We start from the raw sequence: 203369 nt of genomic DNA on the forward strand, positions 1-203369 counted from the left end.
AACTTTTTAACGAATGGTCCGATTTGAAAAATTTCTTCTAAATTTCGATAAAACTGCATTTTTACTTTTCCGAAATATTTAAATTTTTAAATTCGTATATAAGCGATTGTGGGCGTTAAAGGGGGCGTGGCACCATTTTGAAACAAACTTGCGCTGCGTAGGAACTTCTAAAATCTACATGCAAAATGCCAATCTTCTAGCTTTTATAGTTTCCGAGATCTCAGCGTTCATACGGACAGACAGACAGACAGACAGGCAGACGGACAGACAGACGGACAGACGGACATGGCTAAATCGACTCGGCTAGTGATCCTGATCAAGAATATATGTATATACTTTATAGGGTCGGAAACGCTTCCTTCTAGCTGTTACATACTTTTGCACGAATACAATATACCCTTTTACTCTACGAGTAACGGGTATAAAAACTATAAAATGAAAACGGATTAATTTCTTTATTTAAATGATTCAATGAATTCAAATATAAATTACATTTTTAAATACAATAATAACATTTTTATTCGAAATTGTTGAATTATACTTAATAAATATAATTATTTATAATCCGTTTTACAATATTAAATATTCGAACAATCTTGAATGATTTCAACAAGATATTTTAAATCAAAATTGTAGATACTTCTAAGAATTTAATATAAACTAGTTAAATTCGGTACTTAAATGACAAGTTAAAAACTAAATTCAGTTTTAAAATGTAATAAAATAAAATAGAAATGGATATATCATTTTAGGATCAATATACTTAATTGTAATTATTTTTCCAATAAAATCAGTGAAACTCAATCTTTAAATTTGTAGCTATCTCAACAAGATGTTTATATGTTAGTATGTGCAACACAAAGTTTCATATGTTTTTAGAGATAAGCACCTCAAAAATATAAAAAAAGTTTTCTGTGTTGTGTTGCTGTGGGGCATGGGCATCGGCATTGGCATTGGGATGGGGTTGGGGATTGGGTTGAGGTCGGGGATTCGGATTGGGACTGGGGATTGGGGATTGGGTTTGGTGCGGGTGCTGCTGCCGCGTGAACGCTTCAACTCCAATGCCAGCTGCTGGCGGATGCTTGCGACAGTTGGAAAGTGTTTGGCGCTTTGCCTTTTTCCATTTCGTGTTTTAATTTTTTGCGGCCAGGGCAAATATTTGCATACACTCCGCCACCGCCGCTGCTTTTGTTATTGTTTTTGCCTTAGCTTTTGCTGCTGATGCTGCTGGCATCCAGCAACCAGCAAACAGCAACCGCAAATTCGAGTAGCAATTGCTCTTAATTTCGTGTGGCACAATTTCCAAGGGGCAGCTGCTGCTTTCGGCTTTCTGGCCTGTCCACAATTATGAATATTCATTAATCGATGACAGGCATTTGGTTTGGCGTTTGGAATTCGCCGGCGCGATTTCTCTCCCCACAGTACAGTGTCGGGCAAAAATCAAAAAAAGCAGCAACTGAAGCATCGCAAAAAACGGCCAAACTGCAATGAGGAAGTCGCCGTGCTTTTCCACACACACACACGCACACACCTATGAGGAAAATGGCAAACGAAAATCGATAATTGAAAAAAAATATTTGCAGGCATAAATGGAAAATACAAAACTGCGGCATTAGCATATATTTGCCCCAACAGGGTGTTGCGGGGCGTATCCGCGGGAGTGCGAGCACACCCTGTGTGCCACATACAGGAAAATGTTCGTAAACGAGTATCGTATCGGCGCGGAGGCCTCGCGAATGCCATCATCACTTTCACCCAGAGGTGATATAATGGACGCAGCCCAGCAAACCCATGACTACGTCACCAGCACCACCATCGCCACCAGATGCCTCTTCCTGAGCCATAAAATGAGATACGGGCACTAATCTTCGCCTCTTCCTTCAATCGCCGATGCTCGTTAATGTCTAATCGGGAAATAAATGTACTTTATATTACAGTTGGCAGTGGGATGTATCGTAATGTGTTTTACCTCCATTCCATAAATTAAATTGCTAAAACGGTTCAGCCACTTAAAATATATAACGCGGAATATTTCTTGTAAAAAATATGAATAAAAATTTTATTTCTTAGCAGTCTTTGAATTGGGTGTCTTAACATCACCAAATTATTAAAGTTAATGTATAAGTTACTAAATATTGATATTGAAAAGGAGTGACATACAAGCATGCTTAGTATAAAACTTATATGTAGTACGAGGTGGTTCCATTACAAAAATTGTTAATTAATAGATAATAATAATATTAAATCCTTTATCTGAAAAAATAACAAAAAAGCTTAGCTGTTAAAAAAGGTAAAGGTAAATTAAACATCCATAAAGAGTTTTGCCTTTCTAATATTGTTAATAGAAGCCACACTCCTTCAATTAAATAAAATGAATATTTTACTTTTTATGAAATATATTCTCCTTTTCTCACTACTTCTCTATTGGATTTGCGGTTTATCCCAAACCCGTGATCGGTGTTAGCACCCCCAATTCCATTTGCAAGTCCAAGAACTATGGAGATCCGACTGATCTAATCTGCCTTTTGTTTATGCGAATTTAGCACCAGCACTCGATCGTTGCTAACGATTATCAATAACACCTTCTAATTCGATTAGCAAAGCTTGACAAATTGCCAATATTGAGTTAGTCAATTAGCAGATTCCAGTTCAGTTGGGACAAATACAAAATGTAAGAATCAAATCGAAATGAATGCAACCAAGGGGGAGATGGCCAGAGAAGCGTGGCTATTAGGATATTAAAAACTTTCCATTCCCGTCTCGAGATGTCGAAGTCAGTTTTGATCTGTCAATCATATATAATATATAAACAGACATATGTGTACCGCGGTGCCAGGCAGATATAAAGTTAATGGTTGTAGGGTCTGTGCCACGAGCCAAACTTGATCGCGAAATTCGCGGCAATTAGTGAGCTGCGGTGTAAAAGAGCAAAAAACAAATGAATACACCAAAAACATAAACGAAACTGAAATACTCTTACAAAATGGACTATTTGCTGCCACAAATGATAAAAGAAAACAATTATCGTAAGCTTGCAGCAAATTTGAATAACGATAAAAAGTTAACAACAAATAAAAATACATATAATTGAACATGAAACATTAAACGTTTGTTGATTATAATTTTACATTGTTTTTTAATGTTTTTGATTTAAATATAAAAAGTTCAAAGTTACTTGTTCATTTGATTCGGTGGCGATAATAATAATTCCCATCACAAATGCCAAAATCCCTTGAATTTATTACTTTAACCTCTTTCATCAAACAATAATGTTAAATGTGCATAAAAAGTGTTGAACTTAAATTAATCAAACGATTATTTTAATCTCTTAATAAGAGTTCAAATCAAAGACAGAATGGATAAACTACCATTGTTCCATTTACTAATTTCTCATGTTGTGTAATAAGCCTTTCTGAAGAGAAGCCAGATATTAAACACCAGAAATGCCATAAATCAATTTAAGATGCGGTAGTCCAAAAAAAAATGAAGAGGAAACAGAAGAAGTTCGAGGCGGCAGCTGCGGCTTTCCTCGATTGGGATTACCGACTGGCATCTGCAGACAATTGAACGAGATCGTAGGCCTCGAAATATGTGACGTTATGAATAGGCGTTTAGATCTTTTTGTGTGCAGCTCTCCCTATCCCAACGCTGCTTTTTTTTTCTGGTTTCTTTCTTTTCGCTAATTACACAATTGTCTCGGCCGAGCTTTTTCACATTTTTGTGTCATATGCGGGAAGAGCGAGGCTTATACAACACGCAGACTTCGATGGGGGGCATGCGTAACCGAGGGTGTTTCGCTGTGTTTTCCTTTTGAAATATGTATGACAAGAAATACCACATGACGAATGCGGGACCAGGCAAGATCCACATCCACATCAACTAACCGCTCGCTGAGCAGGCTAAAAGGCCCATAAAACTTAAGTGCAAGAAATTATGTTGAGTAAATGTAATTGCCTGGCAGATGATATATGCAAAGCCATTTGGAAATGCGTTTAATTTGCACATTAGTGCGTGGGAGAGATTTGACATTTCGTAAGGTGCGTGTTTAAATCCACATATGTACCGATGAGCGACCTAGAAAATTGCTCAAATCGCTCCATCCACAATGCAAGATATTTCATAAGGCGCAGCCAAAATTGGCAATAAAATTGGACCGTTTACAGCAATCGGCGAGCAAACAACCGTTTTTGGCAGCGGGCCAGGAAATTGACTTTTGGCCTATTAAAATACAATTCAAAACGGCAAGCGCTGGTGACTTTCATTCGAAGAGCTTTTCATAAACAGAGGTTTCCTTATTGCAGCAGCCGCTCACTTCGACGGTCAAACTATCGATCGATCGATTGATCGATCAGTTAGCCCGCTAATGCCTCCACTTAACGGACAACTCCAGTTGCAGGCTGCAAAGCAATTGGGAAATTAATCCAACCGGAGGCCAAACGGATCCCCATGCCATCTAAGTGCAATTGTCTTTTCAAGTGGCACAAGCCAAAAGTACGAAAATAGATGCGGAGATGTTGGCCAAAAAAAAAAAAAGAAAAAGTGGATATTCATTAAAAAGTAAAAGAAGCCAGCGCGTTTGCCGCAACGAAAATGAAAGTAAAATTAATTTTTTTTCGGCTTTTCAAGAGGCGCCCGCTGCCTGATCACCGCTCGCTTCTTGGCCATTTTTTGGCGATGATGTCAACATAATTTCTCCACCTACACAGCAGGCCATCCATTCAATCTCCTTCTCTTTTTTTTTTTTTTTTTGTTGACCCCTGTCGTCGCTGCGTGATTGTGGACTTTAATTTAAGGCGAGCACGCGCTTACGTAAGGCAAAACCAAACCCGAGCGAGGCGACCCCGGACTCGAGTTCGTGTCTTAAGTCTTTTGATTTTGCAGGAAGCCTAAGCTCCCTCATTTCCATGATAAATACTCGTACATTCTGAACAATATATATTTGGCGTGCGGTGCGGATAATGATGCCCCAGCACCGAAAAAGAGATGCAACAAATGATAATTATGGCCGCGCCATATCATTGTGGCATTGTAGTCGCACCGAAGAAAGGTTAGCGCAGTGAAAAGAGCAAAGACAACCGCCTGCAGGGCCCTCCAGCTTCCAGCGTCCAGCGGTGCGTATACATAATGCTCAACCGACATTCGCATTTGTTGCTGTAACATTTTATTGCTTTTTATTCGACTGCGCTGCCATCATCACAGCGCGCGTCATAATATACATAATTTCTTAATTGCTTGGGGTCAGCTCTCGAATGGATGGATGGATGGATGGATGGATGCTTGCTTGGTTTGTTATGGCTGATTGCTTCTTCTGTTTTTCCCTCTTTTCGTTTTCGTTTTCCTTCTCCTTTTTTTATGTTTTTCATCATTTTTGGGGCGCCACGCTGCGGCAGCTGGATAAGACTCAGCATGGGATTTCGTCAAATAATCATGATTTTTGCACGAGCGCGTGATCTGCAGTTTCTTCCTCAGCTTGGCTGATCTTTCTGCAACAGCCTGCTATTTCAACTCATCGTTCGCAATTGTTATGAAAGTTGGAGCCGAAATTTAATTACCATAAAGCAGGACTCAAGTAATCGATGAGCAAAGTCTTACGAGGGGAATTCACCTTGGCGAAACACAGCATTTATGGTGTTTTGGGGCTTCATTTGTTAGAGGATTGTTTGATAATGACTAGTTTTTCACTAATTTGAATCATCGATCTTTTAATGGCTATGCAACTTGAAAAGTAAAATATTTTTATGTGATGTTTTAATGATAAAAGTCTAATAGTTTAAAGGGGGAAATTTAGTTTGATCATTAATAGATTTTTGGAAGTCATTGCTAATTATTATAATTGTAATATTATTTGCAAATTAGGTAAAAATTAATAAAATACCTCACACTTCCTTGACCTCGACGATTTCTCCAAGTCTTTTTTAACAGATCCTCCTCATAAGCTCACCTTAAGCTCTCTATTGTCTTGTCTTTTGCCAATCTGAACTTGACAATGGCCTCACGTAACAAAGCCATTTGGGGGTCTTATTCCCATTCCCTGCTCTCCTATTCCCAATCCCCAATCCCCGCACACACAATATGCTAAAACTATTCACCTCTGATTCCGCCCTATTGTGCTGGTCTTAAGCCGAATTTCGTTTATATTTGCTCACTCGTTCGTTTGTTTAAATGCTTGCCACCAACGTGCCCGATGAATATGTAAACAAAATTCGCATATAACACTCGCATATCTCCTACACATGTTCCCAACTTGTTAACGAGTGCTCATATATGGGGATTTACTTTTTGAGTTAATGTTAATGTGAATGCATCTGCTGATGGGCAATTTAAAAAAGTTCACCAAATTGTCTGACATCGACATGCAAATTTCATTTAACTTGTTTTCCCTTTGCGGTTTCCGTTTCGGCTCTTTTCTCCGTCCACACAGCATTCCCATACCCGTATATCTATGCATAATTTGGACACTTAAGTCTTTATACTCTCCCCGAGGGGCTGTGCCAATTTTGGCAGCCGATTTGCAACGCCAAATGGCAAGGTGCTGTAATTAAATAAACTTACATTTTTCAAAGTTGGAAATCATATCATATATTTCTTTAGCTTGTGAAATTTGTTTAAGATACTGTTTCCTACCTAAAATATACATTCAAAATTGTCTTAACGTCCCAAAATTTAACTAACAAATAATAAATATAAATTGGAGTATATAGAAAAATGTATTAAGTATATAATACCCAATAATATATTGTTATGATTTTTTACATATTAGTTGTACATATAATACATATTTTTTTATGTAGCTGAATTTAGAAATGTTGTTCTGGGAACTTTTCAATATATGAATAACGAAATACGTTTGACCAATTTTTAAATTGGCCTTTGCCTTTAACTTAACTATTTTCAAAATAATAAAACAGAATTTGTATCATATCTCAGACAGCTTAACAATATTACTTTTGTGAAGGATTATGAGAAATAAAATAACGATTTTCTGCAAGCTTATTGAGAAACCGAAGCGCTTCAAAATGTATAATGAAATCAAAATTATACCATATATTAATTATTTTCATAAGAGCATTTTAAGATTAGTCTGTGCGTTCTTGTTGATTCAGGTAACTGCTGGCATAAAGGCAAGCGAAATACCTGGATGACGGCGTGGGTGCCTTTCACTCAACTCCGTTTCGGGACGGACGGGCGGCATGCCATGTCAAAGTTGGACTCGGATTCGCATTCGGATTCGGATTCGGATTCGAGTCGAGTGTGCAGTGCCTGCTTCTGCTGAAGCTGGAAATGATTCAATTTCACGGCCATTCATTCCGCAGCGAGTGCGCGGCCACCGCAATTTGGCGCAATTAGCAGCAGGTATACTGCATACTGCAAACTGCAAACTTAAAACTGGAGACTGCATACTGCACCTTCGTCGACTGACAGAAAAACAGGCGGCACGCAATGCATTCGCCCATTTGCCGCAGACGCCCCCACTGGAAAGGCGAAAAGGAAATCCAGTCGGGGGAAAAGCACTCGTCCAGCTAAATGAGGAACGCCCCCGGGGGCATGGCCGAAAGGGGAGGGGGGCGTGGCCGTGGGCGATCCGCCGACCTTGCCGCCCGCGATCGCTATTGCTCCACAATTCGCTGGGCTTGGACTCTGTCTTGGCTAATGACCACCGCAGAGGCAGAACCGCTGACCTTTCGCCAGTCGCGGGGCAAGTGAAGCGTGGCAGCTGCAAGTCGCCAAATCCGGCATGTCGGCTCAAAGCCGAATGGGTTGTACCCTAATGGCAACTTGCTTCCACAAACCAAATCATTTTGGAAAGTCCAACTTGATTGGCCAAAACCAAACGCAAAAATACATTAACTTTTAAGTGATTTACATATAGCATTTTTCAAACTTTAAAAACTTGTATGCCGCATTTGCTTAAAAAGGACAGAGTTTTAATACTATAAGATTGAAATATTTTTTACCTACATTTTAAGTAACTTTAATTATTATTATCGTATCTCTTTATAACAATCTAATTATAAGTAGGTATTGCAGTAGGTATTTTTACAACTCCCATGCAGCTTAACTGCAAAACGCTTAAAACTTAATTGGGTTTTTTGGATTTAAAAATGTATTAGTTAAATTAATAATTGACTTTTTAAAAATATTTTCTGTGGATTATTACCATCAATCAATGATAAATACAATTATTATACTATATATCAAAAATATAAATTTTATAGTTGAAAATTCGTAATTACAAATCTAATGCTTATTAGTATCCCCAGCAGATTTCTTCAAAGGAAAGTGTATCTGTAACGTGGGTAAAATACAGATCGTCATCTGGTCTGGTGACAACCACCGCAAGAGTGGCTCGGTCTGATGTGGATTTCGATGTGGATGTGGAGGTTGTTGGTGGATGTGGATGTGGATGTGGCCAGTGGCCGGTGGATGCAATCAAGCGGCGAACGCACAACGAGCTGCGGTGCGCTTGAATGGACTTCAAACCGGAGGACAGGCTCTTGACTTCGGATTGCGACACTTTAACGCAGCCAACAAGCAACATTTCGAGGGCTCTTGGACTCTTGGAGGTTGCAACGCAGCCGCCACCGATTATTTGTGGTCAAACACGATAGAAACTAAAAGAAAAAGTCAAAGCTGCCCACAGCCGGAACCGATTTTCCGCCTGACTGCTGGAGAGTTGGGAAATTCTTGAAATCTTAAAAATAGAATTGGAACAAGAAGCGGCTTTTGTCAACGAAATCACTAAACATAAATATATTTTTCTGTTTTAGCCATTTTTAAACTCGATTTATTTATTAACTAATATATCAAATAATTATATAAAATTGTATTAAATGATCATTTTTAAATTTAATTTGGTTAACTTAGAATTTGAATGCCGTATTTTACGCGCCGAAGTAGTTCCTACTTCCATCTCCCTCTAACCAAAACTTTCGTTCATATAAGCACCCGCATACAAGTTAAAGTAGGTGCGAGTGAGACAACCGTCTAGCAAACCGATTCATTTATAAAACCGATTCGCAGCAGTGTTGTAAAACGTTTTTATTTTAACAGTTACCAATTCAAATAGATATTTGAAAAATGAAGGTAAAATCAAAAAAGATATTTTATTAATATTTGTGAGCAAACTAATTTGGCCTCATAGAAAGCTGCTCTTTAAAGTCCTCAAACGATTTCTGCAATGATAAAATTAATATAAAATGTACAAATTTCAAAGTATTCAACCTTACTTTTCTTGGTTGAAGTCCAGCCAATTTTGGAACTAGCGTCCTTATTATATTTTTTGAGCCAATCCAGAACGGGCTGATAGTACTCCAGCAGAGCCAAGCTACTCAGTCCAGTGTTACTGGGCAGTATTTTGGCAATCACTTCTTTCCAGGGCTTGGTAGAACCCAAAGACATCATGGATCTGGGAAAGAGTAACTAGTTGAGTATTAAATTCTGAAGGGAAACTAAGAAAACTCACTTTAAGTCGTTGCCAACGGCCAGACTGCCATAGAAATCGCAGTTGTGCAGCGGTCCACTGCTGTAACTCTTCTTGCAGAACTCGCGATAGATCTGATAGCCCAGAATCTCGGAAATGAATTTTCTAAAATGTTTGTAAATTAAAGCGTTTCCTTATATAGACACCTAAGAACACTTACTGAGTCTGGAAGCTCTGGTCAATGTTGACGTAGAATTTGTAGGGAAAGTCAATGGCACCTTCTGCCCGATCCGAGGGCGGTTCAATTCCGGCATGCTGCTCCATCAGTCGCCAGTAGTGCTTGTTCACGGTGTCCATGTCCACGGTGTTGTTCAGAAGGTCGTGCATCACCTTGGTGTGCACGTAGTACAATGGAATGCTCAGAATCGTGTGAATGGACTGGAATTAAAGATAAATTTAAATATGATGTTATTAAATCTTTTTAATAAAAAAAAATTAAAAGATAAGAAATATTTGCCTTGTAGAGTGGATTTTATTTAACTTGATTTGGTAATAAATCATAAATAAAGACCTAATATGGAAGTTAATAGAAATAATGCAAATTAAAAAAGGTTTTTTTTAATAAACAACATTATTTATCAACATGTTAAATCTTGTACCTTAACCAACAGTAGATTGTAATACTGATATTATCAATAATATTGATTATGCTAGCGAATGGAAAAAAATAAGGAAAAAGGTATAAAAACTGGTTGTAATATAGAATTAGCTGAATAACATATAACTCGCATTATGTTAATTTGAAACCTTTTTAATTATAAGTTATTAAGCACTTTGTTAAATATCAAAAGACCACTTTATGCCTATTTAAATAATTAAACAAAATTATATTTCCTTTGTAAAAAAGACTTGTGCCTAATGACATAAGAAATTGGGTAATTAGATTTCTTGAGGGTACCCTAGTTTTCAGAAACAATGGGGTACTCACCATGCGGAAGAGCCGACTCATGAGGGCCGTCTCGTCGAGGGTGGTGGTGGCCAGGCGGCGGCCAGTGAGGTGGGCGGGAGCGGAGGCGGAGAGGACCACGGCCTCGCCCACGGCGAACTCCAGGTTGTAGGCCTTGAAGTAGTACGAGGGCAGGTGCCTCTTCTGCTGGGCGTAGTACACCCTGGCCATGTGGCTGTGGTACTGCATAAGTTTCCGGAAGCTGACCTTCTCGCAGTACATGAGGTATACATGTGGGGTCATGTCGAAGATGGAGGGTCGGCAGTCGTCGTTGGGACTGTCCTGGTTGGGCTCCTTCAGCTGGTTCTTGTGGAACTCCGCGGACAGTGGCTCAAAGCCCAAAGAGGTGTAGAAGGCTTCCGATTCGTTGACCATTGCCTTGGCACTCAGGTCCTTGACGAACTCATCGAACTCCGGCAACTGGGCACGCGGGTAGTACTGCTCCAGGATGCTGCCACCTGCCCAGGCCTGCTCCAGGACCTGCTGAAGCAGGTGATCGGGTATGGGTCCATTGGGATTCACCACCTCGCCGCCGTACTTCTTGTGCAGCTCCTGGCGGACGAAGGCGTGCAGTTGCTGGTAGGCCGGGCGCAGTTCCAGCATCACCTGCTCCATCTGCTGGAGCATCTCCTGGCTGTCGTAGCGGTACCACAGCTTGTGCACCGGCACGTCCAGGATCTTGGCCGCCCGCTGATAGGACTGCACGATGGTGTAGAAGTTGAGCGAGGCCCACAGTTGGTTCTTCTCGCGCCACGCCTCCCAGTAGTACTTCAGCTCGTCGGCATCCCGGCTGGTCTGCACGATCTTCTGGATGTCCGGGAAGTAGGCCAGCGGACTGTCGTCCTCGTTGGGCATATTGGCTCCGCCCAGATACGGCTCGATGTCCTTGTCCGTGGAGAGCGTTTGCAGGGCGGCCAGGTTCATCTGCACGGAGGAGAAGTAGTCGTCGCCCAGGACAAACAAATCACCCGCACTGCGCAGCTCCTGCAGGGCAACCTTTGTCTCCGGATTGCGAATCCTGTCCAGATCAAATCCGGCCGCCTGGCGGGAGATGCTCACCAGCTCCTCGGCAATGCGCTTCACATTGTTCAGCTTGTTGAACAGGGCATCGAAGTCTTCCTCGTTGTTTGCAGTGTACGTCTCGCCGGCAATCTCGTTGTACAACCTGTAGTAGCGATCACTCGACTGATTCACAAACGTCTTGGCCTCGAGGTCAAAGTTGGCAGCCGCATTTGCGCACTTAAGTTAAAGAAAAAACATTGTATTAGAATTATCATCGAATCGAATCGTTTTCAAAGCTTTTTCTTAAGCAAGTTATTATAGAGTTCAAACCAAAAAAAAAATATCAAAATTGGTGTTAAATAAATTGGTTATCTATATTTTTATGTAGCAAGTTTGCCTTTTTGTGAATTTCCTCCATAAACAATTTGAATTTAATTGGATAACATCTCTATTTGAAATTAGTATAAAATTTAAGACTCGTTATTTGCTAATTAAAAATAAACTGTTGGAAATATGCATACAATTGTATTACGCAATAGATTATTTATTTTAAGACTTTATACTTTCTCCTTGCAATGTTTTTTGCCAATATTGTTCAATATTTTTCCAATCTGTTCTCAGTATGTTCCCAATCTGTTCCCAATCTGTTTTTAATCTGTTCGCGTTTGAAATGGGTAGTTGATAGATCTATAGCTACTTTAAATTAAACATATTTTTATAACTGGATGAAACCATGAAAATCTACTATACTAGATGCACTTGTTTTAGTAGAAAGCATTTCAATAAAAGCACTTTTTTAGCTACGCAATAAAATGCGTTAGAACGAATATTAAAATCACTATTGTTTTTTAAAGATCCCAGCACGTATTCAAAGATTATTTAATCGCCAGCATGCTTACGGCAATGCCCACTATCAGCAGCAGCAGCGGCAGGCTCATCTCCTCTGGAATCGGTTTCACTTTCGCACTCAACACCGGATCTTCTCGAACTGAGTGGCTCCAAGCCCGTGGAGCTGGCATTTAAAGCCTCCACCGGAGGCTGATACCGCTGATAAGCGCAATCAGCGAGAGATTCCCGCGCGGAGGCCAACCCATAATAATTGAGAACAAAAGTTGCTTTGTGGAATGCCATGATGTCTTGTTTATTAAGCGGCTCAATAAAGATGCAATAGATTGCTAAGAGTTATATATCTAGAAATGGGCAAGGTCATCGAAACGGGGTCAGGTTGCTGGCAATGTGGATCAGGAGCGGATTAGTCCGAGCTTGGGTTCATCTAGTTCTGGCGCTGAACAGTGCGATTCTCGTGGCGAATGTTCACATCCACGATGCTCATGTTGGGCGTGAGGAAGTTCACCAGGCGATCGACTCCGGTGCGGGGCAACCTGTCGAAGGGATAGCCCATGGACTGGCGATCCGGATACAGGCGATCGCGGACTCCGCAGTAGGAGGCGGCATCGCTGCAGCGACCCACCAATTGCTGGTCAATCTGGGGGACAAAAATGGATGAAGAGTTAAGGTCAGCACTAAAACCTAACACTTAAGTAAACCTACCCTGTCGTTCTCATAGTTGGACACCATGATGAAGAGCACCATGGGCAGACCCTCGGGCAGACCCTTCGGCACCAGCATGTGATTGGGCCAGCCGCAGCCGCAGAAGTTGAACTCCAGTTCCTCGGGGGAACCGGCAGTCGGACGATTGGCATCCAAATTGCGGAAAGTCCTCTCAAATGGAATCGTGACACTTGACTCCGTGGAGCGGCGGCGAATGGTGTTGGGACCCGGGTTCAGGGCAGCCACAAACTTGTCCAGCTCGATCATCATGCCACGCTGATCCCGCATCAACATGGGCTGACCACGCTCGTCATTCTTGGGCGCCATGAAGATGCGCACGTAGCCGAACCGCTGCACTCCACTGTCGTTGTTCACATTGATGGTGTAGGTGAAGGGCAGGTGCTGCAGGTGGCTGAACCGGGCAAACACATTGCCGCGGGGCAGGAAGTCGAAGCCGCGGGACATGTCCACATCCGACTGCTGCCAGAAGGTGGTCAGCATGTTGGGCTGACCCCCATTGGTGGCCACCTGGATGCCCGTGATCGAGACGCCCGTGTAGTTCAGCTGCGTGTCGGTGTAGGCGGGCAGTCGCGACTTGTGCTCCTGGAAGATGCGGTCAATGTACGAGTGCCACTTGTAGAACACCGGATCTCTCATCGCGGTGGACACATCGCCCATCACGCCGAAGGACTCCAAGTGCTTGCTGGTCGGATCGTGGGCGTACGAGATGAAGGTGTGTCCGTTGTTGTGCAGGTCACCATACTGGAGGGGAAGAGCTGTTAGATCTATTTACCAAACAAATAACTAAAGGGTATTACCAGCACTCGGTTAGGCGACAGAATGGAGGACTCAATCATGTTGCCCAGGGTATCGATTCCCGTGGCCTCGTCCAAAGCAACGCGGTTGCCTTGCTCCTGGAAATAGCAATAACCATTAAAGATCACCTTAAAGACAGAGACTATCCAGAACTCACATCCAGAACAAAGCCCTGGTGGATGGCCTCGTAGATGCGATCGCGCCACCTCTCCAGATCGCCAATCTCCACATTCAGCTGATCTGCCTCCCGGTTGAGATCGCTCAGCTTGGTGCCCTCGAAGCGAGGAGGCCAGGCGCGACTGGCCACCAGGGAGTCCATCTTGGGGAAGTAGCCCTCGGCAATGGGGTCCCTCAGATTGTTGAAGGGCAGTACCCTGGCCAGGTTGTTGCTGAACCGCTCCGCATTGTAGCGGGCAATCACCTGCTGGTGCATGTAGTAGAACAGCTCGCCACGACGATCCTTGTTCACAATGCTGCGATCGGAGGCCTCGAAGGGGTACACCAGATGCCAGTGCCAGTGGTGGAGGTTGACGCCCAGATCCTCGCGGAAGTACCACAGTCGGTGCTCGGGATCGAGATCGGAGGCGGTGTAGTCCCTGGGAATGGTGATGGGCATCCGGGAGCCGGGCTGCACCACAAATGACTCCTCCCGCATCTTGCGTATCACCTGCGAGTCGATGAAGCGATCTGGGAAGGTCTGCGAGAAGGAGGGCAGGTCCAATCCCTGGGTGTCCGGACGATGGAGCAGGGCCACCGAGAGGGCGTAGTTAAAGAGCACCGGGTTCACCCGATCCCTGGCATACACCGCCACACTCTGCAGGTCGTCCACGGAGCGCATGTTCATGAAGATGTCGATCAGACGGCCGGCGATCCTCCTGTGCTTCGGCAGGAACAGGGAGAACTGCTCGTCGCGGCCCAGCGACATGGGGATGCGGAGGTCGGGAATGGAGATATCCCGCACCGGGATGCGCTGCTCCACGGTGTCGCCCACGCGGTTCTGCACCTCATTACTGATCGGACGGTAGCGATCGGTCAGGAAGGAGTCGGGCACATCGAACACGGTCACCCTCTTGCCCTTGTCCATGAACACGGGCTCGGTGGGATGGTCGAAGAGCAGGAGGAGATTCTTCTTGTCGGCCATTTTACTGAGGATTAGTAGGATCTCTCAAAAGGAAACTAACTGAGGGAATGTCACTTCACAACTGTGACTATCCACTGGGAATAGCTGCGCTTTTATACCCAATTCGGAGGGTACCTTTATCACTCGAAAAACCGCAGGGGAACGCCTGGGAACTATTGCTCGAAACTCCACTGATAAGATGGCCATATGTTGAGGGGCATGAAAAACCGCATTGTTTGTTTTTGGCATATAGTAGTTCTAAAACTAAAATGCATTTTTATTATTTCAAGAATATTTTATTATTATTTCGCTTTTGCTGTAGCTTATCTAGACATATGTACTATTGGAATGAAATCGGATTTGGTTATCTCTGGGGTATGCCTGCGTTGCAAATCAAAACGTCTCTACACAAACGATCCCATCTAAACAATTAGTTATATGTTTTATATATGTGGCTACACGCACAATACGGCAATAATAATAATTACAATTCGTCTACAATCGATCAACACTTCCCTAAATACCTTACTATTTCTTTGTTATACATTTTCGATATAGTATAGCGCTAAAGAGGGAGAGACAACGAGATATTTGGCGAATGGGAAAATGAGAAGCGGATCTACTGTATTTGGCGTGTATATACAAGAAGTCTGTGGAAATTATTTGTATCTTCGATGTGTGTATAGGCGATAGGTTCAGTTGGTTATCTGGGATCTTGTAAAAAGTATCTTAGAAAAGCCCTGGGCATGTCCCGTGTTCCTTGGCCATGATATGTAGTGTTTAAGCTCTTAGAGTATAGAGTTTAGAGTATAGAGTTTGGTATTGGGTCGGGGTCTTCAGCTTGGTTCCGGTATCTCAGCCCGAAGAGAAAGTAAGTTGTGATAGCTGGTGTAAGTGTAAAGACTTTAATCACATCCAAAAATGCATACACATGTATTTACATAATATCGTGCAGTATACAAAAATCAAGAGTTGTAGAAAAATATATCTATGTACGTGTATATATAAATATTCGATCGTGTGTGGTGTATATACGCAATTCAAAATAGAATTCAGTGCTGTTAAACAACTCAAAACTGTTGTCCAAATCGATGTGTTATATGGAAAGTATTTGATTTTAGTTCGGTTTTAGTTTTAGTTTTAGTTTTAAAGCGCAGTTATCTACTCCTTGTATACATATACATATAAAACGTTGGAATATGATTCGGTAACGTCAGGGCATAGATATACATATACATATACAATACATACATACATAGTTACAAATAGTTGTCGGTATAATAATAATACTTGTTCGATTTTGATTTGCTTCTCAACTTGGGGAGTCGGTTGTCGTTAAGGATTGCATGTGTATATTGGTGCCCAAATAGTTTCAGACTACGCTAAAGCTACGGATAACATCTAGTTCTAGTTTTGGTTTAGTTTGCTTTCGCTTTCGCTTTGTTTCCTTTTACTTTCCCAATCAGAGTACATACATATATATATATATATCGAGGAACTTTCACTACATTCAACAATATCGACATCAACAACGGGGATCCAACAAAATGTATAACTATCCGGTGCAAATATGCTTGAATTATGCTCGATCGCAGAGAATATGCCTGGCCTTTGTACTGAGGTTCGCCCGTATCACACTTCCACTAGCCAATACAGCACTGTGCCAACTACTTACTTACGCAGATACTTTCAACGTCTGGGACTCAGGTACAAGTTTCTTTCGATGCGACACGTTGCGTGCAGTGTGTGTGTGTGTGTGTTAGTTAGTTAACCGAAGGTGAAATCAAAAGTTTTAAACCAATATTAAAATTAAGAAAAACAAAACCAAATACGATCCCAAGTCAGGAGTTGACTTCCGTTCCGATCTGTGGCAACCGCATCCACTTAGTTCTCGGCGGTGGCGTTCTGGAACTCCTGCCGGCAGTAGCCCATCACAATGTCCGAGCGGCAGTCGCCGCCCATGAGTCCTGGCAGGAGCACCGCCGCCCCCAGGATGGTCACCACGGCCCCAAAGACCACCAGCCCCAAGGCGGGCAGCTTCTCCCGGCTGAGCAGGGCGTGCGGCTCCATCTGGATGTAGGCCAGGCCGGGCAGGATGTAGGCCAAGGGTATGGCCGCCAGGAGACCCTGAAATGGGAGCATAAATTTGCATGGCAAGTACTAAAAGGGGGTTGTGAAGGGGGGTTCGAATTTGTGGATGCCGTTTGGGTTCGGCAATGTGGCCAATACCCGTGACCGGAATACAAGGGGCAAACGACTTACTGATGATAATAAACTTGGCCATACGGTTTTCCCATTGGTCTGGGCAATGGGAATGGTGAGTCTGAATTAGTCTCAGATGTATTTAATGAAGCACTACATATTCTTTGTTGACTAGGCCTCACATTTCTTATTCTAGTATATAGGGAACTGAATTTAAAGCTTAAATACAAATACAAATACAAACCAAGATAGTCATAAATAACGTATAAATTTGCCAATTTCAAAAAAGGCATAAAAACCCTATCAATTTTCCAATTTCAAGTATAATGTGAACCAATATTAAGATAATAAATGGGCTAAGCAATATTATAAAAATACATATAAATTGTGTTTTATACTTTCGTTTTGGAAAGACGTCTTATTCTCCTGCCACAGACCAAATTAAAGCCACAGCTGATAAATCTCACATTTTAGTCGAGTAAACGAAAACCCTACTATTTGTGGTTAAGCATACTTTACAAGCTGATTGTAATTTGCGTAGATAATACCACAACAACATAACATAACTTAAAAGTAACAAATATAAATGGTATAGAAAATAAAATCTTTGAAGATTCAAAAGAAACAGGTAGTAAAAACTCATTTGGATTAAAAAAAAAACCTAAGAATCTCACAATCTTTGAAATAATAGTAGTGGATGGTCTGTAAATATTTTTCTAAATTGATTTCATAAGCCTAGTTTTTTGTGGATACCGTATTTATGGGTTAAGTTATATATTGTGATATATAAAAATTAAAAGCTTCGTATTCAGATATCAGTTCATTCCTGAACTACTTTTATATTTATACAATTTGAGCCTACTTGTTCTGGTCAAGGGTATCAAGCCCACTTTTTTGGACCGGACATCGAAAGAATCCGAGGATTAAGGACATGTAAGAATCCTACTCACATTCAGCTCCAGCACCGAACCGAGGCAGTCGGTCATGGGCGAGATGACGAAGGCGCTGAACACGATGGCCATGGTAATGGCTTTCGAGTACTCATCGATTATGGCCCCCTTCTCCAGGCTGGGGTCCTTGTCCTGGGTGAACTCGCTGATGGGCTCCTTCAGCACGAACCGATGGACGAGGGCGCGCACAATCTGTGGGGAATAGCCGAAAATAGCCCGAAATACATGTGAGTTGCTTAACTTTCTCAAGTGTGGCATAGCCAACCTCGCGGGAAACGAAGCACTCGATGGGGAAGGTCAGCAGTATCGAAATGGAGAAGAGCACACGCGAGAAGTTCATCAGGTCGTCATCCCAGCAATAGTTCTCCAGCAGGTCTCCTGCAAAACAAGGTATGTAAGTCCCCAAATCCAATTGGGTTTTTTTTTGTGGCGGTAAATAGTAAATGCCAAAAACAGTGGAAGACGGGAAACATCCGCAAATTGCCTGTCAGTGCAATTAAATGCAATTTGTGTCAATCCCTCACCTTGGGATAAAGCGCGGAAGGTGGAGTAGCCAGCGATGCCGAACAGGGCCGCCACTGTCCAGGCGAATCCAATGGAAATGTGGGTGACCTTCTCCCAGCGCTCCATGGTCGCGTCGCGCATCGATTGATAAACGAGGAAGGTGTTGTGATGGCACATGAAAGCTGCCCACACAGATGTTCAATAGAGGGATAGATAGATATATATTTGATTGAGGTAGGGGATGGGGGGGCCATTATAACTCACCAAAAACCATGATGCCCGTGGCCGGGATAAGATCCGAGTTGGCAAACCGCCATGATTCCGCCGTGTCCGTGCTGAGGTGCGAAAAAGGTTGTTTTTTTCCAGGAAACATTACACAAAAGTTAACACCAAATTAACATTTCGTTGGCTCGCCCTCGGTCAGCCCCGGGAAATGTGAATTATTCGCATAAAAAATGAGTAAAAACAAAAGGTGCGGACCGGAAGATAAGAAGAGTGAAAGCCAGGCAACCGCAAATTGGAAATTTATTTAAATTTTATACCAAGTCAGTCGCAGACGCAGCATTCAAGGTTGGCTGCCCAAAACCACCCCAGTTAAAAAGGGGAGAGCTCCTGCCCCTCGGTGACCTTGAAACTTGTGAAGGGGGGAAACTGTTTCCAGTGTACATATGTATGTATGCATATAACTTAGTTGCCACTGCAACAGACTCAACTCGACTCGCCTAATGAAAAGCCATAAAGGGCAAACAAGTGGCACACTAAATTTTATGAGCTCAGCGTTCCCCAACAGATTGTGCACCACCAGTGGGAGCGGGAGCAGTAGCACCACCGCCCCCGGCCAGTTGCCACAGATTTGAAAGCACTAAAGCGCCACTTAGCACTAAGGCCCAGAACCACCCCCAACACCATAAACCCACTGACCACCCACCACCCACCACCCAACACCATCCACAGCCCTATTCCCAAGCTCAGGTCCAACTGGTTGCAACTTTGTTCGCGGCTGGGGAAAATCGAGGAGAGCACACAATTTGTAATTAAAATGCAAATAAATCTTTACGCGTTTACCCGGCGATATTTTTTTTGTAATTTTTATAAATTGCTTTCGCGGCTAAGAACTTCTTAGCCAACTTGGCGTTAAAATGTTTAAGCCAACATTTAATGTTCAAGGTCTATTGCTCTATGAAATTAAATCTCCTTTAACAACATCAGCAGAATTTGTTTACGAAAGATATTTCTTTAAGTTTAGTATCTTGTCTACTTAATCGAATTTATCAAAATAAATGTTGTTCAAAGCCCTCATCTCATAATTAAATTGCAAATAAATCATTATTTTTTGGGACATTTTAATAAATTGCTTTTGAGTCAATTGGTAATTTTTATAAATTGCTTTCGTGGCTAAAAACTTCATAAAGAACTTGGTGCAATTACTCTAAGAAATGAAATCACCTTTAAAAGCATAAGTAAGCAGATTTAAAAAAAAAGTATTATTTCGTAGTTTAGCAAATGGTCTACATAATTCCATTTTAATTAAATGTTGTTCAAGTCTCACAAGTTATGATTAAACTTCAATTAAATCTTTATTTTGTGTGTTTTTTTTATAAATGGCTTTTGAGTCAATTAAGGATAGAAGTCATTAGAAATGGTCACGATGATTTTTTACAACAAAATTCAAAAAATCTTAATACTTTTGACGAGTTAAAACAAGTGAAATTCATACCTTTAATTCGAATTATAATTGCCTATAATTTCAAACGCAATGCTCTTATTTCCTCGCTAGTTGCATTCTGCTAATGAACTATTTATGTAGGTATGCCATTAGGTATTTCGACAATTGTTAATTATTTGCTGAGATCAAACGTTAATTGATTCAATTGATAGACGGCATTTCAGTCCTAGCATTATTCAATTAACTTCGAACGCCACGATTTGGGATTGGATACGTGACATTTGAGGGTAATTAGTTAGACTGCCCAACAAAAAAGCTAAGCTGCCCAAAATACTTTGAAGAACGGAGCATGTAAGCCAAATGGAATACAAAAATGTAAAGTGCGGTATTTTTCCCAAACAAACTGAGATTTTCAGACATTGTATGAGCAAATTTCAGGGCAAAATAAATTGAAGAAACATGTTTGCTGTTTACTTACACTTTATAATCGCCCGACATGAGCTTGATTATGACCGCAAACAGGATGAACACCACGCAGGCCAGGCTGATGAAGCTGGCACGGGCCAGTCGGGATACGTTCTTATAGAGACAGAGGGGCATTACCACGCCCACATTCACGAAGAAGACCACGCCCAGTCGGACTGCGCCCATGGAACCGCCCCAGGAGGGAAAGAAGCGAACCAGCACTTTCGACAGCGTATCGCCCACCACCACATTGTAAGATATCATGGCTGTAAGGGGAAAATATCAGAAAAGTTCAATCACAAAAATTGGTCATAAATATTATACTACTTCATAAAACAGGGCTTTTTAAGCATATCTAGGGGTCATTTCGTATACCAAATTACATTGTATTAATATAAGGAATAATATATATCTTATACACATAACAAACTTCTTTTAGGTTGTCAGCGTATTACAGTTAAACTTCCATAACTTGAGTTTACTTTTACCACAAATAAAGAGATTATGTCATATATACTTCCAGTTAAAGAACAGATTTTAAAAGATTTAGCCAATAAAACTTAAAGGGAATTCGAGCTCCGGAAGTTCGAGTCTTGGAACTTAAACTATATTTATAATTTAATTTTAAATTTTAGACAATTTTGTATTTATATTGTTTTGTGACTTCACTAATTATTTCAACAATTGTAAAGCTCAGAAAACTAAAATAAATATGTAATTTGTTTGCTGTAAGATTTAAACACTCCTTAATCTGAGTCTGGGAATATATACCATCCCACAATGTACCTTTAATATCTCAGCTTATATATTCAATTTATATTTCATATTACAATAACAATTTTTGCATGGAATTATTAAATTTCATAAAATATACAGTGTGAGAGTCTGAAAATGATAAATCGTTTTCAAAGTCGCACAGAGAATGACACTAAGAGCATTATCAGTCATTTTCCCTGTGCTGTTTCGTGTGGTTTCTGGGGGAGATGAGGAGGAGCAGGTCGACTTACCCAGGAAGGGATACATGAACTGCAGGAGGGAGAGCAGGTAGTAGCCGTACTTGCCGTAGGCCGCCTCCATGATGCCCGGATAGCTGAACCGGCCGCAAATGTGGCCGCATCTGACCTGCAAGTGAAATGGGACTTAAACGCTTGTTAATTATGCAGAAAATGCAAGGGGCAGGTATCGAACGGGAATGCGTTTAGCATGTGACTTTGGTCGGCATGTGATTGCCACCGTAAACCCAATTCGGGGAAGGCATCATTATCGAGTTAGGCCTTGCACCCGCGTCACTCACCATCAGGATGAGTGAGTAGTCGGTGATGTAGGCCACCAGGATGAGCAGGGCCAGGCCCAATCCAAATCCGGCCCTGTGGAGGGCGTAGGGTATGCCGATGACGCCGCTGCCCACGATGGAGTTGATGTAGTTGAACGAGGCCTGTGGCAGCGAGGACAACGTGTCGCCCAGTCCGGCATCCTGCTGTGGTTGCTGCTGTGAAGGTTGCCGATGTTGCTGCTGTTGCTGCTGCTGCTGATGTTGCTGTTGCGGCTGGCCCTGTTGCTGATGTGTCTGATGGTTGTTCTAGGACGGTGTAACGTATAACAAAGGTTAGCAATTGGTCTCCCTTGTGCTCTCCATTACTGTACGTTGATTGGGATAAGAGCGCAAAATTGCCTCGAGTGCCTCTTTACATCAAAAGCAAAACCAACAGGACCCACCATCCATCCATCCACCCCCCCGCTGGCCAATGTTGCGTATACGCAATATTCAGGTAGAGCTAAAGACAAAGGCAACTCGTATCCGTATCGTAAATTGCGGTTGTGCCAAAACCCTTCTCCCCCTCTTCTCTGTGTACACTGAGAAAAATGTATTTAAGGAAAAATATTCTTCATTTATACAAGATTTTCTCTGGGAATCATGTATGGGATATAGGAAAATCCATTTTAATACTTTCATAAAATATAGCTCCACCAAATTAGAGTTATCAATATTACTATATAAATGTTTTCGAGATATATCTTAATTTCTTGGAATATTAATTAATTCTGAATAAGAAACTTAAAAAAAATGTTCAAGTTACTGCGCAAACATATTAAACTAAATAAAGAAAATCAAAAAATAAAATATTGATAATAATTTCCAACTTAGATTTTAAACCATAAGCATCTAAATATTAAGAAAGTGCTTGTACACGCACTTTATTTTAATTTGTTGTTCTTTTACTTTATAAAGTAACAAAACTCATGTAAGAGAGAATAATTTGCAAATTTAAAAACCTTCCAACTAAAAATGTTACTTTAATTTTTGCCATGTGTTAATGTACGTGTGCTGGTATCACAAGTTTGCCAGATCCCCGGCTCCAGTTGCCTGCCATAAAAGACAATTTTATATCAAGAGCTCTCCCATAAACATAAATAAAATTCCTCAGCCACGTCATAAAGTCACGAAAAGCGGGCCAATGTTGTAGCCCACATTTACAGCATGGCAACTAAAAAATAAAACAGCAGAAATAATAAAAACCGAAGGGATAAGGCCAAATTGGAGCCAAACTTTGCCCAGTTGGCAATTAAAGAAGTTCTGGCAACTGAACTTCAAGGGAAACAGCAGCAAACAAACAACGGAAAAGTTTACACTTCTGCAGTTTTAACCCCAACACCCTTTTTATTAAGACTGCGAGTTTTAAGTAAACATTTGCCAGAACTACTTTAATATGGTTTCAGGAGGTGTTTGGGCAATGAACATTTCCAAAGGCAAATTACGCGCGAGTTGAGTTCAGTTGAGTTTTCAATTCAATTAAGTGGCGTCAAAGGTCGCAGTGAGGTGTTTTTCGGGCACGGAAAAGTGCCGTCGAATATCAAAGAAAATGGCTAATTACGAGGCACGGGAAACCCGGCCAAAGTCAAACTAACAATCTCACTGCCAAGGCTGAGGCAGCAGGGCAAGGTTACAGCAGCTGCGGCCCCAATGAAATTACAGAGTGTCCGCTGTCAGTCCTTCGTCCTTAAAAAAAGGAGAACAAAAAAAAAAAAAACGCACAAGGAAAAACAAATTGCGACGTCGACGGCAAATGGGCCAACGTTAATCTCGAGCTGGGGGGGCGGAAAAACCTCGAAGGCTGGCTCACTCTCAACTGGATAATTTATAGCCAGCTGCCTTGATTAGTTTATCATATAGAACATTACCCCGCCATTAAATTGTTATGGCCACTTGTCCTTGGGCGAGTTAAAGTTTCATCACCCAACCAAACGAAGCGCATCAGAAATCATAAATAATTGCCTGAATAAATGATATCAATGAATGAATAAATCTGTTTCCGGTGCTCAATCGTGCGTATTTTCGGGTCACATTCGAAATCGGGTTGTAGGTCACATTGCGTCTCCAAAAGCAAACATTAAAATTCGCCCGAATTCTCATAAATTATTTCCCATCATTCCCCTGTTAGCAATTAAACCTCACACATCCAATTAGTTTAACAACGGAAAAATAAAAACGAAACACAGAAATTTCCGTGGAAACTCAATTGACTCAAAAGCGTTTGAAATGGGAAAAGCGGAAAAAAAGTGAAAAAATCGGAAAAAGAAGGGAAAACATGAGATGAAAATTGCTCGGTGGTTTCTCAGGTCCAGGTGCTCCACCATACGAGCACGTGCCCACATTCTACTCAACAACTGGCTGAAATACCTGTCTGGCAGAACGTTTCTAATAAAAGACAAACATTGTCGAAGGCAAATACAAACTCAAACTCAAACACAAATAGCACAACGCCGCACACGAAAGCCAATCTGAAACTGGGGCCCGACCAGATCCTGAAAATATTCTGGAATCCGGTCGTAATGGCAAACAAACCATTTTATGCACTGCACGATTTTAATTAATAACACTCATGTCTTTGGACCCCCCCCACACACACACTCACACACACACTCTCACTTCCAACTCCTATTTCCTGTTTAGCAGCACAAAATAAAGTTGAACCCATGTACCCGAAAAATGGAATTAAAAATACCCTTTGCTTTTATGACCGAAGAAAGGCTTATAGGGGTTTTTAAAAAGCAAGAGGCGACTAAGATGGTAATGGAAATTTTAATTAATTGTGAGGGATAATTAATTCATAAAATATAATAAGAAGAGGGATAATTACGGGCAAAATTAGTAGGCCATACAAAAATAAGTAAAAGGATTTTGAAAGTCATTATCAAGTATTTTCCAATAAATTCGCATAAACATTTTAGTCAATGATTAAAGTTTATTTCTTTTTTAAAATATATGAATAAAAGTAACTAAAGAAAAAACTTTATTTCTATTAAAAGACTAAAATTGATAATTAAGATTTGCCAATAAATTTGAATGTATTTATAGTCAATATTTAAATTATTTTTGAAAAAATATGAGTTAATGTAATAATTCTTGATCTCTGTTCTGTGTGAATATACCTAATATTCTTTATGTTATAACTATAACCAATCAAATGTAGTTCCATGAATCCAGGTCACTTATCACAAATATAAAACAAAAATTGTAATCCCTGAATTCACAAATGTTTTGCAATGCAAATTATTTTGTCAATATCAGTATTTACCGATTAAATAAAAATTCCAATACCTGGCAAATATTGCCAGTGGCAGACATACCCCAGACTTAATCCTGTAAAAGGGAACAAACAAGTTGTTTGACCAAAACTGTGGGACACATATTTAGCTGGCCTAATGAAATTAGAGGACGAAAGCAGCACAATGGGGGCAACAATTTGCACTCTAATGAAAGCGATTTGGTCAACACCAAACACACATTCACATGGCAGATTGAGAGGACCGGTGGTGCATATGTATAGTACATGGGTGCTCCTCTGGGGCAGTCCAAACAATTAACTGGGGAGCTAAAATTATGCGCAAGGCAAAATGGCACAATGCTAGGAAAAAACCCACCAGTTTGCCGCAGAAATTGCAGCGTTTTTCGCATTGCATTTTCGTGTCCCGCTGAACTATTGACATGGCCGTGTCGGCATTGTTGTCATTTCAGTTTCAGCCGTTGCCCTGCCAATAGACAAACAGAGCCTACTGCCATATGCTCCCCAATCCCCCGATCCCCCGATCTCCGCACATATAGTACGGTGCAAAAGTAAACACAAACATGCAAGGCAGCCAAATGGTCCTCGGGTCAGGTTTTTCACTCAGGGATGGGCACCAAAGGGGGGTTGTTTTGGGGGGGTGTGGGAAAGCGGTTGACCTTTCGCCGACTGCACAGCAAGAATAATACGAAAATGGTCAGAAAGTTGGGTTTCCTTGGTATTCCAATGAACCGGAAAGTTGAGTCTTAATTCAATTATACGCAGCTCAATTCACATTTCCCAAGTTTCAAAGAAATTTTTAAAACTTTTTAATTATTCTTAAACATTTTTATAAAATGAAAAATTTCCAGAGAGTGGCGTTAAATTTGCGTATTTAATTATATTAAGCCAATTTTGCACTAAAATGAAATTTTCAACTTTTCTTGTGCTTCCATTTTCTGCTGAGTAAACTTTATGACTTCTGAACTACTATTAATTAAAAATGTTATTTCGCTTTCAAAAAGACAAATTTTAAGTTTCTTAAATTAAATTAGTTTTTAGTTTAAATAAAAAGAAAGGTTTTATACAAGCCATAAGTAATCACATCAAAATATTGTTCTTTGCTAATAAAATATTCTATGTTAACGAATGAAGTGAAATAAAGAAAGGGGTTTAGAAATGTATCACTTTTTCTAGACATTTTTGGCCATGTTTTGTTAAGTGCATTTGTGTGTCCACATTGTGCTCTGCAGTTTTTGTGTTTAATTTAATTTTGCAGTTCCCTTTCATTGCAATTAATGAGTAGTCTTTTCCGCTGGCCAAGAGTTGTGCCACTTTGGAACTCTGGTGGAACTGGCCTAATTGAGAAACAGCCAAAAGAGTGTCTCAACTATTGGCAATTTGCCTTTGAGCCGGCGCGACCATTAGTTGTGCAAACAATCAGGGCTTTTTGGCTTTTTCTTTTATTCGCACCCTCTCCCACTCGTTAATGCTGGAATTTTTTGGCCAGCCTTGGCTGCCTAATGGCTTTGCCAACAAGAAAAGTTTCGTTGCGAGGCCTAAGAAAACAACAAAGGCCGACAGCACACACACTCACTCACTGGCATTCCTTACTTATGCATGGTAATGCATCAAATATTACACAATGTTCCCTTCAAGTTCTGGGCCGCCTTCATTTCCTTCCCCTTCCCCTCCCCCTGAAGGAAAAAACCGACCATATTCGAGTATATGTATGGGAAATCCTTTCCTGCTTTTTCCCACAGACATTCTCTGGTATTAGTTGCCGGGATTAGATTCGGCTTAAAGCCAAGTCAGCTTGCAATGGTCTTAGTACACTTTTTTTGGAAGCCTTTAATAAGCGGTAAGCTAGATGGATGACTTTACTCCGCATCAGGCGAAATGGGCTCTCAAACATGACTTTAGGCTTAAAGCGATTATATTATCTGTTTGATTTTTAAGGTTTCACGGATGTATCATTAAAATTCTGCTTCTAAAAATGGCCAAGATTAAATAAATACGATTGCTAAGTCCCTTTTTTCTAAAGTCGCTACTTGTATTGGACTTATCCATCATATTTAATTTATTATATTAATAAATATAAATTTTTAGAAATAAATTGTTTTGAAAAGAACTAGAAAACTAATTAATCAAACTTAAATAAGTATTTTTTATAAGGACAAATATTTTGAAAGCATCTTTCCAACATTTTTGTGTCTTGTCAATTTAAAATTATTCATAAAACTTCTTATATCAATTTAATATCTTACCCTTTTTTTTTTGATATCTTTTAACGATGTAAGTTACCGAACTTTAAACTTTATCAAAAAAGAGCAGGGAGGTTTTAATATTCAAAATTATTGAAACATGAAAAGAAGATAAACTAAAATTGTCCTTTCTATTTTTTAATGCTCTATAATATCAGCAAACTATATCATTTTTTTCCACGCAACCAACGCAGTTGTAATTTCTCATTAAATTTTTTATTTTTTCGCTCAATTCTGTCTGAAAGTATGCAATAAAAGTACAACATTTCAATTGTAATTTGTCTTCATTATCAACTCGTACATGACTTTGCCCAATGCAATATTTAATAAGGCGCTCGCGAAGTAACATAGGCAAGGAAGTATTTCTTAATAAGAAAATTCTTTTGATGTCCAGAGACCAAAAGCAATTTGTACAGCCCCAAAGAACCCGGGGAGAAGGTCGCGGCCAGAATGCCAGATATGTCTCACTCTCCCCGTCTCTATCCCTCCCATCTCGCCGTCTCTATCGCTCCCATCCCACTGTCTCTTTCTCCCCGACCGAGTGTAGGCGTTACTCGGAATTTTATGAATGTGAAAGGGGACTAGAATGTGAATGTAAGGACTACGATTCGCAATGCAAGTGCAGTGTCGTGTTGGGGAATGTGGGTCAAAGTTTACCTTCATTACATTGTTGAAGTCATCGAATGCATAAGCCTCGGCAACCGACACATCGCTGCCCTGATGAAAGGCATGAAAATCAAATTGTTAACCATTAAATCGAGTTCACTTCACAACAATCGAGTGCGCGCTGAATGATTCGCTTAAAACAAAAACGTAAAATACACATTAAATCAAATACACATGCATATACGAATCATACCGCAAAAAAATTCCAATTTATTCGCATGCCGAATTCATGTATTATGGTAAATCTATATATATGGTATATATAGGAGTGCGCGCATATCTTTATGGAACACGTGTTTTTATATATCGCTGGGGGGAAATGCGAGTGCGATTTTAGTGGATGGCTGTGTTTCTTTTTCCTCTTTTTTTTTATCGTTTTTGGCCGTCAATTTCCGAGATACGAACAGGCGAACAGTGCCGGGTTTTATTGTTCAGCTGCCACAACGACGGGGAGGGGGGTGCGGGGAGTTCGGGTGGCGTGGGAATCCGTAAGGCGCCGAAATCGAAACCATTTAAGACACCCACACACTCGAGGCCCCGGAGATGGACTTAGTCGGGTCTCGAAAGGGATTTGGCGATTCACCTTGATTGCCTGCGAGCCACCGACTGCGGGTATGCAACAGTTATTGCATAACTCGAGCGGTGGCGTATGCGTGATGTGGGCACAGGCGCGTTACCCATACGCCATGTTGGCTTAGGCTGCTGGCCAAGCACTCAAACACTTCAGCTACAAGACACTGTTGAGCTCTATCAACAGCCAGTGGTTTTGAAATTTATTTAAATTGGGTTTTCCGCTCTACGATTTCCCATTCCTGCCCGAACAATGTTTGATTTAATTAGGTCAATCGGAAGTGGGATTGAGTTAAGCGTTTGAGAGGAGGCCTGCGGGCCAATTTGAAATACCAATGCGGACTTAATTGTCGGCACGAAGTGTCCGTAAACTATGTCTCCCCAGGGCCAAGTGCACTGGCAGCTGCAGCTGACATTGATTTCTGTTATCTCACAGGGGGGTGCTGCTGCCGACATTCTTATTTGATGCCTCAGCTGGCACAGCTGCAACTTGGGGGGTAAAAGGAGGAGGAGGAGGAGGAGGAGCCCAAGGATCCCAGGGAGGAGGGGGAACGGCAGCAGCATCAGGTCCAAGGCCAGAAAACAAATGCGCGGCGATGCCGCCACATGCCATGCATACTAAGCGACGATTAAGTGGATGTGGAGATGGCTGCGGTCGTGGATATACACTGGTTATAGAACTGGAGCAGAACTCATAAATCCTTCGCCGCCTTAAGTGGGGGTGTTGTGTAATTAAAGGTCAAGCCCGCCGCTTATTGATTTTGTTATCTCAAGTCTTATTTGGCGGCCGCCCCCCAGGGAGAGATTAATTAAGTCTTGAAGGATCTCCGACAAATTTTCACGCCCGCCAAAGGTCATCGTCGAGACAATGAATAGCAATAAAATCCTTGGGTCCCCCAAGCGATTCAATTGCTTGTCATCAATCATAGCATGTTGCGAATTGTGTTTTGGATAATCACTCAATCAGGACACGATTCGATGGTTCTAATGTGTCATTGTCTCAGTCTCCGTGGGTTTGGGATTGGGTTCCGTTTCTGTGCCATGTGGGGGGTGCTGAAAACAAATTGATTTAACAGTCTTTTTCACAGTACGAGTTGCGAGTTGTGGGCCACGATTTCAAGTGTGTGTGTTTGTGTGTGTCTGCGTATGTGCAGACAGGACACGCAAGCCAATTCCAGCAGTTGAGCGAAATGGAATTCATAACGAGCTTAAGGGATTATCGGGCATAACCCGTCGGCATCTCCCAAAATCCCCAGCCAAATCCCCTTGGCCAGATTCATATGCAAATGCCGGCGGGGCTGGGGCATTTATTAAGCCATGATTGATTGACGGGGCATTTTGTTTATTAACAATTCATTGGGCAAGCCAGAAATGTGTTCATGAAAATGTGTCGTTAAATCTATTGTGGCTTTCTGCTTAGAAAATTCCATTTGCTTCACCCGAAATGTTTACTAAGCCCGAAAAAGATTCCACTTTGCAGAAAATGTCGAAAAATGCAGTCGCAAAACATTAAAGCTTGTGAAAATATTTGCATAAAGTCAAAAGAAAAAAACCTTTCATGTTCTCTTTATATGAACGTAGAAAAAGTGAAAAATGGGGAACATTTTCTAGGATTATACAAATTTTAATTTTAAATTTCTCTTTTATGAAAATGCACAAACGCACCATATCAAATGTCACGCGCAGAGAAAAGAAAAAATATAGCACATGAAATGCGTAAAATTTGACAAACCCACTTGATTTTTTTAAAACATCTATAAGAAATTCTATAAATATTAAATATTTCAAAAATGTTACTTTGCTGTAAAAGTAACTCCTTCAAATTAATTGAGAAACAGGCAAATACAACAATAAAAGATGTTGTTACTATGAATTTATACAACTTTGTTTTTATTTAAATAAATTCAACTTGGAAACGGAATTCTTACAAGCAAAACAAAACTATTGTTTATATACAGTGACATATTAAAGTAATTATAAAGATAATATCAAGATCTTTAGTGATTCATGAACGAAAAACAATGTTTTGATATCAAATACGAAGTTAAGAAAATTATGATCTCAGGTTTCTTATGAAATTCAAGTATTACAGATATGCCCTATATCAATTTACATTTTGCTAGGAGATGGTGAATAGTTGGATACTTCAAAATGAGGCGACAAATCTGTGAGGCAGCAGTCAGTGCTGAGAACCCCGACTTTTGCCATATCCCCGGCCATTATGCACTCTGCGGGCAGTTGGCCAATCAGTCAGTTCGTGTGGGTGCAATTAGTCGGAGTTCCTGCGGCTGAGATGTGTGCAATTAGAGTGCTGCAAGGAAAGTGCTCGAGTTGTGGGTGCTTTCGGTGATTTTTCGGGGGGGGGTGGAGGGGTGAGGACTCGAAAAACAGGCGCGTCTCAAAGTAAGTGCATGTAATTACAGGACGACTCACCTGGCGCTGCAGTATGTAGCTGAATTCCGTGGCCGTGTTGCGTCGACTGTCGTTCATTTTGCTTGGTCTGGATTTCTTTTCTCTAGTTTTGGTCTAACTTTGCTAATAGTAAAAGTTGTAACAGCCTCTGGCTTCTATTTAATATTAGTTCGTTTACTTAGTTGAGTTTAGGTTTAGTTTTAGTTTCAGTTTCAGTTTTGGTTTTCGGTTTAGTTTAGGTGGGTAGTTGGCTGGCCTTTATGAAGTAGCTGGATATACACGAGCAGCCGCCTGCAAGCAAATAAACAAATTTACAACTGAAATAAGATAAAACAAATGGGGGAGAACACAATTTGGCCGCAGGCTCAGCACAGTTTTAGTTTTCTTGTTAATTGTGAAGAGTTATACAAGAACTGGAGCACATATCTTAGCACTGTCACCGAACAATAAACAAACCAAAAAGCTAGGCATTTTTCTGCTTATCTGATTTTGTGTTTGTTTTTTAAGTATTTGCTGTTATATTTTATTATGTATTTCTTTGGGGATGTGTGTGCTTTTTGATGGAGTTTTGCATTGTCTAACCGATTTATCGGGTGTTCGATGCGATTTGGTTGCTTCGACGCTTTCGATGAGACTGCTGCAATAAAAATATATTGCGAAACTCTCAACAAGGATTCCGTTAGCGTTGTCCTTTCGCCGTGGCGTCGCTGCCCGAAGTTCTGCTCCCGCTCTGCTCTCTCTCCGCGCGTCGCTGTCGTGTTCTCTTTCGCTCATTATGCTATGCTCCCCTTGTGTTGTTGTTGCTGTCTGACTTTGAAATCGCACCACACACACTCTCGCAAGCACACCCACACCTTCACACAAAGCGCTCTCACAATAACAAAACAGAAGCCGGAAATTATATTCATTCTATTCGGTTCTTACGTTACGTTACGTTCGTTTCGTTACGTTGAGTTAACATGACGTGATTCTGTTGAGTCTCTGTTGCACAACAAATATTATCAGAGACACGAACCGTGCTGCTGTTGCACCAAAGTTATGAAATTTCCAATCAACTGAACGATATGGCAGTTATAGGATATAGTCGGCCGATCCTTATGAAATTTGGTAGGTCGGATTGATTGCCATTTTCGATCAATCAGTTATATGGCGGATATAGGATATAGTCGCCCGATCCGGCTCGTTCCGACTTATATACTACCTGCAAAAGACAATTTTTGGGAAAGTTTCAAGCAGATAGCTTTAAAACTGAGGGACTAGTTTGCGTAAAAACGGACGGACGGACAGACGGACATGGTTAGATAGACTCTCCTGGTGAAGCTGATCAAGAATATTCTTTATAGTGTCGGAAATGTCTCCTTCACTGCGTTGCAAACTTTAGACTGAAATTCGTTTTGACCGAAAAGCAGATTTTCAGTTTATTAGGCATTCGCAAAACAGAAGCAACCAACTCTAAGCCATTTTCTACCTCCAGGGCACCACCCTGTAATCCTGCAGGGCCTCGTCGTAGGTGTAACTGATGTCCACCTCGGCGTGCCGCAGCACCTCGGCGTCCAGCAGGCGGCGCAAAATCATCGCGGACCGCGAATCGAAGTGGTTGCCGTACAATTCCAGGCGCTCCAGCCAGCAACATTTCTTCAGGGTCACCAGGATAAGGTTCATTGCCTCCGGCTGAATGTCGTTGTAGTTCAAGTGGAGGTGCTGCAGCTTCAGGCACGAGGAGAGGTACATGGCCACCCATTCGCCACCATGTGTGCCAATCGAGTTGTAGCTAATGTCCAGCAGCTCCAACCGCTTTCCAATGGAGATTCCGCGCAGCAGGAACAAAGCTCCATCCGGTCCGATTTTATTGCAGGCAAGTCGCAGGCGCCGGAAATTGGATGTGGTCAGGGAAAGGTATTCGGCAATGGGCAGCATGTCCTGGGCTGTCAGTTCGCAGTGTTCCAGCGACAGGCTCCAGAGTCTGTTCTGCATCAGCAGCGAGCCCAACACAGAGGCCAACTTCTCTGTGTCCAGGCTGAGACTCAATCCCAGCAGTCGGTCGGCATACAGACGCCTCACTCCCGCCGACTTGTGCACCCCGTCCGCGATCAGAGCAAAGTTGTACTGGGTCAGGTTGCAACTGGATACGTTGAGCAGCCGCAACGTGGTGTTGACCAGCAGGAACTCCCGCAGGATCCGCACATCGTCGTCGGTGAGGGGGGTGCCTGGGGATCAACAGGAATTTAGAGCAGATTTCTTATAAGGATAGTCCCCATCATGAGCTATTACAGGAATATTTTTTAGTTACATAATGCATTCGAACAGAAAACACCTTAACACCAAAATTAACTAAAATTCAAATGTAATAAACCAAAATATACATTTAAGGAATAATTTAAGGAAAGTGGGCACCCTTTGCTCCAACTTTGATAATCCACATGGACAATCCAAAATGCATAATCCAAAATGTCTTAAAATATGAAGATATAAAAAGCTTTTGGGATCCTTTGCCTTATAATTTTTAATAATATGCCAAAAAATTTGTCATTTAACGATGATTAATTTGTTGACCCATTCTCATTTTAGTTATTTCTAAGATTCCTATGACTTCTAAAAAGGTGACCCACAACTTTACCAAACTTATACATGGTTCCAAATGCATTTGATTAATTAGTAAAATTGAGATTACCTTCCAGGCTCAGCTGGCTGACATCCATCTTAAGCGCATTAAGGCGCATCATCACGAAGAACTCATGGGGAAAGCGCATCAGAGTCAGTTCGATGTACCACACGGGGATCAGGGAGCGGGCAAAGTCCTTCAGCAGACGCGCATCCCAGTTGCTAACAACCAAGCCCGTAATTTTCACGGCCAGCTGATGGCGCTGCAGGAGATAGTTGACGATGACCCGGAAGTCACGGATGCAGTGGTACTTCCGACCGATCCGATCCTCGAATTCCAGTTTCTTGAACTGGAACTGCTGGTAGGGTCGCTTGTCGTACTCATTCTGCCAGCAATAGAGGAGCAGGATTGTGAACAGACGGCTTTTCTCGGGCGAGGTACTCGGGCATTCCTTCGGATTATATTCGCAGGGAAGGATCACGTCGCACATCTTGATTGTTTCGTGTAGGAATAATGTAAACTAAATTATTAAATTTGGTATTGTAAATTTGTGACAACTTAGCCAACCCAGATTAGGTGGGAAATATAAACAAAATCAAATCACTGCATACTTTTCAGCTAACTGCGAATCTGTGTAAAATAGACACTGCTTTTTGTAAACATTGAGTTTGGATTTATTAAAATATAAATTAAAATAAAAACATTGTTAAAAAATAAATATACAAGTAAAAATAATGCGACAACAAATTATAATCTTAACTTTAATTGTGATCGATTTTAAATTTTATTTAAATTTTCCGTTTTTTGGTTTATATGTTTTTATTTTATTACAGTTAATTAGAAGATACTTTAAATTTATTTTGTATTTTTCTGTTTTCCAATAAACTATACTTTGTTCAAGGCCTATTTTATTTGGTCAAATCTATGTTATTCAAGTCTAATTCCAACTTTTTCGCCTGCCAACGACTTAATAAGAACTAAACTCTGATTGTGGCAAACCAAGACGATGGTAAAAAGTTTTATCGTCTTGGCACAATGGAGTACCAAAACCAAAATAGTTCCAAAAAAGTACGCGACTGTCGTAAATTGTAATACATTTTATAAATAGTTTCCAAAGACTTTTTAGCACTATTAAAAATATGTAAAAGTCAGCTCGCCGGAGTTCCTCGAAACGGCTAAAGTGTGGCCACCTTAAATAGAGCGGAATGCTTCCTCATTTTCGTCATAGTCCTGCCAACAGCCAGGCTGGAAATCCGCTTTTGGAGCACAAGACATCCACGGTGCCATTAGCATAGTTTGCCTTCAGTTCGAAGGCACAAACTTGGTCGGGGCGAATTACCATAAACGCCATTTCATTCATTTATGTCTCCTATTCCACAATGGGCTCCCATTGTGGACGGACCACGTGGTCCCGAGCCAAGGCATCCTGGCGTGCCGGCACGCGTCGTACCTGTCCTATAAATACGCTGCAGCCCAAAACCGATATAGCTATACACATTGTTCATATACATACACATATAGATATAGATATTGGCATCGGGAAGGAGCTGCACGTAGCCAGTGGGGAATGCAGGAGTATGAGTGGTATTTGCGCCATTTATGGTCGGGTAGCATCTTCATTTATTTGATTACCTTCGCAGTGCTTTAGCATTGAAGAACGCATCAGTCAAGAACAGTGCTGACGGCTTGGCTAGTTTTTGATTCATCAATAATGATTATCAAATAAGTCAGATACTTCTTCTATAGTGTTGAAGTGCTTTAAGATTCTTGAAACAATTTTCACCGAAACTGAACGTTTAGAATCTGTTTTTTTTTCACTAATGGTTAATATCTTCTTGTACTAATGAATAATATTTTTAATGTAGTTAAAAAAAAATAAAAGTTACTTTTAACTTTTCCTTGGATCGTATTTTTAATATATGATTTTTTTTTATAAGTTACCTTTGGTAGGTAATTGCTAACAGTTTCGGTGGTACAGTGTACTTTTCTACAATATTTTGTAGTATGGAGTATAAAAACTATGAATAAATTTAACTTATAAGGACCTATATTTATAAATATTTAATCGATTTTTAGGTATGCATAACAAAAAGGTTAAGTATTGTAACATTTTTTTAACAATTTATATTTCGCTATAATCTTTGTTCCAACTGTAGTATTTTTTATTGTTATAAGGATTGTTAGCCAACCCAACAAAGGTTTAGTGCGATTGACAATGATGTCTTTGGCATCACTGTTGAAGGAGAAGCCAATGGCTTTGTCTGTGTCTGAATGGGCTACTGCTCTAAGCCCGACGACAGGTGCCCAATCAATAGAGCAAATGACGACTGACAGCCATTGGCTGGGAGTTATTTTTCACTTTTACTACCTGGCCATGGCCACAAGATTGCTGGTTCTGATTCTGACTTTGGGCACGGTAGATGGGCCAGGACATGGCCATGGACCTGCTCGAATCTGCATTAATTTACGGCCAGCGATGGTCAGACGGGCAGAAAGCAGACAGCAGACAGCCGGGAGCCCAAGAGGCTCCATGCTCCATGCTCCAGGTTCCATGCTCCAGGCTCCAAGACGAGCTCCTCGCTTAGTCATCAAGATGGCTGATGCTGCTGACCAGCAGAGGCAATTAACAGCGGCGACAATTCGGCCTGCCTTCGGGGCCTCAAATTGAAATTCGAAAAGTGGCAGAAGAGCAGCAACGCCAACCGCGCAGATGCTTATCTCTGCTTAGAAAAAAAGCGCGATAATTAAAAATATTGTAAAATGCCAGACGGCCAGACGCTCATAATTGCTGGCAGAGGCAGTGGCAGAAGCAAAGGCAAGTCCAAAGGCCCAGGCAAAATCGCAGACGACAGGGAATCAGTCGAAGTCTCAGTTTACAGCAGCCAGACAACGCGACGCGGCGGAGGAGCAGCACTGCATGTGCATATCATTTAAATAACTTTCTGTCGCTCAGCACAAGTGTGAAACTGCAGCCACTATCCGCCGGTTCACCTGCTCCTCAGCTGCAGAACTGCAGAGCCCATGGTCCATATTTGGATGCAACAACGGCGGCGCATCTGCATCACTTGGGGACAATATTGACAGCGGCAACACCGAGTGTCTGCCACGGCCTCCAGACAAACTGCAGACGCGAGACATGCACTTGTCTCCGGCTGGCTGGGTCAGCCTCCAACTCCATCGCCGGCTGCCCCTCCATTCTCCATCCTCCATTCTCCATTCTTCATCCTCCATCCTCCACCGACCATCCTCCGTCCTCCGGCGAACGCATTCATTGTCAATTTTGACAATCAACAAGACGCGGCTACACATACGCCTGCTTAAATGCCCCTGCATCAAGAGCAGCACCCTACAGAGCAAAAACAGCGAAAGGAAAATGTATATATTGATTTTTAAATATTTTTAACTTTTATGTAAACAGCTCCAAAAAGGCTCATCAAATTTAAGCAACATTTTAACGAATGCTGCCCTCTCTTTTAAATTCTTGTTTATATAATTACTTGTGTTTAACAAGCAACGAAAATTAATTAATATAATGCTTTTAAATTGTTAGCTAAAATGGATAGTTTTAAACTCCCTAATAAATATAGTGTTTATTTTTAACAAATATTGATAGTAAATATAGAATATCTCTTTTGAAACTGATGACATATATATTCCGAATTAAGCAATTTGCCAAATAAGAATATTTACCTACTTGATAATTACATCTAGCGATTAGAATCTTAGAATTATCTCATTAAGCCTTAATTTATAAAGTATAGTAAAATATATAAATTATTTGAAGAAAAACAAGTGTCTAGAAAAATCATCAATGGAACTTAAATATTTTTTCCCATGTAGCACCTCACACCGCAGACTATGCGACGGGCTGTCTGGCTCTCGGTCTCGGTTTCGGTCTGCATCTTCGTCTGCTGAGATCTGGATCTGGCTGGAAGGGGCTGGCCCAAAACAAAACACCAACAGAAGCCAAACGACGGCACGCGAAAGTCCTAAAAACCGAAAATGAAAATGCGCAAAAATTAATAACAATCAGGCCTGGAGGTAAAAATCCCATAGCGAATACGGAATACCCTATTTATACTTTATGAAAGTATAAAGTATTACACTTCAATCTGATCTTTAGTTTAATTGTAAAAGTTGATTAGTCTATCTTAGGGTAAATTCTTTAAGAGATGTAGAGACCCATTCAAGAATTATTAAAACAATTTTTATTTTTTCCTGAATATCAGTATAAGGTTAATTATTGATTACAGAGAACCGAAACATTTTACATTTATTAATAACCAAATATTAAAAACCTATTTACTTAAGAGTAAATGAGATTATAAGTAAAGTTAATTTACAATTCTGCAGTATTAATGAAACGGTGGCTCGCAAATTTGTACCCCATAATTATATATACTTTTCTAAACTATTTTAAATTATATGTATATGAGTGACCATTGAGCGTATGAGTGATGTTGCCAAAAGGCAGGGTATACCCGAAACAGAAGCGCAAGAAGCGGCTGCAAATAAACGGTAGCACCGGCCTGCAGGGCATAAAACAACACAATAACAAATTGGCTTCTGGTCTTTGCATTCCACATGCAATCTGAGACAACAATCACGACAACTGCATTCGGTACTCGGTACTCGGCACTCTTCACTCCCCACTCTTCATGGCCGAAAGCCAGTGGCCAAGATCGGGAGTCAGAGTCGGAGTCAGTGAGCCAGAGATGGTAACACCCTCGGTGCCTGCTCGTCCAGCAACCGAATAACTAACCAGCACCCATGTTGTACACATGTCTGGGCCTTCGACGGGGTCTGGACTCACTTCTTGGCCTGGTCTGAGCCTGGTCTGGGCCTGGTCTGGGCCTGGTCTGAGCCGGTGCTGACTTGACACGTCTGGTTCGCTGGCTGACGAACGTCGTGTATTTTTAATAGACTTGCACCAACCCACCGGACCTTACCGCAGGCTGTCTACCCCCCAAGCCACTAAATGTTCTTTTCATTTGCCTCTTCTTAAACTGAAAAAAAATGATCGATAAAATATACTTTTTTTATATACTTTTATTTGTTAAAATTTACCATTTAGAGTATAATTAATTTTAGTAACCGAACCAACAGAAAGGATATATATATATGACCAATAAAATACATAACAATTCATACTGGAAAATTCATAAGAGAAAATTAACTGATTTTGATCTCATTACTTGAAAGAGTCTGATTTTTTGATTAAGATCAAATGAACATAGTATGGGTTTTTCTTTTATTTTTCATTAAAGATCAAATGCCTTTAGTTTTTTCTGTTTACTATGTTTTTTAAGAATCTTAACTTAACTCAAAAATAAGTTGAGAATAAAAAAATTAAGAATTACAATTATTTAAACAAATTGCTACTTTTGTTAAATGCTTACAACCTAAACCTTGTATTTTATTTTGCCAGTGCTATCTTCGTTTCTGTTGATTGTGTAAGAGAGGTGACTTGGGATTCCGATCCCTCTTGCAACGCTCATCAAGTTTGTAGTGAGGGATAATTATGTTAATAACGTGTTGATGGTTAAATAATTTCGCCTCGGTACTTGCATATTTAATGTAGCTGGACATGCATGTGAGCAGGCTGATCAAACATTGTATTATAATGCCCAAATTTTAGTTATTTTTGCTTCCAGGAAATCCCCTACCCTTTGTCTCAGAAACTTTGAAGGTCAAATCCCGCACTCTCCAAAAAGTATTTATAGTTTCATTAGTTGAGCTATGACTGCTCAATAAAGTTTATGTTAGCGCCTTACAACCAGCAAAACTGATGCAAGATAAGAATTTCCCACCGCAAACTATAAATCCACAAAAAGTCATAACAATCCGATAAGCCAATAGTTGGCACTTCATGAACAGTGTCAAATATATGTCTATTAGTTTGGGCAATCACAAGCACGTATGCATTTAAATGATTTATTAATAAATTTAATCTATGGAATTATAATTTTTAAGTATGTTGAGTCGTCATTCAAATCTAACCAGTTAAACCCAATGTCAGATTAAAAACTAGCCATAAAGAAATGTACTTTTAATGGGATTTCGATAAAAGAAATACTCTGCTTTAGAGTACTTACCAAAAGCTCACTATTATTTACATAAGCTAATGGAAAAAATAACTGATTTAAATTTTTATTACTGAGACTTAAAATACTTCGAATTTTTAAATCTATACATTAAATTTATTATTCAATCATTTCAAAACATTCGTGCTGGTAATTAAGCAAACAGCCAAATATTTCATATTTAACGACGTAAGAAAAACAATAACTAAAATCCAGTTTAAGAGCGTTTATTAAACCTTAATTCTACAGACTACAAAATATATGTGTTATATGTGGTCCTTATAAATATCCAAAGGTATCCTTACTCCATCTAACAAGTTTCCTTCATTCAGTAAAGTACATCTGTTTTGTTTATTAATTTACTTACCATATTTATTAAATAATAACAGGGTAGTTAATGGGCGGACTCCCTTAATCAATAAGTACGCTCGGTGTCACCAAATTCAAACACGTTACCCTGATAATAGGCATTAAAAACTTAACCATATCAGTTTATTGTCCGCAATTACTTTCGCCTGATGCGATCGACTAAATATAGAACAGAGTTTGGCACTTGTAACCGTCCAGAAATCACTTTAAAGTCAATAGCCATCGACTAGTAGTTGCCAGATGTTTTCCAACCAGGTGGTGCTATGTGGTGATAGTGGTGCCGGTGGTGCTACTGGTCTTTAGAGCCCCCCACGTGCCTCCACCGGAATTGTTGCTCATTGGCGGCAATTGCCGGCTACCGTTTAAAATTAAGCCGCACAAATTGGCACGAGCGTGAGGCATAGTACGGATTTGTCAGAGAATTGCTTTCAAAAATAACCACGGAGAAATGCCGAACAGAGAAATATGTCTCACAAGATCAAAAGAAAACCAGAAGTATTTAGATTTTGTATTTAAATTTTGGCCAATTATACGTCCACGCGATCGGGCAGCCTTGAAAAGTTAATGAAAAATCAAAAACTGAGACCTGACTTGACTTGACTCATTTGGCATTCCAATTGTTTGGGTATAGACATATCTACATGTCTGGCTCTTTTCTGTTTTTGTGTTTTTGTGTTGTTGCTGACATCCACATTGTCCACAAAGTGGGACAAATTCTATGCGAGCGCTCAAATAAACAAACATTATTATATAAAGTTCGCCACAAGAGGCGCTGATTGCGTTCTACATATATCTTGTTTTCATTTTTTTCCCTCCTCATCCAGCCGTCGAGATTATGAATCTGGGCATTTGATGCGATTGCAATTTTACATAACACCCGACGTCTGGACAACCGCCCCCCTCTGGCCGACACTCTATTCAGAAGTTAAACGGTGTGTAGACATATCACATGAATGGACAGCGGGACGCAGCCGAATCCAGACTTTATAAAGTGCTGCGAATTATACAATCATTTTGAAATTCAATTTTGGTCCAGACGAGATGCTGGGAAAGATGCTTAGATGCTGCAAATAAATAAATAAATCAAGAACGTCCTTGAAGTCTGGGCTTTTTGGATTTCCGTATGCGAATGGAATGAATAATACGGGATAGCTGAACCAGAACTGTTTCGTATTCCTCATGCGTAGAAAGAGCAATGGGCCAAAGGATGGGCTTTCTGGGGTTAATGCCGTACCAGGCACCGCACGCACCTCTAATAGGATATATCCGCCCAATTCACCGTTCAATTGATGGACTACGCACTTTCAGGCCTATCTTTTTGTCACTTGATTAATCCTCACGCACAAATTCAATCCCTACTGAAAGTCACGCGCAAAGACATCTGAATTTTGTGCCCCAAAAAGTCAAACTGATAATAGAAATAGCTGCGTAATCAAAACAATTTGATTAAGTCACACTAATTGTGTGGTTGCCCGTAGAAAATCACTTCACATAAATCTAATCGCCCACGCACCAAATAGGAGTAGGAATTACAAGTGCTACTACGAGTATTTACGGACATTTGCCTGGACTCGATGGGTGCAAAATCATTCAAAAGATTGACAGTGATTTGGGCTATTTGTTGGTTGGTTTGCCCGGTTCGAGTGGTGTTTGAAGTGCTCAGATAGAGACACGTTTCTATCGGATAGTTGTATCTGAAGGCATTCACTTAAGGAAGTCACCAAACAAACCTAGGTTAGGACCACAAGTATCACTTTTGGGCCCAAAAATAAGCCCCATCTCGAGCACGCAGGCACACACACAGATACAGATACAGACAGAGATACAGATACAGATACAAGCCCAGATACAGATACCCCCAAACATATGCAGGCGTATTCCGTATCCACGCATCGCCACTATGCCCATGTCGACGTCAGCTGCGCCGGCAGATCCTCAAGCGGCGTTGATTGGTCGGCCACGACGGAGCCGAGCGCCCATCCGAACCGCCAGCCGAAGTGCCCGAGCAGTACACTGCAAACTGGGGTCGACTGCCAAGCGGTTCTACCTGGAAATAACTGCCGAATTGTTTTCTATACCATTATATATTATGATATCATAATAAATGCATAGTCGATGAAATTATCTCTTCTTGGAGTGGACAGAAAAAAAAGCAGACCAAAAAACTAATTAATCAGCATATTTTCCATTTTGAGAGTATATGTATGTACAATTAAGTAGAGCCTTGTACAGTGCAATCCCTAAACAATTTATAATAATTTTGGTTTCTACTGTATTGGTTGCTAGAAACGTTTTATTTAAACTATTACATAATTAATGGTAGGATAACAAGATATCTTCTTTTTATAATACACGAACTAATAAGATTATCTTATAAATTTTAACTGTTTAATTTTACAGATTACTCTTTTTGCAAAACTAATTTATTTAAATAACACAAGCAGTAGTTAATTTTTTATCAAAATAAAAACCATTAAAAATCAGGAATAAATAATAAAAATTTTTACAAGAAAACAAAATGAAATAAAATTAATTAAATTAAATAATTAAAAACAAAAAAGAACAATCAAGTATCAAACAGAATTTTAGGCGTTCACAATTTCTTGCAGTGTCGGCAGCAACGCAGCGTTTACGACCATAACAAAGTAGATATGCCCCGGCACAACCAAATTTTTTCTTATTTAAGACTAAAAAACCGACTGGCGCAAATCACTTCATACTTGGTTCTTAGAGCGAACACATCGAACACAAGCTGAAGGCAAGAAACAAAAATTAAATCAGCTATAAAAATATACAAATTCGCCTGCTGAAGAGGCAAAGATAACATTTTAATTGGTGGCCAAGATGCAGTAAACAATGTGCACAAAATAAATAAAACAATACAAAAACGATCTAGTGGTTGCTAATTAGAAAAGACAACTAATTCCCAGTGTAAACATTTAGTTTGGTTAAAGCCAACAATAAACAAAGAACAGAAAGATGGCAAGTGTTGTGCGTTGTGAGAAGAGCGGAAGGAACCGCATCCGAGAGCTAGTTTTGGTCCTGTCGTTGGTCCTGATGGCCGGCGACTCGAGGGCCGCCCCCTTCGATCCCTCCTTCTTTATAGAGGGTGTCCAGTCGGAGGTGGTGAACCCGTTCAATCGCACCATCTTCAACCGCTTCAACCTGACTGAGGAGCAAATCCTGAGCATCCAGAACCGCAGCAATCCGAATATGAGGGACACTTCCCCCCAGTCCCCCAACGAGGTGCTTCTGCGACAAGTCGCCACTCATAGGTAAGTGCTGAAGCACCTCGAAATTTTTAAAACAATCTCTGTCAATCATTGTCACGCCGCGCCTCAGAATAGATACCTCTTTCCCAAAATAGAAATCTATATAAAAAAAAAACGCTTTACCCCAAAAAAATCACCAAAAAGTATAAAAAGTTGTTATATTGTATACAAAAAATTTCACACAGTGCAGTTGGCAATAAAACGCCCAATCAGTTTCGGGAATACTTTGTGTATAAACAGAATTTTTGTGTTGCCAATTTTCCAAAATATTTGACGTCTGTTAAGTGAGAGATTTGTCCAAACACGGGCCAATTTCACTCAAGGCTAAAAACATTTGTGCAACTCGCAGTTGTGGCCATGCGCCCAAAAAAATCTATAGCGCCGTACTTATCCGAGTATATTTATACCCGTTACTCGTAGAGTAAAAGGGTATATTGTATTCGTGCAAAAGTATGTAACAGCTAGAAGGAAGCGTTTCCGACCCTATAAAGTATATATATTCTTGATCAGGGTCACTAGCCGAGTCGATATAGCCATGTCCGTCTGTCCGTCTGTCCGTCTGTCCGTCTGTCTGTCCGTCTGTCTGTCCGTCTGTCTGTCCGTCTGTCTGTCCGTATGAACGCTGAGATCTCGGAAACTATAAAAGCTAGAAGATTGGCATTTTGCATGTAGAATTTAGGAGTTCCTACGCAGCGCAAGTTTGTTTCAAAAAGGTGCCACGCCCCCTTTAACGCCCACAATCGCTTATATACGATTTTAAAAATTTAAATATTTCGGAAAAGTAAAAATGCAGTTTTATTGTGTTTATCAATACCTATTGAAATGTAGAAGAAATTTTTCAAATCGGACCATTCGTTAAAAAGTTATGCGTGATTAAAGTTTCTATCTCCATCTCCCTCGCACTCCCTTTACCTGAGTAACGGGTATCTGATAGACGGGGCACCCGACTATAGCGTTCTCTCTTGTTTTAAAAGTACATTGTACATATTTTTGCTTCATTTGGTTTATGTTCAACACGATTGCCCCCCCATGCACTCCGATTCGGCGAATTAATAAAAATATGTTATGAAATATATACTTTCCCATGAGATTTTCCACATGTGCACTCGATTATTAATTATTTATTGATTGAACGCATCACTAAATGCATGACGTTCTTACAAAAAGTCATAAATGTAATGGCCTCGCTTAGCAGACCGAAAATAATGATCAATAAATTATTTTAGCTATACGCGAGAAGCGTGCCCACAAATTGCGTCGTTTGTTTGCAATTATCGGAAAACTAGAGTGATTAGAATCGCGTGAATTAAAAATCAAAAAAAAAATTGGCAAACACTTATATTGGTTCATGAATTCAAATGCTTTGCTTAGCCTTTAATTAATTTTTGGTAGCATAGTCTTTAGTTAAGTTATAATCATTTCCTTAAACCCCTCCAGGACTTAAATACTAAAAAATATAATTCAAAATTAATAGGTACTTACTTAATACCGTAAGACTACAATTTGTCAAGATCATTTTGACAAAACGATCCTTTTATAGTAATGAATCTGAAACATAGTTTATTATAAAAACTCTTCTAGCCAACTATGCAACAAGGAATTTTAAATACATTGTAAGATAACCAGACTTCAAATTAAGGCTTTAAAAGTCTTTACTGCAGCAAACCAAATAGATCAGAGTGCCTCAAAAATGAGATCTCAAATTGAGACTTTTAGCCAAATTTATGACCCCAAATCAAGGCTTTAAATGCCTTTTAACCAACAGTCTGACCGCACAAAATCAAATAGATCAGAGTGACGAGGGCACTGGCAGCCCAGATCCATCAATGGTATCTGTTGTATCCATCAGATACTGTAGTGCAACTGTCGCGACGCCGCTGCACAATGCGGACACACTAACACCCGCACTCGCACTCGCACAAACTGCAGGCTGCATCGAATTCCGTTGGCGGCGGCGGCGACCTCTGTATCTTTGTATCTCTGTGTGTCCGTCGGTGTGCCCGCGGATGTCTGGCACATGTCTGGGAGCAGTCTGGGCCATGTCTAGCTATCCGGCTCCGACTACGACTCCGACTCCGTCTGTGTCTCCGGCTCTCCGGTAATGAACTTTTTGTAGGTCGTTGCTATGCGAGTCGGGCGTTCGTGGGGGCCAACAGCTGATATCTAAATTGTTTCATCTTATTTGATTGCTTTGGCAGAGTTCCGCACAGACGACAAAACAAAAAAAAAGCCAAAGCACAAAAAAGGCAAAACTTATGACGTATGAGTAATATCGGGACAGCAGACTTGTCTGCCCCCAGCAACTGGCGCAATGGTGCAATGCAAACAGTTGTAGGCGTGTGCATTTCGACTGACTGCAGTTCGCTGTTGGTTGCATGATAATGAAGTGCAGCCGGCGAGACACTGTCTAGCCGTTGTTGCCACTGTTGCTGTTGCTACTGGTGTTGCTGTAAGCTTCAGGCAACGGACTGCAAGAGTGCAAAACCGCAGACGCAGACACTGAGGCGATGCATTCAGAGATGTCTGCCCCAGGCAAATGGAGGCCAATGCAAAATTTCCTCCTTCCTGCCCCAAGGCACCTGCCCCCCAGAATGTAACCCTGCCTCTGCGCATGCGTGACTCACGCATGAACAGAAATAGTATCCACAGCAGGCAAAGCATCTACGGTAGCATCAACCACACACCGAAAAAAACGACTATATTGATACCCATTAGGCTTATCTCAGCTTCTTTCAATGTCAGTTCGAAAGACCATAATCAAAAGACTATAAATTAGCTTGAGATGGGGAAGAAACCCATTTGCAATGGAATTTAAATGTACTTGAAGTATTTATACACAGCAAATATCAATAAGAAAATTACATTTATCATTAAACAGACTAACTTATTTATTGATTTATTTTCTATGGTAGAACTAAATATTTCTAAAACGAAAATTAAATCTTTTATATGATATTGTACAACCAGCTTCCGGAAACAAATTTTCTTATTGTAGTTATATTAATTTCTTTCAATTACTTCATTTTAAGTTTCTGTTCTTGAACAAAGAACGTTTAGAATTTGTGATAAAAACCTAAAACTGCACTAAAACATTATAAACACCTATTTTTATTTATTTCCTTGTTCAGCATATAATTTACTAACAAATTGAAATGAAAACAGGGAATCCCCTGAGCCAGAAAAAGAGTAATTTTTGTATTATAGTCAGCCCTGTAGTCCTCAAGCACTTTCGACATAAAACAGATCAGATTGACCCCGATTTCGTGTGATTTTTTTCGGTGCAGCATCTAGGCCGGCAGACAGGCAGCGAGCAAACAACAAGCGGACGGAAAGACCGTCTGTCTGACAGACTGACAATCTGTCTAGACGGTGGCCAGACAGACGGCACGACTCAACGAGTTTTCAAGTTCATGCCACAGCCGACTCCAGACGACTCCGCATTCAGGCATTCCTTGGCCAGCCCAGCTAGCCAGTAAGCAAGTCAGCCAGTTAGCCAGTTAGCCAGCTAGCCAGACAGATTCGATTCGATTCGATGCGATCACAACGTAAACATAAACAAGAACCGATAATCAGCCAGAGGCTATTCGACTCGATTCGTCTCGACTTGGTTCAGTTTCGGTGGAGAGCGAAGGACCGAAAAACTTAAAGACCGAAAAACTGGAAGACTAACACTCAGCCGGCGACCGTGTTTCATAATTATTTTTTGGCTAGACAAATTGCGCCGCGGGCCACACCAAAAACCAAAACAATTAGGCAGTTATTTTCTTGATCTTTTTGTGCATTTCGTGTGGGGAAAATAAAAACGAAACGTCAAGCGCGTCTCAATTACCGATCCAGACGCATACAATTGTCCAATTTTCTGTCGAGAGAGTCTGTCCAGATTAGATCATAGCTAACTAACTATTGTTGTCTGCCCGTCTCCCGATGATAGTGCACTTGGAGAAATGTCTCACAAGACTATCATTTCTGTAGTTATTTATATTGTGGTTTTTGAAGTTTAAATCTGTATTGTTGAAAGAAGTAGAATTCCAATTCAAAAACTAACTATATTCCAATTTAAAATATATTGTGATTGCAAGAAGCATTTGCTATTGCTAGGGTTTTTTCCTAGTGCACTGACAGACAAAGATCTGTCTCGATCTCAATGGGTTTTTAAGTGACACGGTCTGTCATTCGCTCCACTATGAGCACTTAGCTCATAATCAAGTTTAGGAAATATCCCGAACGAACGAATCCCGTGAAGGCATTTAATCAGCGCCGATTTCTCGGGCCAGTTTCATTTAGTTGTACTGGAAACAAGGAAAATAGTTTAGGAACCGCCAAGTCGGATGATTGCTCTTTGGATAAGCAACTATCGCCTGCTATTACTTAACTGATCACAAACAAACCTATTTTATAAGTGCCCACCTAATCGGTTAGGCCCAATACACACCAATTTGAGTAGCTTATTTATAAAACTATTTGGCCCCGAAAAAACAAGAACTAATTATATAAAGAACTCCCGCAATCTCAGATTTCGAGGGCGAAAAGTCCAAAGTAGATAGATTATCTTGAAAGTTAAATTGCTATCAGTTGATATAAGCTCAAAATAAATCATAATCGGTATCGGGAATTAGTTTTGTGGTCATGCAGTACGTTGAACTCGGGAGGTCATAAATAGTTTACTCATTATGGGTGGTTCCCAAATATTAGGCCTCCATTCGGTGGCAATTTTACAGTCTAACCAGTCCGTGTATAAGAACTAGTTTATTCGCTGCGTGGGTGGTGCGCCTAAATTGAATCAAAGATATAAATTTCGTTAAATGAAAACGAGCACGTTTTCCCCGCTGACCATCTTCTGGATTTTCTATTGTGAATGTCTGTAACTTAGACTGCGCTCTAATGTCAATTAAGTGAGCCTTACATAAACACTTGAACTAAATTTGCTGGGCACGACGATTCGGGCATACAAATAGTTTTGACATGAGCCACAAAATGATGCCATCTCCGAGTACCCAGCACCCATGAGCTACAAGGGTATATTAGAATTCTCTAGGAAGAATGAAAGGGAATAATAGATAGAATATTAATATTTAGTAAGAAACATTTGATGTTCCAAGATCAATTAAAATGTTTTTCGAGCGAACAAATGTTTAAGTAAAAATAATAAAAATATATTAAATATACATGTATATAGATGGTGCGGCCAAGTAACATTTTATATGTTATCTTATAGTCTAAACCTTTGTTTTTGCAGACTCAACGACATCGCCCAGATTGTTCAGAAGACCATCTTAAACGAGAACAGTGGCGTATCCAAGGAGAAGGCCGGCTTTCCCTTCTGCGATAAGGAAACTACCAACTCGGATGAATGGCAGCTGGGCAACAACGTGACACTCCATTTTGCCAGCACTGTTTTTTCGTCCAACAGCGAAGACCGTTTGAGCAGCGCTCTGCTCCGCCTCTATAAGACCAATCCCGGCCAGAATCGCGACCAGGATCCCGGCCAGATTCCCGCTCAGCCGGTCAGCACGGAGTCGCCGGGCACCATGGCACCGAATTGCGCGAAGCAGCCGACCGTGGGTCCCCAGATTCGGGTAACCGTCTCCATTATTCTCCAGCAGAGGAAGAAACGTAAGTAGGAATCGTATACATGGGATTAGCATTTATGTATATTTTTATTTTTTGCTCACACAATTTGTAAGCGAACATAATAAAATATTTTTTTCACATCTGTTTTATAATCAAACTTCATTAGTTGCGTCATTTTGAACGCCTAGCTTGGTCAGCAAAATTGATTTTTTATTAATTATTAATTTGTATCGATTATATAAAAGTACAATTCAGCTTTTCCGGAATTCTCCGGAATTGAAACCACTTGTAAACTAAATTTTTGATACTGATAAATTAAATATAAGACCAGTCTTATCCACTTATCCACTTCTTATCCAAATCCCCTTTTTGGTCCACAGAGCGCAAGAAGCGCACCTGCAACACCGCCATGCTGAGCAGCTCCTCCACCGGCTGGGTGGAGATCGACGTGAAGTGCGCCCTGGCCTACTGGGAGCAGCAGAACCGCCAGGAGCAACAGCACCGCCAGATGCTCCGCCAGCAGCAGCCGCAGAACCAGTTGATTACCAGCGTGGTGGGCTTGCTGATGATCGAGGTGCACGACGACGAGGAGAATCCCCTGAAGCCGGGCCTCTACTTCGAGCCACCCACTTGCGAGCAGGCAGGTAAGCGTGTTGTTTGCCATGTTTAACTAACGGCCCCAGGAACGGAGTGGAGGCACCTCCCAGCCGCCCCATCAGTCACTCTCTATCTATCACTCATAAATCCCATTCATCTCGATAGCGACAGGCCCCTTTCCCACTATCGCGGCGATTCGAATTTATTTACATTACCTAAAAGGTCATTACTCAGGCGATTTCGGGGGCCGGACAGCAGTCAGACGTAAATTGAGCCGACCGAAAAGGAAAAAAAAGTAATTGCAGACTAAATTCGAATATCGGTAGACGTAATACAAAGAAATACAAAAAAAAAAATACCTAGTCGTCTGATTGTGCAGGCAAGTCAGCAGAATCTAAGGCTCAATTTACAATTTCTACCCAGCACGTTTCACTTACGAAACGTTTCTGTCCGAATATTTAAAAATTCATGAGGTTGGGTGGCCAAAGTGGAGCGGAAGTAACGAAAATCCAGAGATCTGTTTAGGATTGATTCATGTCTTGAAAGTTATTGCCCTGGATCGGTAAGATACAAACTCGCAGACGCAGAATTCAGCCCAAGGTGCTACTAATCGAAATTGCTTATACGCACCGTTGTGCGCAATGCTCGGCTTTGTTTGTTGTTGTTCAGTTTTCTGCGCTTTTTGCTGCGCAAAATTCTTGTCGATGTTGTTGTTCTTGTTGTTGCTATTTTGCATGCCCTTTCATTTGCGCGATTTCCAATTTGCATTGCATGACCTACCATACATTTGAAGCCAATATTAATGGTTTATTTGGCTACGTGTATTTTGCAGAGATTGCAGTCCCATGGAGTGTTTACCGAACAGAACCGTTTAAGTCTCATCTGGCGAGTTGGACATTGCCAAGGTAAGTGTTATATACATTTTCCCCTTCTAGGTTTAATTTTACTTTGAAAATATCGATTGCGTTTTGAATTCTTCCCGCCGAGCACTGCTTTAAATAGCTGATCGACAGTACTGCTTGTCAACTGCTTAGCTTTGGTTAACATAACAGAGTTCTGTAAAGTAAATGTAAAATTTTTAAGTAGAATAACTTAAATTAAATAATTTGAATTATTTCTATTTAATTATTTAAGCAATTTAAACATTTTAAGTAAATTTATAATTTTGAATTCAACCTTTCTTAAAAAGGAAATACATTCGTTATATACGTGAATTATCTCTATACGTGAATTATCTCTCTATTATCAAGATTGTTAAACTTTCAAATAAATTTAAAGCAAAGAATACTTATAAGTACGATTTCAAGATAGTCTATTATCAATTACAAGAATAAGCCTAAGTTCAATTAATTTATTAACAATTGAATTATTATTTTCCACAGAAAACCAAGGTTAGACCTTCTCTTCAACGGCAGCAACTCCATGAAGAGCAGTTACAACACACCCAAGAGCAGAACGTACATCGAATCCACCACATCCAACTCACCCACGATCGACAACCAGCTGGACGAGAGCGGCGAATACGAGAGCCAGCAGCGGGATCGGGTCCACCTGCACCACCGACGCCACTACCACAGTCACCAATCGAATTCCGAATCCGCCCAGGTCGAGGCCGAAATCGGGGCCGAGGAGGCGATGTCCTCGGCCAGCGGCAGCGAACAGCAGATGGAGCCCGTTTCGAACCACCACCGACATCGGACTGGCCACCAGCACCACCACCATACGCACCACCAGCACCACCACCAGCGCCACCACCCCAAGCACCACAAGTTTTCGACCCACAAGCAGGAATAGATGTCGCGATCATCCATCCACCCATACCCATTCTCTCTCACCCACACTCATGCTGGTCTTATAATTATTTCTTGTTTTATATTTGTAACTTTAGGGCCAGTTGACTTAATTAGTTTTTAGTTGATCGGTATCCTATTTAAATTATATTTAAAATTTCGTTGTAAGCTAAGCGCAAATTTTCGGTCGAAATTCGATTTTAATTTTAAAATCTCTCTTATATTAGAAGCCTGTGATTTAGATGTGTTTGAATTCGCACATTTTTTGCTATGAAAATTGTTAGAACCTCATGATGAAAAGCAAACCCGGAAAACGTTTAACACGAATTTAAGTAAAATATTTAGATGGTAAACTAAATTAATCAATGCCTTATCGAAGCATTACAATCCCAGACTTCTGCACAATCCACTCGAAAACCAGCAAGCCAAGGACGAACCAAATCAAGCATTTTCGATTCCATTGATAAGCGATTATAGTCCCGGAATACAGTTTTGTTATATAATTAAGTCACTAGGTTAAAAGTGCCTTCCTGCTAGCAACGAAGCACCAAGAGCAGCCCTAAATCTCAAAATTTTCCCTTGGAAACTATTGTTCTGTTTTGTTTTTAAGATTTTATAAGAACCACATTTTCATTAAGTCAAACTGCTGTCGATGCATAATCCTTCACCTCCATCCTAACTAAGTGCATTTGTAAGTCGATTGCAAATATGAATAAAATATGAAACATAAATATATTAATAAATATAAGACGCAAGCGTTTAAAGTTGCGAATTAAATATGAATCCAGTTGACTACCGGTTTTCTTGTGATATGCCTATTTGGATTAGATTGTCACTCGAGGGGCTCGGCGATAAGATATGTTTCAATTTCTTATAAAATCGCAAAGAATTGCGATTGGAAATCTTTTTCAACTTTGCACTCGACTATTTATGACTCTCAGCGATTGGCCAATCAATTGTGACATTTCCGTAATCGCTGCTGCCTTCGACCACCAGTAACGATGCCCCAGACCTCTATCAATGGGCGGGAGTACGATTCCATATCGTCGAGGCCCAGTAAATTTACCTCCACCCTATCGCAATCACATATCTCAGACGTCATCGCTATCGGTGGCGATCTGCGGGGAGGTTTATAGCCCCTCCTGGTAGTTATCTCTACATAACACCCATGCCGAGCACCTCTCATTTGTAAAAACCAGCTGATAAAACAATATACTCGCACTTGTCATCCCAATTGCCTATTCAACGACACACTTCCATTGCAGGTGTATTCCACTTAATTGCCGAGATGTACAGAGAAAAAATATTGAGTACATTTAGACGAAATTTAAAGATTGATTAACCGAACTTAGTACTACTCTTTCAACAAGATGTTTAAGCAACTTTTTTAAATCGCTTTAACTTAAATTGATAAACCTAATCCTTAAAAGACACTCGGTTCTTTTTAAGTTCAACTTTAAATTACAACTTTATCTGGAGAAAATGAGTTGTCACCATCAAACTAATATTTATTTGATAATTATTTCTGTGTAGTTAAAGCGAATTAGCGCCTTCCAAAATAAATCCCAGTGTTCGCTTTCAAGCGCAAGCAAATTGAGTTGTGGCTGCCAAGTACCCATTGCCAAATATAAATTCAAATATATGAAGATTAGCCTAATTACGAATTTAAAAAATTTTAATGGCATTTAATGAGAACATAAGTGTCATTCACTCTTAAATGGAAGAATGCATTTTAATCGGCAAGGCCAATAGAAATCAAGATATTATAAATCATTAGATAGTTCCCAAAGTTAAAAACGAACCGTGTCGATCCGAATCTGATATGCCCTTATCAAATACCGTGTACTTGCGATCGTATTAAAAACTCCCTGCCGCAGTTTGGTGAATTTAGTCTTGCCGCGAGTTTCAACGAGCTACGATGGCAGTTAGCCACAGTTTTTAATCCCACTTAGCAGATGCATTAATCAGCAATTAGTATTCGGCCAGTACGCACCGAGAGTAACGACATTGAAAACCCGTTTCGGCCACAACAAACCGATAGTACTCATTAGATACGAAGCGAAAACAAATCATATAAAAAGGTGAATTAACTGGCGTTGCACGAAATCAAGGCGCTAAATTAATTAGACTTTATACACAAAGTTATTAATTGTGGTATTTACACAAGAGTAAAATCTGTTTATTTTACTACAGTTTACGAATGAATTACATTAATACTTAGGCAAACAAGTGTGCTTTGGTGACAAGTTATTTAAGTGCATATTGCACGGGATATACTAGCTTGTTCTCAGAATCGGCCGATTATAAATAAGTGCTTTATTAACTTTCACGAGTTTGGTTAAATACCACTTAGATAGTGCTATCAGTACATTTTTGATTACTCCCATTGTGAAATCCCAACCGAAAGGCCTCCTAACGGTGATATTGTATTGAATGGGATTTACAACCCGCATATATCAAGAATTTAAGTTGAAGTGGCTTATTTACACCCAGTGCGGCAGTTTACCACCAATTCCCGCAACTAACCTTTTCGTTTAATGACCGGAAACTATTTGAGTATTGATCCACGTGTTGCAGTAAAGCCATTGACTTTCGAAAACCATGTGCGAATTGAAGTGAAGTTTCCAGACTTATCGCTTTCTTTCGAGTGGGCACAAGTCGTCTAACTTGTTGAACCTTGATTTAGTTGGCCGAAAGAAACCTATCTTTTGGCGTTGGACACTTGGCATATCTGCCCACTCGATGGCTGAAATAATTTGATACAGCTTATGCCAGATTATGCCAGATTACGATTACCGCGAATGACCAATAACTTGTTGTTTTATAGATGTCAGCCGACTCTTCGAAGGGGGCCATTAACAATGGCTACGAAATGGATCATGTAAGTTAGCTTTTAGAAATGCCAATCACCATGAAATGCTTAAATATAATCCATTTTTTAGAAAGAACTGCACATACATGACTCTGATGAATTTAAAGAAGTGCAACTGGAAAACATTACAGACGTCGCAAAAAAAGAAGGATATTTAGATAAGAATCCGAAAGTTGCGCGTATTGTGAGGATCTCAATTTATGTACTGTTGCACCTTGTTGTTGTGGCCTACTTCTCCTATGCCACCTATCATTATAACGACATCAGTGAGTATTACATCGAATAATCGCAAATCCATATGATAACCTTAAACCCTATTCAGACAAATATGATTGTACCTGGGGAGTTAAAAACGAATTATGTGGTATTAACTTCTGCACGGGTTATGGAATGCTTCTGCTCCTGCTGGGATTCACATATTTGGGTCTCTTCTACTACTACATTTTCAAGCCAATGGTGGGGCTCAGCCTACACAGAAACTACCTAAGGCCCTGGTCCAAAAAGTGGCACAGTTTTAGCAGGACCAGGTAAGTTTTATCACTATTATTTACTTTTTACTATTATATGTTTTTCTGCCAGAAACTTGAAGTTATTACAATTCACTTTACCTAGAAAGTATCAATAATTTGAGTATAATTAAACATTTCTTAGAAAATTGATTTAATTATAAGTAATTATTTAAACTCTAACGAAGATTAGTCTTTTTATTTTATAGTTGATTTCTTGCTGATCCTCACTTATATCATTAAATATTTTATCTTATTATTATTATTTTCCTTATATAAACAATCTAGACACAATATTAGAAAAACATTTTTAAGAAAGAAATAATTTTTTTGGTTTTGAGGTCTTAAATGAATAAAGTGCTATTTCCAGTTTATTAACTTAATTTCCGAAACTATACTTACACTTTTTATTACGCCCAGGGTTGTTTCACTGGCCAGCATCGCAGTGCTCCTGGCTCTTTTGGCCATCTTCGTGTACTTTGAGACCCGTGATGAGCCGCAGAAGCTGGTGTCCCTGGTGGCGCCGTGCTTCTTCATCCTGTGCGGCTACGTGTTCTCCACTAATAGAAACGCCATCAAGTGGCGCATCGTGATCACCGGGATCACGTGCCAGTTCCTTCTCGCCATCTTCTGCATCCGCTGGGAAGTGGGCCGCAAGATCTTCGAGTGTTTGGGCAACAAGGTGGCTACATTCCTGGGCTATGCCACCGATGGAGCCCTCTTCGTTTTCGGAGACTTCCTCGTAGTAAACAATGTGTTTGCCTTCGCCATCCTCCCGGTGATCTTCTTCTTTAGCTTCTTCATATCACTGTTGTACTACTTGGGTACGATGCAGTGGATAGTGATCAAGCTGGGTTGGATCCTGCAGGCGCTTCTGGGCACTACTGTTTGCGAGAGTGTCACGGCGGCGGCGAACATCTTCCTGGGCATGTCCGAAAGCCCCCTACTCATCCGGCCGTATATCAATAAGCTGACCAAGAGCGAAATCCACAGCATTATGGTGTCCGGCTTTGCCACTGTGTCTGGCACGGTCCTGGCGGCTTATTTGTCTTTTGGAGCCTCGGCCGCCCACTTGATCACCTCGTCAGTGATGGCGGCTCCAGCCACACTGGCCATCTCCAAGCTCTACATGCCGGAGACGGAGGAGAGCCAGACTTCATCGGACTCGATTGAGCTGGAAAAATCGTAAGTATTTTAAAATAACATAACTTTATTACAAGGATATAGTAGTATAGACAAGAAACAATCATTAAAGAGTCAATATAAATATTCAATCTATATTTAATATTTATATTTGTATTACACAAAAATGGTTTAAAGAAGTAAAGTAATCCATTAATTAAGAACCGCTGGGGCAATTAGGCTCGAAATTTGTTAAGTTGTTCCTAATTGCCTAAAAAAATTATTATGAAAGAAAAAATTTAAAGTCGCGTCGGGATACAGCCTGTAGCTTATTGTTCTCTTAATACGATGCTATGTTTTGGAATTAATTAACAATTTATGGACAAAGTTTGGAAGTCTTACTATTATACTTATATTTTCTTAATGTAGGCAGGACTCTTCTCTGTTGGATGCTGCGTCCAGTGGAGCCAGCAACGCCGTGCCAATTGTCCTCGGCATCATCGCCAATATAGTGGCCTTTGTGGCCTTCGTCGCCTTCCTCAATGGCCTGGTTAGCTGGTTTGGCTTCTTGGTTGGCCTCGATGACATCGACTTCGAGTGGATTTTCTCGAAGCTGTTCATCCCGCTCGTTTGGGCGATGGGCGTTCCAAAACAGGACTGCGACATCATTGCTAAGGTAGTGGCCTCAAAGACTATAATCAACGAATTTGTAGCCTATGAGCGACTGGGTCAATACATTGAAAACAACGAAATCACCGTAAGTATTTACTGGATTTGATGGAATCACTTATGAGGAAATTAAAACCTAAATTATCGCAGGCCCGCAGCGCTGGAATCGCCACGTTCGCCATCTGCGGCTTCGCCAATCCCAGTTCCTTGGGCATCCTCATCGGATCCCTCAGTGCCATGGCGCCCCATCGTCGCTCCACCATCACTCAGGTGGCTTTCCGAGCCTTTGTGGTGGGCAGCATAGTCTGTTTCGTGTCAGCTAGTTTTGCAGGTCAGTAGAGTTAACCGATCTAAAATATTCGAGAATTATTAATGCTTATTTTATTTTAAATTTTTTGCAGGCATCCTTATACAAGAAGAAGATGAGAAGGTGAGCTACAACAGGATATTCCAGAAATTGGGGCGGAAAAATGCAACGGACTTTTAGTTCCTGGAAGTTTTAGATCGTGATAATTAGCTGATCAAATTAAGCAAAATACACAAATTCTTATTTATTAAAAAAAATATTGTTTGTTATTGTACTAGTACTTATAAGAGGGCTATGGGATGCAAGTCATACTTACAGATATATTTAAACACGTTCCACTCTAAATTTACTCACAATGGCTGATACGGATACTCCAGCAGCAGAAGGAGAGGAGAAGCCACCTCCATCGAAGGCGAAACGAATTACCTATTTAGTCCTTCATGTCTTGCTTCACATAATCCTAATATTCTACTTTATTGGAGCAACAGTCGTATATATTTTGTATGGTGGGTATTTTGAACGCTCTTACAAATATGAAACGACCTATTAAAAATGCATATATAGACAAGGATTCCGATGATTGCATTCCACCTGAGAATCCCGCGGAAACGACCGAAACGGTGGAAAACTCAACATTAAGTGAAACCACCACAGAAGTATCAGCCGAAAGATTTCTTGCTGAGAACGAGTTTAAGCCAAATATTCTATGTAACATTAACTGGTGCCATGGATACGGATTTCTCATCTTCATGTTTGTTACATTTTATATATTGTGGCTTTACTACTGGGTATTCAAGCCATATGTAGGCATCAAGCTTTACAATAATTACCTAGAGCCAGCCATAGACTCATGGATTGTGTTTAGTCGCAAGTGGTGAGTTGAAACATGAGTGAAATCTAAACGGCTTAGAAAAGAGTAAGCACACGTTTAGTGAGCTAATAAAGCAAACGAAAGTTTTATATTAGTTCCCTGTTTCGGGAAAAAATCTGTATTTTGAAAAAAACCGTTCAAATAGTTTGTCTTTGGATTTGCTTAAAAATGTTAAATGCCTTTATACGTTTAGGAACAGAGAGAAATATGTTTTTTCCGTTTCCTTTCCGTTTTCGGATATATATAACTCGTGCTTAAAGCCGATCTGGACCTACGGTTCCGAGCTCTGGGGAAACGCAAGCAGCAGCAATATAGAAATTATTCAAAGAGTACAATCAAAGACCCTACGAACAATAACTGGAGCCCCCTGGTACATCCGCAATGCAAACATCCAGAGAGACCTGGATATAAATCCCGTAAAAGAAGAAATTGTTTCCAGAAAAATTAAATATGAAGCCAGATTATCAAATCACCCAAACCTGCTTGCCAGACAACTCAACCGGCTAAGCTATCATTCCCGTCTACAGCGGAATGATTTCCCATCCCTTTTTCAATAACATAAGTTAACGTAACATAGATTAAGATTTGAAAACTTATTGTTAGTCTCTTAAGTAATAGAGAAGATCCAATAAATAAGAATAAAGTATATTAAAAAAAAAAAAAAAAAAAAAAAATTTTCGATCTAGCATGAATAACAGTTGAGGGTTTTAGATTGTATAAGCTACAATAGATTTAGACAGCCGCCAATAAATATGCAATGCTATTTAAGAACTATAAGAGTGCTAAATAAAAATATGTAAATTATTCTTTCAATTATAGGATCGTCTCTGGTGTAATGCTGGCAGTTGTGGTCTCAGTGGTAGTAGCCTACCTCGGTTACGAGTGCCGGAGCGACACGAACAAGGTGATCGGACTGATGGGACCCTTGTGTTTTATCCTGATCGGATTTGCAGTGTCCAAGCATCACAAAAGTGTCCAGTGGCGCATTGTGACACACGGCCTCCTGGGCCAGCTGCTGCTGGGGATTATCTGCCTGCGCGTCGGTTTCGGCAACGCTATATTCCACTGTTTCGGCGAGAAGGTGGTCACCTTTTTGAGCTACGCTCAGTACGGAGCACGCTTTGTGTACGGTGATCGAATCTGCGACGAGTTCGTCTTCGCCTTTGCCATACTGGCAGTGGTGTTCTTCTTCAGCGTGATTTCGAGCATCATGTACTACCTAGGCTGGATGCAGTTCGTCCTGAACTCTTTTGGGTTTTTATTGCAAGCCACGGTGGGCACCACTGTCTGTGAGAGCGTGAATGCAGCGGGAAACGTCTTCCTAAGCATGTCCGAGAGTCCCCTCTTAATCCGACCGTACATCATAATTCTGACCGTTAGCGAGCTACATACAATCTGCACCTCCGGCTATGCTTCAGTGTCGGGAACGGTTTTTGGGGCTTATGTGTACTTTGGCGCCTCGCCCGCCTACCTGATCTCGGCCAGCGTGATGGCTGCTCCCGGCGCCCTGGCCTTCTCAAAGCTGTTCTACCCGGAGACGGAGGAATCAATGACCAGATCTGATAACATTCAAATAGAGAAGTCGTAAGCGTAAATTCCCTTCTTTTAAGATTCCTTGTTATTTTCAATTTTGTAAATTTAATCACCTGGTAAAGGCCGGATTCCTCCATTATGGATGCAGCCGCCAGTGGAGCGGCAGCCGCTCTGTTGATTGTGCTCGGAATCGTGGCGAACATCATTGCCTTTCTGGCCATTGTGTCCTTCCTCAACGCCATAGTTGAATGGACTTTTGAGCTAATCGGGCTGCAGGGCATCACAATGCTTTTCCTGCTCTCCCAGATTTTTGTCCCATTTGTGTTCGTGATGGGTGTACCGTGGTACGACTGTCAAGACATTGCGCTAATCGTGGCCGAGAAATCGCTGATAAATGAGTTCATCGCCTATAAACACCTGGGCGAGTTAATGAACGAGGACAAGGTCGACGTAAATATCTATCTGCCTATATTAGAATTATATATAAGGACAAATTGATAATTTCCGTAATTTTACAGGCGCGGAGTTCTGCTATAGCCACTTTTGCAATTTGCGGCTTTGCCAACCCAGGATCACTGGGCATCCTCATCGCTGCACTAAGTGCAATGGCCCCAAGCCGACGACTAGACATTACCAATGTGGCCATCCGAGCCTATTTTGCTGGCAGTTTCGTCAGCTTTACTTCAGCGTCACTTGCAGGTAGGTTTTGATATATTTTTTAATCTGTTGTGTTTTAACGCAAACAACGGCTTCACCAGGTATTCTGATTCAGGATTATAGTACCCCCCGTTCCGACCTCAATAAATTCATTAGCTTACCCACCGATATGCGACATTTGGATCACATTATGTTGAATATGTAAACTAGTCGGACTCTATATTAGAAGTACATTAAACGGATAAAGTTAAGATCTTGGTAAAATACTACTCAAGTTAGCCAACACTTTTTTGTGAAGATCCCAATCGGCAGCATCAAAATCATCAGTGCTCTGGCTTAATTGAAGAGACCCCTCATAAATGTCAAGTAGGATTTGCTTGGGAGGTATTTCATTCCGCTTACGTTTCAGGCTAGAAACTAAGCACTTGTGTTCCGAATTGCGTGTGTAGCTCGATTTACTGACATCAAATAAACCATCTACTGATGTATCTGAAGTTTTGGGTTTTCCTCGCATAGTCTCAAGTAAAAGCTGAGCATCAGCATCGATTAAGTGGCGTGCACTAAATGCTTTTAGTTGGGCATCATCGCTGACTTTGCAAGCGTCAATAAATCTCTGTCGATGCCAGTTTGTACACCCATTTCCTGAAGCCAGTCCCCGTAATATCAGCAACTGGGTGGGTTTATTAGCAAAAGCCAGCAGCTTAAAGTATGCACTAGTGAAGGTCGTACTGTTGGCAATACTCATCACTTTCTTGGACATGTCTGAAGAACGCTGAAACCACTGGGAACAGTCTGTGTGTCTGTTTTTCACTAAAAGTTCTAGCATAGCAACCTGTTGATAAAGCAGAGGTTATAATTTTAAGTTTTGAAAAGTAACTGATACTAACCATTTCATAGTAGTCCTTAACTTGTGTGGGGGCCGCAGATGAGACATGATCTAAGCGGTTTAACAATTGTATTCCTATTTGTTTATCTTCAGTAATAACTGCCAAGAGGTGACGAAAGTTCCGAATGCTCAAAGCAGGAAGCCCCTGCTTTCCCAGGCAGTGAAAATACTTAAGGAAACGCTGCACATGCCATTGGCTTGGATTTTTTGAAAACATGCAATAAGAGTTGTTGCACTTATTCCAGAACACTATAGCCTGTTCTATATCAATAGGAGTCCAACACTTATTTTCCTCTTTTAGCCTAAAATATATATTTTTTAATTTAATTTAAAAGTTCTCAATATACAATTTCTTACCGAAAACACAACATGAGTATATCAGCACACACTTGGGACGTGATAATATCCTTTTGAAATAAGCCAGCACAAAAATAGCTATGTAGTTCTTTGATGGGGACCAAGTAGAGTAGACTACCAAAAGCATCCATAACTCGTTCATAGCGCTCGGCATTGACAAAGTTTGTGGCATCTATGGGCCCATCAAATCATATACAAAATCGATCATAATTAGGATGCCTTACCTTTAAACAAATATTCAAAGATTTTCTGCAGTGTTTGACATGTTTTTGGGAGAACATCAGCGTCGTCTGTAGATACAGCAGTTACAAAATCTAAGCAAACATCGAAGTAATCCTCTTCTGGTGGGCCAAAAATACTAAATAATAAATACTTAAATATAAACTCGGTTATTAAAAAATGCCTGATATATTGTTTTTATCTTACCTCTTGACATTCTTCGAATGAATAAATCAGCTCATAAAGTTCCATTATATATGGTCTAACATACGTAGATATAAGCTGTTGAATATATTCTTCAGAATAATGTGAAGGCGTACTAAAATTACAAATAGTTGATGCAAATGGTTATGAATGTTTACTAACTTACGTTTCGTCACACATAAATAAATCCATAATACAAACAGCCACATTTCGGTCAACCTGCATTAAACCATTTCTGAAAATCTGCTGCAACATTAAGAAATATGCGCGCATAACTTTCATAAACTCTTTTAACTTTTCCTCGGGAACAGTAAGTAGGCCCTAAAAATTGATATTTGTTTTATCTCTGATTAAAAATCGCTGCAAAACTCACGTTTTTGTAAAGATCCTCCAAGTAACCGAAAACCATTTTGCATAGATGCAAAATCGTTTCCTTAAGCCATTGGGGCATTGGTTCGTCCTTGAGATTAACGCACGACATGTAGTGAACGCACATGTAAGTAATAGTGTCGCTTGATTTGACCGGTAACTCCAGATCCCGAAAGTTATTTCTTGCGGACTCGGCGTGTTGCATTATTGTCTGCATCACTGAATATAGAGAAGTAGGGAAAATTTTTACTTTAATATCTTAAAAGTGGTAAAAAAAACATTTATCGCAAAGAAGACATCAAAAGTAAGAGCCCCATCATGGGTGAAAAATAATTTTAGAAAATACACCTTAACTTACAGGGCGTGATGCGAGGTTGGAATGTTTTTGATTCACTGGTATTCTTCTTTAGCAGGGAAAGCACTTCAAAATGAATACCTACACGAACCTGATGCTCACTTTCTTTGCTGAATGAAATACATAAGAAACAAATACATCTTGTATAAATAGATTCATCTAAACAGGCTTTTACTTTTACCCTTCTTCCTCGAGAAAGTCAATCATGAATAACAGAAGATTGGCAAACCAATGAACGAGACGTTCGCCTGCTTTCAGCAAATGATTCCTGTATGCGGTTAAGAATGCTAGAACCTCGTTGAAAAGTTTTGTTTGATCGCTGTTTACTCCGTAAGAATTGTTTGATACCTGATGATTGGATCTAGAGTCAATTAATATGAGCATAATGTATGTAACAAGACCTACATGAAAAAACCAATCGCACATTGACTTAACCGCTTGGAAGCAGCACACCGATTCATCAAGGTACGCCCTTAATAATTTACTAAACCACAACGTCAAGACTTCTACACGATCGGCGGAATCATTGGCGATACATGCTTTGGAGATATTTACAGCCGAGTCCACGTCGACTAGCAAGATGATATCCTCCTGGTCTATAGCTTGCAGCTCGCTGAAAGATAGGGATATAGCCTGGTTTTCAGATTCCTCGGACATTGTAGCTTTAACTAATGAAGCCAGATCCAAAGACCTCAGTGTGTTTACAAAATGCTCGCGCCAAGACACCTGATAGGGATGTGAAAACCAGTCTATCGTTTGATTGTAGTAGATTTTTGTTATTAAAGTTTTTTACTTATAGATTTATTTATTTTTATTGATGCATGCTTATATAAAACTAGATTACAATAATAGTTGCGTGTCAGCCAATCTTATGTTGGCTTTAAAATGGGTTAATAATGAAAATAAAAAAGCTGAAAAATAATTTTCAATAATAAGCAACCATCGATAGTTGTTAATGCAATCGATTGTAGGCATTTTTCCATCACTAGATCACAGAACTCTCGCACGTTGTTTTCATTTTTTACTTCGGTGTATTTTTATTCACCGAAATGCAACGGAAGGAGGTCAATCCCTTCCAAATCCTGGGCCTGCGTCCTTGGTTGGTGAAGCAGCTGACAAAGTTAGGTAATGTTAAGTCAGACTTTATTTGAACCAAGTAATTGAACCTCATCCTCGACGGTTTTAGGCCTGAAGGGAGCAACTCCTATCCAACAAAACTGCATTCCGGCTATATTGGCTGGTAAGGATTGCATTGGGGCAGCCAAGACTGGATCCGGCAAAACCTTTGCCTTCGCCTTGCCCATTCTAGAGCGGCTGAGCGAGGAGCCAGTGGGCCACTTCGCCCTTGTGCTGACGCCCACGCACGAGTTGGCCTACCAGATATCCGAGCAGTTCCTGGTGGCCGGACAGGCGATGGGAGTGCGAGTATGCGTCGTTTCCGGTGGTACCGACCAGATGATCGAAAGCCAGAAGCTGATGCAGCGGCCACACATCGTGGTGGCCATGCCCGGACGCTTAGCAGACCACCTCACCGGCTGCGATACGTTCTCCTTCGACAATCTCAAGTACCTGGTTGTGGACGAGGCGGATCGCATGCTAAACGGCGACTTTGACGAGAGCCTGGCTATAATCGAAAGGTGTCTGCCCAAGACTAGGCAGAATCTCTTCTTCTCCGCCACCATGAAGGACTTCATGAAGGAGTCTAGCATATTTCCCATTGCCAGTGATGTGAGTTTGTTTAATATGCTAATGCGAGCTTCTGTTAAATGGTTTTCTTCCGTGTTTAGTGCCTCGAGTGGTCGCAGGATTCCGATGTGGCCACTGTGGACACTCTGGACCAACGTTATCTGCTGTGCGCCGACTACGATAGGGACATGGTTTTGATCGAGTCACTTAGAAAGTACCGCGAGGAGAACGAAAACGCCAATGTAATGATTTTCACCAACACAAAAAAGTAAGTGAAACCTAATAGATAAGATCTAAATTACTATAGATTTGAATATTAATTTATTGAATTATTTAAATCTAATCTAAACTATTTTTAGATACTGCCAGCTGCTTTCGATGACGCTAAAGAACATGGATATTGACAATGTTTGCTTGCATGGCTTTATGCGGCAAAAGGAGCGCGTAGCTGCCCTAAGTCGTTTTAAGTCCAACCACATTCGCACACTGATTGCTACCGATGTGGCTGCCAGGGGTCTGGACATACCTAGTGTCCAGCTGGTTATGAATCACATGCTTCCTCGGACGCCCAAGGAGTACATCCATCGTGTGGGCAGGACAGCGAGGGCGGGACGAAAAGGCATGTCCATTTCCATATTCCGTTTTCCGCGGGATTTGGAGCTCTTGGGCGCCATCGAAGAGGAGATCAACACAAAGCTTACCGAGCATCCAATCGATCGTACGCTTCTAATAAACACAAAAATATAGCTTTATTTAAATTAACATTCAAATATTTTAGAGCGCATGGTGGAGCGAATTTTCATGCAAGTGAATGTAACACGCCGTGAGTCTGAGATGCTGTTGGACAATAACGATTTCGATGAACGGGCCCAGAACTACAGACGCAAAACGTGGATAATGGAGGGCAAGGATCCAGACCAAATGGAAGCGCTGTAAGTAGTCGAAATCATTTTACAATAAACGTTTTCCTAACTTTAATTTAAACTTCAGCTACCGCAAAAAGCAGAAAGATAAGCTGAAGGAGATTCGTCGGAAAAGGAAACTGCAGCAGGAAGAGTCCGCAGCTAGCGAGGAAGGCAAGGCTCTCCTTCAAGACGAACGCTTTAAATCTGTGGACAGTTCTCGATTTGAAAAAAAAGGAAAAGGACGAAGTCGAGGCCCCAAGGAAGGAGCCGACCAGAAGCCATTGAAAAGGCTCAAAAATGGAAAGCCCGCCCAAGTCCAAAAGGGCAAACAAAATATCCAAAAATCAAAAAGAAAAGTTAAAGCGTGATGTTTAAATATATGTTTATATAATAACAAAATAACTTTTGAGCTTACACTGCTAAGTAGTCGCAAAATGCATACTTAAATAATTTCAAAAATTCAGACATGCTAGGGCTAAATAACCAGGCACTTGGGAGGCATCACTGGATTCAGTCTAAAGCGATTGTCAGGAGGGCATCCTCGGGATGGACCTCCAGCAAAACCTTGGCGCCATCGTTGAAGGGGTACGAAATGCTGCCATCTATAACCAGGTCTGGGGAAAGTAATTATTTGCAGGATTACATTTTGTTTTATATCTGGACTTTTAGTTACTTACTGGCATCGATGCAATGCGATTTGACGAACACCGTCTGCACAAAATCGCGCTCTTTGAAGGTCTTTGGCGAGGGCCACACGCCCACACAGATCTGCTCCCGGATGGAGTAGCAGAGACGCGGGTCGTCCGGCGCAAAGAGCAGCCCCTGGTTGTAACGCTGAGCGATCTCCTCCGCATTCTGGCGTAGCATCATCACGTCTTTCGAACTACTATTGGGAAGCGATCGCAGCAGGTCGTCCACATCTCGGCTAGTGATGCGATTAATGCTGGTGTGCCAGGATGTTGAGCCCGTGCCCGTGCTGACACACAGTCCAGAGCACTTGGTCTTGTTCACAACGTCCTGGTGGTCCAGCACCAGCTGCAAGTGGGACACTCGGGCTGAGAGATGTTCCCCGATAAATACCTGTACAGTAGAATTATGTTATTTATGGACCTGGAGAAATGAATACTTCATTGTCATACCTCATTAAGAGCCAAGTACGGAAGAATTCGTTTCATTTTGGCTTTATACTTGGAAGCCATGTCCTGGTCCAGCATTTCGGGTGCAGTCGTGACCTGCTCCATCTTGACCTCTGTGTGGCGGAAGAGGTCTGTCGACTCCGGGATCTTACCATTGCTGCCCAACATCGTCGTTCGTACCCTCGAGCGATGCATCCACTTAAAGTCGCCCTGTCAAGGATTGATAGTTTAATATAAACAAAGGGGAGAATGCCAATTCCAGGACTTACGCTCTTGATGCGGGATACGGCATCGGCGGGATTGTCCGAGTAGTGCTTGGGCAGCATAAGTCGACCCTCCGAGCGGAGCGGATCCGAGTTGAAGCCCACGATCGGTGTTTTCTGCTGGCTGAGCGCGAAGAGCGGACTGGCGCGTCCGGCGGAGAGAAGGAAGGTACCGTCGCCACCTACCGGTACGATGACGTCCGCCCAGCTCATGACGTCCTTGCTCAACGAGCTTCTAAATTCAAGTCTGCTCGTTTAGTAAAGTCAACACACAAGGCGAGGGCCGCATGGGAGACACGAAGTGTGTGGATGGTGGAGATCAATTGTAGCGGGTAGTAGTCACGAATCGAAGATACATATAAAGTATAGTATGTGACGAGGTGACGAGACACACAGCACAACATTGGGAGCAGTGATTGGAGGGCATTAGGTAGTGAGATCTGGGAGCATATCTACATGGGCGCCTTATTAAGTACTGACATTCTTACTTAAGCACAAAAATTTATATGTGTTAAACTCAATTCTATTTTATGACTTTGGAGGTAGATGTTCCGATATATCCTATCACACATAAATTAGAAAAAGTATTGTGGCGATACTAATGTTATGTTATTTGTAAAATAAACGTGAATTAAACATTTTTGAAAATGTTTTTTATAACTTTTCATATAGATTTATAAAATAAATATTGTAATAGGTTTATAAGGTCGATCCAAATTTTTATGCAAATTTAAGGGTCCCACTTTCTCTCTAATACGATTCGCTTTATTGTAATTAAAATCTGCGCATTGGCTTTAATGATTATCACTCATACGTAGTGTTGCCTTTGGCCAAATAATTTATTCTGGTATTTCGTGTCGTACTTTTCGATATGTTGAGACCATTGTGAAACAAATAAAACTTAAATTAACACTTGTTGGTTTTAGAACAAATTTACAAGTTTAAATCTACAATCCTTAACGGTAAGCAAAAGATACTAGTTTATATACCACTCTAATCTACATATGTACCAATAATCTCAACCAGGTAAACCCATTCCGATCACTGATTATGAGGACGAAGTGGGTATGAATGTACGCACCTGCTGGATAGCTTCACCTCGCAGCCCACGTCCTGGAAGCTCTGCACGACCCGTCGCTCGAAATCCTTGTGAACCTTGTGCAGATAAAGGACCATCTCCACATCGGTTCCCCGGTCGCGTAGCTTCTGCTGCAACTGATCTTGCGACAGCTCCGGGTGACGCAGTTGCTCGAACTCATAGCGGGACAACTTGGTGACTACCAAGGCCCGCTTAAGCTTGAAATTGGCTGGCGTGAATTTGGCGTATTCTATAAAACGGGTAAATGGGAAAGGATGACCATGTTAGTCCAATCTTTGAGGTGCCCCCGGTGGCAGGAAATTTACTCAACCCCTCTGGCACAATCTTTCCGGCACTCACGAGCATCCTGCGCCCCAAAACCAAAACCCAACAAACTTATTTCGATTAGAATCTCCCAGAACAGCTGATGAGTCACACAGTCAGCTACGAAAGTATTTCCCCAAAATAATTTTAAGTTCATTATAAAGTATTAAGGCATCTAATCTACCATACACACATATTATCATCGTTAGCGGATCGGAATTTCCATCTACGAACAGAACCAATTGAATACAATACAATTTATAGGTTACCCTTTTTTTTTTGTTCAATTATTGAAGATTCAATCAATAAGATAAGGTAATGGCACTTCTCAAATTCCTTTTATTATGGTGCTCAAAACATTCACATACATGCATAGATTTCACTTTCGTTTCTGTCTGTTGATTAGTGGCATTTATTCGTAAAAAATTAATTTTAATTTATAAAGGCCTATTAGGGACAGCAATACATAATTTAGTATCAAACAACAAGCTTTCGGTACACAGGGCTATATTTTATTTGAATATATCTACTTCTACCCAAGTTTAGTTCCCAACAGGGAAAGTTCATCGTGACAAAGAATTTTGTGAAAAAAAGTGTTTACTGATAATCTTCGGCTTGGTCAGAGTCAGATGCGATTATAGCCTGCCAAGGCGAGCCTACGAGCTGGTGATATAGTATTATGTTTATTTCAGCACATGCCAAAAGCTGATAATAAAGGCGGCAACAAAAACACAGATAGCTGATGCGTGTAATACTGAAATTGCGCCATTTCAGCTCCAAAACCGCGATTATCCTTACCTTTGGAAAATTGTTGGAGCAACTGCTTCGATTTCAACATGCTGGGCACTGGCGAGGACGAACAACTAACATTTAGTGTACTGATTTAAGTTTATTTGGTATTCTTTGCGGTAAATCGTTAAACTGAGTTCGATACCGCTACAAAAACTACGCTCTACAAGTTACTAAATGAAATAAATCGATGGATCTTTGTTCTGTTGGCTGCACCTGTCAGCTTTTGACCAAAAACAAAATAACAAATTAAGATGCCGTTCTACATTCGACAAAGCACAATACATAGGTAGGTTGAGGTTAATGTTAAGCACTATGCGGAGTTACGATCACTGCTCACTATCCCGCTATCCGTTCCCGCTGATCATTTTCACGTCCGCGCTCCGGCTGTTTTGCTGATTAACTGATTGATTATTACTCTATTCCTCTTCGGCACATCGCTTATGTATGAAAATTCGCCTTCGCTGTAAATTTATCGCCGTTTGTTTCTATTTTCGTCCGCTTTCGCTTCTCACATCTCGCCCGTCTGTGTGTACTTCTTGTTGTGCATTGCTGATAAGCGGGCCAGCCTGTTCTTATCAGCCGAAATATGTATTGTATATAAAAAAAACCTCCGCCGACGTTGACGTCTGTTCACTCGCTGTCATTCACTGGACCTCATCGAAATCTTCTTCTTGCTCTGCACCGGCTAACAATTCGCACAGAAACTGCCCGCCAATCCTAACTAATTCAAATTTTAAACATAATGTGGCTGGTAAAAAGTAACTTATTATAGATGGGCTCTCTAAGTCTAACTTGCTGTCGGTTTTCTAGTTGAAGCGCATCTGCTGGTACTGCCCGTCCATTCCCGGCATGGCGTCACTTCGGGGCTGCTCTCCTGGCCCATTCATCCAGTCGATGTTCTGAAATAAGTAATAATTATCATTAGATAAATATTAAAATTAAAAACTTAAATGGCCTTGGATTTTCTTAATTCAACTTGTTTTTGATACATCATTTGTAAAACGGCATTATACAGATAATTAAAGGTCTTTAGACCAATATTTTTAGATCCGTAGTTTTCCATTTTTTTACATTTCCAAGTTACATAGGCAATGTCGCAAAATTCAAGACGAGCTAAATAAAATTTTGGCATTACCTGAAAAAAATCAGAGGATGCACCTTGCTCGGTCTTCTGGGCCACACTCTTGAGTAAGAGCAGCACGTTACGGGCCATTTTGCTGACTTTCATACTCTCGGAATCATTCGCGGTGTCCAGGTTTGACTTCAGAAAACTGTTATCTTGTGGGACTCCGGAAATTAAATCGTTCAATGAGGTGTGCGGCAATCCGGAAATGGTTTCACAGCCCAAACGATTCTTGACACGATTATCTGGAATATTGGACACTGAATCGATCAGCGAGGTGATTGAGCTGGGTCCGGCCCAGTCGTTGGATTCGAATCCCATGGTGTTGGTGGTGGTATGCAGGTCACTGGGGTCCTGGTGGGAATATTGGAAATGATTGTTTATGTTTGTTAGTACGTCGCCTGGCTGCTTGGCATAGGCTGTTGTTGTTGATTGGCTACTGAAGGCATTGTAGGCGGTGCGCATGCGCTGCTCCATGGCGCTCTGCGCCTGCTGCTGTCCGCGATGGAAGCTGTTGCGATTTTGGATGTGGTTAAGATTGCGCCTGTGGTTGTTATTATCCCGAAAACGGGAGCTATTTCTCAGATCCAAACGCGACTTAACATTGCCACGTGTCTGGTCATTTGGCACCAGAGGAGCTGCTCCTGCTGGCCGGTTCACATTGTTGCCGTATATGCGCCACTGAGCGGAGCTTTGATAGAGTTCTAGATTCGGTGAGACCTCTTCCTCCCAATTCATCTTGAAGTCGTTCATCTCAAAGTTCAGATCGGCATCAAACTCTTTGACACCTTCTTCCTGGTAGTTCCTCTCCAGCTCGGCGCCCAGGAAATCCTCATTATCATCTTCGTCATCGTCATCTTCACCCACTTCCTTGTATGATCGCAAGTGCCCAGCCTGGCGTTTGTTTTTCTTTGAAATGGGTTTAGTGGAGTACCGGGGCGGAACTTTTGGTTTTGGTATTACGCATTGTTGGTAGTATTCATCTGTCGGATCAAAAATTAAGGTTTTCAAGATGGAATGGGGAAGTCACCAATACAGACCCAAAGGCAACATGGCTGCGGACGCATTGAAATCCGTCATTTTGAGTTTTTCCACCTGCGGTTAAGACTGAAATATAGAAATATTTAACACAAAAAGCTTAGTGCGGCGTCGGTGTGCCAGAAAAACAGTTAGAACGGTCGCGCTCGCAGAGGTGCAATCCAATTTATCGAACAACTGAAATCGATATCAGGAGTGGTCTGTTTACCAACATTGGAAATAATTTACATAAATACATATCGTTAAAATTTATTAGCTGTTAATATTAAATAAAAAGTAATCAATGAGTCAAATAATATTTATTTTGCAATTAAAAATTCAGCTTACGTAAAAAGGTCAATTTTAATAAAGGGCTTTTTTAAAAGACGTTGCTGCTTTTGCAAACGAAGATATTGACCATTTTGAACACAGATGCACACATGGTTTTTGAAAGTTTGTCAGACATATCATGTCAAAACTAAAATGTTCAACATGAAGTTTAGTCATATTTAATATTTTTATTACCTATTGATATTACCTAGTGACATTAATTAAGGTTATATATTAAATGCGATATAAATTCGAATTAAATAACTTAATATATATAAGATCTAAATATATTCCAGGAGTCCCCCTTTGATTTTGCAGTATTTATGACGGTGATCTGGCATCACTGGTGTCCCCAGTCAGTGAACAAAAAACACAGTCGAACTCGACTGTTTCCCAAGAAAAACCTAATCTTGCCATTTGCCATCTAACGCAGGACAAATACTCCAAAACTTTGTAGATTCGAACAATCTCACAAATCGCGCAAAACCCCATTATCCACAAGGGAGTGCGACCAGTTATAAGCATACTAAAAATGTTTTCGTAGTGTGGCCACTTTTGCGAGTAATTTCAGTATTCCGGCTTGTAAAATCGGCGGGCACACTGCGTCTCTACATTAATCGCAGCCAACTTCATTTGCTTCACTTTTACATAAAACGTGGAGGAAGCATCACATCTTACCAAAAACACAAATTAATTAAAATGTAAGTTATTTAGATAAACAATAGCCAGAGATTGCAGCGAATATAACTGCGAATAGAGTTCGTTTGGCTTGTTTGCAGAACTCAATGTTGCAAGATTAATTTGTGCACTGCAGGGAAATGCACTTTACCGATTGCAACTCAAGTTGCAATCACGTGGTCCAGAATCCTTTGCAGTCTCGACAAGTTTTAAATTAAAATATAACAATATCTAAACAATGTATTATTTATATTGCAGGTGATCCAGTAAATATTTAGTGCTGCGTTAATACGTTGGCACATGTGAATTGGTAAGTTGAATTTTTAACAAAAAATTTTTTTTAAGTTATTTGTGCGAACACGAGTCGCTGGTGTAAAGAATCTCAACTTTAGCTAGTGCTTTTTACTTGTTCGCAGATAAAATGCACTTTGCCCAAGCATAACCCAAATTTATAATACCCGAATTTGCGGTGCATATTATTTTCGTAAAGTCGACATTCCCTTTTCCTCTAATAAGGTTATTTTTAGTATACTTACAGTTTCTAATTCAATAATCCTATCTTTACAGAAACAAAAAGGAGTAAATATCACCAACCACGTGGTTTTCGGACAAAAGATCAAACTGGTAAGTACATTTGTAATGCTTGAGAAAGACTATAATCATTCTATGATGATTTTTTATTCTATTTTCTGACATCTCTTATGAACCGTTGTGATTCAAATCAGTTATAACTAATTCTGAAGTTTTATAAAAATAAAAAACTGTAAATAAATATTTTGTAGTCATTACTTATGAAAACCTTTAATTATTTTTAGGTCTGTTGTCCAGACTTTGGGTATGACGCTCAGTCAGCATGGAGGTCTATTGATCCGCAAATTAAAATGGTAATTAACCTTTTTTTTTTAATATAAGATTTCTAGCATTAAAATAAAGTCACCACAAAACTTTCTGATGAATGAAACTTACACCATCTTTCGACTGAAAAATGTATTGATGCTATACAAGTTTTTACTGAACTTTTATCTTAATTTAAAGATATTACATTTTTGAATACCTTATATTTTTTAGTTTTTAATGAATCAATTATTTTTTATTTGCAGCGAGGAATAATCGGTTGATTTGATCATCCAATTCCAAAATTGGTCCAAAAACCCATTTCAAAAGGTAATTTAAGTTTACTTTATAAATCTAACTTAATGTCTTTCAATTATCCAATATCAATAAATAGTAACTTTCCAAATCTTCAGTTTGAAGGTGTCTACTTATAAATCCTAAAACTATAATGTTGTGATGAATGAAACTTACACCATCTTTCGACTGAAAAATGTATTGATGTTATACAAGTTTTTACTGATTTCGTTTTAACACTATTCTATTTATGTTAAATTAAGTTGATTTTGTCTTCCAATTAAAATTTTTTCAAATTTCTTATTACAGTTCAGTATAAATGGATTTAAATATTTGATGAGCCATTTTGTACCACTTCATTAAAAAGGTAATTATTATTTTGATTTAAAAACCACTAAAATTCAATGATGCTTTTAAATTTTCTGACATCTCTAATGAACCGTTGTGATTCAAACTTTTTAATATAATTAACTGATGATTTTCAATATAATGTTTACTATTATTTTGTGTTTCTTTTACTAAAATCACTTCTCTATTTGTTTTACAGGCTTTTAATGGTACGTGAAAACTCGATGAAGCAGAATAATTCTTAAAAGAATTGTGAAATAAGGTTAGTATAAAACCTTTTTGGTTAAACAAAAATGAAGACTTCAATGATGATCACTTAAACCATTCACAGACAACATATAAAGGTTAAGCGCAGACAAACTTCTCCAATATTTTTTTGGAGATAGGGAGTCTTGCTTGGCTGGTTATGGGCCCTGGTTAAAAAATTGGCACTGAGCTTCATTATATATTTTAGACTTTATCGCTGATTTGAGCCATTTAGCTAACTTGTCTTTTTTTATCTTTGCAGGGTCTGGAATCTTCGCAGAAAACTATTTGTTAACCCCATACATTGAATAAAAATCACAATTTTAAATGCTAAAAATCGTTTTTTACTAAATTTGCTCGCTCCCGAAGGGCGAGTTCCTGATCCTGCTTGGCAATCATGCGCTCACCTTTGGACTTTTTGCCTATGCCCAGTTTGGGCAATCCTCTATTCAGACCCTCAAGGAGTACACACGCCTTACACGGCTGCTGCGACGAAACGAAGCCACAGCGAGTGCATATGCCCCGCACTGGTTTCTTTACGGTGTCCTTGAATCGCAGCTGCTCGCCGGAGTAAATGATGTCCATAATAACGGAGGGTCGCACCTTCTCCAGGTCCTTGAGGAAGGCTCGGGCATGTCCGCGATACGCATTGGGGGCAAATACACATTCCGTGGAGAAGTAGACGAGCTTTTTGTAGTGGGCATACATCACGATCTCCTTTTCGTAGCTGTATTTAAGTGGCTTCACACGGGGAATGGAATCCTCGCCACCGCCGGTCCTGATGTCCGTGCAACGTCGTAGGCGAGCCGTGTCCCCACGGAGCACGTTCATCAGCACCGTCTCCGCAATATCATCGGCGTTGTGTCCCGTGGCTATGCTGTCCACGCCCAGCAGCTTGGCCCCTCGATCCAAGGCCTGTCGACGGAAGACCCCACAAAAGGTGCAGTTGTTGGAGCGTCCGATCTGCCCGACAATGCGGTCCATAGTCCAGCCGTAGAGCTCTTCGTAGGATAGGATCTTCAGGGGCATCTGGTAGTCGTCGCGGTTCTGCTTGACCGTCTCCAAACTGTCGTCCCGATAGCCAGTAATACCCTCGTCAATAGAAAGGAGCACCAGTTCCAGACCATAATCGTGGCGTTCATTCAGCAGTTTCATGCTGAAAGGGATAGACGGGATTAAAGAAGTTTGAAAACGGGAAACCAAGAACCTACACATGCGCTAGGACAGTAGAATCCTTGCCCCCGCTGGCCGCCACGGCTACCTTTTCGCCACGCCGGAACAAATTGCTGGATGAGATTGTGTGGTGGATTTCCGCCTCGAAAGCGGCAAAAAAGCACTCCTTGCACAGGGCATCGCCGGTTTTTGGGCGCTTTGAAAAATGCATTATTAATGGGATATCTTGAGCGTATATAGTCTAAGGACTCACCTTCAAAGCAGCCCGATTTCCGCACTGGGACTTGCAGTTTATGGGCATTTTGACTCACATTTAATACACAATTGCTTGGAAACCAGCTGTTGCTCCTTAATCGATGACCAACACTGGCTTTGCGCACAAGTTGCCCAACACTTGGCACAGTAAAAAAAAAAATAAACATTTATATTTACAATGAATGGCGGAAAAGAGCTAAAAGCCTTGATCAAGGACATTAGGGAGACGATAAAGCTAGGCAAACACGCGGAGGCCATACCCAAGTGCCAAGTGACGTCACCGTTGTAGAGTACCCCAATTGCACTCTCCTAATGACATTTATTGCAGCGCCTGCTCAAATTGGATCCCAAAAATGCCATGGGCTACTTGTTGCTCGGCGCCGCATACCAGAATCTGGACAAGGCGGAGGCGGCCAAGAACCTGAGGCATTGCATCGAGTTCACGGAGGGACCCGCCACCAACGCGCTCCTGGGTCTAGCCAACTGCGCGCCCAGCAACGAGCTGCCGGAGATCTACGATCAACTGGCGGATCTGCAACCGTAAGATATTAGTCATCATCCAATAATTTAGGACACATAAAATCCCTTAATTTTGTTTTTTTTTAGAGAACAATCTTTGGACTTTTGGGAGAAGCTTTTCAACTTGGCTTCGGACTCGACAGTGGCACCCGCTTGCTTTGCTGTATTGAAAAAGAGAGCTAAGAACCCAGAGGGCAGAAACTATGCCAAAATCCAAGAGTACCTGGGACGGATTTGGTTATCCAACGATTTTGATATTACCCCAGATGACTCCCAACTTGTACGTAGTCTTATCATAAGCCTATAAATACCTAAACAGCTTATCCTTAGTATAAAACAACAATGAATGCTCTCCTGGACACATCAGATTTAAATACGAAGAGTGTCGTTTACAAGCGCTACCTTAAATGGCTGTACAAGGAGAAGGATTTTGTAGCCTGCGTGCGGCACGCATGCAACATGACCGTATCCCACCCCAAGGATGTCTACGGCTTTGAGTGGATATGCAAGACCTACTGCGAAAACCATGATCAACCGAGTAGAGATCTCTGGCAGCAAGAGTTGAGGCATCCGATCCAGGCGTACGCTGAGCAACTTCTGGAAATTAATCCAAACTCCAACTTGGCCCTGTTGATCAAGGCACTAGATCTTTATGCTGAAGGGCAGTTCGTAGCATCCCGACAGTTGGTACTGCAAGCGCAGCAAAGTCATCCAGCGTACAAGGTAACTACCGAGCTTTTGGCCAGGATCCACATGGAGCTGGGCGCCTTTAAGCTTGCCCTTCAGTTGTGGCAGCAGCTTGGACAGGAAAACGAAGCGTGTGCTCTGTGTTTATCCCACGAAAAAGAGGATTCCAAATTGAGAGAAGGAGTCAGGATGCTGCAAACGCTAGAGAAGTCCGAGAGCAATGTTAAGGCCTTAGCTCGGTGAGTCTTAAAAATTATTTTTAAATTCGGTATTGTTACATTAATTATTACTTTTTAGTTGCTACTTTAAGCTGGGCGAGCTGCAGCTGCTGAAAGATTTGCCTTTAGATGAACTTTCCAAAGCAGAATTTCTATTGTGAGTCATATCACCTTGTTTTAAGGAATTCGTACTCAGTTTTGTGTTGCTTTATGGCAGGTCCCCAGCTGAAGCTATTCGAAAAATTGGCAACCAAGAGTCCTTCGAGGCTCAGCTGCTTTGTGGCAAGCTGCACTTGGAGCTAAAAAACTATTCAGATTCCCTGAATTGCATACTGAAGGCCACACGATTGCGTCCGCATTTTGCCGAGTGCTTCGACTATCTGGGCAGGTTGTATCCGCTGGCAACTGGGGATTTGTCGCGTGCGCGCAAGTGCTATGAAAAGTGCATCAGTCTTAATGCCTTGGCCGAGGAAGCAGTCGATGCTCTGAGTTTCATCTACCAGGAACTGGGCGAGGAGGACCTAAACGAGACGCTTCTCCTTAACACCTTGCGGCATCTGGGCAACGACGAATCAATCCGACTACAGTACAAGCTGGGACTGCACTTTCTGCATGTGAAGAAGTGGGATAACGTGGGTGATTAGCAGATAATTACTGAAAAAACCACTTAAACGTTTTTATTACAGGCAATCCAATGCTTCCGCATTGCCATCAAACACGACTCGCGCTGCATGGTATACTGGGAGTCGTTGGGTGATGCTTATGCCGCGCGAGGATCTTACAACTCAGCTATTCGGGTCTTCCAGAAGATTCTCGAGCTCTCCGCGGAGAATAGTTATGCTCTGCTCCAGATCGCCTCCATTAAAACGGTGCGAAGTTGTGAAAAAACGGGTTACTTAATATAACTATTTTGTACCATATTTAATAGACAATTCGCATGTATTCCGAGGCTATTGAAGATTACGATACGCTGTTAAGGCTGAATCCTAGTTACCTGCCGGGATTACGGGGAGCAGCTGAGGCGCATATTGGCATGGCTAATAGTCTTAAGTCCCAGAATCTGTATGGCAGGTCAAAACAGCATTTCCAACTAGCTGTAGGACATCTTCAAAGGTTCGGTTATCACCCAATATTATGACTTCATACTTATTTCAACTTTAAACATTATTATAATTATATTCCCTTTTCCTACAGCGCCTTTCTTCAGCCAGAGGCTCAGGGCATGGTTTGGCTGTGGCGCCTTTCGGCCAGTGTGTTCGTTCAAACGGCCCAACTACCGTCCTCAATGGCCAACTTGGATGTGGTCGGCAGTCTGGCCAAGCGTGATGAAGCCATTGCGTATCTGTCGAGAAAGGATCTCCTACAGCTGGCCCAGCGATTCTATCTTTGCGCTTTAAAGCTGAAGCAGAACACTTACCTGTGGTACGAGCTGGCACTGGCCAGCTACTACAGTGCAATCTTCATTCCCGAGGAGGCCAGGGGCCACTTGGAGACATCGGCTAGGGTATGTAAGATGGCTATCAAGGAGCGTGGCAATCGATGGCAGAATTGGAATCTACTCGGTGTGATCAACATGCATTCGGAATTTGAGAATTTGCCGCTGGCTCAGCACTGTTTAATCCAAGCAGTGGAACTGGAAAGAAAATGCTTCACGGCTTGGACCAATCTCGGGGTGCTGTACGTCAAGTTGAATGAAGTCCGACTGGCCAATGAGGCCTTCACGCGAGCCCAACAATCGAGTCCTGTGTACGCCAACGCTTGGATAGGTCAGGCTATGGTGGCGGAGACGATCGGTGACCGGGAGGAGGCCTTCGACCTGTTCCGTCATTGCCAGCAGTTCGATTACCATCCGGAGGCGGCATTGGGTTTCACGCACTGGGTGTGCGAGATGCTATCGGATCCGGGATCTCGGAATAAGCCGCACATACGGCATGCTATAGATCACATGTATGCGGATGTTTATGCACTGGATGCCATTAATTGGTAGGTACTAATGTAGTATTGTAAAACCATATTTACATCCAAAATTTTGTAGGTATGTGCAAAATGAGGAAGCCGATGCCAGTATCGCATCGCTGTCGTTCCAGGGATTTTTGTATGCCCGAAAAAAGCTGTATCAAAAAGCGATCGAAGCCTTCACCCGCGCTTGTAAGATATGCGAACCGGGAGCGGATCGGGACAAGCTCTATACGAACTTGGGATACCTATACCTGAAGCTTGACCAACCGGAGCAGGCGGTGAACGCCCTAAACACGGTAGCCCATGCCACATTTAAGCCAATCATTGGCCTGGCACAGGCTTATTACCGATCCGGTCAGCTGCAGGAATCCTATTCGATTTACAACTCTGTTCTAAGCAACGTGGTGGGCCAGGATGATGATAAGGCGGCTACCATTTTGGTGGCGATGGCATCCATGATCTACGCCTTCCAGGGTGAAGCGGACACAAAAACCCTACTCTATCAGTGGTTAGTAGCGGATACTTGGTTTGTTTATTCTACTTCTCTGACGATATAATTTTCGTTAGCGTTCTGTTAAGGGAAGTGCCCATTCAGGCCTTGTACTCGGCCTTTGCCTTGGGCATAATTCATAAGGATAACGAACTTAGCCAGACGATAATGACGGAGCTGAGTGCGTACGCTTTCAACGAGAAGCATTGCGCCGAGGTGTCCTACCTAACGGCCTACTATTTCCTTATAAATGTGCGTTGGAAGATCTGATTGTGTTGGTTTAAAGAAACTGATGATATCACTTTTTTAAGGAGGGTGCCCGCAAGGCCTTGTGCTATCTACAGTCCCGAGTCCGCATGTTTCCCCATTCCGCAGGACTCCGCAAGGTGATGCTAAAGTTTCTTCTTGACTATTTTCTGGAGGATCGATCCTACCAACAGGCCACCTCAAATATGGCTCTGATAGCTCTTACACTTGGCCATACCAATCAGCAGAATGGGTGAGATGAGAGTGTGTCTGCATAATATGCATTATTTTTTAATGATTTTTAAACATTTAGCATTTTGGCCAGCGAGGAGGCGCAGACAACGATCTATGCGAGCCAGGCCGTGAGTCCAGTTGACAAGGCCTGCTCCCTTAAGTTGGTTCAGCGCGCCATCCGACTGAATCCAACAGACCAGGAAGCCAGAAACTTACTTTCTGCCATTACGGCTCATTGATAATAATGCCTAATAAAATAATCGATTTAAACTGCCTTAGTTTACCGCTCACGACGACAGTGTTGGAAAACACCGAGAAGCAGTGTGATTGCACTGTCCGCTTTTGAACTAGGGTCACACTGCGTCGGGGGTGAAGCCAAGTCCACGAAAAAGAAAAGTGAATAAAAAGCGTAAAATGTGTGTGAAATAGTGAAATTGCGGAGGAAAAGGCAGTGCGAGAGACCCAAAGTGACAATGAGCCGCACAATTAGCTAGAAAAACACCTCTAAATCGCTGTGAGCGGTATGCACTGCGCCCTGCATACCTGCATATGAAAACCTGCTGCCGCGGCCGTAATTACAGTTAGACACTAAAATAGCTGCACGGTCAGGTTGCGAGGTGATTTGGGGCACCCAGCTTGTCGAGAAGGGGGATACGGGATCGGGTGTAGCCCACGCAAGCTAGCCCAATTGCAATGGAAAACGAATCCGTCAAGTCGGAACACAGTGGACGCTCCAGACGGTCGCGGAATCACAATAACAACGGCGGTGGGGGGAGGAGGAAGTGGAGGTGGTGGTGGTGGAGGAGGAGGCGGCGGCAGTGTAAACAACGGCTACCACAGGGAGCGGGATCGTTCCAGACACTCGCACCGCAGCACCCACTCTTCCAAGTCGGGCAAGGGATTCCAGCGAGGTGACATGGCACCCTACCAGACCAGCGTTAATATGACAGGTGAGCTAAATGGTTGTACTAGTCAAACATAACCAACTAAACTAATTTCGCCCACCAGGAGATGGCAGCCACGATGGTCAAGAGGTCATCGAGGTGCAGATTCTGCCGCAGGACGAGAACTGGGGCGAGAACACTACCGCCGTCACGGGCAACACATCCGAGCAAAGCATCTCAATGGAGGACATTAACAACATGTGGCACCGCGAAAGCGACAAGGGCTTCGGCTTCGCCTGCAGGCGCTACGTAGAGTCTAGCTTCTACTTTCTGCTGGGATGCGGCACCTTCTTTTCGCCGGTGGCCATGGTGGTAATGCCCTATGTGGGCTTCTTCCCCTCGGCCTTCGATCATCCTGAGTTGACGCAGACGGTGCGCACCCAGCTGCTGGCCTGCAGCGAGCAGTGCAAGGGCCAGCTGGTCTCACTGGCCGCCCGCCTCCTGCTCCTGGCCATTGGACTATGGGCGGTGTTCATGAGACGCACTTCGGCAAGCATGCCGCGGATTTTTCTGTACCGCGCTTTGGTACTCCTGCTGGTTACCATCTGCACGTTCGCCTACTGGCTTTTCTACATCGTGCAGGTCACGAACGGAGCCAAGATCGTGGTGGAGACCGGAGGCGATGCCGTGGACTACAAGTCGCTGGTAGGCTATGCCACCAACTTTGTGGACACGCTCCTGTTCATCCACTATGTGGCCGTGGTGCTGCTGGAGCTGAGGCACCAGCAGCCCTGCTACTATGTCAAGATCATCCGCTCCCCGGACGGAATTTCGCGGTCCTACATGCTGGGCCAACTGAGCATACAGCGGGCGGCTGTGTGGGTGCTGCAGCATTACTACGTGGACTTCCCGATCTTCAACCCGTATCTGGAGCGCATCCCCATTTCCGTATCCAAGTCCCAGCGTAACAAGATATCGAATAGCTTCAAGTACTACGAAGTGGATGGGGTAAGTAATTCGCAGCAGCAGAGTCAGAGCAGGGCGGTTCTGGCGGCAAATGCCCGGAGGCGTGACTCTTCGCACAACGAGCGCTTCTACGAGGAACACGAGTATGAGCGGCGCGTGAAGAAGCGGCGTGCCCGACTAATCACTGCCGCTGAAGAGGCCTTCACCCATATTAAGCGTATCCATAACGAACCCGCTCCAGCACTGCCACTCGATCCGCAGGAGGCTGCCTCTGCGGTCTTTCCCTCGATGGCCAGGGCTCTGCAGAAATACTTGCGGGTTACGCGCCAGCAGCCACGACACACCTTTGAGAGCATCCTAAAGCACCTGGCACACTGCCTGAAGCACGATCTGTCGCCGCGCGCCTTCCTGGAACCGTATTTGACCGAGTCGCCGGTGATGCAGAGCGAGAAGGAGCGCCGCTGGGTGCAGTCGTGGTCGCTCATTTGTGACGAGATCGTCTCCCGGCCCATTGGCAACGAGTGCACGTTCCAGCTGATCCAGAACGATGTCTCTCTCATGGTCACCGTGCACAAGCTGCCGCACTTCAACCTGGCGGAGGAGGTGGTGGATCCCAAGAGCAACAAATTTGTGCTGAAGCTGAACTCTGAAACATCCGTATGACACCACCACAACGCCCCACCGATAATAACGCCCACGCACAGCAACCAGACCCAATCGTCGTATTTGCATGTGTTTGTCTGATAATCCCAACGTTTCCTTCCTTTCCATTCCTAATTTATTTACTTTTATAAAATATTCACTCAAGTGATTCGATTTTAGAGGACTTTTGAGAAGTAAATAATCTTCAAACGCCAGAAACTTCATCATAATCAATCAAATGGAGCAATCAAAATTAATTATTAACGAATATGCTCCAAATCCAACTATCTGGCTAGAAAAATATTTTTAAAAACATAATCAAGTCGAAAAGTCGAAACCGAACAGATTCAATAAAAGCAGGCCCTTTACTTCTTTGTTCAAATAACTGAAGATTAGGTGAGGACCCGATGTACTTATCAGCTATAAACGTGAACTTATGACCCAAAATATCAACAACAAATGCTCAAAAGCCCAGTGTATCATCCTAAACCGACTCGAACATATCACACGACCCTTTGATAAGCAAATATGACTTACAAGTTCCCAAAGTATTAATTATAAGAATGATGGTTCGACTTGCAGAACCGCGATCATAAGAAATCAACTCTTCAATGCAGCTCTTTTATACACGTTTTTATTTTAGGAAATATGTTTAGTATAAAGTTGGGCTTTCTCGTCTCAGTATATTTTAACCGATATCTGTGACGTTTAAACCCCAGCGCTAGCCTTAAGAAGGAATGGAGTGAGCCAAGGCGAACCCATGGAATTTTAGCTAAGACTCGGACTTGCGCCAAAAGTGGAACTACCACTCTTGGCGCGACTCGATAGAATTTTACAGACGCACATTTTAAGCCGAAACCGAAAGGTCCTAACTCTTCTGCTAAAAGTTGAGGAACGACAAAACTATAACTCGAATGCAACTGATGACAAATACATAATTTAAGCAAAGACTGCCTGAATATGCATTTTATACACACAAATTGCCAACAGCCACTTACAGGTGTATGTACTAACCTGTGCATAGCAACCACTTATATACAGAAACTCGTGTATTTTTAGAAACAAAATTATAGTGATAAGAACCCGAAATCGTATTCGAACATATGTACGTTCCAGTGAACCCAATCTATACATATATAGTATATACCTATTTACAAAACTACTTAGAGAACTTTTGCTTGAGGTTTGATTTTATTTTCGTTTCCTAGCTAAATGCCTTCTGCCGAAGCACAATTTTTTATTGCAATTCTCTAGCAATTACTTAAAGCAATTGGAAAGCCAACTCTTAAGCATACATACCATTTATATATTAACTATCAAACTGTAACTGTTGTAACTGTAATTAGCTTATGAAAACACATGCCGTAAAATAAATCGAACCCACTTTTTTAACAGCTTTAATTGAATTGTTTTTTTTCGCTGTGTGATGACGTTAATTATGGAGGCTACACGTAAGTAATTCATTCATTTAGCTTCTATAAAAACAATTGCCTTATCAGCTTTTGATTAATAACCAGTTCCTATAATGATAAATGGGCGGCTGGTCAACCATATTGCACATAACTTCAATATGTGAGAATTAGATTTAATCTCACATCAATCCGTTTTTGATTCGTTCTATAGCTGACACTCAATTTTCATGATAACACTTATAAGAGCAATTAATTCAAGTGTGGTGAGCCATGGTGGTCTCATTTTTTTCACACCATTAAGATAAGGAAGTAAAATTGCGGAGTGGAACAGGCGTTTTGTTTTGCTGACCATAAGCCTGATATTATGGGGACTCGTTCGATTTTGGTTTGGCCTGGTGCGTGGTAGCGATCGCTTTTATTTACATAAAACCATAAATACTCGCCTATTGTAAATAAAGTACTAACATATCGAATATCCTTTATAAACTAATAGTAAACAGCTTTCGCTGGTGTTAGTTTTTGGCTTGTGCATCGGTGCTGTTGGTATGGAACTAATAATTTTAGCCAGGTCAACATGTTTGATGTATCGTCAAATTCGCGTAGAGTTTCCCCTAAAAGGGGTATCCAGATTAGTCCTTCTTGCGCTGGAGCCCATTCTTCGTTGGCTCGTAGAATTCCTCGACAATGGCCTCCACCATGATGTTCAAAGTGTTAGTCAGTTTGGCCCAGTTCTTTTCGTCCGGCTTGCCGCACATCTCGGCGTAGTACTTCATCTTGGGTTCCGTGCCGCTGGTGCGCAGAGTGACCACCAGGCCGTTCTTGAAGGTAAAAGTGATCATCTGGGAGCTGGAACTGGTCGGCAGGGTGGCCTTCTTGTCGCCGGTGCTACTGTCATAGCCAGTGGTCAGATCGCGAACGTGTTCGATCTCGTACTCGCCGTTTAGAATGCTGGGCGGATAGGTGTCCGCCTTGCCCTCGTCCCAGGTGCGCAGGCGCTCAAAGATCTGCTCAATCACAGGCGGACAGCGGCAGATGACATACGAGCAGATGGTCGTATGGAACCCATATGTCTCGTAGATGTCACGAAGCTTCTCCTGCAGCGTCATGCACCGCTTGCAGCGCAGATAACAGGCCATGGTTGCCACATGAGCAGCGGCACTGATTCCATCCTTGTCCAGAACGGAGGTGCCGACCATGAAGCCGATGGCCTCCTCAAAGGCAAACAGCACCGTCTTGCCCGCCTCCTGCTGTTCAATGGCCTTGTTACCCATCCATTTGAATCCGGTCAGCGTCTCAAAGAACTCGAATCCTTCCCGCTCGGCCATGGCCCTCAAAATCTTCGAGCTGACCGTGCTGGCTATCATCACGCATTTGCTCACGTCGCAGTCGGGTTCTCGCATCTTGTGCAGCTCCAGAGACCACCAGCCCAGAAGGGCCCCCACTTCGTTGCCGCTGAACAGCTTGTAGCTACCGTCCTCGCGCACTTCGGCCACTGCCAGGCGGTCGGCGTCCGGGTCGTTGGCTAGAATGATTTGGCTGCCGTTTGCCTTCGCCGTCCTGATGGACAAGTCCAGGGACGTCTTGCCCTCCTCCGGATTAGGCATGGGCGTTGTAGGGAACTCGGGGTCCGGCTCCTGCTGCTCGCATACCGAAATGAACGGCTTCAGATTCACGCGGGCGAAAGCCTGCTTTGCAAACTCATAGCCCACGCCGTGCATCGCTGTGTAGGTGAAGGAGATCGGACACCTTCCGTTGCCTTCCAACAGGGCGCAGGGCAGGCTCTTCTTCAGGATATCGAAATACGGCGGCACGACGATGTCGTACGGATCCTCCAAGCTGCTGTTCCCACACATCGCCGAGTCGTCCCATGAAGAGCTCTTGGGCTCCAAATTGTTCATGATCGACTCCTGAATGCCCGCGTCGTGCGGCGGAATGATCTGAGCCCCGTTGGACCAATACACCTTGTAGCCATTATCCTCCTTGGGATTGTGCGAGGCAGTGACCATAACGCCGGCCAGGCATTGCAGCCTCAAGATTGCATAAGGCACCATGGGCGTAACCACGTAGCGCTTGAACTGCCACACCTTAAAATCGTTGTTCAAGAACACAATGGCCGAGAGCTCGGCGAATCGGTGGCTGTTGTAGCGACCGTCATACCCGAAGACGATGCCCCGCCCGGACCAGTCCTCCGGATTTGGGTACTGCTCCTTTATGTACTCGCACAAGCCCTGAGCCGCCCTGGAAACCGATACGTTTATATAACCACTTGTTGGAAATAGGATAAAATCGAACTTACTGGATGACCACTAGCTCGTTCATGGAGTCGAAGCCCGCCCGCATGCAGGCCCGCAATCCTGCTGTGCCGAATTCGATCCGTTTGCACAGTCTCTTGCGGAGCCTGTAAAAGAAGTAAGGATTATGAAGACAAGCACTTGTTTGGGTATAACTACACTTACGTGTCCCAATCCTTCGCCCGCACGGCGTCCATGATCTGGCAGGCAGTGCTGGGGCATTTGTCCCACTTGATCCACAGGCGTATCTGGTCATCCAGCTCCCGATCGCCCGATAGCGCCATGTTCTTGATCTCGCACAGCATCTGGCCCGTGGGTTGACACATGGTGGCTGAGTGTTAGAGACCGAAAATCTTTTATTTTCAAGTTTAATTTGGAACTATGCCGAACGGGAGGGAAACAAAAGGCAGCACTCGCTTTTTGACAGCGAAGTCACAGCCCATCAACAAAGAAAAGCACACTGAGCGACAATTGGCGATCGACTGGGGTCTGCTTGCTTTGGGTTGATAAGATTTGCCAATTCAACCACATACACACAATAAATTAGCCACACCCCTCTTTTTGCGGCAAAATGTGCCCCGCTTAGCTCAGCTGGGGATGGCGCGATTTTTAGTGATGGAACGCAGGCCATCTTAATAGCGGTATTTTTGTGTATTTTGGTCATTTTGATACTTTATCTTCAGTTTTTTGTGGTTGTAAAACCACAGTTGTTTTTCTTTGATAAAATATGTATATTGTTAGGCACGTGTTTTAACTTGATTTTTTAATGGAATATATATATTTATTTTGTGGCTTAGGTTGACACTCTTAATTTAAGTATTGTGGTTTTATTTGGCTGCCTTTGTAATTCTATATTTAGTTTTTTTAGTCAGGACCTAAAAATAAAATGAAGATTATATATTATATTTGCGATTTAAATAAAGCAACTGTTTTTGGATATTCAATACGTGTACTAGTTTACTCCGCTATTAAATGTTGTGTATAAAAAAATCCTTCTCGGCATGGACCCCATGTAGAAAAAAATAACTTAATTCTAATGGGTAATGCCTGTATATTAGTTTTTGTCATTTTTGACTTTTCATTTTTATATACCTTCAAAGCTGTAAATATAGGATTATCCTTTAGTAAAACTTTACTCTTTCAAATTTGCAATTTGATGCCATTATTAAATATAAGACAATTAATTATAAAAGTATATGATTCTGCTTAAGAAGAATAATTTTTATCAATAGATTTACACTCTATCGCTTAATTTTCAGACACTTAATCAAATCACGACAGTGATTAATTTTTACAAATGAGAAAAAAATGGAATATTTATATTTTATTTGTAGAGGTTGTAATTATTTTTAAATAAATAAAAAAAATAAAAATGTTAATTTTTATTAAATTTTATCAATCAAGTTTTGTAAAAATAACAGCAACTCAATTCTACAAATCATCCCAACAAACATGGCATTTTGGTAATGTCTGGCCGACAGTGGCCCTATCGGCATTAGCCAACACTATCTTTTATGCCATCTCTATCTGAGTTTTTGCTACTGGCCGGACGCGGAACGAAAAGAAAATAAACTATTTGATTCTGTTTTTATAACCAATATAGAAAATGGCTGATGTTTTGGACATTGACAATGCAGAGGAGTTCGAGGTGGACGAGGATGGCGACCGTAAGTAAGCCTAGTGCATGTTCTTTTCCGCAGGTCTAATGCTTTATATTTGCTCCCACGCCGCACCGTGTGCACCCTACCATCAAAACAGAGGGCATAGTGCGCCTGAAGGAGAAGGCGAAGCACCGCAAGGGACGCGGTTTCGGAAGCGACAGCAACACCCGGGAGGCGATCCACAGCTACGAGCGGGTGCGTAACGAGGACGACGATGAGCTGGAGCCGGGACCACAGCGCTCTGTCGAGGGTTGGATTCTGTTCGTGACTTCCATTCACGAGGAGGCGCAGGAGGACGAGATCCAGGAAAAGTTCTGCGACTACGGCGAAATTAAGAACATCCATCTGAATCTCGACCGGCGCACTGGGTTCTCAAAGGGCTACGCCCTCGTCGAGTACGAGACCCACAAGCAGGCACTCGCCGCCAAGGAGGCGTTGAACGGTGCCGAAATAATGGGACAAACCATCCAGGTGGACTGGTGCTTCGTCAAGGGACCCAAGCGCGTCAAAAAATCCGAGAAGCGACGCAGATAGACGACTTCCGGCCACACGAATACTTTTTAATTAGTTTAATGCATAGGCAACCGTACAAAGTCTATATGAATTGAAATAAAGCAGATACTAAACTCTACCATCTACATTTATACAATTGGTTACAAATTGTTAAAAATAGCTCTTAAATTAGTATTTATATGAAACACTACAAGTTTATGTGCTCCTGGGGCAATTACTTCATCTTCTTCTGGTGAAGTAAATGTTTTCTGAGCGCCTGTTGCTTGTCCTTGAAGCTCTTCTTGACCTTGGAGCGCGCCTTGTGCCGGAGCATGCCAAAGTTCTTGGTCTTGCGCTTCTCCCGGTTCGTCTTGGAACAGTGCTCGTTCACCCGTCCGTCCTTCCATCCAAAGCGCTCGCGATCTTGTCGGCCAGCCTGCACAGTCTCCAGGCGCGACTCCTTGTCGTGCTTGCGCTTCTTGTAGATCATCTCTATGCTGTTTAACTTGACAAACTCGGCGCGATCCTGCTCAAGCGGCCGCTTGCGGGCACTTGTCACGGTCTTCTTGAGGTTGGCCGCGTTGATGCGCTTGAAATCCTCGTCAGTGAATATACGGGTAAGAGCCAGTTCCTGGGCAGCCTCCTTCTGGTTGAGAAGTTTTATATCTTTCTTCTCTTTTTTCGCCTTGGCCGACTCTTCACCACTTTCCACTCCTTCATCGGAGTTTTCGCCTTCCTCCTCCTCCCCATCGTCACCGTCACTGTCGTCGTCGTCTTCGTCGTCATCATCCTCTTCCTCCTCCTCATCATCCTCATCGGCTCCACCTGCCTCACCATCGCTGTGCGTCACATTAACCCACTCCCCATCGTTAGAGTCCGTATCTTCATCACTCTCTATGTCAATGGTTTTGGAGTTCTTGAGGAGAGCTTCCGCACCCAGAACCGTATCATGGACTTCGCGTTCTCCGTAGGCACGAACCTTCCGTTCGGCCTGGGCCTCCGTTTGCCTGCCTCGATCCTTCTTGTGCAATAGAGCTGGCAGCTGTTCCCGATAGAGTGTGATTAGAGAACGTGCTGCCATCATCACAGACTTTTCCTTATACGTTTTGTACATGGCGAGGTCCTGAAGCAGATCCTCGCCCATGGCCAGGGGACAGCGCATGCAAATCTCTCGCGTGGCATTCAGACCGATGGCCATCACATCGCTGGAGTTGCGTTCAGTGATAAAGTTATTGGCAATCGTCTTAAGGATGGGTTCGATAATGTCTCCGGGAACCAGTTCGTGGGACGCCTGAGCCGCAAACTGCAGAACACGGGTCACCTGGCGCTGATGGGGCTGCAGAAAGCGAGTTATATACGGATAGAAGCCGAAGAGGAACAACTCGTGGATGCCGATCAGGCGGGAAATCACGTCCAAGTGCATCAGCTTCACCTCGAACCGCTCGTTGGTGCCCTGCAGCTGCTTGAAGAGGCCCTCGGCCATTCCCTGTGGATTGTGTACGAGGTGAATGCCCGAGAAGTTAAAAGCCGGCGCGTTCTTTTTTTTCTTCTGCGCCTTCACCGCTTGCTTCTTGATCTGCGCTAGCTGTTTGGTCCTCTTCTTGGTTTTTTTGTTGACTCGATTGGCCATCAGAGCCCCCTTCAGGTCCACTTCGTTTTCGCTGTCGGAGTCCTCCTCCTCGTCCTCATCGTCGTGGCCGAGGAAGAACTTAAGAGAGGTGACCAAAACCTTGGTCACCTTGGAGAAGCAGCCAACTGTGGCTATGACATTCACCGTCTTGGCATCGTTCCAGATGTTCTTCTTGTACAGCTCGATCATGATATCAGCGGACATCTTGGCCGCCTTGGGATTGGCGTCCTTCAGCATAGAGTACATGAAGGCCTGCAGGTTCTGTAATGGCGTTTTTAATTACTACTTAACTTACACTGTAATTACTCTGCTAAATCTTACCGAATTTAGCTTCATATCCTTGTGCTTGGCATTCATGTTTTTTATGTCAGTCACGATGTGCGTCTGCAGGAAAGTGCGCAGATTCTTGTCCGGACACCTTAGCAGCTGAAAGAACAGCTCCAGTATGTCCAGAGCCGGCACTAGATTCTTGTTTCTTAGCAGGATCAGGGCTTTCACAAAGCAATTCCTCATGGCTGGATCCAAGACAGTGGCGTAGTTCTTCAGCAGATCGGACAGGCGCTTGGGAAACTCTTCGCACACGGCCGGATAGCATTGGGCCACCTGGGCCACGAACATGACGATGTCATCAAGGGACTTGTTCTCCTCGCTGGGATTCAGCGCAAAAACCTCCAGCAGGCTAAGAAAGTGCTGGTACTGGATGTGGAACTCATCGCTGTACGACTCCGGATCCCGTTTGATCAGGTTCTGGAGCTGCGGCAGGTTCTCCGGCAGCTGATTGTTGTTGGGCCGCACCATGGTGAGCCGTAAAAACTATTAAAAAAAAACTGCGTTCTTTTCCAACCACGTTCCGTTAGAGTAAAGTAAGTGCACGTGTGGTGTGTGACCAGTCGTGGGTAATGCGGAAATACTTGGCTTAGTAAAAAAACAATTTTCAGAAGGCTTGAAGTTTTTTTTTTGTAACTTCTTGCATAGAAACCTACATGTTGTAGATTTTAAACTCAGGCGAGAACTAGGCGTAAAGTTACAAATTCCTTTACCAAGTTCCGTTAATTTTTTGCCCTCAATATTCCTCAACTAACAAAAAAAGGTCACTCTGCTCGCTCAGTGTTGCACAAACAGCTGGTGGGCGCTGCACTTTGGGCGTTTTCCAGCACAGCACGGCAACTACCGTCGAGTCGAGTTAATTTTCTCTCGCCTGGAAAAATGATGGAGCTGCACTCGAACGACGTTGACCTGGAGGACGGCGAGGTAACCACTACCAAGTCCTTGAAGGCAACCCTCCTTGACCATCTCTGCTCCCCTTACAGCTATCAGAGAGCGACAACGACGACGTTTATACGCCGTTGCAGCGACCTGCAGGTGCGGAAAAGCTGGCCAGCCCCCTCACCACCTGCCATCAGATCCAGACGGAGCTGGAGGACGAGTCTCAGAGCAATAGCGATTCCTCTTCTGCTGAGTCGTCTGAGGACGGATGCATTAAGAAGCTGCGCACGGATTCAATTGGACGCGGCAGTCACAAAAAGCGAAAAAAGCGCATCCGGCGTACGGTGATGAGACGCGTTCCACCGACGGATGCGGATATGCAACCCAGTCGAGTACGCTTTAAGAAGTACAACGTTTGGGCGTCCGCTTTGCAGGAGGAAGCCCTCAGCGAGAACATGCGTGGCTGCGATGTTACCCGAAGTGGGCGGGATCGGAATGTCGAGAACTACGATTTCTCGCTGCGTTACCGGCTTAACGGAGAGAACAGCCTTAAGCGCCGGCTCTCTAACTCCTCGGAGGATGGCGGTGAGTCTTCACATCCGGCCCACAAACGGGGAAGGCCCTCCAGTCGACCCACAGATGAGTATCCAGAGCGCGGATCGGTAAAGAGCCGACTTGGTCACCGGTCACGACGAGGAACATCCTCGGCCAGCGGCTCCTCCGACTCCTGCGAGCCCAGGCACATCCTAGACCTCAACGAAGTAGTTGGCCGGGATCCTTCGGACGTGGCCACGGAGATGGCAAGCAAACTGTACGAGGAAAAAGACGAATTGCTAGGTGAGTTGGTGTAATAAACTAAGCCATGAGTACTGAGTTAAATACTTACCTTGATAGTTCGAGTGGTGGAAGTGCTCGGTATGGATTTGCCAATGGAGCTATACAAAGAAACTCAGCGCATCGAAGCCGATGGCGGCATGATGATCAAAGTAAGTAGACAAAGGAGCGGCCTCGGTTTAAATTCATTGACATATCTTCATAACAGAATGGCAAACGGAGACGTACACCAGGCGGTGTATTCCTGTTCCTGCTGAAACACCACGACAACATTACCCAGGAGCAGCAGAAGTCAATTTTCAACGAGGATCGACAGAGCCTGAACAAGTCGCGCAAACAGATCGAAACGCTGATGCGGGATCGCAAGGTGGAAGAGTTGAAGAAGTGCCTCAGCAAACAGGTCCCAGAGCTGCCCACTTTGAGCCAGCGCAAGGAGCATTACATGCAGGGCGACGAACTGAGGGCCGAGAGTCAGCCGGGCAATTGTAAGGAAATCCCTTTAATATCTCTGTCTTATCTGTAACTTATTGTTTTACTTCCGTCCAAAGTGTCCAATCCGCCACCCTCTCCCGTTGGCGCTGGCCAAGAGCAGGATAGTCCGGAGTACAGGACGCACGAGATCAACATAAACCTGGTGGACAACGCCGAACTGCCCTCCACATCCAAGGCGGCTGCAGCGGCGGCGGCTCAAGGAGCCCCACTCAAGGGATTAATTAGCTACGACGACGACTTTCTGGACGTCAATTGCGGGGACATGGACTTCTTCTAGGCCCACGCCAAGCGCCGGGCCCCTTTTATACCACACTTGCATAGATAGACCCATATTTGTACAATTAAATAAATGCCTAGAATTAGGACTCTGAAAAAGTAACGGCTGCCAACTGTAAACAAAAGCACGCGTTAGGGTGTTTCATAGCTGCGTTAGTCGTGGTGGTGACGCGTTATGGGATTTCAGGGTGTCGATCGATAGTGACAACTCTAGTCGGCTCATCGCGACGACGCCGCGTAAAATATTTTTGTTTCCCCAGCAATCGTTAAAAAACCGCCGAAAGTGTTTGTTTTTATGTGTGGTGCGCGTCCCAGGCGAATGCAATCGAGTCCGCAACTGCTTTTGCTGACCGCCTAACGCCACCGGAGACAAAAAATAACAGTAATGCGAAAGACCCGCTCGCAGACGGCGCGCACGCAGGCGGAAAATGCCGCAACATCTTCGAGCTCCGGCCACCAATCAACATCTTCAGCGCCAATAGCAGTGAATCCCTTTGATGCGGGCAAATACAAGGTGCGTTTCTGCCGACCCCTTTTCATTCAGCTCAAAGATTTTTCCACAAATATGGGATCCATTGATACCCAGAGTGACCACAGCGAAAAAGTGTGGCTGCCCCCCACCGAGTGGGAGGGCAACCCAGCCGACGCAAAAGAGAAGCCTGCCGGCGATTTGCAACACTGCCGTCCGCCATATTTCTTCAGACCGTGCGGACAAAACAAAAAATTCGTGTGACAAAAAAGGCATTTTTGCGGCCGTTTGTTTTATAGCAGCTGCGAAAAAAGAAACCGGGTTTTGTGGTGTCTGCACTAGCTTATTTTTCTATTCACCTGTGTTATAAGCCATTAAAAGCGGATCGGTTTAATGCAATAAGGCTCTATATTGAACGCCATGTTTGAGCAGCTAGGTAATGGTTTGGTGGCATGCGAGAAATTCGGACCTGTCAAAGTCTGACAAAAATAAAATTTGTAGAGCTAATACTTTTCCGGCTGGCACGATATTGGCTGAAAAGGCAAAAATTCGATTTATAATTTTACCAAGCCGCACGGGTACATACAAATGTATACAAATGTGCGAAAACGCGATATTCGCACATAGTGAGCGCCTATGCGTTTGTGTGTGTGCGTGCCTGGGCTTGGTGTGAAGTCCCGCTATTTGGTTACAACTATCTTGCCAATTTTCCTTACCTTTTTTTGTGTTCGGCTTGCTTGCAGGAATGTGAGCAAATGGTGCAGATGCTCCGAGTGGTCGAGCTGCAAAAAATTCTGTCGTTTCTGAACATCTCCTTCGCTGGACGAAAAACCGACCTGCAGAGCCGCATCCTCTCGTTCCTGCGCACCAATTTGGATCTGCTCGCCCCGAAGGTCCAGGAAGTCTACGCCCAGTCCGTGCAGGAGCAAAGCGCCACGCTGCAGTACATCGACCCAACCAGGATGTACTCCCACATCCAGCTGCCGCCCAGCGTGCAGCAGAATCAGGTGGGCCTCGTGGGGGGCGGTCCGGGCGTCCAGGTGCCCGGAGGCCAGATGAACGTGGTCGGCGGCGCACCTTTCCTTCACACGCACAGCATCAACAGCCAGCTGCCCATCCATCCCGATGTGCGGCTGAAGAAGCTAGCCTTCTACGATGTCCTTGGCACACTGATCAAGCCTTCGACGCTGGTCCCACGCAACACTCAGCGCGTCCAAGAGGTGCCTTTCTACTTCACACTCACGCCCCAGCAAGCCACTGAAATAGCGTCCAATCGCGACATCCGCAACAGCTCTAAGGTGGAACACGCCATCCAGGTACAACTGCGATTCTGCCTGGTTGAGACCTCGTGCGACCAGGAGGATTGCTTTCCGCCTAACGTCAATGTCAAGGTGAACAACAAGCTGTGTCAGCTGCCAGTGAGTATCTACCGATAGTCCAGCCAGGACCGAATGACACCTCCTAATCCACAATCACCGACAGAATGTCATTCCTACAAACCGACCAAATGTGGAGCCCAAACGGCCGCCGCGCCCCGTTAACGTCACCTCTAATGTAAAGCTGTCGCCGACCGTCACCAACACCATTATGGTTCAGTGGTGTCCGGACTACACGCGCAGCTACTGCCTGGCCGTTTACCTGGTGAAAAAACTCACCTCCGCACAACTCTTGCAGCGAATGAAGACCAAGGGCGTGAAGCCGGCTGACTACACCCGCGGCCTGAGTATGTTTCCGCTTACCAAGTAGTGTATCCTTGCTTATAAATACTTTCTTCGTAGTCAAAGAAAAGCTGACGGAGGATGCCGACTGCGAAATAGCCACCACTATGCTTAAAGTGTCACTCAACTGCCCGCTGGGCAAGATGAAGATGCTGCTGCCGTGCCGAGCTTCAACTTGTTCGCACCTGCAGTGCTTCGACGCCAGTCTCTACCTGCAAATGAACGAGCGCAAACCAACCTGGAACTGTCCCGTCTGCGACAAGCCGGCCATTTACGACAACCTAGTCATAGATGGGTATGAGGATGCCAAATCGTGAATCACCTGAAAGTAATTGATTTCCCATCTTTTTCCACAGATACTTCCAGGAGGTGTTGGGCTCGTCGCTTTTAAAGAGCGATGACACCGAGATCCAGCTGCACCAGGATGGATCGTGGAGCACACCAGGATTGCGAAGCGAGGCGCAGATCCTAGATACACCCTCAAAGCCAGTGCAGAAGGTTGAGGTCATATCGGACGATATAGGTGAGCGGCCACAACGATGCCAGTTCTGTTTATTGATATTAATTATGCCTTTGTTGTTGTTATAGAGCTTATCTCGGACGATGCCAAACCAGTAAAGAGCGATTTGTCCCCAGCACCGGACGATCAGCCAACATCCACGTCAAACAGTGAAACTGTAAGTTGTGAGCTTACATATTTTATTAAATTCTGCTACAATATGATTGTCTTCCGTCGATGCAACAGGTTGATCTGACGTTAAGCGACTCTGACGACGACATGCCTCTGGCCAAGCGTCGTCCTCCCGCCAAGCAAGCCGTCGCCAGTTCCACGTCGAACGGCAGCGGTGGCGGCCAACGTGCCTACACGCCGGCACAGCAGCCCCAGCAATCCGGTACGTTGGATCCATTTTTGCAATAAGCCAGTAAATCAATTATAACTCTGTATAGCCAAGAATCCCTTATAAGTTTACAAAGTGCTGATTGTAGACAATAGGTTAAAGTAGACATAAGAATCCATACACATCCCATTCACATCCACACAGACTCACTCACCCTAATGCAACAAGCATTTTATTCATAGAGATGGAATCCTCAAGTTTCACTCCATGAGAGTTTCGTTTTCCGTTTTCATGTATATAACAATTTATCTCGCAAAGCAGCGTAGAAGTACTGCTTTTGGTGCATGATTTGATAATATTCAGATAAAGAATTCGGAATTTATATGCTTAACGCATAGGCTTAAATGCTATACTCATTCCTTGCGAAGGGAATTTCGAAATTTTTAAAGAAAACATGCTGCGGCTTCAATTTTCTCATTACAGATTGTTTCTCGAATTTACTTATATAGATCCATCTCTACTTTATAATTTTAGGTCCTTCATTCGATTTTAGTTGGAGTACCCAGTTCAAATTTATCCCATTATACACAAATTTGTAGCATTATATTTAAAATTTTTTCAAAACTATTAGTATGGCATTTTGTAGACATTTTGCGTTTAAAGTGCCTGCGCCAAAATCTGCTTTGACACAAAAGAGTTCTTAAACTTAATTGAATCCCCTAGCCACGGCTTTAGGCTAAGTAGACAAAGAAATCCTACTCCACTGCATAGGAAGGCTGGAAAAGGACTTGTGTTTTTGATTATTTTCCGCTTTCGTTGATTGTATTGTAGATGGTAATGTTTTTAAGAAACGTAAAACGACAGAGGTGCTTTATCGGCGTGTTGACTTGCAAATTTGGCTGCGCTCACGGTAGGTTTTCCCGTGGAACATTGGTGGGCTCGGGTGCCCAAGAAACCCATACTTTAATCTGTATATTTTTACAGAAAACCTAAGCCAGACAGCTCCAGGCGCCCAAATGTGGTATAAGCAGTTTTAAGCCTAATTCTCGGTTTTACAACCACCTGTTGTTGTTCTTTCTTCATTTGATTTGTATTTATTTTGTCACCGATTCTTAATTATTCCACGAAATGTAATTCTATTTTAAGTAATGTGCTAATAAATTATAGTAGATCGTTAGTGAAGGTTTTTTGGTTAGAGATCCTTTTTTTCGATTGCTATTGTGTTAACTTCGCGTTGATATGATGATAATTATTGAACTAATTAAAGTAACTTGTGCATTTCTTTGTCTTTTCTCTTTCTCTCTCTCTCTCTCTTTCTCTTCTTCCCCTGATCTTTTTGTGTGACCCGTCCATGCTGCCGCCGATGAAACTCGTAGAATCCCCAGAACAGCAGGCCCGTCGCCAATCGCCAGAGATGCGGCCAGTCTTAGACCAGCATCTGCAGCAGCTGCAGCAGCAACAGCACGAGCAGCCGGCGGCTGCAGCTGTTCATGCCTCTCTCCTGGAATCCCTGGCTGCTGCGGTCGCGGATCAAAAGCACTTCCAACTATTGGATCTGGCTGCGGTTGCGGCTGCTGCAGCTGCAACGGCATCCTCCGGCCAGGGTCAGAATGCCGGCCCTTAGGCAGGACCCGAATCCCACGCATCCCACCGCACATCTCACGGCCCGCACCTCACCCCCATGATCCTTGCTTTGGGTAGCCCAGTTTCTGTTTTCCGTTCCTCTCCCGGTGGCACAAGGCCAGATCTTACCTCAGAGGCTATTCTTCGGAGTTCCAATCGCAGTCACCTCATCATTCATCCGCTCTCAATCGCGACCCACCAACTGATGCTTGTAATTCTTGTGTTGCAGGACGCAGGCAGAACAGACATGCTTTATAGGAGCGGGTCCCCATGTCCCCAGTGGCAGGTGCTGCTTCCCCATCGGCCAGATTGTCGCTGCCCCTTTCAATTGGCTCACCCATCTAGGTTATGTCCTGTGTCTTTCGTTTCTGTGTCGTCTCGAGTAGTTGTGTTACGCTTAACCCGGGGTCCTCAGCAAAACACACTGACCACACCCCGCACACCAACTAAAATAATCCTAGATATTACAATTACACAAACTAGCACCAGCATTCATTAGTAATTACCATAGGAAACACAATTAATTTATTATTCTTTTGCAATCGAAGCGAGCTGCTGATTGATCACAGCGGAGAGCCCGGAGAAATTAATCGCCCTACGCATTACTAACTTAACAACTAAGCGTACACCTAAATCAGATGTTAATCTTAAGTTCTGCCAATGCAAGTTGGCCGTATTCCTATTCCTATGCACGAGGCGAGAGAGGAGACAGGCGAGGCGGCAGCCAGCCGCGACACCGACAATTAAGTTAGTTAAGTTATTTTAGTTGAACTACGGATACTGAATGGATTTGAGGCAGGCAGAGTGGTGTGGAGTGGAGGGTGCTGCCCGCATGTGCGTATTTATATTGTGTTGCAAGTCAGGGCGAATTTGCATTAAATTATCATGTCTAATGGCTACAAATGTATGCGTTTTTATTGATGAAAGTCGATTGAAAATGGAGGATTAGTTATGCATCAAGCTAGGCACTCGATTGCTAAGGACCTCCTGACCATGGTCGTTTATTTAAGCTCAAACCGTACCACCACGGATTTATATGTTAAGAAAATGATTTTAAATTTAACAATGCTTTGACTTTGATTTGATGCCAAACCCTTTAAATATCAGAATGAACAAATATGAAATCAATGTACAAGAAGATGTGTACTTTAACTATATTATTAAACAACTTTCAACCAAGGCCTGTTGTTTTATTTACCAACGGGGGTCAAGTTCTGTTAAGTTTATACCGATTTTTAATTTAACATCCCGTTTTTAATTGAGCCCACCCGAATCCTTTTTTTTTACTTGCAGAGGATATAGACGGAAACGTTGCGGCTAAGGTCAAAGAGGATTCCGTAATTGAACTTTTAGATTCGCCATAGCCCGCCGCCGCTCGATCTTACAAGTAAGGGCCTTCGATATCCGTAGGCGTCCCCAAAGAATTAGACTTGGCCTATTAAACGTATTTTATATTGCGCCACAATTCGTTGAATATCTTGTAGCAACCTAAGTATGTTACATTTCCGCGTAGTTCGTAAAAAGTATTCGTTAAGGTAAGATAAAAAGCGAATAAATAAATAGACCTAAGTACTGCACCAATAAAGCTGGATTTTTTAGTAGAGGCCTTTTGAATTTCCCGCTCATCAGCTGCTTTGGCATCGCCACAGGTTGGCATTCCCAAATGTACTTTTACTTTTGGCCATGGGCGTAGTCAATTAGTATAGAAACTTAAAACAACCATTTTTTGGGGTAGTTCGATTTTGTTTGGTTTTTGAAATGCTAAATTAAAAAAGAATGATTGATGACAATGTTTTAATTAAACTGCAAAAGTTATACAACTTTAAAGTACAAACAACATTTGAGAGAACGGCGCCAAAGTTTTCTTTTGAATTTGTGAATTCGTTTTTATTGCTTATATGCGCTAACTTTAAAAACTATGAATTTTTTTAACATTCAAAATATTTTGTTGAACACCAAACTCCAAATCAAAAAATTATTCACTAAATAATAAACGGAATATCCTAACATTCATTGGATATTTTTAAGAAACCAAGGTCAGGTTATCTACTTAAATCCCCCTTCTACCTTACACCCATGCGTTTGGCATCTTGTTCACCTTGATCGCCATTTGTTGTGTGATTTCTTTGGGAGAATGTCGAAGCCAACGTTGTATTACGCCCTATTTAGCCCTCCGGCCAGAGCTTGCATCCTGGTGGCCAAACTAATCGGCCTGGACCTGGACCTCAAGTAAATATGTAGCATTCACTAATTCAACGTGGCTAATGCATGCTCATTTCAAATCTTCAGACCCGTTGATTTTGCCAAGAAAGAGCACCTGAGTGAGGAGTTTATAAAGGTTCGTGAAATCTTTAAAATCGCAAATTTCTTTTTGTAAACTTCCCTTTTCGCAGCTAAACCCTCAGCACCAGATTCCGGTGTTCGTGGACAGCGATGGCGAGGTCTACGTAGACAGCCACGCAATCGTGTGCTTCTTGGTGGCCAAGTACGCCAAAAACGACCAGCTGTATTCGCAGGATCTCAAGAGGCGAGCCCACATCGACCACCGCATGCACTACGAGAATGGAGTGCTCTTCCAGGTGGTCAAGGACATTGTAGCGCGGAATATATACGGCGGAGAAGGGGAGTTCAACCCCCGATCTTTGACCCTCTGCCATAATGCCTACGCTGATCTGGAGCACTTCCTGCAGAAAGGCAGCTTCGTGGTAGGCAACGAACTGAGTGTGGCCGATGTGTCCATCCACACCACGCTGGTGACACTGGATTTGCTCATACCAGTGGAGCGGGAGAAGTACCCGCAGACAAAGGCCTGGATGGAACGCATGGAGAAACTGTTGCCGGACAACGAGGAGATAAATCTCAAGGGTGCTCGGGCCCTGCAGACCCGCATCCTGAATTGCATGGCCGAAAACAAAGCCAAGGATCAGTAGATTGTCCCTTAATCCTGTTTTCTTATTCTCTTTTTTGGGTATTTTAATTTCAAGATTTACCTTTTACTTTCTAGAAAATCTTCGAATTTTACTGATATACCAATTTTTAAATAAAATATGTAAAACTGTTCAACAAAATGGTATTATCTGCAGGGTTAATGCTCGTAATAACAGACTTTTATAATTTTGTGAAAGCAAAACCTCTTGTGTCAAATATACGAACTCGAGTTTATTTGTATTTTATTGGTAATTTGTTAGGCTAATTGGCTTATAATCATTCTACTCTAGATTCTCGTGTCTTTTGATTTGGAAGTCCAGTGTACAATATGTATATGTAGTTTGCGAAAGTTCCGATTCATGCAAAATGCTAAAACCCTTCACTAAACAGTTATTTACACAAACAAGCGTTTTAATTTGATCCTTTGCTAAACGGGCCACTGAAGAAAACTAACTGACTACGGTAGACATACAATGTTGGTTATTTAAGGGTTACTTTACTGTCATCGGTATTCTTTCCTTGATTCTGCCTAACTGTCCTATCTATTTACAACACAATGTATTAATCACACTTATTTTGGTATCATATTTGAAGCGGGTTGTGTCCAGTCCCTATCCCCCTAGTCGAACGTTGTCCAGTTGTTCATGCCCTTTCCGGTGGTGAGCTGCTGCGGCTTCTCCGTCCCGTTGGCATTCAAGGTGAACTGGTCCAGTCCGTACTTGCGAAGCAGCTCGAAGTCGTCATCGGGCTTGGCGGCAATGGTATTGCGCTGGTTGTGGGGCGGTGGGTGCATCGGAGGCGTCCGTCCCGTCACCGCTGCCACCGTGGCCATGTGCTTGGGGGCAAAGTACGGGTACAGCGGATTGCTGACGCTGCTGGCCACCACACTGCTGTTGACGCCAGCGGGCAGTGTGCTGGATTTCTTGCCGAACGCCTTGCTCAGCGGCGGCAGCGGCCGGGCATTCTGATTCAGCGGATCGAAGTCCTCCAGGTCGAAGCTGGTGTTATTGCTATCGTCCAGCGATATCAGATCGTTCATGCTGTCTTCCAGGGGCTGGTGCTGCTGCGGGTTGGGGAGGCACAGAGGTACGGGTTGTTAGAAAGCTTTGGGCGTGAGGTTCTTGGATTCTACGGTGCCTATTGCAACATACATTCAACTCGAATTACTTCATAGCGTTTACAAGCATCTACATACGGTTGAAAACTACAATGGGTGCAGTAGATGTAGATTAATGACTAAACAATGAAATGATAGAATGTAAATGAACAAAAATATCAGGATAAAATTAAAGTTTAAACATTCTTTAAGTCACCGGAAAGATATTATATCGGACTTGCCCATATATTTTAAAAATCCTGTTAGTGAATAAAATATAAATTCCTGTAGTTTTTATAACACGTGATTAGTTCTTAAACTGGGTTTTTATAATGGATCCCCATTTGGTGAGGGCAAATAAGTATGCTATGAAAAATGTGTGACGCCTTTTTATGAAACAATGGGGATAAAATCTTTAGGTAATGAATTTCAGGGAAAACGAATGATTATGATGGATCACAAGCTACTATCTTTCACTACTGTATTCAATGTATAAAATAAACAATGCCATCTATTTGATAAGGGATCTTCAACTGTTGAATGACGTTAGTTTAAATATTTCGGGAGAGGCTACATGAGGGCCCTTGATGTGTGTTAGTGTGATTTTGACTGGGAGACCACAACCAGGATGGGCTTAGTTAACTAACGTCGCAGCTGGTGTACCTCTCTCTTGGCCCGCGGCGTCGGTACGGGCGGATCGGAGACATTTAAGTGCGAGAACGTCGACGCCGCCGTCACAAAGGAGGCGCCCGAAGAGCAGGATGACGTGGCCGACGACGACGATGCGTTCGAGCTGCGCACTGATTCGTTTCCGGTGGGCTCGTCCCGCCAGCAGTTACGTTCCAGCTTACTGATCTCCGCGCTGACAGCGGCGGCGGTGGCCGCCACTATGGCGTTCGAGCTACCCTGCCTCCGGGGCGGGATCGGCGGCGATTGTATGTCCGGCGGACTGTCAAAGCTGCTGGAGTCGGCGGTGGGCAGGGGCTGGCGCGGTCTGGTGGGCGTGGAGGTGTGGCGCGGTGGCTTCGTCTCCACGTGCGGATGCGCGGCGTACGGATGATTGTAGTAGGAGGCGGGCGTGGACTGCGGAGGCGGCGGGCGGGCCGGCGGTGCTCCTCCTCGCCTGTGCTCTGCGTTCGGCTTAAGCTGTGTGGGCCGATGGACGATGCCAGGAATGGGGTGGTGGGTGCGAATGTGAGACGAGTGTGATCGATTAAATCGGTGTGTGGGGGTGGTGTGGTGTGTGGGGTGTTTGTGGGCATGAGACATGGGCCAGACGATCGATCGATGACGACATACAGTTGGACACAGACACGACACAGACAAGGAAACAAAAACAAGAAGAGCATGAGAACAACATAAATTCACAGCACATCGAGATGAGTGGTCGATTTAGCTTAGCGGCAAGCATGTGAACGGCTGCACTGGAGCGCACCAATTACTGGAGCTGCTGCAGCCGAAGCTCGTACGCCCGCACCAGACTACTTACACTGCGGTCCACGGCCGGCGTCTTGAAGAGCGGATGGTCCTGCAGCTCCTGCGACAGATTCATCTCCGAAGATGAGCAGAGCGAACTCGCCGAGCTAACAACAGGAGACGCAGCGAGGTGATGACCATAATGAGCACCAGCACCCGCACCGTACGCATGACCGTTCGGCTGAATGTGGCTGCTCGAGCTAGACATGGCCAGCGGGATGGGGCCGCGGCGCTGGAATTCCCGTGGCTCCCTGGCGCCGGATCCGCCGCTGCCGCTGCTTCCCGTGACGGAGGCAATCCCATCAAGTCGCTTGCTGGTCACTGGCGAGCTGGGCGCCGAGTGGTGGGCCGCTCCAATGGCCTTGCCACCCCGCACGTATCCTCCACTGGCACCGTCCGGACGATCCGAGTGGTTCGGCGATCCCAGGCCAAAGTGGAAGTGTGTGCCGCCGAACTGGTTGCCGTTCTCGCGCAGCTTTGTCTTGAAGCCCTTGTAGGCGGTTTTCATCCCCCGCGAACCCTCCTTCACCTGAATCGATGGGATAGAAAATTATATTAGTTTTTGCATCCTTCCACAACCTGTACAGATACACAAAAGCGCTCGGGGAACAACACAGATTGGGGCATTCAACGGGGACTCGACCACTCACCGATTTGACGGCAGACTTTACAGCCGGATTAGTCTGCAATGGTTAGACATACGCATGTTTTGATCAGAAAACGATTGGGCACAACCGCAGCGAGAGCAGAAAGCACAGAGGAGTGTAGGATGAGCGATCCAAGCGGCATATGGAAGAGAAACACACAAGATACAGGCGAGATACGGTGTGAATGAGATGCGCAGAACGACCAGCGTGTTATTTAAGCTACGGCTAACTACACTTAATGGCTACGATGACAATGCTGATTCGGGTAATGGGTACTGGGTGCTGGGGATCACTGGGGCAATGGGGCTTGACATGTCGAGGCGGTGATTATAATCTGCGATCAAGGAGTGCGTTCCAAACGATATCACAGCTAAAGGCCATGAATTTAGAGTAGAGAATGTTAGTACGTAAATGGATTAGTCCAGAAGCTACTGATCTACTAGATGTTAAGTAACTTTGCATTTCGACTTTGGATTTATGTACACCTGCACTGCTAGTGTAGAAACAAAATGTTTGTGTATAAAAGCATTTCACCGATCTAGGCAATTGATTAAGCTAATATGTTAGTATAGAAGCTTGTTTTATATTTAAATACATGGCTCCATTACCAATTAATCAATGTTACTTATTATTTCAGCCTGATAAGTTCAATTTTAATTAAACTATTTTGAAAGTAATTTTTAGATTTTGTTTGTTGAACGACAAAAAAATAAAAAGAATAATAAACAATTAACTAACTAAAACATAAAACTCATAAATGAACAGATATTAATTTGGAATGGATCAAGAAACATTAAGACGTTCTTTTTTAGTTTATGGCAACATAAATTATTTGGTGCAGTTGCTTGTTAGGACGTTAAATAATTCGTTTGCGTAGAAATAAGAAATCATTTGAACTAACATTGCAAATAAGGTGTGTGGGAATTTACATTCTACTCGTTTATATTGGTATTTGGTTTTGGTGGTTTTGGCATGGTTGGCAGTCTACATATTGTTCTTGGCAACCAATTGGGACAAACTGCGCAAATACTGTGGAATAGATTAAATCAAATCAGATAAAAGAAGATCATAAGGGTGGCAGGTGGTAAAAGTAACTTAAGAGTACATTGGGTTAGCGGGTGTCAGCGCAGAAAGAGGCGGTAACGAAATGCAAGCCCAGTTCCCAGGTCCCCTCCAAGCCATTCAACTGAGAGGGATGATGGTGGTGGTGTGGGGCGGATGTGACACCATGAGGGTTAGGTAAACAGCATTGGGCCACAGCTGGTGACGCAGTCTAAGCTTCCTCGGCTCACCTTGTCCTTCAGGTTCTTCATGATGGTGTAGTTGCGGCCTCGTTTCTTCTTCTCCGCATAGCGCACCGTCTCCAGCTCGAACTCGTCGGAAAAACCGAGTCCGCTGTTGAGCATCTTTAGGCGATCGTCGATAAACTGCGCAAAGATCTGCAGATCCATCATTTTGGCAAGAAAGGGGCGCAGATGTGCCGGCCGAGATTCTATGAATTTTTGGGAATTGAAGGTCTTGCTGGTCTCGTGGTACTCTACTGCATCCCGATAGCCACCGATCAGCTGCACCAGTGCGTTAAGGAAGATCTTAGAGATCCGGTCGCCGATGTGGTCATGCGTATGATTTAGATACTTCTTAAGCTGCGAGACAATCTCCGTCGGCAGATTGTGCACATCGTCGAATGGGCTTTCGAATATTTTCGTATCACAGTTCAGGATCACAACTTCACCAAGCTCATCGCTGGTTACCTGGTCGAGAAAGGATATCGTTAGTATCTACAGCCTCGACCGAATGTTTAGTTAGTTCAGCTTACAGTTTCGAGCACTGGTTCTGGCACACCAATCAGATATGGCATCGGCGCACCCAGGTAGTCTTTGAACTCCCACGGCAGCACCGGTATGAATATGTGCTGCCAGACCATGGGATATAGGAATGCGTTCGCCGCCTGGATGCACGAGGACAGCCGGTCCAGGTGTCGTGAGGTGAAGATAATTCGACGTTCGGCCAGCATGGCTGCAAACACGGCAATCATCTCCTTGGGCTCCACAAAGTTGTAGTACAAATTCAAGTTATGCTATAGAAAAAAGTGTGTTTTAAGTTGCGCTTTCGGCTGGTATATATCACCTAGAAACTCACATTTTCTGGCATGCTGGGCAACTGGAACTGCAGGGGACGCTCAAAAACAAAGTGCTGTTTAAAGTAAAAACGAAAATTCGTTTAAGATTTAATCAGGAATTATCCAAGATTTTCTACTCACACTCTGCCCAGCGTTGTAATAGACTTTTAGGTGGCCACCCGAATCCGGAACTCCCTGGTTGTAGGCTTCGGACAGGAAGGCACGGAAGCCATTGGAATCAGTCCGCTTCAGCTCGGCCAGAATGGGTAGTAGCTTTAGGAAGGTGTCGTGCCACGGCAGGTAGGTGATCAGCACCATGGCCGTGTTCGTCTTGGGATCTTGTCGACAGAAGCCAAATCGCCATTTCGAGTCGCCGGTGGTGTGCACAAAGGAATACGTCTGCACCGAGCTGCTGTTTATCAATAGAGAGAAATGATTTTAATAGTACAAATTGTTAGTATTGCTAAAGTAATATTCAAAGTTTAAACTCTGTACTGTCCAAGGTTCGCTCAAAGTTGCATTCGCTCTGGCAACGCATTGAATGGCCCTGTTCATCATGCGTAGCCCAATTTTATGCATGATGTGCTATTGATGTTCAATAGAGCTACCGTCTGACCACAAAAACGACCATGTGAATTAAAAGTAAACTTGCGGTCAACATAAAAGTAATACGGTTAGCTTTAAAAAATTATTTAATGATGAATTTACTTTTTACAAAACAAAGTGAGTCACAAATCAAATCGTAAGTTTAAGAAGTCGATAGAAACTCGACCAAATATTTTTAAATGGGAGTTTTAAATTATGAAACGTATTTATTCCATTTTGGTAAATACCCAATGTGTATATTTAATTTTGCAATCAACTATGGATGGATGTGATAGGCCTCGGATTTCCCCAAGTGCGAGCTTCAGTGAGTAACGCTACAAGATCCTCTTCACTTTTGACTCTTAACTCAAATAAATGTGATTTTTCGCACGACTTATGATACTAAGTCGTAAAGTGACGAAACAAGACGCCAACAAACTTGCCTAATGAATTCAGGGTTAATTATAAAAGCATACAAATCATTCCGATTTTTATTATTCTTTCCGCTCCACTTTCTGCGTTTTTCCAGTGCCTCATTGTGGAATACCCTAACAAATATGGCAGGGTAGATACTAATAGTAAACAACTTGTTTTCATATCCTGATTTCAAAATATTGTTTTAGTTGACCACTCATTGACAAACGATACTGAATGCACTATATTCCTCTCTGGTGATTCAACCGTTTTTTAACGTTTATGGTGGGAATTTTTTGTGAAGGGAAATGTTTTTTGTTTCCCCTTGTAAATCTCTTTCTTAAGCCCTCATGTCTAGTTTTAGCTTTCTTCACATTTGTTTGATTTATTTTCTTTTGCCTTTTATGCGACGCGTTGTCCGCATTAATTATTGTGTTGAATTCGCATTTAACAAATTAAATAAATCGCAATTTTGCAACAATGACGGCGCAGTCTTATTACCCGGGCACGTTTCCCATTGTCCGCAGATTTGCATATTGTTCGGCTTCAGCTTCGGTTTTTTCTCTTTGCCCCGAGTTACATAAAGTCGTTAGATCTAAGTGTTTCGGATCGTGTCATTACTCAATTTAATATGCAAAGTCAGGCGGCGGACTACGCCGAATCCGCAGCTGATACGGGTGCTCCTACAGCTTGAGGAAATGGAGGCGGATTGGGGAGGAAGAGGGAGGGCTATCTGGGGAGGTTGGGACGTTGACTTGGACTTGAAGTTCCTTATCGCGGGCCTGTGCCCAAATATACAGTTGCGGTTAAGATAAGAGCATACGGAATTCGGTCTTGAAAATTTATTGAAAATGTTTGACCTAAAATCTAAACTTGTACTGCAAACTAATAAAGTGAAAACTGCTGGATTTCATTGGTTTTTAATTAAAGTGATAGGCTATTAAAAAAAATTGTATGAATAATTTTATCAATTGTTTGTTCAAATTTTGAAATACAAATTTAAAACTTTTTTAGTTTGCCAAAATATATAAGTTAATATTTTTAAAACAAGCCATTTATTATTTTACAAATGAGAGTTTTTGAATTGATTTTGTTTGGTTATAATTATTCTGACGGCAGAAGTAGGTGACTAAAAACAATATATCATCTTAATATTTATAAGTTCAGCTAATATATGATTCAGATCTTGGAGGCTATAATTTTAACCACAATTGTATATGAGTAAACAAAATCTCTCCTTAAATATAAACAACGGTACTCGGCGTAGTTTCTACCAGTCAAACGCCGATAAGCTCTGAGGTCAAACCAATTTTTCTCTGAAATAAAATAATCTTGCAGACAAACTTTGAAATTCCAGCAGCAAAAAGTTAATTAATCGCCAATGTTACTTTCCCGATGGTTTATCAAGCAATGAGTTCGGGGACTTACACGGACAGCTGGGCAGATAAGCGAATGGGATGAGTCTGGGGGCAGCCGGATGACTAACCAGGTGGCGAAGGAGCCAATTGATACAGTTCCAGGCGCTCCAGGAAATGCTTAGCCAGTTGCGTCGAACAATGCCCATTGAATAATACAGTTCATTACGCGAACTCGCTGTGTAAACAAACACCGAAAGCGAAACAGCAACAGAAACAGAAACGGCACAACAGGTTATTCGTTTCATGGACAAGCTATCTGTTGTTGGTTGGTGGAAGTGGTCGGGTCGAGTGGTGACTCATCGGCGGAACCCTCTTTCCGTCTGGCTATGGACTATGGACGATCGCGTCTGCTGGTGCTGCATATTATTTATAAAACGGACGCCCCCCTCTGACTAATCCCATTTCCGATCCTATAAAGTCAAGATATTGCTGATCAGCATCATCAGTCCATCTGTTTGTATGCGATTGGAAACTTTCCAAAGGTTTTCGTTTCGAAATTGCTCATACGCACAATTATATGCTGTGGCTAGACCAGTTCAATTTGGTTAGCATCGTTGACTTTAAATAGAGGATTTTAGGAGGTTTCCTTAAGTATAAAGTTTCAAATATTATATCAAAGTTTTATAACTTTAGTATAAATTTGTTGTTTTTAAAGATAATCACATTTAAATTGGGATGTGGTCCCCTTACGCGTTTTCATTTTGGAGTTTATTAAAATCGAACTACTTTATCGTCTGGCTCTCTAAAAACAACTGACCGGATGTGGGGCGAAGGATCAGATGGTAAGCCCCTCCTGCATACGCACCTTAATGTATCGCAGGGAAAGGCGAATGATGGGATGCCGGTGAGCACCTCCTTGTCGCGGAATCCCTCGGGGAAGCTCTCCACGATGACGCCGGCGGGTGCGGCCGGACCACCGCTCCTGGGACTCGTGCCCCTCTCCAATCCCGGCGTCGACGAGACCTCGCACCAGAACTCGAAGAGCTTCTTCACGTCATTTCTGGTGAGGAGGAGGAGGGGGGAGGTGGAACGGGGAATTCGCGATGACTCGTGGGAGTAAAAGCGCTCCGCCAGCGGCCAGTGGAGCGGAACGCCCACTGCAGCCACCAACTGGAACTGGGCGGCATACTCACTTGATACGCGATCCCATTTCGAGAAGGTCTAGCACATGTTTCGGTCAGTGGGGGATGTTCGTTTGACTTGTGTTTAATCCGGGCTGCTAATACGGATAATACTGATTTTTCTGGCACAATACGGGTGTACTACGTCCTCCACTTTCCTCCAACTGCTCTTTGTCGCCTCAGATTCGCGACGTCATTGGTTTCTTTCCGCCGTTCGCGTTGTTTTTCTCGCACTTGTTTGGTCTTGCTCGGGAATGGGGACCACTGCTCACTAATTTTCTGGCATTTTTGGGCCACAACAATTGATATTCACTTGGAACCCGCAGTTTTATGCAAGCAAACAGAACAAAAACACCTCGTACAACAAAATCGCGAACAGTACGTCCGTTCGGGGTGGAACAAAACCGATATTAATTCGATACCATCAAAATTGGCAACATCGATGCCTCCCTCCAAGCATCGACTACTTTACGTAGTCTGGTCACTCTACTGCACACATTTTTTGATTTGGCGTCCCACGGTGTGTTTACATTTTCGGCAGTGTGCGGCCTTCATAGTTTTTTCAAGTTTCCTTGCACCCCAGACGATTTGTTCAAGGTTTTGTTCTCCTCTCTCTGCAGCCGCCAAAAAATTAATAATATTTTTAACGACATTACGTAAGAGCGTGTAACCGAAACAGTTTGCCTTTTGAAAAATTCCTGTACTCAGATCTACAAATTGCGACCGCGAATTACTATACTATAGTTCCGAATTCGATTCCGTCATACTTGGCACGGTAATTACCTGCACCCACCAGTCGAATCAATAGAACACCATCTACACCGCTCACCACCCACTCACGCCCATTGTTTTGTTGCTGCACGTGATGACGCCGAGGAGAAGTCCGAACCCGAAACCAAAACCGACACCGACACCGAAAGCCGGGGTCAATCCAATACTGAGATACTATCAGTCCACTGCGGACGTAGTTTCGATTTGTGTCAGCCCCGTCACAGGTTTTTTTTAAGTCGCCCTGTCTAAATTTATATTTATTCTTTTATTTTCGCCCTCTTTTCAAGGTAAGCACCCAAAAATTCTGGAAAGTAATGCCAGACAGCACAATCGGCAGAGCCCCTCGGACCGTAAACCCTCGGTTTTAGCACACTATTATAGTTTTAGACGTTAGTTTAGAATCGCCATGCTGTGCGCCCTTGTCCGTGGTCCTTCCACCGGCCACAAGTTGGCCATCTACCGCTCCGTGTCCGAGCTCATTGGCCCGGGTCACGATATCCGCTGCCTGTCCGCCGGAAGAGGCGTCTATCAGCACCAGAAACCAGCCCAAACCCACCGTCGAGATCTGCTGTGAGTTAGCGATAAGCGCCATACGCTAACCAAGTGTACCTGAACCCGTCCCGCCTGCACCCTTTCCAGGGCGTGTGTCGTCCGCCTTTGATACGGACTGCCGCTCGTTCAATCGGAACCCATGTGCATACATTAGCGCGCGGAGATTAGATATGCCTCCTTGTACTTATTAGACCGAAATAACCCATTCATGCCACTAACAAGTCGCGCTGCGCTGTAAATCATTTTATTTTTGCCTTGTTCGCTCTTTCAGCTCGCTTTCCCGGGAAGCAGAGAGTTCCAAATTGCCAGTACGGAGTCTTCATTCGGAGCGCGACGCCATGTTCTACTCGATGTACGCGTACCTGTCCAACCTGCCGCGCCTCCACGTTTTGGGCATGGCGGTGGTGGCCTATGTCGTCTATTACCTAATCCAGGTGGTCAAGGTGAGTGTAATGACAGCGATTGCATCATGTCCGGTGCGTGACTAATCACCAAATTGGGCTTGTAATTACAGCGACCTATTATCGCTTGTTCGGACGGGCCGTTTAAGCAGTACCTGATCCGCAAAGTGCCGACGCTGGAGAACAAGTATTGGCCCACCTTCTGGTGTGTGGAGAGCCGTGCCCAGACCGTCCTTGCGAGCCTGCTGCGCTCTAAGAGTCTACCGCACGTTAACTACCGTCGCGAGATCCTCTCGCTGAAGGATGGCGGTGAGGTGGCCCTGGACTGGATGGAGGAGGGCTGTGAGGCCAGCTCTCCATGCATCCTCATCTTGCCGGGCCTGACCGGTGAGTCGCAGGCTGAGTATATTAAATGTCTGGTCTTTGCCGCCCAGCAGGCTGGAATGCGAGTGGTGGTGTTCAACAATCGCGGACTCGGTGGCATCGAGCTGAAAACCCCTCGGCTCTACTGCGCCGCCAACTGCGAGGATCTGTGCGAGGTAGTCCAGCATGTGCGTCGCACCCTGCCCGAGCAATGTAAGCTGGGAGCCACTGGAATCTCCATGGGTGGCTTGATCCTGGGCAACTATTTGGCCCGCAAGAGCGACGAGGCCCGGAGCTTTCTTTCAGCTGCGAAGATAATTTCGGTGCCTTGGGACGTGCACAAGGGCAGTGCCAGTATCGAAAAGCCTGTGATCAACAGCCTGCTGGGACGCCATTTGGCTGCCAGCCTGTGTCGCACCTTGCGCAATCACCTCGACATCTACAGGGATATTTACCAGGACTCTGACATCGACATTCAGCGCATCTTGCGCTGCAAGACCATCAAGGAGTTCGACGAGCTGTTCACGGCCAAGCAGTTCGGTTATGCCCATGTGAATGACTACTACTCGGATGCCACGCTGCACAACAAACTGGACCACATCTCGGTGCCGTTGCTCTGTCTGAGTGCTGCCGATGATCCGTTCCAGCCACTGGATGCCATCCCCATCAAGGCGGCCAACCAATGCACCCATGTGGCCATCATTATTACGGCTCGTGGCGGCCACATCGGCTTCCTCGAGGGCTGGTGGCCGTCCACCAAGGACCAGTACATGGGCCGCCTGTTCACAGAGTACTTCAGCAAGGCGCTATTCGACGAAGACGGCGAGTTCCAGCACACGTCCAACAAGATGCACGAGCGGTTTATAGCCAAGCAGACAGTATCGCTGGCCTCCTCGTCCCCGCTGCTGCTGAACAAGAAGGTGGACGCTGATCAGCTGGACCACAAGGTCAAGCTGATGTGAATGAGGCTTACTACTTTTGCTCAGTTTTTGTCCGACTAGGATTTCCACTTAAATACATAGTTGTTCGCGTATGTATTCCGATAGATTTCCGTAAGCGAAGACTTTCGTACACATGTGATATGAAACATTGATCAAAATCCAAAGTGTTGTTATACTCTAAGACAGCGAATAGGGAACCAAATTGTCAGTCAATATGCATAGTTGCTTAAATTATTATTAGAACGTGAAATTAGTGACATATCAAGTTGAAATTGCAAAAAAGCTTTACGATTCGTAGTGGTAAATTCAAATACAAATATTTATGACACAATGCAATAATCTTATATTTTTACAAGTTCCGTATATTTATAACTAATAAAAATACAACGCTTAATAAAGAGAAAAATAAAACACTTTCACTGCATTTTATAGTAAATTTGACAAGCGAGACGTATTGGGCTTGGGGTATTTCCCGAATCGATTTAATGTCACCGGGATTACCCCCTCATAAAAACCAGGTTCCTACAGCTAAAATACCAATACCGAGTGGCCTAAATGGGCTTGTAAAGCAGCGTGGTGACGTACTTCTTGCGGTACCGATGCGTGGCACTCAGCACCATAACGCCATCCTTGATGGACAGTGCATACAAGTGGTTAAGCATCACATGGTTTGGTTCCGGCAGCAGAGTGGGTTCGCACTATGAGTAGAAAAAGATAACATTAGGGGGGATACTTCGCAAAACAGAGGGAATACTTACCGAAAGCGGTGTATCTTTGTTGAGGATGACCTGCAGCAAATGGGGTGGCAAAACGGGTGGCCCGGATACCTTCTCCCAAGGCTTCACCTGGGGCACTTCCTGCGTGTATTCCTTCTCCGCGTAGTTGGTCACGTTCTCACTGTCTTTGGCCAGCGCCTGGAACACTTCAAAATCGGATTCCCGCACGGACACTAAGTTATTTCTGTGTCCCTCGTCGTTTTCAACGCTTTTCTGAAATTACAAACCGATGAGCAATAATCAATTTTATTGTAATTATAGCTGGTTAAACAGTGCCCTATGAAATAATTCATACATAATGCCTTTGTTGAGTGCCATTCATGGGCGGATCCCATATGTAATTGTAGCCAATAAGTGGCCTTTTCGCTGAGTTCACTCATAAAATTGGATTGAGGTATTATCGATAGAACGGAAATTGTGTTGAATATTTTGGGTAGGTATAATTATATGCAATATAATGTATGATATGGGAGATCGATATTTGCGCTGGAAAGAAAATTGCTTTGAATATTTTCTGTAAGTGGGCGAGGTCAATATATTACTTTAGGCAATATCTAGTGCTATTTTGCTAAGTGGAATTGTTAGTGATATTTGCTTTCACAATGAAATGCAGTATTTTCTGGGAGTATTTCATTTTTTGATTACATACACATTTTAAAGACCTAAATAACAAGTTAAAAGGTTTTCATTTCTGTTACTAGATCGTTTGCTCACTATAGATCGCAAATAAGCGAATATTTGTAATGAGTTCGTGCCCTTTTTTTATAGAGTATTATAAACCATTATTTATTTATGTATACAAGGTGGAAAGGAAACTATTTAAAAGGTTTAAATTAAAGATTACACGTAAATAATTGTAATAAATAAGTAATGGATTTTATTATCTCTATTTAAAAATCCATTATTTTATGTCATTCGATTATTACTCTCCACTTTTTAGTTATACTGCCACAATCGGATTTAACTATCTTAAAAAGATAGAGAGATTAAATTTTCTCAAAGGTTAATCTATAATTGCAATTCTTTTCGTGTAACACTGTTTGAAAATTCCATTGATTGGAGCTCCCTACAAAATAGCTAAATCTCCCCAGATGAGCATCTCTGAACCCAATTGAAATCCACTACTGATTACTGGGGAGACTTCGGTTTGTTTACGCCGATTACACAACGCGGGCGAAAATCGTTAACTGCGTCATTCGGGCGCCCGAATCGTAAACACAGAGAAAACGGCGCCCACTCTATTGATTTTCCTCCCAGAAACCCCAAAAACTGACCAGCTTGGGATCGTGTTTCCATTCGCCGTCCACGCAAAACTTGTACTGGTGGTCTCCCTCGGGTAGATCGATGATGGTCACGAAATTCTGGTGGCTTCGGACCATTGTGATGGGCTTCCAGTTGCTAAAAGTTCCCGAGATGGTTACGTTCTTGCCGCCGCCATCCCAACGGAGCACGGTGGGAAGGGCCGTCTTCCGGATGTCGTCCTCCTCGCTGAGTAGTTGGGATCCCGGCGCTGGCTCCGTCCCTGCCTCCTCCTCCTCGTTGTGATCCATGCTGGAGTGCTCTCGGTGAACAGCTGATGACGACTCGTCGGCAGTGCGCCTGGTGGATCCAGTTCCAGTTCCCGTGTAGTACGGGTCGTCGTCTTCTTGCGACGAGCCCTCGTTCAAGACTGCCGTATGTTTTTTGTCGAACGAGAAAGCTTGGCCTCCTCCTCCTCCACCGCCACCGCCTCCCGTCCCCGCTGCACCGCCCAACACAGCTGCTGCGCCAGCACTCCCGCCCTGTACCGCTCCCCCACCTCCAACTGCTCCTCCCCCGCCAACGCCCACGACCGAATCGCGGAAATGTGCGGGAGAGCTCGGCGTAGACAAGTCGGTCGACTTGTGGCGCTCGCGCTGCATGTGCACGGTGGAGCTGGCGTTGCCCATGTTTACTGCCGCTCTCTCTGGCCCTTCGGCAGGTCACAGCCCGAGTTTAATGAGGTTTTGACTTGTGTCTGGAATCCTCTCCTGGTCGCTTCTTTGTCTTGGCACTTTGTTTTGACCTGAAAGTCGCGCGTTTACGATTGTTTCACGGACGATATTTTGCACGGCTTGTAGTCTTTTGGCAGTATTTGGCATTTATTACGCAGAAAACTGCCTTATTCAATCGTTTGTTTCGTAAAAAAATTGCTAATAATAAACATTCGCAAGTTCCGATAGGCGATAAACTACACAGGGTTGTTTCTTTGAGCATTCAAAACAAAGGAGCTATCGGGCGATAAGCACACAAAATGCTATCGGAACTGCCACTTGTTTTAAATCATACAAAAGCTTTTTGCTGAATGTCGTTAAAGCTTTAGATAGTGTTGATGTTTTAAATTTCTGATAGCAACATATAATCCTGCTTATCACTTTAATTCTTTTGAATTGTTTTGATGAATTCGTGGTAACCAACTCAGTAAATTTTTAAAATAGATATCTAATGGATATATAAATTAGGTCAATGAATCATAAAATTTATCTTTTAATAAACAAATTAAACTGAATTCCGGGATGACTAAACCCAAAGCGAATAAGATAAGTTATTAGATTTAAGAAAGAGCATTTAACAGGTCGCCTATTCCTCTGTAAGTGCGTACAAACAAGCATTACAACTGAGGAAAACCGAGGGTCCAAAGTCCACAGCAATCAACATGCATCCGAGCACAATAAAAAGGCATAATATAAAAACGAGAAAGACAGAAAAGTGAAACAAAGAGCAGCGGCGGAAGTTCGTTGGCAAGGCTGCTCTATGATGAACCAGGTAGAATGTGAATTTAGCTGCCAAAACAGATGCAGCCAAAAACAAACAGAAGACAGAATCACTGAAAAGAAAAGGCGATCAAAACAAACTAGACAAACCGCCTCGGAAAGTCAGGTACCAACACTAGAAACCAGACGCTTTCCAGACGATGGCAACACCCAAAGAAATTCATGGAAAATACACATTGGATTGGCTAGCATACACTTAAAAAACTTTCCATTTCCTCTCTTTTTAATACATTTGTATATTCAAAATCGTGTTATATTTGAAATATCTTAATATTAGGAAATAACGGGAAGCGTATACAATCTTAAAAACGGCATTATTAGGAAAAATATAAACATTTGTTTGGTTGCAACCTCCATTAAATCGCCATGTATCGCAAGCAGTTTTTATTTTAGATAATAGGTATACATTTTTTTATGTCATATTTAAAATTTAGGATATTAGGAATTAAAATGTGGATACATATTTGGGGAGCTAATCATAATCATAATCACAAATGTGACCTCAGATCTAAAATATTATTGATTTTAACTAATGAATTAATTTAAAATAGTTGATTTTGTTAGTTTTAAAATTGTTTAAAAACCGATCTAGACAATATTTCTTTTTGTGCACTCGTGGGGTTTGTATAGGTGCGTGCGTGGTAGACACTAACACCCAGACAAAACCCGACGCCTTCGCATTTAAAATTGATTAAAACTAAAAAGACTCGATGCCGATGCCGTGCCTTGTTTCGTTTTCAGTGCGATCGCAGACATTGTGCAAAACGGTTCACAGTTCTCTCCGCTCGACTGGAAGTGAAGTGATCGTGTTGCTGTTTCTGTTTTTGTGGGAGTGCACTGGAAGAAGCCGGAGAAATCGTGTCAAATTAATTGGAATTAAAGCCTGCAGCAGAGTCACAAGTGGCAAGTGAGCATTTGAGGTAGGTCAGTGGGCTGAGTTGACCTCGCCACTCTTATCAGTAAGGGCCAGACCCACTTTGAATTCCCTCATTATCGATGGTTTTTCAAGGCCCCCACTCCCACATCCACTCCCTCTTATCGTATCACGTCCGACTAACCTTACTAACCAACTAAAAACTAACCCGAAAACCCAAACACCTAACTATTTCCCATGGCTCCCGTGGACGGCGCGTGTTTTAGTCGATTTCTGACCACATTATCAGCCTAGTCAGTGAACTGTTTTGAACTGCTAATTGATAATATGTATGCGGCAACACCTATATATTTAGATTGGCAAACGATTCAGCTTAAAACTACGACGCACTTGCCACTTACTTGCAATTTTATCGAAGCCTGTTTGATCAGCCTAAGTAAATTTAAAATACCTCTTTACTCGGTGTTATACATACTCTCCTAACTGAAAAACAAAAGACCACTCGGTGAAAACAAACAGAAACCTTCAAGATGGCCACCACACCTGAAGCAGATACGATAATAATAAATGTATACCAAGACCTTATCAATACTCTGACTTGTTTTTCCACTGCACCATAAATGAATTCAATTAAGATCGGACGACAGCCAAAAAAAGAAAAATCCCACACTTGGAAACAACTTTAGAGGCACGAGCCCACCAAAAAAACAAGATTTCAGTCAAAATAAATAAATTATGGTGTCTATACATATATATTTTTAGCTTTATCAATTTCGGGCGTTTCTTCGGAGGCTCGACATATACACACAGCCAATCGGAACGAGATCTGTAGCGAGGGTCGCACCATGGATAGTGTCAAGTCGTTCTTCGCCGGTTCCAGCAAAGATGGAAACCTGTCGAACAACCGACAGTCGAATGTTCCCGGATCCTCCGTCAGCAGCCGCTGGGGACGGAGCTGGAGCACCAGCTCCCAGCACACGGATCCCGAACCAGGACCCTCCAATTCCAATGTCAGCAAGAGCGGAAATCCCTGCGATGTGAAGCGCAAGGATAGTGACAACTACTTCTACATTATGTAAGTTGGTTTTTCTTTTCAGAAATTCATTTTGGAGAGCCGGGAACAATCATTTTAAGGGGCAAGATAAGATAGAAACATCTTTATTTGTCTTTCTGTTTGGCATTTCCAGATAGTTATAAAACATTGAAGATGATACAAAGTTCAATAATTTAATTTATTATTATTTGATCATTGGTTATACTATCTACTATATTTATTTTTAATGTCACTTTTAATAGTTAAACACCATTTAAGATGAGTCACAGTTCACTAGATTAACTTTCAGATAATAATATAGAGAATCATTTTGAAATGATTCAGAGTCCATTTAACTTATTATTTCGATTATCAGACAATCATAAATTCTTCATATATTTCCTGATAGTTAAAGAGGAAATATAAATAGATAGGTCTTATATGAGCAAAATTATTATATTTAAAGAAACACGTAATAGGTTAATATCATCCATTTGGTTCCACATATTTTTGTAACTTTAATAATGATTTCTCTTCTTTACTATATTCATTTTGATCACATGATCAGTCTAGTTCCATTTAATAAATTCAAAAGATTTACCATCTTGAAGATTGTCATATCAATCTATCTATACATATCTATATTAATTTACTAGACATTTATGAAAGTTCCCGACTTAGAGTCTGCTTTCAGTTTAGCTTAAAATGAGTCGTATATGAATGCAGTTTACTCCTTGATATTTTGATCTGTATAGAATATGCTTTATGGAAAAAAGATACCAAACGATTACCTATCATTTAAAAGGCTTTATCTGTATAGGAGTATACAAGAAAAGCAGATAAGATAGATTCCGATTGGTTGATCAATGACCCTAAAAGTTGTTTACTACCCAAGACACTTTTACGAGCAAACGTGCCTATTTATAATGGTATCTTTGTGTCCCATTCTTTGCTTTATAACTCTTCGAATATTTTTTTTGAGTAGTTCTCAAGAGGTTTTTATTTCCTGTACTTGTTTATTACTCTGTTTACTTGGTCCCAAGAAATAATTTGATTATCTTGCAACTGGCTTATCAGTCATTGCACATGGAAGCCCATAAGTAAATGGTTTGGCAACAGCTGTAATTTCGGAGCCCTGATAGCCGTTCAATGCCTGCAATTGTCGATTACGACAGGGGTTAAAAGCTTGATCAATGTGAATAATTAAATGCCAAAAGAACGTAACCAAACATTCTCTATAGAGGCTGGCAAACCAGTTTGTGCGGTCATAGATTCGTAAGCCTAAGCTGGCTTAAAGTTCTGAGCGAGATAGCCTGATATTCGGAGGGGTATCTGGACTGGAACTGCATAACCAGTTAAGAGTCAGTTGCGAATTAACTGGCGCTGCGAACAGCTGAGGAAGTCCCGTATTTAGAATGTGAGTGGACGGGGATAGCCCCGAAAATAAACAATCTGGGCGTGGGCCTTGCCAGGTCGTATAAAGTGCGTGACTCAGTGGAGCAGCTGGGCAGTAACCATTGGGCAATCAGACTCTCAGCACGCTGTAAGATCCGCAGTCGGGTTAATATGTACCAAAACCACAACTGATGCAATATCATCTCTTCTTTCGTCTCGATTTAGGTGGCGCGCTTGAAGAATACCAGACGATTGTGGATTTGTGGATCGGAGCATCAGTCGGATGAGTCGAGATCCGTATCTCAAGTGACCTGCAGCTATATCTGTAACCCTATTAGGAACATCGGAGCGCTAGCTGCAACATTGGCCTTTTGCCTAGTTGCACCATCTCCATTGGCCGAGTCCGGTGTTTAGTGATACTAGTTATTTATTTACAATTATACACACAAGACATATTCACTTACCCCCATTATTGTACGTACTGTCCGATCGATCCCCCCTCTCCTATATGGACGCCATCACAATTCTGGGCTTGGTCTACTGGCTGATCTGCCTGATTTTGTTTGGACCGCTGATGTTCTTTGTCTGCGTCTACCTGCCCGAAGTTCCGGTTCGATATGTGAAGAGTCTGAGGCAGCAGACTTGAGTGCCATTCAGCCCACTTGACCAAGAAATATCCAAGTCCGTAGTACATAAATTAATCAAGCCATAGCTGAAATGATGTTGATGTACAACCGATCGATTTGTAATAAAAAACTACTCAAAAATTCATTTAACTTAAATATCTAACGCGTTTATATGGGGGTTGGGGAATTTTATTTACTGATCTTAAGAACCCCCATGCGTCAGTATAAAATGAAATGCTTAATTATAAGTTCATTAAAAGATTAAAAAATCAGAATGTCTAAGCTCCATATCCGCCGTTTTATTAGAACCGTTTTAATAAAATATTTTGGTTTATTCTTTATTTGTACCTCTCGCAATCAGTTGCAGTCGAGTGGCTTCTTACTTTTATTTATGTGAATACAAAGCTAAGTAGGCGGAAATATGAGTGCCACAAAACATATTGCTGTTTTAAAAAAGCTACTTTTGTTGGTTGGAATATTGGATCTGCAATCAGTTGACGGCCAACCAAATCGGCCATTTATTTGCGTAAAACAAAGAAAACAAATAAATTCACATAATAGTACCAAAAAATATGAAAATACAATATTTTTTCGATGCGGGTATCTATGTAAGCTGATGCGTGGCCTGACTATGCTCCTTTCGTTTATTTGTTAAATCACATTCCTATTTTATTAACCATTTGATTTCCAAAGGAATTAATGCCTTGTTTTTCTCTCCTTCGCTTCAAACTAAAATTTTGGCTTAATTAACTTTATCGGTTATCAATTAACACAAAAACGTTTGGGTCGGGGGTGAATATGCAGAACAGTGTGGAGATTTCGATAGCGCTTTGATTTAGTTTGACCAGGACAGCAGCTGCTTCATGTCTGGATCATCTGTAATGGAATTTAAGTAAGAACTGAAGCGAGGAGCCGAAATCCCATAAACTCACCATCATCGGGCACTACAGCCGTCGTGGCAGCCGCCTTCTTCTTCTCCTTGGCCTTCTCGGGCAAATCTTCTGTGGGTGCTTCGGGCAATGTGGGCGCCGGCTCGGGAATACCAATGATTTCCTTGTCGAAGTTCTCCTGTTCCAGCTCGTCGAGTTCCCGCTCGAGATCCTCATCGTCGAGATCGGCTCCAAAGGCCACTGGGTTGGAAATGGCATCGGAAATCTCACGGGCTACGTCCTGCTGCTCGGCAATGTCGTCCATCATGTCGTGCACCTTGTCCACATCCCTGTAAATGGGTTAAAGTTAGTATTTGGATCGCATGCTGCTGCGGATCTATGACTCACATGTTCTGGTGGGCTGTTTTGAGGGCATCCGCGGCATTCTTCATTGTGGTCAAGACGGCAGTGTTCGTGTTGGCGCTCTCCAAAGCCTCCCGCTGCATCTCAATGGTGGACAGGGTGCCATCGATCTGCTGCAGCTGCTTCTCCAGGCGCTTCTTCTTTTTGAGGGCTTGCAGGGCCACTGAAAAGGTGAGTGGAAGAAGGATTAGAAAGTTATCAAGACGATACTTAAAATATGATATGGCCAATTTGCTATGCGTGGTTTCAAATTATTCTACTGCATGGCTTGTGTTTGTTTTGGGTTATCAAAAGGAATGTTTATATTACGTTCTGAGCGATTTGCGGACACGTCCAGGCATCGAATGGTATGCGGGTGAGAAGGGCGAAGAAATACAGATTGTTTTACTAAGTGTTCTATTTGCTGACAGCAAGGGGGCTGATTAATTGGGAGGCCTCTCGGCCGCAACAAAAACAAAGCAATGAGTCATTTGCCCTGGCCCAACTGGTGGCCGACTGGCATTCTAAGGACCTCCGCAGGCTGAACACATACCTCTTTTGTTTTTGGACGCATTCTTGCGAGCTATGTTCAGCTCGTCCTCGATCTTAGCCTCCAGGAACTCCTGCTTTTTGATGAGCATGTTCTCCGTCTCGCGTAGCTTCTGTATCGCCTCGCCGGTGGTTGGGGCCACCTCCTTCTTGCCGCCGAACATCTTCCCGAAGAAACTCATCCTGGCTGGTCTATTTTTTCACCTGAATCCTGCGAATAATTGGATTTTTTCCTCAAATTGCGTTTCTTGGTTGTCTGCGGCTGTTGTTCGTATGCGTCACCCGATACCGATTGGTCTGGGTATCGCTATCGTCATCGTAGCTGTGTATGCAGTTGGTATTTTTCTGGAGTGGAGGTATTTTTCACCGAACGCGAGCTGGTCACTTCGGCTGGCCAACGCCGAGAAATAAATAAACATAAAATTTGCCAATTCCGCATTTTGCCGTCCCGACATACACCGTGAATTTCTGAATTGCGGGAATAACTAATCCTACGGTGACACGGCAATCGGAATCCACCTAGAATGGCCAATCGCACGGTGAAGGAGGCCAAAAACGTGCACGGCACCAATCCGCAGTACCTCATCGAGAAGATTATCCGCTCCCGTATCTACGACTCCAAGTACTGGAAGGAGCAGTGCTTCGCCCTCACAGCGGAGCTGCTCGTGGACAAGGCCATGGAGCTGCGTTTTGTCGGCGGAGTCTACGGCGGCAACATCAAGCCCACCCAGTTCCTCTGCCTCACGCTCAAGATGCTGCAGATTCAGCCCGAGAAGGACATCGTGGTGGAGTTCATCAAGAACGAGGAGTTTAAGTATGTGCGGGCCTTGGGAGCCTTCTATCTGCGGCTCACGGGAGCAGCCCTGGACTGCTACAAGTACTTGGAGCCGCTGTACATTGACAACCGCAAGCTGCGCCGCCAAAATCGCGCCGGCCAATTCGAGATCGTCTATATGGACGAGTACATAGATGAACTGCTGCGCAATGACCGTGTCTGCGACATCATACTGCCCCGCATTCAGAAGCGTTCCATTCTGGAGGAGAACAATGAGATCGAGCCCAAAGTGTCTGTACTGGACGAGGATCTGGATGATGAGCTGCCTAGCGACGAGGAGAAGACGGATGAGGCCAGCCGCACCAAGGAGAACTCAACATCGGTGCGAAGACCTCGAAGAGCTCGCTCCAAGTCCAGGTCACGCAGTCGGGAGCGCGAGAGGAGATCTAACCAGGGCAACAACGCCCGCTCCCGGGACTACTACGACGAACTGGAGGACTACGACCGCCAGCGGAACCGGGTGCGCAATCGGGACACCCAAAACGAGGACTATGAACGCCGGCAGACCAGTGGACGCCAGGATCGGGAGCGGGAGCGCGAGCGGCAGGATCGGGACAGGATAAGGGAGCGCGACAGGAACGGCGACAGAGATCGCCGGGAAAGGGAGCGGGAACGCGATCGAGGCCGTCATGATCAGCGGGAACGAGATTCGCGGGGAGAACGTGAACGACGCCGCTACTAGAAAAAATAAGTTTGAATTGAATTAGTTGACCAGTAAAAAATCGAACAAAATATCAACGGTCTTTTTCTCCCACAAGTTGGCAGCACCGAAAAAAAAATCGATAGTCGAAATCAAAACAATAACAAATAATAAGCATACGCAATCAGCTGTTGCTGCTTTAGAAAGCTAAAAAAAAAAGAACGACATCAATTTAATTGCGATAAATCCAGACAATTGCGTTGGTGAAATCAAAATTAATTGCGGAATAATTCAGCCAACTCTGTTGGTGAAACTAACGTAGTAGTGGGTTAAACAACAATAAAACTTTGTTAATTAGTGGAGCTTCAGTACACCGAAAACCACAGTCGCGCTTGGAAGTCTCAATCGGAGAAACTGCGCTGCATTCCGATTCTGGCGAATGAATTGCTAATTCATTATCTACAGTAGTCTGGAGGCAGGCAGTCGGAGATATCTAACAAGTCGGGAAGGGAATAAATCGGCAGAATGACGCGCTCAGACACGGAGGCCTTGGTGAGCGACGTGGAGGCTGGCGATGATGCGGCGCCAAGCATTCTGGACGCCTCTACTACAGTCAGCAGCGAGCAGGTGGACCCTTCTCCAGTGCCCCCGCCTCATGACTACAGCAGCTATCGATGGTTCATCTTAGAGCCCGCAGTTTTTCTCATCTTCTTTGCTAGATATCTAATTGGTATGACGAGCGAAGGGAGCTTCTGGATTCTGTGCACTAATTCAATTATTTCTCTGTCTGTTTTAGGGGCGGTTTATCAAAATCAGATCCTCTACCAGACCTGCATCACCATCGAGAAATTTAATGCCACGCAATGTGATCCGTTGCTGGGCATCGATCGCGCATCGGACGCGGATAAAGTAAGTGAATAATTCCGACCCGTAAAACCAAATACTACATATCACACTGCTTTGGTATCTGTACTTGGTGTTTGTTGTTTATGCCGTGTCTGGTTTTTGCTTGAAATGTTTTTATCTCGGAACGAATTGTTTTTGCGTTCTGTGGGGCGTTTCGGATTTGTGATATGTATAATAACGATCACAAAAATAGCACTGGCAAGAAGAGGTTTTTTAAAATGTGTATTTATTTAATTATTAAATATTGGGTTTCTTAAAACGGAGATCGAAAACATTAGAAGCAACTAAATTTTATCGTGGAGTCTACCAATTAAAATCATACATTGCCCTTAAACATCCAATATATTCACAATTTTACAAATATTTTACAATTTAAAATCATACATTGCCCTTAAACATCCAATATATTCACAATTTTACAAACATTCTTAATGCTTCTACTATAACCGCTGCTGTAAGCCTCAAAGTGCATACATTGTTCTAATACGCGACCCACTTATTCATATTATCGCAGCATCCGACGTGACAAAGCAAAATCGATGTAATAAATCGGTAATTAATCTAATGCAAAATTTCATTGTTTGGAGCTAAAAGATAAGGAATTAAGGACGGCATTCAAGGCTTATCAACTGGAAAAAACCAAAGTAAACAAAAAACCTTTATGACTAAATGTCGAATGAGTATCGAACTCAAGCAAAGCGGTTAATTTATAAATGTGTATATGTAGATATTTAAGCTATGCCATTATGAGTCATGCAAAACAGTTGCGCTTAACAGTTGTCCATTGTTCTAAAGTGAACTTCTGTTTTTCAGGAAGTAGAGGTGATAGTACAAACGTATTCGGCGAATATCATGATGACAACCTCTTTACTTGAGAGCATAATACCAGCCTTTGCGAGTCTTTTCCTGGGTCCCTGGTCTGACAAGTTCGGAAGGAGACCCATTCTCCTGACAACTTTTACGGGTTGGTAATAGTTCAGCTTTCTAAGACCAATTACTGAATACAATAATTGTTTTTAAAGGCTACCTCACTGGCGCGCTCATACTGATAGTTATCACATATGTAACTATGTCCACAAATATTAGCCCATGGTGGTTCCTGCTATCCTCAGTTCCTTCGGTCCTAAGCGGCGGAACTTGCGCCTTAATTACAGGGATCTATTGCTATATATCCGATGTGGCAAAGGAACGAAAGAAGGCTTTAAGGTGGGTAAAGAATTTTTAAAAGTAATCCAGTAACTTATTTTCACTTCTATATTATATAGAATGGTACTCAATGAGGCATCCCTTTGCGCTGGAATGATGATGGGCAATGTGGCCAGCGGTTACATCTATGCTGCCACAAATGCCTTGGTCTTATTTTCCATTGCTGGTACCCTGATGACGCTAGCTTTGCTGTACGTATTTTTCCTTGTGCCCGAGAGTTTAAGTCCAGGAGATATACATACAGGGGTAGGTGGCTTCTTTATCTAGCACCAAAACAATAACGAACTTCTTAATGCCTATTTCTAGTCGCGAATTCGTGAGTTCTTCCGTTTTGATTTGGTCAAGGATCTGGTTCGCACCTGCTTCAAAAGGCGACCCAACTTTGATCGCGCTATTATCTGGCTTACTATGATTGCCCTTACGATAGCCATATTCGATATGGGTAACTAAATGCAAGCAGTAGAGCTCTTAACAAATATAATGCAACTTTTGGTTTCAGAGGGTGAGGGCACTGTAAACTATATGTTCATGCAGGAAAAGTTCAACTGGAACATCAAGGACTTCAGCCTGTTCAACGCCTCCCGCATCGTTATACAGATTGTGGGCAGTATTGTGGGCATGGTGGTTCTACGCCGCGTCCTGAAGATGTCCATCGTATCCATGGCAATGCTTTCCCTGGCCTGCTGCGTCCTGGAAAGCACGGTAAGAGCCACAGCCGTTTACTGGCAGGAGTTGTACCTGGGCATGACGCTAGGAATGATGAGGGGTGTCATGGGTCCTATGTGCCGCGCAATTCTCTCGCATGTTGCGCCCGCCACGGAAGTTGGTAAGTGAATTACAGCAATTAGCGGAGCGTGTGCGCACGATTAACTAAAACAATCCCAAACAATTTAGGTAAGATTTTCGCTCTGACCACTTCGATGGAATCAGTTTCTCCACTGGGAGCTGCTCCTCTGTACACTACCGTCTATAAGGCAACGTTGCAATATTATCCCGGAGCCTTTAACTTTATTAGTGCGGCTCTATACTTTGTATGCTACATTCTGATAGCGTAAGTATTTATTTTACATTTTTAACGGCTCAATGAATATAAATAATTGTTCTTAATTGTTATTACAGCGTTATTTTCGGCATCCAGAAATCGATGGGCAGCAGCAGTATCTATCAAGCTATAGGCAGTTAACCAGCCACCCAGCGACCCGTTTAGCTGAATGTATCTCATAAATTAAACTCCTCCTAAAAGTGCTGGAAAAAGCTCTCATTCTGAACGATTAGAAACTATTTTTGTAAATTAATCTAGTGTTTGTACTCCATTTATTTTGCAAGTATTACTATGATTTTTATCTGTGTGCATGTATTTGCTATCTGGACTCTGTTTTGCATGTGCAAACATTGAAAAGTTAAGAAGTTTCGACTGTATGCAGTGTGACAATAAACTGTAAATACACCAAATTATCAATACCATTCAGGGTAAATCTTATAGTGCGTCGATTGGCGTGGGACTTTCGAGGGGGAGCAGTTCGAGCGGGTTCAGATAGGGCGCAGCAAACGGTTTTGTGTGCTCGAATTGGCAATCGCCGCTCGCCTTGTTTGTTTACGTCGTGAATTTCAGCTGCTCCCAGCAGTTAGTGTAGCACTTGAGTCCGGCGCGCGCGGATGTTTTCCACTGTTCCCGCTACGATATAGATATATTTCTTGGCTGAATGAATTGCTAATTCCTTTGTCTACACGATAATTGCTGCGATCACTTTGTTAGAAAAGGTGCACGATAAGGCCGTGACCTTCGCTTAAGCAGAATGCCGCGAGATGATGAGGAGCCAATTATTGGCAGTGATGACGAGGCGCTGGAAACCGGAGTGGTTGCCCCACCCACAAATAGAATTTTCGGAAGATGGCTCAAGCGACCCCGTTCGTTGATTCTAGAGCCCGCCGTTTTTCTGGTTTTCTTTGGCAGATTCCTAACAGGTGTGTATGAATAGCAGCGCATTTGTTGTGGGCGTCTAAAAATCAGATTGTGCTTCCACCAGATGCGGTCTATCAGAACCAGATACTCTACCAAACCTGCGTCACGGTCATGAAATATAATGCCACTGAATGCGAGCCATTTCTCGGTACGGATCGTGCATCCGATGAAGTTAAGGCAAGTTAAACTATTCGCCACTGGGGCGTATACGTAATTTTATTCATTAATGCATGAGATTTCAGAGATTCAGACGAACACACAGCTGGTTAGCAATTACATAAATTATATGGGTGTATTGAGACTTTATTGTTAAAGAATTAGCAGTCATTGTAGCGAAATAATATATTTAATTTTAAAACGTTTAAGGTATAGATTTTAAGCTAAGTAAACTATACATGTTTTTGTAACTGATAGTTTTAATATGAAGGCCTTTTGTCCCACCTGTTTCTTCTTATCAGTTGACCAAAACAAAAGAAAACCCGAATTGTTTATGACTAATGGGTCGTCTTATCACAAAAAGCTATCGACCACAGTATACAAATCGGGTATATGTACATAGATATTTTGACATGCATGTGTGGAGATAGTTAAGCCGTGCCAAATGCTCCATCCCACATGGTGAGTCACGGAAACGTGACGACAACTGTTCGGCCTTATCAGCATAATAGAATCCCCTGACAAACAGAGTTCCCATTTTGCAGAAGATCGAGGGCCAAGTTCAGGAGTATGCGTCTACTATCACGATGATAAGCTCAATGCTCGAGAGCACCGTTCCCGCAATAGTAAGCCTCTTCCTGGGACCCTGGTCGGATAAATTCGGCAGACGGCCCATCCTGCTGTCCACATTTTCAGGTGAGAACAGATCCGCTAGATATCCGTAAGAAATATCTTATGAATATATTCTCCTACAGGCTTCTTTGTAAGTGCCATTATTCTGGTAGTTCTTACTCAAATAACGACGGCCACCAATATCAGTCCCTGGTGGTTCCTGCTTTCCTCTGTGCCCTCGGTGTTCAGTGGAGGTACTTGCGCCCTCATCACCATCCTGTACTGCCATGTATCCGATGTGGCCACCGAGGAGAAGAGAGCCATGAGGTGAGTGAAAGGATAATCTAATTATAAGTATTTTTTAGCAAGCCAATAGGATTTAATATTTTGTCATTGACGACACTCATTAAATAAAAACCAAACCCATAAAAAATAATGTAAAAACGCCCGCCCCAAAGTTATACATTAGATTTAAGTTAAGAAGCTTGTTTTTAATGTAACCCTTTGTTTTTTTACAATACTTATGACTGCACTTTTAGTTAGAATGTTGATTATGTTGCCCTTTGTTTTGTTACCTTACTTATGACTGAATGGTACTTTTATTTAGAATGGTCACCATGGAAGCTGCACTGGGTCTGGGTATGATGGCTGGAGGTGTGGCTAGTGGTTACCTCTACGCCGCCACTGGTGCGTCAACTCTGTTCATCTTGGTGGGCTCTATTATCTCAATAGCGCTAATCTACGTCTACTTCTTTGTGCCGGAGAGTCTTAAGTCTGAAGATTTGCAAACTGGGGTAAGCATATTATATACGAATATCTCTTAACTATTGCTTAATTATGGAATTTTACTCTTTAGTCCCGCATTCGCGAGTTCTTCCGTTTGGATTTGGTAAAGGTCCTCGTAAGGACCTGCATTAAGAAACGAGAGAACTACGATCGCGCAATTATCTGGTTTGTGATGATGTCACTGACCTTGTGTATTTTTGCTATGGGTGAGTTAGCTGATACTGATTTCCTCCAGTCCAGAAACTGATTGTTGGTTCGACTTTTCAGAGGGCGAGAACACTGTAAACTACATGTTCATGCGGAAGCAGTTTGACTACACAGTCCAGGATTACAGTGTGTTCAATGCGGCGAGGGTCGTCATACAGGTTGTGGGCAGTACAATTGCCATGATCCTGCTTCGCCGCCTCCTGGGATTGTCCACCATCATGATGACGCTCCTGGCCTTCGCCTGCTGTGTCCTCGAGAGCACGGTTAGAGCCACGGCCGTATATAGAAGCGAGATGTACCTGGCCTTGATTGTGGGCATGATGCGAGGCGTTATGTCGCCCATGTGCAAGGCCATCCTGTCGCACGTGACTCCCAGCTCGGAATTGGGTTAGTCAAAAAAATTCTATGGTCCTAATAGAAACTAATCGCTTTATTTTCATAGGTAAAATCTTCTCCCTGACCACTTCACTCCAGTCCATCTCACCTTTGGGAGCTGCACCACTTTATACGACCGTGTACCAGGCTACGGTTAACTTTTATCCGGGTCTCTTCAACTTCATCAGTGTAGGACTTTACTTTATGTGTTACTGTATGTCGGCGTAAGTACCTATAAATAATTGCAAAGGTTGCATTTAATTTTACCAAATCCACCTTGCAGCACCGTCTTCGGGATTCAAAAATCTATGGGCAGCAACAGCATTTACCAAGCCATAGGAAGTTGACCTAATTTAAATAGTTATACTAATTGGAAATTAATCTAGACAATCACAACCATTCATAAGCCAGTGAATCAAGAAGTAAATCAATCCCTGCATAAGTATTATTATATGTATTTGCTATTCCAATAATGCTAAGCCTAGCCAAGTGTAAATAGCAAGCTTTTGGGACTTGTTAGCATTGCCATACAACATTCACCAAAGATTAAGCGCTAATATATGTGTAGTATAAAATGTTAACTTTTTTATTTTTAACTTTAATCTTTTGAATTATGATTATTCCGATGTATTCAGGTTCAATACAATTCTATAATTTACTCTTAATGCTTTTAATTCCAAAGGAATCCTGCTTCATTCATCTTTTAAAAGATGATAACTCCTATAAGCATCCCAATTATTCATGAACATACATACGTATGGCTTAAGAGTATTTAAAAAACAGAAGGTACTTCATAAAAGATAAGAAATTTGACCCACTTCTCTTTGCTGGTGCTTTTATAGAAAAATTACTTCACACGTTTTGTAGATAAAAATGATCTGGTTGTTCTAGATCGTGGTTTGCCAAATGTTAATTCGACATCATAAAGAAGGTAAGTGTGCTGTAATGGTCTGGAATGCTAGGTCTGACCAACTTTTTTTCCGTCACTGCCATATTTAGTAGGTTATTATTTCATTATTAAACCCATTTCAATGTCTAGCAGTTTGGGTTTGAGAACGATTCAGTGACTTTCAATGGCCTATTGCGACAATTGTCACGTACCAGAGAAGTATCGCTACTTGCGATCAATATTATGTGCTTATATTTTGAATTATTCAATGATTTTAATAAGAGCAATGACTGCAATTAGAGGTTTTTGGAAATGACCTACACTCGGGAGCCATTGAAATTAAACGGTAACACAGGCAGGAATATAATTAGATTACCCGGTGTTCGTTTGGAGATGAATTAGCACCGTTCCTTTGCCAGTAATAAAAACAAATATTTTTTAAGCAGAAATGCGTTTAATTAAAGAAAGCAAATACTATATTAAGTCGGTTAAAGCTATTAAGGGTAGGAAGCTCTCTTAGTTAGTGACCCCGATACTTGCAATGATTGTAGTTTTTTATCTACTACAGTAACTTTATTAATACCGTCAAATTAAATGGAAGATAAGAAAATAAGAGAATATCAACGCAGATACGTACATACCTGGACCATCTCTTAAATAAAATTAAAAGTTATTTTGTGAATCATAACAATTTAATTGTCTAGGATAGTATAGGATTCTTAATAATATCTTAAAATGTAGTCAAAGAACTTAAACATATTCAAATAAATAAACAAGTCAAGGAAGATCCATTCGCTTAACCGATGAGCGATGATGATTCCCCACAGTTAACCGCTTGTTTTCCGGATTTGCATCTTTAAATTCGCTCCACTTGTAAATGTTTATTGATTGGTTGGGGTGATCACATGTTAATTTGGCCACAGATCCGCTGTCGGCGCCTCACTTCAGAACCTTGGCGTAGTGCTGCTTGTGCCGGTACTTGATCCGCAAGACGTATCTGCAGGGGGAGAATGGGGGGAATGTGTGATCAATTAGCGTGTTCGGAGAGGGGGTTTCCTCGTCCCATTCCCAATCCCATGGCGGATTCGGGGCGAATCAGCTCACCCGATAAACACGAACGAGAGCAGGTACAGGAACGAGCTGATGAAGTTGAACAGACCCGGGTACGTGGTGAGCGACCGCTTATAGATGAAGGTGTACAGGGGGGCCGCCACTTTAATTAGCAGTAAAATAGTCAGTAATCGGATAAACAATCAAACGCCACTAGACTTTGCTTACCAAACGGTGCGAACGACTGCAACACGTTCTTGATGGAGAAAATCTTGCCTGCGGAAAGGGAAAGGTAAAATTATATTAGTTTGGTTTAAGCAAACACCTGCTGGCGTAGGTACATTTATACTTTGACGCATGTTTACTCACCGAGATCCGAGGGAGGTACTATATTCGAGACTATAGTGCGACACATGGGGCCTGAGATGGAGCGAAAGACGCCCAGGGTAACGGAGAGGTACATGTGCCACGGCATCGTGGCAAAACCCTTGGCCAGGTTGTTCAGGATCTCCGAAAAGAAGGCGAGCAGGGCCAAGGTCACAACCGACAGGCGGAAGACCTAAATGATACAGATTGTTCGAATGAGTATCTGTCAGGGCCCCACGATGGGCGCCAACTATAACACTAACCTTTCGCAGGATCAGGAATCCGATGAGTGCGCCAATCATGGGAACCAGATGGCTGACCGTCTCGAAGAACGTGTAATCCCGCACCGTCCAGTGGAATTTCTCGCGCACAAACAGGTACATCACAGTCATCACGCCATCTAAACGCGATCAATTACATAAGCTTCGGAATTAATGGAAAGATCGTGTCGAGACTCACCAAAGACGAAGATGGACAGGAACATGGCCAGGGTGACAAGCCAGATGATGGCGCGCGCGTGATGATCGCGCTGTTTGAAACAGGTGCTAAGCATGTCTTTGATGTGGACCATACTGAACAGGCCCGCCTTCTTGATCCGCTCCTCCTCCGCCTCCATGCGCTTGCGCTCCTCGGCCTTTTGGGGCAGCCGCTCCACGTACTTGGCCAGCAGGTCGTCGTCGAAGCTCATCGCTGGAGTCGCCGGTGTGGGCAGTTCCATCCGCTTCTCCTTCTCCGGCTCATTATTGGACATAAAGTTGGGCGGACAGTCAATGGCTACACGGTCCAATTGCAGGTCACAGGCGGTCATCGGCACATCCTTCTCCTTGGAATCCTTCTCCCCATTCGCGGTGATCGCTGTCTTGGTTTCCTGCGACTTACGATAGTGCAGGCTCTCCGGCACAAAGAAGATGATGAAGAGCGTGGCGAAGGTCACGATGCAACCGGAAAGACCAATGGTGGCCGCCGCTCCCACTGCCGCGTACACGAAGCTGGACAGCAGAGATCCACTGGTCAGGCCGATGAAGAACAGCGACTCCATGAAGATCATGCGGTAAGGTCGCGACTTGCAGTCCGTGATGTCCGAGATGAAGCAGAAGGCGGCCACCGAGAAGACGCAATTCCCGCCGAGCAGTGAGTGCGGTACTGTTGCCAGGATGTACCACCATGGATTGACCACGTAATAGCTGGACAGCTCACAAATGGCGGCCATCATCAGGAAAGAGGCGGAAAATCCTGCGGCAAAAAGGGGTTAGTCAAAATATATAATACAATCCTTATAATAAAAATCATATGGGAAAACCACTTTTAAATCCTTATTAAATGTTTCTGTTTACCCAATTTAATCCCTAGTTAAACAGACCATTTGACAAATTAGGCACATTTTATAATTACACTTTGATCTTGTCTTTATAAACATTTTTTACCTCAAATAAACTCAGGTGTCGAAGTTTTAACTATGCCGAAAACGGAAGTTTAAATTATATTCGACATCAAGTAACAAAATTTAGTACCAATGCAATGACTTAAAGTTACGAAATGTTAACTTGGAAAAGTTGGTATTTACATTACGGCCTTACTATATTACGCTTGCTTTAAGTATTCATTTGTAATAAATTCATAAGCTTTAATGATACGGTAGTACACAATTATGCGGAATCACACCTATCATAGAAACAATGAGCAGGGGCTTGCGACCGTAGTGATCCGACCAGGAACCAATGAACAGGCCGCAGAAGGCCGGAACGATGCTCTCCAGGAGGGTGCGGGTTAGGAACAGATTGGCCACATACGGCTGGAGCTCCGTTTCAATGGCCTGTAAAGCGGAGTAAGGACAGTTCGGGTTAGGATGATTCAAACCGACAACCTTTTGGAACCCACATTTATCTCGGCACTGGCGTTCTTCACATCCAGCTGCTTGCAGTCGGACTCATTGTAGTGGAAGATGACCGTGCACGTCTGGTATATGACCTGGTTGCGTTGAATGGTTCCTGGATGGTGCCAGATGGTAAATAGATGCTAGAGAGAGGATTCGGAGCCGGGCCACTCACCCGATAGCGTGTGCGAGAACAGCAACATGAACACAACCGGTTCCACGTAGAACATATGAAACACCTTTTGCCATTGCAGATTGCGGAGCTTTTCCAGCGTAAACGCATTCGAGGCCTTCTCAACCATGGTGTTATTCGGTTATGGACAAATTCTTGAACCCAATTCAATGTCTAGCCAAGTGGTTTTTGGGGCCTTTGGTCTTGGCAGTCTCTCAGTGGCACATTGCAACACCTGTCACGTAACCGCGATGGGAGAAAAGTCCCTGGTGCCCGGCACTTCCGACCAGATTTATGGGTTACTAATGTCTAATTCGATTATTATTCAAGCACTTGATTGCCGCGATAGCCGGGGAACACGAAACCAAAATAAACATCCAATCCGGCGGCAACGACACACGGTTCGCAATTAGAGTTTCGTTCTCGAAATGAGCGGCTACCGCGAAATCCACGGGCTTATATAGTGGAGCTCTCGTCGGTGGCAGAATCGGCAACAGGTATTCAGCAGATGTATATATCAGCTATTCAATCACACTGGGAAACAGTTGTTCATCTAGGGCCGCATCCATTCCAGCGGATAGCTTTGCTAGATTCACGTGAAATTGCATTCCCCAATGGAAAATGTGTTGTTTGCCCTGCCAACCACATTCGTTCCATTCAATTCAATTTGATTTCGGCTAAATGCCATTTCACTGGCGGGATCGGCTTAAATTAGATTTGGGCTTCACTACCAACTTCAGCCACTATTTATCAGAGAAACGTGAGAAACGCAGTCCGAAGTCTAAATCTCCTATTTGTTTTCTTTTTACTGTCGATTCATTGTAGCTTGCTTATTTTTGGATCATGCAAATGAGTAGCACGAGCCAGACCCATGGGAGCTGGGACTCAAAAGTTTAGTAATCCTACAGATGAACCAAAAATATTAACACACTTTTCCATGATAAATATGCTAAGAATACATTTTTGTAGCTTTTTCTTTACCCCTTAATTCCCTATTACTGGCTATAACGGTTTTATACTGAGTTATTATAATATTTATTTATATATTTACACCAATTACTATCAATAAATTAAAATACAAATCTCGAAACTTAATTTCAGGCATTATATAACGCAAATTAAAAACTATTGGATTTCACAAAGCCAGAGATCGCACAAAATCGCCATAGTTATAATTTTATTTACTTTCGATAATTATTTTATATTAGATTTAATTGGCCTGGTGACAATTCATGCGATATGGTCTGATACAATCCATGTAGAATTCCAGGGATTTCGTTCTGCTCTGTTGGGGCAATAAATTTGTGCGTAAACCGAGCTTCATTCGGTTTTTTGATCGATCTTGATCAAGGGTGTAAAAAACTGGGGACTAATTTAAAATTAGCAAGTGGAATTAGCATTTGCTCAAATCTGGAGTTAGCGCCAATTATTGGGCATACAAACGTATGTACATTCTTAATATTTTTATAGATATTCCGTAAGAGCTGTCAAGTGACTGCGCACACGCCATAGCTTTGCCAGCAGTAATAACCCATATTTTTGTTAATGAGAAAATATTTTGAGTTTTGTAATTAAACAATGTTTTCCCAAAGGAAGGGCGAGTGAGATCTACAGTAGAGGGTCCAAAACAATAATTCCTCAGTCGTACTGAGCAACAATTAGTATGGAAATAAGTGCGAAATGATGTGTGGATTTTGGGTTAGGAGGTAGCAGTTCACCTGTGTAACTGATATGCCAAACTTTGGCATGACTGGCACTTTCTTTCTTTTCTTTCTTGGAATCACTTAAAAACCGGCTCATAGTACACCTGATTTCTCGCCTTCTTGTGCCAAACCATTCTGAAATATTGCTATTAACTCAACAACCAATCGCATATGGGTCACAACAACTTACCCCAGCAGAATAATAGCTATGCCAAAAAGAGAGGCGCTAAACACATTGAAAATCCCCGGATCACTGTTCAGAGTCCGGGTATAGATCGCAACATATAGAGTGGACGATATGAGAGGGGCGAGGGCTTGTAAGACACCAACCAAGGCGAAGACTTTACCTGGAATTGGAAACCACAGATAGGGGTAAAGAACACGAAGGTACTTAATCTGTACTTACCCCGCTCATCAGCCGGCAGTAGGTTGATAATCATAGTGCGACACATGGGATTCACAAGGGATTTGAACACGCCCAGCCCAATGGCCACATAGATCTGCCAGCTGACCAAGGCGAAGGCCTTCATCAGGCTGCTGGAAAAGTGGCTCAACAGGGATACCAAGGCCAGCCACAGAACCGCCGATTTGGTGCACTGTCCAGCGCGGAGATGAGTTAAATTAGTAAATATCCATTTGGATCCCCCAAAACGAACTCACCTTCCTCAGGGACCAAATGAAGAGCACTCCTCCGGAACCGGCCACTGCGGGAACCAGAATGCTGACCGTCTCGTACTCGGTAAACTGCTTCACGGTCCAATGGAACTTGATCCTCATAAACTTATAAAACACAGAATTGCTACCATCTGGAGATAGGGGATTTACGGAGAAAAAATGTACCTTAATGGGGGGTTTTATGAACCAATACCATAGATTATATTATATTTTGTATTTTATAATCTTATCCATTACGTATTGGTATACATTTTAATAATTGATATCATGTGCAAGTGTTTTAATTATAATGTTGGTGAACCGGTTTCAGGGCTTTCAGTTCATTTGAAATAAATATACATATTATGCTCACCTTCAATTTAACCATTTATTAATATTTATTGAACGGTGGTTGAATTTTAAATATATATATTTTTGGGACTCACCTGAGACAAATGCGGTAAGCAGTAGCACCACCATAATGGTAAGCAAAATAAAGCGATTCTTATGCTCCCGGGGCTTCGTGCAGGTTTTCCATAAATTCTTTAACAGAGAGACGACACTTGTGCCACTCGGTGATGTGGATAATGTTCGATTCTCAATAGGCAAACTCTCTGGAAGAAGGATCGTCATAAGGAAGAGGGCCGTAAAAATAGAAATTGCTGAGATGCTGAACACGATATAGGAATCGGTGGCTTCGTAGGCGAAACCGGATCCAAAGCTTCCCAGGAGCAGGCCCACATAAATGGCCAGTTCATAGGCAATCATCCTAATGATTTCAAAATATTATTATCAATGTGATTCCATTATTTTTTTTGGACTTAGCACCTGTATGAACGAACTTTGCCTACGGAGACATCGCCAATGAAGCAAACAGCGGCCACGGAATAGGTGACACTGCTTCCCAAGCAGGAGAGTGGTACGATGGATAGCACATACCACCAGGGACTGACCAGGCCGTGGGTCTGCATGGCCCCATAGGCGATCGCGGCTGAGATCAGATACTGCAGGCCGTAGCCTGCTTATTGGATTAATTGAATTCGGGTGATAAGGCAAAGGATCACACCCACCCACAAATGAGCACATGAGCAGAGGCTTGCGCCCATAGCGATCCGCCCAGGCTCCGGCGAAGAGTCCACAGAAAGCCGGGATGAAGCATTCCACTATCCTCATGGCCAGAGTCACATTGGCTGCATATGGTTGCACTTGCTCCTCAATTCTCTGGGAAACAAAGAATTGATGTACATACTTTGTGATACCACAAATATAATATCTCAACCTTTGTCTCATTCGTGGCATTCTTGGTACCCAACAGACGGCAAACGCTATCCGGATAACCGAAACCCGCTGTGCAGCTTTGGTAGATGACTTCATTCTTCAAGACGGTTGCTAAAATCCGGGGAAGAACCTATAAATTAATGATCAGGCCTAACTAAGATTATCTTAATTGACTTACAAGAGAAATTGTAGGCAAATAGCAGAATGAGAATGAAGGGCTCGAGTAGATAAATACGCAGGGATTGGGGGCTTGAAGTTGGTGGATCTCCCGGAAGTTCGGTTTCCGCTATAATGGACGGCACTACGGAACTGATGCTTCCGTCGAAGCTCTCCTCACTACTGATGCTGCCAGTTTCAGGATCCTTCTCCCGGGATGGCTGGGGCTTAGCCACCAGATTTTCGTGGGCGTGAGGTTCCTCGTTCATCTCTGTAATTCAACTGAGTCTTAAAATTGATTCACTGCCTTTGACGAACTTGGACACGATTTCAGATAAAGAGACGGAATATGTGTGGGAGCTGCTCTCTTTTCTGGGACTTCCACTCAAATTCCATTTGGATAAAGTATACGCTCCTTATGTGACTTCTTCCTATCTCAAAACCCATTAAAGACTGTATATAACTTATATTCGATTAAAGCATCTCGCCTTTTCCTCCCTTAAAGTGAATATTAAATGTATTATGCAAAATTTTGATAATGATGATGATCACTTTACATTGCCAATATCGGGCGGTCACTGTATCTTTGTTGTGATCCCCAAACGTGAGTCAGTTTTGAACTTGGCAGTTTCTCTTAGGGACTTTTTTTATTTACATGACGTGCCTTATCTGAAAAAATAAAATAAACACTCATTAATATGCATGTTGTGAGTCGAGTGGCAACTTAGCTTAGTTAATTAATGATTAGTGCAAAAAGAAGACTGTATAAAATAAACGTTTAATTTGCTTACGTTTGCTTCTGCCCTAATAAACAATCATTTCTTAATATTTTAAAATAAATTCATTTATTTTAATTGTTTTTTATTTTTCTTCTTCTAAAAAATTCAAATTTAACCGCACTCCTATCGAAAAATGGTCAATGTTTAAGTAATCGACCTTGACAAATCGATTTCGATTTTTGAGATTAAAAAATAAATAAAGCGCGAAATGGATCTTCAGCTCAAGGTTCTGCAAACTCCTACGGGAAAACAGCTTTCAGAATACCAGCTAAATTTGCTCACCAAAAACAAAATAGGGTCCGTGCTCGATTTTTATGAGGCTGATGAGGAAAAACTCCGCGATATGCTGGCCATTAAGGTGGAATCCGTGCGGGATCTGAAGAAGGAATTGTCCCTGCTGCCAAACGATTCCGTTGAGGATACCACTCCGGAAGTGGAATACGGCACGGGCATGGAAGAGTGAGTCATTGTAAGACCATCCAAAGATTATTATTATATTTTTGAACCCAACCCAGGTTGGACAAGCTGCTGGACTCTGTGGGACAGCCCTTCAAGCAGGGCAGGGTCTGGGAACTAAGTGGTCAGACAGGTGTGGGCAAGACCCAACTGGTGCATACCTTGGCGCTGAATTTCGTGTGGAAGCACAACCGGAAAGTTCTATTCATCGACACCAAGAGGGACTTCTCTTGCAAAAGAATACAGGACATGCTTCGGGCACGGAACTTGGATGAGGAAACCTGCCAAAGGGCCATGAAAGCCATCCAGGTGGTGCAGGCTTTAACAGCTCCGGATCTAATCGAAATTCTAAAGGCTTTCGATCAGCAACTGACCGCCAAGATCCAGGCTGCCATGCAAACTAAATTCGTGGTGATTGATTCCCTCGCAGCCTGCTATGTCCACTATCGCGGCAGGAGGATGCATTTGCTCAGGCAATCCCTGCTGGTGGAGCTGGCTTGCAAAATCCGGAAACTAGCTGTCCAGGGCGTCGCCTTTATTATCGGCAATGTGTCTTTCTTTGGAAAAGATACAGGTATGCACTTTATATGGTTTATTTATTAAATAATGGGATTAATAACTAATTACTACGTTATTCTAACAGATAATTGTAATGATGACGGCGAGGGCGATGGCAACAATGAGGGAAGGACGACGCGACAGCAGTTGGAGCCCATGCTGGGTGCCTACTGGAGCTCGGTGTGCACGCTAAGATTGTCGCTGGAACTGCCGGTGGATGATGACTCTGCCGATCAGGACGACGGCCTGCGTTTAGTGCACGTCATTTCGAACACCTATGGCCCCAAAGGTGGCCACTGTCTGCTGCGTATCACGCATGCCGGCGTTGTCTAGCGCCGGGCAAATGGATTCTGCGGGTTGTGTGAGGACTTGAAGGACTTCATGACCCGCTTGCCCGGCTCCAGCGCATCACCCAGTCCAGGACGCTTGCGCCTGTTGGAATGACCCGCTGTAGCCTCCTTGGCCACAGGCACTGGTTGATCTGGGACTGCATTCTTCTCCGTCGCTTCATCCACTGACAGGTCGGAATCGTGGGCATACTGGCAGCTGGTGCCAAAGCGACACCGACCCCTCCTGAAGTTCCAGCAAATCTTGCGGCCATTCTTCAACTGCAAATGCGCATCGTTGTTGACCATCTTCACGTGCCGCTCCAGGGAGGCGGTCTTGTGCAGCTCCGCCTCCAGGAAGGGATTGTTGAACACATCACCCTTGTTAGCTCCTTGGGCAAGAGCTTGGCTAGCACTGGGCAACTTAGGGGGAGGCTTCTCCTTCACCGGCGGAGCACTGTGGAGGAAAACTTATTAAATTCCCGGATCAGGTGACGGTATGAAGAAAGCTTACATATTGGTCTGCTCGTTCTCGGAGGATTGACTGCTGCTCTCCTCGTCGGATTCGGAGGAATCACTGTAATCTGCCACCAGCGACATTGTTTATTTTGTTTTCACAGCTGGAACGCACAATATCCACAAGAATGTGAAAAATCATCTAACGCGTGTTGCTGCTGCAAAAAAAAATACCGAAAATATATAATATTCATACCCTACATTACCTCATTCAATGAGTATTCGCACTTTTGGCAAATAAAGTTCTTGGTTTATAGTTTTGAATACGAAACTAATTTCAGTTCACTTTTTATTTCTTATTTCGTTTTACTCTTATAAAAAAATTGTTTTAAACGGACTTTTGACTGGAAACCAGTATATTTGAAATATCTTAAACACTTTTAATATTTTGTAACAATTAGAGATTAATTATTTTATAATGCATTTTAAAAACATTATTTAGTCACTCCTAAATCAACCTTCATTTTTAAACACTTGTTCTTCATTTGTAATGAATCGGCTTTATTCCATAATATGTATAATCACTTTATGCATGCTCTAGTTAGGTTGTTTACGCTTGGTGTATAAACTAATAACTAATTATTTATACAGATTTTTTTATAAATATAAAAAATAAAACTTTGATACATGTTAATAATATGTTGGCTAACGACAACCGCGCCTGCCTTTTCCACGCTACGTACAATTGGCTGCGAGTGTAAAAAATATGCAAAAGTTTAATACAATAATTGGGGAGAACCCGTGCAAGTCTGTGTCCGTTTCCATATGTCAGATTCCGTGGCAATCAAAGGCTCCGTGATAGCGTAATCAATTCAAGTGCCAGCTTAGGCTTTAGCCTTAGTCTGGCAGATAATAAGTCGCTAATCGATGGGTGGTCGGGCCGAAGGATCGTCGCGATCGATGGGCGGCGGTGAGGTGAGGACTTCCACGCTTTGCGCAGGACCCGCCGTCAGATAGCCAGCCGTGGGATTGACGCCTTAAAAAGGGAAATATTAAATAAATTCCGAATTCTTCTGGTATTTTTTACCAACCCGTTAGATAGCCACGTATGGTGGTGTCGGCAATGAACAAATCGTGGCGCTGATCCTTAAACTCGGCCCACACGGGATGCTTGAGCAAGATTTGCGTGACCCGATCGCCGTAGTTAAGATTGTGCGTCATGCCTTTCAGCGCCGCGACAATTTGCGCCTTGACCGCCGAAGGATTGTCCACGAACTCCAGTCGGCTGTCCAACAGTCCCAGCAAAAATGGTATAAGACCCACCTCCAGGGATTGACTTATCAGTGAGTCCTATTAAGAGAAGTCAGATGAAAAGCGTTCTATATTGGGAAACTTAAATTAATAATTGTAATAATCTTACATGCTGGTGCTTAAACAGTCGGCTTAGCGCCTCGCAGGCCTTCTCGATGCAATCTCTATTGTGCTCCATGCACTTCTTCAACGGAGCCACACACTCTGTCTGTGAGATGGCACTTACGCAGAACTAAAAAGCATTATAAATATATAAATCACATTACAACAAAATAGTTAATAGTTGCGGACCTCAGACAGCGAGAGCTGATGTAATACTGATAGCGTATTCTTTGGCTGCACCGAGAGCAGGTTGAACAGCTTCGGTATGTGCCCCAGCACTGGGATATCGTCCGAAAGGTTGGGCTGCGAGCGCAGGAGCTCTACAAGTGCCGTGGTGGAGAGGTCCAGCACATCCTGCTCGGAGGAGCTCTTGCCGATCTGTTCGACGACAAAGTCCAGGAGGTCGGAGAGGAACTGCTTGGGCTTGCGAAGCGTCCAGGCGGGATTGCTGACAAACAGTCGGAGGTAGACGCCGGCCACGACGATTTCGTTGGATACAATGTCCTTAAGTATTTCCGGATCCTTCCACACATGGCGGGGATTCGCCTTCTGCAACTGATAGAATCTGTGGAAAAAGCAGGTAATGTGAGAAAATATACAACTAAGCTTAAATCTTTCAGTTATTACCTTTCGCACGTCTCGGCCACAGCATCACAAACATTCGATCGCGTGCTGTCGTTCCAAATCAACTCCGGATGCTCATGGATAGACTCGAAGAGCTGAACAGATGTGGGCGGCGACTCCACCATAGCGTCGATGAACAAAGCTGGCAGGAATTTCGACACAGTGATCCGCACCTTGGGACCACTCAGACGGTCCGCCGTCATCTTAGCCAGAATACTGGCACACATCTCGCGGATCTGTGGATTACGCGAGTTGCAGAACATATCCAGCAGGTAGATGGTGGCGCCCTTGGCCTGGGCCTCCTTGATCATCTCTTGCACGTTCATCAGGCCAGATAGAGTCTCCAACACTTTCACTTGGCTTGCACGAAGCTCTGGGTCCTTGAGAGCCACCAGATAGTTGCCCAGGATTTCACAGGCTGCCACCTCCGAGACGCATTCCTTGTTGCGTGAAACCAAAGAAACCACCTCCAAGGCCACGGACTTAACAGTGGAGTTCTGCAAAACAGGAGGATAATTAATTGCTTTAGGGATTATTAAGTGAATGTCTTACATCGGGGAATATATTGTTAGCCAGAAAGCCGAAGATCATGTCGAAGTTCCCGATGCACTGGATCTCCACCTCGGCGTTTGACTTGATCACCGAGATTAATGCTTTGAGCACCATAGTAACATGCAACTCAAGCTTCCCATCGCTGCCGAAGTCGTATTTGCACTGCTGCAGGGCCAACTGCTGTTCCGTCTGGGCGTCTGTCTCTAGCTTCTTCCGGCTTTTGGATCGGTTGTACGCACTGAGCACTTCGTCAAAGGTGCTGCCCGTTTTGCCCGTCGCCGCCTGCTGCAGCTGAGGATGATTGGGTGCCAGCGTGGGAGTCAGGATGCCATCACTGCCCATTTTGGGAGCACCGATAACAGCAGGGGCAGCTGATGCCGGATTCTTTTTGTACTGCAGAAATTGAAAGGCGTGCTTTAGGTACTCCAGCAAATCCATGATGAAGAGTTTTGGGTGTGTAATGGGATGGGTTGGCATGTCGTTATAGATGCGTATGAATATACCGCCGATCTGCAGCTCGTCTCTGAAGGATGAAAAAAAAATTTTAGAGGAGTTCTCTGGGAGCGGCTTTCCAAGATCACTTACTTATGTGCATCGAACTCGAAGCTGGAGACTAGCTCGGAAAGCTGTGTAATGTCCTCGTGCGTCTCCTTGGCGGAGGCCGTACGCTGATGTTCGAGAAAATCCTTGAGCTGAGCGCGTGTGCCATTGTCCCAGATAAGGTAAGGATTGCGCGTGTTTGCCGTGAGCAACTTGAGAACATCGCTGTCGCGAGCCGTGGCCAACTGGTTGGCAATGTAACGGGTAAGCAGACGATCGAGCACCTGCTTGATCAGGGAGTTCTTCGCCTCCCCCGTCACAATGTATTTCTGCTGGATGGCACTGGGACTGCTCCTCGTTACCTGTTGTTGTTGCTCGCTATCGGTGGGCGTGGAGCTGGAGGTGTCACTGCTGCCGGAAGAGGAGTCTGGCTCCTTCTCCTTGCCGGTAGTGATGGCCAACTGTTTACTTTGCAGCGGATTGTGGGCGTTCTGGGTGTATGTTGAACTTGATGGAGCGGTTACCGATGGCTTCGGCTTGATGGCTGGTGGCGGCTTGGCCGCTGGCGAATTAGCCTCGCTCCCCGTCACCGGTTTCTGACGTAACTCCATGCTGTAACCCGCTAGGGAAATGCACCCGAGGACGGCCATCTTCGCCAGGTTGTTGGCCAGCTGTTGCTGGTTGGACTTGTCGCTGACCTCCACACCACTCTCGTCTAGTGTGTAGTCATACTCAAATATGAATAGCAGCAAGGACCACAGGACTCCGTTTCGCGACAGTTGACATTGCAGGTCGTAGTTGTTGGCCGCCAGACTGGTCACCAGGCTCACTGAAAGCGTGTGCTTGAAATAGACAACGCGGCATACGTCCGACAGTAGCTGTGGCAGCTGAATGATCTTTTGCTTGCACTTCTCGAAGTTACAGGCCACTTCAAAGCAGCGTGTCACGTTCGAAATGACCTGATAGTGCAGTGACTCTGGCTTGGAGTCCACTCCAAGAATGGACACGCAGCGGGTGTAGGCCTCCAGCAGGGCCTCTATACCCTCTTCTCGACGTAGCTCTTCGGCATTTAAGGCGGAGCAGTGCACCGTGTGGTAACACAACTCAGAGGCAGCTGTTAGCAGTTGGGCCTCCTTTGAGAATAGTTCGTCATCACGAGTCTCCAGGCGAATGGTTTTAATGAGCTGTGGGTAGCCAGCGTATTTGTAGGGTCGCAAAACTATAATACAACAAATAATGAAGATAAAGGGACCATTTTTAAAATTTAGAAATCACTTACCATCCGGATAACGCTCGAAAAGAATACTCTGGGTGCGAAGTATAAGCACAATATTATTGGGATCTGGTCCACCCGAGCTCCACACATTTCGCGAGCAAAGGAACTCGTAAGCCTGATTTACTTTCTCGAATGTCTCGCGCCCATTGGGATTTTTGTCGGGGTGATATTGTTGGGCCAGCTTATAGTAGCTCTTGCGAATCATGGACTCGTCTGGCTTAGGAGTCTTGGTGAGGTTGATGCCCAGATCCTCATAAGCCTGCTGGATTGTCATCTGAGGAGGCTTTTTCTCCACCTCCTTGCGCCAGGCGTCGAGTGTGTGCTTTAGAAGTTGCACCGGATCCGAGATGGGCCAGTTGGGAAACTTTTGTGTGTCGCATAGGTGACGGAGATAGTAGATGTGACAAAACAACTCATTCTCCAGCTGCGGATAGCTAATCACTGGAATGGCCAAGTACGGATACCTTGCCATTGTATGGCCCCGGAGTCGTGGCGTAAAGTCCGCTATGTGGGCAGCGATCTTTTCTATTAGCAGACGTCGCATCTCCGAGCTCCAAATCACCTCCGGCGTGTCGAACTCGCCAAGGAAGATCTCCGCAAACTTCTCTGCGCTGTAGTTTTCCAGGAAACAGACCATAGCTTCGGGCAACAGTTGTCCTAGAATGCTGCGGTGCATGATACCGGATTGAGAGGTCTGTCAAGCAAAAGTAAATGAAATATTAGGTTGATTCAGTCATTGAATATTTTAAAACTTACCTCCTCGCTGCGGAATCCTTGCTTCATATGAGTCATCTTGAGGAATCTGGTTATAGGTAAAATGTTGCTCCCTGTGTACATGAGCATGAAGTAGAAGACTCCCGTGAGGTAGACCTTGGGCATCTCCGGATTGTCCTCCATAATCTGGTAAAGCAGCGTGGCCACGCGCTCCAGCAATCCGGGATCATGGGTAAGGCAAACTTGTACCACATGCGGTAGGCAGATGAATTCCGAAAGCTTTCGGGACAACTTCGGTCCTGGAATTAGCACTGCTACTCCATTCTGGGTGCGACTCGGGAAAAAGCTGGTGCACTTGATCAGTATGTCTAGAATCTTTGAGGAAAGCTCAGTCTCGTCGTAGAGCGGAGTGCCTTTGGCAATAAGACACCACTTTAGCTGCGGGATCTGCTGAAGAGATCGCCAGCCATCCATTCCGATAGCCCAGCAACGGGTCTTGGGTGTAATTAGTCCTTTCTGCCAGAGTTCCTTGAGCTCGGAGTAAGTGATGGGTCCCTGGCGCTCTGGCTTTTGGCCATCTTTCTCGATGTTGTAATACCAATCCTTCTCTTCATAGGCAGCCATATTCGGACCTGCTTCAATCACATTTGTTTTGGTATTGAGCTGGGCCCGTCCCTTGTGCAGATGGGCTAGAGTGATGAGATCCACCAGGCACTGCACATGATCGATGAGGGCTCGACTGTTGGATTTCTCCAGCACCAGACAAGAAATGAGGTTGATCAGTGCATCGCGCATGGATGGGGATAGACACTAAAAGCGTAACAAATATTAACACAACGCTTTAATCTAAAATCTTCTTCAAACCCACCCTATCGCTTAGCTGCAGAATGTACGACATATCGTTGAACTTGCCAATCTCCGCGTGATAACGGCGGTAGACCTTTGCCAAAGCCTGAAGAGAAAATACAGTCATCTGGTCATCATTTACGCGCTGACGACACAACACTCGCCGATACAAGGCATTGAATAGTTCAATCCTAAAATAATAATCGACTTGAGATCCATAATTAAGTGAACAGAAAACTGAACTCACGGATCCTTTACTAGATTCTGCGGCCAGTCGTCCTTCTCCAGTATCAACCGAATGTAGTAGTCCCCGATTTTGATCTCATCAGCCAGACATTGGTAGCCCACCTCGAATTCTTGATAATTCCAGGCCACAATCATTTGGCCGGCTAAGTCACGATCGTTGAGAAACTGTCGCAGTTCGTTCTCCAAGCACATACGCAATTCCTCGCGGGTCTGCAAAATAGTTATAAGAACTGCCTAATTGAATAACTAAATATTATATTAGGTACCTTGTGATTCCATATTAAATTTGGAAGGCTGTGATCTTTGGCAAAGTTGTAAAAGAAGTAAGGCAGATTCACAACGTCATCGGATGTCTTTTTCTTTTGGCGTCGATTACGTAGTACCACTGGACGATTCTTCAGAGCTTGAGCCGCTCCATCCTGCTTCTCAATGAGGTTCATTCCCCAATGCTTGATGCCTTGTAAATGCTTCTCTATCACATTCTTTCGAGTTTTGTTGGAATGTTGTATTGCAAATTTGAGATTGTCACGAAAATTAAGTTTGTCTTCCTCAATGTCCGACTCCGGAACAGAATCCTCCGACTCCAAGAAAGTCAACAGACCAGCGGGCTGGAAAAGTGAATGGAAATAACAATTATGGTCAGAGCTTGAAATGATAATAACTCACGAAAATGCGCTTGAACAGATCCATTGCTTCCTCGCTGTCCGTTAGCCACAGTCCTATTAAATGGCGCGACAACTGACGTTGCGTGGTCTGGGTGGGATCATTGGAGGGCGTGTACAGGGCCACCAGCAAGTGGCGGCACAGCGCCGCCTCATCCAGAGCTAAGGCCTGCATTTGCTGGGCCACTTGCAGTTCGCCCTCCTCAATGATGGCCCGCAGCACCAGGCCAGCTCCCTTCACGATCGCCAGCGAGGGGTGCTGAAACAGTTTGTACAAATAGCGACCACGATCTGCGACCAGCTCCAGCAGAATGTCGAACTGCTTGCCGTCTGTGGTCTCGCTGTAAGGCACACACAAGGCAAAGGTCATGAAGTCCAGCATGGCGGATAGCACCAGAGCACCACTGCCATGACTCTGAAATGTAAAAGAAATGGTTGTTAAACAAAAACACTTCAAAACATAATTTTGGCAATTACCACATGTGTTGTCCACATATTTAGCAATGTTTCAAGAAACGATTTGGATGACAAAATGGATGACTTATTCAGCTGCTCTTGCTTTAAATCGTGGTCAGAATTTACAGAATGCATTAGGGAGTTTATCATATCAATGGCAGAGTACGTCACAGCCAGATCCTTGCGCCGTAAAGCGGCCACTACCTTTGTACCGATGATCTCACGAAAGCTGAAAGGTATTCGAAATTTAAACTTTGATTCTTATATGGGATCAACACTCTTCACCCCGGGAGATTGGTAAAGGCTGCGTAGCCCACTTTGCTCGCCAGCAGACGCGTAAGGGCATGGAATATGGCCTCCAGTTCCAAGTTGCTTAGCTGGGCGGTGGGACTGTCCAGCTCTTTTTGGGCCAACGCCTGCAGAGCACTTAGGATGAGCTTATCTTTGTTCTCAGCAAACAAGCTCTGGAATTGCACATTATTTAGTATGATCAGCAAATAATTGTTACAAAAACCTACATCTTGGGTTACGCTGTAGTTAAGACCACTGTGAGGCACGTTGGCATTGAAACGCTCTAGAATCTCATATCGCTTTGAAGGGTTCTGGAAATTGTTGATGACCATGCGCATCAAGTTCGCCTCCGTCTCCTCGTCTACGGAGCTGTTCAGCGGCACATACCGTTTGCCACGCGGCGTGTTGCCAATACGGATGTGCACATCCTGATTGCCACTGGAGCGCACCGCATCCAGCACAGTGGCCAGCAACGAGTCCCGATCGTTGGTGCTGTAGCTGCGCACTATTCCATTTTTGTACTCGATGCTGAAGCGTTGCAGATTGTCTTTGTCTCGAACCAGAGCGAACACATCGGTGAGCGGACGCAGTGTGCATACGCTATAGGTCTGGGGATCCCTTTCCAGAAGAGTCACCTCTGTAAGGCAAAGGATGCGCTTCACCGGATCCGGATGGCGGGGCGTTATTTTATGCACTGAGAACTCGGTCGATGAGGTTTGAAACTGGTCACCGCTGGAAATTTAAAAAGAATTGTAAAGCCACAGCTTCGTTTCGGTACCCATCTTTAGAAGCTCACCTGAATTTGCCAAACCGCTGCCTCTCGAACTGCTCCAGAGTGATCTGACTTTTGAGTATTTTGGTTTCGATTCCCAAAAATTGCGCAGATCTTTGCGCAATGTTCTGCACGATTTCGTGGTGATTTAACGCCTTGAACAGATGCAAGCGGCTGAATCCTCCATAGGCCATAACGATTCCTCCCTCATAATCCGAGATTCCTGCTTAAAACGTGCGCAAACGTAAACAAATACCAGAAAAATGAGTGGGGAAAGCAACAAAAAAGAACAAAGCGTACACAGTGAATTAATATTGTGGCACATGGGGACAAAACAAGACACATTAATTGATGCAAGCAAGTCGAGTCTGTATAGCTACCTATTATTCCCTCTATGTCCTTGTACATATAGCTGGCAAGCACATCGTTGGTGGTTGGATCGAGCTGGTCCAGTGAGCAGGGCGTGACCTCCAGCACAGTGGGCAGGCTGATGCCTGACCAGTGGTACTTGTAAGCACTGAAGCGCTGTGGGCGTATATATTCGTAAGTTTGGTTTATTTATGCTGGTCATTATAAGTTTTTACGATTTATAATTTGAATCGAATTTGACATAGAAAATATCTGGTGAAAGTCCAGTTTTTATGTGATAAGAAGTTAAAAAGTGTTTTAATTATGCGCCAATAGCTAAAAGTTTCCTATGTTATAACTATTTTGTGAAAGTGACTGTTTTGTATTACTCAATTTGGTCCTAATGTCATTTTTTAATCAGATTCCTCGAAAAACAAAAAAAGAAGGGATTCAAGCCAACCTGAGCATTCTTGGGCTTGTCGGCAAACTCCTTGTGGTATTTCAATATCGAACTGAGTATGTCGTTGCGGTATTCCGACGACAATTTGATTGTATCCAGTTTCTTATCCTTCTTGATAGTCAGGACAAACTCATTGGGTATCTGAAAGGGAAATTTAGTTACTCAAGAGCTTATTTCAATCTTAAATACGCACATTTGAAGTCTTTGAGGGTGCTGCTGCAACGACGTCCGAGTAGGACCATCTGTTGGTCAGGTCGCACCTGTCCGGATTGTAAGTGGAGATGCCGGCTGTGCCGATGGATAGGATGCGCTTGTACTTGCCCTTCCAGGAGTGCTTGGTAACCAGGAAGCACTCCAGGTCGACGTTTTCCCTCGGCGGCAGCATCGTTTCTTGCGGCGAGTCGAACTGATTACCTTCCACCTAGTATTAGTCAGCAACTGAAAGTGCAAGATAAAGAGTGTGGGAATGGGAGTGGGAACCAGGGCAACAGCTTTTCACAACTGCCGTTTCAGGCACACAGATCATTCAGAGAGGTTTCCAAATATCCAATTGACTTGCCCCGACTCCATGGCCCTGATTAATTAAGTCGACTCTGGCACTTATCAGCAGAAGTGCCAGCGGAGCCCCAACAAAGACCAGAAAAGGGGAGTAAACGTGACGAGTGCGGAATGCTGCGGCCCCAAAAGCGCAGTCCATGGGATATCGAAATTTTGGCTGCTGCAACTTTCGCAGCGGCTTACCTTAAACATCTAACACATTTCGTCGCTTGGTCGATTGGTTATTTGTCCTACAATTTCCTGTTCGCAGATTTTTTGCAATAAACAATTTAGCAGTAAAGCAGCTACACAACACTAATAATTAGAGCTGCAAATATCGGTGGCAATCTTCTTGAACTATCGATGGTGGTTCCCCTTTCATCGATAGTGGCTAAACTTTTATTCGGGATATTCCCCAAACTGTTGAATTGATAATTCCATTTTTTTTGCAAAAGTCAGTTGTTTTAAACAAAATCCGAACATAAAAATAGTCATACTACAGAGTTTTCAGTGGTAATCCGTAGATTATTTGTTAATACATTAGATTAAAAAGAAAGAATAATTAAAACATTGGGAATTAAAAACTTATTTCAAACTTAATAGATTTTCCTGTAGAGTTTGAAACTATGCTACGTTAATCTCTCAATAAAAATTAAAAATAAAAAAGTAATGAGAATAGCCCAACTTTGATCAGAAACTGGTTCAATAATAATAGTGCAAGTCAAGTCTATCGATAGTTTAAGCACAAATATATCGCCGGTCGTGAAAAACTTTTTAACGGTTTTTGGCGGTAACAAAAAATTAAATAAAAATATGTAGCTGTTTTTTGTTAAAGCTAAGTGTATGGCTTCAAAAATGTTTAGTATTTATAAACTGACAAGGGTTAATAATATATATATATATTTTTGTTTTCATAAATCTAAACCACAATAGCCTGTCATACTGTGATTCTTCGTCATACGATTCGAAAGTCGTTAAAAAACTGGGTTTGTGGTTTAGTCATGACACAATCTTTTTAATATTTATTTTTTAAATTGACTAGCGGTCTATGTATAATTATTCAAACTTTTCGCGCTGGGACAGTAAATAACAAACAAATAAAAATAGATAGATACTTTCCTTTCTCCCTCGTTGGTCCTCCGTTTCCCGATAGCCAATAAAACACTACCGCTTTACTTAACTACCATTAAAAACTTTATTTTTTCATTTCGTATTGCATAAAACGTACGTATTGTTATCTAAATGCAAATAAAGATGGCAGAGTGTGTTTGCATGTGTGAGAGTAATAATTCCAAGATAAAACAATCTCGCCAGCAGAGGCAAATAAAAACAAGAACACGATTCGTATTTTACACAAATGTAGAATGCAATGATACGGATGCTGTACTATCTCCGGCTAATCCTCGCGGCTACGGGCGATAATAATGATAATAATAATGGGGCGTATGCGTAGGTAAGCTATGTGCCGCGATATAAATTCACGCAGTGTCCCAGATCCCGATGCTACAATGTGGAAGACCCGCAGACGAGTCTTATCGGGATTTACAAGCTGGGGCGTTAAAGATTAAGACAATCTGATGGATGGACGGGATGATGGGGATGCGGATGAGGCTAAGTCTTAGACAAATGTTACGTTGAAACCCTAAGCATAGTTATCGCTATCTTCTAACAACATGAACATGGAGGGGACGTAGGCACATTGCGTTTCTGTCTTAGAAAGTCGCTCTTGGACGCGCTCAGACTGGGAATGGTAATTGGAATGTATAGCAGATCGCCGGACCTCGGTCCCAGGTCAGCAGGAACACTTGTTCTTGGCATCCGATCCGGCTGCATCGGGCGAGCTTAAGTTGAACTTGTCGCCATCGGCCAGATCGGCAGATATCAGCTTATCGTTGATGAGTATCTGTCGGGTGAGTGGAGTCAGATTAGAGGGGCTTAGGCCACGGATTAGCACGGATTATCACCTTATTCACGAGGGCGCGGGCTGCCTCGTCGATGTTAATGTTCTCCTTGGCGGACGTCTCAAACCAGCCGGCAAATCCATTTTCCCTAACGTACTCATCCATCTTCTCGGGCTGCGTAATGATGCCCTGCTTCTCCTGATCGCACTGCAAAATCGAGAGATGTACAATCATTAGCTTAACTAATATCACAATTTTAGAATTGAAAAAAAAGGTTTGTTTTCTTTAGTATTGGTTCAGTTTTACATTAATCTGTTTAGCCATTAAACCAAATTTCTGAGGGTTCCTTTTAATATAAAGATTATGCTGTTATAATTCAGCATTGGTTATGATTAACAAATAAGGAAAATGATATTGAAATTATTCGAAAAGTTGAAAGCTTCAGATTTGATTCCTGCGATATTTGCACTCACTTTATTGGCCAGCAGGATGCACGGGATGGGACTGCCGTCCGGCAGCTGCACCTTGGAGTCCAGGTCCTCCTTCCACTTGCTGACGCAGTCAAAGGTCCCGCTGCGTGTCACATCGAAAACAATGAACGCCCCCACCGCCTCCTTGTAGTAGACCCGGGTCATGTTGCCGAACCTCTCCTGGCCGGCGATGTCCCAGAGCTGCAGGCGCACTATCGTGTTGGCGTCCCACTGGAGCACCTTTAGGGCGAAGTCCACGCCGATGGTGGCCCTGTAGTTCTGGCTGAAGAACTGGTGCACATAGCGCTTGATGAAGGACGTCTTCCCGGTTCCCAGTTCACCGATGACTAGAATCTTGTATAGATGCTCGCGCTTATCACTGGTGGACGTCATGATGGCCTGCAAGCAAGAATTGAAAAGGGTTTAGTTAGCACATCGCTTTATTGATTGGAATTAATTTAAGGAGATATACTTGTTACACCATATTGGGTTCTACCTTAGCACAAAATATGCATATATGAAAACTGAACTAATAACACCTGCAATTAATATACACATGTATCTTTTGGATATGAGAATAGAAAATAAGGGTCACAAGAAGTGAGCTTTTATAAATCACTAATTATAATAGCGATTGCTCTAAGTGGAATAAAGCAGACTTTTAGACTCGATAATAGTGATATTTAAAATTGCCAGAGATTCTAAAAACACCACTTTTATAAACTCTTTGTCGGGTATTAGTTACACCTCCTCTAGCTTGTCAATCCGCACTGAGATTTGCTGGTTAGTTGACGAGACCCCTTGGGCAATTGCCACCTTTCCTCCGCCCGCACAGTTGAATGACACTCGGGCACACACACTATAAGCGGGGCAACATAACACTTGTGGGGCTTCTTCGCTGGTAGACTGGCCAATTGGCAAACTGGGAAACTGGCAATCCGATGACGACGGCGACACCTTACCGGTTCCATTTCCTGATCCATGGTCAGGTCACCGAAGGCCGGCATCGGCGGTTTGTCACTCTCTGGCTCCCTGGCCTCCGTTTCTCCCTGCTCCTCGCTCTCGTCCTCCGAACCGGACTCCGGATTGGAGTATTCACTAGCCACGGACTGGTAGCGCAGCGTTTCCCGCCTGCCCTCGATGCTGTCGTGGTCGCCGAGCACGAGCTGCTGCTGGGCGAAGCTGAGCCGCCGGAGACTGGAGTCACTGAGCTCCTCGTTGGAGTTGGGCTGCTGACTGGCGGCGGCGGCCAAAGCGGCTTCGTAGGCACTCAAAGGACTCCTTACGGCACTGCCCACGGCAAAGCGGACAATGGGCGGGGGATTGGCAATGTTCTGGGCACTTTCCGCCGAGGAGACGGTATCGTCAACCGCCGGAGGGAATGTGGATGTGGGTATGGATGTGGATGGGTCCAGGGGCTCGTCCCCTGATGGCTGGGGTTCCGTAGTGGCTAGTTCGGCCAGTGGTCTGGCGTTGAGGCGGTGGCCGCGCTGCTGCTGCTGCTGCATCAATTCCAGCTTCCTGCTGGATCCGCTCGAGGATTGGGACTTGCGAACAGCTCCGGTGCCGCTGGTAGACTGAACGCGGCTCGGTTTCGCTGGCGCCCGCTCTCTGGGCGGCGTATCGCGAGTGCTCTCGGTGGTGGTGATAAGGGGCGACGGCGACTGCGACTGCAACTGCGACGGCGATGGAGACTCTCTCTCGGGGCTCTGGGGCTTCTTCTTGGCCACCAGCAGCTTGGTGGTGCGGGTGCTGCTGCTCGTATCTCTCGTGGTCACCGTGGTGGTGGTGGTTTTCTTTCTCGGCTTCTTCTCCTCGGCGGCGGGTGTCAGGTAATCCGTGTCGCTCTTGGGCCTGCCGCTCTTGCCGCTCTTCTTGGCGGACGCTGCCGCTGGCGCTGGCTCCACCTTCTTGCCACTGATGGTGATCTGCAGGGTGCTGCTGCTGGCGGAGGAGGGCGAGCCGGGTGGCGATGGCAGGGGAGTGGCCTCCAGGTGCTCCACACTGATGTCGTCGCTGGTGGCCAGGCTGTGGGGTCGCACCTTCGGGGTTTTGCCCGTCTTCCGCAGACCACCCAAGAGCAGGCGGCGCGTGAGGCTCTTCTTTTTGGTCTTGCCCAGGGCTCCACTATCCGTGGATATGGAACTGGCCACGTCTTCCAGTTCGCCAGGGGTTTCCTGCGCCTCCTCCTCCGCGCTTCTCGTCTCCCGGTCGGTACTTTTATCCACCTCCCTTTCCTTTTTGGTTTTGGTCTTCGAGAGGCTTCGCAAAGCCGCAGAGAATCGGGAGCGGCCCTTGATCTTGCCGCTGGCCTCCTCCGACTCCTCTCTGGGATCCCCCTGACCCTCCTGGCGATCACAATTCTCCTCCGATAATTCCGATTCCGCTCGCTTGATGCCTTTTACCCGCTGCTCGTCCACGTTGGGCATATTTTCAACTGGCACTGATGATGCTCACAAGCGATTCTTCAATGGTTTCCATCTGCTCCAGTTTGAGATCCTTTCCTGATCCTGGGCTCCCGTTTTTTTGTTTATTTTTTAAGCAACCGCAGCGTTGCGAATTAAACGCGCACTGAAATCCCCAATGACGACGCCTAGGCTTTTATAAATTTTAATTCGCCCCGTTGGCCCCGCCTCCGCCCCGCCCCCTTTTTGTGGTGAGAGGTTTAGCATTACAGTTACGAAAAAAGCTAAAGCTGGCCAGGTGCTTACCAACACTGGCTGTCGCCTCGGAATCGCTTGCGAAATGAGCGTGAGAAGAGCCGGCGGGTCTTTGAATGGATGGATTTAGCGGACGACACCCGCTTATCAAGCAATCTCCGGACAAAGATTGACCAGTGTCCGGTGGCGAGGAATAATGCCAACCAGTTGTTGTGCTCGTCCGACTCGGCTAGTTCACCCTGCTCCCAAATCACTGGGCTCTGTCATTGGGATCAAGGTGAGTGCCCGATCATCCGGCACAGCCAGTGGAGCAGGGCATTCAGTGTCCATTTCTGGACCTGACCTCTCCAAACACCCCAGTCCACGCTCCACCTACTCCTCCACCTCCACCTCCACACCCGCCGCACTTGGCGGGCTTCCTTTAAGCTGAGGATTTGCCGCATCAACTTGTCCCAAAAGAGTCGCTCGGCATTAAGTGGGCGACACATCAATCTGGCGGGTCGGGCGCTGTCTTGGCTGATTGTCGACCGACTGCTGCGACGTGACTATATAGAATTACGCTTATTACAAAACGTGGTTAGCCGCAGTGCAGAGAGCAGGGCGACAGGGAAAGAGATACATGCATCGACCATATACGATTACACAAGTAATAACCCAAAACGCAGACGGGATGGCACACATATCCACATTCAGCAAGCTAGATCCCATCCCACAGCTGTACTATACGGAAGTGGGTCGTAGTATGATTTCAATAGATATTGTAGTTCCTAATAATAGAGACACATTGTTGTAGTAGCCATAACATTGAGTTGTGGGATAGGAATAGGTAATAAATCCTTTAATATTAAAATAAAAACTACTTATACAAATGATACATAGATTAGTTCCTGAGGAAAGAGAGATATATCTTCTTAGGATCTAGTTGTAAGTCCCTACAAAAGAAAATACCTGTTTGGATTAAGAAAAAAATTCAAAATTAGATTAAGAATGAATGGGCACTTTTAATAATCAAAGCCTTGATTTCACATTTATTCAAATAGACCAATAGTTTGTTCACAGACTTACGGAACTTATGGCTAGACATTTATATTTACGATTTGCACTGAAATATGTCTATAGTAAAGCACAATAAAATTTGTTGTCTACAGCGTCACCGATATGCACATTTTGAAATCGGGGACAAGTCAACACTCGAATCAGCTTACATAATTCATAGGAGATTAGAGCAAACACATTTCCCTCAGCTTAAAAAATTCCATTTGGAGGAAAGAGGGCTTTTAAACTGTGTTGTGTCATGGAAACCGAAAGCATTAGAAATTCACTTTCGCATAAAAGTCGAATGTGAAGGAATTCCTTTTGTGCCTGCAGATGTTTACACGCAATCGAGCCACAAAACAGGAGAGCTATGTGAAACATCTCAGACGCCTGCAATTACCCCAACGACCCCATTCTGGACAAAAGGCACAGCTCACGGATGCCTGGATGCGATGAGGTCCTGCACGTGCGGCTTCCTTGCCGCAAATCGGATACCGAATGGAAATCACAAGAAGCCTCCACATCCATGTCCTAGCAATCATGTGCTTGAATGTTCAAAAAAGGACCTAAGCACGTGGCTAAGTTCCTGGAATGGAATCTACTGGGATTGCATGCATCACGCCAAGCGTTAAATCGAGCAATGTGGAGCAATAATTATATTTTTAGATAGTTTGAGAAACTATATTTATTGGCAAGCTATTTTTTTAAGCGTTTAGTTAAATGCCACTTTTTGTTGGCGCATTTTCTACATGATCCCCAAAAAGTATGCAATATTTTTATTTATATACGAGTAAAATGTAAATTAATAAGTTGGAGGCACTTGAAAGGGTAAAATTAAAATCAATAGTTGTTTTTAAACTTATTTATAAAAACTAGATAGCTACTGATAATTTAAAAATTAAAAATATAAACTAGATATGTAAAGTTAAATAGCATTATTTAAACTAACTTTATTTAAAAATGGTCTTTCCATAAGAGTTTAAAAATAAAATGAAGTTTTTATTGATTATGATTTCATTATGTGTATGAGTCGTGAGTTTTTCTTTTCCAAAGCTTTTATAACTGTTTAAATAGCCTATTTGTTGCAATCCTAGCACCTTAAACTAACTTGCAGGTTCAGATTGCACAAAATGTCAACATGGAGGTGATATAAAGATAGTTGGTAGAGGAATTTCAAGATTCGCACCTTGGTTTGCGTGATTTCAGGGCAGCGATGTGACTCTCCCAGTTACAATACTTTATACATATGCTTATCAGTTGGGCGGGCAATTGTTATGGAAATATAATCAGACGGCCACAAAAGTTAAATCAAATGAACAATAATATGGAGTGCAATGCCTTAGCCAACGATGCGAGTAGGGAGTTCGAGATTGATTACATAACGAGGAGGATGCTATCCCCCAATGGACTCTGCACACGCAACTTTGCGTATTATCAGCCGCATGTAGAGTGGAGTGCCAGCTCATATCTTATCATTTCATGGAGTCACCAGCAAAAAAACGGAGGAGGAAGAGAACGAGCCCTGATTAGATAGTGGCCCAAAAATGCAATGAGACCTTGTGATTCATCAAGTGAATTATAAACATGGGCGATGTGTAATTGAAAAATACTACCAACGTCTGGCATTAATTACAGACCCCACACTTTCGCTGGCTAGTTCAATAATTGACCTTAAAACGTGACGTTGTCTGACTTTTCTATAGTAAAACGGTAGCAGCCCTTCCAATTCCCATTGTAATTTCTCAACAGCAGCGGATATCTATATCTAGCCAACCGGCAATCACTTAAGTAGCTGAACACACCCACATGGTGCTCGCCCCCGGATCCGTCCCTTACAAATGGTATGTATATAGTATATCCATATCCGTGGACACGATGAGAGTGAAATTTTTGTGGTACCCCCCACTCCACTCGCCAGTTTGGCATTGTTTTGATTTTATCGGTTTGTTTATTAGCTGGCTGGGTCTCAAATGTGGCAACGGTTTCAATTTCATTACCATTTAATTGGTAGACTTAATGCGAGGGAAAATGGCAATCGGTTGAATAGAGATTAGAAATAAAATGATTTTGATGGGGAACCTGGCATTCTAATGTGGGCGGGAAAATGTGTTAGAGTGCGCATCGCGCTCTGGAACGTTCCGAAATACCAGTATTTTAATTACTTTATATGCATTTGTTTCGCTCAGTAATCCCATCTGGCGCGATGAGTTTTAACCAAGTTCTCTGAACGACTTAAGCGGCTAATGAGTGCACGCTGGTTGTGTTAACGGCCTGACAAGGCAAAATAGCGAAAACCATTGCAACACTTGGCCAACTTATTTTTTCCCCACACTCGCAGAAATTAGTCAAACCATTTTGGAAAATCATTATTCATCGCAGATTGCCCTTGAATTTGGCTTTGTTACAAAAAAACTACCTAAATAATAAAGAAAGTGAGTATTTTATAACAAAGTGTGAATTAGGAGTCTATCTTTAGAACTTAAAGTTTTTTATTTAATTTGGTAGAACCACTTTTCTTTCGTTAACTTTAAAATGCTGTTAGCTAAGTAAAAGTATTAATGTTTTATTAGTAATGTTTTATGAGTAAGCACTTATTTATAAGAAATTAAAAATCAGAATTAAATTTTTTAAAACTAAAATGAATAATATATTATTCCTGAAAAAATGTAAAATTCGATTACATAAACATTACTTATGAGATGTATTCCCAGTGGTTTTCCTCAGTGCTCCCCCACTTTAAACCTGACCCCAAAAGGTATTTTGACATGTGGTAATCGTAAACAAACCCGCTCCGTTGTGGAATTCGGTACTCACTCCGTTGTGCAGGTATCCGTTGTTCCGGTTAATGTCCACGTGGGTTCGATTGGTTCCCGCAGGCATGACCGCAGTGGCAGGCAGCGCCTCAACGGCGTCGAGATCTAACTCCGGCTTTGGTTCGGCGTAGGCCGGAGCGGCACTCCGGAGCGAGAACTGGGAGGAGCTGAGGGGCGGACTAAGGAGCGACTCCGAGGGAGGGATCCAGATCTGGCGACGCACGAAGATGGGCGACTCCTTGGCGCTGAGGGCGCCCAGTGAGCCGGGACCGGAGCTCAGGGGACGGTGTGTGTGCTCCACCGGCAAGTGTGCCGTCTGGGAATCCAGGAGGTCCTTGGCCAGGTACTGGCAGCGCAGGCAGGCGCAGGAGGTGAGCTCTGTGAGTTGATCAGCTGACTTGGATTTGGGCAAGGTCTTGCCCAGTCCGGCGGACTCCTGGGCCAGACAGTCGCAGATGTTCCGGCGTCCGGCGGAGGTCGAGACAACGCTGCTCCGGATGACGCTGGTTGCCATGCAACCACTGATATTGCAAGTGCGATCTTTAGACTTTCTGCGGTCCAACGTTTATCTCACGCCCCCGCCCAGTCAAGGTCAATCACACACGCTCTGTTGGAACCTCTAAAGATCCCGAGCAACATGTGGTTTCTCTATTCCGCTCAAGGTTCCACGGGCTAACGGTAAACAAAGCCTAGACTGTTCTTGAACTTAATCACAATTGGTATTTATTTGCGAAATTCACTGCTATTTGCGGCGTTATCTCATCCGATCGGTTTGTTGAACTCGACCGTTGCACTTTTTTGGACAATTGTGCACTCGAATCGCTGGAAACTGGTTTCAAATGCAAATGGAGCACTTCGGTGGTCACCACTTACTTAGTTTCTTGCATAAGATTTAAACGGTCTTTTGTTATTTTTATTGTCTAATACGCGTTATTTGGTCTTGGCGGTAATTCTACGATTCGTAAATTAAATTCACACACGTTCGATTGGCAGACACGCAAAAATACGCTAATAACAACAAAAACATGACCAAGACGATACACAACAACAACAATTGCGAGACTTGTTAACGTCCGCCCTCCAGTACATCCAGTTTAAAACTGAGTAACTGAAAAAAACGAGGAAAACTTCGGGGCACGAGTGAAACTGAAAGCGAGAGCTTTGCGGAAAGCTTTATATAGAAAACCGTTAAACGGATTCCGAATCGGACTAATATAAAAATTTCAATCGACAATCGGCGGCAATAATTCAAATGATACAAAAATAAGTTATAATTAGTCTTTTCTATCCCACTGTTGATGCTTTTTTAAAGCTTACCCAGTCTTTAAAGATGCCAGATTGTCTTATTTTTTGTAAAACCATTACAGGTTTTTTTATATTTAAACCTTTCTGAGTTTTACATTTTCCACAAACACCTATATTTCCTTTAATACAGTTCCTCGTATGCTGAAATCCACAGGTACCAACCCTATTTAAAAAACGTTTATTGGTTAACAAAAACATTGTATATTTGGAACATTATTTACATTTTAAAATCTATTCTTAATTAATCATCCACAATATATTAGGATATTCATAGCTTTTTGTCAGGATATCCTTAAAATCCCCTAGGAACAACATTCACTTAACTCCTAGTAAAAGCCAATAGTTATTCAACAACAATGTCTAATCGAGCTTAAACTAAGAGCAGCTGCGCATGCTCAACACGATTGCAACTGCTCGCTGACTATAAAGACAATTTGTGATGTCCCACAGAGGTAAGATATCTTAGGGAGCTAAAGGAAATCCCAGAGACGGGAATCACACGTTCGCAGCATCCTTCTCAGCCTCGATCCGCTTTCGCTTGGCCAGCAGTGAATGCGAGACGTTCTCGTAAACCAGGAAGGTGATCATGCAGGCGGGCACCACCCTCGTCAAGCTCGCCTGGAGACCCTTGTAGAAACCTCTGAAGCCCTCGAAGCTGCAAAGAGAACCAAACACGAGGGGGGAATTAGTAAGTGTGGACCGGGAGCTACAACTACTTACTACTGTTTCAGATTAGCAAAGAGATTCTGCACAATTTAGGGGATGACTGAAGGAGCGGAAGAGCAGGGACTACTTACTGAAGTTGCCCTGAACCCTTGGACAAATGAAAAGACGCTGGTTGGACGCGCTGACAGTGTTTGCTTTAGTTTGTTTTCTTTTGGGTTTGCCATCCTGACATTTTAATATAGTTAAATAATTTCGCATTTTCTGCTCTTGATTTGATTTCATTTAGATTGTTCCACTGTTTGGCTTAGTTGGGTTCACAATGCGTTCATTCTTATTTACATAAGTGTCAAGGTTTATCCTTAAAATTATAAACCATTTTCAAAATTATGAAGAATCTTTTTGCCAAAACGAAATTTTGTATCAACTAAACAGTAAACTGGATTCATCTTGTGCTTACACAATTCCAAGCCATTACAGAATAAATAATTTATCTAAACTAAGAACTAAATGTGTGTTTTGTTTTGATGAAGAGTGCAAGAAATGCGTCTCTGAAATTACATTTCATGGGCAGAGGCAATATTTGCCATGGCCTCCATCACATCAATTACTTTCGAAGTGTTTAGAGCGAAGGATGTGTACAATAAACTAGTTATGGAATACGCTTAAGTTTAGGGTTAGGTGCTAGGGCTAAACCGAAATCGAATTACAACAATAATACAGAATAAGTTTGTCATTTTCTGCTGTTAGCTGCACATCGGAGGAAACTAGAAAGATTCGTGTATTCTAGTCGCTTAGCTTAAATTCTGTGCCAGATTCTAGATTCTTGGCTCTAGTGTAATACTCCATCTAGCTGGTCAGCTTCTCCCAGATCAGCATGACCATGCAGATGTTGGGCGTCACGTGGACCAGGTAGGGCACCAGGCCCTTATAGAAACCGCGCATGCGCTCGTACCTCCAAGTCTGTTTGATGCAGTCCCAGGTGCCGTTGTAGCGGTGGTGGTGATCCTGCAGCCGTGCCCGCACCACCTGGTACGGGTAGGTGGCCGCCGCCGCGATCAGCTTGGAAACGGCCGCGAAGGCCAAGTACTCAGTGGTGGCCTGTGGAAGAGGGAACGGATATTAGAGAGGCGAACGGAATGTGCTGAGTGGGTGCCAAATCGCAGAGACGTCATTACAGCCGGATATATTCGGTTATGGTTGTGTACAGATGTAGTCATTAAGATATTAACAAAGCAAAAGTCTATTTTTCTGATTCAGAAAAAGTTTCAGAGAACTAAGTTTTTGTTTAGCTTCTATTGTTTAACAAGTTGACTAGTTCATAAATATTAATAGGAATTTTCAAAGGTGAGTAATTTATTTTAATGACTTTTTTCATAGGCCAATTTAAGAAGAACTTGGGTTATAAAATTAACTAAAGTATGGATTATAATTTTTAGATTTCAGTGCCAAAAAGTTTAAATAGGACTCATTTCTAATATTAATAATATCTAGAACTAATAGAACCCACTTCTAATATTAATAATATCTAGAGGTACATTACTCTACCCTGAATTTGTTTAAGGGCATTTCTGTTTGAATGAATAAGCAATAGATGCAATTATTCTGTATTTGTATCAAACAACGATAAAACAAGTATTTCTTCCTTTATCAGTTGGACTTCCACATATTCTTTATATATGACTAATATATTTACTTTGTGCTATTAAACTGACCGCATCTGTTTACCCAATTTAGTATATATCCGATGTCAACGCCACGCGCATTCGGTCATGTGATGATCTGCTCATCTGTGGTCTGCGTACTCACCAGCTTTGTGTCGATGGGCAGTTTGCGGTACTCGTTGTAGGCGTTCTTCATCTCCTCGTAGGTCATGAACTGGATGGCGCCGTGGGAAACGCCCAGCATGCCGGGCACAAAGCCGCGGTACAGACCCCGCACTCCCTCCTCCTTGTAGATCTGGCCCAGGGCGTGGATCATGCCCCTGTATTCGGCACTGCTCGCGGCATCGCACTGCAGGCAGAGACGCGTCTTCACCACCCAGATGGGGTTGGTCAGCAGCAGGGTGAGGGCTCCGGATTCCGCAGCAGCCAGCATGTGCATCGCGGGACCCAGTGGCATAGTTGTGTTGCCTCCCTGGATGAACGTCTTGATGGTGTTATAGCTAAGATATAAAATCACAATGTTATTTTGTTATCATTGGGGGCTGCATGACGGAGTACTTACAACATGAAGTACAGGCCCCAGGAGGAGCCGGATCCCCAGACATTCGGGGTTACGCCCTTGTAGAGTCCACGGAAGCCCTCCTGCCGGAAAATGGTGGTAAAGGCACTGCCCAATCCACGGTATTGCGGCACCGTCGCCGTCCGTCCATCATTGACTGCAAGTAGACAACGAATCACGCTCGTAAATGATAAACAAGTCTAGACATTGCAACCTTGGGACTGGCACGATTATGGATACTGGTACTAAAGGGTCTGCGGGTACGTCATCCTCTGTACGGCTACGGGGAAATCAGTTGTTGACTCCAAAAAGCCAGGGCCCGTGGCCAAAGTTGTTTTCGCCAAAAAACAGATAGATAGCGTTAATTGCCAGCGGATGCGATAAGCGGGGAGAGTCGAAAGCGAGCACTCCGCTTGTTTTCGCGTCCATTAGCAGCTATTTAGCTATTTATACGGGGCTACATATAAGTTCTACATATACAGGCGGGGTAATCATAGGATCTGGCCTGACAACAGCACCAGTCAGAAGAAAGGGGCTCGTCTCTACCTCTGGACTATTTATAGCTGCCCCATGCGTGACCTTGAAGGGGGACTGGACAACCCAACTGGCCTGGGTCAGGGGGGGATTATGATGAACCATATTGACTTTGGGGCAGACTAATGGGTTTTTCGACATGCACTCGATATTGCCGCCGCGATAAGGTCGCAGTGAAGTGCTGAATCAGCCAACTTCCCGCTTGGCAACAGTGAGAACTCGTTTTGGCCAATCGATCTGGGTGCTTGTGCCACATAAACCGGACAGTTGCCGCTGAAAGTTGCCGTTAAACAAAGCCAACAACGCAATGTACAGTCAAGACAAGTGGTCACGTGATTAAAAACGAGCAAGAGCAGAAAAGCAAAAGCAAAAGCAAGATAAACGGGTTTCGTTTGGCCAAAATGCGTCATCGCTAAAAAGGCCTTGCGCAAGTCAATAGAAAACAGCTGTTGCCAAATCGAGTACCAGAAGATTCAAGGAGGTTTAAAGTGGGGGGAACCACCAGCACTTTGGGTTCCTAACCATCCCAACTTGGGTTCCCTTTATCAGTTTACAATATTCGCATGGTGTGACTTTAATTCCCATAAACAACTCGTCTGGTGGTTGTTATTGTTTACAGATCATTTTTCTGGTGAATTTACATATTCATTTTACGGCTAAGGCGATTTTTAGCGCAGATCCGGGCAAACGGAACGGCAAAAATATTTAATAAACAAGAAACCCGCTCCGTTTGTTGTTGCTTTAGTATTTTGAATCAGACTACACGGAAATATTGTTCACGTATTTTGCGCATGAAGCGCAATCGAGGACAAAGATATGATTCAGTTTAGTACAATTATGTAGTTTTCAGCAAACGGCCCGTAAACACAATGAATCGGCTAGTATCATATCTACATAAATATCAAAGGTTGATAGCCAATATTGATCTTTGGACCAGACAGTAAAAGTAAAAGCACTGCTGTTAGCCAGTTTCCTGCCTTCAATTTCCAGATTAGACTAATTTGAGTGTTTCAGGCAATTGTCAACAAACCCATAAATTCTTTCTATCTATCGCATAAAAAAAAAACTATGTTCGCGTGCCATTGGCCCCATTTTGGGTTTGTTTATGTGCGAAAACATGAACGAACGTCACTTCTCAAAGCGTCTCAAATTTTCCATGTTGCAAAAAGAAAACAGTAACGTCACTTCTCGGATACGCAAGCGTCTCAAATTTTCCATGGAAAATTTGTAAAGCAATGCGCAAACAAAATGCGAGCAGCGAATGAAGTGCAATAATAATCTGCAGCCAGACTGGCGGCATTTTTCCCGGCACGTGCCGGGGGTTCTATCTTCACTACCCAGAAATAGAGTGAAATTTATAAAGACAGTTCAGTTTTTCTTATCATGTTTTTGTTTTTTAAATTACTATTTTTGTACACAATTCCAAAGTCAGCTTAAACAAAAATAGCTAATCTCAAAACAAATTATTATAACATCACTATTAAGTAAACATATATTATTAAGATCACTTGAATTATAGTATTAATTTTAAGTGCTTTTAATTTTTAATACCCTCAAAATAGAGAAAAATTATTTTTCAACTGATAATACTACATTTAAATTGTATATAACATTTCTTTTTCCCCAATCAGTTTTTTCAAAGATCTATAAAAATGGAAATTAGCTCCGAAATGTTTACCCCAATTAAATTATTATTTTAAAATGTTGTTTAAACTTTATTTTTATAAGAAAATCTAATTCTGAGACACAAGAATTCCTCATTTTCTTTGGTGTAGAGTGGAATTTCCCTATGTGGATGGATGACTCACCTGCGAATCGAATCTTGATCAGATCCAGGGGGTGTAGAATAAGTGTGGACGCCACTCCGCCGGAAACTCCGGCCACCATATGCTCGTACTTGACGTGGGCGAAAACGTTGAATTTCTTGGGACTGCCCGTCGATTGTGCTTTGATTGGATTCATTGTGCGATTTCTGGATTGAATCTTGTGCGCTTTCTCTGTATTATTGTTGCTATCGTAGGCTTATTTTGCTGCCCTATGCGAAATTCACATGTGCTACTGGTGAATTGTACTAAAACTACGTGCTATTTACACTCTTTGGCTTTTCGGCTTTTGATATTTAAATGGGCGCAAATCAAAGGAAATCGCTCGACGAATTTATCTTGTTGCTAGGCGCACAGTTGCTGCTGTTGTTGTTGCTGTTGCTGCTGCTGCTGCTCCGGTTGTTGTTGTCGCTGCCGCTGCTACAGTTGAAACATTTCTGCCTTTGCTTTTTTGTTGCCCAGCTCATATTTTCACTCGTTTGTTGCCAGTGATTTAGACTTTTGTTTGGCTATAAGTGCTGCTGCCTGTTCCTTTTCAGCTGTTTCCAGAATGCTGATGAAATAATCGCTCCGCAAATGTTGAAATTTTATTTTCGCTTAGCCATCCGTTTCTTATGTAATGCCAAATTCATAGACAGGCTGATTAATTGGCTCTGATTTTAGGGTTTGCTTAGCTGAGCTGACAAGCGACTGATTAGCGCACTGCAATTAACGGTCAAGCGCACGTGTGGCAGCAATGGAAATTAAGTAACAAGTTTTCTACGCGCGGGCAGGCGGACAAATGCGAACAGCAAGCTCTCGATGAAAAAACTGAAGTGTATCTCAGCTCGTTCATTCATTCTCAACTATAGGTGGTGAGCTTTATTTTCAATAGTATCGTTAAAAATAATCGAATTATTTAAGGTTCCCTTACACTAGACACATTCGATGTTTCCAGAATTTTAACAACTAATTGAATAATATTGAAATGTATAAATAAGGATATTTATACAATACATATTAATAATATGTATATAAGTACAAGAGCTTTACTCTTCTGGAAAATATTAATAGTGACTTATAATGACATGGCAGAAATTTCCTATTCATTAAAAAATAGATTCGAATTGCATTTTCTCTTTTAACAAACTGACTATTAAAATATATTTTTATTACGAAGAAGAAATTAGCAACAGTACCGATATTTAATTTATCGCAAGTGAAAAATTCGGTAACTTAACTGAACGAAAAAAGTGTCTGTGGTGGCTGGGAGGGTGACTCCGCTAATGTATAAGGTGGCAACGCTAATTGGGAGCTGAACTCGGCTGTCTAAAAAAAATGGGCAACGCTCTGCCGTGCGCCAGAATAATTAACGGAATTTCTGAAGGATTTTGTTTTTATACCCGTTACTCGTAGAGTAAAAGGGTATATTGTATTCGTGCAAAAGTATGTAACAGCTAGAAGGAAGCGTTTCCGACCCTATAAAGTATATATATTCTTGATCAGGGTCACTAGCCGAGTCGATATAGCCATGTCCGTCTGTCCGTCTGTCTGTCTGTCCGTATGAACGCTGAGATCTCGGAAACTATAAAAGCTAGAAGATTGGCATTTTGCATGCAGATTCTAGGAGTTCCTACGCAGCGCAAGTTTGTTTCAAAAAGGTGCCACGCCCCTTTAACGCCCACAATCGCTTATATACGATTTTAAAAATTTAAATATTTCGGAAAAGTAAAAATGCAGTTTTATTGTGTTTATCAATACCTATCGAAATGTAGAAGAACTTTTTCAAGTCGGACCATTCGTTAAAAAGTTATGCGTGATCAAAGTTTCTATCTCCATCTCCCTCGCACTCCCTTTACCTGAGTAACGGGTATCTGATAGTCGGGGCACCCGACTATAGCGTTCTCTCTTGTTTTTATTTATTAACCCACGTGTCCTTCTATAATTAATTATTATGTTTTTACTCATTAGGATTTGCTTTATTTAAATTTTTTTGGCTATTGTAACGTTTTTTTTAAAGTATGATATCTAACAAACAGTAAATCCCCAAAATGTTGTATATATTTGTTTATGCTAAGTAATGAATTGAGTATTATTTGATGTTATTAATGAGGTTCCTAATTTGTTTAATATTGGGTTTATCTCTTAAATTTATTTATTATTGCCAACAACTCCTTTAAAGTTTTCTAGACCTAAAATTTCCCATTTACATGTCCCTACTCAACCTTTCTGCAACTTTATTAATCACCGTGACAGTTTCCTTGAAAGCGGTCAATACAACTAATTCCCATGCATAGGCATTCACCGATATATTGAATATTCGATGAGTGGTCATGCAATCGAGGCACCCGTTAATTACTAAATAAACCATGCTTGCCCACAAACGAGCATCGACAACTGTAATTTGCCTTCGATATTCCAATTAAATTGTGTAAACAATTTGGCATAAGCCAGAGGTCCTTAATTACAGGCGGCGGGACGGGCAGGGATACAGGTACATGCAAGGATTCGGGCCGAAGGGGTAAAATGACACAATTACGGGCTGGAGTAGCCAACCGTCGGATCCAAATTGAGTGGGGGCGTGGCCATTGTTGGGTAAACATCGGACAGCTATGTGCTCGTGTTCTGCGGTCACGGGAACACATGTTCGCCTTCACATCCCGTCGAATGGCATGAAATTTTAATTTTCATTAGTCGAACGATATAATTTAGAGACCGCAGACTGCGAGCAATTCGTGGTACTTAGTTGCAGATACTTTTCTATCTCATTATACGTCTCGATAAAGCTTTAATTATTTTCGTTTTGTGCTGTGTGCGCATTTCATTGGCACTGCAATGCCAACAATTCGCAACAATTTGTCAGTAAATAATTTCGAATTGTTCTCTGTCTGCGGGCAATCAAAAAAATCTAAAAAACGCGCTCGCTCAAACGAAAAAGAGAGTGCAGATACGTTTGTATCTGTATCTGTATCTGTATTTTCTGCTTTCTGGCTGGCTGCAAATGGGATTGGGGATTGGGGACTGCAGATTGGGGATGAGGAATGGGGCTGGGTGTCAACAGCGCTCTGATTTATTTGAGCGCATTCAACGCTTCGTTGCATTTCGTTAATTTGCCCGTTTTCCGCTGCCAGAAGAGTTGCAGCCCAGAAATATTTACCATCACTCTATGAGGATCCCCGCCCATCCTTGACAAACTGCCAAAAACACTAAGGAAAACCCAAGAGCTTTCATCATAATCAGAAAACAAAAATTATCAACGAGCCGCATAATTATATTGTAATTTATGCAGCTGTCGAATTGGTTAAAATGTTTGCAATGTTCGGTGCTCGTAAAAGATTTCAAACACCCAAACGTGACCGATGCCAATTTGTGTTCCAATCAATGGACGCTTCGTCTTTTATGGCCAAAAATTTGGTCAATTACGATCAATTAAGCCATACATATGCAAATTATTGCCACCTGCTGTTTCGGTGTGAAAAACGTTAGGCATATCAATTATGAAGGCTTCAGGGGAATTCGAGGGCGGATATGGATTATGCCTACAACTGACATGTACCTATGCCTAGATTTTTTGTATTTATAAAAGTTGTTTCATTATTATTAAAAACTAAGACCGATTATTTGAGACTTTTGTTTTTAAAGGACTTCTATGGTTTTGAAAACAATTAAAACCTTATTTACCATTGCCTACAAATTGGATAAAATGCAAACTTCAATCAACTTACCCAGAAGTCTTGTAAAAATAATTGTTTAAGCTAACTTTTATATTTGGTCCTCGTAAAATTTTCTATTTAGGTATTGACCAGACTGGTAACATTTACAAGTTCCAAATTCATAAAGTATTTATTTGAATCTGGTCTTAAAGACTTTCCTAACCTTCTACGAGAGCGGCGCGTATATTAAATTAAAAAGTTAATTAGATTAATTTCTATGGGTAAAAAAGATACTATATATATTTAAAATGTTTAATGCACATGACGTTTATTATAAATATCAGCAGTACAAAATTGAAGTGGCTTTAAAATTATGTAATATATGTACCTTTCGAATGCGAAACCTAGCCAAAGCGTTTCACATATCTCCTAAGTCATTGTGTCTAAAAAGGTGAAATTGAAACCCAAGTCCCCATTAAGTCTTCGTGATTAGCTCCTCGTCCCAATTGATGCACCCATATGGGAGTGTCCCATTCAGAGATATATTCACCGCAGATATGTAACTAAATTGCAGATACAAATCGGTGAGCACACTCGAGTGTCTGCTAATGATGCCCGACAGTCACACCCACTGGCAACTGATGTTTGAATTTAAATTGGTCACTAATATGCCTCGCGAGAACCACATCCTCCGCCGCCACACCGCCACACCGCCTCGCCGCGTCGGAGAAGTCCCCACTCCGGAAAGGAGCTAACGATGACGGCGCATTAATGGCAGGGCGTTCTCTTCTGCAGTCCGGCGATGTCTGATTACCGAGCGATTCGAGCAGAACGCAATTACGGAGCTGGAGAGTGGAAGTGCTAGTGGTGCAGCGTGTCCGCGAGTGGGTGGCGGTGGGGCCGTGGCTCCATTGCCGGAAACTGGTTCGCTATCCGCACCACCCGGCAATTAGCCGCCAGCCAATGGGATCGGTCCGCCAGACAGAGACACCAGCAGTTTGTCATGCGCCATATTGGAAAGGAGGAGGAGCCAAGGCATTTGTGGTGGTTGCTCGGCGGGCACAAAATTTCGACTTGGGTGCCGTACGCGTACGTGATGTCTGCTGCAGCTCGACAGTTGCTCGCAGATCTCTGAACGGTTCACTGCGTCGTGTCTGTTCCGAACGAAGGCCCGTGAATAATTGATTGATACAATACAATAGTAATTCTTCTTTGAGACTAAACTGACTTTTCGAGAGGGCAAAATGGAACGGCCGGCCCTGCTGCAGAATGGAGAGCTGGGCAACATGGACTCTTCCACAACCAGACTGGTTAGCAAGCCCTTTCCCAAGCCCTTCTCGATCGAGAGTCTGATTGCCAACCAAACACCTGCCAATACTGCACCGCCATCGCCGCCCGAGGAGCGGGATCAGGAGCAGGAGCCGGAACAGGAGCAGGAACTGAGTGCCCGGGCCATGGTGGCCAGTTCCGCCCTGGGACTGACCCAGTTCCCGCTGTACAATCCCTGGCTGCACGGCTATTTCGCCCAGAACCACGAGAGATTAACGCATTTAATTGCCGGCGGCTGCTACCTGCCCTCCAATCCGGCCAGTCATCCGGCTCCGCAGCAGCCGCAGGCACAGCCGCCACCACCACCACCACATGCCTTGGAGAAGCAGCTTCCACCCACCTTGCCGCATCCGCTGGATACGCGATTCCTGCCTTTCAATCCCGCCGCCGCCGCCGGAGTTGCGCCCACGGATCTCAGCTACCGGCGACTGGCCGAGCTGATGAACCAGGACTACGTGCACAGCCTGAGTGTCCATGCCCGACTGCAGCACATGGCCGCCGCCGGCAGGATCCAGGACCAGGACCAGTCGCACCCCGGTTTGCCCCAAGTCCAGGAGGCGATGCCTCCGCAGGCCCACTCCTCGCCAGCAAAGTCCGGCAGCCACAGTCCCGTGGAGCCAACGCTGGATGTGGGCATGGACGAGGACTTCGAGTGCAGCGGCGACTCCTGCAGCGACATCAGTCTGACCATGTCCCCCAGGAACTACAACGGAGAGATGGACAAGAGCCGCAATGGAGGTGGGTAAAAGAAGGCTAATCTGTTTTTAGGATAAGGGTAACATTTGGGGACAGTTGTTGATACAGGGATCGCGAGGTGAATCCAAGTATGAATATACATTTCATTTGAATCCATTATCCACTTTTAACAATTCTTAAATAACTTTAAAGAATCTAAAAATTGTTTACAAGTGAAAATATAATTGATTGAGAAAATAACTATCAACTTTAAAAATAAAATCAACAGCTTAAATGTGATCTTTTTAGAGCTTGTGGATATTAAGCTTGTATTCCGATAATTGTAAATCCGGTAATTTATATATTTTATTATCAGAGATTGCAGGTTATAGTTTGTTTATCAGTAATACAATGCTCTAATTCACGCATCCAATGGTTACATCAAGGATATCTTATTTAAACTAAATGCGAGAGATTTTATTAATTTTTTGATTTTTAAAATGTTTATGAGGGTTAAGTCAATAACAAAGACAAATATATTGAAAGTTTAAATGGCTAAATTGGCTTAACACATATGGTCGGTAATTCGGGAAAATTATGTTTTGTTTAATATGTTTCCAATAAACATTGTTTAGGGACAGTTTTATTAATTTTAAATCATTACAAAATTGGTAATAAGGACAAGTAAATCAGAGCATTCTTTTTTGGTAATTTATGAAGGGAATAATCTTTTATTTAAATATCAGTACAAACATATTTAAAAGCTATAAAAGTATATTAGAACTTCAAATATTATAAACCACTACCCCTTTGAGCCGGTGTCCAGTTTTGTGAAGTCTCATTTTGTCGAGTGTTACGGTGTCACGGTAATTAAAATTGAAGCTGCCACGTCATAATCAAAATTAGCATAGAATGCATTAAGACCCAATGTTTGGTGTCAATCAAAGCAGTGAAAAGTTTTCACAACGCCGTCTTCGGGCTCCAGAACCGACACTCGACCACAATGGAGTGCTGCTGGAGTGCTGACGTTTTGACAATCGTAACGATTTAGTTTGGTCATTCGAATGGAATGGAAATGTACGACTCCCAGCCACCGCACGACATCACCATCACCATCACCATCGCCATAATCATCCGTGGCCCCCTGCTGCCGGGCAAAGTGTCTGGAAACTGAGCCATCATCCGTGCCATAATCAATTTGCCAGCAGAGCTGTAAAAAGCGCAACAAATTCCCGACTAATATATTCATAACTGGGCGCAGGATAAGATGGGGGTGTGGGTGGGTGGTTTGAGGGAGTTGTTACTTGGGGGTGGTTAAACCTACGAGTATATATATGGGTGCTGTCAGGGAGAACAAGGGGATCAAAAGCGCAGATAAATCAGTGACAGCGGGAACTTTTGAAGCGTGTAAGTGTTAAAAAACCGCTTAACCGTGTACTCAAAATTAACAGGATTTGGAGGGGGTAAATTGAATATACTATATGGTGGGGTGTCACCCTCGTTCGCGTCTTTATCCCCCTTCAATGGGGCATTTAGCTTTCACGCTCAACTTCTGTCCACCCAAAACAAACAGATTAAGTTTCGAGTATTCCTGATGACTTCCCATCTCTTCTGGGGAGGGACAGCCTTCAGACACATGTATCCAGTTATAAATAAATATGTTTGCCACAAGTTATGGCACGGGCCATTTGCGCCAGAAGTCCGAACTCGTTAGGGCCCCATTAATGGGTGTCTTGGAGAGAGCGTCTTGAGCCCCAGGAGAATCAGTCAGGATGTGGGCAGGACCGAGGCAACATAATTCAATGCAATCTGTTAGATTGACTCCGAAGTGAGGGGCCAAAGCTACACATAATATATAAAAAGTTTATTTTTCTTTCAAAAATATTAAATTCATATGGTAGAAAAGTTATGAGGGTGGATTTAAGGAATTCCTTTATTTGATGAATTTATCACAGTGATATAACTGAAACTTTGTATAATTATGTAGTATCAATAAATTTATCCAAACTAATTTTAAAGAGTACTTGGAATAACGTTAAATATTACAAAATATAAAGAAAACGTTTTTTTAATTGTTCAATTATTTAAGTTTTAGCTTCTTTTCTTTTATTGAAATAAAGAAAACCACAACACAAAACACACATATATATTTTAAAGACTGTTTATTGTCATACAATAAGATACAATAGTTTTTCATGATAAAATATTTTCTAATTTCAGCGTACACCAACTCGGATAGCGAGGATTGCAGTGATGACGAAGGAGCTCATTCTCGGCATGAAGGTGGCGGAATGGGCGGCAAGGATTCGCAGGGCAACGGCTCCAGTTCCAGCTCCAAATCCCGTCGCCGGCGCACAGCCTTCACTTCGGAACAGTTGCTGGAACTCGAGAGGGAGTTCCATGCCAAGAAGTATCTCAGTCTCACGGAGCGCAGTCAAATAGCCACCAGTTTAAAACTAAGCGAAGTTCAGGTGGGTTCGATTATAAATTTGCAGAGACCCTGAAACTTATGCTATAAATAATCCATTAGGTAAAAATCTGGTTTCAAAACCGCCGAGCCAAGTGGAAAAGGGTCAAGGCCGGACTCACCTCCCACGGATTGGGTCGAAATGGAAGCACCAGTGGCACCAAGATCGTGGTGCCCATCCCAGTCCACGTGAACCGGTTCGCCGTTCGATCCCAGCACCAGCAGCTGGAGAAGATGTGCCTCAGCGGACCGAAGCCGGATCTGCGCAAGAAGCTCTCGGCGGAGGCGATCGGAGGATTCGAGAAGTTCAGCGGTGCCACCAACGCAGCTCAGCCAGCAGTTGGATCAGTGGGATTGGGAGTGGGAGTGGGAGTCGGCTTGGGAGTGGCCACACCCCTCTCCCTGGCCAGGAGCATCTACTGATGGAGTTGTGCCATAAAACTGTGCGAGTGTAAATACCTAAGGAGGCAGTTCAGCTGCAAATGGAGTTGTCTTTTTGTAAATAAACGAACGAAAAATCAAATTCAAACCAAAAGCTCTTATTATTTAAACAGAACATTAATGTGAGAAAAATACAATTCATGTTAAGTATGCCATTTTTCCAAAAGTCTGTTAGAAAACTTTTAAATAAATTTTGGTTTCATAAAATAACAAATATTTTGTTTTGAGTATAGCTCAAATTAGTTTCATTACATTCTTTAGTCACATTAATTTCTTCAGCACAAAAATCCATTTAAAATGCGGAATTTCTACAAAAAATTTATTTAAACAAATTAAACATATCATTTGAAAAACTACACAATTATAAGATTTATATTCTTATTAGAACTAGCGAATTAAGGACCCATATTGGTGATTTATCCTCTGTGCAACTGACCACATGACGGGATATAAATCCGGCCGGCCTAAAAACACGCCCAGCCAGGAGCCGGAAGTCGAAAGCCACCAGGAGCCACTTAAGGGACCCCGGGCACAAATCTCGCCTCGATGTCAATTGGAACAATTAAACTGCCAATTTGTGCGATTTAGCACGGCCCAGAGTGGCCGTTTGGAGTGTCGAAAATCGAGCGTTGCATTTCGAGTTCGGGTCGATTTATCTGTGACTAATTTCTCTAATTTAACGCACCAAATTGTCACGAAATGAGAGTCAGGGCAAGGAACCCCGAATGTCCTGCGAGCGAAGGAGAAAACGAGCAATCACTCCAGGTGTCTCACGTGTCACGCCTCTTCGGCAGACTGGTATCCTGAATCCAGGACTCTTCCCTCATGACTTATTAGCAACAGCATCTCCCTCCCTTTGTGTGAGTTTTTAATTGCATTAGCGACTTATTGGCTGCCTCCTGACTTTTGTTTGTCCCAACTCCCCTGCCCGCCCCTCTCCGCTCTCCACTCCCTAATTGTGCCGGGCTGAAAGGGCAAAAGAAAGGGAGGGGAGGGGAAAACCAAAAACCACCCCAGAGAAAGGGAATCGAACTGGGAACAGGCCCTATACGGATAACGGTGTCACCCTCGTGTTTCGTCGTTCGCAGCTTTATGTTGGGACACGCCTCCAAGCATGGGTTTATATTATTGCAACACTTTGCAGGCAATTTGCTGCCGGCTGCGGGATTGCCGAGTGATGTTCTTTTGGAATCCAGAATCGGAAGCTGGAAAGCAAGAGATGAGAGCTGACTTTGCGGCAAATAAACAAAGTGCGGCAGGATCGGAGTTCGGCTAGGTTGGTTCGTGGGAATGACCTACAATGCATGGATACAGATGATAATGATGGTAAAATAATAACAGAAAATCATATACAAATAGGATTGCCCTTGAATTTTAAAAAATTTAATGTTTGGGAACAAAACTCAAAGTCAGGTATCGTTCTAGATTTAGAGTACCACTAAATTATATATACAAGTTTCTTAAGTATACATTTATTAATTTATTTAGGATATTTGATTAACGTTGATAACAATACATAATTATAAATTGGGTATTTTTAAAATTATTGACTTCAGTTGGTTTTCTGTTCTTAAGAACCACATACTTTAATTTTCACAAAGGAAAAGTTATATTAATTTCATAGAAATGTTGTTTCGATGACTTTAAAGTATTTCTTGACTTGGAAACTGTGGGTACGTACCCATAAGAACACTCTATTCACAACATTATGCAATTGGTTACAAAATTTAGCTGCAGAGCACTAAAAATTCGTTGTAGTCGGCGTATCACAGCATCACCAGGAATAGCATCAGCCACCTCTGATTGCTTCTATGTAGTTTCATGTACATATAGTACTTTTCGCCTTTTGACGGAGCTGCTTTTGTTGTAAATTATATTGCCATTAATTACGCGCGGATTTGTGTCGCCCAGAGCAGTTAAGCAACCGTAAGGCAGCACGTTAAAAATCACTTTAAAATCATTAAAAAATGGGAGGAAGTCCGTTGTGCCATTGGCGAGGGTAGAGATTCAAATTCGAATCCGGATCCTGTGAGCGGCAAAAGGGGGTCATAGTTGAATGCAGGGACTCTAAACGAAGGGCCATAAATCAAGACAGAAATGCGCGCTGTCATAATTTGTCAAAAGGCCGGGACACGCCCACTTTTGAAAAACACACATGTGGCGGAGAGGAGTTCTCCGGGATTCGCATGGATTGCGGCAAGTTTGTTGCCATGGCCATCATCGGACTTCGCAGGCCTTCAAAGGCACCGAGGACGACTCATTAAAGTGCACTTGTCACCGGCCCAAGACAGCGGGAATGTCTCCATGAATTGTTAACTGCCCATGAATTGACTGCCCCTCATCGACAATCAGCGGCAATCAGCGTTGTAAACGGCTTGTAAACCAAGGGGGATTTCCAGGGGAGGGGGCTATCCAGGGGTTGGGAGGGGTACTACTGGCATTGCCATGCGATCTGTCAGTCCCTGTCCCCCAAAGACGGACGGTCGGGCACCCACTGCTACTCCGTCCGCCTGGCTCCGCCGGTTGAAATTCCGCTGAAGACAGAATCGACAAAAAAATCAAAACGAAAATGCACTCACGCACCTGAATCCCTAATCAGCGGCCTGCGATGACGATCCGTCAGGGTGGACAGGCGGCAGCTACCGGCGGCAATGCATTTGGTTATTGGCTTTTGGGAACGGGGCAGCCCTAATAAATATCAGGTGGGGTATATTAGCATTCCCGAAAAAGTAATTAGGTATATATTGCAAAACCAAAATTGCTTTTATCAAAGGATCGAAGATATGACAATTTAAGTTTATAGAAAAAATCTTGTAAATCGTAAATTTTATTTAAAATAAATATAATATTTTCCTGAAAATTTTCAATCGTTTTCTGAATTTAAAACCTTACTTTACATTAGAACGTGAAATTGGACCTACAATTTTCGTAATGCAGTAAATCTTAAAGTTCTTTTCAAATTCAATAAAAGCTTTTGATTTGATATAAATGCTTTTCGGATTCGTCGCTAAATAAAGTTCGGAGGTCTTACGTTTAAAAATTTCGGACTTAGAAGACTTAATATTATCTGATATCTAGTTTATTTGGTTTAAAACTTGTAAGTTTGTTTTGAAATTGTATAATAAGTATTTCTGTTTTAAATTTCATTCCCCTTGTTTTAATGTTCTTATTTCCCTTTTTTTTAATGTTATAGCCGTGACACTTAGATTTAATTATGTGTTATTATTTGCAGGGTACTATAGTTCTCGGACACTGCACTGTTCTTGGTTTTCGTTTTGTTTGGTGAATTAATTAATTACCATTTTATGATTTTATTAATTTCCAAAACCAAAACATAAAGCATGCAAGCGGCGGCCGTTCTGGCTGTCGCCCATCCAACTCCCCCGCACTCAATCCCACCCCCTCTCCGTTGACCAGTGTCGCCGGTTTCTGTCCACCGGTGTCCACCGTCCATCGTCCATCGTCGTCCGTCCGTATTCCAATTCCCATGGCTTATGGGCACGTACCGGTGAGCTCGTAATAATAATGAATGTAAATTGCCGCAATGAACGATTTAATGTCTTAATTCTTTATTTATACTGACTTTTCATATATGTCGCTGCAGTCACGCCCCCCCGTTCCCGCCCTCATGTTTGGGCGGGAGCTATTCAAACAATTTGATAATTATTATTACTATATGCAGCGAGCAACAAACAAAGTGCCGACCGCATGAATAATGCAATAAAGATAAAATAGAATAATGCATTTCGAGAATATTATGAAAATGCATATTTGAATTGATCAATTTTCAAAAGACTTTTCGCGGCTACTTTCTGGTCACGAAGGAAGCCGTTTGTCAAAATATGTCCAACGATTTCGTGCCAGCCAATTAAATATAAATATATTACATCTATCCCCCTTAGAAAGCTAAACGATTCGAGGAAAAATATTAGAAACGGGTGGCCAACTGTCTGGGAATTGGTCAACGCGTCGGCACCTCAGAGGATTTCGTGGGGTTTTGGGTTTTGGTTTCTGGGATCCATCCAAACTGTTTAGAATTGAAAAAGAAGTATTCTCTGAAATTTGGGTGGATGGGGGCTACGAAAATATTTTTAAGGTTCCAACAGCACAATACTGGGCATCCTTAAAATTCCTTTACCATAAAAATAACTAAATTTGTAATGACATAATCATTCAAAACTGAAATGGTATTGTACAAAAATTCACCAATTATAATAAGAACTTTATGTTATACTATTTCTTTATAAAAACTATTTAAATAAACCAATTATAATAAGAATATTAGGGTATTAATATTTTTTATAAAAACTATTCAAATATAACAATTAATTTCCAATGACAAATAGGATATTGGTAGTTTCCCTCTTATAAAAAGTTCCGATGTTTTCTGATTTCTGATCCCACACACATACATTTTCTCAGTTTATCTTTTGCATAATTTGGCACAAAGATCCGGCATTAATCAAAGAACCTAGCTCCGCCAACCCACAATCACTTCCGCTCTGTGGTAGACCACATAAGACCAAGAATCGAGATTAGGGAACACCATAAACCATAATAAACCAAATTGTGGCGTGTGCACGTATTTCAAGACCGAATTTCTGGGTGGCCCGACTAGAGATCATTTAGAATGAGTTACGAGGCCAGAATGCGGCTAGGCCTACGTGTCCTGTATATAGGGATACGTTTATAGGCCCGTAAAACTCAGGGAAACACGTGCAGATAATTGATAAAAGATTGGATCAGATAAGATCCGAGCTGCTGTTTTGGGTAATTGATATTCTAGTCCATCGATTGTCACAAAGGGAATGGGAGAACTCCCGCTGAGCCACTTCGATTTAGTAATCTGACCTCCTGATATTCCGGCCGGTGGGGTAAAAAACGGCGGACGCAATTTATGCCGCAGCATCCGGATAGGTTACACCCACTATTTTCGATTTCATGAGTTGGCGAAATAAAACGGCAAATCCAATGAAGGCAGCTTAATAAAAAAACGAAGATGTTCCTCGCAAAAAGAGCAAATCATCATCATATGTACACGACGTTGGGGAGCCATCGACCAGGCTTGTGCCACGCCCCCAAAAGGGGACCAGGGAGACCCGTGTCAGTCTGTCTGGACTCGCTCCAGTTCCGCCCACCGACTTCCGTTCCGTAAAGTGCGGAGTCTGGGTTTTTTGTGGCCATAATTCCACGGGAGGTGGGCGTGGGTGGCTCCCGTCCGTAATTACAAACCACCCACTGGCCGTTGGCCGTAAGCGTAAAAAACCAAGCGAAAATGTGATGACGTAGTTAGAGTGTTTGCGAGCCACCAGTGAATTGTTTGGCAACGCCCACCGCTCAGTGGGTGGTCAAATTTTGCGGTAATCATCGACGCGCCAGGGAATCCGGAATACGGACTCCGGAACCGATGCTAAGTGCTGCCAGCAATCTGTAGTTTTGGACAGCAGCCAACCAATAAACATAAAAAAACTAATTTAATAAAGCGTCCATGTGGGAATGTTTCGAAGTTTCAGAGCAGCGTAAATAAAATGTATATATTGTTTAGAATAAGGAAGACATATGAATTTCTCTAACTTAATCTAGATTTCGATCAACAGAAACAATTTACGGCGTAAATCTTGGAATTCACTTTATTTTAAAAATTATTTTTAACAAATTATAAGTTTTGAACTAAGAAAAATTAGCCTTTCAGTTGATATTCATCATCTTGCATCAGTACTTTTATAGAGAGCATTTTCTATTAAGCTTAATTGCTATTGCCGCACATTTATCAATTAGTAACTAAAATAAGGTAAAATTCAACCTAAAAACGTCGACTAAAACAACTATAACTCATTAATATAAAAAATTTCACTACATATTCACTCTTAATGACTAATCTTAACAGTAGCCTCTAACATGCACCTATATAACTAGAAAAATAGCCTTACACATGGCCTACAATTAGATTTGACTATGTTCGCTTGCAGAAATGGCCTATATACCTACAAAAATGTTCACAACATATCACAACATTGCAGAAGATAGAATTTCCCAAAAGATGGGGTTTACAAACGCTGCACACACCGCCTCACAAATTTGGCCTTGTGGTGGCACATAAAGCGCAGCAGACAGATGACCAGCAGCAGACTCACTCCATAACCCACCACCAGAACGGCACGTTTCCTCCGCCGCCAGCGCTGATAGTCCCGCCAGGATGCGTAACGGTTGCGAAATTGAGGCGGCAGCTCGAACTTGCTGCGCCGCGGGAAGAAGGACAGGTAGAAATCCTCAAGCAGGTGGCGCACCATCTCGTTATCTTCGCTCCTATTAGCATCCAGATTGTCGTTGATGCAGTTGAATTTGCGCGGATTTCTGCGCAATCGGTCCAGGGACTCCACCACCTCTGTCAAATTCGAGGTGAGCATCATAAAGTTACTGTGCGAGACTCTCTTTGGACCGACATAAAACTTATACTTAGGTCGAACTGCAAAGTTAGCCGCCAAGGCTTCGGCCAGCAGTGGACACCGCACTACCAAATCCCTAGTGATAGTGGGCTGAAAAAAAGAACAAACTTTAATATATGTACGATTTTTTTAAATGTAAATAGAAACTTACCAAATTGGAATCCTCATATCGCTCGTAGACCAGCGTCGAGTGTTCAACTGTATCAACTTTAAAATTCAGGCGCAAATTTTTCGTGCAGTTCTGAATAACTTCCTCGAAGTATCGCATGGCTGACCAGTCAAGCGGCGGCGGATAGATGCGTGTAAGAAAGGTGCGCACCTCCCGATCCGACCAGGTTGCGGAGCCATCCGTGTCGAACTCATCGAAGATCTCCTCGACACCCATCACCTGCGTTTCGCTCATCAGGAAGGAGTAATAAGCGAAGGCGTACTGCAGATCAGTAGGGGACCGAAAGCGCTGAAGGGCAGTGTTTAGGACCTGCTGGCGGAAACGTCGCTGCATGGCCTCCACAACATCCTTGTCGAGCAGAAAACCCACATGCGCGAGGACATGACGTGCCTTGAAGCCATATGCACGATTGAGCAACATATTGGTGGCTATCAGCGAATGGGAGTAGATGTCGGTGGAGGACTTGAAGTCCTCCTTGTGCAGCACGTGGCGTTGGGTTGTCGGTGGCTCTGAGCTGCTGGTCTCCATATCGGGATTTAGCGACATGAGTTTGGCTCGGTTGAAGCGCTCCACGATGCGGCGGAGTTCCTTGAGAGTGGACACATTGCGGTTACGCATTACATCTTTGAAGTTAGCAGAGCTGCGCCTAAACAGCTTTTGGAGACCCATGTGTGGAAAGCGATGGACTGGAGTTTGTGGAACAGGAGCAGCTTCCACTTCGATCACTTCCTGGCTTTGTGGGAAGACGTGTGCTTCGTCCGCTGCTCCAGTTTCGCTGCAGTCTCCTCCATCAAACTGGCAGGCATCGATGTTGCAGTGCCGATCGCAGGCCCCATCGCCTATGTAGGTCCAGGGGCAGTCCAGGGCGCAATCGGGCACCATCCAGGCCTGGTACACACGCACTCCCTCCGCCTCCGTATACAGATCCTCTGGATACAGCGGTGCGCCTAAAAATATGTCGTCGTTGAGGTAGAGAAACCTCTTGGACAGCTTTGGTATGCGGTGCAGGAATGTTTCGATGGCCGAGCTGGAGAAGGTTGGAAGCTGTGCGGGATCGGGAGCCAACACTTCGTGGGGCACCACTGTAACCCTTTCGTAGCTGAGATCAAGCCAATTGGGAATCTGGCCATTGGTGACTATGTAGACATGCCTGATCCAATTGGCGTGCTTCTCCAGCGATCTCAGGGAGTACCGCAGCTCATTCTTGTCATCGAATCGCGAGGGATCGTATTTGGAATCGAACCGCCGAATGGCCTCTATAAAGTTGGGATCAGAGCCATTGACCCAGGTGTAAACCGCATCGATGGCGCTGCAGGAGCTGCTGGACTCGCCGGTTCTGCCCTCATCGGCTGAAGAGAGATAGTTAGCAGTTAACCAAATCATCAGGCAGAGTCCTCCAATCACTGAAAGTAAGAAAACCTTTAATTAGTTAAGTAATAGGAAGGGAACGTGGCCAAAACTCACCCATGAAGAACTGCAGCTTCCTGCGAGACTGCAGTCGCAATTGTTCTATGACACGCCGCATCCTTCGCGGCCAGCGGCGGCGCAGGCGCATCCTCAAGTCCTTAAATGGCACATTTCATGCATTATTGCCGCAGTAAAATCATAACAAAAACTTTGTTTTTCTTCGCAGTAGTGTGGCCGCAGCACGACTGTGAATAAATGCCATGAGAACTTTATTTATTAATTTGTGGAACTAGTTCGCTAGTCCTACTCGTTGAAAGCACGGTTTATGTACATGCTTAAGCAAAGATTTAAACCATATTTGATATGAGGTATATTTATATTATTATTTATTAAATTTAAATAATTAATGTATAATTCTATACTGTTTATTTTCAATTGTCGTATTTTAAAAATAAAATATCTTTTGGTATTTATTAAAATTTTTTAGTATTAAATTTTTAATATGTTTTGACAACACTGCGGTCAGCTGGTGCGCATCACATGACCGTCATAAGGTTTTTTTCTCACTGGAATAGGCAACGTCGTGCAAGGCAAAGCGAAAATTTTCACCACCATTTTTCGTTTGTAGTTTCAGTTCACTTTTCGGTTGGTTTCTTGTGCCTCTTGTGTTCTCTTTAGTTATTAACTTATGTGTTTTGGTTTTTCCTTTGTTTTATTTAAACCCCCGAAGTAAGCGAATCCAGCGAGATGTTGTGGAAATCGCTGATTGCGTTGTGCGTCATTGGGGCTGCCTTGGCGGAGCAAACGCCCGTCTTTCTGTGGGGAGCCAACAGGTGGGTTTTACGACTGCGACTCCACCAGTTGCACATGTAACTAGTTTAAAACCTACATATTTTATCAGTGTGGCGAAGCCCTCTCTGAAGACGGTGCCCCAGGCGGAGTTTGCCAAGCAGTTGGCTACGTTGCTGGAAGATCACATGGTTGTGGCCTTCGAGGAAAATGGCGTAAGTGCCCCTTTATGATAACCAGATAACTTGACCTTCAAAACATACGATTCCCACACAAAATCCAGCTGAGCAACAAGGACTTCCTGTGCTCCAACTCCCAGTCGCAGTCCTGCTACGCCCAGCTGCAAGGAGTGAGCCCCAAGACCTACTACACCAGCGTTGAGAATCCCTCGGAGGCACTGCGTTCGGTGGCCGCCAAGCGGGAGCACAACAGCATCGATGCCAGCGGCAAGCTGGTCACCCCGGCCAAGTGCTCCGTGGGCACGGCCCTGTTCGTGAGTTTCGAGGACGCCGCCGCTAGCCGTGAGGACAGTCTGGAGTCACATGGTGGGTCATACAGAAATCATACAATGTGACACACTTATTTTACTATACAATATCCACCTTCAGACGCCGCCATCGCCGCTATCAGCAAACAGTTCGAGTGCAAGGTGGCTTATCTGTACCTGGCCGCACCCTCCACCGCACCGGTGGTGCAGCGTCGCTCCCGCCGTAGCACGGCCGCCACCACCGGCGGCATCATTTGGCACGCGACCAACCAGTTTCAGATCTTCTACACTGCCCTCCTCTACAACGGCAACCCCGTCGAGGTCACCGGCATGCAAGTCACAAACTCCACCACTCCCGCCACCAAGTTCTCCGTTGCTCTTACCACGTCTGATCCCACAAAGAACATCTCCTTTGATGTTATTTATGATGGCGGCTACTTTAGCCTGAGCAACTTGGCCTACGACGGCTCGAATTTCCGTTCCAGCGGCGTGAATGCCCCCACCACGTTCTCTTACTCCTGCGGCAACCTCACCCTCGATTCGACGGCCGTTAACAACATGTACAACACCCTGAGCTTCAAGTCCCTGCAGCTGCAGGCTCCCTTCGACGGCACCTACAAGGACAACTTCCCGTTCGGCGACTCCTGGGACTGCGTCGGCTTCGTGACGCCCGGAATCCTGATGGGTCTGTTCGTGGTCGCCCTGCTGCTGGTCATCATGTTCGTCGGCGTCTGCTGGATGATGGACATCAACACGATGGACCGCTTCGACGATCCTAAGGGCAAGACCATCACCATTAATGCTGCCGCCGAGTAAACGGCTAACTTCATTGGTTCACAACCTCTTTGATTGTTTAATGCGCACTCAATATTCATTCCTTTATTCCTTCAGTCTATCCACATGTATTTGTAAACGAATCAATACTTAATACCGTAACCACATAACACATAACCGGGAAATTAGTCCTCACAATTTGTATCGTATCTATAATTTTCGCCGGCAAAGATCAGTTGACGTTCAGCATCAAAGCGTTAATGGTTCTTGTCGCCGAAAATTGTCTGAGGTTTTGCTTGCTACGACTTGGCATCCAGTATTTCATTTAGTATAGCTCCTAAATGTCGTAAATCGAAGGAAATTTAAAGAGACGCACATGTGTGTGTGTACGAATGTGTGTGTGTGTGTGCCGATGGGCAGTAAATCTAATCTTGAATATATCTAAGTGTTTTATAGGTTCTTGTTTGGCGCAAATATGCGAGACTAATTTATGCCTCTGTATGATAGTTTGTCATTTGTGCAACCCTCCTGTTCGCAGGCCCAACGAAAATAAAGTTTTTTTTCAATTGTGTTACAAATGAAAAGTTTTTACTGGCAAAAAGCTGATGTTTCGATGCTCTTTTTCTCTTCGTTCTTTACCAAATATTGGAGAAACTACTCAATGGTTTAATGACCACAAATTTGCTCTCTTAAATGTTATTTCTTTTTTGTTGAAAAATCTTGTCTTCAATTTTATCATGTCTTTTATAAATAGATACACTATCAGGATGGGAATAAATTTACTTGTGTTTTTGAATGGAAGCTACCAACTGAAACATGTAAGCGATAAGACCCTGTTATTGGCTGGTATCCAAATAGTTGATAACAAGTTTTTGTGTTTCTTGTTTTGGAAACAATTTCAATTGAATTCGCTGGTCTTGCAGGGCGTAAAAAGTCATGGAAACAAATCAAAAGTTTAATGGAAATTTATTGAGTTGCATCGGCGGGGATATAGAGAGATACCCAGCTTTTCGGTTGAAACTCGGAAGTTGAAACTTTCCAACTGCAGCTAAAGGAAACCCATTTCCTCGACTTTCATTAAGTTGCTTAGCTGGAGTGGCAAAAAACAGTGTTTATGACATTTTAATCTCTTGTTTATCCGCTTGACTTTTCCACTTGCCTGCGAGTGCAAAGTGGAAAGCGGCAGTGGCAGCTGCAGTCGCCTCCGTCTGGTCAAGGCGTGCGTAAAATAAACTCTTCGGCAGACAGCGCAAAAAAGTATGCTACGGCCGGGGAACCAAAGTTCCTGAATGGGTGCACGGGTATACGAGTGTACCAGTAAACGAGTATACGGGTGGGTGGATGTGTTCTCTGAGCCAAGAGGACACAGTTGACTGCACTGCGAGTGGCTGGCAGGCGCTTAACGTTTTTGTTGCATTAGAAACAGGTCAGTGCGTCATGCACACAAATGAGCATATGACCCAACTGGAGCGCAGTGCCGCCATGGAGGAGCTGTGCTCCTGGCGTCCAAAAAACTTGTGCCAAGTGGGGTCCTGGGAGCTAAGGCGATCCAGGGGGTGTCCGGGGTCCCAGGAAACAGTAATTATGCATAAGTCAACACGCGGCATTCGTAATGAACTCCACTCAAAGCGGAACGAGCACTTTGCGGACTCGCAGCTACATACATATAGCTATGGCGCAAAAGTTCGCAAAGTTTTTGGCAGCCGAAAATGTCGCCAACTTGCCAGATGCCGAAACTTTCTGGCCAGCCTCAAAGCAGCCAAGTCCTCTATGCAATGCGCTCGGTTGTATGTACGGTATGTGGAAGTTTCAACGGATGTGGTCAAAATTATAGTACTCTTGGGTTGAGAAAATGTTCTCAATTTATCACATATTCTTAAAGTTTCGAAATAAATGAAAACGAGAACGAAATTGGACTTCGGCATGGCTACGTTTTAATACACTCGCAGTCAAATACAAATATGACAGATGTAGGATATAGTCAACTGAAGGGATGGATCCAAAATGATATAAAACCATCATATCAGCAATGCCAGCGATATATTCACCTAATTCTTCGAAAACAAAACTTAACATATTTGACCTGATCCTTTCTATGAAAGATATACGATATAGATTCCGATCAGATCTGGTTTAAATTTGATCTCCTTACATGTGTAAAAGCGATTATGAAAGTTTTAAGTCCGCAGCTTTAAAACTCATCTTGCAAAAGGAATAGAAAACTATTAAGTTGTAACTCGGCCTGACGTAAAACAAACATTTAAAGCTGTCGACCCGAACTATCAATTCCCGTCACTTTCCTAACGTTTTATTTTTGTCCGAATTTCGCATTTATACGAAAATCTGTCAGAAACAAAAAGTTACAGCTGAAAGTTACCACGACTTCAACGTGGTATAACATTCAAGGCTTGTACAAAACATTGGCCATTAGAAACTTTAAAATTATATAACAAAAATCTCATTTTGTAAAACTTTTTTGAAGGAACTTGGCGAAAATAAGACTCATATCTTAAGGACAGACGGTTTTGTTCAGCTGACAACCTCAACTATAAATCCACTTTTCAAACTTTTTATTGTTTTGCCGATTTTCAAATTTCTCATAATGGGTTACATCATGTTTTCTTGCGAAAAACGGTCAGAACAAAAAGTGTTAGCTTTGAATACCAATTGATTGGGAATTTAATACCGATCATTCCAATTTTATTTCTAGAAATGGTTCACTTAAAACTATTTCTTCGACCCCGTCTGTGTGAGCTTGGCTCTTAACCCTGCCAAGCCGTCGGACCTTCCCGCTGCGAGAACCCCTGGGGTTAAAGTGTCGCTCACTCCTCGCCAGCAGCCACAGTCCGTAATAAACCCGGCGGTCTACAAATTGCAGCATTAGGCAGGCACAAACAGAAACTGGAATGGGAATGGGAATGGGGACTGTCTTGGGGCAGAGGAAACTTCCGAGTCCAAGTGCTCGAACACATGTCCTGCCTGTCTGCCAGGAGAAGGACGACCAGTAAATGCAGCCGATGCAGTTTGAAAAGTTGGGGCCCGTTTGCTGTCATTAAGCTGAGCCACAGTGCGAATCATTAGGCACAGGATCCGGAGAGGGAGGAGCTGGTATATGGAAGCTGGGATCTGGGATCTGGGAGCTTAAGCCAAAGCCAAAAACAATAAAATCGCTGCTGGGCGTGCGGCTTGAGTCAAAGTTAATGATGGCATTTGTGCAGTCCGGGAGTTTTCATCACCCATCTGCCACCCATTTCTGGTACTTATCTCCACTAAGTGGATGTGGACTTGCTTTGTAGGTTGCTGGGCATGATTAACTAATAAGTACACCCTCCCAGGAGATTCTCCCTAAAGGAGACTCTGAGCAAAACGCGCTAATGAAGTCATTTGTGACGCTGTTTTGAATAGGATTTCAGGTTGGCAAGGTTTGTGGATCCCACCGCAGGACACGGTGCCGTGGAATATATCTCAGTCTTTGGTTTTAATAAATGAATTCATAATTATATGATATATACATTTACCTAAGTTAAAGCTTACCTAACTTAAAAATCAGTTGCAGTTTGATTGTAGTTCTATTAATACCTTACGAACTAATTAAAATAATTATATAATAATATTTCTTTTTTTTCCGGTATTGTAAAATTTGTCTTAATTATCTATAATTATTTTTACAGATTAAAAATTATTTATAACCTAATCTAATTTAAAGAGTGTCTTATTGTCTTGACCGTAGACCCTTTTCTTGCCTAATTTTGGCCTGTAAGCCGTAACTGATGTGATTGATTTCCGGACAAGTTTTAGTTTTAGTTTGCTCACAATTTTCTTTGGCAAAGTGCCACAGACCACCCATTAACCTTTAAACCGACAAATCACTCTAAAATTCCGAGCCAGTTGACCTCAAATTAAGCTCAATCGACTGCTCCGAAGGATTCTGTGGGACAGATGGAGAATTTCGATTTCTGGCCCAAAATACTGGCAGTCGTACAGTGGTCATTGGGTGGGTGGACAGACATTAATTAGTTGTCATTTTTAACAATTGAGCGTGACGAGGGAAACGAAACGTTGGCAAACACCGAACTTCTGTGTTTCTGGCTCTCTGCTGGCGTTTGCAAATTAACTGGGAAAATCCCCCCTCCCCCGGGGGAAAAGGGATAGGGAGAAGATAAGGGCTGAGTTTCAGTTCCAGTTCCAGTTCGAGTTTAACCAGAAGCCGTGACAATTGACAAATGATGTTGGCGCCGTGTGACGTGTGACAGATAAGTGCCCAAAAAGGTTAACAACTTTTGTCGACTGCCATTTATTATTGATGTCCGGATGCTGGAGTCCCAGCACATTAAAGCCGCTGCTCCAGCGGTCCGGCAATTAGGCAACAGCTCAGCCATAATGACATGCAAAAGGATTAGAGCGCATGAAGCCCCAGCAGCACAGCCAGCACTGGCCCAGCTTAAGAGCTCAAAGCTCGAGATTAGGGTGTAATCCGGAGCGTGTAATTCCACCGCTGACCTGCTTCTATGCTCCACCTGAGAGGGAAAAGCCAGAAATTAATTAGTCCATCTGGGGGTCAGGTGACGACGAGGGGGAAGCAGTTCATATTCCGAGGTGACAGGCTCAATTACACTTTTCTAACTTTAAGATAAATAAGGATTTAAATATAAAAGGAAAAGGGACACATTATAACCAGTATAATATTTAATAAAAAACCTAACTCTCCTATAAAATTAAATGATCTTTTTAAAGATTCATTACTTATAATTTTACAAGGATGCAACATTTAATTCCTAAGGAGTGCCTAACGTATATGAAATGTATTCAAAAGTGCAATTTGGTTTTTAATAGTATTATAAAATTTGTTAGAAGGAAAAGGATATCATTATAATCGTTTCATTACATCCTTAAATGGTACTAATTCATGCTGGGCACTATTTTATATCAAATTGAAACTGTGGTTTTGTATGCTTACTAATATGTATGCTTACAATAATATACATCAGATTAAAATTTACAATTTTTATTTAAGAATTTTTACACAAATGTTATTTAACTAAGCCTTGAAAAGAGATTCTTAGAAACTCATACTCAAAATCCATCTTATATAACGTATCGGATTCCCAAATGTAATAGAAAACAAGAAAGGAAAGCTAACTTCGGGCGGAGCCGAAGTTGATATACCCTTGCAGAATACTCTGTAAATTATATTTTCCAAAATTATTCATATGATGCATTCTTAATACTCATAAAAAATCCCAACTTCGTAACTTTACACACTCCAAAGTTATGGCATTTCCGATCAATCAGTTATATGGCAGTTATAAGATATAGTCGGTCGATTCTTATGAAGTTCGTTAGGTCAGATTGATTGGCCAAAAATAAAACCCATAGAAAATCCCAACTTCCTAACTTTACAAACACCAAAGTTATGGCATTTCCGATCAATCAGTTATATGGAAGCTATAGGATATAGTCGGCCGATCTTTATAAAATTTGGTACGTCAAATTGAATGGCCAAATACAAAACACATAGAAAATCCCAACTTCCTAACTTTACAAACACCAAAGTTGTGGCATTTCCGATCGTTCAGTTATATGGCAGCTATACTATATAGTCGGCCGATCCTTATAAAATTTGGTACGTCAAATTGATTGGCCAAATGTAAAACCCATAGAAAATCCCAACTTCCTAACTTTAAAAACACCAAAGTTATGGCATTTCCGATCGTTCAGTTATATGGCAGCTATAGGATATAGTCGGCCGATCCCGGCCGTTCCGACTTATATACTGCGTGCAAAGGAAAGAAGGGTGTGTGCAAAGTTTCAATTCGATAGCTTTAAAACTGAGAGACTAGTTTGCGTAGAAACAGACAGACGGACAGACGGACAGACGGACAGACAGACGGACAGACGGACAGACGGACAGACGGACAGACGGACATGGCTATATCAACTCAGGAGGTGATCCTGATCAAGAATATATATACTTTATAGGGTCGGAGATGTCTCCTTCACTGCGTTGCACACTTTTGACCAAAATTATAATACCCTCTGCAAGGGTATAAAAACCAATACAAAATCCCAATTTCCTAACTTTAAAAACACCAATGTTATGGCATTTCCGATCGTTCAGTTATATGGCAGCTATAGAATATAGTCGACCGATCCTTTTCAAATTTGGTAGGTCAGATTGATTGGCCAACTATAGAACCCATAAAAAATCCCAACTTCCTAACTTTAAAAACACCAATGTTATGGCATTTCCGATCGTTCAGTTATATGGCAGCTATAGAATATAGTCGACCGATCCTTTTCAAATTTGGTAGGTCAGATTGATTGGCCAACTATAGAACCCATAAAAAATCCCAACTTCCTAACCTTAAAAACACCAAAGTTATGGCATTTCCGATCGTTCAGTTATATCGCAGCTATAGGATATAGTCGACCGATCCATATGAAATTGGGAACGTCGGATTGATTGGCCAAAAATACAATCCATAGAAAATCCCAACTTCCTAACTTTACAAACACCAAAGTTATGGCATTTCCGATCAATCAGTTATATGGCAGCTATAAGATATAGTCGGCCGATCCTTATGAAATTCGGCATGTCGGATTGATTAGCCAAATATAAAACCCATAGAAAATCCCAACATTCTAACTTTACAAACACCAAAGTTATGGCATTTCCGATCAATCAGTTATATGGCAGCTATAGGATATAGTCGGCCGATCCTTATGAAATTCGGCATGTCGGATTGATTAGCCAAATTCAAAACCCATAGAAAATCCCAACTTCCTAACTTTACAAACACCAAAGTTATGGCATTTCCGATCGTTCAGTTATATGGCAGCTATAGGATATAGTCGGCCGATCCCGGCCGTTCCGACTTATATACTGCGTGCAAAGGAAAGAAGGGTGTGTGCAAAGTTTCAATTCGATATCTTTAAAACTGAGAGACTAGTTCGCGTAGAAACAGACAGACGGACAGACAGACGGACAGACAGACGGACAGACGGACAGACGGACAGACGGACAGACGGACATGGCTATATCAACTCAGGAGGTGATCCTGATCAAGAATATATATACTTTATAGGGTCGGAGATGTCTCCTTCACTGCGTTGCACACTTTTGACCAAAATTATAATACCCTCTGCAAGGGTATAATGACTTTATCTTCACCCTTTTGTAATATTAATAATGTCTTATTAACATGCCTCACATAGTAGCTAAAGAAACCCGGAGTTCATGCAAATTTTTGGGAAACATGGCCCCTGTGTAAATATTTCCCAATGCAAAGCCGATTAGCTTTCCCACCATGTAAGACAAGCTCAAAAACACGGTAAGGGGATGACGAGGACGTACTCATCACCAAGTTGAAATAAATCGCACTGGCAGCTGAATGGAGATATATAAAGATGTGTATAAAATGGAGCTCCACACCAAGCAAGCAAGCAGATCAAGTGCATTTTTATGTAAATGTATTGTGTGGCAAAGTGAAAATGCGTAGAAAAGGCGGCACAAGGGGGATTTGCATAGAGCGTTTTCGATTTCCATGAGGGAGAAATCGGAATAGAAAGCAGCCAGTGCGGCGTTCTATTTACATCTCGTCTCGGCTGCTCCTTTGTTCCCCTCGACTTTATTGATTGAGTGAACAGCAGGCACACATCTGTTTGCCAATCATATTCAATATTTTGTTTGTTCTTCTTAAACATCCCCGTCCAAGGAGCCCATGTATATGGACTCACCAGCCTTGGTTACCGATTGTAACCTGCAATTGTTATTGTACTTTTGATTGCATTTGGCCCAGTGACTCGCTTTCCACTCACTAACCATGGACATTGTTGGCCCAAAATTGAACCCAACTTTTACACAACTTAATCATAGAGCGAGGGATCAGGCCAGGGGCCAAGGACCAAGGACCAAGCAACAAGGATCCAAGGACTCTAGCAGCAGCAGCCATCTGTCTGGCAGGCAGGCCACATTTGTTGAGCTCGTACCTTTTCGTGTTGCCACAATGTTGCCGCAAAAGTTTTCACATTAAAACCGTTTCATGCTGGCAAATTGTGAAATGAGTTAGCTGCACTCCCAAAAGGCAAAACGGCTTTTCCCCGAAAAGTAAAAGTTGAAAATTGCTGAAGTGCCGGAAATTTACTTTGTTTGCCTGGATGATATCTCTTGCAGTCCCTAAATAAATAATTAAATTTCACAATTTGTTGGTAATCAATTACTATTTTGTTGCTTGCGGTTAAAAATGGCTGTAAACTTGATGTAATTGGGAATTTTCTTTCATTTTTATAATTTGATTGTATGGGCCATTTTAAATATTAACATTTGGTTATTTAAATTTAATGTAAAATTTAATGTATTGTAATATTTGTTCTTGTTTGGAAAAACTTAAGAAAATGTTGTTATATCATTTGATGGTTTTCCTTGCCTTAAATTAATCGTGAATCATTAATCATTAAATAATAAATAAAGTGTCACTATTTGTCGGTTATCAATTACATTTTTTGTTTGTGAAACTTGATATCAAGCTATCATTTATCTGAATTGTTATTTAATTTTTTATGTACAAATGAAATTGTATTTCTGATATTTAAACAGCCATCAAAGTGTCAACAAGTCTTTGTTATCAATTGAACAGAACTCGTAATTAAGTATTTTTTGCATTTGCTTGTTGAATTAAAAAACCAGCATTGATTGACAAATATTGAAGGTCGGAAAATAAAGCTCGTTTTTATTTAAGTTGCAGCTTAATTAAACTTTCACAAAACAATGACTTAGCAAACTGGAATTTTCTTTTAAGAGAAGTGAAAGCCTAAATGTTTTACTATACTGTATTTGCAGATTTTAAAGTAGTTACCAACTAGTTGCCTTAGTTCAAAAGCCTAAGGGTTGTAAACTAATGATGAAGCAAACCAGTTTTTGCTACCCAAAATTGTTTATGTCACACATGTCTGTTTGCTTGTGTTGAACATTTTGTATTGTATATATAGTACTATAGTATTTTGCAGCTTTGCAACTTTATAAAGCCCACACTCTCGAGTGAACTGGTGCAGCCCTGTCAGCTTTGTTCGGCTTTTCTGTTTGCCATTATATGGCTGCTTGGGAAATGCTGCTCTCACATTTTCCGCTTGCTTTCCCGCATATACTGTAGGTATCCTTTTTTATTTTGTGCAGGAGTGACCAAGCCGTGTTGCTACTACTGCTGCTACCTTTTGTTGTCCCTGCGAGCTTGTTCATGCTGCTCAATTTCAGTTAAGAGATAAAATTTTTATGACATCACTTTTCTTTTTCATTATTTATTTGCCCATCGTTGCTGCTGCCGTTTCCTCGGCAATCCGCTGCAGATGATGAGCAACGACATCGCCTCGGGAGTTTATAAACTTTATGTTTATTGAAGCCATAAATTGGTAGTGCATATGGTTCAGTTGACTCCCTTTTCCACTCTTTTATTCTCTACCAATTTCTTCTCGTGCAACACGGCGTATACGCGATATTACGGGTATACAGTGCATTGAGCACTGAATTATGAAGCAGAAAAAAAATGATAAATGAGTCTTTCTGAATTGTATCTTTATACAAAATTATTTATTAAAATCAAGATAAATGTAATTAAAGATTTGTATTTTAAGCTTATCCGATTACCTAGGAAACGTTTTAAGAAGCTTACATTTTAAACCACATTGCGTATACGCATTATTTTAAAAAGTTTAAATTGCTTGATAAAAAACGTCAATAACAATCGGTTTATTGTTAAATAAGGAAAAAGCTGCTGACTTTTCTGCCATTAAAAAAAGGTCCTTTAGAAATTCAAGCTAGATACTAAAGCAACATGACTTTATCTTGATTTTCCAAAGTCGAAAATGGAAAATGCAATTTAATTAAATTTTGAGATTTAAAGAAAATCGTCTTTTAATATGCCTAACAATATGCGTAACAATTGAATTGGTCCGAATTGGCCACAAATAGCTACATATTTCGATTTAAAAAATATAGCAATAAGCATTCGCATGGAAAACAACAAAATTAAATCTGAAAATCTGTAAGCTACCACAAAGGGATCCCATTAAAATACACTAAAAACCCATTAAATTCAAATAAAATCCAATTCAACAATTTCGGTGTGCGTTTAATACCATAAATCAGAAAATTTCACAGACACACATTCACGAGAAAACTCTCACATTCACACAGACCTAAAAGCATTCACACACACTCGCAAAGAGAGGACAAATCCTTGGCTAAGCTGCTACTATCAAAAGCCAAACAATGCGAATTGTGCGTCCGTTCTTCGCCGGAAGTTTTGCCAATGGGATTCAAAGGCTATTTTGGGCTAGAGAGTATGTCAGTAAATTATTAAACAGAATATTTGAAATCGAAATAAAATTTTATTTATTAAAAGAGATATTCAAGAGATGCACAACTATTTTAACTAAATTAATGTATTGGTACAACATTTTTAAACTTTTTTTTAAATTTCATAAGGAGTATTCTTTTAGTCACTTCTTGCTTTCAAAAATCCATGTTGTTTGTGTTTGGCAACATGTAAATGCCCAATTTTGGTCCTGCCGTTGATGTTGTTGCCTTTTGGTGTTTTGTTTTGTGGTTTCAAACCATTTAAATGCCGCACATTAATGCCATGCGGAGGCCACTCGATCCCGCCTCCAAATCTTTCCCCTTTTAAGCCCTGTTCAATGGGCAATAAAATCGTAAAATTCCGCACGCATACAAATCTCGTTGCCAGATTTGTTTGGGGTTGTCCTGGACAACGAACATATCCTGTTTTGACAGAGGAAACAAATTTTTGTCAAACCCCAATCGCTTGACCGATGTGTTTGATAAATGCATGCATATGCATTTGAAAATTTCTATGCACGCTGAATTTTACAGAAAATGCATAAATTGCCTAACTTAAACTAACAGCATAATAATGTTATGTTTTAAGAGTGTGGAATTATTAAAAATTAAAGCTTACAATAGCTAAACAAAGATTGAAAAAGTTATTTAATCTTTCGTATGACCTTATTTCAGATTTAGAGGATTATCATATTTATACAATAATTATTATGTAATTTTCAATCACATGAAAATTTTTGAGATTAATAAGTAAGCTCATGCTTTTATAGTTCCGTTTTTAATAAAAAGGTTAAAGTTTTTTAGAAAGTTAGAATCGTAAACGATTTGCTCGAAGATAAGTACTGCTTATTTCACTTCAAAAAAAGGATGTTTATATTTATTTCTGTGTAGCAATAAGCGGCAACACAAAGTAAGCCTTCAGGACAGAATCGTGTTGCAGCTTAGAATATTTCCAGGTCTGAGGTGGAATTGTTTTCTTTGAGGTAGTTTCAGGTGCCAGAACACAGAGAAACCTGTACTCGAATGCGAACACATGTATCCTGCCACTCCACAGGAAGCTGTCATAAAAACGGAAAAAACATCAGGCAAACATTCTGCTAAGGCAAAGCGCATAAATGTATGGCCCAGGCAAGTGCATCTGTTTCGCCTGCTCCTCTCCAGATATTGCTCCTCATCCTGCTCCTCATCCTGCTCCTGCTCCTCCTCCTCCTCCTCTGTCGATCTCCTCCTTCGACTTGTGTTCACCGACAGCCAGACAGATATATTGTCGGCCTTACCCAGTCGACTGCGAGCGGCAAACACTTTGCCAGCCATCGAGTGCGGCCACAATAAAAGTGAAAAGCGCACTCTGGCCATTGGCAAATGCCATAAACGTGTTGGTCTCCGGGGCCAGACTGTCGGTAACCGGTACTGCCCGAAAATGCAACTGCAACTTGGCCGTATTTTCGGTTGCTTATTGTGGTGCCGGGACATATGTATGTGCCAGCCACCTCCACCTCCACTTCTGGCCAACCCATGAATAATGGCCATGAAACAGTGCAGCAGCACCGGCGGCAGCTTATTGCGTGAATTATTTGCGCTGTGTGTATTAAACTCCAGCTCAAGCTAATGCACCATCAGTCCCATCCCTCCTCTATATGTCTACACAGAAAAACAACTGTGGTTCATCAGACAGACATATAATTTACAGTACTAGCTGTAAAGAATATCGCAGAACATAAACTCCTTTAAATTGTTTTTTTTTTCCATTATTCGTGCTAACATAAAATCTTTATTTCCAACGCTTAATTCGTAACTAAATAAAAATTCAATTGCTGGAAATTATACACATGTTAATGATTTAAAAAATCTAATATATTCAATCTCCAGTGTTCAATTTATATATTATATACTGACTAAACAATTTTCATCTCATGCATATGTAAGTTTTCAACGATATTGATAGTTTAAACACAACAAAGTTTACCAACTTTGCAGTTAATTAAAATGAACCAGAAAGTCCTAATAAACAAACAAAAAACAAATTTTATGGAGAAAATAAGTAAATAATATGCTTTAGAACTAAAGTTTGTGGCTCGGGTCTCATTTTTCCCAGTGCTTGAATCTATCGGTGCAAATTTTGGTGCTGCAGCCCATGCGTCGTATGCGTAATTTGATTTACAATGCGAATAGCAATGGCTTCCATTTAATGTATGGAACCTTGATGTGGCGGTGTGTCTGTTTTGTGGGCCTGACTTTGGCCAGTTTTGCCCTAATGGACACGGGATCATGTTTAATAGTTAACAGCCTTGATTTTCAACCAACCATTTGATTTGCAGTGATGGCTTGGGATATTAAATTATGCCTCTCGAATACGGATAATGATAATTTAATGCTTATTTGCGATGCGCAGCTAAGTAAGATTGAGCTGGGTGAAACCATTATTCTGCTCTGTTGATTTAACTTTGGGATAATTGGAACGAATGGGTTATATTACAATTGCTGGTCGGGTTTTAATTACGGACTTACCTGTATATATATTTCAAGTATTTGTTAATGAATTAACAAGATATAATGAAATTTAAAAACTTAAAAAGCAGAATACAGATGATAGACAATTATGACAGCCCGCATAAGGGTGAGTAAACAACTGAATTTTAATTGGGGATAACAGTCGCCGTTATAGTATTTTGCAATAATTAATTGCGAAAAAGGCAGGCTAACAGGAGCTGAATTTTTGTAATTATTACCAATGCGGTCTGCGGTTGAGGCCACCGTCACTGAGCCTAATTGAATTTCGCACCGAAGGAAAACAGAAAACAGAAACAGAAAAAAATTAAAATTACTTTAATGCCAGCTCCAGCGTAATTGATGCCTTCAGTGCAGTGACCTGGATCGCTGTCAGCCCAAACAGCCGTGGATGCATCATCGTGGCATCAGCATCAGCATGAGCATCCAGTATCCTGCCCCATGCCTCATGCACCATGCACCGTGCACCAAGCACCGAGCACCCAACATCAACCTCATCATCGCATCCGCTGCATTGTTGGCCTGTTTGCTGTTGGCGTGGCAAACAATCCTGATGAAAGAGCAGCGACTGAAGGAGGCGCAGCAGGAGCTGCAGTCCTGCAACAGGAAGTAAAAGTATGACACAGGAAGCCGGAGATGAGCCCTTCACCCTCTCGTTCCTCACGACCCACAATTAAAGCGATAAAGGCCCAAGCAAAAAGTTGTGCTGTCGCATTTCACAGGCGTAAATCAGCACCAGATGCACTGGAAACAATTACTAATATACATATGTAGCTTGTATTCGATTTGAAAGATAATATTTCACCAGAAGGCAGATTAAAATACTGAGTGTTACCACTGGAAAATAAGAGAATTTAGTCCAAACGTTTGGCTACGTAACTTTTATTTTTATTACAGTGTATTTACTAAATTATTTTGTTCTTTAGATTTTAGCAAAAAACAATCCTTTAAGGGACACCTAGATTGCAATAAATTCAGTGCATGTAGGTTCTGAAATTTAATTATTTAATTAAGTCACAGTGTGTTTTCATAAATTGCATTCACTAATACGACTTTGTATTTGGAATAGTGTAACTGTTTTGGAGAGCCATATTAATATATGTATGTTATCAAAAAGTATATGCATATTACTCTAAGCCTTCTGAATTATTACACTGTCTAGTAAAAAATAATTATTTATCATTAAAAAGCAAAGGACTGTATATGAAATTTATTTTGGTTGCGTTTAATATATTAATGTTGGACAATTCAGTTATTTTACTAGAATTGTTTTTTTTTTCATGGCACAACATATATTAAACAGTGAATATTGGCACGCTTTTAGCCAAAGTTAATCGGCTTTTTTCGTGTGCAGCATCAGCGAATGTGATAAATGTGTCCGTGTGCATGCGAGTGGCAATTTAAGGTACTTAAGAGCCACGCCACTTGTAATGAGCCCCTGCCAGCTGGATGCCATTGCAATTCGACGGTCCGTTGACACAGATTCCGGGCAGATGACCAGATGGCTATTACACGCCGTAAGCGGGCTGTAAAGTAGTTGGCCAATTGTTGCAAAATGTGCAGTACCATTTAATTGAGTGTCGGCTGTCCTGCAGTTCCACTCGCGTATTCCGCGTCTGATTGAGCTAATGGAGGTGCCCGATGGACGGCCAGATAGCTCTGACATGGCTGAGCTCCTTTGATCTGGTTTCCCTTACACTCCTTTGCCTCCTTCGCAACTAACGACCACTCAATTAACTGCATTCGCCTCCTTTGAAGTGGCAAGGAGTGAGGGCCGTAACTGCTTTAAGCCATTTCCTCATTTCCACGGCGTCTCAGCGTTCAGTTAATAATCAAAGTGGAGAGGTAAAAGGTATGAATTGGGTTCTCACTTAAGCAGACTTATCCTGGACTTATTCAAATCATTCTGTTGTCTAAAAATAATTTGTAACTTAAAAGTCGTTATTAAAAATTGTACCCCAAGGGAGATCAAGAATCCTCAAAATTAAATAAAAGTAATAAATGGACAGTACTAAGACGGGTAACTATTTTAATATGAAAATAGAATATGAAAATGATTTTTAATATAATTTACTAGTCCTGAACAGCACTACTATGTGTTTTAGTTTGTTTTCTGTTAACACATAAAACCGTTTTTAATAAACTACAACTAAACACATAAAAAGTTAAAGTAGTACCCGTAAAACCCACAAATTTTAGATGAAAAGAGTTTGTAAACTGTAATTTAACCGATGTCAAAGCTGTCAATGTTGTTAACCGATACAATTTTATTTGAATAAATCATTTGCATACTCTGCAGTTTTGATAAACAGCTGAAAACCGCAGCAGGAAGAGAAACCGGAACAAAAATGACCATAAAAGCCACCAAAATCTGCATTAGCTGGTGGGAAGGCCGCAAAAGGGAAACAAAATTCGCGTGCCACGGAATGTTATGATGCCGTCGGGAAAGGGAGGGAGGGGGGCCAGTGGGTGGTGGGTGCTGCAGGGCAAAGTGGCCACATTTTAGCGTTGAATGCGTTAACCGACAATGCAGTGGCTACATGAGCACTGGATACTACTGAATACTGACCAAACGTAACGAAATGCTCGCCGGATTCTGGCTGATGGTCCGAATTGGGTCAAAGTGGTGCCCGCAAAGAGCAAAAGCACAGAAAAACGAATAAAAACCAGAGGGAGTGCTTGCTTTCGACTTTTGACTACCAATTAAATTTAATTTACAATTCATTGGTTAAAGGGGAATTTAATCTTGATCTGAAATAGTTCAGTTTTTACTAAAATGAATGGTAATTTATTACAAAATGCTAGTTTAACACAAATGCCATGAAATAATTTATTGTTTAATGCCAGAGTTTTAAGGTGTAATACAAAATAATCCTTTTTTATTAAATATATATAGAATAGGTTTATTCCCCTTTAAAATATTCAAGGTTTCAAGAAATCACTGGAGGTTTAAAACTCTAAAACATTTAAATGTTCTTTCGAAAATACCTGTGTAAGTCTAAGACACTTGACTTTTCTGTGCACTTTTAAGTTAAAAGAATAAATTGTTATTTTAAATCTGTAGAGTAAGAGCCCGGAATTAATTGTGGAAATAAAAATTAAACTGAACATAAAAAAAAATTACATACACCCCAAGACGTTTGCAACTTTAAATATAAAATATTATTTATAACGAGATGTAAAGGCGTGACAATATATATAGAAAATTTTGAAAAAATTCTTTTTGATTTAAAATAACTGAGATTCGTGAAGTTAAGTGCAGATTTCAATTCAAAGGAAAAATATATCCTTTTCCCATCCACTTGCTGGGTATTCGAAAGGAGCAGAAAATGTCGGGTAGAATGCTTGGTTCGCTTGACTCGCTCGGCTATCAGCGCTTGCATTTTAATTGCAAATTTTTTCCCACACAGTTGGCCCCACTCTGCGGACCTGCTGGACTTCTCGATGGCAATAATTTATTGGGGACGCTTAGCACGAGATTAACGGCAAATGTAAACCCAGCCAGCGGACCGGAAACGGATTACGGGCCAACGGAAGTAGAAAGTCACACGTAATTCAATATCACGCTGGCAATTTACGACCCAGGCCGAGACATATCCGGTGGGTCTGGTCCTCATTCTGGATCGGGATCTGTTTCTGGGGGCTGGGGTAATTGCATCTGGAAGCGGACCGGTGTGTCTGAGTGGGTGCTCTACTTCTGCTCTCTTTTTTTTTGTATCCCCCGACTGCAATGGGGCATTAAATAAAGCCCCATCTTCGAGCTGTTTAAAGCTAGCAAACCGATTGTGGTGGGGCTGCCTTCAAGCCATATTAAACTTGTCAGCCTGTCGGCAAAATGTCGGCTGACAGCTGGTGAGGAAACCTTTTTGGCCAAACCCAAGATCTAATTGGCTTTGAGCCAAAATGTGTTTTTCGCAGAAATTTCCGCCATTCCTTATGTATATGTGCATAGATACCAAAATATATTTAGCTTTTCCAAACACACAATCCACACCATCACCCCTCTGTTTTTTTTTGTTCAACTTTTCAGTGGTAAACAATTATTGACTGGTTTTTGTTTATGCAGCCACTTCCGTTTCCGTTTGCCAGATTTCTTAATATCTTTATTGATTGTTTGGGCAATACTAGAAAAACAAACTTTTTGGCCTCCAGTGGCCAGTGACCCGCTGGCAGCCATAATTGTTTTTGCTGAAGTGCACTACGGCTAGACTTTATTTATTGTTGGTTGCACCCTTTCAACCACAAACAGGGACAGATGCTGTGTACATGATTCCGGACATTTGGACGGGTCAGGAAAACGCAGAAAACCCAGTTGAACGCAGCAACGGCAAATATTTGAAAATGGACCCTCCCTTTTTGCTTTTATTTCCAGCAGTTGATTGACTTTTTGGCATCGAATCGATTCGACCGGCGTACAAATGTAAATGCCAAATAGAAATGTTTTGGCCAGCAATTATTTGCGTATTTTGATGGGTTTTCGGGTATCACGGTTAGGATGAAAATACGTGTTTAGAGGTTTCCTAATTTGTATAATTGATTTTTTAATTTCTTGGCTGTGTTAAATCACTTTAAAACTGATGACGTACAAATAGTGCATACATGTCCAATTAAATCTATTGTACTTATATTAATATGGTAAGTTGAAATTAAATTCAATTATATAGGCATTTAGCACAATAAGTATGATGAAATATCAGAAAACATACTAAATGATAATGATAATTTAAAATGTCTCTCGTTTTTAAATTGCACTAATTAATTATTATCACGAGTTAATTTTAAGGGCTTAAAATTTAAGTGATTTCAATATTTTTTTCTGTGAGAATATATTTGAACCACTTAGTATTTCGTATATTACTAAACATAGTTGCATTTTAGATAAGTTTAAATTTTAAGGGAATTTTAGCCACGACTTATGTAACCAGTTTTTTATACATTTTTTGTAGCTATTATATTGCGTTTTTGGCTTTCAAATTTGCATTGATTTTATGATGTTTCCCTTACTTTTTTTCGACGTCAGCAAGCCACGCAACGAGTTGCAAATTTAAATGCCGCAGCAGGTGCGACTGCTTATGGTAATGGGTCTGTCCAACTGTCCGTCCGGAGTCCGATTGTCCGGCAGTTTTCCCGGCAGTTTGCGGGGCGTCCAACGCAGTCACACCAACGGGCAACTAATAATGTAAAACTCTCTCTTTATAACTTTTCACGGGGAAAAGCCTGGGGGCGGGAAATGCAGGGGGCGACAGCTACGACGATTGCCATGGCGACCAAAATTGAGTGCCGTTTGTGAACAGCTGGAAACTTATGAAAGTTGTTTGCCAAACAACAATAAAATAAATTGTGCAAAGCGGGAAAAATAAAAGGGAAGGGACTGTGGAGTTTTCCGGGTTAAGGTGTGCACTCGCTTTTGCTCTTGTTGTGTGTCGAGCGGAGGTGGGGGCATTTTCCAGGGGGGTTTTCCGCCTGCCCGTGTCAATTGTCATTTCGTACTTGAAGCTGCTTTGTTGCCTTCAACTTGACTTTGTCTTGGCCAAGTTGTTACGCTTTTATTGCCATTGTTTGCCACTGCTTGTGCCTGCTGCTATACGTATTATTTATATTACACAATCCCTGGGAGAAGGTGTAAAAAACTTTTCCCTTCGGCGCCTTACATTTTATGAAGTGCACACAGCGGGTTATCAATTTGTGTGTTGTCGCTCCAATTCGTTTTATTATTAAAAATCACTGAGGTGGAAGCATCAAAGCGGAAGTTGCATTCACAGCCGACGAGATACGGATTTTGAAAAGGGATTCTTCTGCATACTATAATAAACTGTGGCCATGTATACATCTGATAATATATTAATAAATGCAAATGTATGAATCGAAATAAAGGCGCTTGAAGGGTGTTTGGAAATTTAGCTGGCTTAAAGCTTTCGCTTCGTTAATTTGCATATCAAATTTTAGGCTTTTTGTGCGAATAATTCAGGAATAATTGAAGTAAATGCGAGCTGACTGGCTTTCTTCCTGTCAATTATGAACACATGAACAAAAATATTTTGAAAAAGTCAATATTTGTTAAAATAGGATATCATCATCATCAAATTATATATATTTAATCATTTCTGTGTATTTCAGTCAACGCAGAGTGCATAGAAAAATATTGAACTTGGGGAAATCCCAGTTGCTTTTAACATTTAATACGAAAATCTTTAACTGAATTTGTTGCTCCTCGGAGGAAGCTTTCATTGTGTTTGAAACTCCGTTGCAGTTGATTGCCCCGTATCGATTGATACTTTGGTTCCTTTTTTGTTATCTATGATAACAGAAGACGGAATGAAAGGAAAGCGAGATGGCATATCAGTATTATAAGGAGCAGCTGCGTCTTGGACGGAAAATGGGAATGGAAATTGTTACAGCCAGAAGTGAAAATACTGTCCAGTTCAGTGCTGCCTGCAGAAAATTTAAGCATCAGTTGAGACACAAAATGAGCTATATTTTAAATAAAATACTATTATTTTATTCAGATAATAATTTCATAAAAATGATAAGTTAGTTAATGACTAAGTTAATTTTCTAAAATACTTTTCATCTAAATCAAAACAAAATACATATTTTGAATGGCGTAGTAACGAGTTCTTAATAATTTTAATAAAATAGCTTTTCATATGATTGAAAATTTAATCATGGTTAATACCAAGAAGTAAGGAAAATAATTTATTTTGTGGGTTAAATTTAAGGTATGAAATTGAGGTATTTTTTTGATTTGATTTTTTATGTCTACAAAGTCTTAGGTAGGTTATTTTTTTGCCTAAGTTGAAACCGTTGATCGTTATATGCAAAAAGGTTTAACTGTTTTTTGTGGCTTAGTCGATTTTTCGCTTTGAAACTGCACTTGCAGTAAGCTACATTGTGATTAAAAAAAAATGTTATACAAATACCGACATACAATGTTTGACATTTTTTCGAGTAAAGGACAAAATGGCAGCACTGGCAATGGACCATTTTTTTTACTTTTGCTGGCCTGCCTTTTTGTTGGTTTTCGTTTTCGCATCCGATTTGGATTACGTTAAGGAAAATGCAAAATACTTTGGCTACGTCTTGGACGTAGTTATATTGCAGCTAAAAACGTTGGTAACATTTTACACTTCTTTTTTATTCTGGCTACGAACCAAATAAATATTTATGGAAAATGTTAATTCCGCGCTCTTTAATCTAAATGTTAATTTCCCGCCGGCAAATAAATCACTTTGTAGCCAAGCAGCCAGCACGGCGTATGCGTAATGCGTTTGAATTGAATCGAATGGAATGCCGGGGGAATTCCATGCACCGCCGGGGGACTTTTCAACCAAACCTCTCCCCTCCCCTCCCCGCACCAGGTGTCTGCGGCTGTTGGATTAATTAGTGCGCGGTGCTCAACAAAATGCTCCTTGGGGACCAATTTCCGGGGGAAGTTCAAGTGCTGGTTTCACTGCTTCCGTTGCTCCTGTGGCTCTTTAATATTTTCCCGAACTGCAGCTCGGTAAAACTGTCGGCAGCAGGTGTAAAGTTTCAATTAGCG

General features: G+C 42.7%; 40 protein-coding genes, 1 long non-coding RNA gene and 4 other non-coding genes across 73 annotated transcripts; 24 read left to right on the forward strand and 21 right to left on the reverse strand.

Moving 5' to 3' along the window:
* Positions 1 to 9020: 9020 nt before the first annotated feature.
* On the reverse strand, positions 9021 to 12415 carry LOC108038918 (angiotensin-converting enzyme). The gene is made up of 6 exons (XM_017115805.2): positions 12329 to 12415; positions 10410 to 11666; positions 9642 to 9859; positions 9464 to 9586; positions 9228 to 9406; positions 9021 to 9173 (listed from the first exon to the last, which is right to left on the reverse strand). Exons 1-6 carry the CDS (start codon positions 12365 to 12367, stop codon positions 9163 to 9165), a joined length of 1827 nt encoding a protein of 608 aa, XP_016971294.1. The 5' UTR covers positions 12368 to 12415; the 3' UTR covers positions 9021 to 9162.
* A 130-nt stretch (positions 12416 to 12545) lies between these two features.
* On the reverse strand, positions 12546 to 15009 carry LOC108038904 (phenoloxidase 2). Its single transcript, XM_017115786.2, has 4 exons — positions 13954 to 15009; positions 13799 to 13894; positions 12981 to 13742; positions 12546 to 12915 (listed from the first exon to the last, which is right to left on the reverse strand). Exons 1-4 carry the CDS (start codon positions 14935 to 14937, stop codon positions 12703 to 12705), a joined length of 2055 nt encoding a protein of 684 aa, XP_016971275.1. The 5' UTR covers positions 14938 to 15009; the 3' UTR covers positions 12546 to 12702.
* A 148-nt stretch (positions 15010 to 15157) lies between these two features.
* On the reverse strand, positions 15158 to 31792 carry LOC108038919 (putative sodium-coupled neutral amino acid transporter 11). 2 transcript variants are annotated; one of them, XM_017115806.2, is made up of 11 exons: positions 31742 to 31792; positions 31181 to 31450; positions 28169 to 28228; positions 21998 to 22282; positions 21711 to 21825; positions 20717 to 20969; positions 18837 to 18907; positions 18593 to 18754; positions 18334 to 18446; positions 18069 to 18260; positions 15158 to 17043 (listed from the first exon to the last, which is right to left on the reverse strand). In XM_017115806.2, exons 2-11 carry the CDS (start codon positions 31235 to 31237, stop codon positions 16801 to 16803), a joined length of 1551 nt encoding a protein of 516 aa, XP_016971295.1. In that variant the 5' UTR covers positions 31238 to 31450; positions 31742 to 31792; the 3' UTR covers positions 15158 to 16800. The 2 variants fall into 2 exon arrangements, with proteins under 2 accessions (XP_016971295.1, XP_016971296.1); XM_017115807.2 differs by lacking the exon at positions 28169 to 28228.
* A 755-nt stretch (positions 31793 to 32547) lies between these two features.
* Positions 32548 to 34308, reverse strand: LOC108038883 (leucine-rich repeat-containing protein 34). Its single transcript, XM_017115747.2, has 2 exons — positions 33831 to 34308; positions 32548 to 33366 (listed from the first exon to the last, which is right to left on the reverse strand). The coding sequence occupies exons 1-2, from the start codon at positions 34249 to 34251 to the stop codon at positions 32624 to 32626; spliced, it is 1164 nt and encodes a 387-aa protein (XP_016971236.2). The 5' UTR covers positions 34252 to 34308; the 3' UTR covers positions 32548 to 32623.
* Positions 34309 to 42938: 8630 nt separating this feature from the next.
* On the forward strand, positions 42939 to 52226 carry LOC108038916 (protein anachronism). Of its 2 annotated transcripts, none has more exons than XM_017115803.2 (5): positions 42939 to 43488; positions 48722 to 49098; positions 49437 to 49700; positions 50486 to 50558; positions 51036 to 52226. In XM_017115803.2, exons 1-5 carry the CDS (start codon positions 43193 to 43195, stop codon positions 51445 to 51447), a joined length of 1422 nt encoding a protein of 473 aa, XP_016971292.1. In that variant the 5' UTR covers positions 42939 to 43192; the 3' UTR covers positions 51448 to 52226. The 2 variants fall into 2 exon arrangements, with proteins under 2 accessions (XP_016971292.1, XP_016971293.1); XM_017115804.1 differs by having other exon boundaries at positions 49437 to 49696; positions 51036 to 51154.
* A 1121-nt stretch (positions 52227 to 53347) lies between these two features.
* On the forward strand, positions 53348 to 57170 carry LOC108038915 (solute carrier family 28 member 3). The gene is made up of 8 exons (XM_017115802.2): positions 53348 to 53524; positions 54271 to 54324; positions 54386 to 54581; positions 54638 to 54842; positions 55242 to 56006; positions 56373 to 56700; positions 56763 to 56943; positions 57014 to 57170. Exons 2-8 carry the CDS (start codon positions 54271 to 54273, stop codon positions 57097 to 57099), a joined length of 1815 nt encoding a protein of 604 aa, XP_016971291.1. The 5' UTR covers positions 53348 to 53524; the 3' UTR covers positions 57100 to 57170.
* Positions 57171 to 57225: 55 nt separating this feature from the next.
* LOC108038914 (sodium/nucleoside cotransporter 2) lies at positions 57226 to 60249 on the forward strand. Of its 2 annotated transcripts, none has more exons than XM_017115801.2 (6): positions 57226 to 57425; positions 57484 to 57793; positions 58610 to 59374; positions 59446 to 59767; positions 59842 to 60022; positions 60082 to 60249. In XM_017115801.2, the coding sequence occupies exons 1-6, from the start codon at positions 57275 to 57277 to the stop codon at positions 60183 to 60185; spliced, it is 1833 nt and encodes a 610-aa protein (XP_016971290.2). In that variant the 5' UTR covers positions 57226 to 57274; the 3' UTR covers positions 60186 to 60249. The 2 variants fall into 2 exon arrangements, with proteins under 2 accessions (XP_016971290.2, XP_016971289.2); XM_017115800.2 differs by having other exon boundaries at positions 57227 to 57425; positions 59446 to 59773.
* On the reverse strand, positions 60228 to 63086 carry LOC108038913. Its single transcript, XM_017115798.2, has 10 exons — positions 62776 to 63086; positions 62552 to 62718; positions 62374 to 62480; positions 62020 to 62234; positions 61813 to 61967; positions 61650 to 61761; positions 61448 to 61595; positions 61224 to 61395; positions 60868 to 61168; positions 60228 to 60812 (listed from the first exon to the last, which is right to left on the reverse strand). The coding sequence occupies exons 1-10, from the start codon at positions 63025 to 63027 to the stop codon at positions 60228 to 60230; spliced, it is 2214 nt and encodes a 737-aa protein (XP_016971287.2). The 5' UTR covers positions 63028 to 63086.
* A 277-nt stretch (positions 63087 to 63363) lies between these two features.
* Positions 63364 to 65353, forward strand: LOC108038905 (probable ATP-dependent RNA helicase Dbp45A). Its single transcript, XM_017115787.2, has 6 exons — positions 63364 to 63495; positions 63557 to 64098; positions 64158 to 64324; positions 64416 to 64774; positions 64835 to 64988; positions 65047 to 65353. The coding sequence occupies exons 1-6, from the start codon at positions 63420 to 63422 to the stop codon at positions 65327 to 65329; spliced, it is 1581 nt and encodes a 526-aa protein (XP_016971276.1). The 5' UTR covers positions 63364 to 63419; the 3' UTR covers positions 65330 to 65353.
* On the reverse strand, positions 65327 to 68674 carry LOC108038906 (NAD kinase 2, mitochondrial). 4 transcript variants are annotated; one of them, XM_017115790.2, is made up of 6 exons: positions 68561 to 68674; positions 67442 to 67688; positions 66367 to 66595; positions 66101 to 66307; positions 65639 to 66041; positions 65327 to 65575 (listed from the first exon to the last, which is right to left on the reverse strand). In XM_017115790.2, the coding sequence occupies exons 1-6, from the start codon at positions 68598 to 68600 to the stop codon at positions 65472 to 65474; spliced, it is 1230 nt and encodes a 409-aa protein (XP_016971279.1). In that variant the 5' UTR covers positions 68601 to 68674; the 3' UTR covers positions 65327 to 65471. The 4 variants fall into 4 exon arrangements, with proteins under 4 accessions (XP_016971279.1, XP_016971277.1, XP_016971280.1 ...); XM_017115788.2 differs by having other exon boundaries at positions 66367 to 66607; XM_017115791.2 differs by lacking the exon at positions 68561 to 68674 and adding an exon at positions 67765 to 67854.
* On the reverse strand, positions 68583 to 70846 carry LOC108038907. Its single transcript, XM_017115792.2, has 3 exons — positions 70718 to 70846; positions 69690 to 70660; positions 68583 to 69453 (listed from the first exon to the last, which is right to left on the reverse strand). The coding sequence occupies exons 1-3, from the start codon at positions 70755 to 70757 to the stop codon at positions 69361 to 69363; spliced, it is 1104 nt and encodes a 367-aa protein (XP_016971281.2). The 5' UTR covers positions 70758 to 70846; the 3' UTR covers positions 68583 to 69360.
* Positions 70847 to 71606: 760 nt separating this feature from the next.
* Positions 71607 to 73761, forward strand: LOC108038900. Its single transcript, XR_001768972.2, has 8 exons — positions 71607 to 71725; positions 71961 to 72012; positions 72270 to 72326; positions 72518 to 72586; positions 72803 to 72866; positions 73140 to 73197; positions 73378 to 73440; positions 73687 to 73761. It is a non-coding gene; the product is annotated as an uncharacterized LOC108038900 (long non-coding RNA).
* LOC123037005 lies at positions 72363 to 72447 on the forward strand. Its single transcript, XR_006417293.1, has one exon. It is a non-coding gene; the product is annotated as a small nucleolar RNA Me28S-Gm3255 (small nucleolar RNA).
* LOC123037016 lies at positions 72646 to 72725 on the forward strand. Its single transcript, XR_006417306.1, has one exon. It is a non-coding gene; the product is annotated as a small nucleolar RNA Me28S-Am982 (small nucleolar RNA).
* LOC123037015 lies at positions 72985 to 73064 on the forward strand. The gene has a single exon (XR_006417305.1). It is a non-coding gene; the product is annotated as a small nucleolar RNA Me28S-Am982 (small nucleolar RNA).
* Positions 73229 to 73309, forward strand: LOC123037004. Its single transcript, XR_006417292.1, has one exon. It is a non-coding gene; the product is annotated as a small nucleolar RNA Me28S-Gm3255 (small nucleolar RNA).
* Positions 73746 to 74984, reverse strand: LOC108038899 (cytoplasmic tRNA 2-thiolation protein 1). The gene is made up of 3 exons (XM_017115776.2): positions 74851 to 74984; positions 74636 to 74793; positions 73746 to 74580 (listed from the first exon to the last, which is right to left on the reverse strand). Exons 1-3 carry the CDS (start codon positions 74896 to 74898, stop codon positions 73755 to 73757), a joined length of 1032 nt encoding a protein of 343 aa, XP_016971265.1. The 5' UTR covers positions 74899 to 74984; the 3' UTR covers positions 73746 to 73754.
* Positions 74971 to 79483, forward strand: LOC108038896 (tetratricopeptide repeat protein 37). Its single transcript, XM_017115772.2, has 13 exons — positions 74971 to 75123; positions 75181 to 75392; positions 75459 to 75651; positions 75702 to 76297; positions 76356 to 76433; positions 76494 to 76908; positions 76963 to 77145; positions 77205 to 77389; positions 77471 to 78259; positions 78312 to 78743; positions 78803 to 78977; positions 79037 to 79224; positions 79285 to 79483. Exons 1-13 carry the CDS (start codon positions 75031 to 75033, stop codon positions 79442 to 79444), a joined length of 3699 nt encoding a protein of 1232 aa, XP_016971261.2. The 5' UTR covers positions 74971 to 75030; the 3' UTR covers positions 79445 to 79483.
* Positions 79484 to 79535: 52 nt separating this feature from the next.
* On the forward strand, positions 79536 to 83098 carry LOC108038898 (vang-like protein 1). The gene is given in 3 exon segments (XM_017115775.2): positions 79536 to 79973; positions 79975 to 80155; positions 80214 to 83098. Coding segments are annotated over 3 exon segments (1761 nt in total). The 5' UTR covers positions 79536 to 79898; the 3' UTR covers positions 81719 to 83098.
* A 391-nt stretch (positions 83099 to 83489) lies between these two features.
* Positions 83490 to 86003, reverse strand: LOC108038897 (glucose 1,6-bisphosphate synthase). Of its 2 annotated transcripts, XM_017115774.2 has the most exons (4): positions 85934 to 85995; positions 85566 to 85731; positions 85406 to 85507; positions 83490 to 85347 (listed from the first exon to the last, which is right to left on the reverse strand). In XM_017115774.2, exons 2-4 carry the CDS (start codon positions 85724 to 85726, stop codon positions 83739 to 83741), a joined length of 1872 nt encoding a protein of 623 aa, XP_016971263.1. In that variant the 5' UTR covers positions 85727 to 85731; positions 85934 to 85995; the 3' UTR covers positions 83490 to 83738. The 2 variants fall into 2 exon arrangements, with proteins under 2 accessions (XP_016971263.1, XP_016971262.1); XM_017115773.2 differs by having other exon boundaries at positions 85566 to 86003.
* A 902-nt stretch (positions 86004 to 86905) lies between these two features.
* LOC108038912 (RNA-binding protein 8A) lies at positions 86906 to 87692 on the forward strand. Its single transcript, XM_017115797.2, has 2 exons — positions 86906 to 87067; positions 87159 to 87692. Exons 1-2 carry the CDS (start codon positions 87007 to 87009, stop codon positions 87593 to 87595), a joined length of 498 nt encoding a protein of 165 aa, XP_016971286.1. The 5' UTR covers positions 86906 to 87006; the 3' UTR covers positions 87596 to 87692.
* LOC108038910 (protein SDA1 homolog) lies at positions 87616 to 90102 on the reverse strand. Its single transcript, XM_017115795.2, has 2 exons — positions 89505 to 90102; positions 87616 to 89444 (listed from the first exon to the last, which is right to left on the reverse strand). Exons 1-2 carry the CDS (start codon positions 89979 to 89981, stop codon positions 87789 to 87791), a joined length of 2133 nt encoding a protein of 710 aa, XP_016971284.2. The 5' UTR covers positions 89982 to 90102; the 3' UTR covers positions 87616 to 87788.
* Positions 90103 to 90287: 185 nt separating this feature from the next.
* On the forward strand, positions 90288 to 92094 carry LOC108038911 (phosphorylated adapter RNA export protein). Its single transcript, XM_017115796.2, has 5 exons — positions 90288 to 90434; positions 90494 to 91226; positions 91284 to 91375; positions 91432 to 91708; positions 91772 to 92094. Exons 1-5 carry the CDS (start codon positions 90390 to 90392, stop codon positions 91990 to 91992), a joined length of 1368 nt encoding a protein of 455 aa, XP_016971285.1. The 5' UTR covers positions 90288 to 90389; the 3' UTR covers positions 91993 to 92094.
* An 82-nt stretch (positions 92095 to 92176) lies between these two features.
* Positions 92177 to 98235, forward strand: LOC108038903 (E3 SUMO-protein ligase PIAS1). Of its 6 annotated transcripts, XM_017115780.2 has the most exons (9): positions 92178 to 92505; positions 93204 to 93878; positions 93943 to 94183; positions 94239 to 94473; positions 94535 to 94701; positions 94767 to 94855; positions 94924 to 95071; positions 95849 to 95927; positions 96002 to 96194. In XM_017115780.2, exons 1-9 carry the CDS (start codon positions 92377 to 92379, stop codon positions 96042 to 96044), a joined length of 1806 nt encoding a protein of 601 aa, XP_016971269.1. In that variant the 5' UTR covers positions 92178 to 92376; the 3' UTR covers positions 96045 to 96194. The 6 variants fall into 6 exon arrangements, with proteins under 6 accessions (XP_016971268.1, XP_016971269.1, XP_016971271.1 ...); XM_017115779.2 differs by lacking the exons at positions 95849 to 95927; positions 96002 to 96194 and adding an exon at positions 96394 to 96966 and having other exon boundaries at positions 92177 to 92505; XM_017115782.1 differs by lacking the exons at positions 95849 to 95927; positions 96002 to 96194 and adding an exon at positions 97934 to 98235 and having other exon boundaries at positions 92179 to 92505.
* A 432-nt stretch (positions 98236 to 98667) lies between these two features.
* LOC108038892 (glutathione S-transferase 1) lies at positions 98668 to 99703 on the forward strand. Its single transcript, XM_017115767.2, has 3 exons — positions 98668 to 98869; positions 98930 to 98978; positions 99034 to 99703. Exons 1-3 carry the CDS (start codon positions 98775 to 98777, stop codon positions 99568 to 99570), a joined length of 681 nt encoding a protein of 226 aa, XP_016971256.2. The 5' UTR covers positions 98668 to 98774; the 3' UTR covers positions 99571 to 99703.
* A 90-nt stretch (positions 99704 to 99793) lies between these two features.
* On the reverse strand, positions 99794 to 108852 carry LOC108038884 (DENN domain-containing protein 1A). Of its 8 annotated transcripts, none has more exons than XM_017115749.2 (10): positions 108457 to 108852; positions 108129 to 108323; positions 105048 to 105315; positions 104927 to 104980; positions 104604 to 104864; positions 104080 to 104538; positions 102791 to 102823; positions 102154 to 102669; positions 101328 to 101810; positions 99794 to 100631 (listed from the first exon to the last, which is right to left on the reverse strand). In XM_017115749.2, the coding sequence occupies exons 1-10, from the start codon at positions 108471 to 108473 to the stop codon at positions 100188 to 100190; spliced, it is 2730 nt and encodes a 909-aa protein (XP_016971238.2). In that variant the 5' UTR covers positions 108474 to 108852; the 3' UTR covers positions 99794 to 100187. The 8 variants fall into 8 exon arrangements, 7 of the variants coding, with proteins under 7 accessions (XP_016971238.2, XP_016971237.2, XP_016971239.2 ...); XM_017115748.2 differs by having other exon boundaries at positions 105048 to 105318; XM_017115750.2 differs by lacking the exon at positions 102791 to 102823 and having other exon boundaries at positions 105048 to 105318.
* Positions 108853 to 108947: 95 nt separating this feature from the next.
* LOC108038886 (phospholipase ABHD3) lies at positions 108948 to 111885 on the forward strand. 7 transcript variants are annotated; one of them, XM_017115756.2, is made up of 4 exons: positions 108948 to 109439; positions 109503 to 109785; positions 110039 to 110210; positions 110282 to 111885. In XM_017115756.2, the coding sequence occupies exons 2-4, from the start codon at positions 109622 to 109624 to the stop codon at positions 111491 to 111493; spliced, it is 1548 nt and encodes a 515-aa protein (XP_016971245.2). In that variant the 5' UTR covers positions 108948 to 109439; positions 109503 to 109621; the 3' UTR covers positions 111494 to 111885. The 7 variants fall into 7 exon arrangements, with proteins under 7 accessions (XP_016971245.2, XP_016971244.2, XP_016971246.2 ...); XM_017115755.2 differs by having other exon boundaries at positions 108948 to 109219; XM_017115757.2 differs by having other exon boundaries at positions 108948 to 109219; positions 109508 to 109785.
* Positions 111814 to 114480, reverse strand: LOC108038889 (5'-AMP-activated protein kinase subunit beta-1). Its single transcript, XM_017115764.2, has 3 exons — positions 113523 to 114480; positions 112231 to 112461; positions 111814 to 112170 (listed from the first exon to the last, which is right to left on the reverse strand). Exons 1-3 carry the CDS (start codon positions 114174 to 114176, stop codon positions 112024 to 112026), a joined length of 1032 nt encoding a protein of 343 aa, XP_016971253.1. The 5' UTR covers positions 114177 to 114480; the 3' UTR covers positions 111814 to 112023.
* Positions 114481 to 115767: 1287 nt separating this feature from the next.
* Positions 115768 to 118677, forward strand: LOC108038894. Of its 2 annotated transcripts, none has more exons than XM_017115768.2 (3): positions 115768 to 115960; positions 116677 to 116989; positions 118568 to 118677. In XM_017115768.2, the coding sequence occupies exons 2-3, from the start codon at positions 116760 to 116762 to the stop codon at positions 118578 to 118580; spliced, it is 243 nt and encodes an 80-aa protein (XP_016971257.2). In that variant the 5' UTR covers positions 115768 to 115960; positions 116677 to 116759; the 3' UTR covers positions 118581 to 118677. The 2 variants fall into 2 exon arrangements, with proteins under 2 accessions (XP_016971257.2, XP_016971258.2); XM_017115769.2 differs by having other exon boundaries at positions 115768 to 115947.
* Positions 118678 to 118835: 158 nt separating this feature from the next.
* On the forward strand, positions 118836 to 119124 carry LOC108038895. Its single transcript, XM_017115770.2, has one exon. It carries the CDS (start codon positions 118851 to 118853, stop codon positions 118986 to 118988), a length of 138 nt encoding a protein of 45 aa, XP_016971259.1. The 5' UTR covers positions 118836 to 118850; the 3' UTR covers positions 118989 to 119124.
* Positions 119125 to 119458: 334 nt separating this feature from the next.
* On the reverse strand, positions 119459 to 121074 carry LOC108038891 (charged multivesicular body protein 4c). The gene is made up of 4 exons (XM_017115766.2): positions 120793 to 121074; positions 120246 to 120423; positions 119901 to 120187; positions 119459 to 119844 (listed from the first exon to the last, which is right to left on the reverse strand). The coding sequence occupies exons 1-4, from the start codon at positions 120968 to 120970 to the stop codon at positions 119804 to 119806; spliced, it is 684 nt and encodes a 227-aa protein (XP_016971255.1). The 5' UTR covers positions 120971 to 121074; the 3' UTR covers positions 119459 to 119803.
* An 84-nt stretch (positions 121075 to 121158) lies between these two features.
* Positions 121159 to 122357, forward strand: LOC108038890 (pre-mRNA-splicing factor 38). The gene has a single exon (XM_017115765.2). It carries the CDS (start codon positions 121313 to 121315, stop codon positions 122303 to 122305), a length of 993 nt encoding a protein of 330 aa, XP_016971254.1. The 5' UTR covers positions 121159 to 121312; the 3' UTR covers positions 122306 to 122357.
* Positions 122358 to 122423: 66 nt separating this feature from the next.
* Positions 122424 to 125827, forward strand: LOC108038888 (proton-coupled folate transporter). The gene is made up of 9 exons (XM_017115763.2): positions 122424 to 122993; positions 123060 to 123172; positions 123983 to 124133; positions 124192 to 124375; positions 124435 to 124621; positions 124682 to 124817; positions 124875 to 125201; positions 125270 to 125426; positions 125495 to 125827. Exons 1-9 carry the CDS (start codon positions 122789 to 122791, stop codon positions 125556 to 125558), a joined length of 1524 nt encoding a protein of 507 aa, XP_016971252.1. The 5' UTR covers positions 122424 to 122788; the 3' UTR covers positions 125559 to 125827.
* A 192-nt stretch (positions 125828 to 126019) lies between these two features.
* Positions 126020 to 129055, forward strand: LOC108038879 (proton-coupled folate transporter). Its single transcript, XM_017115742.2, has 9 exons — positions 126020 to 126340; positions 126403 to 126515; positions 127040 to 127190; positions 127250 to 127433; positions 127714 to 127900; positions 127963 to 128098; positions 128160 to 128486; positions 128542 to 128698; positions 128758 to 129055. The coding sequence occupies exons 1-9, from the start codon at positions 126172 to 126174 to the stop codon at positions 128819 to 128821; spliced, it is 1488 nt and encodes a 495-aa protein (XP_016971231.2). The 5' UTR covers positions 126020 to 126171; the 3' UTR covers positions 128822 to 129055.
* Positions 129056 to 130039: 984 nt separating this feature from the next.
* LOC108038877 lies at positions 130040 to 133238 on the reverse strand. Its single transcript, XM_017115741.2, has 9 exons — positions 132828 to 133238; positions 132658 to 132767; positions 132442 to 132592; positions 131239 to 132012; positions 131043 to 131179; positions 130783 to 130972; positions 130642 to 130689; positions 130468 to 130576; positions 130040 to 130360 (listed from the first exon to the last, which is right to left on the reverse strand). Exons 1-9 carry the CDS (start codon positions 132952 to 132954, stop codon positions 130303 to 130305), a joined length of 1704 nt encoding a protein of 567 aa, XP_016971230.1. The 5' UTR covers positions 132955 to 133238; the 3' UTR covers positions 130040 to 130302.
* A 681-nt stretch (positions 133239 to 133919) lies between these two features.
* Positions 133920 to 136884, reverse strand: LOC108038882 (proton-coupled folate transporter). The gene is made up of 9 exons (XM_017115746.2): positions 136638 to 136884; positions 136461 to 136570; positions 136252 to 136402; positions 136010 to 136199; positions 135628 to 135950; positions 135188 to 135333; positions 134934 to 135123; positions 134718 to 134874; positions 133920 to 134662 (listed from the first exon to the last, which is right to left on the reverse strand). The coding sequence occupies exons 1-9, from the start codon at positions 136882 to 136884 to the stop codon at positions 134605 to 134607; spliced, it is 1572 nt and encodes a 523-aa protein (XP_016971235.2). The 3' UTR covers positions 133920 to 134604.
* A 718-nt stretch (positions 136885 to 137602) lies between these two features.
* On the forward strand, positions 137603 to 138741 carry LOC108038880 (DNA repair protein RAD51 homolog 4). Its single transcript, XM_017115743.2, has 3 exons — positions 137603 to 137853; positions 137910 to 138424; positions 138494 to 138741. Exons 1-3 carry the CDS (start codon positions 137603 to 137605, stop codon positions 138739 to 138741), a joined length of 1014 nt encoding a protein of 337 aa, XP_016971232.2.
* On the reverse strand, positions 138738 to 139387 carry LOC108038881. The gene is made up of 2 exons (XM_017115744.2): positions 139249 to 139387; positions 138738 to 139191 (listed from the first exon to the last, which is right to left on the reverse strand). Exons 1-2 carry the CDS (start codon positions 139332 to 139334, stop codon positions 138738 to 138740), a joined length of 540 nt encoding a protein of 179 aa, XP_016971233.2. The 5' UTR covers positions 139335 to 139387.
* A 583-nt stretch (positions 139388 to 139970) lies between these two features.
* On the reverse strand, positions 139971 to 149254 carry LOC108038901 (dnaJ homolog subfamily C member 13). 2 transcript variants are annotated; one of them, XM_017115778.2, is made up of 21 exons: positions 149132 to 149254; positions 148584 to 148828; positions 148391 to 148531; positions 147963 to 148107; positions 147607 to 147805; positions 147038 to 147542; positions 146805 to 146983; positions 146541 to 146748; positions 146068 to 146478; positions 145668 to 146009; positions 145403 to 145611; positions 145178 to 145346; positions 144352 to 145119; positions 143599 to 144289; positions 142365 to 143538; positions 141780 to 142302; positions 141231 to 141724; positions 140793 to 141168; positions 140611 to 140733; positions 140282 to 140540; positions 139971 to 140226 (listed from the first exon to the last, which is right to left on the reverse strand). In XM_017115778.2, the coding sequence occupies exons 2-21, from the start codon at positions 148773 to 148775 to the stop codon at positions 140111 to 140113; spliced, it is 7224 nt and encodes a 2407-aa protein (XP_016971267.1). In that variant the 5' UTR covers positions 148776 to 148828; positions 149132 to 149254; the 3' UTR covers positions 139971 to 140110. The 2 variants fall into 2 exon arrangements, with proteins under 2 accessions (XP_016971267.1, XP_016971266.1); XM_017115777.2 differs by having other exon boundaries at positions 147607 to 147808.
* Positions 149255 to 150098: 844 nt separating this feature from the next.
* Positions 150099 to 158891, reverse strand: LOC108038909 (ras-related protein Rab-32). 2 transcript variants are annotated; one of them, XM_017115794.2, is made up of 4 exons: positions 157808 to 158891; positions 151302 to 151697; positions 150892 to 151035; positions 150099 to 150830 (listed from the first exon to the last, which is right to left on the reverse strand). In XM_017115794.2, exons 1-4 carry the CDS (start codon positions 158318 to 158320, stop codon positions 150720 to 150722), a joined length of 1164 nt encoding a protein of 387 aa, XP_016971283.1. In that variant the 5' UTR covers positions 158321 to 158891; the 3' UTR covers positions 150099 to 150719. The 2 variants fall into 2 exon arrangements, with proteins under 2 accessions (XP_016971283.1, XP_016971282.2); XM_017115793.2 differs by lacking the exon at positions 157808 to 158891 and adding an exon at positions 152261 to 153870.
* A 401-nt stretch (positions 158892 to 159292) lies between these two features.
* On the reverse strand, positions 159293 to 164493 carry LOC108038876 (mitochondrial folate transporter/carrier). Its single transcript, XM_044461901.1, has 5 exons — positions 164340 to 164493; positions 162001 to 162154; positions 161584 to 161938; positions 160730 to 160875; positions 159293 to 159766 (listed from the first exon to the last, which is right to left on the reverse strand). The coding sequence occupies exons 1-5, from the start codon at positions 164491 to 164493 to the stop codon at positions 159607 to 159609; spliced, it is 969 nt and encodes a 322-aa protein (XP_044317836.1). The 3' UTR covers positions 159293 to 159606.
* A 165-nt stretch (positions 164494 to 164658) lies between these two features.
* LOC123038142 lies at positions 164659 to 165180 on the reverse strand. Its single transcript, XM_044461902.1, has one exon. The coding sequence runs from the start codon at positions 164819 to 164821 to the stop codon at positions 164666 to 164668; it is 156 nt and encodes a 51-aa protein (XP_044317837.1). The 5' UTR covers positions 164822 to 165180; the 3' UTR covers positions 164659 to 164665.
* A 3945-nt stretch (positions 165181 to 169125) lies between these two features.
* LOC108039152 (homeobox protein unplugged) lies at positions 169126 to 172958 on the forward strand. Its single transcript, XM_017116075.2, has 3 exons — positions 169126 to 170053; positions 172211 to 172461; positions 172521 to 172958. The coding sequence occupies exons 1-3, from the start codon at positions 169231 to 169233 to the stop codon at positions 172878 to 172880; spliced, it is 1434 nt and encodes a 477-aa protein (XP_016971564.2). The 5' UTR covers positions 169126 to 169230; the 3' UTR covers positions 172881 to 172958.
* Positions 172959 to 178508: 5550 nt separating this feature from the next.
* On the reverse strand, positions 178509 to 181151 carry LOC108039153 (N-acetylglucosamine-1-phosphotransferase subunits alpha/beta). Its single transcript, XM_017116076.2, has 3 exons — positions 180978 to 181151; positions 179496 to 180916; positions 178509 to 179434 (listed from the first exon to the last, which is right to left on the reverse strand). Exons 1-3 carry the CDS (start codon positions 181066 to 181068, stop codon positions 178946 to 178948), a joined length of 2001 nt encoding a protein of 666 aa, XP_016971565.2. The 5' UTR covers positions 181069 to 181151; the 3' UTR covers positions 178509 to 178945.
* A 296-nt stretch (positions 181152 to 181447) lies between these two features.
* On the forward strand, positions 181448 to 183554 carry LOC108039156 (V-type proton ATPase subunit S1). Its single transcript, XM_017116077.2, has 5 exons — positions 181448 to 181565; positions 181651 to 181753; positions 181822 to 181924; positions 181993 to 182254; positions 182318 to 183554. Exons 2-5 carry the CDS (start codon positions 181668 to 181670, stop codon positions 183010 to 183012), a joined length of 1146 nt encoding a protein of 381 aa, XP_016971566.2. The 5' UTR covers positions 181448 to 181565; positions 181651 to 181667; the 3' UTR covers positions 183013 to 183554.
* The last annotated feature ends 19815 nt before the right edge of the window (positions 183555 to 203369 follow it).

Source organism: Drosophila rhopaloa, unplaced genomic scaffold, assembly GCF_018152115.1.
Source record: "Drosophila rhopaloa isolate 14029-0021.01 unplaced genomic scaffold, ASM1815211v1 contig_115, whole genome shotgun sequence".
NCBI lineage: Eukaryota > Metazoa > Arthropoda > Insecta > Diptera > Drosophilidae > Drosophila > Drosophila rhopaloa.

Bases quoted from the DNA above. Each gene is read 5' to 3' on its own strand.
- LOC108038886 (XM_017115756.2), top strand. From the start codon at position 109,622: ATGCTGTGCGCCCTTGTCCGTGGTCCTTCCACCGGCCACAAGTTGGCC. The intron at 109,786-110,038 runs GTGAGTTAGCGA...TCGCTCTTTCAG, and splicing joins ACCCACCGTCGAGATCTGCT to CTCGCTTTCCCGGGAAGCAG. The intron at 110,211-110,281 runs GTGAGTGTAATG...TTGTAATTACAG, and splicing joins ACCTAATCCAGGTGGTCAAG to CGACCTATTATCGCTTGTTC.
- LOC108038913 (XM_017115798.2), bottom strand. From the start codon at position 63,027: ATGTCCGAGGAATCTGAAAACCAGGCTATATCCCTATCTTTCAGCGAG. The intron at 62,719-62,775 runs GTAGGTCTTGTT...TCCAATCATCAG, and splicing joins TGTGCGATTGGTTTTTTCAT to GTATCAAACAATTCTTACGG. The intron at 60,813-60,867 runs GTTAGTATCAGT...CTTTATCAACAG, and splicing joins TTAAGGACTACTATGAAATG to GTTGCTATGCTAGAACTTTT.
- LOC108038905 (XM_017115787.2), top strand. From the start codon at position 63,420: ATGCAACGGAAGGAGGTCAATCCCTTCCAAATCCTGGGCCTGCGTCCT. The intron at 64,325-64,415 runs GTAAGTGAAACC...AACTATTTTTAG, and splicing joins ATTTTCACCAACACAAAAAA to ATACTGCCAGCTGCTTTCGA. The intron at 64,989-65,046 runs GTAAGTAGTCGA...TTTAAACTTCAG, and splicing joins CCAGACCAAATGGAAGCGCT to CTACCGCAAAAAGCAGAAAG.
- LOC108038890 (XM_017115765.2), top strand. From the start codon at position 121,313: ATGGCCAATCGCACGGTGAAGGAGGCCAAAAACGTGCACGGCACCAAT.
- LOC108038889 (XM_017115764.2), bottom strand. From the start codon at position 114,176: ATGGGCAACGCCAGCTCCACCGTGCACATGCAGCGCGAGCGCCACAAG. The intron at 112,462-113,522 runs GTCAGTTTTTGG...TTGTAATTTCAG, and splicing joins GGAAACACGATCCCAAGCTG to AAAAGCGTTGAAAACGACGA. The intron at 112,171-112,230 runs GTAAGTATTCCC...TTCTACTCATAG, and splicing joins ACAAAGATACACCGCTTTCG to TGCGAACCCACTCTGCTGCC.
- LOC108038891 (XM_017115766.2), bottom strand. From the start codon at position 120,970: ATGAGTTTCTTCGGGAAGATGTTCGGCGGCAAGAAGGAGGTGGCCCCA. The intron at 120,424-120,792 runs GTATGTGTTCAG...TCACCTTTTCAG, and splicing joins TGCGTCCAAAAACAAAAGAG to TGGCCCTGCAAGCCCTCAAA. The intron at 120,188-120,245 runs GTGAGTCATAGA...ACCCATTTACAG, and splicing joins AAAACAGCCCACCAGAACAT to GGATGTGGACAAGGTGCACG.
- LOC108038877 (XM_017115741.2), bottom strand. From the start codon at position 132,954: ATGGTTGAGAAGGCCTCGAATGCGTTTACGCTGGAAAAGCTCCGCAAT. The intron at 132,593-132,657 runs GTGGGTTCCAAA...TCCGCTTTACAG, and splicing joins ACGCCAGTGCCGAGATAAAT to GCCATTGAAACGGAGCTCCA. The intron at 130,577-130,641 runs GTAAGCAAAGTC...TGCTAATTAAAG, and splicing joins GCAGTCGTTCGCACCGTTTG to TGGCGGCCCCCCTGTACACC.
- LOC108038901 (XM_017115777.2), bottom strand. From the start codon at position 148,775: ATGCTGCCGCCGAGGGAAAACGTCGACCTGGAGTGCTTCCTGGTTACC. The intron at 146,984-147,037 runs GTAGGTTTTTGT...GTGCAATTCCAG, and splicing joins ACTACAGCGTAACCCAAGAT to AGCTTGTTTGCTGAGAACAA. The intron at 146,749-146,804 runs GTGAAGAGTGTT...AATACCTTTCAG, and splicing joins GCCTTTACCAATCTCCCGGG to CTTTCGTGAGATCATCGGTA.
- LOC108039152 (XM_017116075.2), top strand. From the start codon at position 169,231: ATGGAACGGCCGGCCCTGCTGCAGAATGGAGAGCTGGGCAACATGGAC. The intron at 170,054-172,210 runs GTGGGTAAAAGA...TTCTAATTTCAG, and splicing joins GGACAAGAGCCGCAATGGAG to CGTACACCAACTCGGATAGC. The intron at 172,462-172,520 runs GTGGGTTCGATT...ATAATCCATTAG, and splicing joins TAAAACTAAGCGAAGTTCAG to GTAAAAATCTGGTTTCAAAA.
- LOC108038895 (XM_017115770.2), top strand. From the start codon at position 118,851: ATGGACGCCATCACAATTCTGGGCTTGGTCTACTGGCTGATCTGCCTG.
- LOC108039153 (XM_017116076.2), bottom strand. From the start codon at position 181,068: ATGCGCCTGCGCCGCCGCTGGCCGCGAAGGATGCGGCGTGTCATAGAA. The intron at 180,917-180,977 runs GTGAGTTTTGGC...TCTTACTTTCAG, and splicing joins GAAGCTGCAGTTCTTCATGG to TGATTGGAGGACTCTGCCTG. The intron at 179,435-179,495 runs GTAAGTTTCTAT...TCTTTTTTTCAG, and splicing joins GATATGAGGATTCCAATTTG to CCCACTATCACTAGGGATTT.
- LOC108038899 (XM_017115776.2), bottom strand. From the start codon at position 74,898: ATGCCCATAAACTGCAAGTCCCAGTGCGGAAATCGGGCTGCTTTGAAG. The intron at 74,794-74,850 runs GTGAGTCCTTAG...CATTTTTCAAAG, and splicing joins GAAATCGGGCTGCTTTGAAG to CGCCCAAAAACCGGCGATGC. The intron at 74,581-74,635 runs GTAGGTTCTTGG...TATCCCTTTCAG, and splicing joins TCTACTGTCCTAGCGCATGT to CATGAAACTGCTGAATGAAC.
- LOC108038911 (XM_017115796.2), top strand. From the start codon at position 90,390: ATGATGGAGCTGCACTCGAACGACGTTGACCTGGAGGACGGCGAG. The intron at 90,435-90,493 runs GTAACCACTACC...CTCCCCTTACAG, and splicing joins TTGACCTGGAGGACGGCGAG to CTATCAGAGAGCGACAACGA. The intron at 91,709-91,771 runs GTAAGGAAATCC...TTCCGTCCAAAG, and splicing joins CGAGAGTCAGCCGGGCAATT to TGTCCAATCCGCCACCCTCT.
- LOC108038888 (XM_017115763.2), top strand. From the start codon at position 122,789: ATGACGCGCTCAGACACGGAGGCCTTGGTGAGCGACGTGGAGGCTGGC. The intron at 122,994-123,059 runs GTATGACGAGCG...TGTCTGTTTTAG, and splicing joins CTTTGCTAGATATCTAATTG to GGGCGGTTTATCAAAATCAG. The intron at 125,427-125,494 runs GTAAGTATTTAT...TTGTTATTACAG, and splicing joins GTATGCTACATTCTGATAGC to CGTTATTTTCGGCATCCAGA.
- LOC108038919 (XM_017115806.2), bottom strand. From the start codon at position 31,237: ATGAACGACAGTCGACGCAACACGGCCACGGAATTCAGCTACATACTG. The intron at 28,229-31,180 runs GTGAGTCGTCCT...GCCTTTCATCAG, and splicing joins GCTACATACTGCAGCGCCAG to GGCAGCGATGTGTCGGTTGC. The intron at 20,970-21,710 runs GTAAGTCGACCT...TTCCCCTTACAG, and splicing joins GTTCATGTATCCCTTCCTGG to CCATGATATCTTACAATGTG.
- LOC108038903 (XM_017115779.2), top strand. From the start codon at position 92,377: ATGCGAAAGACCCGCTCGCAGACGGCGCGCACGCAGGCGGAAAATGCC. The intron at 94,184-94,238 runs GTATGTTTCCGC...CTTTCTTCGTAG, and splicing joins TGACTACACCCGCGGCCTGA to TCAAAGAAAAGCTGACGGAG. The intron at 94,474-94,534 runs GTATGAGGATGC...CTTTTTCCACAG, and splicing joins GACAACCTAGTCATAGATGG to ATACTTCCAGGAGGTGTTGG.
- LOC108038896 (XM_017115772.2), top strand. From the start codon at position 75,031: ATGAATGGCGGAAAAGAGCTAAAAGCCTTGATCAAGGACATTAGGGAG. The intron at 77,146-77,204 runs GTGCGAAGTTGT...CATATTTAATAG, and splicing joins AGATCGCCTCCATTAAAACG to ACAATTCGCATGTATTCCGA. The intron at 78,260-78,311 runs GTAGGTACTAAT...AAAATTTTGTAG, and splicing joins GCACTGGATGCCATTAATTG to GTATGTGCAAAATGAGGAAG.
- LOC108038909 (XM_017115793.2), bottom strand. From the start codon at position 153,727: ATGCCCAACGTGGACGAGCAGCGGGTAAAAGGCATCAAGCGAGCGGAA. The intron at 151,036-151,301 runs GTGAGTGCAAAT...TCGATTTTGCAG, and splicing joins GCATCCTGCTGGCCAATAAA to TGCGATCAGGAGAAGCAGGG. The intron at 150,831-150,891 runs GTGATAATCCGT...CTCACCCGACAG, and splicing joins CCCGCGCCCTCGTGAATAAG to ATACTCATCAACGATAAGCT.
- LOC108038881 (XM_017115744.2), bottom strand. From the start codon at position 139,334: ATGTCGCTGGTGGCAGATTACAGTGATTCCTCCGAATCCGACGAGGAG. The intron at 139,192-139,248 runs GTAAGCTTTCTT...TTTCCTCCACAG, and splicing joins GAGAACGAGCAGACCAATAT to TGCTCCGCCGGTGAAGGAGA.
- LOC108038910 (XM_017115795.2), bottom strand. From the start codon at position 89,981: ATGGTGCGGCCCAACAACAATCAGCTGCCGGAGAACCTGCCGCAGCTC. The intron at 89,445-89,504 runs GTAAGATTTAGC...ACGCCATTACAG, and splicing joins AGGATATGAAGCTAAATTCG to AACCTGCAGGCCTTCATGTA.
- LOC108038892 (XM_017115767.2), top strand. From the start codon at position 98,775: ATGTCGAAGCCAACGTTGTATTACGCCCTATTTAGCCCTCCGGCCAGA. The intron at 98,870-98,929 runs GTAAATATGTAG...TCAAATCTTCAG, and splicing joins GGCCTGGACCTGGACCTCAA to ACCCGTTGATTTTGCCAAGA. The intron at 98,979-99,033 runs GTTCGTGAAATC...CCCTTTTCGCAG, and splicing joins TGAGTGAGGAGTTTATAAAG to CTAAACCCTCAGCACCAGAT.
- LOC108038894 (XM_017115768.2), top strand. From the start codon at position 116,760: ATGGATAGTGTCAAGTCGTTCTTCGCCGGTTCCAGCAAAGATGGAAAC.
- LOC108038906 (XM_017115788.2), bottom strand. From the start codon at position 68,600: ATGTTGAAATCGAAGCAGTTGCTCCAACAATTTTCCAAAG. The intron at 66,608-67,441 runs GTGCGTACATTC...CTAAACGAGCAG, and splicing joins GAGGTGAAGCTATCCAGCAG to ACTTGAATTTAGAAGCTCGT. The intron at 66,308-66,366 runs GTAAGTCCTGGA...AATCCTTGACAG, and splicing joins CCGTATCCCGCATCAAGAGC to GGCGACTTTAAGTGGATGCA.
- LOC108038904 (XM_017115786.2), bottom strand. From the start codon at position 14,937: ATGGCCGACAAGAAGAATCTCCTCCTGCTCTTCGACCATCCCACCGAG. The intron at 13,743-13,798 runs GTAATACCCTTT...CTTCCCCTCCAG, and splicing joins TGTCGCCTAACCGAGTGCTG to TATGGTGACCTGCACAACAA. The intron at 12,916-12,980 runs GTAGGTTTACTT...TTTGTCCCCCAG, and splicing joins CCAACTATGAGAACGACAGG to ATTGACCAGCAATTGGTGGG.
- LOC108038907 (XM_017115792.2), bottom strand. From the start codon at position 70,757: ATGACGGATTTCAATGCGTCCGCAGCCATGTTGCCTTTGG. The intron at 70,661-70,717 runs GTCTGTATTGGT...TTGATCCGACAG, and splicing joins CGCAGCCATGTTGCCTTTGG to ATGAATACTACCAACAATGC. The intron at 69,454-69,689 runs GTAATGCCAAAA...TACTTATTTCAG, and splicing joins CATCCTCTGATTTTTTTCAG to AACATCGACTGGATGAATGG.
- LOC108038912 (XM_017115797.2), top strand. From the start codon at position 87,007: ATGGCTGATGTTTTGGACATTGACAATGCAGAGGAGTTCGAGGTGGAC. The intron at 87,068-87,158 runs GTAAGTAAGCCT...CCATCAAAACAG, and splicing joins GGTGGACGAGGATGGCGACC to AGGGCATAGTGCGCCTGAAG.
- LOC108038918 (XM_017115805.2), bottom strand. From the start codon at position 12,367: ATGAGCCTGCCGCTGCTGCTGCTGATAGTGGGCATTGCC. The intron at 11,667-12,328 runs GTAAGCATGCTG...CTTTAACTTAAG, and splicing joins TGCTGATAGTGGGCATTGCC to TGCGCAAATGCGGCTGCCAA. The intron at 9,860-10,409 runs GTGAGTACCCCA...CTTTAATTCCAG, and splicing joins TGAGTCGGCTCTTCCGCATG to TCCATTCACACGATTCTGAG.
- LOC108039156 (XM_017116077.2), top strand. From the start codon at position 181,668: ATGTTGTGGAAATCGCTGATTGCGTTGTGCGTCATTGGGGCTGCCTTG. The intron at 181,754-181,821 runs GTGGGTTTTACG...ATATTTTATCAG, and splicing joins TTTCTGTGGGGAGCCAACAG to TGTGGCGAAGCCCTCTCTGA. The intron at 182,255-182,317 runs GTGGGTCATACA...ATCCACCTTCAG, and splicing joins GGACAGTCTGGAGTCACATG to ACGCCGCCATCGCCGCTATC.
- LOC108038884 (XM_017115748.2), bottom strand. The intron at 105,319-108,128 runs GTGCGTATGCAG...ATTGATAAACAG, and splicing joins TTTCCCTGCGATACATTAAG to CAGCTCGGTGCAGACGTATT. The intron at 104,981-105,047 runs GTGAGTAGAAAA...TACTTTAAACAG, and splicing joins ATTACAACGCTGGGCAGAGT to CACTTTGTTTTTGAGCGTCC.
- LOC108038915 (XM_017115802.2), top strand. From the start codon at position 54,271: ATGTCAGCCGACTCTTCGAAGGGGGCCATTAACAATGGCTACGAAATG. The intron at 56,007-56,372 runs GTAAGTATTTTA...TTCTTAATGTAG, and splicing joins TCGATTGAGCTGGAAAAATC to GCAGGACTCTTCTCTGTTGG. The intron at 56,701-56,762 runs GTAAGTATTTAC...AAATTATCGCAG, and splicing joins TTGAAAACAACGAAATCACC to GCCCGCAGCGCTGGAATCGC.
- LOC108038897 (XM_017115773.2), bottom strand. From the start codon at position 85,726: ATGTGTCAACCCACGGGCCAGATGCTGTGCGAGATCAAGAACATGGCG. The intron at 85,508-85,565 runs GTAAGTGTAGTT...CTTCTTTTACAG, and splicing joins CGGGCGAAGGATTGGGACAC to GCTCCGCAAGAGACTGTGCA. The intron at 85,348-85,405 runs GTAAGTTCGATT...ATCGGTTTCCAG, and splicing joins AACGAGCTAGTGGTCATCCA to GGCGGCTCAGGGCTTGTGCG.
- LOC108038876 (XM_044461901.1), bottom strand. From the start codon at position 164,493: ATGAATCCAATCAAAGCACAATCGACGGGCAGTCCCAAGAAATTCAAC. The intron at 161,939-162,000 runs GTAAGTACTCCG...TTTATATCTTAG, and splicing joins TGGGGCCTGTACTTCATGTT to CTATAACACCATCAAGACGT. The intron at 159,767-160,729 runs GTACGAGCGCAT...TTCTCTTTGCAG, and splicing joins TGCATCAAACAGACTTGGAG to CTTCGAGGGCTTCAGAGGTT.
- LOC123038142 (XM_044461902.1), bottom strand. From the start codon at position 164,821: ATGAGCTGGGCAACAAAAAAGCAAAGGCAGAAATGTTTCAACTGTAGC.
- LOC108038880 (XM_017115743.2), top strand. From the start codon at position 137,603: ATGGATCTTCAGCTCAAGGTTCTGCAAACTCCTACGGGAAAACAGCTT. The intron at 137,854-137,909 runs GTGAGTCATTGT...AACCCAACCCAG, and splicing joins TACGGCACGGGCATGGAAGA to GTTGGACAAGCTGCTGGACT. The intron at 138,425-138,493 runs GTATGCACTTTA...TTATTCTAACAG, and splicing joins TTTCTTTGGAAAAGATACAG to ATAATTGTAATGATGACGGC.
- LOC108038883 (XM_017115747.2), bottom strand. From the start codon at position 34,251: ATGTGCGACGTGATCCTTCCCTGCGAATATAATCCGAAGGAATGCCCG. The intron at 33,367-33,830 runs GTAATCTCAATT...GTTGATCCCCAG, and splicing joins CAGCCAGCTGAGCCTGGAAG to GCACCCCCCTCACCGACGAC.
- LOC108038879 (XM_017115742.2), top strand. From the start codon at position 126,172: ATGCCGCGAGATGATGAGGAGCCAATTATTGGCAGTGATGACGAGGCG. The intron at 127,191-127,249 runs GTGAGAACAGAT...ATTCTCCTACAG, and splicing joins CCTGCTGTCCACATTTTCAG to GCTTCTTTGTAAGTGCCATT. The intron at 127,434-127,713 runs GTGAGTGAAAGG...ACTTTTATTTAG, and splicing joins GAGGAGAAGAGAGCCATGAG to AATGGTCACCATGGAAGCTG.
- LOC108038916 (XM_017115803.2), top strand. From the start codon at position 43,193: ATGGCAAGTGTTGTGCGTTGTGAGAAGAGCGGAAGGAACCGCATCCGA. The intron at 49,099-49,436 runs GTAAGTAGGAAT...TTTGGTCCACAG, and splicing joins TCTCCAGCAGAGGAAGAAAC to AGCGCAAGAAGCGCACCTGC. The intron at 49,701-50,485 runs GTAAGCGTGTTG...TGTATTTTGCAG, and splicing joins ACCCACTTGCGAGCAGGCAG to AGATTGCAGTCCCATGGAGT.
- LOC108038914 (XM_017115800.2), top strand. From the start codon at position 57,275: ATGGCTGATACGGATACTCCAGCAGCAGAAGGAGAGGAGAAGCCACCT. The intron at 57,794-58,609 runs GTGAGTTGAAAC...TTTCAATTATAG, and splicing joins ATTGTGTTTAGTCGCAAGTG to GATCGTCTCTGGTGTAATGC. The intron at 59,375-59,445 runs GTAAGCGTAAAT...CACCTGGTAAAG, and splicing joins AACATTCAAATAGAGAAGTC to GCCGGATTCCTCCATTATGG.
- LOC108038882 (XM_017115746.2), bottom strand. From the start codon at position 136,884: ATGAACGAGGAACCTCACGCCCACGAAAATCTGGTGGCTAAGCCCCAG. The intron at 136,200-136,251 runs GTGGGTGTGATC...TCCAATAAGCAG, and splicing joins GCTCATGTGCTCATTTGTGG to GCTACGGCCTGCAGTATCTG. The intron at 135,334-135,627 runs GTGAGTCCCAAA...CCCTATCTCCAG, and splicing joins GCTTACCGCATTTGTCTCAG to ATGGTAGCAATTCTGTGTTT.